The sequence below is a fragment of the Anopheles gambiae genome, chromosome 2, assembly GCF_943734735.2.
Source record: "Anopheles gambiae chromosome 2, idAnoGambNW_F1_1, whole genome shotgun sequence".
Lineage (NCBI taxonomy): Eukaryota > Metazoa > Arthropoda > Insecta > Diptera > Culicidae > Anopheles > Anopheles gambiae.
The window spans coordinates 53,133,999-53,419,067 of record NC_064601.1 but is presented as its reverse complement, the minus strand read 5'-3'; the positions used below and the strand labels follow the sequence as shown (position 1 = coordinate 53,419,067).

At 43.8% G+C, this 285,069-nt stretch overlaps 20 protein-coding genes and 3 long non-coding RNA genes across 59 annotated transcripts in view; 10 read left to right on the top strand and 13 right to left on the bottom strand.

Moving 5' to 3' along the window:
* Positions 1-1,528, bottom strand: part of LOC1274503 (odorant receptor 49b) — a 2,011-nt gene extending 483 nt beyond the window's left edge. The window contains exons 1-4 of one of the 2 annotated variants that reach the window (XM_313638.2): positions 979-1,528; positions 650-904; positions 482-581; positions 1-70 (exon numbers count right to left, since the gene is read on the bottom strand). The exon at positions 1-70 is cut by the window's left edge and continues 191 nt beyond it. In XM_313638.2, the coding sequence (XP_313638.2) occupies positions 1-70; positions 482-581; positions 650-904; positions 979-1,490 (937 nt within the window). In that variant the 5' untranslated portion in view covers positions 1,491-1,528. Of the gene's footprint in view, positions 215-481; positions 582-649; positions 905-978 lie in introns of those variants that run through there. The other variant, XM_061646771.1, reaches the window with a different exon arrangement.
* Positions 1,529-5,123: 3,595 nt separating this feature from the next.
* LOC1274502 (odorant receptor 22b) lies at positions 5,124-8,027 on the bottom strand. Of its 2 annotated transcripts, XM_313637.2 has the most exons (5): positions 6,265-8,027; positions 5,931-6,185; positions 5,762-5,861; positions 5,443-5,703; positions 5,124-5,372 (listed from the first exon to the last, which is right to left on the bottom strand). In XM_313637.2, the coding sequence occupies exons 1-5, from the start codon at positions 6,783-6,785 to the stop codon at positions 5,307-5,309; spliced, it is 1,203 nt and encodes a 400-aa protein (XP_313637.2). In that variant the 5' UTR covers positions 6,786-8,027; the 3' UTR covers positions 5,124-5,306. The 2 variants fall into 2 exon arrangements, with proteins under 2 accessions (XP_313637.2, XP_061502754.1); XM_061646770.1 differs by lacking the exon at positions 6,265-8,027 and having other exon boundaries at positions 5,931-6,241.
* Positions 8,028-8,961: 934 nt separating this feature from the next.
* Positions 8,962-11,352, bottom strand: LOC1274501 (odorant receptor 22b). Its single transcript, XM_061650930.1, has 3 exons — positions 11,317-11,352; positions 9,753-9,872; positions 8,962-9,693 (listed from the first exon to the last, which is right to left on the bottom strand). The coding sequence occupies exons 1-3, from the start codon at positions 11,350-11,352 to the stop codon at positions 9,385-9,387; spliced, it is 465 nt and encodes a 154-aa protein (XP_061506914.1). The 3' UTR covers positions 8,962-9,384.
* A 15,782-nt stretch (positions 11,353-27,134) lies between these two features.
* Positions 27,135-29,392, bottom strand: LOC133391597 (uncharacterized). The gene is made up of 2 exons (XR_009765080.1): positions 27,799-29,392; positions 27,135-27,708 (listed from the first exon to the last, which is right to left on the bottom strand). It is a non-coding gene; the product is annotated as an uncharacterized LOC133391597 (long non-coding RNA).
* Positions 29,393-29,422: 30 nt separating this feature from the next.
* Positions 29,423-62,632, top strand: LOC5667413 (uncharacterized protein ZK757.2). Its single transcript, XM_061646768.1, has 4 exons — positions 29,423-31,109; positions 36,169-36,279; positions 40,959-41,183; positions 59,136-62,632. The coding sequence occupies exons 1-4, from the start codon at positions 31,049-31,051 to the stop codon at positions 60,005-60,007; spliced, it is 1,269 nt and encodes a 422-aa protein (XP_061502752.1). The 5' UTR covers positions 29,423-31,048; the 3' UTR covers positions 60,008-62,632.
* On the bottom strand, positions 41,848-44,262 carry LOC133391596 (uncharacterized). Its single transcript, XR_009765079.1, has 2 exons — positions 42,441-44,262; positions 41,848-42,347 (listed from the first exon to the last, which is right to left on the bottom strand). It is a non-coding gene; the product is annotated as an uncharacterized LOC133391596 (long non-coding RNA).
* Positions 62,633-71,819: 9,187 nt separating the features above from the next.
* On the top strand, positions 71,820-74,665 carry LOC1274499 (succinate--CoA ligase [GDP-forming] subunit beta, mitochondrial). 2 transcript variants are annotated; one of them, XM_313633.6, is made up of 5 exons: positions 71,820-72,102; positions 72,530-72,696; positions 72,776-72,911; positions 73,336-73,435; positions 73,516-74,665. In XM_313633.6, exons 2-5 carry the CDS (start codon positions 72,634-72,636, stop codon positions 74,486-74,488), a joined length of 1,272 nt encoding a protein of 423 aa, XP_313633.5. In that variant the 5' UTR covers positions 71,820-72,102; positions 72,530-72,633; the 3' UTR covers positions 74,489-74,665. The 2 variants fall into 2 exon arrangements, with proteins under 2 accessions (XP_313633.5, XP_003436791.2); XM_003436743.2 differs by lacking the exon at positions 71,820-72,102 and adding an exon at positions 72,222-72,347.
* A 63-nt stretch (positions 74,666-74,728) lies between these two features.
* Positions 74,729-78,258, bottom strand: LOC5667412 (probable ATP-dependent RNA helicase DDX43). The gene is made up of 3 exons (XM_061641509.1): positions 77,761-78,258; positions 77,223-77,604; positions 74,729-77,120 (listed from the first exon to the last, which is right to left on the bottom strand). Exons 2-3 carry the CDS (start codon positions 77,509-77,511, stop codon positions 75,274-75,276), a joined length of 2,136 nt encoding a protein of 711 aa, XP_061497493.1. The 5' UTR covers positions 77,512-77,604; positions 77,761-78,258; the 3' UTR covers positions 74,729-75,273.
* Positions 78,259-78,400: 142 nt separating this feature from the next.
* LOC1274497 (synaptic vesicle glycoprotein 2B) lies at positions 78,401-81,352 on the bottom strand. Its single transcript, XM_313631.6, has 5 exons — positions 80,422-81,352; positions 80,281-80,340; positions 79,880-80,204; positions 78,810-79,805; positions 78,401-78,737 (listed from the first exon to the last, which is right to left on the bottom strand). Exons 1-5 carry the CDS (start codon positions 80,459-80,461, stop codon positions 78,527-78,529), a joined length of 1,632 nt encoding a protein of 543 aa, XP_313631.6. The 5' UTR covers positions 80,462-81,352; the 3' UTR covers positions 78,401-78,526.
* Positions 81,353-82,228: 876 nt separating this feature from the next.
* Positions 82,229-86,140, top strand: LOC5667402 (rRNA 2'-O-methyltransferase fibrillarin). 2 transcript variants are annotated; one of them, XM_001688403.2, is made up of 3 exons: positions 82,229-82,384; positions 82,902-83,350; positions 84,406-86,140. In XM_001688403.2, exons 2-3 carry the CDS (start codon positions 82,936-82,938, stop codon positions 84,561-84,563), a joined length of 573 nt encoding a protein of 190 aa, XP_001688455.1. In that variant the 5' UTR covers positions 82,229-82,384; positions 82,902-82,935; the 3' UTR covers positions 84,564-86,140. The 2 variants fall into 2 exon arrangements, with proteins under 2 accessions (XP_001688455.1, XP_061502751.1); XM_061646767.1 differs by having other exon boundaries at positions 82,329-82,797.
* A 798-nt stretch (positions 86,141-86,938) lies between these two features.
* Positions 86,939-92,943, bottom strand: LOC4577154 (titin homolog). The gene is made up of 3 exons (XM_001237515.4): positions 92,726-92,943; positions 89,345-92,643; positions 86,939-89,258 (listed from the first exon to the last, which is right to left on the bottom strand). The coding sequence occupies exons 1-3, from the start codon at positions 92,754-92,756 to the stop codon at positions 87,177-87,179; spliced, it is 5,412 nt and encodes a 1,803-aa protein (XP_001237516.4). The 5' UTR covers positions 92,757-92,943; the 3' UTR covers positions 86,939-87,176.
* A 489-nt stretch (positions 92,944-93,432) lies between these two features.
* Positions 93,433-99,531, top strand: LOC3291008 (serine/arginine repetitive matrix protein 2). The gene is made up of 4 exons (XM_562088.5): positions 93,433-93,814; positions 93,897-96,774; positions 97,331-98,613; positions 98,698-99,531. The coding sequence occupies exons 1-4, from the start codon at positions 93,802-93,804 to the stop codon at positions 99,156-99,158; spliced, it is 4,635 nt and encodes a 1,544-aa protein (XP_562088.5). The 5' UTR covers positions 93,433-93,801; the 3' UTR covers positions 99,159-99,531.
* Positions 99,532-102,884: 3,353 nt separating this feature from the next.
* On the top strand, positions 102,885-134,175 carry LOC1274491 (protein hairless). 7 transcript variants are annotated; one of them, XM_061642374.1, is made up of 6 exons: positions 102,885-103,144; positions 107,776-108,299; positions 108,720-110,791; positions 128,465-128,611; positions 128,714-131,803; positions 132,063-134,175. In XM_061642374.1, exons 3-6 carry the CDS (start codon positions 109,933-109,935, stop codon positions 132,089-132,091), a joined length of 4,125 nt encoding a protein of 1,374 aa, XP_061498358.1. In that variant the 5' UTR covers positions 102,885-103,144; positions 107,776-108,299; positions 108,720-109,932; the 3' UTR covers positions 132,092-134,175. The 7 variants fall into 7 exon arrangements, with proteins under 7 accessions (XP_061498358.1, XP_061498356.1, XP_061498355.1 ...); XM_061642372.1 differs by having other exon boundaries at positions 107,757-108,299; XM_061642371.1 differs by having other exon boundaries at positions 102,933-103,144; positions 107,752-108,299.
* Positions 134,176-139,085: 4,910 nt separating this feature from the next.
* On the top strand, positions 139,086-174,737 carry LOC1274488 (metastasis-associated protein MTA1). 9 transcript variants are annotated; one of them, XM_061646822.1, is made up of 15 exons: positions 139,086-139,184; positions 141,657-141,813; positions 142,534-142,796; positions 148,670-148,831; positions 157,201-157,308; positions 169,330-169,547; positions 169,692-170,012; positions 170,102-170,290; positions 170,504-170,776; positions 170,855-171,159; positions 171,238-171,500; positions 171,576-172,211; positions 172,291-172,418; positions 172,502-172,617; positions 172,720-174,737. In XM_061646822.1, the coding sequence occupies exons 3-15, from the start codon at positions 142,769-142,771 to the stop codon at positions 173,246-173,248; spliced, it is 3,276 nt and encodes a 1,091-aa protein (XP_061502806.1). In that variant the 5' UTR covers positions 139,086-139,184; positions 141,657-141,813; positions 142,534-142,768; the 3' UTR covers positions 173,249-174,737. The 9 variants fall into 9 exon arrangements, with proteins under 9 accessions (XP_061502806.1, XP_061502803.1, XP_061502800.1 ...); XM_061646819.1 differs by having other exon boundaries at positions 139,086-139,204; XM_061646818.1 differs by having other exon boundaries at positions 139,098-139,291.
* LOC133391603 (uncharacterized) lies at positions 166,019-167,481 on the bottom strand. The gene is made up of 2 exons (XR_009765095.1): positions 166,259-167,481; positions 166,019-166,162 (listed from the first exon to the last, which is right to left on the bottom strand). It is a non-coding gene; the product is annotated as an uncharacterized LOC133391603 (long non-coding RNA).
* LOC133391602 (uncharacterized) lies at positions 173,285-174,737 on the top strand. The gene has a single exon (XM_061646824.1). It carries the CDS (start codon positions 173,487-173,489, stop codon positions 173,832-173,834), a length of 348 nt encoding a protein of 115 aa, XP_061502808.1. The 5' UTR covers positions 173,285-173,486; the 3' UTR covers positions 173,835-174,737.
* Positions 174,738-178,445: 3,708 nt separating this feature from the next.
* On the top strand, positions 178,446-180,740 carry LOC3291007 (traB domain-containing protein). Its single transcript, XM_562083.5, has 3 exons — positions 178,446-178,727; positions 178,803-179,007; positions 179,078-180,740. Exons 2-3 carry the CDS (start codon positions 178,899-178,901, stop codon positions 180,427-180,429), a joined length of 1,461 nt encoding a protein of 486 aa, XP_562083.3. The 5' UTR covers positions 178,446-178,727; positions 178,803-178,898; the 3' UTR covers positions 180,430-180,740.
* On the bottom strand, positions 180,724-181,958 carry LOC11176123 (uncharacterized). The gene is made up of 2 exons (XM_003436742.2): positions 181,804-181,958; positions 180,724-181,725 (listed from the first exon to the last, which is right to left on the bottom strand). The coding sequence occupies exons 1-2, from the start codon at positions 181,853-181,855 to the stop codon at positions 180,767-180,769; spliced, it is 1,011 nt and encodes a 336-aa protein (XP_003436790.2). The 5' UTR covers positions 181,856-181,958; the 3' UTR covers positions 180,724-180,766.
* A 615-nt stretch (positions 181,959-182,573) lies between these two features.
* Positions 182,574-189,178, top strand: LOC1274486 (alpha-tocopherol transfer protein-like). Of its 3 annotated transcripts, none has more exons than XM_313618.6 (4): positions 182,574-182,897; positions 187,792-187,988; positions 188,064-188,223; positions 188,290-189,178. In XM_313618.6, the coding sequence occupies exons 2-4, from the start codon at positions 187,811-187,813 to the stop codon at positions 188,951-188,953; spliced, it is 1,002 nt and encodes a 333-aa protein (XP_313618.5). In that variant the 5' UTR covers positions 182,574-182,897; positions 187,792-187,810; the 3' UTR covers positions 188,954-189,178. The 3 variants fall into 3 exon arrangements, with proteins under 3 accessions (XP_313618.5, XP_061502798.1, XP_061502799.1); XM_061646814.1 differs by lacking the exon at positions 182,574-182,897 and adding an exon at positions 187,125-187,219; XM_061646815.1 differs by lacking the exon at positions 182,574-182,897 and adding an exon at positions 187,164-187,236.
* A 197-nt stretch (positions 189,179-189,375) lies between these two features.
* Positions 189,376-191,364, bottom strand: LOC1274485 (uncharacterized). Its single transcript, XM_313617.4, has 2 exons — positions 191,222-191,364; positions 189,376-191,130 (listed from the first exon to the last, which is right to left on the bottom strand). The coding sequence occupies exons 1-2, from the start codon at positions 191,318-191,320 to the stop codon at positions 189,451-189,453; spliced, it is 1,779 nt and encodes a 592-aa protein (XP_313617.3). The 5' UTR covers positions 191,321-191,364; the 3' UTR covers positions 189,376-189,450.
* Positions 191,365-191,563: 199 nt separating this feature from the next.
* LOC1274484 (DNA-binding protein Ets97D) lies at positions 191,564-193,483 on the top strand. 2 transcript variants are annotated; one of them, XM_313616.6, is made up of 3 exons: positions 191,648-192,848; positions 192,920-193,033; positions 193,106-193,483. In XM_313616.6, the coding sequence occupies exons 1-3, from the start codon at positions 191,663-191,665 to the stop codon at positions 193,390-193,392; spliced, it is 1,587 nt and encodes a 528-aa protein (XP_313616.5). In that variant the 5' UTR covers positions 191,648-191,662; the 3' UTR covers positions 193,393-193,483. The 2 variants fall into 2 exon arrangements, with proteins under 2 accessions (XP_061502797.1, XP_313616.5); XM_061646813.1 differs by having other exon boundaries at positions 191,564-192,848; positions 192,920-193,483.
* A 63-nt stretch (positions 193,484-193,546) lies between these two features.
* On the bottom strand, positions 193,547-194,406 carry LOC1274483 (probable U3 small nucleolar RNA-associated protein 11). The gene has a single exon (XM_313615.6). The coding sequence runs from the start codon at positions 194,404-194,406 to the stop codon at positions 193,648-193,650; it is 759 nt and encodes a 252-aa protein (XP_313615.5). The 3' UTR covers positions 193,547-193,647.
* An 834-nt stretch (positions 194,407-195,240) lies between these two features.
* Positions 195,241-250,024, bottom strand: LOC1274482 (filamin-A). Of its 16 annotated transcripts, none has more exons than XM_061646799.1 (19): positions 249,973-250,024; positions 246,681-247,166; positions 240,091-240,460; positions 231,535-232,021; positions 231,038-231,052; positions 228,685-230,226; positions 228,352-228,590; positions 227,715-228,281; positions 226,351-227,483; positions 226,109-226,242; positions 225,887-226,019; positions 215,020-215,199; positions 214,725-214,950; positions 198,867-199,177; positions 197,814-198,762; positions 197,487-197,726; positions 197,226-197,419; positions 196,475-197,123; positions 195,241-196,400 (listed from the first exon to the last, which is right to left on the bottom strand). In XM_061646799.1, the coding sequence occupies exons 2-19, from the start codon at positions 246,696-246,698 to the stop codon at positions 196,216-196,218; spliced, it is 7,572 nt and encodes a 2,523-aa protein (XP_061502783.1). In that variant the 5' UTR covers positions 246,699-247,166; positions 249,973-250,024; the 3' UTR covers positions 195,241-196,215. The 16 variants fall into 16 exon arrangements, with proteins under 16 accessions (XP_061502783.1, XP_061502782.1, XP_061502787.1 ...); XM_061646798.1 differs by lacking the exon at positions 249,973-250,024 and adding an exon at positions 249,889-249,960; XM_061646803.1 differs by lacking the exon at positions 231,038-231,052.
* Between the last annotated feature and the right edge of the window lie 35,045 nt (positions 250,025-285,069).

Sequence of the window (285,069 nt, the reverse complement as noted above, 5' to 3'; positions counted from 1 at the left end):
AAAAGGTTTGAAAAATACAGTAACCAAATACGGCCATGGTAGTCAACAGCACATACACCTCATTGACAGCCTATAACGAAAGCGTTCCGTGAGAAAAAAAATCATTTTTGAAATTGAAATAAGGTAACATTCAAAAATTCCATTAGGCAAGCATGAGTTCTTAACCATTTTAAGTTTAACTAGTATAATATCTAGCCGGTCTCGTAGTACAGTCGTCAACTCGTACGACTTAACAACATGCCCTTCATGGGTTCAAGCCTCAAATGGACCGTGCCGCCATACGTAGGACTTGACTATCCTGCTATGGGGGTAATCAATAAGTCAAAGAAAGCTAGCTAAGCTTACTTCACCAGTGGGTAGGCCTTGACCGACAACGGTCGTTGTGCCAAAGAAGAAGAAGAAGAAACTTCAACAAGCGACTCTAAGAATTTGATCATAAGCATGATCGACCAAATCTTGATTGAAAAAAGCAACAACTTACCAAAGACAGCACGACCATACCCAGACACAGAGCCAAAATGGTCGATATGTAAAGTAATAACATCTGCAAACTCAATATTTCCTCCAGTGTTTCAGCCGATCTGTAGTAGAATACACACTATCATAGCTACTGTATGTACATGTTATTCGAAATGTATTTGTTTCTTACCTTAGCACAGAATCATGCAGAGCTATGAATGTTTTAAGCTTGCCATTCCATTCCTTTTCATTTCGACTTTGATGCGAAAGCTCGTTGACCTGGATTTGCAGGATTCGAAACATACAGGATGTGGCATACACAAGATTCCATGTGAAGGTTTCAACGAAAACCAAAGCAAACCCATGCAACTCCAGTATGGCATTTAGTGTTAAATTCACTGGCAACCAAACCCAAAAGTTTGTACGCAGGCCGGGGATAAAATAGCTGCCAAACAAATCATCACAATTTCAGATTACAGTGTTTCAGGCTAATTTTAAGTTTTATTTGCCATTGCATACTTTGCCTCGATCGGTGTTGAAAGCGGCACGTCGTACGAGCCCGTCACGGCATATTTAACCACTATGAACAACATTGGAAATAAGCCGTACGCAGCACAGTTGAAGCTTACTGTAGAACAGTAGTATTTAGTAAGGTTATGAGTCGATTTCGTTACGTGTCCCAATATGGTTTGAATCTCTAGATTTGGATTGTTCAGAACGGTGCTGAACGAACGTTGCAGATCGTAATACAGCTTCTCCCAACGACGAAAATGAATTGCGTAGAAGCACAACTTGCAGCAGATAAGAGAAAACACTATCTGCTCGTTAGCTGCCTTCATGAAACGTGTGATATTGTCCTGCGAGCTCACAAGAAACAACCAGCTAGGGATAAGCCATATTAGTGGATATATGGCAGTAACCAGCAAACCGAAGGAAGGAATCCTTTGTCCCGGGGAATCGTTCCAAAAACGAATGATTCTTAACAACTTTGTAGAGAGTTTTACCAGCGGAAATTCACCTTGCTTACTCATAATGTCAATGTTTGCTGTTTTTTGAGGCACTGAGCGTTTAAATTGTTTTACTATTCACGAATGAGTGCCGACGATCGACGATGAGTCTCCTTTTATATTGCTGCCAATTAAAACATCTGTAGGAGAAAAGGTATGATAATGATAAAATATGTATCACTCTGTATTCCCTATTGTAGATTATGAAGGCCATACCTATTCTCAAGGTTGGTAAATGTGCTAGAAATTGACTGATTTAATTCCTAGCAATCCTTTCAACAACAAATTTACCACATTGGCATTTTCCATACATGCCTAATTGGCCATATTGTTGTGCCAAGTGTTTTGATTGGATAGCTGAATAATTGGATGTGTTTGCCAATGTTCAAGCTAAAATAGCGACAGTTATTATTTGTTTTATTAAATTTAATATATTTTAAAAATGACCACAACTGCTGTGGTACCAGTTGGAAAGTGAAACAAATCCATAAATAACCACAATGGTAAGCTTACATAACTGCTTAATTCTCATTTAAATGGAATATATCTTTTATCGGTAGTATAAATAACTGTTACCAGTAAGTGTTGATCTTACGTGTTCATATTGGGTAAAACTAAGTATCGTCAAACATAAATTACGAATTAAATATCTGGTATCCCTGTTCTATTCTTACATATATCTTAGACCCTTACTTATCTAACCAACGCATTCACATGTACACTCGTTATAAATGATACAAGTTGTAATTATCTAAGTCAGGGGTCTCCAAACCTTAGTTCGCGGGCCGCATTGCTTCGCAAATATCAGTGTTATTATTTTTATTATTATTATTATTATTATTATTATTATTATTAGTATTTTTTTTATTAAGAAAGAACGGCTTTGGCCGTATTGCTTAATATTAGGGTATAATCATACAATTATTAGTATTATTATTATTATTATTATTATCATTATTATTATTATCATTATTATCATTATTGTTATTATTATTATTATTATTATTATTATTATTAATATTATTATTATTATTATTATTATTATTATTATTATTATTATTATTATTATTATTATTATTATTATTATTATTATTATTATTAATATTATTATTATTATTATTATTATTATTATGATTATTATTATTATTATTATTATTATTATTATTATTATTATTATTATTATTATTATTATTATTATTATTATTATTATTATTATTATTATTATTATTATTATTATTATTATCATTATTATTACTTTTATTATTATTATTATTATTATTATTATTATTATTATTATTATTATTATTATTATTATTATTATTATTATTATTATTATTATTATTATTATTATTATTATTATTATTATTATTATTATTATTATTATTATTATTATTATTATTAATATTAATATTATTATTATTATTATTATTATTATTATTATTATTATTATTATTATTAATATTACTATTATTGTTATTACTATTATGATTAGTATTAATATATTTATTTATTTTCGTTTTCGGGCAATGGGCCTAAATAACCGATACATATTGTTAATTAGTGAACAACTTAAATATGAATAACACTAGACCTTTACATCTGACATCTGAAATTAATATCTGACGAAGGCGAGAAACAGGGATATGAAAATCTGCAGATGATTCAAGGCTGTTGTAGCAGACACACATTTTAATTAAGGGGTCGTTGGTGCCAAATGAAGAAGATCGAAATGGGATCCTGATTAAAGGCCTGCTTCTAAGGTCCCTAGTAGGTGCAGAAAAGCTGATTAGATTTAAAATTTCAGGTACACCATTTCCATTTAATAATTTATGCATGATAATACATTGAGCATTCTTTCTCCTGTGTTCTAAAGTTTCGAGACCAAATAACTGACACCTAACATGGTACGAGGGGCGTGGCATTTGGTTTGACAAAGGAAACCTTCTATAGAACTTTTTCTATCATGTCTATATAGGTAACTTGGTTTGGACACCAAACAACGCAAGCAAATTCTAGTATAGGACGGACTAGGGCACAATATAACGATTTAAGACAGAAAGAATCTTTTAAGTCGGAAGAAGCACGTAGAATAAAACCTAACACATTTAACGCTCTTGACACGATTGTGTGGAAATGGCGCGATAATATAAGTTTACTGTCTAACATTATTCCTAAATCACGAACCACAGTCATGACCAAATTTGTAATTAAAAGTTATTGGAATCCTTTTCCTAGAGAAAGTAATGCAGTTACATTTTTGTACATTCACAAACATTTGGTTGTCATGGCACCACGCGAAAAAACACTTTACGGAATCTTGAAGCTTTTCGCAGTCATTAAACTTTTCAACAGCAAGGAACATCTTAAGATTGTCTGCATATAGTAAAACATTGATGTTGGGAATAGCAAACACAATATCGTTAATAAATATAATAAGTGGCCCTAATATGCTCCTTGTGGAACACCAGAAAAGTTACAGAAAGGGTCTAAAAAAGTTGTTCCAATTTTTACATTAATGCAACGGTTCATTGGGTAGCTTTCTAACCATGCTAAAAGTTTTGAGTGTGCACCATATTTCAATAATTTAGCAAGCAATATGTAATGGTTGACCTTGTCAAAGGCAGCGCAGAACTCGGTATAAATGACATCATCCTGGAGGCCCTTGTCAATACTGGAGTAGCAAAATTGGAGCAAATGAAGTAGATGTGTTTCTATCGAACGTTTAGGCATAAAGCCGTGAAGACAGAAATAACAGGCAGGAAAGTGTAGGACATGTGGCGGAACATAACATTTTCAAACAGCTTACTACAATCACATAACATAGAGATTCCGCGATAATTACATACATCAGATTAGTCTCCTTTTTTAAAGACAGGGAAAAACTGTGCCTCGAAACTCTGTATTGTTTATTGTTAATTGTGTTATGTGTACAGATGTAAAATAAAATAAAACGAACCGCAAATGATAGCCAAGATCTTATCGCGATCATCACCATTTGCCTAAATCATAGTAGGAGTAAGACTGTGCTTCATAGGATCATAAACAAATCGACATAGCCCTTCCTTCCCCCCCCTCCCCCTCCACCATCGGTCGCTACCAAACACAACACTGGCATTTGCTTATTTGAAACATGAATAGTGTTTGAAACAAGATTCTTGTTATTGATTTATTTCACATTTCCATGTGAAAGTGGTAAAATTACCGTTTGCGGTTCCTGTTGGACAAAAATAATCAATAGGGGAATTTTCTCAAAGTATTAATTACTACTGGAATAAAATATAGAAAATACCACTTAACAACATGCCCACCATGGGTTCAAGTCTGATAAGGACCCGCGCACCGTAGCAAGGACTGACTGCGTCGTATCAAATAAGTCTCGAAAGCCTTTATAGGCCAGTATGACCGCGTTGAACGTTACGACAAATAGAAGAATATAGGACATGAAGTGCAAAACATATTTTAACTCACGAGGCTGCTGACCGCACCGAAAGAGCTCACAACCCCATACAAACACATGGCAAAGAAATACATTGCAGTGTGCATAAAGAATGGAGTGCAATAACGAATATTAGAACAGATATTAGATTATGTGATTCTACATCATTATTATGTTCACACGCTTCTATCATCAACAAACAGACACTCTATCATTAAATCCATTATTTATAGCAAAAAAAGTCGAATCTTCATTCCTTCGTCGCTGTCAATCCCAAACGCACAAATTAAGGTATTTCATTTGAGATATTTCCGATATATTTTGCAAATCTTGCGTTTATTAGAGCACTGTCAATTATAATCGATTGGATACGCAATTGTATGATTCTCTACAATCCAAATATCTTAATTCACAGGGTTGTCCAAAAACTGTGACATCAATGTAAAGATTGTGTATGCCTGTTTAATTACCTACAAAAACACCAAAAGGATTGTTAGTTTATAAAAAAAAAACATTCAGTGCAAAGAATTCACAATTTACCTGGGTGAAGGAATCGCGTGTTACAACGAACAACTTGGCGGCAGTCAATTTCACCGGCTTATTTGCTCGCATCATCAAGAAACACATGTCTTTCTGTCTGTTCAGCTTCTGCGTGTACCATTTGCTGTGGAAAATTGCATCCGCTACTGCTTCGCTTTGCTCAATGAGCTCAGTGCCGAGGTAAGAGAAGGAAAAGGTTTGAAAAATACAGTATCCAAATGCGACAAATGTTGTTAGCAGCAAAATAAAGTCATCGATAGGCTAAAACAAAGAGGTTCAATAAGAAAAGATTACTTAACAACATATAACTGCAACTTACCAAAGACAATACAACCATCGACAGGCATAGGGAAAATATGGTCGATACATAAAGCAAAAGCATATGTCCGCTAAGAATTTCCTCCAGTGTCCCAGCCGATCTGTTACAAAAAAAAAACACACTTCACTGTAGCATCTGAAGGATTTTGCGATTTGATTTTATTGTCTACCTCAACACAGAATCATGTAAAGTTGAGAATTTTTCAAACTCTACTGTCCATATTCCTTCATTCCGTTTTCGATCTGAAAGCTCGTTGGCCAGGATTTGCAGAATTCGAAACATACAGGATGTGGCATACACAAGATTCCATATGAAGGTTTCAACGAAAACCAAAGCTAAGCTATGCCACTCCAGCAGTACATTTAGGCCTAAAGTCACCGGCAACCAAACCCAAAAGTTTGTATGCAGGCCGGGAATAAAATACCTGCAAAACAAATTATCACAATTTCAGATTACAGTGATTACAGTTTCACTAATTTTCAGTTTTATTTGCCATTGCATACTTTGCCTCGATCGGTGTTGAAAGCGGTACGTCGTACGAGCCCGTCACGGCATATTTAACCACTATGAACAACATTCGGAACACACCGTACCATGCACAGTTGAAATTTACTACATAACTGTAGTATTTGGTAAGGTTATGGGTCGATTTCGTTACGTGTCCCAATATTCCTTGAATTTCGGGGCTCGGGTTGGTCATAACCGAGCTAAACGCAAGTTGCAGATCGTAAAACAGCTTCTCCCAGCGTCGATAATGTATTACGTAGAAGTACAACTTGAAGAAGGCAATAAAGTACAGTATTTGCTCGTTGGTCGCTTTTATCAGTCGTGTGATATTGTCCTGCGAGCTCACTATGAACAGCCAGTTTGGGATAAGCCACGCTAAAAGATACAATATAACTGCCAGTAAACCAATAACTGAAATCCTTTGCCCCGTCGTTTTGTTCCAAAAACCAACTATTTTCAATAGCTTTATGCTGAGGTTTATTAAGGGAAATACACCTTCCTTGCAGCTAGGCTTCATTTTGAGTTAATAAACACAAACTGTTTCACTGTAAACTAAACACAAATGAGTGTTTTTAAGACACTGATTCCCCTTTTATATTGCTGATAATTAGTGCTGTTGTAGTTATTAAGACGTCATCTATCATTTACCAGGTAACGCCCTGTCTCCTAGAGCATCACAAACGATGGATCTACATTTTTTCAACATTTATAAAGTTGTGGGTCCCTATGCGTTATGCTGCATTACGAGCCTGCTTACCAGGTGTTATCCGATACGGATAGCGTATCTATGCATTACTCAAGCAAGTTCATCTTGAACGTACTGCTCTCTAGGTTCTACTGCTCTTTCCCCCAATGCTGAATGTACGTTCCTCAATGTTTGAGTCCATGCTGATCACTACTACACACAACGAAATGGAATAATTATACGGTAAAGCTTCACATGTTAATAAACGTTTCAAACGGTAGTGCAAGTTTGTTTATTTAAGAACGAACTACAAAGATGATTAGTCCTTGTTGAATGTTTATTATCTTGATAGTTGTTGGTTTGATTCATCATTCCACATAGAAGAATCTCGATAACCAGAGAAAGACTTAATTATCAGTTTCCATAATAATTGCAGCACAAAGAAACATATAGTCTGAGTCATTTATAACTTAACTGTTGCGAATGTTTAACAGTTAACAGAATGTTAACAGTTTAAACAAAGAGTAATTGCACGTTTTAAAATTAAAATGTTTAAAGACAGTGGTTTCAACTGTTTTAATACTCTTATTTGATAAAAAAAAATATAATAACAATAATAAGGCGTTTTCAATACATTGATGTCGACAGGGGTTATGTGTGTAAATAATTTGTTGAAGCACATGTCCTGGGCGTGGAACAGTGTGTTCGAGAAAGGTGCCGCAGATTCACCATTGCATCCGATGAATACAGATATTATTATCAACGTTTTCAAGCATCATGCCGTAGTTTTGGCATTGTTTAAGAACGATTTGGGAAAGTATCCCACGGTTTTGAGATAAAGTGTGAAATCCTGCATTTTCATTTAACTCTATGGAATACCAAGAGATCCACTTAAGTATTCTCACAAACGCGATTTTATGCAAACTGATGACTCTACTCTCACAAGTAGTGAAAATGTCAAGTAGAATGTTTAGCCAAAATACAACCTGTCACCCCAACTCGTTAGTTTCTAGTAACCATATGAAATGAAAGTAGATTTAATGTATTTGAAGGTACTGTTGAACAATTCTTTCATCATTCTATGATTTTTTTTTATTTATTGTTAAAATTCAACAGCTCACTTTAGACACCATTAAATTGAGAAGCGATCTTAAATTTATAAAAAAATCATTAACATTACTTTAGGGATTTATATTTTTTACTTTGATTGACCTTTGCATGATGGACCATATCGTAAAAGACAATGAAAATTTATCAAAATAAATAAAACATAAACAAAATTAAGCGTTATTTAATGCTAAACTTTGTTAAAATTTTAAATAAATATTAATTTTATTATACTTTGTTTTTTTTTTTAAATTGCTGTTTGCCCTACGTATTCAACTTTCTGCTTCCAAATAATGAATTAGACTATCACAAAGCTTTTGAGTTGTTTTCCAAGGAAATTTGTTTTTTTTTCCTGAAATTGTTTGGATTTGTCCCACGATTTCTAAAGCGTTTAAATAATCTATTTTAATAATCATGGAACGTTATCAATAAACTATCGGAACTTGAGAAACGAACATTAAATACGTGGGACGAATTCAATCCAATACAGGAAATATGCATAAAATATCTTGAGAAACCCTGGGATGAAGGAAACAAATTAAAAATTATCAAACAATAAATTAAACTACATAATTTTTTTTTTGCAAGATTCAAATCGAATCGATCTAATACCCATGTTTGTAAATTTTTTAAAATTATACTTGCACAATTTTTTACTTGGCTGGAAGTATCTATTACCCTGGATTCATAATGTGTACAATTTCTTTCCCTAGAAATTATTTGCAGGACGCATGTCATTTCTCGAAAGAGATTTTATTTTCCAGCACACTTTGTCAAGTGAGCTTCTTCAAATACATTTTTTAAAACCTCTGCAGTGGCGTCAAATTTCAAATTCAAATAATTTCTATATAAAAATAATGGTTGGTTCAATTGCACGAGTTTGAAACTCATCAGTAAACCAGTAATTTTATTTAAATTTCTAAGTGTTGACTATGGATGTAAATATAGCTTAATTCTTGCCCAGCTACAAACTGGATTAAGCAAGACAAGCGTGTAATATGATTTATTGAAAACATTTGTTTTTAACATCAGCAAGCTATATCTAACCATAACCTGTAGAAGCTGTGATAAAACATCACAGTGTATACTTTCAGGCGCTCCGCAAAATCTGACGATGATGGTTATTTAGATTTTGATCTACTAAAATTGAACTACTTAAATTCATAGCAAAACATGCGCTCGTTCACAATGATATTGTGCTATTGTGATGTGGCACGCACTGCTTAGATAAAAAGTTTAATTCGCAATGTCGTCCAGAAATTGGGACATCAATGCAAATATAGTGTAAGCCTGTTTCATTACCTACAAAATATCAAAACAGCAGTTAACTGATAGAAACTATAGTTAATAACATATAAGGTTCACGCCTTACCTGGGTGAAGGAGTCACGTGTTACAACGAACAACTTTGCTGCAGTCAATCTTACCGGCTTCTTTGTTCGCATCAGTACGAAGCTAAGATTTTTCTGTACTTTTACATCCTCCTCATACCATTTGCTATTGAAAATCCCATCCGCTACTGCTTCGCTTTGCTCTATGAGCTCAGTGCCGAGATAAGAGAAGGAAAACATTTGAAACATACAGTAGCCAAATGCGACAAACGTTGTTAACAGGAGATAAACATCTTCGATGGCCTAAAATAAATGAAGGGGTTGAGATGAACTTCTGCTAGTAACATAGCACAGCAACTTACCAGGGTCAGCACTACCATTCCAAGACATACAGCCAAAATTGTTGAAACATAAAGTAATAATATCTGACCGCTCAAAATTGCCTCCAGTGTCCTAGCCGATCTGTTACAAAAGACACAGCACTACAGCTGAAGAAAACATTATTCAAACAAAATTCATTTAATACCTCAGCACTGAATCATGCAGAGCTATGAATGTTTTAAACTTGATATTCCATTCTTTTTTATCCCGACTTCGATCTAAAAGCTCGGTGGCTTGGATTTGCAGGATTCGAAACATACAGGATGTGGCATACACAAGATTCCATGTGAAGCATTCAATGGTAATTACAGCAAAGCTATGACACTGCAGCACCACATTTTGGGCTAAATTTAAGGGCAACCAAACCCAAAAGTTTGTACGAAAACCGGGGATAAAATAGCTGCAAGACAAACAGAATTAAATTCTAAATTAAAGTTTTTGGGCAATCTTCAAATTTATACTCACTTTCCTTCAATCGGTGTTGAAAGCGGTACGTCGTACGAGCCCGTCACGGCATATTTAACCACTATGAACAACATTGGAAATAAGCCGTACGCAGCACCGTTGAAGCTTACTATAGAGCAATAGTATTTAGTGAGCTTATGGGTCGATTTCGTTACGTGTCCCAATATGGTTTGAATCTCGAGACTGGGATTGTTCACAACAGTGCTGAACGAACGTTGCAGATCGTAAAATAACTGCTCCCAACGACGAAAATGAATTGCATAGAAGCTAAATTTCAAAAACACTATACAAAACACTATCTGTTCATTGATCGCTTTCATCAAACGCTTGATATTGTCCTGCGAGCTTACTATAAACAACCAGCTTATCCCTAGCCACATTATTGGGAACACGGCAATCAATAGCGCACCGAATGTCGACATTCTTTGCCCAGATGATTCATTCCACAAACGGATAATTTGTAACATCTTAGTGGAAATCTGAATTAGAGGAAATGTATCTTTCTTACTGTTACTATCCATTGATAATGTAAATTTACAAACTGTTTCACTGTGTACTGACCACAAAAGAGTGTTTCTGCGACTAACGAGTATTTCATTTTTATATCGCAGCCAATTAGCGAAAATATCGGTACATCATTCGCCTACCAATACTTTCTTGTATATAATCGACCGATGTAGCTATATATTCTCATCGCCTGTAGCTATGCAAGTTGCATTCTTTTAAGGTATAATTTTAGATATGAAGCTCCCTTTACTTTCTTCCAACAATCCATAATTGGCCACATTCTTATGACACGTGTTTTAATTGGAAGATTTAGTTGTCTACTCACTGCATGGCTTCAGGCAAAAAACTGCTCCAGATGTTATTGCTGTGTTCAATCGAATCTGTAACAAAGTATCACAACTGCATCACCAGGAATATATCAAGTCCTACGCTGGCTACACGTCAGTGCGAGACCCTGAGAACCTTTCTTCTTTTGTCTTTTCATTCCCTTAAGAATGGCCTAATTGGACGTATAACTAACCAGTCGTTCTAACAGCTGATGAATATCACATTTTTTTCCAATCAAATAAATACCATTAGCTGAAACCAGGGGTCAGCAAAGTATGTCATGGTGTAAAGGGATTGAATTGATACACGGTTGAGGTTTATTGTGAAAAATTGAATATTTTTCAAGCATTGATAAGGAAAATATAAATTACGACTACTGAATTACCTACTGTAATGGTAATTTAAGCTCTGTATTTTAGTAATAATAGGACTACGAAGCATAAAATATGTATATTTCTACTTACTAAGTACTTTTTATCTTAGCTTTCGTATCCAAATGATAGATAATACTTTGTCTACCCTGCCTTCAATGCAATCAATCGACAGTAGCCATAAAAGACACGCAAAAAATATCTTCTAGATTAACATAATCAATTTCGATGATCTGATCAGTAAGGATATTCAAATAAGTTCTTTCTGTAACTAATGTGTATACGATATTGATAGGCTGATTTCAGGGACGGGCTGGTCTCAACTCAACTCGAGCCTTACTTACATACTATGGTAATGAATGAGTCACTGAAAGACAAACCCACTAGTGATTCTAGCAGGCTTTAAACAACAACGACACTCCTGAAGTTCGGAAACTCCTGAGGCAGGTCAAGAACGCAAAGCGGTTGAAGCACCGGATAAGTAAGCAAAAAGTGGTATAGTGTTTAACTCGAACGACTTAACAACAGGTCCGTCGTGCGTTCAAGTCTGACTATGGTAAGAAAGGATAACTATTCGGATGCGGGGCACTAAGTTTCGATAGCATGTTTAGGCTGGGATGACCACGTAGGTCGTTACATCAAGCAGAAAAATAAGCAGAAGCTCTTTTGAGATATCTTTTGAGATTTATGAATCCCTGAATCTTTTCACCCGAGATTTAAATACATTGTCTGGCATTCTAGAATCTAGATAATATGCTAATAAACCTTCAACTGTGAGCAGCTTGACGACTAAATAAATTGCACACGGTGTAAGATAAAAAGTAGATTATTATTTCCTATTTTTACTTATGCCGGACTAATGCCCCACCAAGAAGGTATTCGACAGCGATCTCCAGTTTGGGGCAGGGGAGCACAGCGCACTCGATGGCTGGATCAGCGAGATGAAGCGAGATCTGTCGAAGATCGGGTGTCTACATGCATGGGAGGCTGCAGCCAGAGACCGAGCATCCTGGAGTATGAATGTCATCCAAGTGCAGTACCAAGTATAGTATGAGTCTTCATCTTTTACAGCATTTTCAAAATGCATAAAAATATTCTTTCTAATAATCACGGGTTTTACATCTGATGAAATAGAAGAACTACTTGCGACGATTCTTACTCAGTACCTTACTACATTTTCCAAAACAAGTTTGTTATTTACCTCCATAGGTCCCTATGGTAAGGTAAAGCATTCTAACATCAGTAATGCCATGGTGCCACGCTAGCAATATATTTAGGCAATATGAACATATTAAAAATTAATGACATTAGAGTTGTTTGTGGCGACAAGTGAATCAACCTCCCGCCGTGTCTACTTCACAAGGGAACCCACCCACATTGAGCGCCCTATCTACTGAGAAGCAACACTACTAAATGCGCATTTTGTTTACCACCTATTGGAGAACGTCGTACGGACGGGGCAAGACTTGGCGTGCAATGGACGTCACAATGTTGTTGATCTCTGTCAGAGATATCTCAACGAGATCATAACTTACGGATTAATACCATTCAGGTCCACCAAGCGATATTTGATCTTCCCCCTCATTTGAGTCACACCAACCAAGGCAACCAAAAATAAATACTTGCTCTAGATTGCCAGACGATCGCACCGGCGTTCAGATAAACCATGCGAGTCATTTCACCCACCTTCCACCGTTTCCTTCCACAGTTACTGCGCTGCTTGTCTCTTAAAACTCTTATCGACGACTATCGTTCGTATCTTTACCAACAAACATTATCAGCTGCACTCACAGCGGCACTCCATGCCTACAACGCCATGACGCAAGCCTTAGCAAATAGGTGCCATTGAACCACGTGTACAATGACCAAACGCAGTTTGGCGGATCATTCGGCACCCACCGTACACCGGTTGTGAACAAGCATCGAAAGCAGCATATTAGACATGCTATTTTAGCTTATCGAAACTAGTTTCACTTGATAGCGAACCATTCTGCAAGGGTGGAAAAAGGCGACTCATAAGCAGGTGACTAAATACCATGAAATACATGGTGCCGTGAGTCAGTGCGCGGCTGCGAACGGAAATCTAGAACGCCGTTCAGATCGGCCACCGGCTCGACGACCTTCGCTGCCGATGCCGTGACGACCTTTCGCGTTATGAATGAGTTTTTCCTAATTGCAAACACCGTGCATGACACCCTGGAACCAATTAACCGTATGACACAGCCGGTACAGTACCCGTTCGCAGTTGTGAGTCACCTGCGGGACGCGATTCCAGTCGAGCGAGATCACTCCATGATGCACCTGCTGTGCTTGAGGGAAACAAAAAAAACATTCTTGCTTGATCGCATCTTATAAATATTTACCCGTAGGTTTGCGCCTGTTGTTTTGGATTTTACAGGCTTCATCACTCCTCTGTATAATCGTAGCTAATTATTTTTGTAGACGATGGCCGTAGGTCCCGCCTATACGCCCTCATTGGCTCGTTGGCTAGCGGGATGATCGTCATCATGAGCATGATAACAGAATAACATCATCAGTCTGGTACTGAATCCTGGTGACTGCTGGCAGGTTTAGATGGCTAGGTTCACGGATCACACGTTTTGCGAACAAATGTCGAACACCCAAATCGAACGTGCACATACAGCTCCCCCTCAGATGCGTCTGTAGGATTTCCTGTAGAATGAGTGATTCATGGAATGAGTTCTGATGAATACACGTGTGTTTGTGATGAAGGCGCTATGATCTTACTCAATGATCATTCTTTCAAAGTAATACCGTTTTTTCTAAATTCTTATAAAAATCATTGTTATCTTAAATTATGTATATTAAGTACCTATAGTCAAACAGTAAGGTTGTTGAACGTTTTAACGCTTCTGCCTTGGTATTATCAGTATGCTTCTACTCCGTCATAACAAAATATCTAGATGAGGAACAATCCCATCTGGATTTATAAAAGCTGCAAATGCAACGATGCAAATAATTTCAGAGTTTTTGCGATACAACCCTTAACAGCACTTGCAGCAGTGAAGGCCTTTTGAAAAGATCATCATTGTTAATTTCAGACAAAATACCTTTAAACCTTGGGTTTGCGCTCCATGGCAAACAACATTCAATCGGTACCAGTTGGTTTCATGTTGGCATAGCTCTAAAGCTGATCCGCAATAAAGGCAGCAACACAGCATAATTCGTTTTACTGCTAATGAGCAAATTCATTTTACTGCAATTTTTATTGCATAATTAATGGTGCATGGGGATCGGGATGCTATAAATCATAAAGCCGGGACTCAGGCAGTACAAAGTGAATCTCAAAAGAGTGAGTCGGAAAACAGTGAGTCGAATGCAGGGTTTGTGTTTTGTATTTTTGTTACCAATCTACAGTTAGTGATAGTACGATTGGAATCCATATAGAATCAGCTCTCTTCTACGCTGATTGAACTTACTAAAAATATTGGATAGTCTCTAGTCTCAATTTGAACATGTAGTTTATTGCATTAGCTCAGCGATTTATAAACGTTCTACAGATATTCGAGCTAAAATAAAATTAATGAAAATTAGTTCTACATTCTACTTTTTATACTTCACTGTTGAAAGTGAATGCTTCAAATATATGAATAATGACAGCACTGTAAAATAATGATTTATTCGCTACTCATTTACATATGCATTCAAGCTTGGACCTTTTCCTTAATGAAAGGAAGACAACTCTACGAATAGCCTTAAGGATAACCCGATCGCTTACAGCAACAATAATCAGTTTTTGTCTCTCTCCCCTTCATAACCATGCCTTGTTTTTTGATCGATTTCAAGCTTATGGGCGAGCTTAAGTTCACATTTTTTATTTCCCTCCACAATACATGGCTACAGAAGCAGAGCTCGGAGCTGTTTTTGTCTGTTCTGATTCAAAATCCACTTGAGACCCGTACTCAATTAACCGGACGACCATTTCAAAAAAGGTAAAATCCCATTAAAGCGTACAACAATAGACACATCGAAGATGAGAGGCTTGGAGGATGTTTGCGTACGGTAATTCCCGGACCAACGGTCAGCAAAACGAGAATTCCAAATTTTATGGCCATCGCTAACATCGACCAGCATGGCTGATTCACCATCATTTCAGATGATAGTATTGGAAGAAGATCGTAAGCGCATTTTCCATGGTCCTATCACACATGAAAAATGCGCACAATACCTTCCGCTCTGAAAGTGACACGCATGATTCACGCTTTTCGTTTCTATGATAGTATGCTTCCGCGTATTTCGCAGCAAGGATTGTTTGAACGTTGCCTACTTGATCGGTGAGTTACAAAAGAGAAGCTTTCCATCCATCAGCCACCAGATAAAACCACTCTATTGTGTCGCCCCTCCCCCCAATAACTCAACCTATGGAGGAGAGGTACGCCAAGCGATTGGAGATAAAGATTTCCTTATTGCAACCCACTCGAGCCTCTCCGCGACGAGATGACCTTCACCAGTGGACACCTTGTTTAATCGTGCATTATACCGCCGGGATCGTTGCTCTCGAAATTGCTTCCGTCGTCCCGTGGTGATACCACACTATTCGCCGAGCCCATACGCACCCCTCATACGGAAGGTAATTTAGGGCTCGTCACAGAAAGCCGTGCAAACCAAGGATAATGTATTTAGAAGGTTGATTTTTATCGCTTTTGCTGGGCGACATTGTGGGGGACATCTGTCACTCTCTGCATACAAATTTCATTACCCCGCACCAGCCCTCCCCGATTTTTATACCGTAGCCCCCGGAAGAGAAATGTCAAGTCGAGAAATGTCATTTTGCTCTGAACAACTTCACCTTGTCATTTATAACACCTTGGTGCAAACCAGTCCTGGCAAAGCGTCCTTGGCGCTTGGAGCCGTTTGTCCAAACGCACTCCAGCACTTCCGCGAAAAGGTCATTTGAGCCTGAGCTAGTTGGTTGGCAGACCTGAGTCATCATGCCGAGACTTCTTACTTATCGTCAATTCCTTCGCCGTACGCACACCCTTTTTTTCGTACCATTCTCCATCATGCCACCCTCTGCTGTGTGAATGTGTGTGTGTGAGTATGACACGTTCATGGTCATCTGTGGACTCGATGGAACCGATCGCTTGCTATTAGGAAGCACAACTCGAATCGCAAAGCAGGCGCCTGCCTGTCGGTAGAGAAGGTGCGCAGCAAGGTGTGCACTTTTTATGCTACAAGCGTTGGATCATTTGCGTGTTGCGCACCTTCTTCCGTGCCAACTACGGGAAGTTGAGTAGTATGGCTGACAATATTAGTGTATGTGTGTGGCAATGTAATGCCCTATGGTGGGAGATATATTTTCATCTCCACTTGTGTTAAATGTAAAATTCAATAACCATATCATACCAAATTAAGCGTGATTTATTATTTTAATATTCATTAGTTATTTGATTCAGTTTCGGGGCGGTCTCGTCATACAGTCGTCAATTCGCACGACAAAACAACATGCCCGTCGTGGGTTCAAGCCTCATATGGGCCGTCTCCCCATATCAAGTACTGACTATCCGCCTGCGTGGTACTGAAAAAATCTCGTTAATCTGTACATGCTGGCATGTCCACGAAGAATATGTACGCCAAATAGATTATGAATAAGTTATTTGAATCAACAATATAATAACCCAGTTAAATGAGTAATATAACCCTTTAAAGTATCAATAAAAACCTTTGATTAATCGGAATAATTTATCTCAGGGGCCTTTCACAAAACTAGCAAGCTTTTTATATGGAGTTTGACCAATCATTTTATGATACCGCACTGAAATTAAGCTTAAAGTTAATGAAATCTTTAAATTGCAGTTGTAAACACACAATTCTCCGTTTATATTTGCCTCACTAATACTCCCTTCCAGACACATTCGACAACTTCTTTCCAACATTCCAACACACTGAGCCATCGGTGACACGATCCAGTAGCAGTTCGTTCTGAGTCACTGCTGAAAAGATCAAAGAAATTACTGACGTGCCATGGGCGAGAGCACAGGGGATGCATTACTAATGAGCTTGGCGGAAGTTATGCGTACAGCTCATCGTTTTTAACACATAAACCTTTATCTTTACGCCTGTCTAGTTGGTTCCGTATCAGGATGTTTGATGATGCCATTTTCGACAGCCAACCGTGTACAGGTGGCCAGGGCATGTGATTTAAACCGGACCGTCATTCTTTGCCATTCGGTGGACCGAGTGGCCGCACAATTTACTACTCTCTTTCTTTTTATAGGCTACTAACTCCTTTTCCGCGAATTGGTAACGGCTTAACAAATGCTAGGATTACTTTAAATCCTACTCACTGCCAAGACCAATAAAATTCTGTCACACAAGTACGCTTGAGCGTTACCGGGCGGCGTGTTGTGGCTGCGGTACGCATTGACACCTTTCGTTTCTTAATTTGTGCTCAGCCGGACATCAGACAGTGGTAGTTCTAGCGAGCGGGCATTAGTGGCAACAGCTGTAGAATGTTTCAGCAGACCGGGAGGCGGAGGGGGGGGGGGGGTAATTTGCGCTTCTTTTCTGGGTGATTTCTGTTTCCTGCCTTTATGTAAATGTCGTCAGAAAAGCGATTAAATGAGGAAGGGGTGCTTCGAGGTGTGTTAAAATTAGCAAACCGTACCAAAGCACCACCCATCGTGTCACCCCCTGCTGGGGAGTGAGTGTGAGCGTGTGATTAACGCGCGATCGTCGTCGGTGACAGGTGCGGAACTTGCCACAACCACCCATTGTTGTCATACCGGCCGGACAGGGACATTCGTCTTGGACTACTTCACAGCAAACATCGTATGCATCCTTGCCAGAGCAGACAAGATCTTTGCAACAGTCTACACCGTAACGCTACAGGATGACAAACAAAGCAAACGAAATAAACAAACGTCACTCTGACGCTCTGCCTTTGAACGATTTTACAACGATCGTCAAATATCCAGTCCGTGCTGACCTGAATATCCATTAGTCCAAGCGCCACGCCGGTTAGTCATCGATGTAACCCCCGGTGCACATCGAACATTGTACCCGTGTGCAACGCATACGGTAATGCCGGGCCACGAAACTGGCGCGACCCTTCGGTGACCCGTAAAAGGTGCATCGCTCCGTGATTTACCTCCTCCACAGGTGAATTAGTCATAACAACGCACCCAAGTAACCAGGACCGCCGACTCGATCACGATCGGCGTCGAACAGGTGCGAACATTTTACCGCGTTCGGCAAATGTCCCAATTTTGGCTTCGAATGGCTGTGCTGTCAGCATGCGCAGTATGTTTACGTGTTCGCCGTTGTACTTGTCATGTTAAAACCAATCGTAGGGTAAACGGATTACTCTACTGTACGCGTTTACACCTAAAACATCGTAAGACAAATGTGACTCACTCCTACTACTGTTCTGTGGCTATGGTTAGCTTGAGCCAATAAAATATATTCTTATCTTTTATTGTTTTCTCGAACATTGCAGAGGATAGTTAACGTAAACAGTTACTTGTAATAATATGCGCAGTATGATGACGATTCGTGTCCTATCCCAACACAGAGCTTCATCCACGTCACAGCAATCGTGATGTATGGTGATCTCCAGTCTTACAGGAACCAAACGGTCCCGTGCTGAAACAAGCTCCGTCCAGTCATTAAGGGAATTGCCTGAGTAAACTAAACAATGATCTAATTATGATCTCAACTTAAATGCACCCGAACTAAGCACACTAACAAAGAAGTGAGCGTTCGTGCTAATCCTCCACAAACGGGCGTGCTTTGGGCATTGGTCGGCATCTTTGAAATACGATTGAATCACGATGGAATCACTTGCAATTCTATCCAATTACAACAATTATTTCCATAACCTCAGCGGGTATACCCAGCAAGCTGCCTCAGATGGCAGCAAAATCGGATGCAAGAATACTAAAAATACAGAAGTAATTAACTTTACTGACGCCGATACACTCCATCCTTGGGTCGAGCCGCACCAGCAGCCACACGTCACAAGGGGCGGTGACTCACATGCAAACCAACAAAGAATAATCCTTGAGAGCGTTGACGATCGCTTCGCAATCGTCGCTCGTGCAGTTAAATATGTACCTTTCGAGGGTGGTTTCACGCTCGAAGACTGAAACGAAGAAAACAGGACGACTGCTGGGAGCAAACGAAAATAAAGCAAATAAATTCCGCCTGACAGATAATGAGACACGGGCTATGAGTAATGAGCAGCAGGATGATCTAATACTGACCGCGTTGTCCCCGTCCCCGATTGTCCGACCCTTTGCTAGACCCTTTTGGGAACAATTGCATGATCGTGGCCGTTGTGTTTACACCCTCTGGATGGCATTTTCTATTGGGTCGCTTTTGATATAGCCCACTTTTGCCCAACTGTGTCAACCCAACTTGAGCCGGTTTCGTAGTACAGTCGTCAACTCGTACGATTTAACAAAATGCCCGTCATGGGTTCAATCCCCAAATAGACCGTGCCGCCATACGTAGGACTGACTATCCTGCTATGGGGGGAATCAATTAGTCACTGAAAGCCAAGCCCACAAGTGGGTAGAGGCAGGCCTTGACCGACATCGGTTGTTGAGCCAAAGAAGAAGAAGAAGTCAACCCAACTGCCTGCAGCTCCTGGCAGAAGGGTTTGACTTTGCCCCCGTGCACCGTCGAACGATCTGCACGCTCGTTTTCCTGTATGCTCCGTGATCGTGTGTCGCGTGTGCTGGAATCACGGTGACGGGCAAATACTTGTAGCTCAGGGCTCCACCTTTTTGGGGCTTGGCAAATATCCGCACCAATTCTGATACCTGATTAACTCTTCTATGTAAATTCAGGGAATGGTAAGCTATTTTAACTTATCTTATCTATTCTAAACATTCTATTCTTATCGATCTATTCTACACAATAACTGCTAATGAATGTACATAACATTTGGAACTAGTTTGAAATCTAAATTTTTGTTTGAATCCAAAAACCTAACATGTGTCTTAATTGTTGTAAAAAAAACAGATGTAAAAAAACACATATCAAACTATTAATCATGATTTTTTGTAGTGTTATTAAACAATTTCCAACCAAAACTTTCGTTGCGTTTTACTGAAGGGTTAAGCGGCCAGCGGTTAGCGATGAAATACGTCCGACCGTGAAAGGTGTCAAGCAACAAACCGACGAAAACGTGCATGATTCACACGCTTTGTCCTTCTAGTTGCGTACATCTCCCACTCTCGGCGACTATGGACCGTTTGCGCAAGACGAAATTCTTTCGACTGTCCGGCGAACGGCAGTAAATCCTCCGTCCGACTGTATACGGCTGGGAGCGGGCAATGGACGTGCTACTCCAACGGCCATTCGGTTCGGTGCTAATCAATCATGAAGCACAGCAAACGCCAAAGGCAGCTGATGCACGATGCCGGCCCCGATGCCGGATCGATCTTTCGATGCTTTTGCGTGCGTTTATTTTCAATCCCACAAACAACCAGCAACAGAAACAAAAGCATAGGTGCTTTGGGCCGAGATGTCTGAGTGGTTCGCACCGATGCTACAACGCAGCTCATGCGCATCGAACCGAAATGGAAAGCAAACGAACGGCCACCCGCTTCCCTCACAATGAGTCATGGCTCGGGATGGCGCATGGTCGGGCCCCGGTTAAATCTGTGCCGATCTGTCTACGGCTCTACGACTCTGCTCGCTTGTGCTCAGTCTTCCGGCCCGGCAGATCAACAGAGGCGGAAGGTCGTTGTTTACCGCTGAAGTCGGGAGGCAGTTAAACACAAGAAGCACGAGAGCTCACAGAACCATTTCCATAAACAGACACGGAATGGCGGCACATGGTATGTTTCACCTTCAAGTGTAGCACCTCAAGGATGCTTGCAGACAGTTGTGCCCGTTGCCGGTACTCATGTCTATACTTTCACTTCATGAGGATGCACTCGGTGTTCGGTGTTTTAGAGTCGGCATTACCGTGACTGATTTACCATTGCGCTGAAACCAGGAAGCCAAACAGTTGGAAGCATACGAGCAACATAATGAACCGGAGTATTGTGAATGCAGTATGTGTGTATGATTGCTTTTTTCACGCAAATATGTTGAATGATATAATTATATCATTTATAAATATTTTTGCACAACATATTAAATTTATTTCAAATAAATATAACATATATTGTTAAAAGAAATCACTCCCCTGCTATTTAAACTATGTTTAAAAATAAGTTTCAACAATTAAAAGACAATAAAAAATATCTCGATAAAAATAAATGTTAACGTGTGGAAAATCGTTAAATGGATGTTTTTAAAGGCCATAGTACGTTTCAACTGCTTTTAGATCTAGCGCTAGTTAGTTTGCTAGTTAGTTCAGCAACTTGGATCAAGATATATATATATATATATATATATATATATATATATATATATATATATAGAGTTCTCGTAGAACAGTCGTCAACTCGTACGACTTAACAACATGCCCGTCATGGGTTCAATCCCCAAATGGACCGTGCCGTCATACGTAGGACTGACTATCTATATATATATATATATATATATATATATATATATATCAATTTCCTCAAAGGTAACGTGTTGAAATATTTCGTATATATTTAGTTATCTAGTTATAACAACTTCATTCTGAAAATAAAGTTATTAAGATAAAGCTTTTGCCTATCCTGTCCACAAGTAAAATGGGCCTAGTTTAAAAAAGGCAACGTTAAATAACGTTTATTTGTTCTATTTTAATATTAAGGTCCTGTTAATATGAATCCTGTTAACTGAAATATTATACGGCCTGATCGTACCGCATGCTCTTCGTAACCAATAATACGTAAGGTTCATTTTTATCGTGAATCACAACGACATCAAATCAAACTACTGCAATGCAAGAGCACGCCCCTTTTTTCACTCTAAACAGAAACATTTCAAACATCAAAGCAAATCGAACGCATAAACAAATCGACATTAACGCCTTTCCACCGAAATGTCAAATGTTGCCAGACATTTTCACACCGCACCGTTCGAAAGGGCCATACTGAACGGCTCAGCGCTAGCACACCCAGCCCACCCAACTGTGGCAAATCATTCTTCTCAATGAATCAGATCCACATTTGTCGGCTGTGAACTATGGGTTCGAAGGCATTTACAACACCACCCGGTAAAGTCGTTTGCCACTGGCACTGCCACTGTTTTCCGCCCGCCACCAAACGCATTCCGATGCGTCTGTTCAGAACCGATGTCTCTCGTCAGCCTTTCCGGTGATTAGTAACAGCTGAGTCATAGGAGAAAGATGCACATTAGCGTTTGTTCCGTTGTGTCTGCCAGGCGGAAGTACGTCGAAGCATTCCAGAACCTAGGAATCACACGATCAAGAACATATCACCAGATCGTCTCTTCTAGCATTCGTTCATCATGTTACAAACAATTGCGTCATATCTGGCGACCAACGACTAACATAGAAAGTATTTCCCGATTTCTTAACCAACCAACGATGGCCACAAAGTGTGGGGTCATAAATTTACTACGGCACCGCAGAACAGCGTCATCGCGCTCCCACAGCCGAAACCATATGACCCCCTTTTAAGGAAGCGTTTCCCGGCCACCCAAGGTCCCACCGAGTGTGGTCAAGTAAACAAAGTAAAACGGCGCAATACGTATGACTCTGACTTGCCAGCATCGGGTAGAGATACATTCCGAACATCACTAGAATCGGTCTGTTCTTTGTCACCAACAATCGTCGCTTTTAGTGAATCACGAAGCCAACACGGGCCAAGTGCACCAGTGCTATGAATAATCCTTGGTTTTCTCCTTGATTGTATTAATCCCCTACCGACCCCTGATGTGTGCTTCCGGTAAAAAAGAGATCTCCGTCTGTGGTACCTTTTCGAAAAGGAAACCCCTTTTACGCATCGTTTCTTTCTCCCTTCGATAGTTTCAAAAAATCCTCCCGGCTTTTACTTTGCGATGCTGACAGTCTAGAATTTATTGACAAATTCGTAAAGCACACACTTCGATCGATCACACAGATGGTTAGTTGCCAATGAGACTTGCTGCTTGTACCCGTTAGTCATTCGAGGTTCATCGTAGCCGGTAGCCGGGGCATCTCATATGACATCATCTGTGAAGTATTTCGAAGCCGAAATGCGTCTCGTCCAAAACTTTTATTGCTCTCCGATGGCGAGAAAAGCCGTGTGTGCGATTACGGCTGGTGGGTCGAAAGACGGTAAAGCCGGATCATCAACCCGTAAACGGTTCTTGCGCACACTATCTAAAGTAGCTTCGGATTACCCAGATCCTCGACCAAGTATGGATACACGTGATGATAAAACCAAACAAACCGAGCTTCGATGACGACATTAGAATCCATGTCCTGTATGTTATGTAAGTAAGATCTACAATGGTGGATGCTACAAATGCTTGTAATGGAATTCATGTTTTGGAAATGTTTGTAATGGACTTCTTCCCCTTATTATTTAGCAATATAAGAAATTCATACGTTGGCGTACCTAGCTAGTAGGTGAATAGCGGGTTTGATCAAGCAAAATGCAGATACCCGTAGGACGGATCGGATATGTCTATCCATTGTAAAATTTCTATAGAAAGTTTCTTATAATAATCACTTTATTATCCACGAAACCTGCAGTGGATCGAACATATCGAGTGGATCGAACATACCCAATCGAGTGGTATACATACCATATCGACAAGAAAAATTACTGACAATACGTGAACTATTAAAATATTCCAGTATTTTAATAAATTATTATTCAACAAAACACTGAAATACTATACATAAATCTCTACTCTCACAATTCTACCAAGATGCAAGAGCTTAAACCATTAATGTATTTTGACATTTCGTGTAAGACCATTTTGCCCCACAGCCAGACCATTTTACCCCACACAATACATTTTCACGACTTTTGATGTTGATTTTTTAAAGTCATTTTAAACATATATATTTGTTATTAATGCGTATACTTATTGTTTTTTCATGAATAAGACGTTGAAGTGTCCATTGCCGTCAACATAACAGTGAAAAGTGGTTTAACCAATAAGATACAGATCAAAATACTTAACTGGTCCATTTTGCCCCGCTTCCCCCTTATAGATGTAATAACAATTAAGTAAGGATATAAAAACATAACAGTATAATTCCAAAGAATGAAGGGTTTATCAAAAATTTGCTTTAATTTAATTACAATTTCATTACATTTCACTAACCGCATGAGAAAAATCGGGCAACGTAGCAAAACTAAACTAAACAAAATTAGTTATTGTTTGAATACTGAATCCAAACATAGAGCTAGAGCTAGCGATATCTTATCGAGCATGCTTCATCAATTGGAGGGCTTGTGGCTCCTGGCCAAAGCAGCAGTTTACCATCCCATGCCATCCCAACACTAAACGCCTCCGTCGCCTCTCGAGATGTTTGATCACCGGATGTTTGCTAGCAGCAAGAAAAGATTGCAGTAAAACTGACTGACTGGTGATTTTTTGTCTACCATCTTGTGTAAAAAATTTTACCACTTTTTTACCCATTCCTGTTCGTTTCGCTTTCTTTGTTAAGTACCATGAGTCATGCGCAGACAAGGATCATGCCGCCGAAGAACGGATAGCACCTACGGTTAGGATCCCCTAATTGTCCTGAAGTGTTGAAATATACCAGCACGAAAAGGTAGCGACATAGGAAAAGTAATACATGTCTTTTCCCAAAAAAGGCGTATTCGGCAGGCAGCGACTATCACAGGTAAAGGATGACGCTTATAAATTCTAGGAAAAAGGATCATCATTCCAGGGTGAAATGTACCTATACTCAAAAAGAGGCAAAGGTATTGTTAATCTGAAGACGCGAAAAAAAATTGATTAGTAACCATCCTTGTTTGTCTCAGCCGGAATCTACACAGCGGTTTGTGCAAACGGTTGCACTTTAAACATCACAAAACTACCATTTCATCGTTGCCGAAAGATAACGTCACGCGTATGAAGCTTACAGCGCGCCACAAACCACAAGCAATCGAAAGGCACAGGTGAAGTCATCGATTTAAAAGAACTTTCCACCGGGCATGATAAGAGAATGAAAAGTTTTATTTTTATCATTCGCCTCGAACGTTTGAGGCGGCTTTTGATAACACCGCATTTCCTCCGTTCTCCGATAAGCTGGGTGGCGTATGTGCTCCTTTGCGAGAAGGTTAATTTATCTTACATTAATTGGCACACAGGTCGCTAAATGCTCCAACCCGATAGCGCAAAGCCAATCAAGGTCCTGCTATTAATAGCCGTGTTCCGTATTCAGCAAATTATGAGCTAGAAATGACATTTACCGTGTAGGTACGAAAATAAATACAAGACGTGTGATTGCGGAGTGATCCTGTGCACAACCAGTTTTAATCAGTCAATCTTCAAGCTACTTTATGAACAACAGTCTGTTTCCGATGCACGCGGTTAATGTGCCCTAGAAACATTTGGGAGGCACGCAAACTGAATTAATTAAGTTTTACTCAAAGAACCATCAAATAGCGAAACTCCGCGAGTTTCCGAATCCACAGTACTCGAGTACTGCGTATCGCGGGAACGGACTGTACTGAACGGGTTCAAACCAGCAAAGTACCTGTACGAAACGGAACAAGTACATGCTATGTCATCGACGTTAGCTGAGCGCAGGTAAACATATCTAACTGCTTTTTCGCTACTGCGTGAGCCACTGGACGGAAACAATGACATTGCATTGTTGATTGGACGAGTGGGAGAATTGTTCGGAACTGCTGACGTTATTGCATATGGCGATCGATATGCAATTTGTCGTCCATTGACTCCGTGCGTTTAATTTGCTGGCATTGAAATGGTTAAATTATCATCAGAATTACTATCGTTAATGTTATGAACGCAGCGATGCATTTGGTGTTTGTTATATACGAATTGCAATTGAAGTGAAATGATTCACTTCCTGCTTTGTTTATAATCTCTAAAATTTGTTACTACTTGTTTTTTTATAATACCGAGGCCATAGGCCAATCGGATTCAAAATAACGATGGATTTATGTTTTTGTTTTGCTTCTTAGAACACACATACATTGTGTGTAGTATCATTAAATCATTAAAACACGAAACATCCATTACAAGTAAATGGAAATAAATATCAAAGATTGCAAGTTGTAACAAATAAAGAAAAAATTTAAAAAATGTATCTTTAAGAAAAAGTTGTAGAAACAAAAAATCTAGTAACACATGTTAAGATATTCTTACAAAAACAAGTATTCGATATTCATCTGTTATATTTCACCATCAACCATCAATCATAAGGATACTAAAAGATAAAGCAAATTATAAATTAGCCGAATAAGTAACAGACGCTAACCACGATGCTGCAATGGTGATGAAATTGTAATGCATTACTGGTCAAAACGAAACGGAAAAGGATGGTTGCAATATTGCTGCACCGTCAACCATTTCACATTTGACGAGCCTCCGTCGTCAAATCGAGAGTGAATTCGGCTCGATTGTCAGACATCGCCTCAGCGATGAATCATACGAACCAGGCACGGCAGAATCGGGTAGCGTTACAGATAGTTGATAATGCAATGACCTGCCACGAACCGCAGCTCAGCTAAGCTATGGCCTCGCTGGATGAGAAACGATATTGCCCACGCCCCCCCGACCATGGTAGCTGCGTGCGTGTGCAGCGAAGTGTTGAATGGACTTGAATGAAACCAGAAGCTTCAATGAAGCTAATTGCAACCTAACGTGTCGGTTTATTACGGTTTCTGCTTGCGTCAGCAGATTATAGTCGTTCAATTACATTTTGGTGGGTAGTTTTGTGCTGCTCGTGGCGAGCAGCACAGTTGGATTGTAGGAAACACAAACCGCTACTCACATGGCGTGAGGCCAGTAAGACATTTCCGAGCTGGACTGCTTGGGCCGGGTTGTTTATCACTGTTCTGCTGTGCTGATTGTCTAAATGACATAGCAATATGTATGAAGAGCTGGATTTGACCCAGGTGAGAGGGCTTATCGATATTCATCCGCGCGGGAAACACAGCACCCTGAGCGGCGGTGTCACGTGTAGCGACCATTTGTTTATCGTCCCCCCGCTTGATTCCGTGATGATTCTGTCGGTAAAATTCCACTGCTTACCGGTACTGCTGGGAATTGAAATAGACAACATTGCAAACCAACCAAAAAGCCGTGTGTGGATGGTGGGGTTACTTCTGGAGAATCCAGACAGCCATAACGATGCGGCGGAGGCCCGCCAGGCACGATACAGACACGGATAGAGGGATAAGCAGGGGGTGAGACACTGTAGAGAAAGAAACGCAAAAATGGACAACCGGTGTAAATAAGGAGGAAATGCTAGACGGTGGCCGCGAAGCGCAAAGAAGAAACCAACCAGCCCGCGTTGTAACCCCCAGCCAGTGCAAGGTAAGTGACGAAAGCAAACGGCGAATCGAGTTCGTGACATCGAAATCCAACAGACACACATTGAAGCAAGCGCTGCAGAACGCGCTGCGCCATAGCCACTCGATGTTTGTGGAAGGTTGCAGTAGAGGGTGGAAAGAGCGGCGGGAAGCGCGCGGCCGAGCCTGGCAAGATGAGTCATAGCAGCGAGCGGGCTGTCAACACGTGCAAAAGCTGTTACCGCGGTACGGTTGTAGTGGTGTTGCGATAGAATGTAAACAGCACTAATGCACGCACACACTCAGACGCGTGTTTAATAGAAAGGTAAAACGGTAGGAGAGCATCATTCAAATATTCGTTCGGTTTCATTATTACTGACGATAGCGGTAACGATGGAAGAAAGTAGTTTGCGAGCAGTCACGTTTTAAAACACCATAAAAATCACAAGAAAATCCTAATGAATAGTGTAAAACGGTAGCTTAAAATTGATTTTTGGACAGGTTTCTACTCGCCTGATGCAGTAGAAAACTCCCTGCATTAAATCTTTCTTACACCAACACATCCAAAACACTCACCTATTGCACACTTGGATTACACAGGGAACCAAACCAGCATATGCTTTCTCGCTCGGTCGACGCTCCGTGGTTCGTTGGGCAGAACGAGCAAGTGTGATGATTTCATTCCCTGGGTAGCATCTCCCGCGAAGCAGCTGTCTGAACAAGCCAATGTATGTGTGTGTGTGTGTATTCATATCCCAACCCCCACTAATCAGGCAATGTGTATCGTTATGCAAATGGAATCTACATCGACAGGGAAACTATGCAGCCTCGCAAAAGGTTCAATAAAGCTAGAAAAAATACTGCTGATTCGCAGACCTTTTAAGCAATTCTATTCTCAATATTGTTTACTTATTCTCTGCGGCTAAAACCAGCTGTGGACCAATGTAATTATCATCAGCTTACGAAACGAACGAACCGTATGTGTGAGTGTGTGTGTACGCGTGCGTTTGTTTGTATGCGTGTGCGTGCAAGCGTATGCGTGAGACCTACACACTCGCGACACGTGCGACGCATCGCATTAGAGAGCTCGATTTGATTGATGTCGTCCTTCCCTCCGCCCTCCCGACCGTTTCTACTCTTCTTCCAATGACGTCACACTACACCGTTGGTCGTTCCTTTCCCTTCCAATGGTTTGTGATTGTGTGCGTCGTAGTCGTAGCACATGCTGGACAGTGAGCGTGCGTGCAAAATATGATTTGTACGTGGCATTATAATATGGCAATATTTTTGCTGTTTTGTTATTGTATTCAGTTTTTGCTACACACAATTATGCGTACAAATAAATACAATTCATACGTATATTTTCTCAGCACTACAGCGTCAATAAATGGTTAGTGAATGTGGTAAATAAATTAAAGTAACAGGTTTATTATGTTCATTATTAAAAAAGGTGGAAGTAAGTTCGATTTCTACAAAATAAAAGAAAATTCCAATGAATTCAATCGCACCTAACATTGGACACACACTCACATAGGTTTTGACCAGAATGCTTCACGTCACCACTCACTGTGCCGCGTATAGCTGTGTGCGTGTTCACCCGTTGGCTGTCGTAAAAGCCAACACAATCATTCCATTCATTCGCAAAAAACCAAGCGTCCGCGTCGATCCTAAACGCCACCGGAGATCCGTAACATTTTGTTCGTTCGGTTCGATTTCTCGTTTCGGTTTGGGTGGATGTTATAGCAAACAGGCTACCTTCGGTTTCTGCTTTCTGGTTGACGCTCAGTTCTGTTGTCCTCGTAGCCGTATAGTTTGCCTTCCCTTTTTGGATTACCAGAAAAACACCAGCAACACCAGCCGAGAGACAGCGCGGAAACAAATATATATTTGACTTACTGTTCATCTATAAAGCGTTCGCCTAAGACGTGTGTTATCATCATCACTCGCGATTGTTCTGCGTTGTGCACCGAAAGTCATCAACACCGCGTTGAACGAGTCACACAAGCTTGAGTGTAGTGAGTAATCGAACGAATCGATTGTTGGAAGAAGAAAAAAAAGCCCAAAAAGTGCGCCGATGATTCATAGCCGTCTGCTTGCGGGCTGGAACCACAGTGGTGATTCAGTTTTCATCATCCATAGGCAAGTGGTTGCGAAGTAGGCGCGCGCACTATTGTGTGTCGTGTCAGTGGAAGTGGATCATCGTAGCGAAGACGGCGAACGGAAACACGGCTAAATCACGTCAGCTGAAGCATTTTCCATAGAGCAGTGCTGCTTTCCCTAAGAAAAGCGTGTAAAGAGTGATTGGTTTGCCCTGTCGTAAGGTTCATATCCAGTAGGGGAAGAAGAAACACAGCACAAACCCTTGGCGGTTTAGCAGTAGCCCCGTGCATGGAATACACAGTGAAACAGGGCTAGTACGAAGCAAGTTTCTTCTAGTGTCCGCACTGGGTTGTTGCGTTAACAACCTCGATCGTGAAACAAACAAGTTCGCAGAACAGCGAATACAAGTGAGGGAGGAAGAGTGAGAGGAGAGGTGTATGCGAAAAAAATACCTTACATAACGAGGCTCTCTTATGATGATGAGCGCACGCGAGTGCATACTGCAGGTGTGATTCATTTCGGTTTGAGCAAGTCGGCAATCTAGTGTAGAGAGCAGTAACGCAAAACAAGAAGAAAAAGAAAAAAACAGCTATTGCGTGTTCTGCTAGTAGTCGTGTGCAAATCGCATCAACGCCAGTGCCTCCCAGCTGTAAAACCGTTCGGTGGCACATCATTCTTCGTACAATTGGCGCTCGTTAAGCTGCGTAAGCTGCGCAAAGCGATCTGGCTAAGAGCATCTACCAAGTCGCGAATGTCGCATCGTGGTAATAGTTCGTTCTTGTTCTTGACATCCGCGAGTGAGTTCGGTGTTTTATCGACCAAGTGTGGATGTGTGTACGTGCCTAAAGCTCTTGTTGAATAGTGACGTGAAAGTTCCCTCCCCCCCTTCTCCCCCGTTTCCCTCAAGATCACCTGTTAGGGCCATTAGTTCCACCCCCTGGTAGTGCCTTGTCCACCCACCGGTGATCATCAAGTGTAAAGATAAATACAATCACCGCAACTGACAGGCGCCCCGGACCCAGCTGCCCGAGTGACGCCGACGACGACGAACCGCTAGCAGCGGGCGCAGCCTCATCCGTCACGCCGGGCAGTACCGGGCGCAGCAGCAGCAGCACCAGCAACCCCTTCAAAACGTCCAGCAAAATGAGAATGAAACATAAATCGCCCTGCCTGATGCTACGGTTTATGCCGACAGACAAACACGGTAAGATACATACTACAGATCACTGACGCGCTTTTCTTCGACCGGACGCTTTGCCTCGGCGCTATCGTAGCATGCGTAAAAACACAGTACGCGGAAGTTTCTAATGATTGTGGGTTTCGTTAGCAAATGTCATCATTGATTGATGATTAGCGGGCCATTGAATTCATCACACTCGTGAAACCTGCTAACGATGTGTTTGAATTTCACGTTGAAAACAATGGTCAGTGGGTTGATCACAGCGGAAGACGCGTATATCATTGGCTGAGGATTAAAAACTATTTATTTTAATTTGCTTCATGATGGGTAAGATAATCCACAAAGATTATCAAAATTGCCACCGAGAAGCAGCTACGCACTCTTTTAAGCCACTATCTTTACAATGTAATCGAATATACAGTGCTGCAGCGCTCAATTCTTGGAACAAATCATAACGATTCATGCCGGATCGGCGAAGTATTTCATCGACAGCTCCGAGAAATGAAGTACCAAGAAACGTGGCGGCGGCAATGTCGTCCCGCTTTGCTCTCTGGGCACTCTGGGTTGCGAGTTTTCTGGTGCGGAAATTGCTGAATGTGCGTTTACCGCGAATTCTCCATCCCTCGCGGGCACTTCCCGGTCTTATGCCCGCTGCCATTGAAAAATCGAACACGAGGTTCAGCGCGTTCAACGACTGCATAAGTTGTAACAGTCGAAGAGGCTGACTTATGTGTTGAATGCATTTCTCCGAATTAGCGATTCCTTGCAGAAGAGTTCAAATGGTATTTAATTTAGAATTCAAATATGTTTACATTTTGCTTAAAATACTACACAGAAAACTTTTTTTACTGAACTTCAGTAAAACTTTACTGAAATTTTTTTAACTGAAGTTTCAGTAATCCTTTCAGTAAAAAGAATGTTTACTGAATCATTCAGTAATGTCCGATGCCCACCAAAATGACAGCTCGTTTACTGAAATCCCAGTAAAGCCATTCTCATATTACTGATTATTCAGTAGTTGGTAGCGATTAAAAAATGACGAAATACTTCTTTTAAATTTAGTTTTTATTGATGCGCAGATATTGCCAGTCGCTCAGTTCATATAAATACATGTTTCGTGTTGTTTTATAAAGTTTTTATACTGTATTTCACCGCCGCAAGTGTAGATGGTTCAGTAAGCGCTCACAGACACCACGCAATTTCAGCACGCACAGTGGATTGTAGCAAACATTTTACACACCAACACGGCTGCCAATTGTTTTAAATTACTCCCGTAAGCCGAAATACCACCTGAAATTTCACCAGGGTGCCTGTAAACGCCTACAAAATCAACTTTTTGCACATCACGAGCAAGTGGCTACCGCATTGTTTTGTTTTGATGATCTGACTGACAGGTCGATTTGACAGAATGGATTGCTGCATTTTCAGTAATTTGTTTTACTGATATCCAGTGAAACGACTAATTTGACACCTATTTTACTGATTTTCAGTAATATATGTATTACTGAAATGCATTCAGTAAATTGCTTTACTGAAAATCAGTAAAAAAATGACATTTATGCTGAAAATCAGTAAAATATTCTAATACTGAACCGTTTCAGTAAAAAACTTTACTGAAGCAGGATGAGAAAAATTGCTGTGTACCAATTGTAGTTTCAAAATTCGCTAAACTCTGCACTCTTGTTCCGCAATTGAAAGCGAAAAAAAATCTAATACTTCGCTCGCAAGGTGTGCAGGTAAGCACGAGTGTCACCAACCTTCACGTTTGTCGGTTTTTTTAATACATGGCATGTCGGGCGCAAATAAATTTGACATTCCACCGACAACCCACAATGAATCATCACTGCGACGATGACGACGACGACGGCAATGGTCTCGATCGTGAAGATGAAATGGATGGATAAAGAATACCGCAGAAGGTTCCACGGCGAGTGTTTTGATGGCGACGGTTGAAACGGGCAGATGGGGCAGGATGGGGTCGGTGCGACACATACCCAACCACCAAAACATAACAACAACAACAACAATCCTGCACGAACAGGGCTGTAAGACGCGAAAGGTTGCGAGGTAATGGTAGTAACTATTTGCGGTTAGTAATACCACCACATTTACCCTTCTCTCGCAGATTGAAACCCACCCAGCGAGCATAGGGATAGCACCAGAAATAGTTTCTTTTCCTGTATTTTGACACAATTACAAGGCATCGAAACGATACAGGTTGGGTTGGAGAATAATTTATGGAGGTCAACGTGTAGTGCTCAGTTTGGAAAATGAACATTAGCCACAAAATTGCATAAATTGAACAATATTGAAAGAGATTAAAATGGAAATACAATACTAACTTTTAAAAAGATGGTCCAATACCTCTTTTACAAAACTTTCAAACAAACATTCTTGAAGTACAGTTTGTGGCCACTGCTAATGATACATTTGTCTGCCAGTGAACTCACACCAGTTTGTCAGTTCGTTGTCCGTTGACTAGAGCTTCATTTCCGCAGGTTCCTACGAACCGTGAGCAGGCCAATCTAAAGAGCGGGACACACCAATTACCATTAGCAAGGAAATCATGACGGGCACGAGGGAGGGGAGAGCGGGAATCACTGGGTGGTAAATAAAGGGAGCTCTCCTGCGGTGGGGTCGAGCCGCCGCAAGAGCACCTAAGAGCAGAAGCATTTTTGATGTCTAGAAATAGCAGCGAATAGCGTTGCGCTATTCAAGATACAACCTCTTCCCCCCTGCTGGCCAATTTCGATTTCGAAGATGAGTCATCACCCGTTGGCCGTACGCCAGGGGTAGTGTGTCTCGAACATCGCAGAAAGAGCACACGCCACGAGCGGGCGGGTTTGTATGTGGTGGGAATGAAACCGGGAAAGAGTTTCGTGCACGAGTTCGCGTGCACTTTACTACCGCACGATCTTGATCCTAACCGCAAAATGGGAAGAAAAAGAACAACCAGTAAAGATGCTATGTGTGTTTCTGTGCGTGTGTGTGGACGTATGAAGCGAGATGAAAATAATCCGCATCCGCGTATCCACCGCCCGCTATGTCCACGGATTCACATTACTGGGGACGATCCCAGGGAATGGAAGAGAAAGCTACGAGACGAATGGGTTGCTGCGTGTGATGGGTCTTTCGGATCCCAGTCGAGCCGTGCCGTCTGTGGTGAACAGATGGAGCGCTAGCTGTCCGAGGCAACTGGTCTCCGCGCTGCTTGCTGCGGCACGATCGTGAATTGATCGAAAGGAATGATGCAGGCGGTGGGACCTTCTTGCGGGACTATTTTTAAACTCTAATCCATCTTTTCCGCGCTATCCCCAAAGCAAGGACGCCAACACACACACACACACACTGACATGGGAAGAGGGAAGAGTGTAGATCAGATTGGATGGACGGGTCATTGCGGGTGTATTTCTAGGGGACGTTACACTAATTGATGCGGTAACCGGCCCACTAACAAGTTTTCCGAATCGGAAAGGTTAGTAGCCGCGCACTGAGTAGCCTCAAACACAGAGACAAGCGGGAATGAATCAGAAAGCTGATCCGTTTTACTGTTTCGCACATAAATCACGCTGATTTACGCTCGATTTGCTAATGATGAAACGAAGTGTAGCAATAAAGAGGATTTATTTTCAGCTGTCTGCGCTCGCGCACTGTACGTCTGCCTATGGCCCCGCAGCACGACCATTCGGACTGTTGGAATCATCTCGCTCGAGCTGTGAGCGCCGTGTATCGACGAGCTTCTATTCGGGCAACACACTTTGACCTCCAGTGCGGCCACCTTCCCGCCATCTCTTCAACTTTCGACCGACGATTCGGTACGGTCTGTTTATGCTACGAACCTTCCGCCCACCTTTCCTCTCAAGTGGTGAAATTGCCTCACGATCAACGCATTTCAACACGGGCTCAGTACGGCATGACTCATGGTTTTGGTTGTTGCCGGTTTCGGAGGGAGAATCCGCGTGAGATTTGTGGCCCTCTGTGTATTTATTGAACACTGAAAGATAAAGCGAGTACACTAAGCATTCATGCTACTTCGTAGCAGCTCTTTCTGTTCGTCCAGTTCGCTGTAAAAATTATTCCGATTTGTGATTTGTGTGAGCAACAGCGGGTAGGAACACTTTCAATCTAAAGGAATCCAGCAGAAAAAACAAAAAAACAAAAAAACAGTTAGACCACAGGCCTGTAGTAAGCGATCAGTTACCGAAGAGGGGCGAAAAAGAGCAGACAAACTGCTGCCCCAACGAACCAAACTACCGCCTTGCTGTAGTCACGACTTTTCTGGCTGGAAAGTGCGCCAGCTCACTGACAAACTACCACCACCAGCCCACAGGGGGCGCATTCCTTTGCAAGCAGCAACTGTGGGCCTCGGTGTGCCTGTGCGAGAGAACCAGTTTGGTACGGGCTCGGAGAAGATCGGAGGTTTGCCTACACGCGCAAACTGGGCCGCGAGCGGGAATTCTCTCAGCTCTCGCGCCTCAATTCCATCTTCCTGGCGGTATTTGAACGACCTTTAAAGGTTTCACGCCTGAGCGGGCCGCCGATCGATCGACGATCGTGTGCTCGGGGAGAGGTAGATGCCATGCTGGTGTGGGTTTCGCCTTCCCGCAATTGTTTTATGCTGTGTGTGCAACGCTTCCAAAAGCTAGTCCAGGTACACACACCTGGCATGGCAGGGTGCAGGCTAGTGTGTGATTTCTCCATGACGGTGGTTGCGAAGAATCCGAACAGAAGCAAATAATTGCTGCTAAACGCCGCAGCATGCCGATCAACCGAACGTTACAGAGCCGTGAAGCATAAATGGCCATGCTCCAGCGATCACGTTGATCACTCTCCCATCAGCTTCAGCTTAGATGGACAGATAGACAAACACTCGAAAAAAGACTGGCGAGAAGAACATATATTCACCACCGACCATGACGGAGAGGCAGAAAACTAAAAAATCGCGCCCCTTGATGTTGTACGCTCTGCTGTGTGTTGCAAATAAACTTTCGCTTTCCGGTTTGTTTTGCTTCCGTTTGTTTTCGTCTCTTTTAATTTGTTCTATTTTTTTTCTATTCTGTCTCTTTTCATCGACGATCGGCAGCCATCCACGGTCAGCACAAACGGCACAAAGATAGTTGCGATGATTCATCCATTGCCTCCAGCACCCGAGTTCCTCTGGCGCGCAGCTGCTCTAGTCCTGCGGTAGCGTATGGTAAGTTTTGAGTTCTGCTACGATTGAATGAATGCTCCGAATGCCGACAGCGGGAATGGGGCTTTTGGGGAAACGTGAGATGCGATCGACATCTGGTGCCCGGCTGGCAGATAGTATCTGGAGGAAAACCATTTCCATTCACACAAAAGTCCATTCCCTTCAACAATGGAACAGAGAGGATATTTGGGAATGGAAGAGGTGGGGTAGAGAGGAGGAGAGGGGAAGGGTCTTGAGTGCATCCCCGATCGCGATCGCAAAATAAAGCCAGCGATGACGCGCCGAGAATATACACAACAAACCAAAACAAATGTAACGTATACAAGCGGCGCAACACAAAACCATTAGTTGACTGCAGCCATTTGACACTTGTAATCTGCCAAACGCGTAGTGATTGTTGTGTGCTTGTTTGGTGAGTGTTATGACGTCAAGTGCCGGATCATGGGAGCCATCATCCACACAGCCACCCGGTGTCATGTCAAAACAAACCCGAGCAATGTGTGTACTATTTTTTTTTTTTTTTTGTGGTTCTTTTCCCATTTTTGTGCCATCACCATCGTTGGCCATTTCAATGAAGGTGGTGTGGCGGCGGCCCCGGGCGGATAACGGGGTCTGCAGATAATGGTCTAGCGAGATGGCCTTTCGGCCTCGTAAGTTCGTCCCTTTTGGGTTGATTTGTTTTTCTTCAGCCCGATGACGTGTGTGCACGTCGCAGATTTGCATGGTTTCGTAATCTTTTCGCCACCGCTTCTTGCGAACGCGGCAAGGGGAGAGTCCTTAGCTCTCTGGCTCGTTGATGTTCGGACGATGTAACGCAGAGGAGGATGCTGATTTCACGATCCCCGAGGTAAACAGCCGGTACCTCTCTCGCAAAGCAACGATAGTGGCAACGGTCGTTCGACAGGCGCTAAACAGTTGCGTAACGTGCAGCAATTGTTGTGACTCCGGGAGCGGGATACTTAAATTACACCAATCATGCGGTCCTCGCTCGACCGACCCGACCCCGAGAGTGCGGGGCCGGTTTGGACGGTTCTGTTGATAAGGCGGTGCGTTTCTTAGGCTGTAGACGATTATCCAATTGATGGATTGCGTGTTCCGGCCAAATCCGTCCCCAATGATCCCGTTGGTTGACCGGGTGGTGTGGTCTCATCATCGCGTGTACGAACAAACCAGATGGACAATATGATGTCACTGTGTTGGCTGTCATTTATATATTTATTTATTTTTATGTATAGAAACCTCAATCAGACCGTTGTCACCCGGTTGGGGTATAATATCTTGCAGACGCGCGCTTTCAACAATGTTTTAGAAAAGCGTGCGGAGACGGGTCCGATCTGACTCATCGTCACGAGAAAGATTGGCGGACAAGCTATACTTTTTGTGCAAAGTTATTTACTTCAACCGCGCTGCCTTTGTCTGTTGTTTGTCGTTCTGTTTGTATTTGTTTCGACTTTTTTAACCACAAAGTAGAAGTAGAAGAAGTTATAGTAGAAGCGGGGCTTGATGTGGAGTCGAGCTAACACACCGACCTGCCCGAAATGGCAACCGATATTTTAAAGGTTTTTTTTCTCTTGCTCGCTCCCACCTGCTTCCGGACTAGTGCGTCGGTGGGTTCCAGTGGTCGTCTTCGCCGTTTTTTGAAAAATGAAAAAAACGCTCAAAACAAACGTACAATAAAAATGTCACATTTTACGCTGGAGCGTCAGTCTCTGGCAGCCATGACATCATCATCCCGGCTCCGATGACAACACACGTGGATGGGATGGACCACGACGCCGTACGAACTTAATGTACTCCACTGCTAAGGCAGGCGAGAAAGCAGATTTGTTTTTTGCACAATTAATGCGTCACTGTTGGTGAAAATGTTACTTGGTGAGGTGTTTCACGCCTGATCCTGGCGAATATATTTCAGCAACGTGCGAGATCCGAGACGTAACGCAGCAACGCAGCCATCTCGGTCGGTGGTCCGGGTAAAAGGATGTACAAAATTAGAGCGCTTTGCTAAAAATACACCCCCGCCAAGAGGGTAATTAGCGAGCGTGGCAAAAACCGTACGAGAGATCCAACGTGTGTCCTACCAGACCGACCGTAACGGAGAATGTTTGTGTGCCGCCCGATTGATCATCGATTCGGGCGGTACCACTCAATATATGTTTTAGGTGAGCATCATCTGCCACCATGGCAAAGGTTTTCATGTTGCCCGAACCGGCTGGAGATGCGTTTCTTCCTGGTTGCGTTCCATGGAATGATTTCACCTGTTTCTTGTGCGCGCGCGCTTGTGTGTGTGTGTGTGCGGTGTGTATATTCACACATATTAAATACACACAAATGCAAGCGCACGCAACGGTTGAGGGGAAAAAAAACAAACGAGAAAGTCGTTGGGGAACGGTGAAGAAAAAACACAAGTCCAGAGAGCGGGTCAAGCAAGAAACCCGAATAGAAGTGTTGTGTTGCGCGTTCGGCTTATGCTGCGAGCATGACGACAAGATACAGGCATCCAGAAAATCAACCGTCGCTGCCGCCGCTACCGCCGTATCCGGTTTCAAGGCCGGTCGGACAACTTTTCGCGTCACTTTCCTTCCCTGCCGTGCGCTGCTGCGCCACCCTTGCTCAGGTAAACTCCACCTGCAACCGCGTAAAGGTGTCTCCCAACGTTGCCAACGGGTTCTCTTCGTGTACCGGTGTATGTATGTCCGCCCGTGTGTGTGTGTGATTGCGTCCTCCCATAGCGATCGGCCCTTTGGTGCGGTTTGCCAAGGAAATGTGAGCACGCATTTGTGTGTGTGTGTATGGGTGGTTGCATTAGTGTGTGTGTGTGTGCGTTGCAGAGGGTTGCAGACGCTAAGAGCAAAGCGCTAACCCATCAGATCTCAGTATAACAAACTCTCTGATCCTGGCTGGCAAGTTGTTTTTGGCGTTGAACTGCCAACTGCCTCGCTTTGTGTAGAAAGAAAAATTGCACTCCGGAATGTGATGCCTTTTAGCGTTGCTGGAAACTACCACATATTGCACATCTGTACAATGTGCCTACGGTCGCAGACCACGGTCTGTTTGGTGGTCTTAGCCCAACCAGAAGGCGTTATGTGTGGGACTGGCGGCTGGAGTGAAATATTTCTGCGAGTTTTTTATGCTTCGAGCCCACATCACACTTCTTGCGATCGAGTTCTATGGCATGTGTTTATAGCCGTGCGTACGCTCAGGAGGCAAGAATAAATGTTTTGAAGTTTGTTCATTTTTATGAAAACTTTTGGCTTCCTGTGCGCCTCTTTCACATGTCTTCGAATCTAACAGCTCAAGAAGAGAGCTAAATCGTTAGGATGGAAAGACTATGTCATCTGATTGGATTAGTTTTTAAGGACTTTAATATCTCCATGCCTTCAATGTAGTAAAGATATAGTAATAGCGAGAAAAACATGAGTTCTATTTTCGGTTTGGAAAAGAAACCAATTTCAACAAACACTACTCAATGTTCGATTCATCTATTAATATCACCTCCAAAAAAACACCTCTAAAACCATGTCTGGATATTCAATTGATCAAATATCGGTGTTGCTCTCAATCGAGTGCCTCAACAAGGGTGAAAACTGACGACTTGTGCACCATAAATGCAGACCTAATAAAACCAACCAGCAGGCAGCAGAAGTGACCAATCAACCGATATGTGTATCGACAGTTGGTATGTGTGGTAGAGCTCGGCAGCACGTAGTATGGCAGCATATCATTGAACTTTAATTGAACCGCAGACTACGCACTTCCCGCGATAGCACGTTCTGGCCACGCCATTCTCTCGCCTGCCTGTTCGTTACGATCGGTCGAAAGTGTTTGCGAAGGTACTGCTTGGATAAATATATTCCAACAGTTGCCCACACACACACACACATGTACAAACACATCGTGCATAACTGTTCCTAGGCGGCTAAAAATGGTTCAACCCGAGTGGTGCCTCCTATACGTCAGCTATATTTATGGTCCGATGCTCGTCCAGTGCGGAAGTTTCCAGTTTATGAATGGGGAGACAATTTTCGTTATACACACACTGGTTTAGGTCCCGGGGCGATAACGAAGCCGCTGCCGCCACCGCGCTTAAGCGCAACCACTTCGCGAGTTCATTCAATCACGCGCAACAACATTAGCGTCTCTCGATTCAACTTCATGCCCGTCAGTTTTCAGTTCGGGAAGGACAAATTCATTCGCATCGGTTCATATGGAACGAAATCGTTCGGGAACGAAGTTTAGTTCTTGTTTGTTTGGTGTTTTTTGCCTGAATCTGCCTCTCACACCAAATAAATCGCTTCATTAGAAAAGCATACATTCTCTGTTAGGTTTCGATCGATTTGGATTGTTGCGCTTCAAACTTCTTTTCTCGTTTGCAAATCAACCCCAAAAACGAACCAAACGGGCCGAATGGTGAATCCAAAGTGTGAGTCACGTTTTTCGTGTCTTCTTTTGCCTTTGCCTTGTTGTGGATTCGCGGAGAGTCGATCTTCGTTTGCTGTTGCGCAAAATTGTGACATTCTCTTGGGGTGGAGAATAATGATGCATTTAAGTCGTAAAATGGTATAATCTCACTGCAGCCATGTCGGATTGTCTATGGTACTTTGAAATGCATCGAACGATAAATCGTTATCTTGAGCTTAAACTGCATGCCCTTCATTTCTGTATCTCACTTTCCCTCTTCACAGACATCGAATCGCACCCAGCATCACACGTTTTCCCCCATCTGCTGCTCGGCAACGGTCGGGACGCGATCGATCCGTCAACTGTCGGTGCAAACTGCGTACTTAACGTCACCTGCCAGCAGCCGAGTGGTCAGCTGAAGCCCGGCCTCAAGTACAAACAGATCCCGGCCAGCGACACGCCGCATCAAAACATCAAGCAGTACTTCCAGGAAGCCTTCGACTTTATCGGTAAGTTTTTTAAGCGTTTTTATGTTGAACAGTACATGTAAACCGCATCTGTCAGCATCATCTGTTTGGATAGATATAGATTTAGTGGGTGGTGGTGCATGGCACGGGACAGCATTTTGCTTTGTCAAAAGCACCGTGCTGAGAAAAGTTGCAACAGGTGTTGCCCGCACGGTGTATATGGCCAAATCCTCAAGGCCGGATAGAAACTACCGCCTATCGCTGAGGTTGCTGTTAATTGGCAAAGTTGAATGAAATGTTAACGATGTTGCTTTTCCCGCATTTTCTGATCTCATCGTACTCATTCGTACGATCACACCTACTCCTCTACCCTCTACGATAGCATCGAGGCGCGTTTCTCGATCCGCTGATGATTCAACGCTGAGACGTAGGAAATCACTAACCCAAAACAGCAAGCAGAACACTCACAGACGAACAACAACAACAAAAAAAAAACAACCCATACTATCGCAAAGAAATTTAAATTCATGCGCGTGTCCCAAGATGGAGCCTACCGAGGGAGGAGGAGAAGGAGATGACAAAGAAACACCAAGAAACAAACGCTACAGACAGTAATAACAAAAACGCAACCTATCCCGCCAGGTTGACGCATTCTTTATCGTCTTCACAAATGGCGAATTTGCGTGAAAAAACATAAAGCAAAACGTTGTTTGACGATATTTGGGAGTTTATTTTCATAACCGACCCGCCCAGCCCAACCGGTGAAAATCCTTACCAAAACACACATCCAACACACACGGTGCAGCCAGGCCCATCTTTCATCTGCGGAGGAGGGGGATGTACATGTTGTTACTTCTTTGCCACTGTCCTTCCTTATTTTTTTTTTTTTATTCTTTGCCTCACGGAGTATAAGGATGATCGCATCGTCCACGATACGTAAGATTTTAATTTTAAACACATCGGAATGTGCCGGTAGTATTGGAAGAGCCGGAAGGGGGGGGGGGGGGGGGGGGGGTGTGCCATGTATCCATTTCCAATGCGGCATGCGGGTGATCGTCAACTCTCGTCGCCTGTCGCGGGCCACCTGAACCAGATGAAGGGAAACGGCTCTTGCGCTGCTTCCACCAGCCAAACAACTGCATTTTGGACCCGCTGGAAATCCGCCTTATTTATTAGTGCATTCCACCATCTGCCATCTGTCGTAGTCTATAACGAAAGGTGTGTGTGTTTTTAACGAATAAAAAGTAATAGTACCATCGAATGTAAAACACCGCAAAGTAACTTCGTATCGTCCGTTACCGTTGCCGTCTTCGTAGTCATCGATGATTGCAAGTGAAAGAGAGAAGAGGGAGAGAGGGTGACTAAAGAGGGTGGCTTGGGGCAGGGGTATGGTTGCCAACTGTTGTGTGTGCGTTGCTCGTTGCTCATGCGAGAAGTGGTTGTGTGGTTCAAATATAGCAATGACATCAACCACCACCATCATCATCACCGTCGCTTTAGTGTAAATGGTTTGGTTGTTTGATTTTTTTCGTCCCTCTCTCAATCGCTCTCTCTCTCTTTCTCTCTCTCTCTCTATCATTCTCTCTTACCTCACCCTCTGCTCTCTTCTCACCTTCGCGTGTTGCCCGGTGGTGTGTCGGTAGTATTTGTTGCGAATTCATAAATTCGCTTTGTGGTGTCATTTACTTTGGCTACAACGCTATAAACGCCTTTGGTGCCGTGGCCAGCTGTTGGACGGTAGCCAACCAACGGGCTGGTTTCTTTTCGGCAAGATCTACACCAACTCCTGCCTTGAACTCTTCCGGTGTAGAGGCGCGGGAAGCAGGAAGTGTAGCTATGTTCTGGACGACCTTGCGATGTGGCGACGGCCACCCGGAACGTGTGCGGAACTTGTTTGGGGACAATCTAGGAAGGATCTAATTTTACCGTGTAGTGTACACGTGGTCACACCTCCGTCGGTGTTCTCTTTCGCGGAGCACGCCTGACGAAACCTTGGTTGCCTCGTTGGATTAGGATTTCCTTAAATGTTTACCGTTAGGTATAGACCGTTATATTAATTACTACATCTTGAGGTCATTTGAATTATTGCTCAGAATTGCAATGCTCCTCTAAACCCGAGCAGTTTAAATGGTCCAGCACGCGTGTATTAATAGCAGATGCAGGCAGTGGTCTTGTAAAATGGGCCACCAAATAGCTCCAACTTCCGGGAGCCATGCCGTCTGGGGGTCTCGATATGTGTTCTAGCGATGTGTTGTGATATGCTGCCAGTCGAAAGTGTGGAGTACACATGCGGTCCTTACCACGCTTCCAAAAGTCCGCCTCCTTTGTTCATTCCCAACCGCGCAATTCATGATGATTAGTATGGGAAATCGAAAAGCTGTGCTCTGCACAGCTGTCACCGGAAAGAGGGGAGCATACGGTGGTGTGGTTGTACGTTGTTAACGCTTATCTGTTGCTAGTGGTGCGGTGAGTGTGCAGCAGCAGTCCGTCTTTCTGTGGTGTGTGGCCAGCTTTATCAGTTTCTTGTGGTGTGGCTTTGAGGGCTTTGTTTGTTGGGTTCAAGTACGTAGGACACTAAAATATGTACTAAGTCCCATTCGGCGGGGTAAATTGTTCGTGATGATCATCTCCAACGTAACAAGAGTGGCCTTTGTGATAGTATTCCACCTTCTTCTCGCACCCCGAAGGGCATTGGGACACTTTTAACAATGCGTCAATATAAGACGTTGCCTTCTCCAAATAGAGACATCTGCGTAAATCCCTTTCAAGCGCATATAGGATTACACGAATGAGGCCAAATACTCGGCCCAGTGGTACGGATTGGCACGGACAGCTATGATGGATTAAGTCGATATGCACCCGTGACGACTCACCGAGAGAGCTTCCAACAAATAAGGCAAATGTCAGCACACCATTTCCTTTGCTTAGCACTGCGTTAAGTGGCTCGGTCGCTGCTTAGTAGCACAATCCTGCCCTAGTGCACCTGCTCCGAAACCCCTTGTTTAGAACCTGCTACCCATTGTATATAACCTACACTGCTGTATGAGTGCCTTCGGGCGTGTACAACAACGCGCAATACTAAGCTCTCTACTATACCAGCACTACCAAATCGCGGTAAGTAATGCTGTACATTCGCTCTCACTTGTTCGTCAAAGGTTGTTGGGTAAATATGGCATTCTCGCCAGCTGTGATGGAGGCGGGGGGGGGGAGGGTTGGTGGTGAAGCTGAGAGAAAATAGAGGAAGGTTAGAAGGTAGGTGGAAGCACAAAGGGTGACTGGGTGCTCTGTTGCTTCGTAAACTGATAGCGAAGCGACGGTGTGTAGTGTGCGTTTGTATATTTGCGTGTTTTCGACACGGACCGCACACTAGAGTGCGAGCGAGCAAACAATAGAGTGAGAGAGATAGAGAGATAGAGCGAAATAGGAAGGGGCAAGGGAGCTAGAAGAGAGCGGCTTCATCACCCTTCGCCGAGTCGCCTGCCTTCCCTGTAGCTCGCTTGCATTGCGGTATGTTTGCGATGAGTCACGAGCTGTATTTAAACACAATTAAATGGCACGATATGAAACGCTGGTGGTGCTGCTGCTGCTGCTGGTTCACTTTACTCACGCTCTACTACCACATACATGGCCAAACCGTTGCCACATGACCATGGCCAACGAATGGGGGGAAGGGGAGGCTGTTGGTGCGCAAAGGCGCTCGGTTAACGGGGGGAAGTTGCGCGCTCGTAATCGCGACCGTGTCGTAGTGGCGCGCAAGACCTGCGAACCGAACCGAGCCGAGCGCGCGAATGACGCAAAGTAAACTAAAGCAACACACACACAGACAGACAGACACAGCGGGCTCAAGTTGCTCGAGCGAAAAATGCCACGCGAGCGAGATTTGGCGTCCTTCGATGGCCACGGGACGACTGTTCATCGACACTTCGGGAGTTAATGGCGAACCCAACTACAACAAAATATCAGAGAACATCAACCTGTGACCAATAGCAGTAACAGGGTCATCGTTGCAGTAGTACAGGTAATAACGCTAGTAGTTAATGTTAGAAAAAGGAAGAGCATATAGCCATGTTTCACAGTGACAGTGGTAGGTTGCTACTATTTTGCCAGTGATATCTATCTGTGAGGGGGGCAAATTTGTAAAGGAATTTGCAACCACCAGCATGATATCGTAGCCCAAAAATCAATAACAGAGGTCACATCAAAAGGTTAGAAGTCGCGTGCGAGTGTAGCGCAAAATTGGGGCAAACATTTCGGGACCTCATTGCGGGTTACAGCACGCACTGAATTGAATGTAACGTAAACCACACGCCCGCCCAACAAGTTTGAGTGCGAGGGTCACATTTCACCTTCAACAATGAAGCCCCACAAATGGGGGAATGAATCTGAGCTCGATTTCCCGAATTTCTGTGCCGCCAAATTCACTGCAGGGGCAAGGCTTTCCCTTCGAAGAGGAAGGAAGGAAACTTTGGTTGGCTGGCGTAATGATACTGCGAATGACTCATAGGTCGGCTGCCGGTGTGTTGTGGGCTGCGAATTATAGGGTTGCGTGTTCTGTGCCGACGCTATTAAAAATTCTCATGGTCTGGATTTGGTACTGGCCCTCTCGGAAGCACCAAAGTCAGAGTATTTTCCGCCAGTCCAGCAAGCTAAGGTACCCGAGCAGCTAGCAGCAATCCATCCAGAAGAGGGCAACGAAGTTGAACCCGAAATAGAATAGACCCGACTTCCGTGACTGGGCTCAATTAAACGGTAGCGCGTTGCTTAGAAGCAAAACAGAAAAAGTAACATTTTGAGGGAAAGAGAGGAAAGGAAGGATCCTTCCTTTCCACTCTCTAAAGAAAGCGAGAGAGATAGAGTGTGTGTGTGTGCATGAAGCGTGCGCAAATGGTGGCTAACTATGTAACATGGGGCTTTACCTACATTCCACGGCTTCCGATTTACATGACGGGCAGCGCGATGTCGATATAACAGTAATCCTCACTCTTCCCGCTGGCTGCCACGTGTAGTCAGTTTTTTTCCAAGCGCCTGCAGCAGAATATTTCCGATAAGCTGCGACCAAAAGGACACGTGTTCTAATTTGGTCGTCGGGCATTGCGTTCAACGAGATGACACATTACAGGCATCCGAGCTTCGAAAGAGGGGGAAAATGGCCCCGATAGGGAATGATATGATAATAAACCAACCAGTCAACAAGGGGACTAGAGGACGGAGCAATTGATTATGCCATATGATATCAATAGATAGCCGTGAATAACTTATCGCTGTTTCCTTATCCTTCCAAATTTGAACGGTGCATTCCCCCCATCTATTGCGTATGAAGATAGGTTCAGCAGGCCACAGGGATAATTCCCATATAATTTGTATGCAACTCGTTTCAGCTCATGTGTATTAGAAGTAAAAAATGGGTAAAAATGGAAACGCAGTTGTAAGTGTAGCTGTAACTTTTAATAAGGTTGAAGAGATCAATAAAAGACTCCACAAAAACCCACTACAACCCAGCACCTGCATGCCTCTCAGCTTCTGTTTCCGTCCTGTCGCATTACGGGGACAAGCCCGTGTTCGTCTTTCGCCGTTCCCTTTCTAATCACGAATATTTAGAGCACATTTCACCACAACGCGCTGCCGGTCTGAATCGACTGGCACACTATTTTTATGCGGGCTGGTAGAGAGTATCCCGGTCACACCTACGGACCAAATGTACACTATCGCGTACACACACACACACCCCTCAAGAAAGGCCTCCTTCTCTATCGTGATGTCGCACTCCGCGTCGCCCTACCGGGTGGTGCTGGCGATGATTCATCACTCACCGTCATGTTGTTTGTTGGGCCTGTTTTCAATTGCCATCGATTGTACTTGAAGCCATCGTCAACGGCGGGCCCGGCTTTTGGGGTGTTGCTGTTGCGGGGATAAGGTTAAATGCACCCCTCAACTGGTTGACGGTGTCGCCAGTTATCGAACGGGTGCGATGTGTAATAAGGCAGGCTGGTGCGCATGTGGGTTATAATTGGGTGCTAATAATAATAGTCGATCGCAACAGTGTACTCGATTAGCACACGGCCGCCATATCACACGGTCACGTGGGAGGAAGTCGTCCTTTATTTTGGCGGTGATAGTGTGGTGGTGGTGGTGATGGTATCATCATCCTTGGCTGCTTCTTATCGGCAGCGAGCGTTTGCGATCGATCAACATCCTAGGGGTGTAGACACATGGGCAACGTGACGCTGTATGGAAAAATGTCGATCAACCATCGTACCGAGCAGAGTCAGTACATCATTTTTTCACCCTACCACCCCGAGGTTATGGGCACCAAAGCATGCAAAGTCCCCTCCGTAGAACCAAAATAAATCATTGCGCGAGCCAAGAACAAGAGGGTCTGGGAGCACCACCAGCAACGACACGGCGCACCGGCGGAAAAGTAGCAGCTGAACAAACGTCGTTTGCACGATAACGATTGCACCTAGAGTGTTCCCAAACATCGCGCATACAATGCGGTTCGGGGATGAGTCAGTGGCCAGGGAACGGTTGGCCGGTCGAACGATTATGTAAATAAACCGCAGCACTGCACATAGACACACACACACACACACACACGCACTGGCATGCATGTAGAACGACAACATGAAGCACGAGCATCGAGGTGCACAACACACACTGTACGACATTTTAATGCTACAGGTCGCGCACTGTAGAGGTGAAAACCTCCCCCCAAAACACAGAAAGAGAGAGAGACAGATCGTGTGTGTCGACCCAAGGGAGCTAGAGGGATATGGTTAGTGAAAGATCCGACGGAAATTGGCGATGGAATTAATTCCCAGAGTCCTCGTCGGTTTCCCCTTTTTTTCGTGCGACCGGATGTCTGAGTGATGTTTTGGGATGTTTTAAATCGATGTATGTTTTCGGCACCACTTACCACTGGCTACCCCCTCGTATTTGAGTAGCTTTTATCGGGGAAACACCACTCTGCTCTCGATGGTGATTCCCTGTTCACGAGCACGGTTCTTCCTGGTTCATGATAAACGGTTTGATGCGCATTGAAGGAGTATTGCCCCTAAAGAGCGCACCGTAAAGCACAACCAACGTGTCACAGGCGCTTTTCGTTGGTGCCTATCTAAATATTTATCTAAAATTTATCTAAATTTGCTGTCTTACCCGGGATTTCGGAGCCCCTATTTAAAGGGGAATGTTATACCCAAACGATGCAAACGGGGGATTAAATATGCTAAATGTACCATTTTCCATGATCCTTGGCATGTGAAGGGGAGAGCAGCGAAACGGGTTTCAGCTGGGAATTCGGTTGATGAAATTGGAAGGATTTACCCATCCTTCTTGGAAAACTTCTAGCTAAGGCACAAGCTGAGCTGTGGCACATAATGAATATTTCTTCTACTTGCATTAAATATGTGTAGCTTCCATAAGTGGTTATTTTGTTATGTACTACTTTTTTTAACACAGCGGAAGTCTAGGAGACTGTTGCAAGATTTTCTTGCCCAAGCGCCACTCATAAACTATTTAACGTGCCAGTTAATTATGGACAAGCAATCACCTGCAGTGTCTCGGATGGCGATGTAGTGTAGTGGGGTCTAGGAGCTTAAGCCCAAGCAAAACACATGACTACAAAGACAAGACTAGGAAGACTTATTGCGTATGATAAAAGGGTGCTTACATTGTACGCTCGAGTGTGCTTTGGATAGTTTGATTGCTCTGAAATCATTTATTTATTTTAAACTCGGTTGGAGTAACAGTTCATGATAGCTTTAGAAAGAAAGCCCGGAGTACAGTTCTAGTAAAAATGAACGTGAAATGTTGGGGTTTTCTACTATATTTTATGAAATATTAATCAGAATATGGCTTATTGTACACCAAAAGAAAGGATATTAAATTCTCCATCTATTTTGGCTGCAAAACATATTGAATTGAATTTAAATTAAGTGCAGTTTCTTGTGATTCTCCGCTTTTTTCACGGTGAAACAATAATGACCAGCGGGGAATAACAGGAAAATGCATTTAATTGATCATTTCAATATGCTTAACATTCTAAATAGTTTGGGAATTGAATATCCTTCCTTTGGGTGTACGGTAAGCCATATTCTGATTATTATATCATGAAATATAGTAGAAAACGTCAAAATGTCCCGTTCACTTTCACGCAAGGTTTAAAGCGACCTTAAGCTGTTATTGTTTAAATTTGGTAGAAAAAACAGGTCATCAATAACCAAATCTGGTATACAAAGGAACCTTTATCCCACAAATCAAATGCTCAACGTTTGGTATATTGAACTTGGTAAGCACCGTCATGTCGACTAAACGATAAGAGTCTGTTGGCATATCTGTCACCACGGCAGGAGTATACACACCCAAGGACAGGAACCATACACTACTCACGAGCGTGTGCCACAAGTCCTTGGAACAGAATTGGTCTAGCACTGGAATCGGGAGCAACGAAAGCGGAGCACTGTGTTTTTTCACCCCCCCCTCCCAAACGGACAACCCTTCTATGCTGGTTGCAATCGATCCGATAGCTTGTGGTCGTGCGGATGACTCACTTGGCTCCTCGCAGCTCACAGCCTGAAGTGTTATTCAATAGCCCGCGCATTCCCTGCACTACCAACTCACCCAGTGGTGTGCTGGCTGATCGATAAGACGTTGACGGTGTTATTCGTTGGGTGTGACAGAAATAACAACTCAAATCAATAGTTAGACGGAAGACAAGCGGTAGTCGCAGCTAAAGGGAAAGCATAACAGGAAGGTAGCGGTTGGTACTATTGTTTTCCTTTTTTTCCTCTCCCTTTAGCTGATGGTGGCTCTTATGCAGTGAGCGGTGCTATTATGTAGTTTCTTTAATATGGTTTAGTCTATTTGTCACGAATCGTGCTAAAGGTGATAATATGGTTCGAGTAACACGATGACGCGAAGCAAGAACAATAAATAATCGTAGCTTGTGTGATGTGTGTGAGGCTTGAGAGCATATACCAGTATGTAACAACTTAGATAGTGTCATAACAGCAAACCGTGTTGTTCCTCGCTGTACGTGGATGGTTGTTACGTTGATAAGACCCACCAACCGGGCCGTCGCATATAAGAAGTTTACACAATGTTTACTACACTTGAGCCCCGGGCAGACGATGCAATGCTTAGACATGTTATTTCCGACTTGAATAGATTTATTGTGGCCCTATCCATCTCGGAGCAAAACGGACAGCAATGACAACAAGCTTCTCATTCTATGAGCTCGGCAACTGTTTCATAATTGCTTGGTAACTCTTTTTTACACTTTCGTATAACATGAATGTGTTTCCTATGATGTCTTCTTCGTAAATAAGCCCACCTTTTAGCTTATCATTTTTAGGTCGAAATTGTCTGTACGCATTATGAAAGGTTTTTAAATAAACACTTCGTTTTTTCCTAAAAACTGCCAACCATCATTGATGAATCCTTTACGATTGTTCATCGTTTTACGCCGTGCACCTTAGTGGGAAGATAACGTTACAATTACAACCTGTGCCCTAGGCTGTTGATGTTGGAAGCGATGATAGTAAAGTAGGGAACAAGAGTGTAAGAAACCCATCATCCTGATCGGGGACGGCAACCTGCTCGCCGCAGTTTGTTTGACGACGAGTCATCGCATCAGAGCGCTGAATGGCGCAGTACCCGTTTCGTTCGCTCCCCGTCAACGTCATCATCACTCAACTTAACTTCGAGTGGTGTCTAAACACGCGGCAGCCGTACTGAGTTGGTTATCGCGAAAGGATCTTCTCGCACGGAGCCAAATGCACACATGTCCTCGAAGGGCGTGCGGTTTGTTCGCAGTGCCAAGTGATCGCTTGCCCAGTAGCGTCATTGGGGCAAATTGATGAATTGTGAATGTGTGTGTGTGTGTGTTTGGGAGCGTCTGCGCTTAATGTGGCGCCTTTTGCAGGCATGTTTACCATCATTGTTTACCCATCACACTCCACGCCGTCCATGAGACACTGAAAACAGGCAGTGTGCGCTCTTCCTGTTAGTGTTTTGCTCGTGAAGGTGCGTACAGCTTCCTCTATCTGGTACGCCGTCCTATGGGTCGGGATTCGCACAAATCAGGAGGACCTATCACACCACCCCAACTCCGCAATCGCCTTGTCCTTTCGAATTTACTAAATCGAAGCAAATGGAGCAGCAACCATTATCGACGATCGCCAACGTCGCTGTGAGGTTGACGCACACGTGTCCTATTAACGCCCTGGGCGCTCTCGAAAGGGCAAGATATGTTCATCCGCCGTAACTACCCCGGAAGCACAGCATCATTTAGGCGCTAAACGGAGACCATCGAGGGTGGTGGAATTGTTGCAAAGTAACAGAAAGGAAACGAAATAACATAAAAAATGCATCGTTAAACCGAGCTTAATTTACCCTGGTTTAAATTAAAACCCAATACAATACAAGCGGTCCTTACAGACCGGAAGAGGAGGTCGCCCTGCTTGCCAAATGTTGCTAACCACCGTCACTGGTCTCAAAAGCCGGAAAACACTGATAGAGCTAAAGAAAGGGGATGCTGCTACGCAAGAACTGCTAGACCAAATGAAGTCGGTAGCGGTGACTCATTTCGTGACTCCGCTACTAGGGTATTTTTTTAATGGACGAGGGAGGATTGAACTTCCATCTGCTGCTAATCGGGCCGTCGTGGCCGATGACGACGATGACGGCCGTGCGGAAATGGACTTGTTTTCATGCGATTTGTTTGATGCGGTTTTGATGCGATGGTTGATGTTTTTGGGTTCGGGTTGAATGAGCGTAAGAGCGAACAAACCACTCTAAGGGATATGCGCAGGAGGGTTGAGGAATGAAAAACAACATACACAAAAGTAAGGAAAAAACAGGGAAGCCTGGATGTACGGACGCACGCAGCGTGCCAATCATTCTCGGACACAAAAAGTGAATTTGTTAATTAGATGCTGAGGATGAAAAGGGGGAAGGTTTTTGTTTCAAAACTTGAGGGATTTCGTGATTGAATTGTACTGATGCTGTGATCTTATTTATGTCAGAAGTCCTGCATGTTATTTACTATATATGTTTTGAGCAAACGTATTCAACAACATATCCTTAAGGACGACTAGCATTCGTGTGCTTAGCAAACGTTTCCATTGCACAATCCGATTATGACCAATTTCTAGGGATTTGCAAGATTTGCGTCTTTCGAAGCTACGCTGCCTTCGAGTGGCAGCATCTGGCATTTCGTTGTTCCTTCCGGGAAGCTAACGAGACGAATCGCTTGCCACTTGAAGGTACTATGTAACTGCTCGAAAACGACCAACTTGCGTTGTTGTGGGCCCATCAACTGCAGATGCTGGGCATCTCGTTTGCTCGTTTTTGTGGGAGAAACGGACCAATCCAAAGAGTGTGTGTAACCTTCTTGGCGAGCGAGAAGGGAATAAACCATTGGGAAATGGAACCGGAAAGCCATAAACACCCCTCGGGAACCGTCTGTTACCAATATTTTCAATTACAGTTTGCTTTCCGATAATACGATCTGCCCCTGCTGTGCCGTCAATGTTGGTTTGAAGGTTCTGCAATGTGTATGTACGACCTGCTGCTGCGGCCTCTGCTCCTGTTTTTGCTAGCCGACATTACCGTCATGAATTTTACGAGTTTCTTAACGCAAAGAAACAAGGGAAAATACGTGTCTGGCAATTTCGGCTGCAGGGCTATGCTGCGCACAGGGAAATCTCAGGTCGGAAAAGCGATGAGTAAGGTCTTGCACACATGTGTGAACCGCACACAGTGTTCATTACTCTTAGGTCCTTTGTAAGAACGTCGAGAAAAACGTACTCCACTATTGTTAATCGTTACAACACCATTCGTTGAGCATAGTTGAGCGATTGTAACAGTTGAGTCAAAAAGTAAACCCCCTCTTGAACTCAATTGTCGCCCCGCCTCGCACTGACGGCATACCCCTTTTTCCCGTCTGTCACGATTTTAACCAACTAATGCTGGCGAAGAACACACAAAAGCCACCTCTGCTGCAGTGTGGTACTGTCGGTGTGTGACTCATCTTGCGCAGACTTCTTGGGCAAAGCAATAGCAATCTCCTCGAATGACCTTTGCCTAATGGCGTGACGTCATGGCAAAGGCCACCGCTCTCTTGCGGGCCAAACGAACGTTTCAGCAACAGCCATTGCAGCACAGACACACACACGCACAGACAACCGGTTTGGTGGACACACATTCAACCACACCACACCGTCATAGCTAGGTGTTGCTGCTCCACCAGAGCGACCCCTTTGTGCGGTCTGTACTGCTGGGAGTAGGAACCAAGTGAGGACGTGTTTGGTTTGCCAATGTATTGGTTTGGCAAAAGATTTCACCAATACGTGCACTCTTTTGATGGTTGGTTCCCAGCAATGCTTCGCGTTTGGGCTTCCGAGGCTCTGAAAGTTGACCGGGCCGCTTCCACATTCCAGCGACTCTGCCGTTTGGCAGCGACCGCTTGACGGTAACATGTGAAATCTTTACACAGCATAGAAGCAAAGCAATGATGTACCGTACCACCAGTTTGTTTTTTTTTTAAACCATTGAAATGTTTGTACATTGAAGAAATTAATAAAAGCCAGCAAAAGCGTACATTGTTTTCCCCCATTTTCCAACATATTTGTTCTTCTCTCTTATTTCGTTATTCACACCGATTAAATTAGTCCAATAAAAATCCTACCGACCGTTTTTGGTAGGGCGCTTCGGGAGAGGTGTTAAATTGCCTGCAATCGAATCGGACAGTGGCGAAGCAGCACCAAATCGTCCTTATTGAATTAGACCGTTGGGTGCCAAAACACAAACGCGACCAAGAGTAATAGCTTCATGTCATCCCTCCCCGACCAAACTGTGGCCCTTCACTGTCAGAAGATTAATGATCTGCGCCCATATCAGGGACAGGCATGAAGGAACACTTCTATTCTCTTTCGCACTCTGTGCTGTGTGGGAAATAAATGGATGCAACTATCATCGGCACCATCAACAGATAGATCACTTTTCGGATGCTTCCAAAGTGTCGTTGTGATAAGAAACCTCCTCTGCTGTTGGTTGATTTCTGGATGGGCTGGATAGGGAAGTAGCAACAATCAACCTTTTAATACCCTTCTCGCCTCTTTGCGCAATGAGTCGCTTTATAGTTTGAGAACGTTTGCACAATCCCCGCGATGGAGAATGGTGTAAATATGGTGTATACCGAGCCACTTTCACATCTGCTGCTAATAGAGAAAAATGATTGTCCTAGCCGGTTAGGGGGAATCCACACAGTCCGCATGTTGGCAATTGCTGCCCAAACGCAAGGACGACGTACACACGTTGCATGTCATGTAAGTATTCGAGGAATGCATTTTATTACAATTTCCTGTGACGTGAAGGTGGCAGGACGCAGTTTGCTTACCCTGCTTCCCCTGTTGTGGGTTCTTTTTTTGTTTGCTTCGCTATAGCAATGATGATTCCTTTGGTTGGTATTAGGGGAAAACCCTTCCGTTGAATTCCATTCCTCTGAACGTTTGAAAAAGAATGAACTAACAATGCTAGTCCAAAGTCGAGGCACGACCAGGGAAGGATGGAATGGGGGAGAAGGAAGCGTTGAATCCCTAACTCATGAATTATAACAGCACTTGGTGCAATGGTGTGGAATAAATGGAAAATTTCAAACCTGCCATGAATGAATCATACACCGCCGACCCGTGATCTGTCAATAAACATGCTTAGTAGCCGGAGGGGATGGAAGATAGAGATAGTGGTAGAACCCATTACCCATCGTGCAAATAGCAGCAGCATCCAGCAACGAATCCAACACACACATCATCCAGCACAAAGTGATGCACTCTGTTTATTCTACACATCCCAAAAGAGAGGACCGGTGGGAGGAACGCCAAACGATTCTAATTAACATCCGCGAATCAGGCGCGTGTAAAGACACGCGGAGAGATATGTGCATGCACGCGCGGGGAGTCGTCGTTCATTCAAAAAGGCAGCCCGTGCAGCGACATCCGTTCCCCGGCTTTCAGGCAAGGGTTAGTGTGTTGACACACGATGTATGCAGATCGTGAATCAAAAGGTTTCAATTTTTGAATGGGGTAAAACCACCAGCACTGCGATACTTATTGTGTATCAGCATGTTTTTATTGTATTTTGTTTCATTTGGTGTTCATTTGGTGAATGATCAAGGCAATGTAAACACAATATTGAGCTCAACAATCGACACTCCAATCCAATGCTTATTTGTTGTGTTTGCTTGGTGATGCGCTTTTCATTCCTGGAGCGGCGGGCGCACATCACATCCCATCAACACACATGAGTCATTTCGAGCTGCCCCAAAGATGCAAAAGGTAAATGATCGCCGTCCCTCCCGCAACGCCTTCGAAGATCATCTTCACAAGGTCTTAGGCACCGCATAAACACGCCCTCGGAGAACAAACCTTTCTCGGGAAGCTGGTGGCGGAATTGTGTACATCTCATGTCGGTACTGTGAGAAGAAGGACACTTCACTCCAATGACCACTCAAACATCATCCAACGTGATGAAGGCGGGACATGGGGGGGGAGGGGAGTGTGTTGTTTCTGATGTCATCCATCGCATCTCTGCCTTTGGAAAGAAATTCGATCCGCACCGCACTTCGTTCGTCTTTCGTTGGAATCCGATGATGTCAGAATCGGAATCGAAGGCGCATTACACAAGATCGATGGCAAAGATCATCTCTGCCAGATGATTAATTGATTACTAATTCGTTGCCTTCTGTCCACCTTACGGACGGCGTCATGCGACAGTAACGATGATGTCTGTATTTCTGGAGCATTTTGTAAACTGCAGACCACCAGCAGACCACCACAATTGCAGCAGCCATCAACAGCCGCCATTGTCATCTACAACTACATCATCAAGCTGTCAGCAGCAGCAGGCAGTCCTGGCACAAGCCCAAAGGATGAATCATCATCGAGTGCGCAGTTGCTCAGTGAAACAGGGTAAAGAAACGCAGGACACGCAATAGAACAGCAATAAGGGGATGCTGTCGCCAGATGACTCACGCACGCATCCTGCCCGAGCTTTTGGTGCGTTACATTTTTTTATGTTCATCCTGTCTCGAGTTATCAAAACATAACCCAAGGATAATAGATTGAGAAAAAAAACACACACACACACACTGTTAAACAGGCATGCACACACCGCCTACTCTAGTGCCTTTGTCAGTGCAATGCAATCCCTATTTGTGTAACGGGGGGTATCACGCCATTCGTCGGCAGATTAAAAAGCATTGATTTCCTCCATTCTCTCTCGCTGGATGTCCTTCCCGCGGAAGTGGATGTTTTGTTCAGAGGACAGAAAAGGATCAAATGTCACCGGGTGTTTGATCGGGTAGCATGTTCTTATTCCTCCTTTTCAATTCCATCCATCTTTGAACGACCAAACAACGGTTAATGTTGTACGATGGTTATTCTACACCAACACGCTGAGCCCTTCATCTGGGTCTTTTCAATTTCGATGTGCCATTTAAGACATTTACAGCGCAAGTTTGTGTCGCCACACTGCTGCCCCTGCGTCGTGCTCTGAATGAGTCGGCGAAAACGAACCGTGAACGAAAGGGATAATATAAATCCTTTGTTATTGCAGCCTGGACCGGCCTGGTGCGCTACCGTGACGTGATTAAAAAAGTGCTCTAATTTGGATAATGGCCCTTTCGGCCAGCGCGCCAGGATTTTTGTCGAGTTTTCAACAGTTTCACGGATGTTTACGCCGTTTCCCTTTTCCATTTACTGCCACTGTACGCCATCCGGAAGTGATTGATTAATGGAACGGAGGGTGGCAGCAGTGGCCACTGTTTGGGCAACTCGGGCGAACTCTTCTGCGTCGAGCAGCAGCAACAGCAGGAGCAGCAAAATTTGCAATGGCGATAAACAAGCTGTTGCACCTCACACACTAGTATTAAGGGATATTTGAAACGAAAAAATCGAATCGAATCGTAATTTTCACCAACGAGTATCGTCTACATCGGCGTGGGTTGGTGATGATTTAAAACCAACCGCCCCTCGTACCCTATCCCGGGGTGTGGCGGTTGATCGCTCGGTCCGGCGAGGAGGAGGCACATTTTACGATGCACGCGTGGCGGCGGCCGGCGGCAAGCAACAACGCACTCATCCGGGAGGCTATGACTCACCGTCCCACCGTCCCGAAATAAAACCGCTACCACCGAAAATGGATTCACGAATTCGATCGACCGAGGGTAGCGCAAGCGGGGGAAGGTTGCCGTTTGATTCGGCCGTCCGCGTAGGGCAGCCGGAGGAAGCAGCTTTGCTCCCACATTCATAACACACCCGTAGCGGACCGACCACTCGGACCCGAGCGGAGCGGCATGGTGAAGTGTTAAAAGTGGTCATATTGACATCAGTTTTTGTTGCCGTTTGTTGCTTCTTTATTTTGCGTAGATCGCAGAAAAGATGTGCTACGGCGCTCGGTTCGCGTGGTACGCGTCAGTTCTTTTCACCCGCTTCTCACTTTCCGTTGTTTGGTTCTTTCCGGTCCAAACGGCCGGGACATTGTGTTGTTTGAGTCATCGATCGCGAACGGTCGGTGGTGCACCAAAACGGTTCATTCTTTGTAACCAGTCAAGTGTGCCTGGTAGTGCGCGCCCAGCAATAAAAGCCGAATGGAACACAAACACACCCCTCAAATACAATACGGGGCCAATCAACGATTGAGCGCTGCTGCTGCAGTTGAGGTCCCGTGGAAGATTCTGTTCGGTGTTCTAAGGGCTTTTTTTATTTATTCTTGACCCATTTGAATAAAACTTTGACACCAAAACTTGTCACTTTTCTAGCACCCAAAACGGAATTACCAACAGCAAAGTCATGGGCAGGGGGGAGTACACGTCCGTTATTGTGACGGTTTCAATTTTTTTAAACAGAATTGACACCACATTGTCGAGTTGATGAGCGCTTTTTTGGTTTTTTTTTTATTCGAACCAGTTCCTTTCAAGAGAGTGGCCGTGACAAGCAGTGCTTCCGTTTGTTTAGACGCTACGTGCCGGTTTGGGAAGTTTGGTTTAAACATTCTGGCCACGGGACGAGGAAAATAATGACGAATTTTACCAACGAAAACAAACAACCAAAAACTAAACTGCTTACCCACCATCAATGCCACTTCCTGGCTGGCCTGGGCTCTTTGAGCCGTTAGCATCACGTCTAACCTTCTATCATCAGCTGCTATATTAGCGTTGGCTTGCCTGTTGTCCCGCGCACTATCCGCCTTCCTCCTTCACTCTCTTTGGCGTGCGGTCGTGCGTGAAATAGCGACTTTGCTTCCCCGAGAACAAGCGGAAGGAAGGAATCGTGCTCGTAGCACGGTAACGCACCCTAAAAAAACCACTGACACACGCAGTGCCTGTGCCAGCAGCATGCGGATCATGACTGCATGAGTCATACTTTCACCCAAACGAAACACAATGCAGCCGTTGATCGTCGATTCCCACAGGAAGGGAAATAAAACGGTCCCGACTGCTACTGCTCCTACTGCTCCTGGAGGGTGTAATAGCGTTTTAGGATTGCATCTATTACATCCGGGGTGCTGAACTGCACCATTTTGATCTGTATTTTAGCATCCTGGAATACCGAAAAAAACACTCTCCTGTGGCCTCCCGGGACATGGTTAGTGACACTGGAGATGATGAAAGTGAATGAAGGGATAACTTCTTCCCCTTTTTTTAATGGAGTATGAACGAAAGGCTTTGCCATAGTGAGTTCTGTAATAACTCAAAGATTATGTGCAATCTGAAGGTCTATCCCTATAATCCTCGCTAGCGATACATGTTAGTTGACTGTAGGCGTCACTAGTCCGTGCAATTATTTCCGTTAGCTTAAACTCACAAACAAGTGACTTTCATTTGTATGTTAAATAAAATCGGATTTCCATTCAACTTAATGTTAGCAAATATGTAGTTTAAATGGCAGAACCATTCGCTAACCATTCCCCTTATGTTTCTTTCTCTCTCCTTTACAGAGGAAGCCCGGAAAAAGGGTTCGACCGTGCTGCTGCACTGTCAGGCTGGCATTAGCCGCAGCGCTACGATCGCGATCGCCTACGTCATGCGCTACAAGGGTCTGTCGCTGATCGAGGCATACCAGCTCGTGAAGCTTGCCCGCCCAATCATCTCTCCCAACCTCAACTTCATGGGCCAGCTGCTCGAGCTGGAGCAAAATCTAATAGCGGATGGCAAACTGGAACCGCCGCCACCGTCCCCGACGATGGCTGCCCCACCGACCAGCCAGCCGCCGTTCTTCCTCATCGATAACTGCGGCAAGTTCAACCCGCTCAACGAAGAGGAGATGGTGGCCACCCGCCGCCAGCTACGGTGTGCGGCGGCCGCCGCAGCAACCACGCAGGACGGGATCACGGCCGAGGAGCCGGACACCCCAATGGAGGGCGATGCGGACGATGATTGCAAGAACAACAACAACAACAACCGCGACAGTGGATGCAGTGTGGCCAGTTCGTCCTCATCTGCCTCGTCCAGCTCCTCGTCGTCGCTGTCGACCGCCAGCTATCGGTGCGGATTCAACGGAGGTCGATTTGTGCCACCACGGTTAACGCTGAAACTACCGACGACACCGACATCACCTCCTTCGTCCCCGTCGCCGCTGTCCGCGTCCTCGCTGTCGTCCACGCCATCGCCCACACTTGCCATATCGCCGACCATGGGCGTACCGTTGACGATGGGGGCTAGAAAGTTAGCGTCCTTTAGCGTACCGCACCGACCATCGAGCCTGGCAACAGGGATGACACCGATGGCGACGGTACCGGGATGCGCGACGCCAAACCCATCAACCACCTGCCATTCGCTGGATGATCATCGCAACGCAAACGGTTCCTGATGGGCTCGGAAACGGCGTAAAGCGTCCAAGCGCGGGAGATAGTGAGAATGGTAAATGTGCACAACCGGCCTTCTTTGGGGAGCCGCAGCAGCTGCCAGCAGTGTATCATTTGCTTCTCGTCCTTCTCGACATCCTGTAAATACAGTGTACACAGCAGTGTTTCACACAGAGGAAGGTTTAGTTTTGTACGGCTGCTATAACACAATGCTTTAAATACGGTGAACTATGTGGGGAGCCACAAAACCATGCGTGTGATAAAACTGGGAGAAGATAACCACACCCCCCCCACACTCCCAATCCTACCCCGTTCCCTACGTTCTCACGTTAAACAGCGATGAATTGAAAAAGAGATCACGGTTTGGGCAGCCTCAATCTAATCTGCTTTAATTTCCTTACTTTTTTATGTACATAGTTTCCCAGATCGATCTCGTCCGGTCGTGTCTAATTCTATTTTCTATATAAGCAAAATCCTCCCTCCGTACTTTATAATTAGTGGATGGAAAACCCTACATTGCTCTAGAGTTGATTGCGCCATTGCTTTTTAAATCAGTACAACAGAGTTTTATCATTTCGGATGTTTGGATTCATTTTTTTACTTCTTAAACTTCTTTTTTGAAAAATATCCTTCCCGTATTCCACTCTAATTTCATATCTGTAAATGACCAATCATATCCTGTTGCAAAGTCTTTGCGTTTTGGGCCAGCTTTTACCTAATAGCACAAGTGCAGCTCAAGGTTAAAAGGCAAATAAGGACAAAAAAACAAGCCATATCATAAAATGTATGCGGCGAAACGTCAGCTCGCTTAAGTGTGCGCATACCTGTTAAACGATTCCTGTTATACTGAAGATATAAAGTTGTGGGTCCACAGTTTGGGGAGCGTTACTTTAAATTGGACGGATATGGTGTGAGTGCGTGCGTGTCATAGATAAGAGAAAGAGAAGTATGTGTGAATATGAGAGAGAAAGAGAGAGCGAAAGAGAGAGAGAGAGAGAGAGAGAGAGAGAGAAAGAGAGAGAGAGAGAGAGAGAGAAAGAGAAAGAGAAAGAGAGAGAGAGAGAGAGAGAGAGCAACTCCCCCGTGTCAGATGCATTTAACTACGAAAGAAGCAGTACAATAATGTTGCACACAGTGATCATACACTCGGCTAACAACACAATGCATCATCCGCGCGAACATGGTCCAGCACAACAGGAAATGCATTAGATGGCAATGATAACTATATGACGGAATCGACAATAGATAGCTTGTATGTGTAGGGTAGGGTAGGGAATTGAATTGTGCAAAAAACAGCAACACAATACGCACGCACGCACGCATGCATGCATGCACGCACGAATGTAGTTAAATTAAACTTGTAATATAAATGCGCGTACCTTAAATTAGATTTTAAATTGATTTGAAAACACTAACGAGAGTTTAAATATCTGAAATGAAAGCAAACAAAGACGTGGCAGGTAGGACAGGAAGATGGATCGAACCAATTTAGCACTAAAAGCGAGGATAGTACAGTTAAGATGTTTAATATGTGTGTGTGTATGTGATCCTTGTCAAAATCTGCAACAATACCTGCGGCTTAGGTGTGGAGGGTGTTGAACAGAATGCAGATGCAACATGATTGTGTGTGGGGTGCAGTTTTTTTCAGTCTCTGTTGTTTACTACTATTCTTGTAAGATAGATGTAAAAAAAATCCCACCAGCCCATGTAATCGACCTGATCGTCGTAACCATGGTGAAAGCACAGGTGGTGTGGTGGTGGTGATGATGATGGATGCTGCTGACGGGCGGGGTCATAGTAATAGGATGTTTTTGGCATGCATGATACTATTGGTTGATGGTTGATGGCCATCACCGTCGTAGCATGATGTGCAGTTTTTATGTTGATGTCGCTGATTTTCCTATCTTTCTAACATTTGAAGCAAACGACAGAAACAAAATATAACGTCAAGAACGATAAGATAAACGCTACAGAGAAGTGACCCTTGCGAAACGATTGTGAGCAACAATAATCAGGCGTAGCAAAGAGCAGGAACATAAAATATAGAAGGTAACCCCGTGTGGGTAAGTGTGTGTGTCTGTGGGTTGGCACGGCGTACGTGCGCCTCGTGCTGCTGCTATCACAAGAAGAGAAAAACAAACCTTCTTTTTTGCCACAGACATACCACACAGGTGTCAGATACACAAGCAATATAAGAACGGTTTGTTTTTTGTCATCTTTTGCGCACACTTTTGCCTCCTTCCTAGGTCGGAAAGTAATTAGTCTATAAAAAAGTTCCAACACAAACACACATACAACAACAACAACAACAAACCAAATGCTAGTCTTATTCTTTAAGTTCAGTAAGAAACCCAAGGGCAGAGAACTACAAACCACAGCTTATTGCTGGGAGTTGCTAGTATGTAACGACTGTAATTACTCCTACTACTACTATTGCTACTGCTACTACTATTATGATGATTACTACTACTACTATTATGATTATTTTTAATATTATTATTGATCTAATTATTATCCTTTGTATGGTAAGTGAGAGTTGAAACGAGAAGTGAAAAAACAAACACCTACACGATAATAGTGAAAATAAATGAAAATACAAAAGAATTTTGTCATTTGAGGAAAAAAGAAAACAATGCCCCCCTTTTGGTTGTTAGTTTGTTTAAACGGTAGAATAATTGTGAGAAAAGCACGTTTGACACGTTTGGGGTTTCAAAAGTTTCAAACAATAAACATGACGGTGGCTCGAGTTACTTATCGAATCTTTGCTTTTACCTTAGCGAGTCATGCTCGAGCTGTGTAGAGTGCTGTAAGACCATTTAAAATTTAACTAAAACATGCTTCCTATAAAACCTCCTATCAAGTGTGATTCGTGTCATCGACAGAAGTGAAAATTAATCTTTTCACCGTGCAAGGTGGAACCAGGAACTTAATGCTTCGCTCGACGCTCGTTGATAAGATTCACAGTATGGTGTCGTTCATGGTCGAAATTTGAAGTCCCATGGAAAATGCTTACGCCCCATACCCGATGCTTAGTCACCACCGCGGCTGGTCAGCAGCTATTTGCTGAGCCACTCAGAACAAAGCGCTACACAATAGCAGCAAACGTCGGAAGGTAATGCTTGGAGGCATAAACGTCTCCGTATCTTATCAGTGCACCCCAGTGTAATCGATAATGGAACCGTCACTGTGTGTGCGAATAGAAACACTATCGTACACTGGAAGCATCTCCTCCCCCAGTCCGGTTAGACATTGTTGATGCAATGACTAATTACACGATATTACTTATTATTAGTTTGCTTCATCTATTTCAATTAATCATTTTTATCATCCGTTTACTCTTTACTTCAAGTGGTGGAAGATGCAGTAAATCCTAAATTATGTTTACGATAGCCCGGAGTAAGTTTTAAAAAAACATTACTGGGGATCTTTATTTGCGAACTGCTAAACTAAGACTAAAGCTAACTTCTGGATTCGGTACTATTTAGCTAGGCTGGTGTTTTCGGTGCTGCCAGGTTTGCCGGTCACGTTGTCGTGCACGTTTATGATGATCATGTTGCCTCGGTCCGTCTGAGCATACGACACCACACCTGGTCGTGGGAACCTGCTTCCAGTGGAGTTCCCGTTGGAACCTGACTCCGCGCGTGGAGTAACATCGATGGCTCGCTTGCGACCGTTTTCTTACTCAGCACCTGTATCATAGCGCGTAGCGCATGTGTACATAACTCCTCCCTCCTTAAACGTCGAGCGTCCTCGATCGACTTACCGACGTTTGCAGTGGGATGATGTTGTGAATAGCTTCGGTAGACATTTTCTTCTCTGCATGTAGGGTTTTGTGTTTGTAGATGCAAAATGCAGTTATAAGAAAGCCTGTTAGAACAACAATTAATATCCCTCCTGCAATTGTATGCGTGCGTAAGCGGAGTGTTATTGTATGGAGTTGATGTATGTTACTAATATGCATTGTGTGCAGATCTTGTATACTTGGCTTGTTTAGAGTTATTTCTGTTTTGTTGCCAGTTAAGGGTAGGAAGTAGTCATCTTGGTCTAACACATCAATATGCGCAGTAAATGTGCTATTTAAGATTTTTACGGTGCAATTGCCGGTTTCAATTAGTGTGGGTACTGCTATTATTTGGCTGTTTGAACATGAATCAATGACTGGCACTCCAAGGGTGGTATCGATTAGAATGACTCCTGGTTACATTTCTCGTATTATCGTATGCTCGGAGCTCGTGGTGGTGGTACATTTAGATGGATGATTTCTGATGATATTTGAGATACACTCGTCGTTTAGCGGTTGTGGGTTGTTGCAAATCGTGCAGTCTTCGTTAACATTGAAAATGGTGTTTTTATGCTTGGTTACAAATTTTACATTCGTCTATTCTTCTATGTCTTCTACAGTTGTACAATTTTATCAATGTTCAGGATAAGATTTACTTGTTCTATTTCAGTTTTTACGATTATTCATTTGATCTGATCTGATCTTTTATCTGATTATTCATTTGATTTTCGATTATTATTTTTTTTTTTTGAGTTTTGTGTAATTTTGTTTACTGGTTTTTCTATTTCGGAATTAATTCTAACTTGAGCGTTAATGTTGGATATGGTTTTGTTTTCTGAATGTTCTAAATTCTGAATGTTCTAAGTGTTTTCTGATCTGCGATTTCCTGCATTTATTATGCCTCTCTTTTGTTTTCTAGGTCTTATATTTTCTCATTTTTTTTTATAAGCTGATAGGATTTTATAGTCTAAGGTGTCCTTAAGATGGTTGGTTAGGCTAATATTATTGGCTAAATTCTGAATATAGTTAAGGTTAGTCTCTATAAATTGTTACTGTTATAAGTTTTGAATTTGTTAAAACTATTATGAGGAAATGAATCATTCTAAGTTTCATTTTTAGTTTTTTATAGTATTCAGCTGTGATTTCCGTAAGGATGAGAAAGAATTTAAATGGTATGTTAGGTTTTTCGTTTCCTTTTCAATTTTGATTTATGAATTTTTCTTCCATTTCGGTCTAAAATATTTGTAACTAGGTTATCGAAAACTTTCGTTTCACGATACCTTTCTTCGTGTTTTAAATTATTTCTTTTCCTTTCGAAGATCGTGTCATTGTCTTTGAATAGTTCTGGTTCTTCTCGTGTTTTGTTTAATTTTTCTATGTATTTGGATTTTTTTTCTTTTTGTTTTGTGGCATACACTCTATAAAGTTCCTCTTTTTGTTTAATTCTTTCTTGAAGGTCCTCAGGGATAGGATCTTCGTTTTTGAAGCCGAAAAATAGTTCTTTAGGGGATATGTTTGTTTGAGAGTGTATAGAATCATTGTAAATTGAGACTGCCAAATTAATTTTTGAAGTAGTTGATAGATTTTTTGTAGAATCTCGTAGTGAGATTATGTTGTGCAATTCTCTTATTGTTCTATGGACAATTTCAATTGTTCCATTTGAAGAGGATTGACCAACACTTGTATAATGGAATTCTACATTATTTTCTTCAAGAAATTGTTTGATTGTGGTGGATTTAAACGAACATTCTTGGTCCATTACAAGCAAACAAGGTCTTCCAACGTTAGCAAAGAATTGGGTTAGTGCTTTTAGTATATGTATAGCGTTTCTTGATTGTAAAGGAATCGCCATGGTTAGTCTTGAGAACTTATCGCAAAGGGTTAGAAAATGTTTATCACTAATTATAAAGATGTCCATATGAACGATTTCCAAAGGTTTTTTAGGAGTGGCAGTAATTTGATATTTTTGTTTATATGGGCGTCTTTCATATTTAGCTTTTTGACATATTTTGCAAATGTTAATAAATTTAGTAATTTTAGTTTTCATGTTTGGAAAATAATATTTTCTAGCAATATGTAGTTTGGTCTCAATAATTCCTCTATGGTTTGCATTATGTTGTCGTTCAATAATCAAATCCTGGTCAATTTCATCAGTTACATCTTCTAAAATTGTTTTTGTCCAAAATAGTTTGATCGATTTTGCGCGAGAGAAATAGTTTTTGTAGATAATTTGTAAGTTTTGTAAGATTTTTTCGCTGCAACAAATGCCAGTAACACATTTGGGAGATGCATATTCTTTGATTATGTTGATCAACATAGCTGGTCCAAAAAGGGGTGTTTTTATTGTTATTCTATGATAATTTCCGAAAAGTGTAATTGCTTCTCGAGAATCATTATTATTTTCTTCTAGTATTATTTGATTTCTAAATTCATTTAGTGGTTTTTCAGTTGCTGGGATGAATTCGTCATCATTAGTATCTGCTGAGTGTTGCGTCATAGTGTCAGTATTGTTAGAGGCAGTATTTGCATTTAATTCGGGTGTTAAAGCAGGGTTTTCCGTTATGCGGGATAGTGCATCTGCATTTCCATTAAGAGTACCTTTTTTATACTTAATTTCAAATTCGAATTCTTCCAAGGCCAGTTTCCAATGAAGAAGTCTTCTATTTAAATCATTTTTCTGTCTTAGCCAAACAAGAGGTTTGTGGTCAGTTCTTATTTCAAAAACTGTTCCGAAAATGTACGGTCGGAAGTGCTTGGTTGCCCAAACAATGGCGAGTAGCTCTTTTTCGGTAGCTGAATAGTTGCACTCTGTTTCGTTAAGCGTTCTAGAAGCGTAAGCGATTGGGTGTTCCTTACCATCTTCGAATTTTTGTGAAAGTACAGCGCCAAGGGCGAAGTCACTTGCGTCTGTTTCTAAAATGAATTTTCTGCTAAAATCAGGATATTTTAAAATTGGATCAGTAGTGAGCATTTGTTTACAATCATTGAAACAATTTATAAATTCGTCGTTATGTGTTATTTTAGAACCTTTCTTAAGACATTTTGTGAGAGGTTTGGTCAGTTTTGAAAAATCTTTTATGAATTTTCTGTAATAACCAAGGATTCCTAAGAAGCCTTTAATGTGGGTTGTTGTTTTTGGTATGGGCCAATGCAATATTTTTTCTATTTTGTTTGGATTGGGTTTGATGCCATCTTGAGTTACGATGTGTCCTAAGAATTCACACTCTTTTCTTAAAAATTCACATTTGTCTAATTGAACCTTTAAATTTGATTCAATTAATTTTTTCAACACTTTATTCAAATTGTCCAAATGTTGTTGGAGTGATTTACCAAAAATAATAATATCATCTAGATATACAAGACAGTTTCTTCCTACAAGGTCACCTAAAATATTATTCATGGCTCGTTGAAAAGTAGCAGGTGCGTTTTTCAAGCCAAAGGGCATTCGTATAAACTCGAAGTGTCCTTTTTCTGTGCTAAAAGCTGTTTTTGGTCTATCCTTTTTATCAACTTCAATTTGATGAAAGCCGGATTTTAAATCAAGTGTAGTGAAGTACATGCTTCGACCTAACTTGTCCAAAATTTCTTCTATATTGGGAATAGGGTATCGATCATCGATCGTTTTTTCATTCAATTTTCTATAGTCAACCACGATGCGCCATTTCTCCTTTCCACTTGCATCTGATTTTTTAGGGACTATCCAGATTGGGGATGTCCATGGGGATATAGAATGTTGGATAATACCGTCAGCAATCATTTCTTCGATTTGCCTATTCACTTCTGCTTTATGAATATTGGGGTATCTATAAGTTTTTGTGTGAATGGGTATATCGTCTTTAGTTTTTATTCGATGTCTAATAGCGGTGGTGCATGAAAGTTTTTCTTTTTCTTGATGGATGATGCCTAGATTTTGTTTAAGAATTTCGAAAAGTTTATGTTTTTCTTCTTTGTTTAAATGATCGGTGCGAATTAAATTTTCGAGATTTGCTATGTAATTTTGCGGATGATCATTATATGGGTGTGTGCTCATGTGATTTATTTCGATCATTTTGTCTAATTCATATGTTTTTGCTGGTTTAGTCCAATGAAATGTTAATGTGTCGCCGTAATTCCTGGCAAGAACTTTAGCATATCCTTGTTTTGCTTTATAAACGCCTGAAGGAATTATTGCATCTTTTATTTGAATGTCTTTTGGAAGAAAAATGTTTCCTTTTGTTTGAGAAACAGGAAGCTTTATAATTTGAGAATTATTAGCATTTAATGTAATTGAAGGGGGTTCTAATGTTCTTATTTCTAAGTCGATTGTACGATCGGGTAGAATAAGTTTATGATTTTTTGTATCAATTAGTGTTTCCATATCGGAGAGTGATTCGTATCCGAGTATTCCGTCAAAATAATTATGACATTTGAAAAGGTAAAATTTTAATTTTTTATCTAGAATGGTTATGAATGTGCATTCTTGTGATTTGAACTTACCATTTTTATTTTTTATGGTGATTGTTTCGCATTTCACTCTTTGAGTTAGTGGAACTAATTCTGGATTTAAAAAGTTTTTGTTCGCTCCGCTGTCTACTAAAAGTTTGATGTTTGAACCATTTAATTTTGTTGTGTAAAAGGGTAGTCCGTTAATTGCGTTTAACTCGGTGGGTTTAAGTTTGCAGTAATTTGAAAATTTACATCTTCTTCATTATCGGTTTCTTCGTCTGAATCGGATTCTTCTGATATTGTTTTTCCGTCATCTTCTTCGGCTGTATGCGAGAAAATTTTGTTTCTCATATTGGACCGTAGGGATTGATCGACATCCATGGGAACAATTTTTGTACGATCTGAAGATGGTTTCATGTTATTGAATGGTCTATTTTCAAGGTGTTTAGGTTGTGAAAATTTATTATCCCTTTTTACATTTTTGTCGACACTAGGATGTTTTTCGAACCCATTATTGGTGTTTGATTTGGTTCTTTCAGCGTTTTGGAATCTGCATAGAAAGGCATAAGCTGATTCCAAGTCTTCTGGTTGTGCGGTTTGTGCATATCCAAAATATGTTTTGCTCAGACCATTTATGAACGCAGCGAGGCATTCTTGTTCTAAAAACAGGTTAATTGCCTCCCAATGTGAAGCGTATACCGTATTCTGTCTTGCTACTGATTTCATATTGATCAAAATTTCTTTTGTTTTTCTATAGTGAAGGCTCAAAGATTCGTTTTGTTTTAGGTTCCACAGTTGTGTTTGATACGTTGCGATGTTGTTTCGATCGCCATAAACGTTCTGCAAAATATCTGCGACTTCATCAAAAGTAGTAGGGTTTCCGTTCACACAAATAGTGTCACGTGCTTTGCCCTCTATCTTATTAATTACGGTCTGTTCGTAGACACTGAATATTTCTGGTGCCACATTGTTTTTGAAGAGGTCTAGTGTTTTTTTAACTGTTGTTAACCAACCGATTAACTGTTTTTTGTTTCCGTCGAATCCGGGAATGACCCTAATTGGATCCAGGATACGAAAATAGTCAGCACTGCGACTCGAGGTCGTTGGCTGTTGTTGTTGTTGGAAGCGTTGTAAACTATCATTTTCCGCTTGGAGTGTGTTAACGCGTTCCTCTAACGAGCGCATAGATTCAATCAATGCGTGTATATTTTGTTCCATTTTCACTGGTATTTTCTTGTCCCTAGTGAATTTCAAAGAACGAACTTTTGGGAAAGGGGTATATTTTGGCATTCAATGATAAAAATTGTTTGTTGCCTACCGCCTTTTTATTATAAGAGTAGGGGAACTTATGCTTTAGGATGTAACTCACCTTTTTTATCCACGTGTCGGGAAATTAGGGTTTTCCGTTACCTGTCCTTTGCTTTGTCCTTCCTTTTCTTCTTCGGTCGCTCGTTGTCCACGGGTTGGGTCAGCGATTGTCCTTCCTTTTCTTCCTTGGTCGCTCGTTGTCCACGGATTGGGTCAGCGATTGTCCTTCCTTTTCTTCTTTGGTCACTCGTTGTCCACGGGTTGGGTCAGCGATTGTCCTGCGTTGATTAGTTTACCCAGTAACGCTGGCTGGGGAGTCTTGCCACTAGCTTTTGTTCGAATGTTCTCTTCCAATTCTAAATAGTTGAAACCAACCGTTCGTGCACTTGTTCTTACACTTTATGAAATAATGAAATTCACGCGATCGTCACGAGTCAACCACGGATCGGGCGATGGAGCAAAGTCCGGGCGATACACAGATTTATTTCCGTTATTTCACTGCACTGTACTTGAACACTTGTCACTGAACGTGAATTGGGCCTAGCCGACTGCGCCAATTATGTTTACGATAGCCCGGAGTAAGTTTTAAAAAAACATTACTGGGGATCTTTATTTGCGAACTGCTAAACTAAGACTAAAGCTAACTTCTGGATTCGGTACTATTTAGCTAGGCTGGTGTTTTCGGTGCTGCCAGGTTTGCCGGTCACGTTGTCGTGCACGTTTATGATGATCATGTTGCCTCGGTCCGTCTGAGCATACGACACCACACCTGGTCGTGGGAACCTGCTTCCAGTGGAGTTCCCGTTGGAACCTGACTCCGCGCGTGGAGTAACATCGATGGCTCGCTTGCGACCGTTTTCTTACTCAGCACCTGTATCATAGCGCGTAGCGCATGTGTACATAACTCCTATTTGAGAGAACTCGTTTGTGGAAAAACACGTTAAATATTCCGTTTTTTTACTATAGTTTATTACGAATGGCGGCACGTGGTTTGAAGCCAATTACCGTTAGACTCACTATTTCACTTACTTGTTCTTAAAGATACGAAATTTGTCAATGTTCAAAGATTGATTGAATTTGTATGCTAACATGGAATGAATGATAGGATTGGTTTTAATTAAGAACCGTTTGGAACCCTTAAACATGGTGCATTCCCTAATTCCTTAACGATCGTATAGCAGACGGAAGTAGTGATGGGATAAATAATGTTTTTGACGGAATCGATTCCGGTTAGCTCCGCAGTTTTCTGGAATCGATTCCGGATAGTAGGTTCGGAATCAGTTTCCGGAATCGATTCCGGAATCGGCTCCAGAATTGATTCCGGAATCGGTTCCGGAATCGACTCCGGAATCGGAATCGGTTGCGAAATCGGTTCCGGAATCGAAATCGGCTCTCAAATCGGAATTGGCTCCTAAATTAGAATCGGCTTCCAAACGGAGTCAGTTTCGGCATCGCCTAAAAAATAGGCGTTTGGGTCCAATCATACTACGTATTGATAACCACAAAAAATCAAAATTAACTTGTAAAAGATCCGTTCTCATGGAGATTCCCGGACTGATTTCGCTCCGGAATCAACTCAGGGATCGGCTTCGTAGTCAACTCCGGAATCTATTCCGGGTAGGTCCGATTCCGAGCACCCCCCACTAGACGGAAGAAGCGTGCTAGGAGCAATCCAACGCGTGCAAGTGGGCTTGGAAGCGTCCGTTGCAGTAGGCTATGAGCGTATAAGGGTTATATCGGTTCACTAAATATAATAAGAACAAAACGGGACTACTCATACATTGCCAGAAACATAGATCGCTTCCCATCAGGACATCGTCTTTCGTTGACTATACAGTCCGAACTCACTGTTTGAACTTCGATTCCCTGCCAACTATTGAATATTTTTAGTTGGCACGTTTTTCCATACAAAAAATTTCTAATTTTTTTCTCGGAAGGCCATGAGATTTTTGTGAATTTTTCAAAAACCTGTTTTTCCATACAAACGCATGCGTTTTAATTGAATTGTCCAAGCCAACTATCGAGCGTTCAACTAAAAAGCATGCCAACTAAAAAGCGTTCAACTATTCAATTCTGGCTGTACTTGCAATTTGAAAATGATTAATAATTTATAGAATTCTTCTTCTTCTGTTTTGTAAGAAAGAAATGGGTACAGTGTAGTGTTTGCATCACTGTAAACACATCTGTTTACGAACAGGCAAAATTGACATTTGAAACGGTTACTGCAAGGTTGCTATACAAAAGGTGCAATTAATATGCTTCTTGAAATTGAGTTGTATTGAAAAGATATTAAATTATCATGACAGTTTGAAAAAAACATCAACTATTTGCAGCAAACTGTATGCTTTTTGCAGCTGTGCAATGAATTGATTATTAAATGCATTTAATACGAACAGAACGAAACAGATACATCGGGTGGTTGTACACATCTTGTGCTTCATACGAATCATATGAGCCAACCTTTTCCTGCATTCAACCAAAACATTCCAACAGCAATAATCGTTCTATTTCTCACAATTTCATGTTAGAATCACTGTGGGAGTAGCGTTTTACGTGAATTCTTCCGGCAGCAATCATTTATCACAGGTACTGTGAGTGTTTATTAATGGACTGTAGCACACAGCTTGTACGATAAAAAACAGAGTTGGACTGTGGCGACCATCCTTTTGCTGGCAGCGTGACCGGCTCTTCAAAACCGCATGTGCTGCCGGCAACTGTTGTGATGTCGTAATAGTCTGCTAACAGGGAAATAGTGTATGAACTGCGAATTGTGTTCACGATCGTTCGCAAATCGGTTGCAATTATTTGTAATGTCCACCCAGCCGTTTCGTGCACAGTTTTTTTTTATTTCCCTGGTTCTTATGCTTTTATAGTCGTTTAATTTGCATACATACGTGCTAGAGAGTAGAGCTATCTCAACCATCCATCACCCACACCGCATTTTGCTAAGAGCTACAATCTAATCGCTTATTTTGATTATCACACACACATACACGGCGTACGTTCCATACAGTCCAGTCCAGAGCCCAACCGTCCTGCTGGCCCAGATCGTTGGTAGTTCGTCTCGACAGCGCGATAAGAAACACCGAAACGAGCACACGACGGTTCTATACCAATATGGCTGCATTAGCTTCCCTGTCCAAATTTTGCAAGCATCTAGCAAAGCCCACCATTCAGACGGTAAGTAAAAAGCTTCTTTGGTATAATATTTATTACCGCCTTGAATGATGTTTCTATCGTTCTACCATACCGCTTGCAGTGTTTCCGCGTTCCGAAGCGAAACTTAAACTTGCTGGAGTATCAAAGCAAGAAGCTGCTGGAAGAGAGTGGAGTGGCCATACAAAACTTCCGTATCCTTGAGGGCAAAAAGGATGCGGATGTGTTGAAAGATTTCGGTAAGTAGCAAACATTCTAATGCAGTGCCGTTTTCCATTTGCTCGTAATGTAATTTGTTGTCAGTGGCGTATTTAACGGTAAGCAAAGTAAGCAATTGCGGGGGGCCCCGTCAATGAGGGGCCCCGGAATCTTTAGTACATAATCCATAACAGTTGATAGAATATGGCACTGTATTAGCAAGGAGGGCCCCGAGGGTTATGGACGTTGGGGCCCCGCTCTAGACGAATCATAAGCACCCCCCCCCCCCCCCCCCCCCCCCCCGACAGCAACAAAATTTAAGTTAAAATGTTACATAATCAAAGACGGATGCCGAGTACCCCCGGTAATCATGTACAAAGGGGCCTCAACAACTCTTACTGCTTAGGGCCCCCAAGACTATAAACCCGCTACTGTTTGTTGTTGTAATTTTCTCGCTCGCCTTAGATGTAAACGAGTACGTCGTAAAAGCACAAATCTTAGCGGGTGGCCGTGGCAAAGGTCACTTCGATAATGGATTCAAGGGTGGCGTGCACATCACGAAGAAGTAAGTACATTACTTGGACTATCTTGATGCATTCGTTCAAGTGTAATTTACAAAGCGTTGTTACATTATTACACGACCAGCCGCGCGGAAGTCATCCCGTTGGTGGAGAAAATGGTCGGCCACAAACTCATCACAAAGCAAACGCCAAAGGATGGCATCCTCGTGAAGAAGGTGATGGTGGCGGATAGCATCAATATCGTGCGCGAAACGTACCTTTCGATCGTAATGGATCGTGAGCACAATGGTCCGGTTTTGATCGCTTCGCCGGACGGTGGTATGGACATTGAGGCGGTAGCCGAAGAAACGCCCAACCGTATCAAAACCATCCCGATTGACATTACCAGCGGTATTTCGCGCGAGCAAGCGATCGATGTTGCCAGATTTCTCGAATTCAAAGGTCCTCTCGTCGACAAAGCGGCAGACGAAATAACGAAACTGTACGGACTGTTCACCAAGGTAGACGCGGTGCAGATTGAAATTAATCCACTCGCCGAGACGGACGACGGGCGAGTTATTTCGGTCGACGCGAAGCTAAACTTCGACGACAACGCACAGTTCCGGCAGAAGGACATTTTTGCGATGGAAGTACACGAAGACACCGATCCGAAGGAGGTCGAAGCGTCCAAGTACAACCTGAACTACATTGCGATGGAGGGCAACATTGGTTGTCTCGTGAACGGAGCCGGCCTGGCGATGGCAACCATGGACATAATCAAGCTGAACGGCGGCAGTCCGGCCAACTTCCTCGACGTCGGGGGCAACGTCAAGGAGGATCAGGTGCTGAAGGCGTTCCAAATACTTACCTCGGACACGAATGTGAAAGCCATTCTGGTGAACGTGTTCGGAGGAATCGTCAATTGTGCCACGATCGCCAACGGTATCGTGAATGCTACGAAAACGATGAACCTGCAAGTGCCGCTGATCGTGCGTCTAGAGGGAACGAACGTGCAGGCGGCCAAAAAGATTCTGGAGCAGTCCGGACTGAAAATTGAGTCCGCGCACGATCTCGATGAGGCAGCAAAGAAAGCGGTACAGTCGATCAGAACGGTTTGAGTTGGTTTGGAGTACACTAAAGCGAAGCGAAAACCTGACCAGTCTTCCGGAAGGGCCCTTACTGTGGCGCTGTAGGAATATTGTGTTCTGCTTTGCAAAGGGAAAGTGGTGCTTTTGAAACATTACACATGTGTTGCATTTTTCTAGTTTAAATAAAGTCTTTTTTACCAAAATAAAGGTTTCTTCTTCTAGGTGGTAGGCTGAAAAAAACACCAGAACAGCATCCAAGAGGCTAGCGCGTTTTGCTACGTAGTTTTATTTCAGTAACTCAAATTCATTATAATCACAAGGATCAGCAGTTCATATGAGACGCCATGAAGCACTCACTATTAATCCCTTTACATCGATCATCCATGACGTCGAAGGCACTTACACTTAAATAATATTCGAATTCATTTGCTACGTTTACAATCCGTTACGATGCAGCAGCTAGCTAACTGAGTCCATTTTTTTAAGTTCACCCTCTAAGGTAAGGTATTACCGTCGATATATTTAATAGTCTTCTTGAATCACATTCTGCATTGGAAGGAAACAGATGGTAATAAAGTAGACCCTATGTCCTTTCCCCTACACACTAAGTGCTTCGCACATTAAGAAAGGAATCTTGGAAAAAATACGAGTAAGAAGTAGAACATGTAGTCACGTTGTGCGCAGAGATGAGCAGCAACAGGCAGTTCTCTTGGGAGTGCTTGGTTAAAGAAGATTACGCTCCACGAGTGACCACAAGTAAATGTAAGCGGAAACTTACGTCGGTGGGTAACTTTAGCATTAAAAAAAACGGTCGTCTACCATCGGCGATTTCCACCGAATCCGCGTCCCCTTCCGCCACGACCACCACCGCCATCGCGCTCCTTACGAGCCTCAAACCGGCGTGCCATATCGCGCACCTCGTCCGGTACCTCTTGGTCTGCTTCCTTCAGAATTTTGATCAGCTCACCAGCCACACCCCAGTCGGAGCGCGTCATGAAGCTTAACGAAATGCCGGTCCGTCCAGCACGCCCCGTACGGCCCACACGATGTACGTACTCTTCGATATTGCGTGGAAAATCATAATTCACCACGTGCGTAATGTCCTCGATGTCAAGCCCCCGGGACGCCACGTCGGTAGCGATGAGTATCTTCACCGTACCATTCTTAATGTCCTCCAGTGCTTGTTCGCGGTCACTCTGTTCACGGTTGCCGTGAATCGCTTGGCACGAGATGTTGCTCAGGATAAACTCGGACGACAGATCGTCGGCACGCGTTTTCTTACCGCAGAAAATGATCACCTTATCCGTTGGCTGCATGTCCCGGACAAACTCGTTGATGCGTTGGAACTTATCCTCCTCATCCATCACCTCGATCACCTGCGTTACGGTGTGCGTGGCGGCCAGATCTAGCGTTCCGATGTACACCTGGATTGGATCGTGCATGTAGCTCTGAGCCAGCCGGCGGACGCCATCGGGCCAGGTGGCGCTGGTCATCACCGTTTGACGGTCGGGACGCACGTCCAGCAGCACTTTGCGGATCTGCGGCTCGAAGCCCATGTCCAGCATACGATCCGCTTCGTCCAGTATGAGGTACGTGATGGTCGACACATCCACCACGCCTTCCTGCACAAGATCGTTCAAACGACCCGGTGTGGCAATCAAAATTTCGACCCCCTTTCGGACGACGTTGATTTGCGCCCGGCGATCACCGCCACCGTACAGGCAGACGGCCTTTATGCCACGGAATTGATACTTTGCTACCTCCTTCTCAATCTGCAAGGCGAGCTCGCGGGTCGGTGCCAGCACGAGCACGTTCGGTCCGCCCCGCTCACCCCGAGGGATCGGTTGCCCCTCGATGTGAATGAGCGCGGGAAGCAGGAAGGCCAGCGTTTTACCCGTACCGGTCTGTGCGATACCGATCAGATCTTCGCCGCGCAGCAGTATAGGCCACGCTTGTGCTTGAATTGGGGTCGGAGTGGTAAACTTCTGCTTGCGAAGCTCCTCCATGAGGTCTGGATATTCTCCGAACGCCTGATGGAATTCGCTGACCGGATTCGGTATCGGCTTCCGTTCATTATCCTTCTCGTCCTTAAAGGTACGCTCTACCACGATATTGTTGTTTGCCTCCCGGAACGCTGCTACTTGCTCCGGTCTCATGTTTGCCACCTCTTCGCGTTCGTTGTAGAACATTTTCACGAGCGGAGGACACTTTGCCCACCGTTCCTTGAATGCCTCGTCGGCTTCTTTATTCAGCGACGCCCAGTCGATTATTTCGTCGCTTGTAGCATACGCATCTGCATGAGAATGAGACGAATATCGGCTGTGACCACCACCACCACCAGCGTTTCCCGACCGATCGCTAGATCCGTAGAAGTCGTTGTAATTTCTACGATCTCGATCTCGTCCACCACCGCCACGACCACCGTACGAACTTTCACCGGACCTTGACCAACCTCCTCTATCCGAGTCTTCGTAACGATTGCCACGATCATCACGTCGATCACGACGATCGTTAGACGAACCGCCACTGTATCCCGATCTCGGAGGACGCGACGAGTCTGATGAATTCATAATCTCGTACACGGCCTTTCGAGCTGCTTCGACACTTTCCGGATCCCCGGATATGGTGACCGTTCCCATATCGCTCGAGCTCCGATCGTGATCTGCGGAAGAGCCAAGAACAATAAACATCACGAACGTTAAGAAGAAAGTTTGCAGCAAAAGCGTTGATTAGTCCAATCTAGATGAAAGGCCGCTTGTCTTACCAACATCGATGCGTGCGTTGGTCCGGGAGCGTAAGTCCCGTATGGTGGCGCCTTGTTTTCCAATGATTCGCGGTACAACGTTTCCGCGTACCTCTATCCGAATACTGTCACCATGAGACGCTGTATGCTCTCGAGTACGTCTTTCACGTTGATACGATCTCTTCTCAGGCTCGTACGACTTCGGTGGTGGTGCATCTGGTTCACGTTGGTACTGTTGTGATACCGCAGCTACCGTAGTCGCAGATCGTGCCTGGGATGCATCGTCGTCCCAACATTCGTCGTCCCACATGATGCGGTCCTTCCCCTGATAGTTTTTTGTTGTTTTTTTCGATGACAAGCCGTTCAGCGCCAAATTCGCTGACTACAGCAGTAAATGTATGTCCTATGGAAATGGAACAAATGGCCGTCACTAAACAATAGCATACACACTTCAGCGAAATGTACGCATCACGCAAATACATCACAACAATAGCTGTAATGGCTATTTGAGTAAAGATATGTATGGGAATATGTTTGTCGAAGAGATGGAATGACTTACAATTTACGCTTTGCGGTGATTTTTTGTTATATTGGATTACGTTCGTCTACTTTTCACACTGATATATAGAAATGCAACCTTGCATCTTTCAACTCGCGGTAGGCAATGCGTTTAGGTAGAACGTACAGACGAGTGAACCGGCAACATGCAAGGCGGAAAGAATGACAGTTGATAAACAACACAATTCGGAGGAAACGTACACTGTAAATTTTAGTTGCATTGATTTCATCTTTTGTTCATTCCACTAGAATTGATCAGCAAGTGTGCAAGCGAAATAGAAATAAAATAGACTTGAATCTTGACTTGAGAACACTTGAAATATGTATGGCAAATTAAAATTGTATTTTTTTTTCTTTACGAATCTATTCCGGCAATGTTCCATTATTATGGCTGCGCTGATTAGGGGTCCATGTCAAGGTGCAAAGCAACCATCGATTCAATGTCAAAATCGATGCAATCCACGAAAAATTCGCTCGGTTCGTTTGAGCATATACACAACAGTTTTAGTTATCTTGCTTACTTATCCGGAGTTACTACCTCTATACGGACTCTTGCGTTTGTCAACTAGTTACTTTAAAATGTTATGTCTAAATTGTTGGTAAGTTGTATGAAACGCCACTCATTCCAATCTATGCGGACATTCTTTTGCTCTACAAAACGATTGGTATATTTCAGTCTCTATGGTGAATCAGGTTTAAGCTTAAAAGCTATTACGATAGTGAATTATTATGATGTTGCCATCCCGGACACTGACTGCACTGGATGTTTATCGTGATGAAATACTGATTCTATCTTCCAACGCATTTCGTTTGTAAATGTTGGGAATGAAAAAGGACAGCACTCCGCAACCTATCAGTGAAATGCCCGATATCCAGAACGTTAGCTCGCACTGTGAATCCAGCAGAAACCCGACAATATTCGCACCAACGACGCTTCCCAATCTTCCAAACATTAGCGAAATGCACACCGCCATGGCACTGTAAAAGAAAAAGAAACAATTGAGTGTGCTTCACATGACACAGAGCATGGAGCTGTTCGCGATCGCTTACCGCAAGTTAGTAGGGAAAAGGTCTACCGTGCATGCATTGACTACGCTGATGCAGAACCCACAAGTTAGCAGGATTACATAGAACCAGATGGCAAGCAATGGTAGATCTATGAACACGATGAGTATCCCGCTGATGCCGCAAACACCAAATATGAACACCAAGATCGGAAGCTTGCCAACCGCATTGATAATAAGTCCTATTACGGCAAAGCCTAGCGCGTAAATAGTTTCCAGCACGAACGAATGCTCATAGGCGGAAATATCCAGCTTTTGATGGCACACTTCGGGCAGTGCTGTCGCATTAACGTCATGCTGCTGTAGCTGGCTTATATCGACCTGTGTCGCGTAGACCGCCTGACAGATAGTCGTGCGGCCGACACCCTGATCCTCCAGTTCGGCGATGCGGTTCAAAATGTCCGGAAAGAACATGTACATTCCGTTCGATGTCAGGTAAATGCCAAACTGTAGCACACAAATGATGGTGGTTCGCTTCAAGTACTGGCCCATAAACAACGGTGCCGTTTGCTGCCACATTTGTTTTAGCAGCCGTAGAACACTTTTATTGTTGGCTGTTTCTTCGCGGCGAATTTTGGTTTGCTGCGCTTCCGTCTCCTGTAGCAGCGAAGTAAGCGCCAGTTTGGGACCCTTACCGCCAGTGTTCCATCGGTACATTTTGTGCATAATCATGATTGTCTCCTGTTCATGCCCTCGGGAGAACAAAAACTTTGGACTCTCGGGAAAGTAAAGCAATGCTAGCCCACAGACGAGACTGGGCAATCCGCACACCACGATAAACAGGCGCCATGGCCGATAGACAATATTGAGCAGGGGAAAGGTATATTCCCACTCCTGATTAATAACAGACCATGCGATCAGAGGCAGCAGAATGCAGCCTACTCCGAACACAAAAGACGCTCCCATTATGGCACGGGAGCTGTTGGATTTCGCGTGAAACTCTCCAAGGTAGGCGTAGATCGTTGCCGATGAGCCGGAAATGCTGTAAAAATTGTTAACCGTTGATTCTTTATCGTTGCTGAAAAATCACTTCTTTGCACTGATTTTGATACTCACAAAAATCCTGTAAAGAAGCGCGTAATCGTGATTAACCAAAAATTGGTCGTAAAGCTGGACAGGACGGTAGACGCAAATGCAAGAAACAGTGTCGGCAGTATAACCGTTCTTCTCCCTCTGGTATCGGCCAAGAAGCCCCATAGGTGAGAGCTGCTGATAATGCCAGCAAACGAAATTGCACTTAAGATACCCTTTTCTTTCGTAGTCAACATCAAATCACATTCTGCAACAGGCAGTACATAACTGATGCCCAACGTTTCCAGCAGCACTGCCGCCAGGATAGTACCAGAAATCGTAATCAAGCACAGATTATAGATGCCGAATTCTGTAACCGAACAGGAGACAGAAAAGCGATGCTGGAATCAAGATTTTTCACGCAACTACCGCATTAAAATACTCACTGGTCATCAAGAGAGCGTCGTCAAGCTTTACGGGACGCTGGTATGTGACATCTTTAGGTTCTGGTAGAACAATGGGACAAAAAAAAAAACTGCAAATGTACCGACCATTCTCGTTCAAAATCTAACAACCAAACCGCTTACCAGGGAGCTTTTCTATCGCTTCGTCCATATTTGGGGTCATCTTGCCAAACTAACTTACAGTGTCTAAGATTAAAGAGCGAATAGCTGACTTTCTTCCTGTCAAATCGGCGCGGAATCTCGGCAGTTTTGCTGATTTCATCTCTTTATATCACCGCGGTACCATGATAGAAATTCTGCACCTCCTCTTGCCTTCCACCCTGCCATCATTCGTCCCACCCGGTGGATAAGGTGAGCTGTAAATCTTCACTCAACGGTTGCACCGGGAAACAAACCTCCCAGTACTCGCGGGAGAGCTCGTAAAACAAACTGTTACTGTTTAACCTAACAACAAGACTCCAGACTGCCGTCAAGTCGCTTTTTATCAGATCGGGGGGGTATGAAATTAAACAAAGATCCATAATCTGCTGGCCCCACTGGGCACAGCAGCAATCAGCTTCCGCGCGGGCGCGGGCATTTGTGGCGTGCAACAGTGTGATCCCGCACTGGACGCCGTTGCGATGTATTCTAAATGACGACATAAATGCTATCATTAGAATACTGATGATCATTTCTGTTTAAACAAGCGCGCCATTTTCCATATGGTCTACATGGACATGTTTTTTTTTTCTTCGTTTATTTTTTGGGGTCCAAACGATTTGGTTTACAACTTATGTGCTTATTGCAGTCATCACGCCTTAGAGATAGCTAAAAAGGTACATGTAATGTGTGATTTAAAAGACAAAAAATACAACAATCTGCGCTGTTAATTATTCCTGTACATTCGACCAGTACTAGTGAGCTGTAAATGTATTCAAATGGTATTATTTCAAAAATCATTTGCATTAGATTTCTTACTCAATCGTTGCATTAGACTTCAAGCCGTCGAAATAATGGAGCAGTCAATTGCGAAAATAATTATTGAGATTACAGAATAATCATTTTAAGCTAAGATCAAGGATCGTAAAGATATCAGGTCAAGTTATAAGCCCGTTTTGACAGCTAGGTGGAAGAAGAATTGACGAAGAAAACTGACAGTTAGTTTTCCGCTTTTGGCGAACGCTTCAAGTTCTCGAAGGAAAATTTCCATTTTAAATCACGGACTGTGTTCTAATAAACTAAAATATTCACCCAAATTGATCTCCACCAAATATTGACCATGCAAAACGTAAATAATCCATCAATACATATACAAGCGGAAAACCATCTGTCAAAATCGGAGCCCAGGGGGGGGGATCGCCAAAAGCGCTATAACTACACCTCATTATACATTCCACCTTGTTTCGCTGTACGTATGATCAGCTGTCAGATTTATGCGCACGGTTAAGCCGCCCGCCGGTTAATCCGTCCCCGGATAATCGACGTTCTACTGTAGAATGTACATGCGCTACAACAATATAAACTGCTTCGTTTCTTCTTTTTGTTCCTGCTCTCGATCGATGATGTCGTGCTCGCGGCCTTACCAGCCTTCAATTGAAGTGGGAATTGAATCCTTCATGCTGCACACATCCAACGAGTCCTCGTCACCGTCAGGATATTTGGTTCGTAAGGAGCGTTTGCATATTCCGCTCTGAAGGTAAAGCACACAACATGAAAACGTATAAAGACTACAGTCCAACAATATTCATCATGTTCTTAAACATTTGTTGGCTGCGCTCTGACAGTTATCGAACAGCACATCAGCATCGGAAGTGCCTTGGAATGTGAATGTGTTAATTATGTTTTAATTCTAAAATTCTTCACCAATTACCAAGAAAACTCCATCCACCGTTGACGGATAAAACGGGTAAAACGAAGAACTTTAAATGCGTATGTATATACACCTTGTGAATTTTAACGAAGCTAAATTCAGTTGTCAGTGGCGCCCGTCAAATTATCCCTGCGGTTCGATTATCCGGGAACTCCGTGAAACAGCTCATTTTCGCCATTTCCGTTTTGTAGGTCCGTAGAAAAGGTTGTGTGTGGAAGCTAAGCTGCGGCGTTACAGGTACTGTACCATTTTTTTGTTTCTGTGTAATTAGCAGGCAAATGTGGCTCTAGAAGCAAAAACTTATTTGTTAAGCGATTAAATGGTTGTTTTTGGTACGATTAGCAGTTTTGAACGTTGAGTTAACAGAAACATGGCCAATTGCGACTCACTGCCGCCGTGTGGATTAGAAGTTAAATTCGTTGTATGTGTGTGTGCGTTTGGCACCGTGTAGAGAGGGCAAGCTTCGGTTGTTACTCTCAACATCCGAGTAGCGGCGCTGCCAGCGCTAACTGCGCGTGTGAAAAACTTACTCTTTTCTTGTCTCCACGCGCCTGGGCACCATTTTGTTTTCGGTCCGAACAGCATATTGGTAGTTTTTCCAGTTTGAACCAAATCAAGTCGCTGTTGGTATTCGATAACTGTATTGAATTGTACGTTTACCAATGAGTCAAGCCAGTTGTCTTGCGATGGAAAGAAGTGCATATTAGCGAAGTAATTTTGTGTTTTATTTTAAAATTGCATTTATCCCCTGCAGTACGGAAATTTAAAGCAAAAAAACCAATTCAAAGATGCCAGACTGGAGAGAACGTGACGATTCCGACCGCGGCTATGGCGGTGGTGGTGGTGGCGGCGGCGGTGGCGGCGATAGCTACAGCTACGACCGGGAACGTCGGGACTACCGTAGCGACCGCGGTGGATACGACCGTAATGGCGGTGGCGGTGGAGGCTACCGCTCGGGCGGCTACGGAGGTCGACGTGACGATGATGGCGGCTACCGTGGAGGCGGCGGCGGCGGTGGCTACCGTGGAAACGGCGGCGGAGGCGGCGGTGGCGGCGGCAGCCGAGGACCGCCGAGGATTGACCCGGCTACCGCCAAGACCGAAGTGTTCGAGGTCGAAGCCGACAAGGTTAAGTTCATAATCGGTCGTGGCGGTAACAAGATCCGTGAGATTCAGGACCGTTGCCGTGTGTCGGTGCAGATTGGTAAGCGTGTATTGATTGCTTTAGTAGAAGATGTAACGTAGAGAAAAGAAGGATGATGTGTGAGAACTCTGGCAAAAAGGCTGCAGCAGCACGATGATGCTATTGGTGGTACAGCGCTCTGTCCTGTTCAGTAATGGTTCCCCGGGACCCCGCACGCTCCGGATGCTGCGCGCGTTAATTCGACAGCAAACGGAACGAGTCGAACCCCCACACGTACCGTCGTTCCGTTACCTTCCTTCCGTATCGGGGAAGGCGTTGTTTCGGTTTTGTTGAAATAATAGCACTGCTTGGTTGGAACGCGAGACGCGCTGGCAAACGAATTCCGGTTTCTAATGGTCGAAAAGCGCATCCTCTACACAGTGTGTCGGTACTCGGACAGAGGAAAAAATAAGGCAAACAGAACGTTTACAGTACTTGTTGGAACGATTAGTTTAGTTCGTACATTGTACACCGTTATGGCTCACATGTTAGTAGTCTGCGTGGGAAACGTTGCTATATGCAGAACAATCCTGTTACGGCAAGCTGTGACGTCGTCATATGAACTCTTCATTTTGTGTGTACGCTGATCGCTTGTAACCGGCGCTGAAACAAAAAAAGCAGGCTGCAGGAAATTGAATGTGTATAGTAGCGAAGCCCGTGTGAAGGCATATCCCCCTTCTTTTCGCTATCGCCCTATTATCCCTCTCTATGGGCAAGAGGTATGGAACTGGAGCAAGAGAGATAGAGAATGAAGAATCAGTAAAATAACCGTATCTCTTCCATGGGTGTGTGCGTGTGGTGTGTTGTGCGTGCTGCGCAGTGTGTCGGCTCTGTCGATTGCATTCGACGTACGCGCACAACAGCACACATACGCGAACACCCGTCAGCCTATCCAACTTTCCTTGTGCCTTTCTTCTCCCTTCCCATCCATTCGCCAGTTCCTACTTCCTCCTCTTGCTCCAAAGATGTTACTTCGCGGCAGACAAGCGCGTTATGAGATGGTTTTGTGCGTGTGTGTGTTGCTTCTCTTTACAAACCCGACTCTCTCTCCCCGCTTACCAAACAACTCTTAACAGACAAGGCTCGCAACGAGAACGGCGCCAATAATGTGTCGGTGATGGGCGATCAGCTGAACATTGATCGTGCACGGGACATGATCAATACCATCATTAACGATGACCGGCGGGACCGCGAGGACGACCGGCGGCGTGACGGTGTTTCCATGCCCTTCTAAAGTGGCACTCGGGGAAACGGTGTTTCAATGATGTCAACTGCGCGGCGGCGGTATCAGCCCACGTACACAGACACGTGCGATGTGCGTTGGTCGATGGAAGCAGCTGTGGAAAGGAGAAGAGAAACGGGCAAAGTGAGCTGCAGTACGTAAAATCATATATATATACCTACATATATATATTAACATATATAAACACAATTCAAAACGATGTGTGGAAAAAGAAACGAGAAACAGTAAAAACACAGAAGAAAAGTAACCAGTCGTGCGATAATATGCAAAAGAGAAAACTATCCAGTCATGATCATAAATATCCCCCAGCACCGATAACGAAGGGTTCTCCCGGCAAGAAAGCTGAAGTACAAGATTTTTCTTCTAATACGGCAAAGTGAATTCGTGTTGAGAGGAGAGACAGTTTTTACCACGTAAGAAAAAGCAACCGGCAAAACATGAAAGCTAAACACGTTACTCGTTAGAAGCAGAGAAAGGGAGAGGCAGTGTGACGCGCAGAATTCCAATCAGCGAAGAGAGCAGGACGGCGGCAACAAAGTAAAACAGAAATCGCTACAGCAGAACAGAACAGAATCCATCCTTCTCTCTCCCCGGTAGTAGAGTTTTAGAGTACAGACAGGAGAGACCTCACTTTCGCGGTTTGTTGTAACGAAAGACGAGAGTTCTATTGCATTTCTATTTGTGTCCGATAGCGAACAGAGAGAGAGAAAGAGAGAAAGAGCAGAAGCAGGTAGATAGATGACGCGCGTACATGGTTGTGTGTGAGTATGTGCATATTTGACACACATACACATCAGCACTCCGATGCATAGACAGAGAGACAGAGAAGTGTGGTATATGTGCATCGCAGCATGCGACGAAGAACAGACAGGATGATGCTGAATGTACAGTAGTAATCTGTTGTTTGTATTTACCGCTCTTTTTAGCTATCGGATGCTCTTCTCTCGAATCGCGTGTCGGTATCCTTTTATCGTGTACATTTGACGAGACTGATTCCATTCGTTTTTTGTTTGTATAATTTAATAATGTGCTAATCGATCTAACGCGTGTTTAGGGCGAGTGCCTCTTTTCCTTTTTTTATGATTTCGTTTCTCCAGAGGCCTCCGCAGAAGAATTAGGGTTTGATATTCCTTCAACGAAGTTTTCCATTCGTTCCACTCTGATTAATTATTACGTACGTATACCGTTAAACATGCACTTTTAAAGCTATAACTGCAGGAAAAGATACTGAACAACAGACAAATTTAATGGGTTTAGCTTTTATCGTACTGTAAAACCAGCTAAACGGTGGTATATGGAGTTGAATGACGAAAGCATGTAGGGGAGGGGATGTGAAATGGGTAAAATACTTTAACTAACAATCGAAGCGGAACATTGTACTATCCGGACCAAACTCGGCGGAAATATAAGATAGTGAAACAAAGCAGCAGAACACAGTATGCGTATATCAAAGGCAGGAAACAGTTTACGGCTCTCCACTCAGCAACGGCGTAGCATTAAACACAAGATTAGCCGGAAAAAGCATGTGAAACATACGCAGAAATATATAAACCGTGTGAAATGACAAACATCGTTATTATGTTCATGCTTCCGAAATTATTTTCTTCCTCGTTTTTGCAATTGACCATCTTAATCGTCTCCTCGCTTGAAATATGGCTACGCGAATGGCCCGCTGATTCCTTCGCTTCTTGACTGCTGTTCACAGAAAACGCTGGGTAGAGTTGATCCAGTGTTGCAGGTCTCTTTCCGCTGGTCGGTGGACTCGATCGCATACGACAGCGTCAGGGGAGCACGGTGTGAAGGCTAATGAATGTGGGGCACGTTTGTTTTAGGCGTCTTCTGTATCCCAGTTTAAGATGCTGCTGACACCTGACATATTACATTAAATTACTTACAAAGATAGTCTGTTGCTTTGATATCCACCAAGAAAACACTCGAAAAAGCAAGGAGAGGCAAAAAGAAAAAAGAAACTGAGGAAACAATCGAACGCACTGGTTCTTTCAATTGGTGATTCAAATTCCTAATTCATTTGCATGAGGTCAAAAACTAATGCTGCTAAAAATACACAGACAAACTGATGGCCTTCCATTCGTTGGTAATAGAAGCAACGAAAATAAAACTGATGTGAATCAAATTTGTATCTTGGAAAAAAAACAGATATCGTTGCTTTTAAACATGGTACAATTAATAGTAAAAAGAGTTTAAAATTATTAATTTGTCGGGGGGTTCTTACACACGCTAAAATACGGTACTATCTGTCTGATCCTCTATATAAAACTTACATACATATTGATCAAGTAAAATGGATCTTCTTTCATGTATGGAGTAGCTTCTTTCATAAAGTTTTCTAACACAACAACACGATCTCATGAGTTTATCGCAATTTTATTAACATCTATTTCTATAGTTTAGTTCCTTATTCGTTTTTAAGGCAATATTATCAACGATCATTTCTACGGCTCTTCGTGAGCGTTGAATAAAACAGGATAATGTGAATGCGAATAATTGAAGAAAAATTGAAAAAAAAACAAAACCTTATGTACATACATAACCCATAGAAGAGAAGATGCAATGATCAATCATCGTGTGCCGCACATAGGAGTTCTACACGCGATTGCTCTTCTTCTTTTCGCGCAGATGTGCTGTCTTCTCCAAAAGCTGTTTACGCTTGAAGTTCAGCACAGATTGTTCGGTAGTGCTTGGATCGACGCGATGGGGTTTTTCTGTCGCTGGTCCTGGCCGCAGCGTTTTGAGGCGGAAATCTGCTTTTCCCTGACCCTTCAACTGGATATACCCCGTGTCTGGCTTGTGATTGGAGCCTTGCTGTTGCTTTCGCTGCTTTCCATCAGTGTTGCCGTTGCTGTCGTCCACGGAGGATTCGATGAATACACCCGAACTGGTCCACACCGGAAGCGGAAGGCTACGGCTCGGCGGTCCAGATAGGACAGAACCTCCGAGCTTTGACTTCATCCGTCCGTCCTTGGAATGTGTTTTGGACGATGACGCCACGGCCCGCAGCTCATTCTGATCGGTCGGCAGCAGGGAAGAGACTCTGAAGCCAAGCTGCTTGGCTGGTGTAGCCTGCTGCTCCTGGAAGCCAAAGTTACGCTTCAGCCGTATCTTGTCGGGTGTCACGTTTTCTTCGAAGAAGCCGCCGCTTTCAATACGCTGCAGAACGCGCAACTTTGTGTGTTTCGCCGGACGCGGTGTTGATGCGACTGTTGCAGCAGGACTGTCAGTCTGTTCTCGCTTGCGCTTCTTAGTCGGCACGGCTAATGCTGTCGTGGTGGATTCTCGCTCCAGGATAGCTGTTTTTTTGCGCGATTGCTCAACCGTGCTATGATCTTGGTCCGTGTCGATCTCTGGCTGTACTGCGTGATGTTTTTTCGCCTTTTTCTTTTTCTTCTCTACCACTTCTTGGCCATCTGTGTGGTTCTCATGCATGGCACTTGCTGACTTTGCGCCAGCCAAGTTACTACTGTGATCTTCTGCATGTCCGTTCTGAGTAGTTTGTTTTTTGTTTTTCTTTTGCTTTGGAACTGTATCCGACTCCACCATCGTTTGATTTCGCATCTTTTCCTTACGCTTAGCACCGACAGAGTTTGTCTGAGCTTCTTCAAAGCTAGACGCTTTCATCTCCTTGGCGGGGACACCGTCCGGCGTAACGTCTTTTTGCGGATTTGTTGGTGTCGTTTCCATTGCTGCTAATTTGCGTTTTTGTTTTTTCGTCAGCTTCTCGACTTCCTGCACCAATCCATCACTGGCAGATTTTGATAGGAGAGGATTGATTTTGCTATCGCTCTTTACAACACTCGACTCGGACTGAGTTTGAACTGCCGGCGTCGCCTTCTTCGTAGAAGCTGCTACGACGACATCCGTGCTTAATATTTTCTCATCGGAGAAAGACGGATCGGATCCATCGAGTTGACGTTCCGTTCGCTTTTTCTTCTTAGTTTGTTCGGAGTCTTTAAGGGCATTCGCTTGCTTTGCTTTCTCATCGGCGACAGCAACCTTATCCGTCTTGGCAGCTTCTTTAGCTTCTGGTTGTGGATCAGAAGCTTCCTCCTTCTTGGGTGATTTCTTGTGCTGTTTCTTCTCTACTGCTGGTGCCATCAGCTCTGATTTTTCTGATTTTTGTGTTTTATCTGCCAAAGATTGTACCTGTTCTGGATGATTCTGCAATTGATTAAACACCGCGAACGCCGACAGAGCTACGCGTACCGGTGGACTCTTTGATTTGTCACTGGATTCCTGGTTTGATTTAGCTTTTTGTTTCTTTTTAATTTTTTCCAGCTTTGCTCCGATGCCGCCGCTTGCGCCCGTTGCGTTTCCATTTTCTTTGTCCAACTGTTTCTGTTGCTCAAGCTGGCGCTCCTTCTTACGCTGCTTACGGCGCTCGATTACTTCCAGCTTGTGACGCAGCGCCTGCTCCAACCGTTCCTTTCTCGTTTCAGCCAGCTCATCCAACAGATAGTTCTTTACCTTAGGCTTTCTCTTCTTTTTCTTCTTTAAGCCCTCTCCACCCTGGCTGAGGGAATCGTTACCGGTTGTACTGCTGTTTAAGCCACCATCATCACCGTTTGTTGTACCGCCGGAACCAGCAGCAGCAGCAGCAGCGGCAGCTGCAGCCTTGGCCGCCTCGAGTTCTTCCTGCTTCTCCAACTCGCGCAGACGCTTTTTCTCTTCCTGTTTGGATGAAAATTGTTATGAAATTAGTCACCGGAAAAAACAAACAAAACAGTCATGCTAATACAAACGCCATTTTATCTTACCTTTTTCTTGCGAATTGCGGACGCAACCTCTTTCTTACGCTCTTTGTCCTCACGAATGACCTCGTTGCAGCGAGATAATATGTTAGCAAGATCGTAATCTTCAAGAGCCTTTCGTTTTGGTTTTGGTGCCTTGGACTGTTGTTTGCCGTTCTCTGGTTCTTGGTTCTCCACAACCTCCACTTCGTCATTCATCTCCTTATCGTCGTCTGGTTTTGATGGTTCTTCTGCAACGTTCTCATTCATCGGTGCTTCATCAACTTCCATCGACTCTTCCACGAACTGTGACGGCAGCGACCGGCGTAGTTTATCCTTTTTCTCGGGTTTCTGTTGTCCTGCTCCCGAATCCAACGACAATCGTGCCTTATTCTTGGCCTGAGCAAATGGATTTAACACTGTCGATCCTCCGTTCGCAGTGGTGGCCTTCTTTTCTACTGGCGTTTTCTTCCCTTTGTCCTTGCCCGACAAGGATTGATTTGACTTCGGTGTTGACGTCTGGACGTGAGCATCCTCACCACCAGCAATAGTAGCCCGTTTCTTCGATGCTCCGATATAAAACTGTGCAGAAATCAGCGGTACGGCGGGCATAGATTTTCTTCCCGGTTTTGTTGGCGCTTCATCCGCAGGTTGATCCAGCGTAAATTCGGCTGGCGCAGGTTCAGCTTGTGTTTTATCATGTTCCGCATTTTCAACCTCAACGTTCTCCACCAAAGCTTCTACTTCTTCCACTTCATCATTTTGAGTCGCGTCTGGCTGGCTGGACTCACCACCTTCGTCTGTTTCAGACTGGATGGCGGCTTGCATATTAGCATTCGCGGGGAGGCTTTTACGACCAATTACGTCCTTCGTGGTTATAGAAGCAGCTGGAAAACTTTTGCGAGATGCAATGACAGACTTTGTAGGTGATTTAGACAAGGAGACATCTTTTTCCATCGCATCATCGCTTTTTTGCACAGTTTCCCCACCATCCTCAGCATCCTGAAACATTGTCTCACTATTCCCACTGGTATCGTTTTCATCATCTTCTGCAGCTACCTCCTTTTCGCCATTTCCGTGCTTTGAATTCGATAATGATTTTGTGGCTGAATGCAATGCAGCTCCTGTATCCTTTGAGGGCGTTTTATGAGCAGGTGTGGCTGGAAGCATGGTCTCATTATTTCCCACTTGCTGCTCATCGGTGGAGGATTCCATTGAGGTATCATTTTTAGCTGGTGTATTATTGGCAGGCTTATCCTGATCCTTGTTTTTGACAGCATCATTAATTTGAGAAAGATTTAATTTTTTGGTGGGAGTGTTATTTTCTTTGCCTCCAACTGGTGTTAACGAACGTTTGGAACTTAAGTTCCTTGGAGACTTGGCGGTTTCCTTGCGTTCCTCGTCCGAAGCCTTCGTGTCCTCGTCACTATCATCAACCATTTCTATAATTCGTCGGCGTTTGGGAGTTTTCGTTTTTTCCTTGTCCTTCACACTAGAGTTTTTCGTTTGCAGATCTTCATCTTCCGTATCCTTCAACAGTTCATCCTCGTTCAGTTGTTCTGCCTCATCGCCAGACGAAACGATCCACGAGTCATTGCCGTCTTCCTCGTCCTCCTCCTGTTCATCGTTCTCTTCCGTATCTTCACTGCCCAGATCCTCACCCTGGTCCATAATTTCATTTTCCTCCATTTCGCGTCTCAAATCGCTGGCCAACGAATCGCCTGACTCATAACCCTCCATTTCTACCGCCTCGTCGTCCAACAACTCATTTTTATCCTGCGCCTCTTCTTCGTCTTCCAGTTCATCATCGTTGTCTTCATCGATGCTTTCATCGGCTGATGCAGCCTTGGCTGCCGGCGAGCGTGGCTTTAAAGGCGATTTCAGTGGTGCTTTTTGAAGCTTTTCTGTCTCCTCTTCCAGTCGCTCTTGTTCTTCCTGCTTTCGGACGCTGAATTCATCAATGCCCTTGGTAGCGGAGCGTCGAACAGATTGTGACCAAGATTGTGAAAGTTTCTCTCCCTCCGAAGTGGATTTGTTCGCTACACTACTGGTATCTTTGACACTGGTGTTAGCTTCCATTATGCTGTCTGAAATTTCCACCACAGACGACTCCAATAACTCAATTCCACTGACATTATTAGAGCTATCGATTGCCTCAGTGCCATTATCGATCAGAACAGTTGATGAAGAATTCATTTTATCCTTGCTGGTCGAGTTAGGCTGCTCGATCGTATCCTTTCCAGGTTTGGGAGAGGCTGCAATGCTGCTTGATTCATCGTTCGCTTTCATCTCTGGGACAGAGTCGCCTACGAAACTCTCGCTCTTCGGAGACTTAGCACTTGATTTCAATTGATCCCCAGTTGGCTCCGACTTCCCAGGCAAATTAACTTCTCTGTCCACTTTCGGCGACACTCCTTTGAGATCGGAGTTGCGTAAATCATTCACGACAATGACAACTTCCTTCGACACCGATGTAGGCGTTTTGGGGAAAGAACTATGGCTGTCATCCTGTTTGGAGTCGTCACAGAAGGAAACGTTTTTATAACGTGGCGACCCTTTGGGCAACATTAGTGGAGACAATGATACGCGCGGAGTTTTCATTGCGCGAGGTGGTGTTGCATCCGTTTTCACGCTACTCACAGGGCTCTCAGCAGTTCTACGAGGACTGGGTGAAGCTGATTTCTTCGCTGCTGTCGACTGGCGTCGGGTAGTTCGCGTCGATGCCTCCGATGATACCGATTCAGCTCGATCATCACTGGCGTCCTCTTCGATGATGGTGTCATCCTTCAGCACACGCAAACCGGAAGTAAGCTTCGGGGTAGTGACAGGAAGCGACTGTACGGAACCGTCATCGGAGGTGACACTGTTGCGACGAGTGGAGCGACGTACAGCCGGTTGTGGAGAGTTCATTGAGGCCAGAGCTTCGTTCGACGCCCGGAGGCGGGCTGGCGTACGTGAACGGGTTGGCAACACACTGCTGCCTCCCTCATATGCAGCGTTCAGCTCGTTCAAGTTCTCCTCCGTGAGAGATGTATTACGCGAACGTCGACCCGGTTCGGCACCGATTTCAGCTTCCTTCAGATTCTGCACCAGCTTGTTGGGCAAGATTGTTGGGGTATCTGACGTCTCCGACATACGACGGCGCGTATTGCGCCCCACAGTCGGTGTAGACGGACGGCCTTCGGTCTCCTGTATCGCATTCAAGGCATTAACTTTCTTCGTGGTGCTGGCTGATTTCTTTGGCGTACCACCGGTGGCTGCACCGGCCGGCTTCTGCGGGGTAGCTTCCTGGTCAACCGAACGCCGACGAAGAGCACCACGAGTCACTGAAAAGATTGGAAAAACACCACCATCAGCGCTTCCTGCTCTGCCGGCAAGACTTTGCACTTGAACGGAACCCGCGCTTACCTCTCGTTGGAACTTCCTCGTCCTGATTCATGGTTGAATGTTTGTTTTCCACACTTACAGCACAACCAATTAACGAATCTTTCACTTCACAAACGAAATTTTACGATACAATTAGGACTCTTCACGATGATCGTTTTCCTACACCGCAATCCACGTTTTTTCCACGCTTGTTCTGCTCGCTGTCTGCTGCGATATGCTGTCTGGTGCAATTTGACAGCTGTGGTGTCGTTACTTTTCGAATCTGGCAATTGCTGGAATCTGCGTAACGCCTCGAACGTTTTTATGCGTTACCGTAGAAGCCCGCCTTGGAAGTTGTGTTTGGGGAAAACATGCAATTTGGCGCGTATTTCAAGCATCATATCTGGAACCATTATTTCATATTGAGTATACAATGCTCTTTAGGTCAAAGATGAAGATAGAATAAAAACAGCATATCTCTATGGAATGAAAAATAAGCGTAAATTGATTCACTTTGCAGCTTATGGAAACTCTACAATGTAATATTTTAAATAGTGCAATAAAAAATAAATAACTGTGTACTATATTACCATAGATTTAGATGAACGTTCTCTTGCGGTTCTACTGAAACATTTATTTTATTTATTTATTTATTTATTTATTTATATCAGCATTAAAAATAACGGTTGTGTCAAAATAATTCAAACAATGCGACGTTGTCAATTTGACATACGTAACACCGTTATGTGGCGCTAGAGCATCGACGGCGATCTAGTCAACTACTCTGGTCGGTTGCAAACGAATTTCTGCAGACGAAAAAAACGGACAAATAACAAAGACCAAACGTACGACGCCAGCCTACGGTGGCAGTACCGAATAGTGAGCAGAAAATTTTGCCTTAAGAACAGCTCCTTACCTTCATACAAATAGTTTTTGCGCCTTCGTTTCGTCGAACGCGTTACTTGTGACGGATAGCATAATTGAGCAACAGTGCATATCATTCATCAACAGTGTCGTTTCCCGATAACGCTAGAGTGTTGCGTGGTGGTAAGGTTGTGCGTTTGAGCAAACACTTTTCTTCGGAATAAAATACCGCGTTTTGGTCAGCTGCATCCGTGATGAATCGTTTGGGTGAGTGTACTTCTGCCAGCCTCACATGGGAGCACAAAGTACAACAGTTGTTACACAATTGTGTGTGTATGTTTACTTTCAGGCGAAACGGAATCGACGCCGAAAAAGCGTCCTCTGAAGGTGGAAGACATTGTTTTGAAAGATGCAATCACGAAATCTGGTCGAAAGGTGAGGCGTCCGGCACACCTTGACTCGCCAGAACGGGCGGGGTGTGCATCGCCCAGCGAAACTAGAAAATCCACCGCACCAAGGGCAAAGAAAGACACCGAAGCAGCCGGTACACCCGGAAAGCGGGCAGCGGCAAAAGACCCAGCTTCGCCGGAAGAGGTAAGACGCTCACGCAAAACCATTACGTCGGCCAGAAAAGCAGTGAAAGAACCAGCGGGCACACCGAAACGGGACGAGCCAAAGGAGCCGAAGCCAAGTGCATCCACGGTCGACGAGGGTGCTGGTATCTCTAAATCGGGACGCAAAATAAAAGTCCCTGTCAAGTTGATGGAATTCGAGAGTGAGGTGTTAACCAGTCCTCGCAAAATACTTGTATCGGAAAGAGAAGAGCCAACCAAGGTTAAGGCTGCTAAAACTCCCGGGCGAGCTAAAACTCCGGCCAAGGCGGCAGTCAGCACCAACGCTGGTGAAGACGAAGCAAAGCAGCGGAAGACACCGGGACGGCGCGCCAAATCCGTAGTGCCGGACGAGCCGGAAGCAGAAAAGAAGAGTGTAGCGTTGGCGGCTAGGACTCCCCGACGCAAAGCTGCAACCGCTTTATTTGGCGATGAGGCGGCCGATGCTTTACGACCGGAAAGCCCTGTGCCGGAACTGCAATCGCTCCCGAAGACTCCAGGGAAACGAGCAGCCAAATCTTTGATGGGTGGTTCCGCTGTAAAAACATTACGCACTGACAGTCCACCGACTGCCGAAACAATTCCGCCAAAAACTCCTGGCCGTTTGGGCCGTCCCAAGGCGGTAGCAGTTGACAAAGATGGGAAGAGCGGGTCGGAAACGGATGCAAAAGATAACATAAAAGCTGCACCAACTCCCGGACGGCGTGCTGGTAGATCCACGATAAATGTAGCAGCAAAACTATCGCGTGAGGAAAGTCCTACTTTGGAGCTAGTGGTACCGAAAACACCGGGGCGCAGGGTTGGAAAATCGGTCGTCAATGTGCTGCATGCTGAAAGTGCCATTGTGGAGCAAGTGGCCCCCAAAACACCAGGCCGTCGTAAGATGGATGCTGTTGTGGACACTGACAATGATTTGTCAGAGGTGAACGTATCCAAACGTGTCACAAAAACTCCCGGCCGTAGATTGGACAAAAAGGAGAAACTACTATCTGAAGAACAGATTTCGGATACGGATTCGACGTGCAGTGCATCACATAAACCTGATTCCGCAATTCAAAAGGACCCATCTCTCGCATCCGAAGAGGCTCTGTCACGTTCGGGCAGAAAAATTAAGCCAAAAAGAGTGTTTGGGTTTGAAATGACAATGGAACCGACTGTGTCGGATGGTAAAGCTTTGAACGATAGTAGAAGGAAAAGAAAGGTTGATAGCACTGACGAAGCATCCATCGAGACGATTTTGTCGCCAACAAAAAAGAAGAACACGGGTAGTGCCTCTGCCAAGGTGGAAACACCAAAGCAAAGCAGCGGATTGGACAGTGTTGCAGAATCAGTCCAAATCGAAAATACCCCCGATGGGACGGTTTCACGATCCGGAAGAAAAATCAAACCGAAGAAAATGTTTGGATTTGAAGATGGGGATAGTGACTCCTTTGTCCACATCACAGGCTCCTTTTCCCCTACATTAATCGATGAAAAAATGGATGAAGCTAGCGGCGTAGACGGTACCGTACAGAAACATGCAAGTGAAACCGCTAAAACTAATGCCACTGGCACACCATCCAAGAGCGTACCGTTGTCAGCAAAAATCGCGAAAAAAGCCTCCACCCTTCCCGTGGAAATTGACCCACAACAGGTTAAGGAGCGGAAGCAAAATGATTTTATAACCAGACGAGGTGTGGATGATCACCATCATTCAAGCGACCAAACGGATTGTGTCCAGATCGGCACGGAACCGGTCATCCTCCGTACTTCTATTGGTTTTGGTAAACCTACGACAGCAAAGGAAATGCCGTTGGTAGAAAGTGCAAAATTAAAAGGCGATGCCAAGGCTACCGAAAGCGTAACACCAAAACGCGACAAAACAGTGGAGGATGGCAGCAGCAGTCGATCTGGTCGGAAAATAATACCGAAAAAGTTTTTCGATGCAGATGATGTACCATCCTCTGGGCGCAAATCGAAGGTTGCCGTTCCGTCCGCTCAAGGGAAGCTTCCTGTATTGACACCAGAAGAGGGAGAAACTGAACAAGCGACACCCTCTGTCGAACAGGAAATAGCTGCGGAGGGAAGTGTTTCTTTACAAATGGAAATTGCTGAGGATTCTGCAGTAAAGGGCGAAGCTGGGGGTGATAGTGTATCTGTTGAAGGGGTATCTGCTGAGGAAACTAATGTTTACGTAGGAACGAAGCAAGCAGAAGAACCGAATGTAGTAACGAAAGAAACTCTTGAATCGGGCATAGACACTGCTACTAAATTAGAAACGGAGTATGAAACACCTCCAGCACCGGTCGATGAAGAACAACAGCAGATTGGGAAAGGTATAGAGCAGGAAGATTGCTTCAAGGATGGGGATAGTGTTTCAAGGGCAGACATTGTTGAAGTGGGAATGGATTCAAAGAAACAGGAGGATGAAATTAATGCACAAGAAGAGAAACCGGAACACAATGTTGAGTCGATAGCGCCCGTAGAGACAAATGAATCACCCTCCTCCCAGCAAACTGACACAGCACCTGTAATCTCAGACGAACAACCCAATAGACCGGACGGTGAAGCATCGGGCAAAACAGGCGACATATTGAGTTCTGATAAAATAGATAATGTCATCTCAGAAGCAGAACGGTAAGTTTGGTCTGCAGCTATCTTAAGGGCAGTTTACTACGATGTTGCTAAATGGAGTTCTTTGTTTTAAGTCAATTTATACATTACATTTTTAATGATTGCTTTCGGACAGTGACGTGAATAATAACTCTAGCAAGCCTGTAATGGTCCATAAAGAAGAAGAATATTTTAAATTTATATATATTATTTCACTTGATTACATACTCAGTTTCTGATTATGAAATAGTAATTGTAGTTACTGATTGTAAACTGTATAATTATAACTATTTTCTTAAATATTGCTTTTGATTGGAAATTTAAATGTATGGAAAAATTGCAATATTATTTTTTTACAATATTATTCTTACTAATTAAGTAATTAGTATTAATGTTTTAACCATGGCATGAAGCCGCCACTAGCACAGATCTCGATGGTACTAGCAATAATGTAGAGATTTAATGATAATAATATTTATGGCAACAAATAAACGATTTTGTCTAATAGGAGCGAGTCCAGTCTATTCTACTTTTGAAGTACCAAATTAATGTATTATCTAAATGTATCATCTTATTACAGATCAGAATCAACGATCAAACAGCACGTTGAAGGTGAAGGTGCGGCATTGATTGAAACCTCGCTAGAGCAGCAAAACAAAGAAACTTCTACAGTTGAAAAAACACTGGAGAGCATAACAAATTCCGCAACAGATAATGAAATGAACACTACAAACGATTGCAAAACCGTCCCCGAGAATAATGTTGATGAGTCGGCTCCAAATGCTGTCGTTGAGGAGCCTGGGTCAGAGCGAGTGTCCGAAGGTGTTCCCACAGCAAATGTCATATCAAAGGTTGCGACACCGGAAGATGATGAGATGCTAGTGAATACCTCATTTGGAGGAATCGAATATTTGGAAGATCAGGTGAACAATATCGCTGAGTGCATCAAAAACCCATCCCCGACGCATGAGGCTAGCGATGCGTCGATGTTGGAAGAATCTACTGACCCTTCGTCGAATCCATCGACAGTAACCATGCCTGCCGTCAATGAAATGAATGAAACGTTTTCACCCGTAAAACCGAACCAGGTGTCGTCGTCTTCCGGTGTTCCTGTCATTGATATAACGGCCGACACTCCTCGCCCGGTGGTTGCTGTTGCTGCAGCAGCAACTGCTGCTGCTACGCCACGTACGCCAGAATCTATATCAGCTGTACAGGCATCAGCGGACAAATGCTCACCGGATAAGCCACCGGAAATTATTGAAATTATGGACAGTCCGGCGGTGGCGGCATTTTGCAACGAGAAGAACACTGAACTTCTGCGGAGCGAAAAAGGTGGCAGTGTGACAAGTACGCCCAAACTCGTGGTATCGTTAGATGAAGAAGCCCACGAAACACAAGAGGAGCTGCAGCGAGCAGGTCGTAAACGATCACTATCCACCAGTGCAGTCGATACTACAATGAAAAGAAATGTTACATTTCATAGTCCGGCAAACAGCACCGTGCTGGTCGAAACGATCGACGAACGATTGGTACAGAAAAGCTTGCAGGGCCAGCAGCAGCAAGAACGAGCAGAAGGAAATGAGAGCAGTCATGGCACAAGCATCGGGGAAAAGTTGCGCAAGCCACGAAAGCGCTCACTGTCTGAGCATAAATCATCCGATCTGAAGCGAAACAACAAGATCAGCAAGTTGCCGAACTTTAAAAACATTCACGCAAACCATTTCAATCGCATGGAATCGATCGCAGATTTCATGAAGCGCAAAGAGACCCGAGCTAAACATATACTCGCATCGGCCAGTCCGGCAACAAAGATTCCAGCGCGACCCGTTGTCGCTACAAATGATTCCAGCACAGCTGAAGGTAAGTGGGGGCGGCGGGGCACGTAGGATGATAAAAATGGACATTAGGCAGATTTAATTTTACCGTTATGTCTCTTTCTTATAGCACCATTATCGGGCAAAAAAGAAGCATCATCATCCACGACGAAACCTTTCCTTTTCAAATCAGCTGGTGGTGGGGGCATACCAGTACCCTCGGCAGGGCTGTTCGTGTCAGGTATCAAGGGAGCACCCTCAACGTCAACCGCAGTAAAGGCACCTGGTGCGGCTGATCGTCATGTGCCGTCCACGACAACGGCAACCAGTACCACCGCCAAGAAGCCCATCCGAAGTGATGCGGATAAGATGGCTAACCGATTGAAGCAATTCCAGGCAACATTTAAACCGAAACATATTGCACCTGATACAAGTGCCGCCTCTGCTGGGGCCTCGGGAGCGGCGATCACAAGCGCTGTCGGAGGACATCCGGTTGAGCAACTGCGCTCAAAACAATTGAAGATTTTGAAAGGCGTACGCACGAATCGTCGATTTGAGCTGCAGATGAAACACCGAGACCAGCAGCAGTGAAAGGCTCGGAAGGTTCGACCCATTTAGGCCGGCCGGAAAATAAGAGGATGGATGTACCTAGCATCTCATATATTATTATTTTTAGACTTTGTCCTGAGTTATGTTTACTAATTGATGTTTCTATATTAACTTTGCTTCGTTCTTTTGGTGGTATCGATGGAAAGAAGGCCAGGCTGCTTTTTTTAACAGAATTATTATCACGTACTATATAAGAGAGTTCTTTTTTACACTTTTTGACATAGAAGAATTGCCTTAATGATAGCAGGAGTATGGAAGCATTAACAATTATTAATCTGTTAGACATTAAAAGCTCTCAGTTGTAATCCTTTATATGATAACAATACGAAAAAGAATACACTGCAACAAAAGAAAAGTATTTGTTTTGTTTGGTATGCAAATTGTATGCAATTATTTCGGAACGAGTACATTTGATCCACATTCGTTTTTCTATAAGCTGTTTTCACTGTTGAGAAAGTTTATCAGTTGAGATACGATAATTTGTAACGTTTTTGTTTGTTTAATTTGTGTGCTAACTCGCGTGATCTTGTATTGTTTGCAGGTTCATATTTTACGTCCATTGTGTCTCATGCCTCTAAAAAATTACTTTAGCAACATATGCAAACTAGTGATGAGCGGGTCGACCCGAAAGCCATCCGTAAGCGACCCGGAATCGTTCGAGTCGACCCGAAAGGTACAAGTAGGTTCAACGACTCCGGTAGCTGCAAGAATGCATGAGCGACTCGAGACCCGTTGGTGCAACGAGTTCGGGTCGGAATGGGCCAAGGCGAGTTCGGGTCTACTCGACTGATGAGTAGGTGTGAGAAAGCATAAGCGACTCCGACCCGTTGGTGCAGCGAGTTCGGGTCGGGTCGAGTCTAGGTAGGTTCAATACCCGACCCGAACTGCACCAACGGGTTGGAGTGGCTTATGCTTTCTTGCACCTACTCATCATTCGGGTCGACTCGAACTCGTTGCACCCGCGGGTTGGATTTCATTGCGACTCGCCACATGGCACACCCGCTGCACCCACGGGTCGGAATCGATTCCGACTGGCTCGCACCCGACTCCGGGTCGGGTCGAGAAATGAATCGTATGACCCACCACTACCTGTGTCATCTATAGAATGTTAAAAAAAACTGAACTTTTCATAATCATTTCAATAACTGTGATAATAGTAATTAAAGCTGATACTATTGAACGTTTTACTTGAACTTTTGTTTTGATAAATTTAACTACAATTATTTTATTATAAACATACTGAAACCTTTCCCACTCTACACCCTTTATTTCCACTTTTTGTGCTTGGTGTTCAACATTATACTCATATATTAATATATTCATATTGTGCTTGGTGTTCAAAAACTTACGGTTGCTGGATGGACTCACAAATTCTCATGCTTTATTGTGAAGGCAAAACAAAAAAACACGATTTCAAACCCCCGAGATGAGCTTATCAGGAGCTAGTTTGTTCGATTATGATGGGCCAGAGAAAACAAGCGAACACACCTCCCTGGGAAGGAAACGTTGCTAAAAGGGATGCAGAGCAGACCCTGGGAAGAAAGTGCTTTGCATGGGAACCAAATTTTCGAATCACCATGGTGATGAGTGGAAACGAGAAGGGGAGAGAGAGAGAGAGAGAGAGAGAAGAAAAAAGATGAAACCGTGTAAAGCAAATGAAGGAAAAGGCGAAGGCGAGAAGGGCAGAAGGGCGAAAATAAAATCAATAACAAAACTAGCAAAAAGAACACGCACACACACCATTCTGGGGGTTTGCAACAGTGGCATGGGAAGATGAGATGCATTCGCGCATCTCTCTTGATGCATCATTTTGGTCGCTTTCCTTCTCGTTTGCTTTTGCTGGCTCTGTTCGCGCACGTATGCACACATGCACACAGCAAACATCGTTCGGTACACACATTGACTGCGCTTCCTTTTTCGTAGTCGCGTTTTGTTCCCGTGCAATGAACCGACTGTGCAGCAGGAATGGGAGAAATAGGAAGCGGTTTTAATAGCGGTATGGACATTCGGAGCGAATAAAAAAAACAGACACACACACTCACACACAACCACAGCTCCGACCATGCCTGAGCAACGGAAACGGCGCAAGGGCGGGCAAGGAAATGGGAAATGGTATCACTTCCTGGGATCCTTCGAGTCTGGCCGTTAAGAAGAAGTTTTTTGGCCCTTCTTGCATTCGGGGTTTTTTTTTGTTGTCGGTTGGACGATATATGCATTTATTTATTTTTTTCGGTTTCGCGCAACTAAATGCAGCTACACTGACAGGAAACGTACTACTACTGTGTTTGAAGACAGAGGAAATTTAAACAATCGCTTTAAAGCTACCAACACTCACACAAAGATACACGTTATAAAATCAGGCCTATTTCGGAAATAGTGACACAGGAAGTGCATCTATGCTGGTAGCGGAAGGAAATAACGAACCGCCTGTCTATTTACGCCGGTTCTATTGCATCTAAAGGGTGTGAAAGAGAAAAGGATAGTTATGCTAGGAGAAACAGGTTCACAAACCATGCTTGATGCAATATGTAGTAGATAAATTGGGGAAAGTTCTTCATGCGCTGTTTAAAATCCACCCAAAAGATTTGTACTTAACGAGAATAAAGCAGTAAAATTCGTATGTCTGCCCCATGGAATAGTGTTCTGAACATTCAACTGCATACGTTGTAGTTCGTACACGGTTGAGGCTTGATGTTCTTTCTCACTCACTCGCTCACGCACACCATTCTGGGCATCGTCATCGCAGTGAGTCAGAAGCGCGTACAAGGGTGAGAAAAATTGTTTGCACCATGTGAGTGAACCGGCAGTCGAAAACCGTGGGAGAAACATTCTTCTCTCGCTCTGTCGTGTGCTTCTCATCGTTCGTTCTCGATATGATAGAGTGAAACAGCACTTCCCGCCGGCCGATCGAAAGAAATATCATCCATCCGCACACAAGCCGCTCTTTGGAAATGGATTAAATGAAATTGTTTTACGTTCTTTTGGTTTTAACCATGGTTCCCGGAATAAGTGTGGAACACCTTGAAATTTCATTCAACTTAGCGGCAGCGACAGTGTTTTTTTTTCTTCTACATTTTCTTTCATTGCAATCTAGCGCTATAGAGAAATCGAAAGAACCAACCACTTTGTTTTGTAACCATTTGCATTTTTTTCTATTAAACATTTGATTGCTTGAAGTGATTGGACTCGTTTGTAACTTTCGTTGGCCAATGAAAAACCGTTGACCGTTGTAAAATGTTAAACATTCTCTCAAAATTCCCTTTTCCCACGCTCAACGGCGATCGTTAAGCGACAGTTTCCCACGCCGATGGGAATTTTCCCAACATCAGACAACACGCTGGATCAAATGGGAGAGAATGGGAAATTCATCGTCCTACGTTGCTATAGCGGATTGCCGATGCGTGCGCCTGAAATGAACCCTCTCTCGCTCTCTTCTCACACACTTCTCTCACTCGCTCTCTTTCGCGCACTCTCTTGCCTTCCTGCTCTCTCTACAGTCGAAAACGGGCGCAAAGCAGATTGAAAACATAAAATGGCAGCTACGCGTTTTGAGAGTCACAACGTGGGAATAATCGGTGCATCTCGCTCCGCCGAACGGCTCTCACGATTGCGCCATCTCGTACTGGAGCGAGTCGCCTACAAAAACGAATGAGCGGCAGTGTTCACTCGTCGTCGGGCGGTGTTATCTCTTTTGCACGGCGCCAGTTCAAACGTACACGAAAGGAAGAGAAGAACCTTTCGGTCGGTGTTGGCTCTCTTTTGCCAACGCACACGGCTGAGACGGGTTGCTGCCAGCGCCAGTGTACGTTTGTTGTGTTGTGGAAAGCTTTTCCAGAGAAACGCGCTCGCTTCATCCGAGGGAAAGGACGGACGGTATTTTTTGTGTCTGCCGTCGTGTACAGGTCGCTCGCCTGGATTCCGTATAGTTGCCGTTTACTCCGGCTATCGCAAGCATCGATCCGGACGGTGTAAGTGCGCTGCGAACTGTGTTTTTAATTGTGTAGAAATCAGATGTATTCTTACGGTTCGAAAATGTGGGGACGATAGTTTTACGGTAGAGCAACTCGAAAGCGAAAAAATGTGGTGCACATCATGCTCATAATTGAGGATAGGAAATGTGAAGAAAAAAACAATAGTGGCTCGGGGAATTATTCCAACTCATTGCGAAGAACGGGGTGCAAAAGTGAAAAGAAACTACGTTGTGTTTGCTGTAGCTTGGCTGTCAAATCTCTCACTCGATTCTATTGCTCGCTCCCTCTTGCAATCGTTCATGAATCTCTCGCGAATAGTAGTGGAACGATGTGAATGGCATGTAATATCAATATGTGCACGTTAGATATCCGAACGACGGTGCAGTGCAATGGTGGTGGTTTAGTGCATTTACTGTGCTGCAACAAAACATTCTACAAAGCAATCATCCGAGCGTATGAACAGTAACTGAAAGATCGGCCACAGTGAGAAGTTATCATTTGGTTTCGTAGCAGCGCTCTCACTTGTAACAACTCACTAGGGGCGAATGTGGGGAAGGGAGAGGGAGAGTGAGAGAGCGAAACAAAACGGTCTGGATACTATGATTGACGGAAAGTAACATGAAATATTACTTTTGAAAACAGTATTTTCGTCCCGTGAAGTGGATAGTTTTTTTTATCCTATGGATAAGAATCATCCGAAGTTTGGTTCCATAAAATGCGACAGTATGGTGCGAACTTAATGCTCTCGTTTTGTTTCAACGGATTCCACGGCCTGCCTTTGGACGTTGGAGAGACGATCGACGAGATCAACTGACGGTAGTCGCCGTCGCTACCACTGTGTGCGTGTGCTGGCGTTGCTAGGTGTGTGTGTGTATGTGTGTTTTGGCGTTCGATGCAGACGGGCAGTCCCTTTGCGCGTTGCCCTTTCTCGTCGTCTGCAGCGGCCACTGTACACGAGAGCCGGCGCTACGTGTGTGTGTGTGTGCGCGCGTATGTGTGCGTGTGAGCTATAGAATGTGAAACCTCAACGAAAGAAAAAAGAAAAAATGGGAAAAATGCGTAGGCAAAATATGAGAACGCGCGGTTCTGTCGTTCTACGTTCAGTTTTGCACCGTGATGCGCGAATAATTCGACACCGTCGTTGCCCACCAGCCGTCGCCCGCCGCGTCGCGTAAACTCTCGCCCCGTTCCTCCAACGGTGCCATGTTTGTTGTTTCTGTTTGTGACGTTTCAAATTCGGTTTCTTGAGTGTGTATGTGTGTGTGTCTGTGCGCGCTTAGGTGTGAGCAGGGAGAAGTGAGTGGAGGTAATGGTGTGGTTCGGCATTTGATTTAAAAAGATCCGACCTAGCAAAGCACTTGTGGGCAAAAGCGGGACGAACGGCGGACGAGCGAAAAAGAAGGCAGCATAGAATGGGTTTAAGTTGCAGGCTACTCCTGCCGAAGGAGTGGTGTGAGTGGTGAACCGATTCCGGCAAAACGGCCGCTTCTCACATATTTCCATCCCACCCCTCCCTCCTCCACCCCTTCCCCATTCCTCGACGACTTCCTATACTTATGGCAGTTGCGAGAGGAAGGTGTGTGTCTGCCGTCCAAGAACACACCGATCGGATGACGATGTCGGAAGGAAGTTTCCCTTTTGGAAGCGATTGATCGTGGTAGCAGCGGGAACAGCAGAGCAGGGCAGGGCAGGGCTGGTCGTGGCATGCCAGGACGGGTTTGTAGGAGTATGTGGGGATGTGGCAAAACCTACACCAACAGCGGCGGCATCATCGGGCATTATCAATGTGAGCGCAGAGAGCTCCAAAGCAGAAGCAAACGGGAATGAATTGGAGAATAATACGTGAAGGTGGAATAATGAGGTGCCTGAAGACGGCGTGAGCGGACCCGGGCCACTGCTGCGAAAAAGGAATGGCCGATAGTTGAGCGAACGAGACAAACGTCACCGTCAAGAATCCGTGTGTTTAACGGAAAACGGAAAGAATTCGTACGGCAGTGTAGCAGCAGTAGGCGGCTCACCGTATGCGTGCGTGCCAGGTTGTGCGTGTAGGAACGGTCTGTTTGCAAGTGTGCGTGTGTGCTCGCTGAGATATGTGCGGTGGATATAAAATCGTGTGTTTTTACTTTTGCTTTTCCATGCCATCCTGGGTACCTGCGTGTATGTGGCTCTGTGTATGGGTGTGTGTGTGTGTGTGTGTGTGTGTGTAAGTGCGTCTTTCATTCTCATTTGGTATTCCTTTTCACCTTCCATGGTTGTACAATGTCGAGGAAACTGTGTGGAGAGGGTGAGCGAGAAAGAGTATTGCTATGTTGGCTTGCTGCTATCTCGCTTTAGCTCGCGGTATTCACTCGTATGGTGAGCGCAAAATTCTCACGCAATGAGAAACGGAGCTGGTGAGCGGTGAATATCCCGGTGACAGGAGCGAATGCACCCTTCGAGGGATCCGCTTCACCGTGAGGGGCGACAACAAGGATTGGTGGGGAGGTTATGATGGTGGAAGGATTAGTTGTGGTTTAGAATGATTGTTTTATTCGCGCTTTAAAGTCACTAAAAGTCACCGCGCAGGAGCGCATCCGGAATGCGTCGGTCTGTTCGTTGGCTTGCCACTGAATCATCCTTTCTCCAAGTTGGCCTAACAGGGCGTGAGCTGAAGGAAGTATTTCGTGGCAATGGCGAGTCGGGCAGAATGATCATGTGTTGTTGACTGGCCAACTAGACAACCGCGGCTGTGTTGGGGGCAGCCTCTGTGAAATGTGTTGGAAACTTGTTGAACGGAGACGGCGTCGGGGAAGATGTGATCACGGTGATGGCTGCCCGCCGGAAACGGTGTGGTTGCCGGACTGTCGGGGGGTTGGAAGATTGCGGAGGGAATATATCATGGACAAGTGTGGTGTGAGCGCAGCATCGCGTGCGTTGTATCCACGAAACTGCGAACCGGTTCGTCTCTTTCGGTTAGTGGTTTATTCGCGGCTGCTATCTTTTTAAGGAAGGCACGCTTTCTTTCCTTCTCGTTCTTGTGCTTTGGCTCGCTGTCATCCTGCTCCTGTTTGCTCGCACATGCTTCTCACTATCAGAGCCCACGACGATGTGACGACGATGATGATGATGATGATGATGACGATGGCGTTTTAGGTACCGAAAATTGTCCCCGAAGCGAGAGGATAAGCAACATGTATATGTATTTACTCACGCACACGCTTGCACATATGTTGTGTCTTGCATTCGTTGATAGAGTGTACCGCCGTGGAATGCAGGAAACATGATCACCGGAAACTCCCACGAGAAATTTGGATCATAACGAATCGGTCAGTTTGTCGCAATTTCGTCCGTCGCCAGTAGGAGATTAATGTGTGTAATATCTGTTTGGTTTGAGGAACCCGAATATATTTAACAAATATATTTGGTGATAGCGTGAAAAACAGGACAATTGGACCATATCATGTGTCGCTTACACCTGTTAAATCGTCCTATCGTTGGTAAGATTTAGTTCCTTGTGTTTGCACTGCTGGACGTTTTACCGCTTTGTTTTGGGCACTGCTGCTACAAAGCGTAAAGAAAGCACTAGCAGCGAGGGTGAAAATACACCCGCAAGGAAGGTGTAAAAAATGGGGTGAAGGCGGGATCGGGGAAGACGCAAAACTTTCGTAAATACGTTGTATCTGTGGTATGTGTATGTGTGTGTGTATGTATATACGGTATCCAACAAGTGCGCGCGCGCATGCTTTGATTGGAAATGTGAATCCAAGCAGCAGCAGCAGCAGCAGTAAAAGAAGCAACACAAAAGCTGTCGAAGTGTGCTGGTTAAGGGTCGATGGTGATTTAGCACACATTGTTTGCTGCTTGTTCTCGCTTTTAGTCATTTATGCATTGTTTTGATCGCAAAACGACGTTCCCATTACAAAACCGTGTGCCGTCTTGCCTTCAGGCGTGTAGCAGAGATAGACTAAACAGGTTACGTGTGTGTGCGCCTGTGTGTGGATCTGAGTGTGTGCGTGCGTGAATGTTTGTACGAAAACAATCGAGTTGACAGGTGGCTTGCTGCAGGACGGTGGCGAATGCACGGGGTGAATCTCCGTGTGGGAATGTCGGTGCTTTTATGGGTGTTGGAAGTGTTCGGTAGTGTGGCTGTGCTCGATTTGTTAGTTCGAGTTAGTTTTTTTCTTTCGTTAGTTCGTCCATGGAAAACAGGTGAAAATTTCGAACCGAGGCCCACTACGACGAACAATCGATTAGGTAGCTTACCAAGTGTGAGCAGCGGTTGCTGCTGCTGCTGTTGGATGCACAGAGGTTGGGATAGTCGGATGTATGTATGCGTTTCTGTGCATCCTATTAGGGCGTTTCATGTGTGTGCGTGTCGTTCGGTGAGGTAGCGAAAGTTTTTTTTCCCAAGTGTGCTTGCTTCGTCCTCACAATTCTGTGAGACGTACGTAGCTGTTAGAAGCAGGAAGGTGGCAAGAACATGTTCATTTTGTTGTTATCACGCGGAAACACTTAAATTTAGTCCATAAGCATACGTACTTCCATTGGTGTGTGCTAATCATAATCGTGTGTGTGTGTGTGTATCATGGAATTAATTCGTGTTTAACCATTTTTCTCTTATCCAGAATAGTTTTTATTTGTGCAAACAGGTAGTGTAACGTCGTGATAATTACAATGTGAATGCTTGCTGCTGTGCAACTTATCGTCAAGAAATAGTGCCACACATTCATCCGATAAAGTTCAGTTTACAAAATCGCACTCATAGTTCTCTGTGCCTACGCGTGCTGTGTTGATGTGGCGAGCAAACCGTTTTTCTTATTGTTCAATTTCGTGTGTCCCCGTCTGTTCATGTACATTGCTGGTGGAAACGTTTTACAAAAGTGCCCTGCTTAAAGTGGCACATCTAAGAAAAGGGAAGCACTCATTCACCAGTGAACAGCAGGAATAATTTATAGTGACCGCAGTAAGCCCAATGACAAACGCGTTCGACAAAGCTTAACCACACTTCCGGCGAATAGTCATCTAAGTGTACGGATGGTAGCTAGTGGTAGCAACGAAAGTTTCTACAGATCAAGCTCAGAGAGGATTCTTCACGATGGGGACCATATTTCTATAAAAAACGAAATGCATCGAATTTGATCTCCACCATCATCAACGATGTGCTTTGGTTTTGGTAAGTATAATGAATGAAATGTTAATCGATTTATCTAAACTATTAGCTTTTCCATTTGTCAATGGGCATTCGAATAAAAAATAAGTATACAAATATTTTACGTCGAGTTTTAAAATGCAAGTTATCATTAAACAAATATATTATTCACATGGGTGGTCAGAGCCGGGGAGAACGGTTGCCTCCTTTGTTAAAGTTTTAATTTTGTTTATTTCTTGACAATCACAACTGCATGGCCTTTCACGCGGCCGAAACAAAATATTAAAAGCTAAAACTGAAGGAATTTGCTTTACTTTGCTACCTATTTTATCATTAAAATTCATTTTGCAGTAATCTTTTTTATTGAACGTTGTTATGATTTTTTCTAAATATTCTCTTTCTCTATCCATCTTTTTCCCTCCTTCTCTCTCACACCGTACTTAGAAATCAGCACTCGACGTGCGGAAATCGTTCTACTGCATTGGTGTGTCGTGTAGACCGGCAGCAGCAGCATCCGTTGCACTGCAGTTGTACGACCTGGGGGCGAATGTTCATCTTGAGGTTGGAACTACATCCTGCCACACGCCAGACTGCATCCTCCCCACTCTTCCTCGCTGCCGGTTTACAGAGGGTGCTTATTAATTGCAATCGTTTCGGAATGTTCATGTCCACGGCTTGAACGTCACAGCAGTGCAAAAGACACTAGCATAAGGTGTTTCGTTTGGGGTTTGAATGAGTAGCAGCAGGCCACGCAAAAGAAGCACCATTAAGCAGCAGCAACGCATACACTTACACATTCCAGCGTTTCCTGGGACAACGACGAGTGTACAATCGAAAACGGCGACAAGCTTTGCGCTAAAGCAAAGGCAATTGACGGCATTGCATATCAGTGTGTGAATGATCCTAAAGCGAGGAGGATGGGTTTCGTCCTGATATGTGAGAAAGTGTACCGCTACACAGCTTGTATGTGTAAATGGTCAGAACAGGAGTAATCTATTCGAACGAGCACGTAGCCAACGATTCGTACAATACACAGACGGCCATTTATTTACCTTTTCAAGCGATTCCACCCGAGTGCCTGAAAATTGATGCGAATTATGGCCTAATGAACAAGAGTGAAGGAAATGCAGAGGACACAAAATTGAACTTGCACACCAACAGATAAGCACCATTAAATTTGACGTATATTATATTCCTGCTTCCCAAACAAAATGAAAAAGATTCGCTCATTTTTATAAAACTAGACCTGTAACTACTACTCGTGTGCGTGGGAAAGAGCACAACAACACCAACAAAGGGAGATAGAGAGAGAAATCCAAGACTACATGACACTGTCAAGGGCTGGCTAACGTAATTACGATCTCGATTGTTACTACTAGCTATCAGAAAAGGTTGCAGACCACACTGGCCATCGGTCAGGTTGGTAATAAAAGCTGAGTAGAAATGAAGACGAAATACAACGACAGCAGCGTATTGCTTTGCCTGTCCACCTTTATCCGTGCTCAGCGATTGCAATCTGGCATTCAGTGCATCCGGTGCATGTGCAATCAACCACCACGTACGGGTTCGGTGCTCTAGAAGCGACCAGTCAGTCGTGTGTCCTTCCGGTATCCGCCGGGGCCGCCGTGCGCGATTGTTGTGTGCCGTCAGTGACGCCATGTACGTTATCAACCCCTCGCCGGCATCGCAAGATCTACAACCGACCGCCAGCAGTTACGTTGCCGCGCGCCATTCCGAATCGATTGAACTCGGGCAGCAGCAGCAGCACAAAGAAATCCTCAGCCAAATATTGACAAAATGCAACGCCGACATGTCGGACCAGGTGGCCAATTTTAGCTGCCCTGATGAGAAGACTCCCCCGCGATCTGCTGCAGTACCGGTCAAGGAAGAGGCAAAATCTCCCGCGTCGTCGTCACCTGCTGCCACTCCGGCACCATCGTCATCACCGTGCTCTGAGGTCGGGAGCGGACACGGTGCAAAACCAACTCCGGCAGCGGCAGGTTCGTCACCGAAGGAAGCAAGCAGCACACCTGCTGCTGGCGAAGGAAAAACGGGGCGACGGACAGATGGCGAAATCCGGTCGCCACTTCCCACACTTAAGCGGAGCCCCTCGCTGGACGGATCACCCCTCTCAAGTGCAAGCTCTTCCAATGCAGCTTCCCTGTCGCCGTCGTCCTTGGACGGGCCAGCCAAATCCACTCCACCGAAGTCCGAGCCGATGGCCGAGCCGGTTCAATCGCTTGCGGTGGCATCGCCCGTCTCGTCCAACTTTTCCAGCGTGGTGCATCCGAAAGAGCGAGCACTTAAGTCGATCGCGGCAGCGGCCGCATCCAATGAACGGAATAATGCCACCAACGGCGGCAGCAGCAGCAGTACCAGCACTCCAGCAAAACCAGCCAGTAAAGCCGTCGGAGCGGTCAATGCTGGCGGAAGAGCCGTGCTGAATGGAACCGGCTCCTCCTCCGCTACTGCGACGGGCACGACGGCGCACGGTGGCAGGCTGCAGTTTTTCAAAGGTAAGTGACGACTTTTGCTGAGGGTTTCATTTTGGTCGGTAGTGTGTTACGCATTACACTACCTGACCATTCAATCAAAAACTGAAGACCAGATACCAGGAAAACTGGGTATGATTCCCGTTTTATGAAGACGTGTTAATCTCTTGCAAATTTCAACAAATCATTATACGACTGGCAGTATAAAGCTAAAAGCACACCGTCGGCTGATAACGGGTCCGATCCATCAGATTGTGATATGCGTCCTTCGATCCGGCCAGCCGTTAGTAAGAGGTGGCGGGGCATGGCTGGGGGCCGAAAAATGTTAAATCATTGATTGGCGATCGAGCAGCAGTTATCGCACCGAGCCCCGTCTTCTTCCACAAGGCTTCGCTTATCGCACGGTTGATTTGGGAGTTCTTTGGTCATCTAAAAATAGACTTCTTTTATTCGATTCTTCCGTTATCTATCATTCGCGCTGTACGCTGTACTTCCCTTGCGCCGTACCTTTTGTGAACTGGGTGCGGATTTCTACTTCCCTCCTACAGCTCTGATAGGAATCCATGGCTAGTGGATTGAAGTCCAGATATTTATGTGCCAGTTGTAAAAGTGACACATCATTCAAAAAGCTTAATAATGCCTTCTGTGTGGGGATTTCTGGCACAATCTAAATTAGTCACGGCTTATCTTAAAGGTTGTTAGTGTACCGACCCGTCGAATCCAACATTGCTGGTCCGTTTAAATTGAAGGTCTGTACTGTATTGGAAATTTTTTATTTATATACCGTCCGCTCCCGACTTTTGAAGTAGAAGGGGGGCGATACACTCAAATTTTCAGAGTGATCATGTATGCTGGATTAGTTAAATAAAACCTCGTACACATTTCTTCGTTGGAGTGGTTTTGGAGTGCCAAACAAAATGCCATTTTCATCTCTATGTTTGTGTTCGGGCCCAATTGGGCACTATCTTTGCAACGCATTTGCTTGCCGTTCGATGAGAGAGGAGGAGAAGGTACGTTTTGTGTGCGTCACGATTACGCGCGACCACACCTCCGGTCACCTCTCGATAAGGTCACCGCAACCATATGCCACACATGCAACTTCCAACCGCGTCCAGCTATTTTCGCCGCTGGAGGCTGGTTCGGGGGCGATAAGCAAGCTCGGACTGACGTTGTGGTGGTGGTTTGTATGGTGCGATTTCGACTCCATCGTTTCTTACGTTTCCAAACGTCTTGTCCCAGTCGCTTATCTCTTGACCGTTTTGGCTTTGGAAAAGACAGGAATACGCTGGTTTTCGGGGAGGAGGTGTGTGTGTGATTTTTTTTTACTTTTGCCGCGATGTTTGACGTTTCACTGAATGTTAAAAGAAGGTATATTAACAGAACGCATTTGGACGGTGTTTGTTTTCTTCTAGAATTCCGAGATCCGAGCGCCTAGACTAAAGTCCACTGACATGTCGTTGTAATCAACGCACAGCGCATGCTGTCGCGAAATCAGTAGGATTTACGGGTTGCGTTTAAAATGGTGATCGTCTAGCATTGACATCAGAACCTCTAGCAAGGCTCTGAAAAGCTGATGAATCGTTTGTGCGAACGCGTCATTTTCATACGCGTTGTGTACACATGAAACGTGAAACAGTCACGATCTATTGCGTTTGATGTGTAAAGTTAAGCAACTTTGACAACATGCTCTTAAACAATGCTATTCCAGCGTGCTGCATTGGGGTACTTTTCAATGTGACGTCTAGTGAGTATATTTCTTGGAAATTCCAATAACATTTCAATCCACCTCACAGCACAATCGCCGCAGCCACCGACGCTAGCCGACGTTTCTCGGTTCCATACGCCGCTTTAGCCATTTGAATCACTTAAGTGTGATCGCGTAGGTGGGGCTGAACACTGTGCACTTATTTCGTTCGCCAGACTCGTAATTTACACCGCTCTGGAATTAGTTCGTTTCGCTATCGTTCACTTCTTCTCTATCGTTGCGGTGTGGTGAGGGGTTAATTTAAGGAGAAAAGACAACTAATAGAATTAAATCAGTCACACAGGGCCGTGTGTCGTCCGTTTTGGAATGTAGTGTAGGGTATGTGTGTGTGTGTGTATGGTTGTAAACTCGCAAAAACAAGTTTTAAGGAAAGTAAAACTATAGTACAAACTCGGGGCTTGCATACGGATGCATCACACTAGATCCATATAAACAAATATGCAAAGATTACCCACTTTTAAAAGAAAATATATTTTTGTTGTTGTAAAACATGAACAATATCAAACTTGAATGCTTACCTAAAAAAAAAAAATAAAAAAAAGAACCGTTCCTCACCACACGCTCAAATATATCAAGAAAGGCTCGTGCTCGTTGACTTGTTCACAGAGCCGCCGGCACTGCTACCTTACATCGTACCATTCGCATCCCGGTATATACGGCTGGAAGTTGTTTGCGAAGCGTAACGGAAGTGATGGTAGAAAACATTGGAGGAGCCACGAGGGCGTGAAACAATGGCACATAAGTTAGGCGCGCAGGAGGGAGGCTTCCTGGCTGACGAGCAAGAACAATATACCATGGGAGAATATTAGTATGCGTGAGAGAATTAAAACGTGCGGCCGCGGTCAAGCATACGAATTTTGCCCCCTATTTCTCTCCTGGGTATCTGCCCGGCTGCGCCTCTTGGCTAGCGGGGCAAACCTCCGTGCAAACCGCCCAGGAGGGTTTGATTTTTACCCCTTAAGTTGGAAATCGACAAAGCTTGCCAGTAATATTCTCCACGTTCCTGTACGCTAGTGGTCGTGTGTTGAGTGAGGAAGCAAAGGATTGCTAGGGGAAGGCGTTAGGAAAGTAGAGACTGGTAGAAGAGACTCGAGATTCCCGAAAATAGAACATAAAACACACAATATCTGAGGTGTGTATAGGTGTGCTCCATTGGGAAGACAATAGAATTGAGGCTTTCCGGCACGAACACTATATGAGACAGGAATGATTTCAACCGTATTTTACATTGTTCTAAGCACCAGGAATGAAATAATAAGCATGTGTGTACCATTTCTTATGCATTGTATTACTATACATTAATGATTGATTGCTTTAATTGTCTCTGGTGCTAGATTTTGTAGAGTACATGGCAAATAAAACTATCTGGAAGTGCTATAATTCCTTTGCATACAGCACCACCGTTATCGGTATAACCCCCTCGACCGATGGGAGGAAAAGTCGTGCCGTTGTTCACGATCGAGCGTTTAGAGGATGAGTCGCTTTCAGCGCGCCGCCAGATTTTCCACCATTTCACACACGGTGACAGATGGTGAAAGTAACCGATTGGCTCTCGAAAGGAAAGCTTCCTCAGGTGTTTGCAAGAAATATACTGAAAGAAAAAAAAATCCTCTCCATTCCTAATTATGCAATTAAACGTCGTCGTGCAGCGTATTGGCGCGAAAGTGCGTCTAATCGTCGAGACGTGCGTCTCTTCTTTTCGCTATCTGCGCTTGACATTAGGCATGGATGCAGGAAAGTTTTTTGCAGCTTTTGGTGGGACCATTATGATAATTTAATTTTTAACAACATTATTAGCACGAATTGATGGCCACCACTTTGATGAGGATTGTTTTGTTGTGGCGCAATCTTTGTAGCGGCATTTTTCGTACATTTTTAGTGAATGTGTGTGGGAAAGCGACCCTAATGAGCACATGTCACAACTAGGAATATTATTCCTTTCGTTTAATTATGTACGTTTTACCTATTAGGGGTTTGAAAAATTATAATAGCGATAACAGAGTTTTGGCAACAGTATACATCGGAACAAGAAAGAATACAAAAAATATGTTGCACCGATATATCAGATTGTCAAAACTGTGCCAGTTGGTGGTACCTTTTCTCATAGCATTGTCTTGATGTTGCAAAATGTGATTATCCGCTAACTGGATGTGTTTTAACTGGAGTGTTTTTTTTAATTGGAGGTTCGCTAACTGGAGTGATTCTCAGTTAAAAAACACTTAAACGTCAAAACATGAAACATCCGGAATCTCATGAAGAGAAATTTGTTGCAAATGTGCATTTTTCACACAAAATTAGAGTCTTTTGCCTACGTTTACTATTGATTTATGCCATCACACGAATTACTATACTTTATCTTAAAATGAATGAAAAAAAAAAGTTTGGTATGTTTATTCCAGTCAAGTACTGTACTGTACATACAAAATATGAATACACTCATGACCTATGTCACCAGGATTCTCACATTTCGATCAACAATGTAATAAATTTTATGATAAATATATAGAAAAAGGGTTTTTGTAAAATTTGAATCGTTGCACCAGTGTTTAGGTAGTGGTCAGGAAAGGTCGGTTAAGCGTATGTTTTTATCCAACAGGTTGGTAGGAGTAAGTACGACCAACAGTATCATACCGACCCAAGTGATCTTTGCTCGAAATTGTTATTCCATATCTGCTCGATTAGTACTCGATACGCCTAAATTTTTGGATTTGTGTGTGATCAAGAGCGTTGAAAGGGTCAAGATTTGATGTGTTCGTAAATTAGAGTTTCTTCTATGGATGGACGACTCATTTTCCATTCATAACATTGATTTTTGATGAAAAACAAAAGCTAATTTTGTGTGCCGCTATATTGTAAAAAAAATCGGTATTATTTAAGTATAAAACGGCTACATGACCAACTTTAACGATAGGACTCACCATTTTTGAGCGAATCTAGAAGAAACCAACGAAAAAGCCGCAGCACAGTTGATTTTAAAGAAGTTTGTAAGGAAGTTTAAGGCTCCAGTTTAAGGGACTTTGCTTGAATTCCCGGTTATTCGTGCTCGAAAATGTAAATTGGGGAGCCTTGCTCTGATTAATTTGACAAATAAACTGTTTTTTTTAATTCAAAACACAACCATAGCACACATAATCACAGAAAGGTATAGTGCGATCGATCAATAATGTCCCCAGCCATAACTATCGGGCTTAACACCTGCGTTTTTAGTTCCTCCCTCTGTTATGTTTTCTTGTTGTTTAAAGTGTTTAAAAAGTGAAAAGCTCCTCAAGTCGATGCAAAGATGCAAACAACACCTCGCTGGGGGGGTCAGATTGTAAGAAACAAGGGCACAGGTTAGATAAAGAGCGAGAGAGACATGGAGAGAGGGACACAACGATGATGGTGACGATGACACCAACTAAAGCTAGGAAGCAAGTGGCTTTAACGAATAATGGGTGCACCTTTTTCTACTATTAAAGTTGAGCATAACTACCCTCGTTCCCTCCAAACCCTGTGCCCCGCCACACTCTACCATTGCGAAGGATAAGATAAACGCGATACGCGAAGCACAACCGATACAAAGAATGGCCAGAGAGAAAGAGAAAGAATGAAGGTGAGCGAGTGTGGCTCGTACGAAAAGAAATATGACCAGCCTTCTAAAGTAGGCTTTGCTGAACAGAAACATTCGTTGCTTGGGTTGGGTAGCGGGGGGAAAGGGAGGGGAGGGAAAAGGCTCTATACTATTGGGGAGCAATGTTTTGGTATGAAAGAGAGCGAAAGATGGAGAAAGGGATAGAGAGAAAGAGAGAGAGAGGAAGTTGCAAAGAGAAAAAGAGGGAGACACACAGAGCAGGCAAGGCGGTTGGGAGAAAGAGTTTGAGATGGATATTCAACTGATGACAGGCGCAAGATTAAGATGAAGATTGCTGGAATGGGGGTAGGAAAGTAAAGTGAGGAAATGCTTTGAGGAAAGAGTAGGTGAAAATAGAAGAGTGAGAGTGAGGGACGGGGGGGGGGGGGGGGCGAAATTGGGCTCGTGCTACATTCCACTTCCACCCTACGCCACCACCACCAACACTGCCACCTTTTGCTCGATCGCTCCTTCTCATCTTGGCGGCGATCGTACTGCTCGCGCTCCTTTCGTACACTTGCTTTATATGGGGACTGGGGGCTGAATATGTGTGTGTGTGAGTTTTCTTAATTTATTTGCCCGTCCACTCTACGCGATGTTTCTCCTCGGGTTTGTTACCTTCTTGGATTTGAAACGATCACCAACAGAGAAAGATGTCGAACACAGCGGGATGGAACGAGAAGGAAGATGTGTGGCACGCGCTGCATGACACACAGAGAGACTCGAGCACCCGGATCCAGCGATCTTGCGAACAAATACAAGAGCCGGTGGTGGTCGTGGCTCGTGCCAAAGCCAAAGATCGCGGAACCTGGAGAGCACTCCTCCTTCCTTCATCGGTTGCTTCCTCCTCCTTTCGCCTGCGCCTGGTGGTGAACCAAAGATCGTAAGATGGGAAATGCAAAAGGACCGGAGTCGGCGGTCGCTGCTGGCTTTGCTACTACTTTTCTCTCGCCGGTAACGTTTTTTTTCTCGTTTCTCTACCTTCTGCTTCCCTGCTATGAGTATGGTTTTCTTTTACCTTTTGCCTTTGCTTTGTGCGAAGGCTCCAAATAGTGCTCGACGCAATGACACGTCTGTCGCTGGCCTGGTGGTTGGGCGACTCCCAGCTTTTCAAGCCGTTCGGGCTACGGTTTCGCGTTGCTGCGCTCATCTCCTTGCGATCTCACCTTGCGAATAATAGTGCGCGAAGAAGCAAAACAAAACACCCTTTCCCAACAAGGCATTTATGCGCCCCATTTTTCTGGCATTTAATCGTACAGAAACGTTTTGCAAAGAAAGTAACAGTCGCGATGGTGGTAAGTGCTTTTGGAAGTTGTGGTAGGGTTCTGACAAACTACTATCGCATACTGTTTGTAGAGCCTCTTTGTGTTGTGTGGTTTGGTGGTAAAAATAAGGCAATGAAATTGTAAGAGATAACATGATAAAGATCTATAAACCATTCGTGTGAATGGTGTTCGTTGAAGGCAAGGAGATAGAGATACGATTAAGCACCCCATCCCACCACCTCAGTGATGTGTTTGGAGTGATTTGGCATTTTACAGGATTTACACACCACTAATAGAAGCTTAATGTAATGTAAAATGTTATTGCAGATGGATTAAGAAGCCGAACGGAATAATCAATATTTTTAGAATTCGAGCAAATTCCCTTAATCTGGAGCCTTAAACTTCCCTTAAACTGCATCAGTTTAAGGAGTTCAGAAAAATCTTTTAAGATCAACTGTGATGCGGCTTTTTCGTTACTTTCTTCTAGATTCGCTCGGAAATTATGTTTCCTATCGTTACAGTTGGTCATGTACCCATTTTATACTTAAATAATATCTATTTTTTATAGAATAACGTCACACAAAATTAGCTTTTGTTTTTCATTTAACAAAACCAGAGCTATGAATGAAAAATGAGCTCGACGGCATCGTCCATCGATAGAGGAACGTCTAATTTACGAACACACCAAATCTTGGCGCTTTCAACACACTTGATCACACACAAATCCACAATTTCAAGCGTATTGAGTACTAATCGAGCAGATATGTGAAAACAGTTTCGAGCAAATGTCACTTGGGTTGTGAATCTTTGTAGGAATGGGAAAAAAACTGAAGATTTTGCTGAATGATCTGAATAATATTACGAAGCACAATTAATAAATTTTCTAAATTTCACTATAATACAAAATAAGTTTTTTTGCGCGCTTTGTAAGCACGCGCTCTCGTGTATTTTTCCAATCGGTCTGAGCGGAGTAAGGGAAAACATAAATTGACCAAGACCGAGACTGTTTGGGGCGCTCTGCTCTGCGGGTCCAACAGGTGTGTGTGTGTGTGTGTGCTAAGGCAATAAAAGAGATGCCAAAGAAGTGCTTTAAAACGGGGCACGTACGATCACGCTAGGCAGGCATGAAGGGTCGGCATACAAAGAAGAAAAGAAAGATAACTTTACAACAACAGCCGCCACTACTGCCGGCCGTAGTCATGGTTGTTGGGCGGCGGTAAACGCTCCACAGCCGCGCGTTGTACACTGTAGTAGCGAAATGAAGAAAAAATAGTTGCTGCAAGCTTGGCAGGGGCTCCTTTAAAATTGGTTTCAGCAAAGTTAACAACAACAACAACAACGACAATAACAACAACAGCAGCAACAGCAAAAAAGCTCCCCTCGGCTCTCGCGCGCGGGATGGAAATCTGAGTGAAACAGAAGGCAACGACGATAGTTAAGATTACCGTCAGTAAGGGCCGATGAGGAAGGATGAGGGATAGGGCGGGGGTGGGGTGTGTGATAGTGCTAGAGAGGGGGAATGACAGCAGCAGCAACACCCAACAGCAGTCAGTCAGCCACAGCAAAAACACAAGACACACACACACACACAGAAACAAAAACAAAAAAAACAACCATGATTGGGGCACGAGCGCAAAATGTTTCGGTTCGTAGAACACACTTGTCTCGGGCGTGTGCGCGCGCCAACTTGGAGAAAACTGTCCGACCCTTCCCTGTTTTGCCGCCGTTTGGGGGAGTAGCGAGGTCTCTGTGTTGCGTGTTCAAATGTTTTCTTCATTCACCTTTCTCCTGTTTTCTTTTGTTACTTCTCACCCTCCTAACGCTGTGTTTGTGAGAACGGTGAAATACTACTATTCGGTGGTAAGGAAATCGGGCTTGATTAGGAAGTTTTCCTTTGGGAAGCATAACATCGAATGTAAGAATGTGCAAAAATATGTTGGCGATGTTTATGTTCTATGCTTGTATCTTGATAATAACGCAGATGGCACTCGAGGAACGGCTCGCTGTAAATAAATAATTAGGCTATATGCTCACTAGAGCTATCGAACACGTGCTGTGCTGAGCTTGGTTCTGGTTTGTTTGTATCAGGGCAAACACTTGCTCTACTACGTTTATTGTTTGCATAGGAACATGTTTTTGTTAAACAGTGCACCGGTTTCACTTAACTCCCCGCGATCGGATTTTTTATAAAGGAAATTATTTGTTTAAATGAAGGTTTGATTGTTGTTGATCGAGCTCTGCTCGAACTGATGCCCACAGTGACGCTGTTATTTGTTCACATTACATGTTTGAAACCTCAGTTATGTTTCATGTTTTCAACTTTCATCAAAACAATGCGAGTAATAAACGAAAAAGGGCGATCATTTGTCCATTGGCACTTACTTGCGGAAGACGCCGTGTCCCTACAGGACTGGGGGTTGGTCATTAAAGGCGACAATAGTATAGTAAGGAAAACATTTGTAACGCTTTTTCGAAACAACAATGTATCATTCTCTCCGTCTCAAGATCTTCGTTGTTGCTGACTTGGGGCTGTGAAACTTTGTACGTGTTTCTTGGTAGGGGAAAGCAGGGCAAAATGGGCTTGTTAAGCAGTTTACTGAATATTCCTTTGAATATACCACAAAACACAATTATTCTTACATTATTGTAAGCCTACGCCATTTATCTATGGATTAAAATTGCCACCTAGAATGAAAATCATTTAAAAACATGAAAAAACTGTAAAATAAATGTTAAATGTAAACAAATTGTGAAACGTCAAAACACTGGGGCAATATGGGCCACAACAACTGCGCCTTAGGTAATGGTCTATGCTTTTGCGCACGTTTCGTGAAATGCATTTTCGTCCTATCTTTTGTTTTGCTGTTCAGGAAAGCCGTTAAAATTGTTCTAAAAATATATTATCAAAATTAAAACCGTTTTTACACGTTCTAATCCACAAAATCGAATCTTTTGAAGCTGGGTCTGTTATCATTATTGAAGCGACAAATCGAAGCGCCCCAAGAGCCGTATGTCAAAAGCATCTGCCCATTTAGCCCCACGTGAAGCATTTTTGTATTTTATGTCATATAAGTAAATATACGCATTCAACTGCCTTGCTTTCTTCGGACAACTTGTATAGAAATATCATATCTTTGAAAATATATCATGTAAAACTTCCACCCATCCCTGTGACACTGGTTTAAGCTTATTTTCGAAGTGGCAAAAATTACATCAATATGCTACTAAATCTTATTTAACATTTTTCTTGGTTATTTGTTATGTAAGGGTTATGAAACTTACATGGTGTTCACAGAACACTCTAATGAATACATTTTGAGCATTGGATTGTATCTTTGTAGTGAAATAATGCATAAATAGAGGGTGCCCATTTTGCCCCACATGCCCATTTTGCCCCGCTTTTCCTACGTTGAAATCGTTCTCAGAAGTTGAGAATAACAAAAACCATATAGCAGTCTGGTGCAGGTGACGTGGTGGCAATCATGGCGTTGTTGCTAGTTTTTTTTGCTGACTCTTGTACAGTGGAGGACTGCCCCAACATATTCGCGATTGAAACACTGTAAGTGTCCGCACGCCTTATGCTTCAATTCAGTGCAAACTACAGCAAACAAACTATGCTGCACCTGTTTCTTGCTCGAGGATCATGTAACTGAAGGTTAGTTTGAAGTTTCTTTATGATGGTTATGGTTTCCTTCATTCGTACAATATGAAATGGAAACATTCGTTGTTTAAGCTATTGTTAATGTGTCTGCGCAATGTATGCGCTGCTAGATGCTGACTATTGGAAGGTGCTATACGACGTATTGCAATTTGCACATTAATCTCTGTTTCCACACCGCACGTACACCGCTAAATAGCACCTTGAAAGGGGAACATTTTTTATTTTATGTTTTTTTTTTTTCAAAAAATGGTTTGGTTTCTTTTCTCTTCTCTTTTGGGGCACAAGACAGCAAACAAAAAACAACACGCGAAAGAGAACTAGATTTGAACAAGGGAGGAAGAGCGAAAAAAATATGGAGGAAAAAAGGTGCTTGGCCATCTGCCGCATATTTGGTGTTTTTGTCGTGTGCCGCGTAGGGAAATGTACGAAGCAGAGATATTGGAGGGATCATTTGTGGAGCGTGCGTGCGTGTATGTGTGTGTGGTTGAGCGAGAGAGATAGAAGGAGCCAGCGAGCGAGAGAGGAAGAGCGTGAAAGATGTTGAAGAAAACAAACCCTCACCCTCCGGAACGAACATACTACCCACACACACACACACACACACACACACACACATCACACTCAGAGCACAAGGGCCAAGTGTTGTGCTGTAGCTTGTGAAAGGGAAGGCAACAAACCTAGACCATGCTCGACCAAAAAGGGGTGCACGAAAAGGACACATGCAATGCTTCAGCACGAAAACAGACGCGCCGGTACCGGAAATGCCGGGGAAAACGTTCTGAAAAGGGCTTCCAGAATGTGTTGGTGCAGTGGTCGGAGGAAGGGCCGGCCGGTGAAATGGGACGGCTGGACGGCGGGGTCGGTGCGAACGACGCGTCGGTTTTGGTTCTGCTTCTTTTTTTCCATCCGGTATCGAAGAGAACATACACCCGTTTCCTCTTCGCTCACAGTAGGCGCGCGCGCTGATATTTGATGGATATATGCAAGCGAGCGTGTATGTGTGAGTGTGTGTGTGTGTGCGTAAATGCAGTAATGGTAGTGCTGTTTTGTAGGGTGCGGTGCGGCACGTTTGCTGGTGGGAAATACGTTGGGAAATTGGGGCGAAAGCGAGACAGAAGAACATGCACCCGCTTGTAGGCGATCATCGGTGTGAGCGGGAAGGAACGAACGAAACACAATGATGGTACGGTGCAGCGGAATTGGGTGCATTTTGTATGTGTGTGAGTGTGTGTGAGTGTGTAGCAAGCATGCATAAAGTTAGGCAGCGCATTATTTTAACAACTATGATTAAAATATTATTTAGGAGAATAAAATCGCGATCGTCTCCGCCTCAGAATGGTCTAGTGTGGGGTTAAGAAATTGGTTTGGGTGGCAAACACGCCCTTTGGTGTTGTGTACAACGCACGGGATAGTCTGCAGAATGTTGGTTTATGCAAACTGCTACGGGGAGTAATCTATTAGCGTTTTAGCGTCTGGTTCTCAAACAAGAGGAATAGAAATGTGTACCAACCGCTACCGTCAAAAAGACAGGTCGTGGTCGAACATTCCGACAGCGCATGCATGCTGAATAGTGGTAACAGAGCAAGATAAAAAGAGAGAAAGAGAAAAAGAGAGAGAGAGAGAGAGAGAGAGAGAGAGATAGAGAGAGAGAAAGAAGAAAGAAAGAAAGAGAAAGGAAAATGCAGATGTCAGCTAAAACGAATGAGATGACTTACTGTGTTTGTGCAGCGAAGCTGGACGAGGGGTGCCGTTTGTGGGAGCAATCGGAGGGTGTGGGTGTGTGTCGTAATGATTGTGACACGCGCGCGCGTTTGGTGTTTGCACTAAAGGTTTTACCCTTCCCCTATCCCCCCTACCCGCTGCTTGTCCGAGGGAAATGAACGGGTGGAAACGAACAGAGCACGTATATAAAATGAATATGACATATGTGTGTGTGTGTGTGTTTGTGTGTGCGAGTAGTAAGCGTGTGTAATCAATGCTCTGTGCGCGTGGTCACACACAGGAGGAGGGTTATGCTGCTTTCAGAGGCGCTGTGTTTGAATGGACGGAGAACGGAAAAGGGGTGACCGGGGTTCGTAAAAGGCACTAGACCGGTAAGGGCACACTGCTGCTATATGCTGCTCCGTGGAACGTGCCTATGCAAGGGAACACGCGTACCCAGTACCATTTGGCCGGTGGTACTACACTACTTAAGCGGTGGTAATAGAGAGAAAGCGGAACAGATTTTCCTTGGTGCGCGAAAGAGACGACGAAACGCAAAGAGTGCGCCCCTGCTGGCGTTGGTTGGGGCGGCGGCAGTGAGGGAAAGTAAACTTATTGTTGATGTTTTCATTACCTACGCCTTGCTTTTTACAAGGGACGCGTGCTCGCTTTATTGTCTTGTTCATCCCCATCCATCCATCTACACTAGCGGCGCTCTCTCTTTCTCTTTCTATCACTCTCTCTCTCTCTGCGGTAGTAGGCTCATTTTCTATGCCTATTTGTCACTCTACTGTTTTGTTGGTCGTAGTTTTTAGGATGTGTCTCTTCACGCCAGCCGTCGAGGCTGGGTGGATGTTTTCTGTGCCATAGCTCCTCAAAAATATCCTCCTCTTCAGGATTATGCAACCAACGATCATATGATCACATTTTTTTATATCGTAACGTTATACCGAGCTTGTAACTTGGTGCAGTCGGATTAAGTCCATTGCTACGCGTGGCGACGATCCTGTTGGGAGTTGATTCTTTACGACCTTGTAGATGCATCGATCGAATCAACCATCCATACTTATGACGTCTATATCTTTCCTTTGGTAATTCATACAGGTGAATGTAGTAGTAGAGTGCTTTTATTGCTGTCCTAGCTGCATCTGTCAACCTGTTGGCGGCAGTGATTTATCTAATGTTTGCCACTAATTGTTTCTAATAATGTTTTTTAACAAGGCGGCATAGTTGTATATTGGCACATGTAGAATAACACCCCTACCTGGATTTGTTAATTTTTTGTTTATTATCTCAATGTGTTGCGCAAAAACAGGAATGACTTCGTACAAAACAATGCAAACACATAATTTAAAAAAAAACGATCATGCTGTATGCCGGCAAAAGATGGCAAAAATTAAAGATATATTATCAAGTCCCTTTTCAAGATGAAGATCCTGTACGTTTCGAAAAGCGAATAATACATCAAACGGACAAATATTGCGCACGTTACTGTGCTTGCTTATGCTTATGCGTGGCGGGATTAAATCTAATGCTACCGCACACAGCCCGAAAGATTCCATTCACCAACAGTCCATACGAAACGGTACGAAAGGAGAGAGGAAGGAATATACGTGCTTCATGGGTGCGGCGTGGGGTGTGAGGAGGGGCAGGGGTTACTGCTATGGTAACGGCGTCGCCGTAGTGTATATGTGTGTGCTGGTGGGGAGGTTGGTAGTAAAATCGCACCCGTGCCTCTTTGAGAATGTATAATGTAGGAACGCTTTCAGCCCATTTGCCGTTTCCTTTCGCGCTGCAGCTAAAGTTGCTTATGTTGCTCTTCTCGCGACCGCAAAAGGGCACGTGCGCGCAACTAAAGGCGTTTAGGCACGAGCCACCACCGTTCGCCTGCATATGTGTGTGCTCGCGCGCGCCCCGCACGATAAAGCCGCGCGGGAAGAAGGGAGATGTGTGAATGGGTGCGAGCAGTACCGGCATGGAGAGGAGAGAGAGAAAGCGGAATCGGTCTAACAAACCCAAACAGCGCGGGACAGCAGCAGGCAGGGGCAGCAGCAACGGCGGCAACACACACGTTCGTTCAAAAGCCATCCCCGTCCTTCCCCTGCGCAGTGCAACGATGTACGGCAAACGATCTCTTCGCGCGCGCGTAGGCTGGTGGCCGGCTTTTAGGCGAATGCTCTGGTTATGCTTTGTCTCGGTCTGTCACCCGGGCGTGGAGCGGTGCTTTCTTCTTTTACCTTTCTGTCTGTCCTGCGCTACTGTCAACAGCGCACACCATCCATTCCACACAGGGCGAGATGGCTCGATCGCGTCGCTGAGATGACGATTGACGATAATGACGGTGATGATGATGATGATGACGGCAAACAAGCAGATGCTGGCTGGTGTTCAGCTGTGGTGCGCTGCCATGCAGACAGTTAAAGCTTTATCCTGTGCCTACTTTTACAGCAAAGTAAGCAGGCAAACATCTCTAACCTCGCACCACTTTTCAGCTCACAAACAGTTTTTTTTTTTGTTGTGGCAATGCGTAATGTTTTTGTTGGCAAATTATGAGTGGTGCATGGTAGTAGCATTTATAAATTGATTAATGCGATTTGCTCACCCACGATCTGGTGTTAATTGGTCAGCATTTTCAATCAAATGTATCCTTAGTAATTAGCATAAAAGCAACTAGCGCTGGCTTTAAGGCATTCACCGTCGTCTCCCGGTTTAAGCAATACTCAATGCGTGCGGTTACGGATTTATGGGGATTCCTCATTTTACAATTTTTCTGATTTGACTGATGATTTGATGTCAAGTGCTAAATGAATAGAGTTTTTTGTATTTTAAAAATAGTTATAATTCCTGCCTAATAAAAGTATCAGATTGCGATCTTTACAAGCTTTTTACTGTGATTATTACCCAGTAAAATTTTCTTATCAACTAACGCTACGGTAGAATAGGTAACCTTCTAGTTTTTTAATGTAATAGTGAAGTGCCGAAGAAAATGTATAGGTAAAGGTATTAGAAATCTCGTTGAATTTGCGCATCATCACTAATATAGAGATTCCTTTTTGATATATGACCGATCTAGCGCGGTAAGATTTAGCTTAAATTTAACAAATCAGCAATGTCAACCTCTTGCACTAAAAGCATTCCTATGATGCTTAATAACGGTTCCCAATACAACGTTGTTTACGATAGTCAAGTTAATCAGTAACACTACGAGTAAAGGACACGCAAAACAACACATCCTAAACCTGTTCCTATCATATCATTCCATAATTCGATAACTCGATAGAACAACATTGTCTATTGCTTGTAGTGTTGATTGAAAGTGAACATACAGTCGACCCTCTATCCTACATCGTTTCATTCAAGAATTAATCCAACCGACTACAAATGGTTGAAGAAGAAAAACAATCTAGTAGCCTGAAGGCACTCATTCATTGATCGTATTATTCGCCATAAAGCTGTAGAAACATCGACAAAGTTAAATGAGCATTCATGAAAGAAAAAGTAAACGAGCGCGCTGAAGCCTCCTCCGCACGGGAAGATCTGTAACATTCCCATTAATCGGGAGAGAAATTCGTTGGCTGGTGTTAACCCAATCAAACGCTTCCCCGAAACGCTCGAACCCGAACGGTGCTGCTGGGGGCCATTTTGGGTGTGGGCAGATGATGATGATGATGATGACGACGACTACGACGACGAGGACGACTTACGACGATGGCGATGATTATATGATTTGATCATCTCACTTCTTTCCACCGTTTAAAGCAGGCGTATATCTTGATCGCGGGTGTCTCTCCAATGTTGGCAAGTGCCTTTTTATACTCCTACGATTGATCAACGGTACTGGACGAGAAGTTCTGGCCTGCATGGAGAAGAACCGTATGGTGGTGGACTGCCTTCTTTCAATCCGTATCAACTAACCGGAAGAGTGTCTCCCACGAATTGTGTGGCCACAGTGTAGACTGTGTGTGTGTGCGTGTGTCTGTTCTTCATTCTCTTCCACGTGATTTCTCTAATTTGAAGTTTTTTTTGGGCGTAATAAAACGCATTAGTGGACGAGATAATGCGAAGCTTGTTCCTTAATCGAGTGGAATGGATTTAAATGAATCCGATGTGAATTGCGCCTGGCTTTCCCACACTATGGTTGTAAAATATTGCCACTAGCTAAGTCATATATTCTGCAGTGAGGCTCAAATGATGAACATATCCGTATGGATCAGTGTACAATTTCCCAACAACCGAGTCGTGGTTTGTCTTCGTTCGTTATTATATCATGATACTGTAAGCTTTACTTAAATAAGCTTACGGACTGTTGCACGAACTTTATGCTATGCAACTAAAAGAAAAGTACATTAGTTTCTTGGAAAGCTTGGAAAATTGGCTTCTATCGCATTTGTGTCATCCATAAGCAAACTGACTTAGGGCGACCAGTTAGTTGACAGACCCTAAAGGCTTGCGTAGTCTGCGAGGAAAGTAATGCGATGCAATCAACAGACGTCGCTTCGGCACTCATCGGGGCGCAACTGTAGTGGAAAGCAGTAGTAGCAGCAGCAGCAACACCGCCTTTTTACTTGGGCTAATTTTCTGTCATCTCTTATTTTCAGCGCCACAGCACACTGTCCCGTTAAAATATCTCTTCTTTCGCTAAACAATCGGCCAAACCCACTCCACGGTCTATTATTGTGCTACATTACCGAGCTTGTATGTGTACTGCAGCAGCGAGCCAGTACTCAACATAATGCTGCATAAAAATAGAGGGCGTGAGGGAGATACGTTGGGTTAGGCTTATTTTTCAGATGTCGTATTGGAGATTGTTACATTCAGTTTGCGCTTGCTCGGGAATAAGGTGTTTTTTTTTTGGTTAGATCTATGATCAAAATGGTTTCTTTTTGTGGAGTTTTGATTTCTCTCTACCTTCTCTGCACCCGCCATTGTTTCGCTTGGCGAATGAGCGATAGAAAGGACAAAAAGCTTCTTAATAGAGTGAGTAATGTTGAGGAAAAGCCATTGCTAGTTCTTGCTGGTGAAATCATAGTAAATCGTTTGCGTGCAGCACAGCCACACACACTCAAATACGGGCATAGTACGGGGCTGAAAAACAATAACACATGATCGCGCCGTTTGCGCTTGAGGGCGGAAAAACAATAGAAAAAGGCGATACACACTCTAAAAGCGACACAACAAGTGCTTAGGAGGTGAAATATGCTTGTTGTTTTTTCCTCTCCTCAAACTAACAAACCACCTTCACGTCACGGCTGAAAATGAACGGAACGTGCAGCTTCTTTTGTTCCACGGGAAAGCACATTCCTTAAGTAGATGCTTTCGCTCTGTACTTTGCCGGTTTCGGTTCGCTGCCGCATGATCGCGTGATGGGTGAATGTTACAGATCAAGTGTGATACGGTTTGCGTACGCGTACGCGTACTAGTTCGCGATCGAGCGATTGTTGAAACTTCTTTTTTACTTACTGTGGCCCAAACGTATGTACACACATCCGACTGGCACATTAAATTGCATTAACAAGGATCTCCAACGCATTGCTCTAAAGTAAACATATGGTAACTAGCGGTTACTCATGTGCTTTATAAATTTCTTTGTGGTAGGAAAGTGGTGAAAACAATTCAATATTGAACTTAACAGTCGCGCGACTTAACAATGTTATGGTTTTTGGTATGTTATTCATTTTGGAATCTCTTTTTACAGACGGAAAATTCATCCTGGAACTTGCCCGTGCACGAGAGGGTGAAAAAACCAGCTGGATTTCGGTTCCGCGTAAAACCTATTGGCCACCGACCGTTTCCTCTACCAGTGCCAACTTTCATAAGCATGAAAGTTCTACTTCACTCAGCTGTAAGTATTGATAATACTATTCATACTAGAAGCAATTTAACAACCAATGTAACATAATTTTAACAACAAATATAACATTCTTTTAATATCCTTCTCTTGCAGTTTCAGATGACAACAGCTCCATCCAGTCTTCGCCCTGGCAGCGGGATCATTGCTGGAAGCAGGCGAATCCTCGTCCGAACATTTCGAAGGAGCTTTCGCTTTACTACTTTCGCCCGCTAAAAGCACGTGGTCATCTAACGCACGATCGCCGGTCATGGTGTCGGCGTAAACGACGCCGTCCTTACGACTCCCATCTTCCACTGGAAATTAAATCAAAGCCTCAAGCGCAAAAAACAACAACAGTGGAAAATGGAAATGCCAAGAAGGATGATTCCGATCACAAGGAGGCACAATCGGCAACTGGGCAAGAAGATGGTGAAACCACCGAGAATCTTCGGGATAAGTGCAATGGCACTACACCGATGGACACATCTGAGAAGACAACGGCAGCGGGTGAAAACAATGTAAAGAAGCGGAAAGGCACAAAGCAGGATGGGCCCATGGTGGAGGATGATGATCACAAGCAAAGCAATGGTCATCATCCACCAGCAAACGGGGGCACACATTATAGACCTCCCCGTTGCAAGCGTCCCGAGGGAAAGGATCTAGCTTCAATCATTAAAACACTGGTCGAGCACCAGCAAACAAAGTCCATCAACGCCCCGGGAGCTTCTGCTGGAGCAGGTACCGCAATTGGCCCGTTTCGTCTCGGAACAATACCAGAACGGGGGAACAGTACTAGCTCGACAAGTTTTCGCAGCTCTGTGTTTGCCAGTTCGGCCGCTTCGCAGCATGTTTCTCCACGCAAAAGAATCTTGCGGGAGCTGGAGAAGGTTTCACTGGACGATGCTGGTAGCAGTGGCACGAGCAGCACCAAAAGATCTCGTCCGAAGGCAGGGTCTGCTGCAGGTACGCCTGTCATTGTGACGGCAACAACTGCAACGCCCCTGACGACACTGACCACGAATGGTACGGGAAGTCCGCTGAATGGTGGCGCCAGCAGTGGCAGTAATAGCAGCAGCAACAGCAGCAGTAGTAACAGCAAAACAAACGGACACCTTAACGGTTCTGGATCTATTGCTAACGGTACAACCGGGGCCGGTGGAAAACAGCCAATTAATGGAGCTGGAAGTGGCATATCTCCTGTAACGAATCCTGCTCCTCCAGTTCCGGCTCCTGTATCAAGACCATTTAGCAGTTATAGCATAACGTCACTGCTGGGGCACAACACAAGCAGTAGCGGTGAAACATCGTCCTCTGCGAACTTCTCCCCCTCTGATGCGATGCAACGCAAAACGGACGTATCGGTGGCGTCGGTCACATCAACAGCTAGTCATCATCTCTATCACCATCCGCAGCATCCACTGTCACCACACCACCAGTATCAGGGATCACTGTACTTGGGGAAGGAACCGTTAGCCGTTGGCTCCAAATCTCCGATAATGGCGGAATCCATCAATCACGCACATTATCAGGGCCAGCTTGGATCTACTCGGTACGGATATGGCGCCAAGAAACGGTCCCCTAGCTACGGTGGAGGGAGTGGCACTGCAGCATCTCCTGGGGCTACCTCCGGAGGGAGCAGCGTAGACCCGTGTGCTAATACGATCCGTTCCCCAGACCTAAGTCCTAGTCCTGAGCATCATCATCATCAGCAGCCGCAGCATCAGCATCAGCACCAACAGCAACAGCAGTCGCATACATCTGCGCAACATTCACATCATGGGCTTCATCATACGCCGGGTTCTGCTTCATCAGGCGGATTTTCACGCTACCGACAGCACCCGTACGGTGGCAGCCCAAGTAGCTACTCGTCTGCACCTTCGTCTTCCCGTTTTTCCCCTTCACCGAGTACGAACGATTCAGCGACCACACCACCATATTCTGGATCTGGTGCAGCAACGGGAGGTGCACGATCGGCAATTTCCTACCGGCCTGGTTACCAGCTTGGTGGAAGCAGCAGTCAAGGACATTCCCCTCCTACCAGCAATGGGTCACCGCAGCATTATTCTCGCGCGTCACCATTAAACTTTGGCCGTGGAACTCAACTGTCACCTCCGCCACCATTGGGATCGCAGCATCATAATCGTACTGCCGGTACGTCCTCATCGCCCCGTGCATCTCCAAGTAGTGGTGGCGGTGGCGTAACAACGAGCCACGCTTCCACACCAACGTCTGCCATGGCCTCGCTTACGACTGGCACGTCGCCAGGCTCTACCATACGAACGGTTCCGAAAAAGACGGCCGCCTTACGACAGCCCTTTTCCGGTGGGCATTCACCTTCTTCCTCCTCACCATCGCGCGAGCGTTCCAACTCGAACGCTTCCAGCTCTTCACACAAAAAAGATCTCCACCCAGAAGGGTCGGACTCGGTTGATGGGGCTCCTTTAAACCACTACGGCACAACGCCCTCCTCGCCCGCCGGAGTAATAAGACCGAACACGGTAATCGCATCGCCAACAGCGCACCATCCTGTGCCGAATGCTTTCTACCCCCTGTATCAAGCCGCTCAGTTGGGCGCGCCCTCCTCATCTTCTTTGATGAATGCTGCAGCCGTAGCCGCTGCTACATCTTCCGTTCCATTCCATCCCGCGACACTTACGTACTACCAGCAAATGTACACTGCGGCCACAATGGCTGCATATCGCACGCCGCTTTGGATGCACTACCCAGGGCTACCGGGGGTGGCACCGCACGGTCCACCGCACGGTCCACCGCACATGATACAACCGCATCATCAAGCCCCGCCACCTTCATCCGTCGCGCCAAACATCTCCTCAGCTGATCGACGTCTTATTGATCGGAGTCCACCTACTCCACCACCACCGCCACCACAGCCCACATCTGGATCGTCAATCACGGATCCTGCAGAATCGCAACGACTACAACATTCCATCCTAGCCACACCTAGCTCAACAGCAGCCCTCAACTATAGCGTCACGGCGCTTTCCTCATCCTCGCGCGATATCATCAACGGTGGTAGTGCGTTTACGTCACCGAGTGGATCGAGTTGGCCTACAGATGCTGTCGGATATCAACATCATCCCGACCATTCCGCTCGTTCGACTGCTGCAGTATCGGGGATAGCGTCGGCAACCGCCAAAGATGAGACCAGCAATGGTGAGTGCAATGAAGGACTGCGATCATCATGTAAGATTAAGAAATTACTAACATCTTTACATACTTCCTTATCAATTCCCAAATCGAATGCGTCTGAGGAGTTTTGTGGTGTTTTGTTTTTAATAGTTTGTTCATTTTACTCTGTTTGCTGAGCAGCTTTTGTATTAGTGCCGCTTAAACCTATTCGACATTTTTACAAACAATTCAGTTTTTTGTTTGCTTCTAACATAGCTTTTGTTTATGTTTAATACGTATTCTAATTTTCGTTTATTTTTATACAAATTTGCAGACGTTCCATTAAACCTGTCCAAACACTAGGAAAAAATCAACATCAGCCAAAGGCGAATAACAAATAGCAGCAGCAACAGCAGCAGCAGCAGCAGCAGCAGCAGCAGCAGAAGGTACAGCCGCAAGTGATCTGAATTCTTTTGTTGCGTAGATCGTGCAAAAGATCTGACGACTTCTTGTTCACTTGCTTAAGAAGCAAGATGACCAAAACATCAGTAGAAAACGGGCACAAGGACAACAAAGAAGGTGGGGCATATCACGTAATGTTGGGTCCAAAATGAATGTAATGGAGTCGCTGTGATTATTCATTTTGTGGCAGGTATTACCTACCGATAAACTTTTGGTTAGGAATGAAAGCAGCACGAGAATCGCGAGCCACTAGTTTTAAGAAAACGGCATAAATTATAACAGCAACTTTTCAGACAAACCTTAGGCTTGTCCTTATTTTGTGCTACCGTACAGAAAGACTTAGCACCATGCATGGTAGAGCATGGAGCAAGTGAAGAGAAATAGAGAGAACATTTTGTAAACAAAAAAAGAAACACTGGAAAGGAATCAACTGCATAGAGACATACTATTTTTGCTAAGTAACATTTAAACGCCCGTGTTTGGTCGCTGGTGGGTGTGTGTGTGTGTATGTTGGCATACTCAATCACATGAAACAAATATCATTGGGTTTGCATGTACTGTCTATTTTACGTGTATAATCATATTTGTTGTTTTGCAACATTAAGAAAAACAACAAAACAAAGAGAAGGTAGGAACAATGTAAACCGTTGGAAAATGAGAAGTTTTTTTGGCTCATTATTTTGGCCATGAAAAAGGTTTTTTTCCATAAACTTGACCAGTTTTTCGCTTTATTCAATTTTAAATATATTTATCTTTGAATGACTTGTTTCCTTAGTTGGATATTTTGTTTATTGCTTTCGACATAGACGTGTCTGATATTTATAGCAAATGGAGTCTCATAGCTCCGTGGGTTTTGTGTCCTTGTACTTGTGTTGAAGTATGCTCTGGATAATAATTTAAAAATTGGTCAGATTCGAGTTTTAATTATTTAAATCAATAATCTTGGCAAAGATGACAAATTGTGTCATGTTTCAATGTTCCAGCGTTGTTTCAAGCTATACTTTAATTTGCTCAGCGCATCATGTTCAAACGGCTATTGATGATATTGTAATGGTCTGTCTATAAATGATGTGAAACACTTTGCGCTATGAAGGGCTTTTCCGGTGTATATGCAATTGATGTTAGTGATACATGTGTTTGAAGTGAGAGTATAAACGATATTGCACAACAAAAGGTGAATGAGAACGACAAGCTGGTTAAAGTGAAAGTGGTGCGCACACTTTTCCATCAAGCAGTAGTTTTATCATGGTGAACTGGAATCTCACGTAGCAAATAACAAGAGCAAAAACGAAATTGAGCGTAATGAAAATGATTTTATTTTAGTCTTGGACAGTGCGTGAGAAAACATAACAAAAACTCTGCTATGTGGGTAGATGCTATTGTTGTTAGACATATGAAACAAAAATCAGAAATGTATTTTGTTCCATGCTCCTTGTCTTTTGCTACAGACTGAAACAAATAAATTGTAGAATATTTAGCGTGTGCACTATTTACACCATACAAACGAGGATTGGAAGAGATAAAACAGCGCATATAGAGAGATATTCATGATACTAAAACAAATAAATACACACCCACATACACATACAGAAGAAACCAGATATCGAACAAAGATAGAGGAAATATTTTTCGCTATTTTTATACAACCACTTTGATGGGGGCGACAGTTTATTATAGAACTATTTGCGATTCAGAAACGAGTACATTGAATACTATATATACAAAACTTTACAAACACATTTATATACAATCACGTGTCCAAAGTTTAATAGAGAGAGAGGCATTGATATGCTTATTGTATTGTCCTTAAGCGAAAGAGAAATGTAATCCCGGAGATGAAGACATTTTTTACGGCATTAGAATCGTCAAAAGTTTGATAAACAAATTTAACCTCTTGCAAACGTGAACAATGAACAAAATCTAGTAACAAAAACATATTGCGTGCCTTGGAAGAAAATGAAAACAAAACAAACAAACAAACCAACTACATAAACTAAACTCAGAAAACTAAGCTACTGGATATACATACATACCGAGCATTGAAACAATCGATACAAAACAAGTTATATTCAGAACAGAACTTTGGAGAAAATGATAGAAAAATGTCACCGAACATATTAACTTATTGCAAATGGTAACTGTCGTGACGTTTTTACGACAGGTAAAACGATAATTGAGCGAGAATTTTTGAAACAGTTTTTAAACAGGCGCCAAACGTTATTTCGGTCGATGAATGGACAGAATCAATATTTTCTGGAGCTTTGGATAGTGTTTTAATCAGTTTTCAGAAAATAACAAGGAATTTAATTTCTTTTTCATGATCAATCGGGTATTCTTTTCACACAATGTGAGTGTGAAATTGTTATAAATTCGTTGTTTTGTTTTCGTCAACCAATACACAATATTATCATGTTTTATACGCCAATTTGTTGGCCGATTTATGAACATGATTCTGTTTGGTATTGTTAAAATCCCTTTTTTCATATTACTAATTGCTCTTATGATATTCAGAAGGATACTAATTCCCAAAAGTTTTGAGCATCGTCAGACCAATCTGTAGTAAAAGTCGTTCGTTAAACATTTTTGTTTTACTTATGGTGCTTCTATTTACTCTCAGTGTGTGTCAATTGAACTGGCTAGAGCCAGGCTTTATACCATTGACACAGGATGAGACTAAATTTAAGCATGAGCAAAATAACTTCAGTATACTTCAGAAACATTGTTCAGCAATTTAAATTATAATCACCTGATGCTCTTCATTCATTGACCAACAGTTATAGTAACACAGTTAAAGTAGAAAAAAAGTAAAAACTCGATGATTAATGGAGATGTAGGTGCCAAAAGTTGGATACACGTGGAACGAGATGAAATGAAACCTGGTACATCATCCGGATTAGATGGGGATGCGATCTCAATGGTTTTAAAATTGATTTTATTCGTTCTTTCAACTCGATCTCTCACCAACTAACAAATCGTCGCGATCAATCGTTTGAACGCATAAACATTGTTTGCGTGAAGAGAGATCAAGATGAACGAACGATGCGTTTCGAAGAAACGACACGTACGGCAGTGGCGCACGATTCAGGCGAAGAAGGTTTCGATCAACTATAGATTTCATATTCTATCAGTCAGCTAATATTATCCATCGGGAACTCATCGGGTGTGAAACGGGACAGTAGCGTTAAGCTTCTTGTAATTAAATATGCATTTTTAACGAAACAAACGTTTGAAGACAACGAAAACGTCAGGACTCTACCGCACATTCCAATAGACGTGTTTTTAAAACTCCTCGTCATCGTACAAATGGCCAAGATTTTTTTTTGTTTTCTCTTTTGTACAAATGACATACGCAAAACATACACGAACACACAACTTCAACAGAAGAGGGTGAGATTAATTTTGTGACATGGCTGCAGCTGTACTAATATTTGTCGCTTTTAAGGATCTCTTTATTCCTTATACTCTCTCTCGGCTATTTGTATAGATTGTAGCTCGCTTTTGCTCGGGGTTTGAAACGTTTTAGTCGGACAGCATTATGAATACAGTATGTGCAAGTAATTAACTGAACAAAAACAAACAAACAACATAATAGAACAACTGAAATGTAATTTTCTGCTGGCAACAACTACCGGTTTAACGATATCTAAGGGGGCACACAGCGTACCATCGCCGGTTTGCATTTCCGGATGCGAGTTGCGCATTTGTTAATTTATCTTATTTATTTAGAAACTACGCAACATAGACTGGAATACGACGAATCAGCTACTGAACGAAAAGTATATGCGCCCAATTTATATGCAACTGGAAAGTAAGTGAGTAATACTAATGTGGCAAAAAAAGCTCCAAAACACAACGAATCAAAAGTGCGTAATTAAACAACCTAAAAATAGCAAACAAACCGACCCAGCGAAAATGAAAAAATAAGCAAGAGGATAAAATTGGCCTCTTTTTGGTCATGGAAAAACAAAATGGGCTGAAAAAAAATAACAAAAACAAAAAACAAAAGGACCCGGCCACAGGTTGGGCTCCTGGCAAAACGGTTTCACAAATGTGGTTTTACTCGTTGGCAGCGAAATGTTGATGTATTGTCGTGGTGGGCTTTTAGTGTAGATATTATTACTACCTTGTATCGTTGTGGGACTGATTGGAAACTGCTGAAATGTGGCCTGCGCCGGTATATGGTGCAAAAGCAAAGCTTAATCTATGGTGTAAGGAAAACAAAAACGGATAAGAAAAAATGTGTGTAGAATACTTGAAACACAAATCCATTAAGAAAAAAAAACGTGTAAACGTGGCGGAAAAGGAAAACACATATATTTAAGTGTAAAGAATGACGAAGAGAAATTAATTAGACGCTAAGAAGCAAATATTTGTCCGTGGAACAAGCAGAACAAAACCAACAAAACAGAAAACTGAAAGATTTCCTTTTTTTTGTAAAAATCTACAATATATTGGTATATATTTCGAGTAAAAGTTACTATAAAGATTTACAGTAAAATGTCATATATAAATATTAACTATATTATTATAAATATATGATTTAGTTTAACGCATAAGAACGCATGTGTAAATGTATTGTATTCCGAGAGGCAGAGTGAAGATGGAACAAACGAAACGTGGAACAAGAAAGCATCAATAATGATGGTACGGAAAAAATGAAATAGTGTTTTATGTCGAATGAACAGGAACTCCACAGTACAAGATCAAATCAGTAAAAGAGGGGACAAAACAGTACGAACACAACAGAAACACATATTATGGGGAGTAGCATATACAGTGGGAACAAAACAGCATACATTCTTCCATAAATATCATAAATCATTAGCAGACAGAAAGAGTAGCAGTGTGTCATATGATCGTATAGAATGTTGCTCGAAAACCGAACATGGGATTGAAACAGTTTGTGTAGCGAAAAGAACACAAAATACGAAGTAATCAAAATAGTACGAAATAGTTTGTTTTCATACATCTCAGCTCAACTCAGCTCAAGTTGAAGAGTAATCCCGGTCCATTATTAAACCTTAATTATTTATGTTTCCCTCTTTGATCGCTAATTTAGCTAAAATATGCTGTTTTGATTCACGCAACTCAACATACAAACAGTCACGTATGCTTAAAGATGGTATATAAATGGTTCCAAGAGATGGAGCGCTTCCTGCGTAACACAAAAGAAGAACAAACGCAAGCGCAAACGCTTGAAGAGGAAAAGCATGTAAAGACAATTGATCGACACTGAACGGAACTGTAAGATTTCATTAGGATTTGATTATTATTTTGTTTGTTTGTTTTTTCTTTCTTTCTTTTAATTCGAAGTCTCGCTCTTCGATTCTAAGTTATTGGACGCTTAGTTAGGTAATGAGCTCATTTCCTCGGAGAATTGCATTAATATGTTATTTAAGTCAGTTATTTCCAATGCTGCAATTCAATTCGTTGCATGATGTGTGAATCGGACTGGCCCTGGTCAAACTGCTGGTCCTCCCGGTAGGGGCAGTGCACTTGCTCGGAACGATCGAAGCACCTACATCGATATCGTAGGCGAATTACTCAGCACATCTGTGGGACGGCGGAAGTAGGAGCGGAGCACACATTTGTAATACACAATTGGAAGATTTGTAAAGAGAAACAGACTCTAGCGGTGAGAACATACGTGGAAATTATAAAAAAAGCTTGTTCATTTAGACACAGAAGTAATAGTTGTACAGTATTTCTTTTTCCGTCAATTTTATAGCTATCGATATAAGTAAATTACAATTATTATCAACCGATAAATAAAAAGAAAATCAGACAAAAAACTTGTTCTTATTTGGGCACATAAAATGGTCATAAGCTGGACTAAGATGTTCTTACTTACTTTTGGCTGAGCTCTTCAAACTTTTCTGCTCGTGCGTAACATTCTTCACAAATGACGTTGTTGAGGGTCAGCTTTCTATTGTTAAAGCTTGAGTTTTGTCCTAAAAATTAAAAAATTGGTTGAAATAGTTAAACAATAAAACTATTTTTTTAAATCATTTATAAAATCATCGCGGGCTGCTCTGCAGGTTTGTCAGTGTTTGGAGACTTCAGACCTGTGGGCTTACAGTTAGCTCGGACTATATGAGAGTGCTATGCCTGGCATATGGTTCGTGCATCCAAAGAAAGAAAAGAAGAAATATATAAGAAAAAAAGCACTTTGTCGCTGTTTGAGCAGTTTTACCACCGACAAACCGACGTGACACTTGCGTTACAAAACTGTCCCACACGAAAGAACTGTTATTTGCACTGAAAGCGATCACCTTTGTCAAAATGAGCTCTGTTCGAGGCTGCTTAGATGGAAACAACTTTTCCAAGTACAAATGGCAGAGGAAGTGCTAGGCAAGATGCAAATAATTGGACAAAATACCCAGAAAAATCATTTGATAGGTTTCCAAATCAATACAAATTATGTGAGAAGTATTCTTCGTTGGAAGTTGGGGAGAAAAACAAAAAGGGGTTTTAGCAGTTTCTCCTCTGTGTCAGTGTAGTAAGCGAATCATTATAGAGATGCCGCTAGTGTTCAACGTATTTTCATTTGAAATAAGGAGACAACTTTTGAAGCTAATTTTGTTCGAAGTGTCACGTTGGTTTGTCGGTGGTTTTACCTGTTACGTTTAATCTGATAATGAAAGAACTGTTTCTTTCACTTGTATGGTATGATAGTATTTTTTTAATGGCAGTTTTTAAAATAATCTTGAATTCCGTGTGCAAAATTAATGACACAGACGGTACGTCGGACAGTAATAAAAATAAACGGACAATATCGAACATTTGAATGCTTTTGTTCGAAACTGTCGGAACATTTGTGTTTTGTTATTTGGGAATCAGTTCGAACAATTGAAGATTCTGTCCGAAACGTCATGTGCAGAGCAATCCGCTGCTTGGGCCAGTTTCACCTTACCCGTGAATCAAAATGGCGGAGCTTGGAAAAAGCGAACGACGCGTCCTGCCGTGCGTGCTGCAGAAAAACAATTAGAAAAAAGTACGCGGGGATTCTGTTGGGCAAGTGTGAGCGGTAAAATATCCCGAGTACTGTACCGTGTGCGTCGGGCGATCGACGGCGGGACAGACTGGACGCGTGAAATAACGGTACCCGGTACTTTTTTTTTCCTCTCTGCCGCAACTTTCTTCATTCGGCCGTTTCGTGGTTCATTCTTGTGCCTATATGTATTATTGTGACTTCCTCGATTGGTAGTGACGTTACGTACCGTGCGAATCAACCGGCTATGTTGATACGGTATGTATCGGTGTGCGTTAGCCGGAAGTGTGTGTCCGGAATTCCTCGCCGAAGAAAGTAAGCGTGGTTGGTGTTGAGATGTGGGAGAAATCGGAGGGGTACGGTGGACGCTTTCGCCACGGTCCAAATGGTTCGCATTATCATAATGAACGGTAGAGTAGGGGTGAGGAACAGAGGTGGAAGAGGAGGAAGGATGGGGACTGTCGCGTTGGAGGCTTGTTCTACCTTGTTGAATTTGGTTTTCGCGTAGCGGTGGGTGAGATGTGAGTGAGTCCGACAAAGGAATAACGTGTGAAAAGCATTAGGGCATCCGATGAAATTTCTGGTGCTTTCCACCAACCGTGTAAAATAGCATCAACCGTCCCAAACCCCGTTGCTGGTCGCCCAATAACGTTAATGTGTCTGGTATGTGTGTGTGTGTATCTGTGTGTGCGCGAATCGCGATAGCGCAATAATGGGTTTTGAAGGAAATGCTACGGATTTTCTTAGCATAATCAATTCACCGCAAATTCGCGCAGCGTGGAGACGGAGACGGAAATGTGCCAGAAGACGGGACGTGAAGAAATGTGTCCCGTGTTGCGGGGAAAGGGGCGAGCATCGAGTGCAGTCGGATACGCAAAGAGGAAAGTCGAAGGTTCTGTGTCGCGTTTCGGTTGGCTGATTCTCAACACATTGACGGCGGGATCGTCGATAGTAGTTGTTTTTTTTTAGTCAGGTTCTGTGCAATTTTGTGCTCTCAGTAAGCCGCCATCGTCAGCGGCGGTAATGAGAAGACGATGGTGTGCGCTCTTCAAAAGAGAGCAGCGCGCGACATAGCAGGCAAGTGCGTGCGTACGCGTTGTTTCAAGTGTAGCTATGGTTTTTTTAGTGATCGCCCCCTTCCCCTCCTGTGTAGTCGGTATGGCAGTGGATATAATAGCGGAGCAGCGTGTGAAAGCGAAACAGAGTGCGAGGAAGAAAAGTCGACGGAAAAGAAAAAAGCCACACACAAGCCAACGATCAGCGAGAAAGCAGGAAGCGAGGAAACGGATGATTAGCAGATGCGAAGACTAGACAAGGGCAGCAAAGCGAGCAGCAAAACGTAACCTTAAAAAATCCCTTATCGCGCAACTGTCGGCCGGTCTTCTTCGGTTGGCTGTGTGGGGTTGTGCAGTGTACATGGGCTCTTTTTAACTTTCTTGAAACCAGAGCGAGGGCTCCAATTCGTGCACACGCTGTACCCATACACAAATACACACAGACGCGCGACAGTTATGCACGCATGAAGAGCAAGGTTCAATAAATAATGCAATGCGCTCTGGTTGGTGTGTGCGGAATATGTCGCGAGAAATTAATCGCCCGATCGGCAGTCCAGTGTTGGTCCAGTGCGGGCGGTGACGATACGAGTGTGCATAGGTTATGTGCTTATGGGGATGAAAACAAGAAAACAAGAAGAAAGCGAAAAAGAAGCTTGATGATAAGCGCAACCTTTTTTTTATGCAAGTTGGTTGGTGGATGTGTGCTAAAATGTGTACAATGTGTCTCGGCTAACTTGAAGATTTTGCTACAGCCCCTAGAGAACACGCAAAAGCGTATGTGTGGTTGTGTGCGGGGCAAAGAATACGAAGAATGTCATCTCGAAGACTATTCCAGTTATCACCGTTATCCGGTTTTGCCCTTTGGTGTTTCATTTTTGCACTCGCCGCGCTGGTTTGCTATGCATGTTGTGTGTGGATGTGTGCGCGCGCGTGTGTGTATGAATGTGTATGTCATTCTCGATGCGCGTCCACCGGTCGCGCGATGCCTACTAGGGTTTATGGACGTGTGGGGAGCAGAGCAAAAGAAAGAAAAGCAAGAAAATGTTACCCAAAGGTACGGGTAGAAAAAGTGTCCTGAGTGGAAATAAGCAGGAAAGAGGATGCGTCGTAAGGGAATGTATACGCAAAGTTTTGGTTTATATTCTTCCCCACAGTTACATGAAAAAATATTTGCATTTTTAAGGTTATCATAAAAATGACTAATATTACGTGGGTTGGGTACACCTGAACTGGCGATTGGAAATAGCTTATATGGGGTTTGATTAACTTCAGACTTTTGGTAACGGTGTGCTGTGTGCAGCTTAATCTGTGTATTCATCAAATATTATGATTGCTTAAGGAGGAGTGGGGCAATTAACGAATGCGCGTTAAAAGAAAAAAAAAATGAAAAAATTAACTTATTTCATTCCTTTTATTTCAGAAAGCAGCAGTGCTCATGAAGGACATTGAAACGGGAGACGGCTGGGAATTTGTTTGGGACAGGTCCCGTTTGAGTGCACAGTAATCGGAATAAAAACGCACCCAGACGATCAACTGTTCGCTGCGTGATGCGGGACACAGTTGTTGACGTCACTACAGTGAGTTAACTTTGGGTTGTGAAAATCAAACTGCTGCAGCTGCTGCTGCAAAGCTTCCGATTGCTACGGAATCTAGAACACAGGTGTCTGCGGATGCTTTGTGCAGCATAAAAGCTTTCCTCATACCCCTATGCTGGCAGAGAAAAAAACGTCACCAATTGTCAACAAGCAGCAGCGAAAGCGAAAAGAAAAAGTAGAGAAGCAAAAAGCACGACGGACGCGTAGGAAGTGTTTGTGAGTGTGTCTCTACGTTGAGCTACCGATACGTGCGCGTGCGTGTGTATGTGTGAGGGTTTTTTGTGTGTCTCGTCTCGTTTGAGGTAACGCTTGGTTTGCTGTTGGCGCTGTGTTGAAGAAGGAATCGCCAGGAGGCGCCATTTTCGGGGTTCACTTGCAGTGTAAATTAAGTACGGCTAAAAGGAGAGCGATCAGATAGAAGGGGCGCTACCAAAAAGGGCTTATCGTGGTGGGCGGGAGTGTGTCGTTGCAAAGTGTTCGTCCCGTGTGCGTGCCTGTGCGCTAGTGAGAGTGTTGTGTGCGATTTTCACCGCACGGTGAAGAGGCCGAGTAGGAAGGTGCATTGTTTATGTTCGTGAAAGCAACAGTGAAAAGGAGGGAAATTGGAGGTGGAAAGTTTGGCGCCGCTGTGTGCGTGTGCTGGTTTGATTCCCTCAAAATCTTCGCGCTCTAGTGAGTGTTATTTTTTCTCTTCCTGCAAAGGTGTGTTTAGAAAGGACGCAGAACCGGAAGAGCATCCGCAATTGCAATTGCCGAAAAAATTGTGCAAAAGAGACGAGAAACCGTTAAAAAGTGAACTTGCTATATTTTCGGCGGAAAAATTGGATCCACGGTGCTCCAGTAGGATTTTAGTTGCTAAGCGCCTTTTTAAGGCGCTTCAGTGTGTGGGAGAAATTTTTACATTTTTTACGAAAAAACGGCTAAATAAACAACAACTATGACAACCAACATGTACCGCGTCGGAGGTAAGTAAGGGGTTCGATTTTTTTTTGCGGGAAAATCAGAAAAGGATATGGGGTACAACACCAGGGATCTCCAAACTATAATAAGTAGGGAATTTTCGGTGTAATAGTCTGCTAATACCTTAGAGATGATAGTTTTTGTTTTTTTTTAACTATTTTTACGTACACAATATTGTTTTATTAACCCAAGATTATAAATTGGTTTGAATATCAGAAAATTTGACCAGTGCTGAAATGTTTGAAGGCCCCTGGAGTACAGAACTATACAATACTAATTTAATATTAGCCGCGAAAGATTTCGCTGAGGAAAATACTGTGATTTTTCAGTACAATGTTAAAATTGTCAAATACAACATTTCATTCAATTATTGGGCGAGATAAATATTGGTAAATTGGTTTTGTTTTGATAGGCACTGCAACTTTAAATTTTCATCTCTGTTTTGTGTCGTCATAAACCATATATATAGACGTACATGCATAGAAAATCCTAATGCGTTAGTCATAGTTTTCTTCTTCTTTGGCACAACAACCGCTGTTGGTCAAAGCCTGCCTGTACCTACTGGTGAGGTGAAGTGAGCTTGGCTTTCAGTGACTTATTGTTACCATAGCAGGATAGTCAGTCCTACGTATGGGGGCACGGTCTATTCGGGGCTTGAACCCATGACGGGCATGTTGTTAAGTCGTTCGAGTTTACGACTGTACCACTAGACCGGCCCAGTCATAGTTTTACTCAAACGTTTTTGACGAGTGACGAATGTTTTAGTCATTGTGGCGTATGCACACCTACAATAATTATAGCTGCTCTTGCTTCGATGAATCGAATTGATAAGGAGACAATCAAAAAATTACATTTAATGTTTGCTCGTCCACAAGACGCCAATTATACGTGAAAGATTCGAGCAATATTGATTTCGCAATGAGGTACTGTAATATTTGTACTAGAATTAACAGCTTGCTTGACTGACGGTTGTCGGATTTGATGGATTACTTATTGAATTGAAATCAGCAATGTTTGTTTTACTTTATCATAAATAATGTCATATTGTCATTGGTGACCATCCTTGGGTTCTGAACTGTTCAATTATGGCATTTTCCAATCGTAAAGCATACAAAAAACTACTACAGGATTTATTCTACTTCTTGGTGTCCGATGTATCTGTTAACTCCAAATAGGTGTTTTTTAATTTAGAAATGATAAAAAGAACATTAATCCAAACTATCAATATTTAAAAATGCCACACACAATCAACAAGAAGATTGTGGAATAAGATACGAAATGTGTTTTCGTGTTTGTTCAAAGTTGTTAAACTAGTCAAATATTAAAATAAAGATAAAGTTATTAAAAGTTTCCTGTAAGTAAACAAGCCTAAACATGTGTATTTTGAATATTTAGAAATGGGGAATGTAAAAAAAGGTTGAAAAACATCAGAATTAATTGTATTCATAAAGCTTTTATTTTAGAAAACGACGGTGTGCCTGGGTTGTTCGATAAAGCAGATTCTTCCCAAATTCGATCGAACGCATCAATTGTCGACGTGAATTGCGTGCAGACCAAAAGAGATGGTATTAAAAATAGAACCAATCTCTTGCGCTCGTATGTGACTGCTGTTAAACATTCTGCGACCCCTTCTCCGATTTGTCTAAAAATTGCTTCAACGTTTTGTTGGGATGCAGCATTTGTCATTGTGTTTTGTTTTCTTTTTTCATCAAAAAAAGCAAAAGTAACGGAAAAACGCAGATATACAGCTAACGAAAGCAGGTGCTAGAGGATTTGTTCGGATCATCTACGATTCTTGAAGCTTCATACTATAAACAGGATATGTTATAATTATTGAAAAGAGTTATAAATAATTTATCTCATATCGTTTACAACTTTACAAATTGAATTATGTGTTTGTTTTGTTCGTTCAAGTACTCATTAGTCATTAGTCTTACAAACATAAATTGATCTTTTCGTTGGCCATCCATGTGTCGATTCTTTAATAATCTTTGTTGAGAAAAAAATGCTGATATTTTATGCTGAATTAGGAAATAATTTTCTTCTGCGTTCCTTCGTGTTGTATTGTCGAAAGTACACCAAATCAGAAGACAATTTTCGGAGTTATTGAAAAATAGCAAACCAAGAATGTTTTTTTTTCCTAAGATTTTCAAAATATGGTAGAGGTCAGTCATGTTATATTGACTGTGGATAGTTCTTCTTCGTACCTTGCTCGTATTACAAGAACACGATAAACAAACTTTAACGGTAGGTCGGTTGGTATTCGATACAACAACGCTCAACCACTCACCCAGGGCAGGGAAATTGATCCACGTTGTGTTAGGGTACTCTCTTCCTTGTGCTAATGCTAAGACCTCCACCGTAAGATGGTCAGTAATGCTCGGGACTGGACAATGCTGTACACGGCAAGGGCTTCGTTTTATGCGCCGCCATAACCGCCGATGACGGAAAGAAGAATAAGCGGGGTGGCGTCCCGGCTTGATTTCGTGTTTGCCTTTCCGTCTTTACGTTTCCATTCGCTCGGCGTTTGGTTTTTGCACTTCTTTGCCTCTTTCGATTTTTTGGGACTACCGCATGTTCTTTTCCTGCGTGACTTGCTTACTGCGCTTCTCATTCGGTTCAGGGTCAACAACTTTCCAACATAGGTTTGTGATATGGATAAAATAGGGGGAGATTACGGGTGCACCACGGGTGGGCACGGGGGGGAACAGTAAAGCGGGACAGGGGAAGAAGAAAAAGAAAAAAGGAGCATGAAAGCAATGTGACGATTGGAACCGAAAGAATCTAGGTGTCGGGAAATGCTAATATACTGTGGGGATTTGGGAATGAAACATATTTTTAATGAGAATTGATATAGTGGAAGTACCGTTTTGCATGTTAGAAGCAGTTAATATGAAAGCTTACGGAAATTTATGTGATACGTAACAGTAGTATACTGCTAGACGCAGCAATTAATTTTAACTTGTATAGATCCGATCGTTGGCGTACGGTAAAAATATCGAATGGAACGTTTTATTTTGGACATAACCAACGACTCATTAATAAATAAACTCCTTCACTGGCCAGGGTATACTGTGAACCATTAACTTATTATTATTTAATTTAGTTATATTATTTCATCAGAACATGATATTTTCAACTTGTTAATAAATACAAAGCGAAACTGCTTCAGTAGGATAATTCCGTATTGTTTGAAATTAACTAAATTAAAGTGGTTCTATTTCTCCATTAGACTTCAAAAGCTTAATATTAGAATTGTTTTTTTTATAATCAGTATCGACTGAAACGAACCGCAGTTTAGTGGGGCTGGCGAATCGTTCTCAGATGAGATAGATAGATAGATAGAATGCAGCGGCGAGTGAACAGTAATCACTAACGTAGAGCATCAATCGACTGAGTTCATCGTCCCGCTGGGCTGGGAAATGGTTCGTTTTGTGTGTGTGTGTGTGTGTGTGCTTGTTTTATCATCTTCGTAACGCATCCGTGATTGAGTTCTCGAATCTCTCAACTTCTCGGCTGAACAGCAATTCGGAAGCAGTGTGAAGAACATCATTTGGGCAGCTAGTTACACGGACCTCTCAGCTATGGTTTCAGACTCCCAAGGTTTAATAGCGACGAATTAAAGTTTGTAAGAAAATACATAATAAATATTAGCGCGGGCCAGATGCAAATTGTGGAGCATTTAACACACTTTCATAACGTTGTAGTTAGCCATCGCACGAACATGATGAATGTAAAAATAATACGGATGGGTGGCTGGTCTGGCAGCAAACAAAGTAAAACATTCACACAGCAAAGTGACCGCGTATTGCAGACCCAATAGGCATCGACTGGGTGTTTGTTGGTTGTTTGTTACGCAAGCAAATTTTCTTACACGTTGTGCTTATCGTTTGATGATTTTTTTTGTTGCAAAATTTAGCTTAATTCTCCCATACTATCGTCTGTTGTGACCATCGTGTATGTATCGGCGGATTGTTGTTCTTTTCTTGGGCTTGGGCCATCAACACAATAGAGTAAGAGGAAACATAGAAAGCTGGGATACGGAGCGCGGAACATGAAAGGCAACGCAATGAAAGGCCGCAAAACAGTGTGATCGGTGTGGTTGCTTTATGCCGGTGGCCTCGTTGTGTTGCTGAGTTCGATGTTCTACTTTCCGCTTGTCGCCAGTCAGTTATGCTGGCTATGCGAAAAACGTTTGAGTTTTGCTGTGTTTTGCTTGTACAATATTTTATACCTTTTCAATCAATACAAACACACGATGCGCTATTATGACGATGCGTTTAATAATTCTAATTGTTTGACTATTGGTAGTATCACTCTGCTATTCAGCCAAACACGGCAAATGCCTAGGAATGGAAAGATAAATGTATAGATTTCCACTACAATGTGTATAGATTTAAAAAATCAAGTTGATAGCAGCCATACAATTTGATTAATTTATTTGCTGTGCATGCAATACGGTGCATCTGACTTCCATTCACAGATCGTCTTATCAAAATGTTTGGTATTAAACATGGATTAATGGTATAATATTTATGCGCAAAGTAGAAATCAGTTTGGCGAAATAAAAAGAAAAAAATATTCGAGTTGCAACTGTGATGTATAAACCAGTGCTGCAAAATGTCATGAGCATCACGTGATTTTCACCAACGAAAACAGTGAACATGGTAGCTTGATACTCATTGCTGATACTCAATAAAAGTGCGCCTTGACATGCCGAACGCGGCATGCGAATTCTTGAGTCCAACGCGGTACTCTGACTGACAAGCTTAGCTTAATGCCGGCGCAAGCATAATCATGATTTTTTTCTGGCTGTGAACAGTGCTGCCAACTGTTTGAGGCTCGCCTCTGATCATCACAGTACAGCTCGTGACTCTGACATGATTTTGTTTCAGCCAGAATTTGTCATGACTATGTCAGTGACATTTTGCAAAGCTGATCACAGTAAAAAAAAAAGTCATGACATAGTGACTGACCAAGCGATGGTCGTAAAAATGTCATGAAGCATGTATTGGTCACACCAACCGTTTTGAGAATCACCTCTGGTTATCACAATTGAGTACATAACGCTGATATGGATTTTGGTTCAGTCAGATTTTTTATGACATTGACAGTGACATTTTGCAGCACTGGTATGAACTCGTCGCATGGTGCAGTCTTCAACTTATTGAGCCATAGTAAAGTCGTCAAAGTTATTGAGCCATAGTTTGTCATGGTTTCAAGCTTTATATGGACCGTCCTCCTGTAGCACGGACAGATTATCTGGCTGTGTGGTATTCAATAAGTCTCGAAAGCCTGTATTGGAAGGAATGTCCGCGTTCCAATTTGACTACACTGTACGCTAAATATTTAACATTTGCTGCTTTTTTGTTCCATTCATACCAAACTATTAATGGTCACTCATGAATTGAAAGTAATCGTTAAAACGGCAGGCTTTCACATTCTTTTGAACCAATTCGGCACGCGCACTGAAAAGTTAGGAGACACCCAACATAGCAAGAAATACAAAAAGAAATGTTCTCTTCAAATGAAATAATTTAATTTTGATATATTTATGTTTGTTATTTGTTATTTTATTGTTTACAATTCACCGGACACCCGTGTGCGTGTGTGGCCTTCTTGTAGTGGAATTCTGTTAATTTATCGTTTCAGTAATTATGCTCGCCCTTTTACAATGTGTCAAATGAGAGTTGAAATAACTAATTTATTACACGCCATCGCTATCGCTATGTTATTTGACTTAACAATCGTGGGCGGTGCAGGTTTGTCTTAAGCCTGTGATGGATTTGATCCTCTGTAACTTATGTGTATACCCATAGCAGAATTTTGAAATGTGAAATGTGTTCTAATCATACATATATATTATACTTACTTACAGACTATGTCTACGTGGAGACATCGCCGACGACACCGTACCAGATTCGGCGTATCGATGAACTCAACAAAACACCGAGCGGCAATGTTGAAGCCAAAGTGATGTGCTTCTACAGGCGAAGGGATCTTCCGACGCCGCTTGTGCAGTTAGCCGATAAGCACCAGAGTAAGTAATAGTAGTTATGCTGTTGATAACCTTTTGGCCTGTTGCCACAGTTGGTATGATGGTTTTATGCTTTTTTGTTTGTTTGTTTAGCTATTTGAGGTCTGGTTTCCGTTCCCCCAAAACGTCACTAATATTAATGAAGATATTTAAAAATGTATGTTTCAAGTTGCACAATCCATAGGATGTCTCGTGTTTGAATAAATAAACCCTTGCCATAAATGTTGCACACATTTTAACAATTTAGCAAGGAACAATGAGTCTTGGTGTTTATGCAACGCTGTCATGCTAAGCTTGATGATCAAATGAGAGGAAAAGCAGTTCTGTTTTTTTTAAATGAAAGTCTTTACAAATTTTACCAATTAATAATGAGGCTGTATGACAAAATCGTAATCGTTTATTATAATGTGACATGTGACTGTCGCAAGACAAGTGGTTGTTTCAAGAAACAGAGCTGCATTTTAAACGGATCTATTGAAAATGTAAAAGTAAATAGACTGGGGTTCTTTTTTATCGATTTGCATTCCAGAATTGTGGTAGAATTGGGAACATTTATAACCAACCTCATACCAGTTTAAATGACACCACATTATGCATACTTTAATTGTACTTTAGACTACGTGCCCTTAGCAAGGCTATCTAAGGTATGATGCGTTTAGAAAAGTACATAGAGCAAATGGTTAGATTCAAAATATGTTTCACGTTTATCGCCCTTTTCCATGGACAAAGAACGATAATGAGCAGTGCGAAACGCAGCATTTCAACTTTAATGCTGCGATATTTCTGAATCACATGTATGTTATGGCGCTATTAACCAACCACATCCATTCCATTTGCACAACATCATATTTCTACCCACGTGTAGGCTGTCCGGTATATGTGTAGCCTGTCTGATCTTGATCCTTTTTTCAAGAACTGGTTCCATGAAACATATTTTGTCTATAGTAGTGTAGTTAATCTTAGGAATAGAGGATGGCACAGGTAATTATTGAACCACGTCGGCATTAGTAGTAACTGGTCACAAATGGATTTTTTAATGATGCTTCAGACATGTTCAGAATTCCTTACAATATATTCACACACATGCACGTAGTCCGGTTAGAATGAGTACTGGATCAAGCTTCTTAGGAGTTGGTAACTGCCACTTACTCGATTTATTTAATGGCTATGTGTAATGTCGTTGCTAATTCGGGGGTTTCTCAAGACCCTGGAACACTATTCCGAACCATTCTTAAACAATGCCAAAACTACGGAATGATACTTGGAAACGTTGATGATACCTAAATTCGTATGCAGCAATGCTGAATCTGCAGCACATTTCTCGAACACACTGTTCCATCACCAAAACATGCAGTCTAACAAATTGTTTACACGTATCCCATGTGTACATCAGTGTTCGGGAAATGGCTTAACGATAGTGTCCCGCGGTCTTGATATAAAGTGAGAAACCCTGTAAAATATTACTTACTTACTTACTTATCCGGCACTACAACCGCTTTGCGGTCTTGGCCTGCCTCAGGAGTGTCCGAAACCGCTCGCGCCTTCTTCTGCCAGTCCGTTATCCCGGCCTTAATGGCGGACGCCTCCACGCCATCTTGCCACCTCAATTTGGGCCTACCACGCCTCCTCTGTCTTTGTGGACGGCCTAAAAAGACTTTACGGGCTGGGTCGTCCGTTTCCATGCGTATAACATGGCCAGCCCACCGGAGCCTGGCGAGCTTTATACGCTGTAGGACAGTGAGGTCGCCGTACATCTCGTATAGCTCGTCATTATATCGGCTCCTCCATTGTCCTTCCACACATACGGGGCCAAGTATCCTTCTGAGCATCTTCCTCTCGAACGCGGCTAAGAGGGCTTCGTCAGATTTGGACAGTGTCCATGTCTCAGAGGCGTATGTGAGTACTGGTACTATATAGGTACTATATAGTCCCAGCTTCGTCCGTCGCGACAGGTTCTTTGAGGTGAACTGCTTTTTCAGGCTGTAGAATGACCGGTTGGCAGCCAGCATCCTTGCGCGCAACTCAGCTTCCATGCTATTGTCGTTGCTGACCTTTGACCCAAGATAGGTGAATTGTGGGACGACTTCAAAAGTGCGTTCACCTATCTGCACGTCACGCCTACGTAGATTCTGATTATTTGTTGGTGGGCCCGCTGATGTTGCCACCATCAGTTTGGTCTTTGGCTCGTTTATCTGCAATCCGAGGCTCTCTGCCGCCTGCTCGATCCCTTGGTAGTCTTCTGCTACATAGGAGAGCCGCAGACCAATGATGTCTATATCATCAGCGTATGCCAGGATCTGGGTTGACTTATAGAAGATGGTTCCCGTAGTCTCCACCCTCGAGTCACGGATGGCCCTCTCTAGCGCCAGGTTGAATAAGAGACAAGCAAGCCCGTCCCCCTGGCGCAGACCTTTGGTGGTAGCAAAAGGTCCTGAGAGTTTTCCATCCACCCTCACCTGGCATGTGACGTTGGTCATAGTCATTCTAACTAGCCTTATCAGTTTGGCCGGGATTCCAAAAGAGCTCATAGCGTCATACAGTTTTACCCTGGCTATGCTATCATATGCGGCTTTGAAGTCAATGAAGAGATGGTATGTGTCGTGTCTGTATTCAGCCATCTTCTCCAAGATCTGCCGCGTGGTGAAGATCTGATCAGTGGTTGATTTTCCGTTTCGGAATCCTCTTTGATAGTTTCCTACTATCTCTTCGACGTGCGGGACAAGGCGATCCTGAAGGATCAGGGAAAATATTTTATAGGCGGTATTCAACACCGTAATACCCCCCCCCTCCCCCCCTGTAGTTGTTGCAGTCCAACCTATCTCCCAACCTATCTGTAAAATATATGAGTACACAAAGTTGAAAGTGCAGATGACGTCATGGCTTTAAAACCATGAAAGCTTGCAAAGATATAAGTAAATGTATTAAAAAAAGCAATAAGGGAGAACATCAATATATTCAAAAACTGTCATGCATTTAAATAGTTTAACAACAATAAATGACGAATACTCAAAAAAGGCAGCTTTTACCGAAAGTTCACACTTGAATTAGTTGTTGCCATGAGGATGCGCGTAAATGTTCGCCCGGTCACCGTTGCCTGGGTCGTTGCAGCAACTCTATGCAGATGTGAAAAGCAACGGGTTTATATGGCGTATGTACACGTGCGTATACGCCTGCTGCTATCCTGGCAAAATGTGCATTTCCTATTGCCCTAAGCACCCTACAACCTGGTGTGTGGCATTGTTGTGAGCGTTGCTGGTGCTTCCGCTGGTTTGTTTTAATTAATTATTAGCCTTGTTCCATGTTTCCGTCCGTCCTGTGGATGTCCATCTTTCCAGACGACGGCTTCCCCGGCAGTGTAACATATTTCTTGCACTGCTTGCTCCCATGTACACCACCGTTCAAAATCGTATCTTTAATGAGAGGACGGGATGGCGTTCGTCGTGGTGTATGGTATACACACACATGGCCACACACACAATCTCTCTCTGCATCACCTCCGTTTCTAACGATGACGGTACAAAAACTACTCGCTGTTGCGTTTTATCAGAAATGCCTTTCTCAGTGCAGACACTAGCGAGTGGTGGCCCAGGTGCATCCTATCTTGTGCATTTGCTGCGGTTGATTTTCTCCCCGGGAAAAAGCATCCCCGCGTGCGTCTGTGTGTGTGTGTGTGCGTGCACGCACGTAAGTGCGTGAGGGTGGTAATGTATGCAACATCCCGGAATCTGCAGTGCCCACTCACTCACTCACCGATTCTCCCGTCCAATTGGCCGTCTTGTTCGCACGACAAGGACTATATTTTAAGCGTAGATCTGAGGATTTTCGGGGTATCTTGTGTGCTTGTGAGCTAGGTTTCGTTGTTGAGGGGTGGTATGGATGCAGAAGAGGTGCTGTAGAAACCGGCAGCGTATATAATAGCTATAGTTGTAAACCCTGGATTGAATTTGCATTGAAAAGTGCGTGCCTGGTTCAGTTGCTGCTCCAGCGACGGACTTGGCGGCTATTTGCATTGGGGGCTGTTAATATGTGTATGTGGGCTCGTGGTTTTCACTAGATTCCGGAGTCTCATTTGGTGGGGATTGCCGAATGCACCAATACAGCTACACAGGTGAATTTCGAACACTAGACCGTGCGGGCTATCGCGAGTTGTCCCCACAGATTCGTAAAGAAAGCTTCGCAAATGCAACCATGTAGAAGAAGGAGAAAGTATGGCGAATTGAGGCGATAGGATAGAAGGCGGGCGACTAGTTATATTATACGAGATTTAGTGCAAATATGTGTTTCAAATATTACTTCCTGTACAGCCACCACCGTTCGGGGTTCGTCTCGCGTAGCTCTGGGCGCAGTTTTCGTCGCTGGGCTTCAGTGTACGGTTGTCAAAGGCAGCCAACTAGTCGTCAGCCCTTTTGTGTGTCGCCTTAACGGCTTCGATAACCGCAAACGGTCGAAAATTCTCGTTAACTCTCGTCCCCCGGTCCAGGCATTACGTGGCGTGGCATCCCAACGCCCTTTGATCGATCGCGTCCCCGCTGCTGGATTGCAATTTCGCGTTCACAAGCTAGTCTCGTCGGTCGTTCTACCGTTGGCAGTATTCGTACAGGAGTTAAAATGCTTGTACGCTTTACACTGAGTTGAAAAGTCTTTGGAGATGTAATCATCATTAGAAACAATTCAACATGTTTCAATGTTTCATTAAATCAAAAGAATATCATAGCAATGTACAGATAATCAATCATATGCGACTACCAAAATATTCAAAAATATTAATTGATCAATTCTTTTCATATGATCATTTAACCACATTGCAAACATTGCCACCCAGTCATCATGTTTCGTTTGCAAGACATCAAATGTTGGGTGTTGTTGTCACATAGCGCAACGAGGTATCCAACGACCAGTACTATACTGGAATGCTTAAGGTACACGAAGCGCAAACCGAGTAGATTCCTAAATGACGAGGGAAAAAGATATAAAAAAGCGCAGAAGAAGATTTGCGTCCTTTTTCAAACCATCCTCGCGGAATCAAGACACACTTTTGGGCAAACAGTAAATACATCTTTTCGGGGAAAAAATATTTTGCCTTGGTTATTTTCCACGTTCCTCAACAGGTGTAAATCAATTGTTTTGGTTTGAATGTTGTATTTAAGTTCTGTAACGGTAGAGGAATTCAAGTTCCTTAATCTAGAAGATATATTAGATGTGAATTGACATTCAATTAAGGCTACAATTTCTGAACCTGGGATAGTATTTATTTACATTATTAAATGTTGTTATTCTAATATATGCTCGGTACATCATCCATATTTATTTTACTTCGCTCAGTTGTTTTAACTCAAAGACGTAGACATTTGACGAAAACGTCAAATTGTTATGACTACTGATACGTCAATGTATTAACATATGCATTCACACATGTGTTGTGTGTGTCGGTAAGATTTGTAATAAAAAAAAACAAACATATCCTCTATAGGTTGTGAGGTTTTTCATTGTATCATCGGAACTTTCCAATCCTTTACAGGAAGCACTAAAACACTAGCGAATTTGTTCTCTCTATTTGGAGGAAAGGATGTAACAAATTGAACTGTTATTTTCTCTCTTGCTCCTCCTGCACAGTCGTACAATGCATCTGTCGGTAGGTTGGTTTGCTTTAGTTTGGTTAATTTTGCTGCTGGAACACTCGAGAAGTTAAAATATCCTTGCTTTTGCGTTAGCCTTTACCGCCCCGTTCATGCAAACGTTGCGCGATTTTTATGGTGCTTGAATTGCATCCGGCCGGTAGGTGATGTGCGCCGAACTTTCCCCACCCATGGCCTGTTGGTACTGCTGCTGTGTCCGTACATATGTGCGCCAAGTGATGGAACCTCTTTCTCCGAGTTTTCCCGGGGCTCGCGTTCATAGTCATCGTCATCGTCACAACGGGGCCTGCCGGCCTGTGGTGGCTATAGCGATACACCTCGTGCTACTAGGGCCATAAGGATGGGATCCTCAACAACCTTTTCGGAGAGGCACACCAGCCACCGGGCTGAACCGGGCTGCTGCTGCTTGCTGCACACGTATGCAAGAGCGTTCTCGCGGCAGCCATATATGCATCATCCTCACATTCTTCTCGTCCTTTACTGCAACTCCCGCGCTGCACCAGACTCATGCGAACTGTGTGTGTGTGTGTACATATAATTCGGAAGTTTTCCACACAAAATATGTTTATATAAAAGCGCAATCTTCCGCCGCCCGTCTGGCTCTGCTTGCGTTGGGTTTGGACGGGTGGAGGTTTGGTGAAACTAACTAAACTTTCCCCGATGGTGGTGGGTGTTTGGACCCGTCGTGTGGCGCATCAAGGTTTGGGATTGAGGGAGCGCTCGGATAGAACACTCGTTCCACTGAACCATGGTGTTGCGGGTGCATCATCACCCAGGCTTGCATCGCAAATGCACCAGTGTGCAATAAAGATACGCACGTGTACATATATATATATAGAAAATCGCTAAAAGTATGAGGATGCTGCTGGGATGCTGCTGCGTTGAGTGAGATGCGATGCACATAAACTCTGGTCTCTACGCACACATCGGTTTGGTGCTGCCGCCACCGTACCGACTAGAGCAGGTGGAAGAAACCAAGGTGGTGGAGTACACTGTTTCAGCTCCCGTTAGCGGAAGCTTGCCTGGGTTTGATTTTGAATTGATTTCGCGGAAGGTGCAGTCATTGATGATGGTGTTGGTCTGACATAGAGAAAGTCGAAATTTGCGGAGCTTTGCTGGTGGTGCGTCTCAAAATTCAGAGAGCAAGCTGTCTGTACCGAGCTGCTCGAACATTATTGAAAGGTGGAGAGACTAGTTGCGATACGTTGACTCAGGGAGAAGATTAAATCCCATTGTGCGTATGATACGAAAGCCCGCGCTCGTATACGTATACCTGTAACCAAGGGCACAAGCTTCCCGTTAAAGTCCAACATTCGTGGCCACATGCACACACCTGTACATGATAGTAGGTGCATCGTTCCCATGTGTGGTGCTACACGACGAGCTTTTCTTTTGAAGCGAATAATCGCTACTGCGGCAGAGTATGTACAGGCGGATATTGGAGGTGCATTTATTTCCCCATTCCTATTCCACGAGTTGGCGAGGAGATAATGTTCTGGGAGCGATAGCAATAGTGGTCCAACCGCATGTACCTGCGGAAAATGTCCCCTCCGTTGCATTGGGGCAATCTTGTACACGTACAGACACGCACAGGAAGGTCCTCTGATCAGATGGGCGAATTTCGGTTAGTTTCGTTATGCTCATACGTCCCTATGCCGCTTAGTGTGGTGGTAGTGTAGGTAGAAACTATTATTCTAGCCGGTGAGCGTTGAGATTATTGATTTTCCGGCGATGGGAGGTAGGAAAGCAAGACCAGTAGTACATAGCGAATGTACGAAAGGGTCTAAACTACAGCAACACAAATTCCGGTAACGGCACTGGAGTTTGGTCGTGCTAAAGTGTGGGCATTATTTTAACCTCTAATGTGCAATGCGGGTAGCTCATCTACGGGTATTTTTCAAAGATTATTTCTGACAGGCAACCTTCAACGCGCTAAACCCTAATGAAATGATTTTTTTAAATAATGATATCGTGGAATGATTTTAAATATGAACCAAAAAAGAACACGAGAAAAGCAAGTTTTTGATTTAAAAGATTGGAAAACTTGTTCAAATTTGTGTTACAAATTATGATTGCGTAATTTATTGTCCAAACAAACTCTCCATAAGAAAACAACTGAAAATTATTTGAATGTAATTTTAAGAACTTGATATTTTTCTGATTTAAGTTTAGTTGAATCATAAGTGTTATTGTAATTCTTAATTTTATAATTGAAGCTTATTTCATGTATTAGACAATTTACCACAAATAATAAATTATACATTTACATTTAAATTTTCATTTGTTTGTAGAAGAAAATTGAAGAAATATTAGCGCCAGCTAAAGCACCTGAATTGTAGACAAAAGATGAAACGGAGTATAGTTCAGTAAAAGCTTAAGTTACTCAAACTCTACTTGCATCGATTAACTAAACTCCTACAGTTAATTTAACGCTGCTGCCACAATGAAGCAAAATGCCAAAAGTTAAATCGAAAAGAATTACAATTCCGCACTAGTTAGCTACCGTTGGAAACTTTTGAGAAAGCGCTGCGACATGAAAATGGTTGACTGACTGATAGCTTCCCACAGATAAGCTAAACACACTACAAGAAGCAAACGCTAGCACCGACAGTATGTACGTTCCTTTAACAACCACAGGCACATCAACATATTCGTAAAACGAGCGACGGAACGAACGAACGAATCCTTAATCATGGCGTTGTTTCATGTTTTACTTTGCCTCCCTTCTCTTTCCAGTGGCCACATCCGAGGACTCCCCGGCGGCGATGAAGTTAAAGAAGATGTGGCTCAAGACACCCGTCAGCGAGGAGCAGGCTGCTCAGGCGGTGCTAGATCCTGCCCTAGGTTAGTGTTCCCGTTTTTGTATTGTTTTTTTTTTCATGCTACTTGTTATTTTCCTTTTCTACCCTCGCTTTCGTTAGAGTTGCCACCAAAGTATGGCATGCTAAATTTTCAATTTCAAATTTTAAACGTGGAATAGAATGAGCTCTGAATCCCCCGCGATGCAGCAGCCAGCCACTTGGCCGTTTGAGTCCTCATTTCGAGTTTCAAGATCATGTCTTGATGTTCAAGACGAAAAGAAAACTGTGGAGGATGAGTCGAGCCACACGGAAAGCGCGATAACGTCTTCTTTGTTTGTGTGTGTGTGTGCGAGCTTGGTGCTTTTGCTGGAGGATATTGAAAGTTTTAAGACGCTTCGAAACTCCTTATCGCTGGTATCGCCAGCGCTTGGTGGCAGATAGTCTCGTTATTTTAAGGCTACTTTCGTTAACCAAGCACCGATGACGAAACCGGGTGAACCCTCGACCCTGATGATGATGGTCAGCAGCCTTTAGTTAGGTCCAGCCAAATCGAGTGCGGAACAGGAAAGTTTTTATTTGATTGAAACCTTTCCATGCTCGTTCCGTGCGCCATCGCCACCCGCTCGTCCCTCAGCTCCAAGTTGTTCCAGAGCCGAGAAGATAATTGCAGTTAGAAAGGCTATAGTCGCGGAACGAGTTTTTGTGTGCTGTGCTCTGTACATCGAATCTTCTTTACGCGCGAGTTCCGCTGTGAAGATGCCACTACAGCAATAATTTGCCATCTTCTCGGGAGTATCCTCCGGGTCCCGGGTCCATCACATACCAGCAGTAGCGTTTTCCTCCGACTCTACGATAGTGTTCGCTACACACATTTTCTTTCCCTGTGCTTCTTTTTCATCGGCTGGAATGTATTCTGGGGGTTCAGTTTGGGCGTGGTTGGAATGTTCATTTATGTGTGCGAGTGACTGCGTGTATGTGTGTGGTTACTCCTTTTTCTGGCCAAGTTAATTTGCATGCAAGAAACGTTGAAATTCATCGCGAGTTAGTAATTAGGGAATTATCGTGCTTTGCGTTTTTTGGTAATATGTTTAAATGATAAAGCAATGATTATCATGATCAGTTGTATTCGAAGGATGTTGCTATCTGTTTACATGCGACAGCTTATTTATTTCGCTTAACTATTTTTTTATAAATTATACTCAGTGCATCTGGGTGAGTGTTTTGTTTCGTTTGTTTGTTTGAATTTTAACAAACTTTCAATGGCCTGGGCGGCGGTGAAAAAATGTGTTCAATGTGTTCAATGAAGTGTGTCGTTGTTTTTGTTCAGTCCACTGCACAAATTATGCTTCATCATATACTTTTTTCACTATCCTACGCTTTATAATCTAGGCATACCATAAACAAGTGCATAAAATGCGGGCATATGAATGTTTTCCAAAATTTAAACGTTTCAATATTAAAATGAGCATGCGTTTTGAAACCCGCATCTGATTGGAAGATATTAACCAGCAGGATGGTTGGTACAGCATAGGCAGGCAGCCGACAGATGACCAATGTGCTGATAGCATCCTTCCAGTTGCATTCTCAAGAACCGGAAATTGTGATGCGTTTCCGATGAACGTCGATGGCAGCGTGTGGGGTTGTATGTATATAATCAATCTGCGGTGACGAAATCCCCGTTTGAAATAGAGGTGAGGCTTTCATTCCTTTCACGGGAGATTCAAAATTAAAGATACACACATGCGCACCCAAGCCACCTGCGGTGGGTGATTGCAGGTTGGTTAGCGCTTGGAAGCAGCTTCCCTTTGTCTGGCTTCTTTTCCACCTTTGGTACACTCGCATCATGGGATCGCAGGGCTGGGTTTGCAGAGGGATAGTGACGGTGTGTAGTTTATTTGCATTTACGTTGGCAACAGGATAACAGGTCGAGAAGAAATGTGGAAACAGTAGAAAGTGGTAACAGTGGAGACCGTGGAGCTGCAAAGAAGAATGAAATGTTGTGGCTATGAGAAAAGGTAAATGTCGCCATGTGTCGTCAATGACGTTGCCAAACTAATCGCCAATCTCGCTAGATGGCGATGCTCCCTTTCTCTCTGTTGGTCTTTTGTTGTACCGTTTTCTTTTTACATATACGTTTGGCAAGTATGCTTCCTAAGATGCGACGATCTCAATACGAGGTTGACGACCAATAGGTTTGCTACGGATGTAATTTTTCAGAAAGCGCAGAGAGTTGAGCGATTTTCTCAATTATTCTTGCTCTAGACGTTTTTTCACGTCTCTTACATTCGTGTTGTTGTCATTGTTGACGTAAACCCTGTTTCGGCTTACAATCACCAAACATGGTTCACAATCTTGTTAAGGGCCCAAGTGAAACGCTATGGTAGACGCCAGGTTACTGCTGTTGAACGTTTCCTATGATTTTGGAAAGCAAGCAGCAACTGCAGCACAAATACCAATCGACGAACGTCACCACCATCGTCATCATCATCATCATCAACATCATCATCAACATCATGAATGCCCAAAAGCATGACGGTGGTGGTTCCGAGTCCTTCCTTTAGGCGCTCACAATCGTGACACCTACATTGATAAGTTTCAAGAACAAAGGCCATAGAAATAAATCGTGAACAGGGATGGAAAGGTGGTTAACTTGTTCCAATGACAAAATGGTGTCGTATGAAAATGTTGACACTATGTTGTCACGTTTCAGCGATTTCATGTGATATCTCAATCACAATATGTTGTGACTTGAGTGAATCATTTGACCAGAGCATATGAACGTGTTTATAGTAATGCATGCACGAATTGAGCTTTTCGTTTACGTCAAGTTTGAAGGTTTTTGTTCGTGAAAGAGTATTTTGCTCTTCTTCGCTTACTAGTTACGTTCATACGTTAACTATTTGTATTTTCTTATTAAGGACTATTCATATTAATCTTCATTGAAATCATAATAATTGATTCACAAATTAAGTCAACTATTACAAATTGAGTCAAATATCACGCACTATGCAATTGTGATATCAAGTAAGAACTAAGCATCCTTCTGTGATATCAACGCCTTGGTCTATGAATATGTTGCGACAACATTTGTTCAAGAGCAATATATTGAGGAGTTTCTATTTATTTACAAAAAATAAACTGTGTACGTGTTTGCTCCTAAAGATGACATAAAACTAAATCGAAAATATTTCTGCAATAAACATTTAACAAATCGACAGAAATCTCTTGCAACAAACATGGCCCAGCAACATGAGTTTGACAGTTGATAAGATTTGAAAATAAATAATTGTCAAATGCCCAGACCAAACAAGAAAAAGAAATACAGACAGCACATTTCGTAGTTCTGTTGCATACTACACCTGTTTTCGATCTGTTCCTTTTTCCACTGTTAGTGTTCCCGAAACTTGTCAATCCATTCTAAAGTTTGTCGCGCGCGTAGTGTTATATATATACACAGGATAACGCACCGATCGCGCCTCAACACACAAACACTAACTCAGGCACAAGTATTATACATACACCGGCCGCGGCATCGATTCGCATCGTCGGTTGATGGCTTGGTGGTACAAACGTTGACCCCATCCTTCGTTTCCGTTTTAACCCTTCCAAAACGACCTCAAACCTCATCCCCCCATCTGTGCACCATGTTCTTCTACAGTATCGCGTCTGAGTGTGCAAGTATGTATGTGTGTATGTGTATGTTTAGTGTGTCCCGGACGAGAAGAAACCCATAGTCGAAGGACGCCTATGGCCTGGCCATGGACAAGGAAGAGGAAATGCGACGAAATATATATCGCCACCGATGGCTTTTCCTGGTCGGTGGACTCCCACTCCAACTTCCTGTTGCAGGTTTAGGTCCCCAGGACCTATGGTCTGTTTTAGGTGGATCTTTCAGTGTGCCCTTCTCTTTTGCACGCTGTGTGGCTTCCTTCTTTGGCGCGATCGGCTCGCCGCCATCATATGATGGTTTGCGTTTTCTCACCGGGGACGGCGATTGTGTCCTCTCGCAGCTCACATACAGCTCACAAGCACACGCACGCAGATTCACACATACAAGTACAAGTAAAGTGCAATACAGCAAACCGGTACGGTTGCAACAACATTTCGGGGTATTCGAGTCGTTGCCATGTTGTGTGTTGTGTCGGATTTGCTCAGCCGACTACGTCGGTTCTTCTTTTGCATCTTCCGAGGGTGAGGGTGGGGGGGGGGGGGGGATATTTTCCTATCAACCAACCACCCACCAACCACATCATCATCATCATCAGCAGCAGCTAGTGTTTTCTTATGGGTCGAATTTCTTTCTCCTCGTCCTGTGTAGCATCGAATACAAATTTTACCAATTTCCCTGTCCATGACCCGGTGTGTGACCACCGTGTAAAAGTGTATGGGTTAGTTGGGGGTGCAGTTCCGTTTTTTCAAGACCGCTCGCGCATTTCCCACTTCTTTTGAGCGTACGACAAGGGGAGTTGGGCGTTCTTTCAGCGTTGGATTTCGGGGTTTGTGTTCGATGTATGCGGAAAATAATGTAAACCCGTGTTCTTTTCTCTCGTTTTCTCGTTCTTTCTATCTTGTTCAATTTTCCCATTCCCTTGCCCATGCCTTGCTGTGTAGTAGTAGTAGTGGTAGTAGTCGGGTGTAGTAGTCGTGCTGTCTCTCCCAGTCTCCCATTTAAACTCGTTCCAAACCCATCGTCCACTCGCACTTGGTGGGCTCATTGGAGAAGTTCGGCTTTAACAATCTCACTTTTGTGCCAGCAACACCCACCTCCATCACCACTCTGCGTACTTTCATTCCATTTTGAATCGGTCTCGCAGCCTCCATTCTTGATCCCTTTTTTCGCCCCCCCCCCCTCCCTCCGCTTTTGGCCCCAGCTTCGCTCCCACTCCGCGAAAGAACGCAAGAGCAACGGCAATGAATTTTCCGACCCCGTAGTCACCCCTCGTTGATCCATCGCATCCACCGACCGAAACTCCATCAGCAAACTTTATTCTGCACTTCTCCCCGGTCGACTCCAAAACTTGGTTCTATACATTCGTGGTGAATCTGGAGAGCAGCAGGAGGGGGGGGGGGGGGGGGGGTTTGGTCGGTGGTCGTCGTCGTCGTGTACACGGTGTCGAAGGGTGGCATCAGTGGGGCACTCTCTTACTCCCATCGTGTAACCAACGCGTCCGTTACTGCTTACTGGTTACCCCCTACACCAGTGTACACCCAATAATTCTTTCGTTCTTCCCTTCCCTGCCCCTGCTCCAGGACCTTTCCAGAAGCTAAAAGCGCTTTCTCTCCAATGCTGATGCTCTCGGTGGCTTTCGGTGGTGGAAATGCTTCCGTATCGCGGGTTTTTTTTCGGTGCGCCCTCCGTTGTCCCCCGTTGGTTGGTTGGGTGAACAAAGTTTGGACGCGTGTGTGTGTTTTGTTGGAGCGCTATGTACTCAAAATGAAAAACAGCTCCGAAGGAAAAGCAACAAAAATGAAAATGCACACACACACATAAACACATATAAATCAAAGAGAAAAAAAATACACCGTTGATAAAGAGGAAAGTAAAATGAATTTACGCACTCACATTGTTACTCGTCCTCACTCTTACTGTGCAGATTTTTCTTTTGTGGTTGAAAAACACTATTCCTGATATCTAGAAATTGTTAAAGTTATGAGTTTGTGTTAGCAGCATTACTTATCGTATTTGGACACATTTGTAAGACAGGTTAATTCCTCAAATTAAATTCCAGCAGATTATCGTGGTTTATAAAATCATCAACGCGTAGTATATAATTTATACATCATCAGCCATTTTGATCAAAAAAGGAAATATGAATCGTTGATTCGCAAAGAAATAAACCGAGTGAAATGTTTTAGAGAGACCATTTTTTGGAAAATGTTCGATTAGCAGAAGCTTGAAAAACTTTGTACTCTAGCTTGAGGCATCGTTATTGCTTTATTATATATTGTCGAGATTTGTTCGCGTATAGTTACAGGCAGGTCCCTTTTGCAGAAACAGGGTATCTATTTAAATTTGTATCACGTAATTATAGGACACACACACGCATTTGGGATCTGCGTGGAACCTTGTGTGGAATATAACCTCCCTTATGGAAGGTGGCGCGTTTACCGTTAAACGGAACGTTTCACTTACTTACTCACTAGCCTTATTAGGAGCCTCCTCCTTTGGTAAGAAATCCTTTGCAATCGTTTCTGATTGGCCGACTATCGCCATTCTTACGATAGTAATAATTTCTCTAATGATTGCAAAGTATTTTTGTTTTATATCTGGTCATAGTGATCACATAGTGACTATCCATCACAGAAATTTGGATGTGAATTAATTTGCTGTTGGCCATATATTCTGAATTGAATACCTCAACCTTCTTCAATTACCACAGTCAAACCCATGCTGTTAAACATATTTAAAGAGGAACCAATGATTGACATGCTTTTCCGAGATAGCCTTTGCATTATGCCCTTGGCCATTTTATCGATTGTTGAAAGTTCACTGTGAATATTGCTGAAAGGTATGTTGGGATATAATAAATATTATGAGGTGCGTGTGGGGCGGGAGTTATGCGCTTACATATGCGGCCGCCATGTCGCCAGTGTCGGAAATCAGATGCTCCATTTTTACGATAAAATTCTGCCCCACGTATCAATTCACATTTCAATGTTGCACTGAAAGCGAATGAAATGATTCAATTGAAAAACAAGAGCGCGCCTCGTGATGAATAAATCACGCTAACTAGGCAGAGAAGGTCCCGGAGCGACAGTGGCCGGAATTGTGTGGATATGGAACTGGAGCATAATAATTATGTTTTGGTGTGCTGCGGTGCAACGCGGGCATGGTATTTTTATTTCATCTTTTTAAAATCGCTTTTATCATCACTTGTTGAACTGGCTGGCGCCATCGAGAAACGCACACGACTGGTAATTGTGGTTTTGTGGTTGACCGCTGAGAGCGGTCAGCTTTTTTCCCGGGAACAACTGTTGTTCCACTGTCGCGCACATCGGGGTCGGGTGGGCAGGTGCGAATGAGTTTGCTTATTGATTTTGCACTTTATCGGATTTAAATGGTACTTTAAAATGTTACAAAATACGGAAGGAATCGAGAAGGGACAATGTTTCGAAGGAGGGGGTTAAATGGCTGAGTTATTTAAGTATAACGTAGAAATGCATTGGTTAATTTTATGTTTCAATGCAATCAAATCATGTACAGCTGCGAATCTCTCCAACTTACACTGTTTGATGTTTAATTCGTTTTACAGTCGAAACTTTGTCGCATTAAACGTAATAGGTTAATTGGGGTTTTATTTGCTTCCGTGATTTTGAGTCAAAACAAAGATTTTTTTTATATTTGGTATTTTTGTTGTTGCTTTATTTATACAGTGAAAATCAGGTAATATCGTTTGCAAAAAGATTAAATATGATCGAAATCGGTAATCTAGTTTCAAATGAGTTTTATTGCCACTCCTTCTTCTTCTTCTTTGTTTGGCTCAACAACCGTTGTCGGTCAAAGCCTGCCTGTACCATTACTTGGCTTTCAGTGACTTTATTGATTCCCCCCATAGCAGGATAGTCAGTCCTACGTATGGCGGCACGGTCCATTCGGGACTTGAAGCCATAACGTGCATGTTGTTAAGTCGTTCGAGTTGACGATTGTACCACCAGATAAGAAGGGATAATTTGTTTTTTTTTTCCGTGGTTCTGATTTTTTTTTTCATAAAACTATTTTTTTTTTACGTTTCACAGTGCGATCAGTGCAGTTTTGCGTTTACGTCACTCCAGAAATGATCAAATTTAGTAAAAACACTAACATATTTCCCGTATTCGCGTAAAGCACTGGCAGGAGTTTCTGGCCAAAATCGATACAGTTTGTTTCGTGTCGGCTTGTTCGCGTCTACCCATCGCTAACGCGGTTTCCTTACGATTCAACGAAGTTCGGAAAAGCATCAGCATTTCAGTTGACCGACAAATGATTACTTATAGTTGAACAATGGTCAAAAGCAGCTTACCATTGTTTACTTGGGCTGGAAAACGGTGTAACTTAGGTTACTTAACCTAACTTGTCGACTATGTTCTGGCGCATATGCGGTCTTTAAAGGACTTTAGTGACATATCAAATTCGAAAGATTGGTAGACTTCGTTAAAAGCTCTGCACATAGAAATAAATTATCTTATATTCTATTTCAATCCTTTTCCCGTTTAAAGGTGAAAATTCGTAGCATTTCTCAAAACACTTCGACACTGCTCTCGTGGGATTATACAGCGCCATCTGTAGCCAGTTGGTGGCACTGTTTCCGTGTTGGATGGACGCTTGATCGGGTGCGTGTGCCGTTTATGCTCCGTTTACTTGGATGGATACCTCACCACAAGTCATTTTGCTCGTTATGCATGTGTGTGGGATGTACTGCTGTGTACACGATATTTGTGTGTATGTGTGTGCGTAACTGATATGTAAATCCTCTAACCAAAAGAGCGACCGGATACCGCCGCAAACATTGCAGAGCAGCAGCGCCGGGCTCAGATCCTTTTTTCATCTCCATTCGCGAAAATGGGTTTCCCGTCACCACATTCCCCTTTTTTCCAGCCACACATTTCCTCTGCCCAAACACTACACTAGTGCCCGGCATGCCGGAATCGGTTGTGTTTTTGATGCCGTTTTTTCTGTGAAGAAAGGGCACCACCACAAGGGTGGAAATGCAGAAGGGAGAAGATTATACGAAAATTTTCGATACACAAAAACCGTCACGGTGCGCTCCTCGTACACGTTGCTGCTTTCATTTTCCGCCCTGGAAACGCTTCCATCTAGTGGAAGGTTGCGATGTAGCGTGGTTTTCCCGGGGCCCAGCGTCTATATTGGATCGGGTAATAGCAGAAGAGTCCGTCATCGGGGTAGATGGTTTGTTCTCCTGCGCAATTAGAAAAGTGGGAGAAATTTCATTAAATATTGAGCACTCAGTTTCATTCGCTCTTTCTCTCATACACTCTCGCACCCCTCCGCGCACCTTTCTCCTTCATTGGTGAAAGTTTGGTTCAATCTCCCCGCCGTGCCATCCAAACTCCTAAATTTGGCACCCTGTCCCTTGCCGTTTCTGCCTTTTATTCGGCAATACCTATCGCCAACGTCAATGCCGCCGTCATCGAGTTTTGGGTACTTGCAAAACGCAAACGCAACTGTGGAAAATATATCTCACCATGCGCGGGGTCTGCATTATCCTTCCCGCGTCAGTTACGCTCCGTTTACTTGGATAAAAAAGTCGTCTCCAGGGGCGGATGAAAAAGGTGGTTTTCTGCCGTCGATATGCGATAGCAGCGACACTTTTCGCCCCGAAATGAAAGATGAAAGTGCTTCCATGTTCCATGTTCTATGTTTTTTTTTTACCATAGGCACTGACGTGCGGTTGTGCGGTATCCTTAGCAACCCTGTTGTTACCATCGGGGGTGGCAATTATATATTTGTGTTGAACTTGCTTGTTTTAGTTGATTCTTAATTTACTTAATTTTGAATATACGAAACAAATCCTGCACTTGTGTGTCAAATGTATATGTTCAACGAAAGACAGAAAAAGAAAAAAAGGTTAATTGATCGTTTGGTGTCCTACGTTTTAGTTTAACTACATTTTAATGGATTATTTAGAATAATATAAATAGCTCATATTAAGTACCAACATTCAGATAACGTTGAAAAAAGAAAAACAAAGTATGTACTACGGATATTCAAATACATCATCAACTTCCACATTATGTGTAATATTCGTGAAAGATGAGAAAGTCAGCCAGAATTGGTTCCATAGTGATCGTGGTCGATTAACGCACAACCCCATTGCAGGCCTAAGCCCAATAACTAATACTGGTCGTCATGTTGCCATGGAAGTCTGTCAAACTTTTCCACGCTTCGGCAGCTTTCCCGCAATATGGGACAGGATGAAGCGCTCGGTCGGCCCCCGGGGAGCTGGAAGGTAATTGATGTAAGGAGGGAGAGGTGCGACGGTGAACCGAAAATCGAATTTCGCCAAAAACTGAAGTGGGCACTCACACTCAACCACTCCACCAGCACCATCACCTTCTCATTCTGCTCGGTGTGACTGGCGCAATGGGATGCATGCTAAAAAAAAGCCTCATCAATTCTAACCTCAACCACCACCTCGAACCGCCCTGGTCCGGTCCACCTCTCAAGCTAACAACCTTTCCCTTACGTAAAAAAAGAAGAAAATAAACTAAAACCGAAACCCAGATACACGTACGGACGCGCTAGAATACGAATATACCCGCGTATATTAAATTTCTGCTTCAAAGTCCTTTACACTGAGACAGGCAGTGGACCTGCGAAGCACAACACCCTTTCCCTACCGTTTTTTGGCTCACTCTTCTAACCCGGGCAGACAAGGCGCGCGAGCTTTGTAGAAACTGCGGCAAAGGTTTTCCACGCTCACACACCGCATCGGTCGGTGTACCCTGGCTGCTTATGTATTTGTATGTGTACACGTGAGTGTGAGGCCTATTTGCTTGCGTACACATTGCGCCCGGGTTGCGTTTAAATTGCACTCGCAAAATAGAAGGGAAAAGCCAACCAGTTTCCACCCAAGCAAGAAGGGATATCGGAACCCAAAGCATCGTCGGCACGGGACGGAAATGGCAGCTGGTGGTGTCGGCGGTGGCGGTGGCGGCGGCGGGGATCAGGTCGGAAGAACAGAAAAGGACACCATTGATTTGTGTGTTGTGCTGGAATCCGAAATCAGGCAAACGGCAGCAAACGGACTTGCATGCGTAATGGTGTGCGTAAACAAAGCGCAAATACAGCGTCATTATGTGCGTGATGGGGGAGTGAAATGGAAGGAATGGGTGAGTGGTGGCGAAGGGGAGAGGGGGGCTGGGATGTTGAGTGAAGGCGGCAGTGTGGTCCTTACCATAACACCCTGCAGCTCGTGATGCTTTATATAGAATGCTGTGGGAAAATCGAAATCGTTCGAATGTTTGTGCGGATATGGACGGTGGGTGGGGATGGTGGTTGGACGTGTATTTGATAGAAAATCCTTCACAATGCGGCGTTGCAAATTCGACCAGCGCACGTTTCCGGTCGCAAGCAATGGCTGCGATATCACGTAGTGCAACGGAGCAGCAGACATTTGAGAGATTTTAAGGCAAATGTGGACGAAAAATACGCTAGTAGGGTTTGAACGGAAACAACAACAAAAAAACTGTCACAAAATACTACAATTTTTCAATTTTAATTAAAAGAAGATAGTTTGTAATTGATTCCTTGATTGTCATTATATAAACCCGATTGTTCGGCCTTTAAGCTGCCTTTAACACATTCAAAGTTACTTTAAATCAGTTCACTTACCTCGCTCTTTTACATATTGCTTGCTCAATTTCTGATATCAGAGAGAAAATTTTACGTTTTCGCTAACTAAAAGCACATATAAGCTTAGGCTTAGGATTCATGATAGCATGTGTAGGTGGCAATGCAACGGGCTTAGCATGGTGCGGTGCATCAAATGCGTATACGATGATGCTGCCCATACTGGCCAAACGCTAAAACGACGATGACGCGAACATGCATGAAATTGATTGCATGCATGCTTAATTAATACGGTCGCCTTCCGGTTGTTGTTTCGCACGATGCTGCTGATGATGGCAAGCAGCGAAAGAGTCAAGCGACGATTTCTCCGTGGCGACGCGGGTTTAGAGTACATTGGGGAAGGAAGCAAAAGGAGGATGATATATTTTCCTCCTTACTGTGTATGTGCGTAGCTCGTTACGCTGTCCGTAGTTGGATAGCTTGCTTGCTTTCCTAGCATCTATACTAAAAACCGGCAAATGCACGTTATGTGCAGGGTTAATTAATTTGAATTTCGCCTGGCACATACATAAATATAAGGATTTTTTTTAGTCTTTCTAACAATATCGGCAGTAATTGAGTTGAGGGTTTCACGCGAATAGCTATTAATCGTTTCTGCCGATACCATTTATTTGATGCAATGATTCTCGGTGTTTTTGTTACTTAAATTATATTTTTCATATTTTTATGTGCAATCTTTAACTGTAGCTCCTTGTTTTAACATTCCATTTACAGTCGCTTTGGAGGAGGAACGAAACAACAGTCCCAACAATGGTGGAGGCGGCAGTGAACGGGGGGAACATCTTAACCCAAAACAACGACATCAGATGAAGCAGCGAGAACTGTTCCTGTCGCGCCAAGTCGAAACACTTCCCGCCACCCAGATACGGGGAAGGTGTTCCGTAACGCTGCTGAACGAAGAGGAATCATTGCTCAGTTACTTGAACAAAGACGTGAGTAGTAGTAAAGGATCGATTTCCAAACCGGCGACATTATGAAACTGGTGATCGAGTAAATCCGACGTGTTGTTGGTCAATGTTAGGATGAACTTAGTGCGGTTTACCTACTGTTTAATTTCCTTTATCTCGCTCTTGCAGGACACGTTTTTTTACTGCCTCGTATTCGATCCGACACAGAAAACGTTGCTAGCGGATAAGGGCGAAATTCGTGTCGGTGCTCGTTATCAGACAGATCTGCAGCAAATGCTGAAACCAGGCGAAAAGGATGAACGCAACCTAGAGGAATTGGAGACGCTTGTTTGGACGCCGCAGCATTCGCTTACCGACAAGAAGATCGATCAGTTTCTGGTAGTTTCGCGTTCGGTAGGCACCTTTGCGAGGGCGCTCGACTGTACCAGCTCTGTCAAGCAACCGTCCCTGCATATGTCCGCTGCAGCTGCAAGCCGTGATATTACCTTGGTGAGTGGGGAGCGATGAACATCCTCCTGTGTTAGCTTGCGAAATATCACCCTAGTCGCTTACCGTATTCGACGTTTTATAATCCGCAGTTTCATGCTATGGACACACTCCACAAACACAACTATTCGATAGAGACTGCAATGTGTTCGCTGGTTCCATCGAGTGGGCCTGTTCTTTGCCGGGACGAGATGGAGGAATGGAGCGCCTCTGAGGCGAACCTGTTCGAAGATGCGCTCGATAAGTACGGCAAGGACTTCAATGATATCAGAAACGACTTTGTGAGTAAATGGCAGTAAAGTACCTTTTGAGGATTTTCTATCATTCCCCCTCCCCCCTGTCTCTGTATCTGTGAGTTATGTAGCGAGCTAGTGACCAGTATCTGGTAGACAATGGTCACAATTGGCTGAAGAATAGTGTACCGAGTGTGTGGGCATGCTGCAAATGGTTGTTGAAAAAATAGTAACGATCCTTTTCTTTGATTGTTATTTCAGCTGCCGTGGAAGACGTTAAAAAGCATAGTGGAATACTACTACATGTGGAAAACGACGGATCGCTACGTGCAGCAGAAACGTGTGAAGGCGGTCGAAGCGGAATCCAAATTGAAGCAGGTCTACATTCCGAACTACACCAAACCGAGCCCGGCATTGATAACAAACAACAACAAGGGCATATTGAATGGAAATTCTAATGGGGGCAGCGTGGACATGATGATTTATAGCAGTACCAAGGCATGTGAATCTTGTGCTACTATGGCTTCGCCGCAGGTACGAATTAAATGGAAAATGTGTATGAGCGGGGTGCTGTAACCCACTGCATTAACCGGCATTTTGTTTCCCTACTAGTGGTACTCCTGGGGTCCAGTGCACCTCAACAATCGGCTGTGTCAGAACTGTTGGACCTATTGGAAGCGTTACGGAGGCCTTAAGGTTGCATCTAGGCTAGCGGACAACGGGGAGGTCGATCCGGTGGCCACGATCAACACCAGTAGCAGCAATGCTTCACCAGTTTCGCTGAAGAAGCGTAACCCCGGGAGCGATATTGACGACGATCTAACAATAGTGGCTAGTTCCGGTCCTATTGGAGGGCTTGGAGGTGCGACCGTGGCCACAGCATCCCCGGGCGGTTTAAGTAACCATCGACCGCACAGGTATGTGTGCCGAAGAAGAATAAGAAGAAGAAATACGACATTCTAACCCGTTCCATTTGTGCTTCGTCATCATTTCAGCCCTTCCTTTAAATGTTCGATTGTGAACTGTGGTAAGGAGTTTAAACTGAAGGCCCACCTCGCTAGGCACTACGCACAAGCGCACGGCATACAGATACGATCTGGTTCACCTCGGCCTATAATGAAAACTCGAACTGCATTCTATTTGCACACGACTCTAACGACGCGGTTGTCACGGCGGTTATGTCGTCACATTATACGTTCGAAGAAGGCGGCCCGTCAACCGTCTTACGCGATCAACATTGCCAGCGTGAAGCAAGAGTGTAAGTAATACAATCCATCCCGAAAAAAAAACAGGTACCATCGGTAACTGTGTAACATGTAAATCACACTTGCAGTTGCTAACGCCGAAGCTGGGAAAAGTGCATCGGACATCCGTCGGTTGCTTACGTTCCGTAAGAAGGATCGCGGCAGCGTGACACAGATTGCAAACAGACTTGGAAACCCGGGCGTTAGTGTTAACGAATGGTTGGTATTAACACCGAAAGAAAACATGCCCAAGCCAGATGTGGTAGCTTTTCCGAAACCACCGAAAGCTCCGGACGGCACACTGTTGTACGACCGGATACCAAATAAGGGTGAAGAGGCTGGCAAACCACCGAATGCGGTCACCTCGCCGGCGGCGGGTATTCTGGGTGGCTCAGCAACACTTCCGGGAACGGTTGGTGGTGCGTTGGGCAGTAAATTAGCTCCGTTGGTCGGGTCCGGGGGACTAGCAGTAACGCCGATTGTAGTCAGTGGTACAAACAGCAACTCCGTTGGGACTGCTTGCTCTGCTGTGGCTGGAAGCGGAAGCACGGGTAGTACAGGTGTGACTACCGGGACAATCGCTAATAGTGGTATGCCAGCGATTAATCTACATGCAAGCGCTATGTCGACTAGCAGTCCACCGCGCGGGCCGACCCCAACAGGGAGTTCATCTGGGGCAACGTCATTGAAACGACGTCCATACGAAGATGCAAATGGTATCGATGGTAAGAATGTGTTTTTTGTTGTTGCTTTATTTTCAAGTATTAACCTTACTCTAAAACGTAAAATAATCTATTATTTCAGCTACTGTTGCACCGCCGGCTAAGCGGCCTAATAAAGATCCCAGACCGTCACATCGGCCCACTCCAGAACAATATGCGGCTATGATTGCAGCTGCTCAATCCGCTGGACAACCTCTTCCTCGACATCATGTAAGTCGAAAAACCAAAAAAAACTCGTGAGAGTGAAATGAGAACAGCATTTAAATTGGTTTTATGATCATGATCCCTTACAGATGAATGGAAAACCAAAAATTGCCCAAATGGCTCGAACTGGTTCGGGACGAAAACAGGTGATCAGCTGGAACGATGCTCCGGATGATGTGTTCTACCGTTCCACCAAAGCTGGCCGGTATGTGTTGTTTTTTTCGTAGAACAAAACCCCTTATATCTTTCTAAGCACAATCCGATCAGACATGTTTCACTAACTATGTATTTAATTCATTTTCGATAGTAAACTACGGCGGGAAATTCCAATAGTAGAGTTGCGTCGTGCAGCACGAAAACCTTGGCGAAATTTGCATCCCAAGTACTCGGCGATCGTGGCAGCCCTCTTGCCAGTGGCGTCTGTGACACCTAGTCTGCCGGCGCAGCTCACGGCCCAGCTGGGTCACGCGGCACAACTAGCTGCGGCGAGTGCTGTGCAACATCCCACCTCAGCGAATCTAAATCTCAACCTAGCGGCGGCAGCAGCCCTGGCAGGAGTTCATCCACTGTCAGCGGCCTCGACTCTCGCTCTCAGTGGAACGCTGGGAGCAGCGGGAGGCACTGTTATATCGCCAGTGGGAGGCGTACCTTCACTGTCTGGAGGGTCCACCGGAACGTCGCTAGTGTCTTCCGGCGTGACTGGTCTAACGAACAGTAGCAGTAGTAACAACAATAGTGGAAATAGCAGCAGTAGCGGTGGTGGAGGTAGTGGTGCTAGTGGTGTGGTCGCTACCGACAGCAATAAAAGTGATCTGCAGGTTGTAATCTTAGACTGACCCGAACCGCCGAAGAACATGCACTTTTCCCAGCAGCAGCATCACCACCATCTTCATCAGCATCATCACCAACAGCAACAGCAACAGCAACAACAGCCACAACTACAGCAACAGCACCACCGTCAGCAACAGTCCAATTCACAACGGCACTCGCATCAGCAGTATCATTCCCACCTTCACCTATCACATCCCCAGACCACTCAGCAAGGAATGCAGCAGCAACAGCAACAGCATCTACATGAGCCCAATTTGCGCCACTACAATAGTTCCCAACTACAGCAACATCAATTACAGCAACAGCAGCAACAGCAACTGCTGCTTCAGCATCAGCAATATCAACAGCATCATCAACAGCATTCTTCGCAACTGGCGCCACCGATATCACACCACAGCAACTATCATCAACATAGTCATCTTTTACAACGACAACAGAACCAATCTCAACAACAACCGCCACATCCTTACACGATGGAAGCACTGCTCAATTAATAAGCTAAAAACAGAAATGAATATGACGATGGCAATGAATGCTGTTAACAGGGAAGCAAACTCAGCTTTGGAATGTTTGCAAATCCTTGGCATGTGATTGAAAATTTCAAAGAGATCAGATTGTCAGATTTTGTCAGATATGGCTCTGCATGTTTTGCAAGAATCGTTGTGTTGTACAAACAGAAGCTAATCACACTCACTGGCTAGTGTGTGGCGCTGGTGACAGAGAAGGACGTACCATTTTGTTTCAATTGGTTCGTGTGTAAAATCTATGTTTTGAGTAGGTTTAGTTTTTAAAACCGGAAAAGACTAAGGGGATACTGACAGCTACAAATTAGCGACATCTAGCAACATACACAACAAACGAAATGGAAGGGATCATACACGTAAGCGTTAGGAAGCAAAGCAAATAGAAGCCACAGCAGAAAAGTAAGAATTAGTTAGAATGAAAAAAAAAAAACACACACACACAAAAATGACGCTAAAAGAAAATAATGGGGTCTTTGGAAGGGAAGAAAGAAAGCAGTTAAGTGACGATGGTAGAGCAGGAGGAGGTTGCTCTTAATTTTAGTTGATAATGAAATGATCTAAATTAGATGGACGACTTAGAAGTAAATAAATCAGTTAATAGAAGCATTACGAAGGACTGGACAGAGGGAATGAATTAACACGGACCACCCACCGGACACCCGGGAAAGGGTCCACAGGTCCACTCCCCTCCCCCCCATACAGATCCATCTACAGTTTCTAGTAGATGCGTGTAGCATGCAGGCTAGGGCTAGGAGCCACGGAAAAGGGCAATGAAGCGATAGAGATAAACACCGTACTGGCGTACTCATGCACAAGTGCATGATCGGAACGGAGACAAAGCTGCAACAAAATATAAAACAAAAAAATAATATTACAACTAGTGACGAATATGAACGTAAAGTGAAGGTACGTAAACAAAAAGTTCGGTTAATGTCTCGAAATACACACATTTACATACATTTGCACAGTAGTAGCAGACTATCTTATGGCCGATCGGTGGTATGGTATGATGAAAGAAATAGTCAAGAGCTGAGCTACATATGACCGATCTTCGTTAAGGAGGGAACAATGTGTATATGGAAAGAATAACTCAAAAACAAGTGAGTGAGACACCGCGTATTGTCAAAATGGTAGAATGATACCTTTCGAACGGTTGATAATAGCACGCTCAAAGATTGCTACACATGCATGCGTTATTAAACATGCAGCTAGAGCTTCTTCCTTCTGAGTTTCCAACCGAGGAGAAACACCCAACCCAAATTTTAGCCATGCATGATGGACGATCAGCGATTAGAGGAGCATTGTGAGGGTGGTATAAAGACCATTCATTTTAAAATTCCGTTAAAATTAACGTATAATGTGTTGAAACACCAAACAAATGAACAATTGCAGCGATGGCCAAAAGTGTGGGAATCATTATCCATCTCTGTCTAATTAGTACGAAGGGTACAGAAAGGCAAACAACGCTCTATGCTAGGGTGTCTTTTCCCATTCCATAGGATGATGGCAAAGGAAAGGAAGGAAATAACTATACACCCAAGCCTTTTATTTGAAACCTTTCTAAAATATAGCCTCCAATCCAAACAGGCAGCAGTTTGTTCGGGAATGGAAACTCAATGGGAGAACACGAAACAACAAGCCACATGGATGCTTTTTTTAGTTAAACGATTGAAGCTATAAGGAAACAACGGTAGCATCCAATTAACAATAAAAAGTAAAGAAACATAATATTGTAAAGGCAGGTAACTAACTCATAGTTTGCGCGGCATTGCAATATTGTTTTTATCTTTTTTTCTTTTCCCTTTCTTTCCCTTTCTAAGGTTGAATTTGAGTCCTTAAATTAAGTTGAGTTAAATTAAAGATCATAATTCATTCTTTACTACTCACCCTTTTATTTTCAGAATTTAGAACTACCATGCCGAATAAAGACTGAGTAGCAAAACGAAATGATAAAAGAATAGAATGTAGGGGAAGCGCATAATAAGGTGGATGCTGCTGTATGCCTGGTAGATGAGGAATGGAATGAAATATGCTTCGATGTGCTATGTACGTTATTTTCATGCTTCGCAATTTGTTTCGAATTATTTAACCTAACAGTATCATCCTTTATCTTCTTTAGTTTGTTTTCCTTCGCCATGTGGTTCATCGAAACATCGTCCCGCAAGTAAGAAAACTTTCCATCTACAATTCATTCAATTTATACAATTTATACGACATAGACAATGCTCGTTGTAAATGTTTACCGAAGCGGTGGCTATATGTTCTACTTTCACTTTTATATTGTTTTACTACATCAATTGATTATACACAACACTTTTGCGATAGTCACACATGTTTCGTGTAGAGTGAAGGTGGTGATGTGCAGTAAATAACATGCCGAATAACAGAGAAGTTTATTGCGTTGAGCAAGTAATTTAGTAAATCAAAGTACCAATCCTTAAAATAGATTTTTCTTGTAAAAATGATAAAATGCTAACAGCTTGTAAGAGAATGACTAGTAGGTCGAGGAGGCTGTTTTGTATTAATTGAAGATGCTGGATCGAGTGCGTGGCCAGATAGAAAGAAAAAGAGTGTAAGTAATAGAAAGTGCGTATCGCATTAGGCAGAAGGGCATGCAAATGACTGCCTGTTCCTATGCCGTGGAACAGAAAAGAAAACGGAAGAGAGATATAAAGTGTGCAGTTGTAACATTGAAGGCAGTGAAAGCTATGTGCGAAGGGCAAACACAGCACAGCAACGGTTCAGTGGCTCCCTGGTGGGATCTGCTGCACGACCCGCGTGGGAATAACTGTCGATTGTCGAATGGTTTAAAGGTGCATAAGAAAACATTTTCCCTACATGATAAAAAGACATATAAAATGCAATTACTTCCGTTGTGCTTTGAAATACATCATTGAGAAAGTGGTATTTCCGCATTTGTTCAAATTCACCAGTGCTGTTCCCCGTTTGCTCAAAATCACCAGTGTTTTTACCAGTGACGAAAGAGGTATGAAATTATGATTGCTAAAAAAGCCACATCTGTTAAATTCCTTTTCGGGGGTTGAAAATTAAATAAAGCTTTCCATTCCCTTCATCCTTCTTCCCACCAGTACCATCACTTAGAATGGGAATTGAAGCGCGCGCAACGGCCACAACATTTGAATGCATTTCAAAAAGCTGTAGCAACCTTGGGCTCGTTGACAATGTGGCAAAGTAATGAATGATTAATTGTAAATCAATCAAATTCGGGCAACAAATTACAGGCGGTCCCCGAGATACACGGTTAATGGGGATCAAAAACGATCGCAAAATACCGTATATCTCGAATTTCCGCGTAAGTCGAATATCGTAATTTCCCACCAAAACATCATTTATTTTAGGATACTTTTGGAAGTAAAAGGTGGTTTTAGTCACATAGTAAATTATTCGATATAGTTCTGACTTAATGTAACAGTTTTAAACCTTTTGAAATGGTTTTTAACAAAAGGGTAATTATTTGGCATCTTACAATTGATGTGTCAAATTAGTATAATTTGCTCAATTAATTGCCAAATTGAGAAAAACGCGTATCTCCGAATCCGCGTATAAGAGGTACCGTGTATCTCCGGGACTACCTGTACTGCAGTTTGTGAGCCCGCGAACGCTCCAAATCGGTGCGATTTTTTCTCTGGCGAGCGTTTTTTAAAGGTGTTGTGAGGGGTTTTGAGAGTTCAAGATGGCCGCCAAAAAGCTGGCGCTGGCTACGACTGTGTTGGTGGACAAAATTAAATGACCAAAATAATAAATACACTCAGCCACTCCCTCCATCTCTCCCTCATTGTCGCCACGGGCTCCTTCATTTCATATATTGCCATATTAGCATCTTCGCTTCGTCATCTCACTTACTCATACACGTGTTCTGCTATTGCTTCAGCTGATCCAGTGGTGGCGTTTTATGTACTGCCTGCATTCCCTGGGGGCCTTGTGTTCCTGAGGGCATCTGATAAAGCCGGTAATAAAATAATAAACTATTAACAGTGCTTTTATTAATGTAATTATTCCGTGCCGGTTTTTGATGAGCCCATTCTCGTGCCTTGCCGGTTCATGGTTACTAAGCTATATCAAATAAGCGTAGATGTAGGTGGACTTCAAATAACTAAAAAAAATGAACATGTTTCATGTATCATCAACATTCTGAACTCCATGTATGAAAGAAATATGTGATATTTCAATACATAAAATAGGTTCCGGAAGATTTTCCTATGTCACCATGCTACTCTTCTTGTTCTATCCGTACAAAGCGATACATTGCCATGCTATGGACGACCGATGGCAACACTATTTTCTGAGCCATACAGTTATCAGGTAAACACTACCTAATGTCATCAAGTTAATTGCAATTTTCTCAAATTTATAATTTTCTAAAGTGACACAGATTTGGGGGATTTTTTAATAATTGTTTTAGTTTATTTAATATTTAAACTATAAGCACAATTTCCCTCTTCAAACGAGATACAGGAAAGAATCAAAAGTAAAGATCATAGAGAAATCTTCTTCTATTTTCCAATTCCTTGGGTGCTCATTCACCGTTGAGCACGCCGTGTTCACACGAGAAAGAAGGCTGTCAGCCGTTCTCCAGTTGGCTTGGTCCATGGCTGCCTCCTTCCACCTTTGTCTGTAAAGGATGGGTAGAGAAAATGAGCGAGAAGCAACGATTTCTGTACGTCAAAAACTCTAACTATGTTATACGGGCGACACATCATGCAAAACAAATTGTTGGCCCGTAATGTGCTCGTGAGAGATTGTAAATATTTCTACAAATAAAACTCTACGTTACGCTGGTCAGTCCGTTCGTTATCAGTTAAAGGACAAACGGCTTATCTTCGATCGATCGATCCTCGCCTATCGTTAACACGCAACTCCCACTCGTTTCATGTTTACATTTTCGTTATCAAGCAACCATCGGGTGTCACTTTGCTGACGTTCAGAAACAAAATTCCAGGTGAATAACATTAACGCGTTTGAGTGCGTGGCTCATTCAGGAAGAATTTTTTTTTGTTCACATCGTTACGTCCAGCGTCCAGCGATATTCGTGCAAAAGTTTATCACGATTCCTTGAGGTAGTGATAACGTGGAGTTAGTGTCTGCTTGCCATCTGTGATTACGGGGCGCAATGTCTTCTCCGATCAGCTCGTCCTCGGAATACAACAGTGCGCTGGATCAGACGTTCAACTCTACGCTTGATTCGGACAAGTTAAATAATTCCGACCTGAGCAATAGTGGTAAGTGGTAAATGGTTTGTCAGGTGCTCCCATATCATTTCCAAACTAAATTTTCCCCCTATGGCCACAGATATCGAAAACGTGAATCTAACTGGTGACTGGAATGAGGCACTTCGAGCCAAACAGAAGAAAAATGCAAAAGATTCTACACTGCAGTTACTGGACAGTTTGCGCAATAACAATCTTGACCAGACGGGCGACACGATAGGAGACACAACCGCACTGAACAGCACCGCCAGCACGCTCAGCCTGGATCTGAGCGCTGCCGGTGAGCTGTCTGATACGATCAACAATGTGACGTTATCGTTCGTGAGCTCCTCGGAAGAGGATGGTGAGGTGCTGACGGCTAGCACGCCCCGAGCTCCCGATGTCAGTGTTAACATGTCGCAGTCCGACACGTCCACCACGACAACCCAGGGCGAGAAGGATTCTCGCGACACAACGGCTAACGTATCGCAGCTGCCAGTAGAAAGTGGAAGCGATTCGGCGATTCCACTGTACGCGACACTGGAGGAGTTTGATCGAAATCTTCCAGAGACAGTAACACTGCTAACAAAGCCGGACGGCACGAAGGTGTACTTGGTTGGAACGGCTCATTTTAGCGAAAGCTCGCAGCGGGATGTTTCGCTGGTGATGCGAAACGTACGTCCACACGTATTAATGCTAGAGCTGTGCCCGTCCCGTGTGCATATTTTAAAGTACGACGAGAAAACGCTGCTGGAGGAAGCGAAAGATATGAACGTGGCCAAAATGCGTCAGATCATCCGGACGAATGGTATGGTCAATGGCATATTCTACATTCTGCTGTTAAACATGAACGCTAAGTTCACCAAGAAGCTAGGAATGGCGCCGGGAGGAGAGTTTCGGTGCGCGGTCAAGGAGGCTCAGCAGATCCCGAACTGCGTCATACAGCTTGGCGACCGCGAGATCAAAGTGACGCTGCACCGTGCCCTGCGCGGCCTGTCCCTCTGGCAAACGATCAAGCTGCTTCCGAAGCTGCTGTTCATCGATGACGACATTAGTATCGAGGAGGTGGAGCAATGCAAGCGGAAGGACCTGCTCGAGGAGATAATGCTCGAAATGGCCGGCGAGTATCCCGCCTTCGGGCGAGTGTTCATCCACGAGCGTGATCTCTACCTGTGCCATTCGCTGCAGCTGGCCGCACGGCCGCAGATCAACCCGGTCGACGGACGTTCCGAGCCGATACGAGTGGTGGGAGTAGTGGGTATTGGCCACGCTGCCGGCATCGCCAAGCACTGGGGCAAGGTTGAGATCAGCAACATCGAGTCGATCATAACGATTCCACCGGCCAGCTTTGGGCATCGTATGGTGAAGTACACCGTCAAGTATGGTTTGCTCGGGCTCGCGGCATACGGTGTGTTCCGAATCGCTCGTCCCCGGTTCGAGCGACTTTTCCTATGATTCATTTACGGATTTCTTGGCAGAACGGGCTCGAGAACATGTCGTGAGGCTAATTATGCGATGGCCACAGCACAGAATCAAACTATACATATTAATCGAGTGTAGGCGCGCGGGAGGTGGTGGTGGGAGTAGATGCAAGGAAGTTCCATATCTCTTCTCGCTAAATGCACCAAAAGACTTTACCTTACCTTTTTTGCCAGCATTCCAGGGAGTTAAAATCAGAACTGACGCACAATCTAACGCAAGGTGCCAGAGAGATGCGAGGGAGATAAAGTTTAGAAAATAAAGCCACAGTTATCAGTTCCACATCAGTTTGAGGTACCATTTATTGAAAGCTCTAAATGTTGAGCAACCAGGAAATGTCGTCTTCCATCGTTACCTCCTGCTTAACGCTAACTGTTTGCACCTCTTCGTCGTTCTGTTGCTTCTTCCGTTTCGGTGAAGGTGGTTCTTGTTTCATTGGTATTACTTCCAATGCATTTTCCTCCACGGGAGGGGGCTCTTTTCGCTTCCTGGACTTGGAGGGAGTTCCGACAGGTGGCACCGGTATCACGGATACAGTCTGTTCGCCAGTACCTGCTGTTCGAGCATTGTCTGCTGTTTGCGGAGATTGGTTGCTGGCCACTAGGGGCGTGTTTTTGTACAATAGTTCGGCCTTCTGCTGAGCTAACGCGAGCCGCTTGCGTACGCGTTTAGGTAATGCTAAATACTCTTTAAAATCGTAGCCGAGCAGAGGATGCCGCTCGCGAAGCTCTTCCGGATAGGGTACAGTAACATCGCTGACATTACTCGCGTCTTGCAGCACTGGTTCGGCCAGTGGAGGCAGTGCTTCATGGATGCGCACAAACCCGACCGGTACGAAGGATTTTACGCGTGTCCCAGACTGCAGGCCCACTACCCGCTCATTCCTGTTGTACTGTACGTGTGCCTCGAGCGGAACAGAACAGTTTTTGATGGTGGAACGCGGAGCGGTCAGGTTGAGTTTCTTGTTCATCAGTTCGGCTTTGACGTCAACGCTGGCAGGGCATTGAATGATCCACGTTTCTTCATCCGGATCGGTTAGATCGATGTCTACACATGATTGTGACAGTGGCAGAGGCTTAATGCGCGGACGCTCCTTGAAGTACTGTTGCAGTTGCAGTTCCAGATCGCTCGGTATGAGCCGTTGCTTGCACAGTGCTGCTACAACTTCCTTCGTTTGGCTAGAGCCTTCTGCAACGTTATCCGGCTCATCGTCGTTGTCGTCGCCGTCTGGCTCCCTGGGCGGTACGGTGACATCGGGTTCCCAGTTTTCTTCTGAATTCTCAAGAATTTAACTTATTAGCCACTTGATAGATGGAGAAAGGGCCATGCTTTTTACGGATGGTTTCTTACCAATTTTAATATCTACTCCGCTTTTACGCTTTTTAGCAGCTACCGAAGCCATGGTGCAAAATTCCACAACATGCGGCACGTTTTCTTTCGCCCGATTATCGCGCTGTCTGTCAATGTTTTGTGTTGCGGTTGGTGACACTGACGTTTGCCCGCGCAGTGTTGCCAGTTTCTAAAGAAAATACATACACCTTGCCTTAAGATACCTTTTTGAAAAGGCGTTTGTTTGTGCTGGGCTGCAGTTGTTTCGCAATCTGAATTCAAGATATTCGGTCCCGGACACAAAAGAACGACACTAAATCGGGACAATAAGGAATGCCGTAACTATTTTCTCTTTTCATGAAGTAGTATATGAATGTAAACACAACCAAGTGTGGTTTGTCAGCGGATTTCCCGAATAAACAAAAAAACAACTCTTTTGTAAGCATGTTGTGCTTTCACCGTTACGTGGTACTTTCTATGGTTAAATGCTGATCTATGCAAACAACGAAACACAATCGTTTGCAAACGAAAAATGTCACTAGAACAGCACACCATGGCTGAGACATCGTACAAGCTAACAGAAGGAAAAATAACCAAAACACACTGCGTCACTGGCACGAAACAAAAGCTGCCGGCTCAGCAGACAAGTAGCGTAGAACGTAAACCACCGGTTCCGGGGTGTTTTGCAAATAGCGTTTTTTTTCAATACAGCGCCTACCGACTCGCAAATGAAAAAAAAACTCCCTCTCCCCCACCCATCGAAGAAGTCGCGCGAAAACCGGTGGTGCTAGATCGCGCTCGATCGCGCTCACTCGTTGTTTAACTGGCTCAATGCGCGGAGGTGATCGTATTGTTGCGCGAAGTTGGCTTGTCTTGGAACAGAGTTCGCCTAGCACCACCTGCCCGGTCTAGCCCAGCCCAGCCCAGCCCATATTGCGGCGTCGAACGGAAGCGTGGTTTTAGTGACTTGAACGGGTGAAGATGAGATGAACGCTTAGTCATTGATGCGTTTGAGTTTGTTTACTACTTATTTTTGTGCTACCTCTTGAATCGTCTTGAGTATTCTATAGTGTACCAAGTTCGCCGGAATATTAACTCATCCTCTTCAACCAAAGGTAAGTTTGTAGCTTTTAATGCTAATATAGTTCTAATGAGTTCTTTCTGAATAAAAAAAAATAGTTCTAATGTGTATAAGAGAGGGGAAGAAGTACACAGCCGTGTCCGTGATCACAGCTCTTGAACTGCCCCTAAGCCGTACGATCAAAAGGGAACAGGAAGGTGTGTGTGATGGTGAATGATAATAACTATTATTTAAACACACGTTGATCACATACCACTTTTTCTCGTCAAGGTCCTTGCCATTTCTTAACTGCTGGTGATGGATCTTTATGAGCAGTGCGTTACCTGTGTGCGCAATAAAACTGTATGCCCTTTGATCCCTGGATACAGGCAAACACAGTTGAGGTTCGATGATGTAGTATAAGGTATAAGACCGCTAACCTTTAGCAATTGCCATATAATTGTATCTCTGCAGTGTATTGTACAGATACAATAGCAGTAAAAGAATATGCTTAAAGGAAACATAAGTAACGTTTCCTTATCCCATTTGCCTTTAGGCTGATCATAATTTGATGAATAATCAAATCAACATTACCTTACCCCTGAAAAAAAAAAAAAAAAATCAACATTACGTTGAAATGGAAAATTCTTCCTACATCTCCATTTTGTATCTAACTGCCCCTTCGGTTAATTAGTTCTTACGAGGAGTATCAAAGAAAGACTTCCAAAGATGTCCAATTAATTCTTGTTTTTATTGCATTTCTTCGAAGCATATACATCAACGCACCTTTATGGTGCAGTAGAGAGACATTAAGAGGGATCGTGAGATAGAGAGAAGGGAAGAGAAAAAGTTCAACCTTTTTGTACACCTTCTGTCAATCCATCAAAGAAGGCTACGGACACAACAGTATGATCATTTGCGGTTATGATCGTTGACGCGGACACACTGCACCACCGTTTAGGGGTGCATTTGGGGCGGACAGTGGTTGCTGTGGCCCCACCGCACAGGTCTATCGATTACAGCGCCTATATCGAGAAACCTTCAAGGACTGGTTTCTCTCCCCCGGAACACATTTCATTCTAATGCATGTCGGGTGGTGTGGCGCGTTGATTACACCCTGCACAAGAAGGCAATTTGCCACCCGCTTGATCGTGCTGCTCAGGATGATGGTAATGATGCCGATGATGATTATGATGATGTGAACGGGAATGTGCGTGTGTGTGAGTGTGTGTTGGCTTCAAGTGCATCGAAAATGCAGGCCAAGCGAAACTTGCGCTTTCATGTGCAGTTTGCATACGCACTGGGACGGATTGCGCAAGCATGGGACCAACAACGGTTATTTGCCCTTTGAACGCTACGCAACCTTGAAACGAGAGCGAATCCCTCCAGGGATCGAGGAGGTGTGTGTGTGTGTGTGTGTCTGTCTGTTCGACCTACCGGGTGTCTCCGGTGAAAGATACACATAGACAAAGAGCGTGATGCATCTCTTGGATGTGAGGCGCTGTTTTGCGCTGTTGTTGAGCAATGTGGTCCGTCCCTCCTGCCTTTCCACCGCAATCTGCACATGGTTGCAGTGATGCACCTGGCTAGGGTTGATCGATGCACCGCTTGACCATGAGCCGAAGGTAGTTTCACGATTTGCATTTCTTGTGGTGTATTATTTTCAGTACCGTTCAATGCTTTACCTATAAAGCATCCATTGAAGCTGTGTCAATTGTTCGCAGCGTGTTGAAAAAACTACAATATCAATGGAAGAAACGTTCACTGCCACAATTGTATGTTAAATTTGCTGCTCCGTTTCAGATCAAAATTGCCAATAGTCGCATCCGCATGCTTCTACTCTACTCGCGTGTGAGAAAGTAATGGCATTGTATCTAAAACCATCTTTGTAATCTTCGTCACACCCCACATAACTAATGTTGATGAAGCATTTTTTATGTCACTGAACTGTGCTATCAAGTATTCAGTCTGATTATTCCAAGACAAGGTTTATCGTCAAAAGATGCCGGAACTTTCCTTGAACGGTTACGGTGACACGGGGATACTACAACTTGCCAGATGAGAATGGTTTTTGGAAACCGGTTCATGAAATGTAGCAGAGTTTTATGAATACAAAAGTAGAATACCGTGAACGTGTGTGTGTGTGTGCACCCGCGAAGATTACATACATTTGAATATTCAAATTTCATAAGAACATCCCACCGCGTGAGCCGCGTGCGATTGGGGGTCACGAAATATAACCTGAACACAATCATTCACCCCGGAAGTGGTTCGATTCTACACAATTCGTCTGCCAATATATACTGGACCAGGTGGTTTGTGTGTGTGTGGTATTTTCTCATTTTTTTTAAAGGTTAGAGTCGATTAAGAAGAAGAACATTGATCATCTGTTTGGGCGATCGTACCGTGAACAAGGATAGTGATCCTTTTATAGTGCTCCGAAGTGTGTAGCGCATGTTGGGGTTAGATTGATTCTTGTAAGATTAGGAATAATAATATCATTAAGAATTATAATATGAGGACGTGTGTCGTGATTTCGCTTCGCGAACATTACCTAAATAAATTATCGCTTAACAAGAGTAAAATCAATATTAAATCATATTTTGCTCTTTGTTGACCATATTTTCAGTTCCAGTTGTTACATTCTCAATGACTCTTATTGCATGTACACAATTCAAGTACTACTACTAAACTTCAAAGAGAAGATAGATACATTGTCATACAGAAAAAAACCACATAAATTACAAAACGTTTAAAGCTATTTTTTATGATCGGCTAAGAAGTAACGGAAAAATGAGGAGATCCGTGTTATTAGGTTTTGTATGCATAGCTTTTTTCTACACTTTTTCTAAACTTCTTGGCTAGGACTTCCAATCTTCTTCAATGATTTTCCTTTTACATAAAATGATCGCGATCTTGTTCATATCTAGTTTTCTTGATTAAAGCCTTTTTTTGCTGTAAAAATATGGAACCATCCGATTCAAAGGATGCAACCAAATGGCGACGAAATTCTAACTGTTCTAACAAAACGCACGGAGTAAGCTATCATATTTGGGTTGAGTATGCAGTTGCATGCATGCAGTTTATTAATCTAATGCAATTAATCTAATGCAAATGCAACTATAGTGAAAGCTCTCGTAAAAGATTCGTACTGCTGCAATCGATCATTGTACGACAGAAAGGCTTTTCTCATTCCACTTCGGCTTAGTTTGAATGCGAACAATATTCAATTAGTACCATGCCCTATAGGGAATGCCTAACCACTATCGAACAAAGTCCCTGCTCCCCCCCATCGAATTTAGCAACCAACCAAACGGCAAATCTCCAATGTCTGTTGCAATACCCGCGGTGTGCGGCTTTTGTTTGTTCGATGGTTGAGCAAACAACACCCCGGTGTGTGTTGTGTTTGTTGCAGTGTAGGACAGATTGAGAAGAGTTCTTCTGGTCGCCAGATCGAATTGTTGTTGCAACACGTGCAAAACGGACAGTCTCCGGTGGTGTGGTACACATTGACATATTACCACATTGCTGATTGAAAAATGGTTGAATCATCATCCCGCCAAGAGAGTGCCCGACTGCCGCGGTTATGATTGGTGTGTTGGTGTGTGCAGATTTCAGCAAAAACAAGAAACAATATGTATTCCCCACATCCTCATCATCATCCTGGCCACTTCTTGGTCCATGCGACGACCACGCGTTGTTGAACACACGTTGATCGTCGGACAGATTGATTTGTGACGCCAGTGGTTAAAGCTTGCGCAACGGTGGTTGTATGTGCACGGTGGTGTGGTGGTGTGGTGGTGGAATGATGTCTGGATGTGGGGAAGGGACCTATTTTAACAGCGGTACCGAATAATCTTGAAACCATGATCACTGCCGTCGCCCAGTGACCTACATTAAGGGTGGACTGAACATAAAAAAGAAGGATTCCGTCGCAAAGTGATCGTGACCGTCGCGTGTGCAGCAGTGTAATATATATTGAGCCCGTATTGCAGCGTCACTCGCTGAAGATCCTTTTGAACTTGCGCCAAAAACCTGTTCGCAGTGCGCAAGTGTCCTTTAGTGTACATGTGTACGTGGGCCATCGACACGATCATAGCGTCATCGCACATTCGCTTTCGTTTGGGAATTTGGGAAGTGGAGAGAGAAAAAGCCGAATTGTTGCGCCGGACTGCTTCGCTCCTGGTTAGAGGGGAAAGGAAAGCAGGGTTTGGTCAAGCCGCGCAAACTGGTCTCCCGGTGACATTGAACTGTTGGTGGTGGTGGTGGTGTTGTGGAGTCGTGGAGTGGAGTCGTCGGGAACTGGGATTGCTTTTTGGTGTGGAAATTCGCATCAGTAGGCTATTTGGGGTCGAATCAGATGGATTGGACTAAAATGTGCGTAATTTCTTATGGTGAGATTATGTTGAATTAGTTTTGAGGCTTTTTGTTGATTATGTTAAGATGAAAATGTGCTAAAAGCAGCGAAATATAAGCTACAATCTCTTAGGGCTCTTGTACAAGTCGGAACACGTGGACACATCTGGTCGATTGATGTTAGACGTTAGGGGCCGAGTTTATAACACATACCACTGAAAAAAAATGAAAGTTTTGTGGTAAAAGTAAAGCCGTGTCGAGTTTCTGCGGTACAGTTTCAATCACGGGACAATCGGATTGTTGTGGAGGCAATGGTGAACGATTATACAACACCAGTGTCGGCTAAATATTGAGCTAATAGGTCGCCCACGGGCAAAACGAAACTAGATCTCGTTTAGTGACGGTCTAAAAGTGTACCGTCGAATATTGCGTGGCTAAGATATTGCAAGATTGTATCACAATAATATAGACTTTGTATGGTTGAAGTTTGTCGCTATTGTATTATTATTTATTTCGATATTATTTCTCCTTGTTGTAGTTTAGAAAAGGTGTACAATTGTTCACTAATGTTAAGGACTTTCCTTTTTCCACAGGACGAAAACAACACACACAATGAAGAAAGGTACGAAAGCCATCACGAAAGCGGACGCGTACCGCTTCACGCTGTCGGACGAGTTGCGCCTAATCGCCAAAGAGGAGCTGCGTGAAACGCAAGCCACACGCGACCATGCGCTTCAGATGCTGCGCGAATGGGCTGAAAAGAATCCTCGCATCGTCAAGATTCGTATGGGTGAGTTCAGTTTGTGAGAGTCTCCCGTCTCAAAAGCAACTTACTTATCCCCCCTCCCCGTTGCACCTGTTGCAGATGCAAACTTTTTCCTTAAGTTTCTGCGCGCGAAAAAGTTCCAAATTCCGGTCGTACAGGAAAACATCGAGCGGTACGTACTGCTGAAGAATGCGTTTGAGGGCGCGTTTAAAAATCTCGACTGCCGACTGCCCAAGATGGCCAAGCTGATCGACCAGGGGTAAGTGAGCTATTCAAGCTTCCTGTAAGAATGTGCTCATTTTCATGCGTGCCGCGTGCGTTTCAGCTATATGTTTGCCTTGCCGGAGCGCGATCGTGAAGGTCGACGGGTGATCTTCTACCGGCCGGGCGTGTTCGATCTGCGGGAGTACACCAACGCCGATATGCTGAAAATTCACGGCATTTGCTACGAAACGCTGATGGCGGACGAGGAGAACCAGATCCGGGGTTTCATTCATGCCGGCGTCGGCACCGGCATTGGGCTGCCGTATCTAACGCTGTTCACCATCAAGGAAGCGGTAAGGATTGCGAAAAATGGCGAAAAGATACTGCCGATGCGCCATCGCGAGATGTACGGGTGCAACATCAATCCGGCGATGAAGGTGGCGGTCGACTTTGGCATGTCGCTGATCTCGCAGAAGCTGCGCGAGCGCATCCGGCTGTACACCGACATTAAGGACATCGAGCTGGAGAAGCGGCTGCTGCCGAAAGAGTACGGCGGCGAGATGCCGATGGCGGAGATGATACGGCTGTGGAAGCTGGAGCTGGAAGCGTACCGCGGGCGGCTGCTCGCGGACGACGAGATGTCGGTCAATTTGGGCATGTACTCGGACGCGGCCAAGGAGGGCTCGGTCGGTGCACTGAAGGAGCCCCTGAACGGGTGCACGGGCGCTAGCGATAACTCGACGTACGGGTTGGCCGGTAGCTTCCGGAAGCTGGAGGTGGATTGATCACTGATTGCGGTTTGAACGCGCGTTGAAGCATGGCAAAGGTTTTGGGAACGTCCGGAAGGAATGATTCGTAGTATGTAGGATGTGTTTAAGAATTAAGGTAGTTTCACACTGGTCCCGTGTATCAAGTCGTTTTTTTCTATATACTTTGTGTAGGATTTGTATTTGATACTGAGTATGTGTTTTTTGTGTTTGCAAATAATAAAGTTACGAAACTTAAAATTCTTACACATTTTAGCACCCTTACCCTCTTCTTGGCCATGCAAGTTCAGACGAAAAAGGGGCACCGTGGGACATGCTCTTACCATTGCACCAAGCTTTCCCCCTGATCCACTGATGGTATTCGAAGTTAATTGATATTTTGTTTTAAACTAAACCCTTTTCATTCGTTCAAGCTAAAGAAAGAGCAAACGCAGTTAAGCTAAAGTTTGGACAAAGAGATTCGTGTGTATATTTTTTTGTTTCGGGACATTTTGGCAAGACACGGGCTTCAGGCTTCAGGTAACACGCCGCCGGTGGGGAATTTCCACCACGTTCAGCAGCTTGGTATTGCGTGGATGGAATGTGAGGATTGGATCATCATCATCGTACGAAGTGTCGTTTGCGGTACCGTTCAGCTTTGCTTCCGGCGCACCATCACCACCACCATTGTCCCGATCGTCCGCGCTGTCGGACGATTCGCTCGGATAGAAGCACACGGTCGAGTTCGGGTGGATGTTGTAGTTGAAGTGTTGAAATTTGTCCAAATGACGCTGCTTGGTGACGCCCGTCAGCGTGAGATCTTTCGCGCGCAGGTTGATCCGCGTGGTGGTGGGACAGTTTGGACGGATTGCCTTCGGTCGGTAGATGACCAGTCCCTCGTCGTGATAGCAACCGTCCCGCTGGATGCCGACCCGTTTCCTTTCCTGCTCGTTCAATCGGACGGGTTTGGGCGGACAAATGGCCGACGATTCGGGCTGATGTGGTCGCGGCCGCTTGGAAGCGCTTAGCGTGATCGACTGAAACGGTTCCAGTATCTCCCGCTCGGTCGGTGACGTTTTCCTAGGCGTGACGGACTTTTCCGGCGTTACCACCAATGGTGGCTGCGGTTGGACGGTGTGTTGCGCCGATTTCGTCGGACGGATTGATACGACGTTGGGTGCCCGATGCCCGCGCGAGGACGCTACTGGAGCAAAAAATACTTCATCACTGTCACTGTCGGACGAGGATGAGGTGGAAGTGTTCTGCATTCGGCTAGCAGCGGCAGCCCGTTTCGAGACCTTGCGCCGACAAAATGCTTTGCTTTTCTTTATCCGCGCGCACTGTTCCAGTGCTTTGGCGTACACTTGATCCTGATCGTACGGTTGCTGCTCCTTCTTGCTGCTTGGTGAAGCGCGATCGAATGAACGGTTCACCCCACTCGCTCCTGGTCGCTTGCGGGGAACAGTTTTCTTAAACACTTTACGCCTATTTGGCCTATCCTTCGGTGGCTCAAGCGCCGCCAGCCCCGACGGCCGATGGTGCTGTGCGGGCGGTATCTTCTGCCCCGGGTGATAGTTGTACCGCGGTTTGGGAGGATTATTTGCATCACACGCACTGTCTGATTTTCTGTGGACACGCTGCTCCAGCGATAAACGTGCGGCTTGCGCATCCGCCTTCTGTTGTTCCTCGAAGCCGATGCCGAGTGAGGTGAGACGCCGGACGGAGCTCGTTACCGAGTACTGTTTAATCATGGTGGTCACTTTGAGCTTGTTGCTAATCTGCTTGTTCGAGCGAATGTACTGCGCCGTGTCGACCGAGTAGAGCGAGTCTGCGTCAGCGTCCATGCGCGTTTCCGTTACCGTGGTTACTTGCTGCGTCTGGTAGTGCACATTGTAGTTGCCGGTGATGGTGTGCATGTGGTTTCGCAACCAATTCTCAACCTTTTCGTGGCTCACCATCCGGAACTCGTTGTCGTCCAGTATCTCCTTCAGCCCGTTCGCCTCCCATTCGCGCTGGCGCAACGGCACCGCCCGCCGCAGCTGTTGCTTGATCTCTTCCGGGTTCTCTTCGGCGCTCTGCTCCTCGGTCGAGGCCTCGACGACATCGCTGACCGAGCTTTCGTCGCTCATCTCCTGGTCGAGCATCACCATGGCCGTGTCGATGTCCATGCTCTGATCCGATGGGTTTTCCGTCGAGCCGATGGGCTCTTCGTACTTCTACCATGCAAAAGAGAACGGAAGGAAAGTTATTAGCAATATTACATGTTTTGCAACCACAACGTAAGGTAGAATATAAACAAACGCGTACCCGCAGCAGCTCACGCCAGCTGCAGTTTCGTCGCCCTAAATCTTCATCGTTCGGCAACACTTCCTCGACGTTGGTAGTCTTTGGGACACCGGTGGACATTTTGCGCCAGCACTACGGTTCGGAATTTTCATCGCAAAATTCGCTTTCAAAATTTAGCCCCTTTTTCCCTAACAATAATTACGGAAACGAAACAGTAAACGAAAACCAAAAGACACAAACTAACAATAAAACCGAAACGAAACACGATCCTACATTTTGTTGATATGATCGCGCTTGGCCCGTTTGACAGCTAGCGACCGCACTGACAGGTCGCCCAGAACAGGTTTTTGTTTTGATGTGGTGCCACACACAACAAGCAGTGCCAGCAACATTCGGCGTGTGCGGGGTGCCACATTGTGAGTGAAAAATCGCGCAGCAAGCAGTGGATACTACTTGTAAGCGATGGATCCGCTTAATATAAAGCTGGAGGTGCCGGACTTACCGCTGCCCCTCGGGGAGGATGGTTTGATGATGTCGACCGCCGATTTCCTGCCGACCGGAAACGACCTGTTCCTAGGCGATGATGACGACGACGTGATTGTGGTGCATATGGATTTGCGCGAGAATTTGTCCACCCTGCGGGGGTTGGTCGAGCGGCGGATTGGGCTTTCGCTCAAGCACTACGAGTTCTGGCTCCAGGGCTCGACCATGCTCGAGTCGCACAAGAACCTCGTCGACCAGTGCGTGCAGGGCGAGGGGCTGGTGCAGATCAACGTACAGGTCCAGCCGACCAAGCGGCGCATCAACATCGCGGACGTGCTGAAACCCACCGATGAGGTGCTCGAATCCTACCAGCGCGAAATCGAGCAAGCCGCAAAGGAGGCGGAAGCGGCCGCTGCGGCCAAACGGGCAGCGGAGGAGGAGGCGGCTGCAGCCGAAGCGATTGCCGCAGCGGTGGCCGAGGCGGAAGCGGCCAGCGCGAAAGAGAATGCGGCGGAACCCGCTAGCGGGACGGGCGAGCGAGACGGGTCCGGTGCGAAGGCACCAGCCGGCCTGACGAAGGAAGCACAGGAGACGGCCAATGCCGTGGCGGCCATCATCAACTCGGTCAGTGTGGAAGAGCGTGAGAAGGAGCGCAAGAAGGAACGGCAGGTCCAGGGCGACAAGGGCGGCCTTAAGCTGATCCCGGCGATCAAGGAGGAGGTGTTGGGCTTTGGGGAGAATTCGCTGGACGAGTGCGACGAGTCGGATGGGGAGATGGGCGACGAACCGGCGGCTTGCCTGCCCTGGGTGTACGACAGTGCGTTCAAGCGCGACCAGCAGCGCCTGAACATTCCGGACGATCCGAATGAGTGGACTGTGGCGCAGGTAAAACACTGGATCCAGTGGGCGGTCCGGACGTTCAACCTGAACGGGATCAAGCTGCAGGACTGGAGCATCAGTGGCAAGGAGCTGTGCGAGCTGGATCTGGACGATTTCAAACTGAAAGCACCGAACGATCCGGGCGGCCTGTTTTGGATGCATTTGGAGCTGCTGCGACGGCACAAGATCGTGGCCACCCTGCAGAAGCCCGTCGATGGGGAAGATCTAGTTGAAATGACCATCCGGCGGAAGCTCCCCAAGCCAAACATTGGCAGCAGCAAGAACGGTAGGTAGCAATGGGCATGGGAATAGCGATAGAGTAGCTACAGCAATTTACCCATTTGGTCGCTTTTGCAGATGAGTTCAGCTACTGTGGCAACCGCACGGGAAACAATGGACAGATCCAGCTGTGGCAGTTTCTGCTGGAAATTCTCACCGACCGGGAACACCGCACCATTATTCAGTGGATAGGTAAGATGGCAGCGAACAGTGGCCCAAACAGCCCCACAACTGTCTTCATACTGTCGGTTCACCCTCCCGCAGGTACCGATGGAGAGTTCAAGCTGTGCAATCCGGAACAGGTCGCTCAGCTGTGGGGCGAGCGCAAGAACAAGCCGACGATGAACTATGAGAAGCTGTCTCGCGCCTTACGCTACTACTACGACGGGGACATGATTTCGAAGGTGCACGGCAAACGGTTCGTGTACAAGTTCGTGTGCGATCTGCGCGAGCTGCTCGGGTACGATGCTTCGGAATTGGCCTCCCTGGTCAACGAAGGGAATCCCGATAATCAGTACGGCACGAAAAATTATGACGTTGATTTCGATTGATCTAGGCAGTGGGGCTTTTGTGCGTCCCTTTCTTTGATGGTTTTAGAATACATGCTGCTCTGTCCTGCACCACAGAGTTGAGCTGCAGCGATTCATTTTGTACAAATATTAAGCGATCAAAAGTGCGATAGTTACAATTAACGATACGGATGGATCGGGTTGCTTCCAATTACATTTCCTTTATTTAACGTTGCGTATTTCGAATGCATTTTGTACATAAGTTAAATATACAAAAAAAAAAACCGGAAACAAACCTTACCGCTTTCGTTCAAACTTAAACTTAAACTGTGGCGCCTGGTGGGGCGTTCCCTTTGCCACCAATTTAGGCTTCAGGGCACGCTTCTGCTTCAGCGCACGCTTGATCTCGAGCGTTTTCTGCACCACGGTTAGCTCCTTCTCTCGGTCAATGCGTCGCATCAGCTCCCTGTACGATAGGTCACGCTCCTGGTTTATGCGCGCGATGTCCTCCGGGCCGACGGCCAGCTTCAGCTTGCTCAGATCCTTCAGCCGGGGACGATTGGACCGACGGCCCACCAGATCTGGGTGTGTGTCCAGTCGTTCGGCCAGATTAAATTCCGTCGCCTCCTGCTCGTCCTCCACGAAGAAGATGTGTTTGTTGGGCGTCTCGTTTACCACGTCGGTCATGTGGAGCTGGCCCTGCAGGCGACGGATTTTGTTTGCCTCTACCGTTCGCTTCATCGCAACATACTTGTAATCCTGCGTTTGCATTAGCTTGATCTGATCCTTGGTAAACTCGTCGCCCTTTTCCAGCTCATGATGTTCGCCCTCCTGGATCTTGGAGTTGATCATGTGGTGATAAAACTCATCCGGATTCTTGTTCAGGGCCCGTTTGCGTAGCAACTTTAGTGTGGCTTCCTTTTGATTGCGGTCCCGGGCGCGTAGCTTGTAGTCTTTCTTCTTTTCCAGCAGCCCGAGATGCTGCCGGGCGGAAGGTTGCGCCCGTTCGCGGTGCACCTTCTGGTTCGTTTTGGCCGCCTTCTTCCAGCTGGACATGGTGGCGGACGGTTTTATACACAAAAAAGATACAAAAGAGTTGCGAATATTTCGTCGACTTCACCGGGAATGCACGTAAACAATGAACGCGTGTTGAGAGCTGCTGGTGGTCGGCGGAGTGACCAGAAATACCGATTTACAGTCTGTTGCAGAGTTACGCGGTTTCTGCATTCCCGATATAATAATAATTATTATTAATAATAATCTGGCCACACTGGTTGTCGGTCGCTTGACAATTGGAACATACGTCAAATTCAGGACTCTGCTTCTTCTTTGTGCTTGTTTTGGCACAGCTCTGCGCGTTATGGTGGTGTAACGCGTAACACCTGTGGGGGATGTGAATCATCAAACGTTTTGGATGCCCCGGTAGTATGTTTTTGATTTTAAATAGGCGTAAATATTGACTCCAGATTACGAGAATTGAATGAATGAATGAAATTAAAGAAAATAATTAAGAGCTAGCTTGGTTTTAAATTATCTGAGCATAAAGGATAAAAGATTAATGAAGAGAATTAAGGCGCCTATTAGATATGCAATCAGTACGACGTGAGTAATTCGGATGAATATATTACGCCTTAGAGCTATGCAATCCGCATTACATGTAACATAGCCTAGACCGGAACCCATTTACAGGGTTTGTTTTATACGCAGTGGTGAATTCAAATATTGTAAAATATCCCGCGGTTTTGGGAAAAATGTCCTTTCTCCTGTACATAAAAGCCCGCATCAGACATTTCAATGACTATTCGAAAAAGAATACAATTTTTTAATTAACCACGTGGAATGCAAATTAGATGGGGAAAGAGGAAGGGCATTATGAAACAACAGAAGAAATTCGTTTACACAATCGCTTTATTTATTTTTTTGTCTCTTTTTAATGTTTCGATTTGACAACTTTTACTTAAACCTTATTTAGACTGTGATCATAGTTTCCACAGGGAGTGTGGGCTTTATGGGGTACGAATGGGGACTAAAAACAAAATACACGAAAAAATAACCGTAATAAATTAAAATCCAAAGCGCTGCATAGTGGAAAGGATTGAGTGAATGCGCTACCGCATACGAATAGTATATATGTAAAAAAATAAAACATGAATACAAACATAAACACTTAACCTGATGATTGGCGGTTTCGACCGTACTTGCATGTTTGATGTTTGAAAGTAACGGATCTTACTTATAGCAAGTAACATAAAAACGGTACGCATTAGCGTGCGATGGAAAACTTATAAAAAACAATCAGTTGAACAATTGTAAGTGTAGATAAAGAGGCGATAGGGGTGGGGGGGGGGGAGCGTTGTAATTAAAATGGACGTAAAACAACGATCTGCTTTCATTTTACGATCGAAGCGCTCATGCATGTCTTAATACCGACCTTCCTAACCGAATGGATGCAGTATAACAGTGTTGGGATAGAAGAACGCGATAAAACGATAACATGTTGGATCAAAAGAGCGGCTTCTTTAACTTAACCACACTACTTTAAAAGCATACACGGGGCAAGGACTGCTTTCGGGCTCGCGATTCTCCGCGACACTTACGGGGACAGAGGCATCCATCCTATGGCTCGCGTGCGTCTGTGAGGCGCCGCTACGATCGGGATTGGTGGATGGAGGGATGGTGAAGGAGAACGTCAAGTGACCATGCTGTTCGCGCACATGGTGGTGGATAAAAATGGGAGCAAAAGGGGAAGCAGAAACCGTTGCCTCGTGTGCGAGTGCTTCCGATGTTAGATGTCGCTTGGCAGAGGGGGTGGTAGTGGTGGTGTTGGATATGGCGCGTCTGTGAGGTTGTACGGTTGTACGGTCTTTAAACTTCAACCTTAAACGGTGAGCCGGGGATGTGGTCATCGCCCCATTTCACAAGCAGAATGTAATCGCCGCGCTCGCGAACCAGGTAGTTGACCGTGTACTGGTTGCGTCCGGTGTGCTTGATGAACACCTCATCGCACGGTCCTTTCGGTCCGTAAATGCCCACGAAAAGGATGTTGTTGCCTGCGAAGCGAAAACAAAAAACAATGGCAGCATGTTAATCCGCAAGCCGGTCGTGCGTGTTACACTTCACTTACCCGCATCGCCGGCATTGATCGTAAACTGGTTCTGCTTGCCCATGTACGCCTTCTTGAGACCCATGCCCTTCGACTGGATTTTGCTGGCGTCCGATTTGAAGATGGGCAAAATAACACCGGTCCGGTTGCCACCCTTCGATACCTTCGCCACGGTTTCCACAATGACCGAGGACGTTTCCTGTCCGCCTGCCTCGGCGAGACTCTCGCCGGTACAGTTGATCTTGAACGGTGATCCAACGATGTGCATCTGGTTGTACTTGATCGTCATGTAGTAGTGACCCGGCAGCAGCGGCGTGTACCGCACCTTGTAGCCCTCCTCCACCTCCGTGCAGTCCATCGCCACCTTGGCCGGACCGTCGACGGTGACGGCCAGCGTGCCGGCGCCGGCATTGCACGTGTCAATGATCAGATCGGTCTTCTCGCCCGTCTTGACGTCGCCGAGACCCTTGCCGGAGGCGTGCACGGCCGCCGGATCGACGTCGTCCTTGCCCACCTTGATGCGGTACGGCGAGCCGGGTATGTGCACACCGTTGAACTTGACGTGGATCGCGTGGATGCCGTTCTCGCGCGGATAGAACCGCACCGAGTACTGATCCTGGTCGATCAGCTGGATGAAACAATCGTCCTCGTTGTTCGAGGGAGCAACGACCTACAGAAAACAGAGAGCGGATGGGGGGAATAGTATGTTAAAGGGATGAAGGTTTGTGGTTTGCTGCTGCTCCTCTGCTACCCAGGCCGGTCGTACGCTTACCTTCGCGTCAAGCTCTCCCTTGGCACCGTTCTTACGGACCATAAACTGGGCCGGCTTGTCAGCTTGCACGCAGCCAGTCGGGAACTGAGCCACCTCTAGCTTGTGGGCCTCGCCCATGGCCGGCGAAATGTAAACCTTGAACGGAGAGTCCGGAATATGGCGATCGTTGAACTTCAAGCCGATACGGTAGTCACCTTATGAGGAAGAGCAAGAAAATCGTTAGTAGAATGCCAACGGGCAAGACAGCACACAGCCTGGTACCTGGTTCACTGACGACGTACGAAACATCGCAGGAGCCGTCCTTGCGATCCTTGAACTCGATCTCTGCCTTGCTGGGGCCCTCCACGGAGATGGCCAAAGTGCCACCGCCAGCTTCGCGCGTCCATACGTTAAACTCGGCCGGTACGCCCTGTTCGCCGTGCTCCAGACCCGGACCGCCGGCCTTGACCAGATGCGCGCCGGTATCCTTCAGCGGACCAACGGTAAACTGGAATGGCGATCCTATCGCGATCGGGAGGAAAGGAAAACAGTTACAAAATGGCCACTGGACGTGGGGTAGGGGTACAACAGCAACAGCCAACAACGTACCAGGAATATGGATCTGCTTGTACTTGACCGAAACCGTGTGCACGCCCAGCTCCTTCGGGATGAAGTGCACCGCGTACAGGCCATCCTCAATCTCCTGGATCTCGGCATCCTCGCTCACGCCACCCGGCGACGTGACCGTGGCGGACAGATCGAACGACGTAATGCCGGGCATCTTGAACGTCAGCTTGCACTGGCTGCCCACCTCGGTGATCGGCACGGCCTCCCGCTGGCGCTGGATCTTCTCGCGCTGCCGGTTGGTGCCCTCGCCCGAAACCTTCACCGTGAACGGCGATCCGGTGACGTGATGGTCGGCGAACTTGAGGTTCACGATGTAGTAGCCCGGCTCGGTCGGTTTGTACGCGATGTTGAGCGTGCCGTCGTCCTTGTCCGTGCACTGGATCTCCGCCTTACTCGGGCCCTCGATCGAGAGCGACAGCCCACCGTAGCCGGCGTTGCGCGTATCGATCGAGAACACGTTGTCCTGGTGCGTTTTGCCCTCCTTCAGCGCGTTGCCCGTCACGATCACCTTTTTCGCGTCACCCACCTCGCGCTCGCACACGTTCACCTTGAACGGTGAGTTGGCGATGTGCTTGCCCAAACGCTTCACCGACACGGTGTGCTCGCCAATCTCGCGCGGCGTGAACGAGATGCCGATGTTGCCGGTGGGCATGCGCTTCAGGAAGCACGGCTCCTCCAGCCCGGACGGAGCCTGGATCGAGGCGTTCAGCGAGCGCAGATCGTTATCGCTGATCACACCGGGCAGCGTCACCTCCGAGCAGGAGCCGACCGAAATCTGGTTACGCTTGCGGCCCTCGCCAGTGATCTTCGCGAAGTAGGGCGATCCCTTGATATGCTTGTCACCAAAGCGGACGGAGATTTTGTACTCGCCGGGGGCGGTCGGCAAGTACGACACCGAAACCGTACCATCCTTGTTGTCATGGTAGGTAATCTGCGCAGGGCGGAACGGAAATCGAAGGAAAGAAGATGAGCAGATGAACAAAGGATGATTCGATGGAAGGGAAGTGAATGAAAGGAGTGGCCGAAAATACTCACGTCGGCTTTGCTAGGACCTTCGACGGCCATTTGCAGGCCACCAGCGCCGGCACCCTTGGTGGAGATGATGAACTGCGCTGGCTCACCGGTGACGCCATGCACCAGACCGGGCCCGTACGCCGTCACGTACCCGGAGGAGATTGAGTCGACGTGGAATTTGAACGGGGAGCCCTGCACGTGCTCGCCGTTGTACTTGACCGCGAGCTCGTGGATGCCTTCCTCCTTCGGCTCGTAGCGGATCGAGACGGTACCGTCGTGGTTGTCATCGATCACCGGCTTATCGACTTCTCCGCTCGGCATCTTGACTTCGGCTGTGGATGACAGAAGGAAAGGACGAGTGCGTTGATTAACAGGTGCCCAAGAGTTTGCAATTATTTCTCTATTTAACAATAATTATAAAGCTTAAATGGTATCGTTGGAAATTATAAAGACATAAAAGATCTGTCTGAATGATTATAAAACAACGCCGCTTCCAAAGCCGTTTATTTTCATCGGTACTCATGGAAAGGAGTTCTTGAAGGACTGATGTCTAAACATCCTAGGCGAAACATCAAAATATATACGTCATTGATATGATACCGAGATGGTAACGCATATAGCATCGGAGACATTAGAGAAAAGAGACTTATATTGAAATTTAAAAAATACGGTAATAATGTTTTTATAATGTTGTATAGACATAATAGAATAGAATATGTTATAGAAAAGAAATGTTAAAAAAGTTCAGTTCCCTTTACGATTATACCTTTAGCACTGGGAAATTTAGAGACAACATTTCATTTGGCATGGATTAATCTGGTGAACTAATTTGATATGTTTGACTAATGTTTGATATAAGAATTTTATGTTCAATTAGACAAGTCCATTGAAAAAATACCGATATTAACTAGAACAGAATAATGAATTTTCCAAGCAATTCTCAACATTTACAAGCTAAACTTGAAGGCCAAGATACAACTAAATCAGCGATCGGCAAACTTTGCGACCGAAAGAGCCAAAATCTACAAAAATGTCCGCAGAGCTTCACGTGAAGAGCCAAATTTTTAAACCAAGAGCAAACATGTGTGAAAGTTCTATGAAATATATAAACGGTTAAGCCATACCATGCCGATCGCTGAACTAAATTATACAGACTTTAAGAGTAATCAGTAAGACTAAAATAATTTAGAATAAAATGAAACATTTTTTCATTAATTTCTGTAACATTAATGCTCTTTTTTAATTATTTTAAATGTAATACCACCAAACGAAGTTAGGTAAATCTGAAGGGTTTAATAGGATATAACAGAGCCAAAATAAATCTGAATATTGTAAAATAATCTGACAATAATACAGTTCGAATGTATATCCAATCGAATGTTCGAATGTTGGTCAAGGCCTGCCTGTATCCACTAGTGAAGTGAGCTTGGCTTTCAGTGACTTATTGTTACCATAGCAGGATAGTCGTACGAGTTGACGACTGTACCACCAGACCGGCCCCGAACTAATTATAACACAACTAATTAATGTTAAAATATACTAAATAGTAGACTAATGAGTGAACATAAGTGAAAAATCCGCATAAGTATGTCCACTCTCTCAGACCGCACATATTTGTATACATTATAGTTACACCATCCTGTATGACTGTAACTATTCTATTCTATAGGTTGTAGAAGCAATGATCGAGGTATTACGAAATTCTAGTGGATAACTGCAAAATTAACTGGACGAAAGCGAAATCTACCGTTGAATCTACTGTTCATCTAATAGATATGTCAAACAATACGCTTTTCTTTTTTTTCAACAAAGTGCTACACATTTCATCGACAGAAACAATGTTGAACAAGCCGAAAAGAGTCCAAAAATATGCTTCTGATTTGTAGTGCCAAGCGACGACAAGGAAACACAGAAGGAATGTTAAATTCCAATTAAAAGAAAAACAACACGCACCACCGCGTTTGGGGTAGAGCTGACGATCTCTCGCGCGCGCTACCGGAGGGGAACATTTATCATCCTACACGTATCAAAAGGATGTCGCCACATTCACCACCCCCATTTGGGTTTGTGGAGGGCTTAAGACAAAAAAACAACAACACGTTACACAACCGTCCGCAACCATGTGTTACCCATAGCTTCGACCCCGATCGTCTCTTCGAGGCTAAATCCACTACTAAGTCTTTTTCATGCCTTTTCGTCTCTTCTTCCTCATCGTCATCATTATCATCATCATCATCATCACCGCTAGCCATCACAGCTCATAATGAATGTTGAAAAAAGTGTGATCCATTCCAGGGATATTTTTATAAAAATTCCTGCGCGCTTAGTCGCGCTGAGCTGGGCTGACTACGTCATGTGCTCAGCGCGCTTCTCGGTTCGGTTCGGTTCGTCGTTCCCCCGCATGCATGCAATCAAAAAACCGTGTGCTTTCTCGGCCGTTCTTTGACTTTCGGACCCCCCTCTCCCCCTCTTTCCCTTCTGCTCCCCCTCTCAACCGCCCTAAGGGGTGGGGTTCAGCACTGAACATTGGGATACATATTGGGTACACCTGTTGTTTTTTTGGCACAATTTATTTGGATGGATCCGTAGAAATGTTGGACCCTGCGCACTCCCCCATCGCTAGCAACTAGGCACCCGCATCATCTGGGCCCCGCAGAGGTTGTTCGTGATACACACCGATACTGGTTCCGCTCTTGAGTGAGTTGGTTTCACTCTAAGCGCGTGCCGTTTCGAGCGACAAAATTGGACTGGCCTTCGTACGGTTTTGCACCAGCCGTGGGGTCCCGGTCCGCCCTCCAGAGAACTAGCGATGGGTGACTAAAGGAAATAAAAAGACACTCACACAACCTCACCGCACATGGCATCATGTGGCTGGTGATCTCGCGCCATCATAGTTTATTTTTGTGTTTTTTTAGAAAATCGTTTGCTCCATTTGCTCGATTCGATATTCTCTGCGCATTGCATTAGCGAGTCAAAAAGTGAAAGACAACGCATAAAGCCCCATCGTCACCGAGCATTTTTGATTCTCCATCAGCGTTAGGGAATTTGGAGGATTGATTCTACCACACAAATTCTATCCAGCGTGAATGCGTTTGCACACACACACATATACACCGACCCACCAAACCCAACGGCAGTACACACTTGCCAGCATTGTTTTGGTTGCCAGCATGGGTGTTTGTTTATTTGTAGAAGATTGGTTGCCCATCGTCGCGGGACCGACGTGTGACGCGCGCGCAGGGGGTCGGGGGATGATTTTTCAGTTTGGCCCCGTTTTCTTTTTCCCATTCCCACACCCGGAAACGATGATACCTGTGTGTCGTGTAGTCGCATGTCGTGTCGTTACTCATTTCGGGGCAAACAATCGAAAGAATCTGTTGTTAGCGACACTGGTAATTCGTGTTCTGCGTGGGTGGTGGTAGCTTTTTACAATGAAGCTGAGCAGAAATGATGAACGAAAACAACACAGCTTCGGGACAGTTTGCGATCGGAACGAAACGTGTGTGTGAACTACTGCAACAAAACGCTAATGCTACACACTGTTGCTTTTGTGGGCGATCATGCGACAGCATAACTTTGTGCGAGAGCTTGTGTAAAAACAGTTCGAATGTTTATTCACTTTAAACCATTTCCCGCCCCCTGTCGGCATCGACTCCGAGGATCGGTGTGTGGGCGCAGAGGCAAGCGTTTATGTACATTCTACTTAGAGGCAGAGCATTCCACCTGTTTGTTACTTCCTCCGGCTGGCTGCTCCGCCAGCAATCATAAGCCGATTGTATAAAGATGAAGCGAACCGAGTAAACACGCTCGTTGTTTACGCTAGTTTGCGCTTCCGATGAGGTTTTATTGGCTTGTTTAGGTTCGATTGGGGAGGGGGAAAAACCCGTATCGGTTTGATCGGATTCCGCGCAGAAGAAGAATGAGGAATATTTCAAGATCGTTTTACCGCATGTGGAAATCGGTTTCGTTTTTCGAGCGCGGTACGTATATTTAATTTTTGTAATTTGTTTTGAAAGCAACAATTTTACAATACATTTTACAATTTTCTTCAGCGTATGAAAACGTTTAAATCAGGAATACATTATTTATATTTACTGATCACTTCACCTACACAAAGCGTAAATGTACAAAGTACCAGGCGCACCCTTTTGAAATTCTATCTATTTAAAATTTATTTAATAAAATAAATCCGCTTATTTACATTTATCTTTAAACACCATCCCCTCAGCACAGTGTTTTGAATTTATCGGAAAAAACCCCAAACTCACGTGTTGGAGTAAGTGAAAATAGATATGACCTCCAACAGCATCCCTGATGGAGGGAAAGTAAAATTTATTATTTCAAATGTTCGAAAGGTCACGCAGCAGACCATTTCATTTGTGTGAGTGTGTATGTGCGTTTCGATCATTTAGTTGGCGCGATGGGGCAAAACGTGTGAAGCGCTGTGGTGTGATTTTGTACGGTTTGTTTAAGTGTGTGTGTGTGTATCTGTGAGCTGCACATAAATTATAATTGTGAATGCCGAGCGGTTAAACAGAGCTAAACATGAAATATAAGGTGACAAAGCACTGTATGACGTTGTATCATATCGAAGGCGCTGTTGAATTTTGCTGAAATTTTGGCTATGTTTAAGAGTTTCTCTCACAAACATTTAAAATATGGATTTCATTTTTCCATAATAGTTTTCCGTCCCACAGGATCACACAAAGCGCATTGGAATCCCTGGTGCGTTGTATTTGTTACGCATTTCTGGCCTCCTAATTAAAAAAACCACCCAAGCCCTCAGGTGTTAACACGCCGAGAGCAAGTGTTGTTTATTTTAGTACCTAATGTGTGTGCGATTCTTCCGACACCCGTCATGCCTTGGATCCCTTCGTTTTCGTTCGCTCGCAACCGTCGGAAACGCGAGACGATTAGTGAGACCACAAGTCTGGCGCTCACGTGAAATGCTGAAAAAATGATCGAAAACGATAAACAGGCCTTAAAGCCACTTTCGTTAGCTTCATCGGTCCGATATCTGTCCGAACTGAACACGGTCGGCACCACGAGAGTGGTTCGGATGGATTAGTTTCGAGTGTGTTCGCAGTGGGCAATCAACAAGTCGCTTAAAATCCCCACGGCACGCGACGCTGGTACCCTGTGAGTTCTCTGGCACAAGTGCTCGCGCCAACTGCTGACATTTGGTACCTTCTTGCGAACGAACGGGTTTTTTTTAATGTATTTTAGGGAGGGGGAGCTCGTGAGCGCGCGTGCCCGTGGCACACTACAAATTGCTGCACCCGAGCAGCTTGCCACTGTTGGCCAACTGGCCAAGTGGTTTGTGGGAAGAGATCGTATGCTCCATCGACGGTGAATGAATCGTTGTAGAATGTGTTTTATTGCTCGAATGAAATTTAATCGTCGATCGAGAGGGATTCCCATCGGGTGCGCCGTAATCGTAATAAATTTCCCGCACGCTTAAAGGGTGTTTGTTTCGAAGTGGTGCGTGTGTTACGATTAGCACCACCCACTTGGTCGTCGTACGATCATGCTCGTTGTTGAGATTGCAAAGAGTTAGTAGAACTTGATTTTTGACATTTCCTCTGTCTTTAAATTGCAACATGCATTAGAGCGTTGTGATTTTGTAAGAACTATTGTCAGGCGATCCCGTTTGTCGATCGTTTGTACGATCGGCTGAAATGTAAGGCAAGCAAAATTCAACGCACTCTACGCAAACGCTAATCGGCGGTCCGATCACAACTTTGTTGTCTGCCCAACTACTGCTGCTGCTGCTGCCATTACCTTTATGCGTGTGGAGAAAGAATCCGCTCAGCATGTTGGTCGGGACGAAGTCGATATCCGAGGATTCCAACACCGGCACGTCCTGCTCGATGAAGAACACCCGCACCATCTCGCGCCGATCGTGCTCGGACACGGACATGAAGCGCGAAAAGCTTCGATAGAACTGACTGTGCTCTTCCCATGTCGCCTCAACCGGTTCAGTGCCCTGCTCCTCGTCGTCACTCCACATGATTGCTCGCGGGTTTGATCGCTATCGGGACGGCCGAGGCGGTCGGGGCGAAAGAGCTGACTAAAGGGTAGGGAGGGTGGCGAGGGTTAAGAATCGGATCGGACGATGGAAAGGACACTCGTTATCTCCTCGTGGCCGCGAGGTGCTGCTTAGTAGATACTTCGTTCGCCGTTTCGTCGGACCGCGCGCTCACCGAACCTAGACGACTTTACGCGTACACACTCGTCAGGCTAGTAAAAAGGATACGTTCATTTTCCACTTTCCGCTACGATTAGCACAGGACATTGCGTTTGGGAAGCATTTGGCCGGTGGGAAGAGGGGTAGGGGGGGGGGATTGGGGGGAAACAAACAAAGTTCGTTCAAAGTACGTTTATTACGCGCCATCAGAACCGCCAGAATGCGTCCAGGATGCTGTCACCTGAGGAGCACCTTCGCATCGACCCCTAGGAGTACGTGTGCATGTGTATGAGAAGATGTATGTGTATGTGTATGTGCGTGAATGTGAGTGTGTGTCTGTGCGTGTTGTAGGTGGAAGAGTATAAGGGGAGCAGCGATTTCATGTGGAGTGCGGGAGCAGCTGTCGAATTTATTACGACTCTGAATCATCGAGACCCGAACCGAATTGAATGCGAAATTTCAAATGGACAAACAAATGATGCACAACGTTCTTAAAATATCTTTTGAAAGACGGGTAAAAATGGCGTGCGTGGTGGCCCTTTTTTCTTCCACTTCTGCACGTCTTTACGCTACCGCTACAATCTAAGTTCAGAGACACTAGCGGGTATCATGGAACGGGCTGCTGAGCAAGCTGTACAAAAGCTTTCGCAAATTGTCGCAAACCTAATTCCAACGCATGGAAGCATCGGGCAGTGAGATCCATATTTGGCTCGAAATTATGTAACTCGGACAGTGCTGCAGCGTAATTAAAACGAACAGCTGCAACCACACGGCGACAGTATCCTGGGCAGCATGATCGGGCAGCTTTGGTAGACGACCAAAGAAAGAACGGAAAGCGCTTGAAGGGCACGGAGTCGGGGCACTATTAACACTTGCTTCTGAGCATCCAACGGCAGGGATGCGGTCCACCTGTGATGAGTCATCGCAACGTAAAAAACGCAAAAAACCCTGACCACTGATATCCGTTAACAAGGTCCTTGCGACACAGGAATATCAAGTGATCGATTTTTGGATCGAAATTGATTTGAACCGCAACAATTGAAAACCCTCAATCACCAGCATTTTTTAACGGCACTTCCGATCATTTTGTTTCACATGCATCGATCACTCGCTGTTGTAACTGCATCTGGAGTTATGTTTTCCTTTATATGATCACATTCACACCCGAACAAGTTGAGAAATGCACAATCGATCGAGGTTCGCACACTTGCAATGCTATTCCTTTAAGCTTTCCTTTCCCAATTACCAAGGATGCGCACACACACACACACCCACCCACACCGACACACATTCACATGACCTCAAACACACACACGTACACACACACAGAGGGGTGGGGTGTAGGTGGGTATTAGGCGTGACAGATCACACACTCACTCAAGCTTAAATGCTGGTGGCTGAGGCGCGGGATCGTTACTAAATACGGATCGATCGACGGTCGTCGTGTATGGAGTGTGTAGCATTCGCCGCACCAGTCGAATAAAAAAAAAGTCAAATCAACCTGAGCCTTCCGCCGTAAGCGTGCTACTGAGCTGAATACTGAACGTCAACTGATAAACGGGCGGCCGGACACGCGATTCTGAAGCATTTGGCATAGCACAGCCAGCCAGCCCGACCGACCGATAGAGGTCTTCGCAGCTTCCAGTGTGGAGAGCGCGCGCACCGAACCGGACCCGAAACGTTGGCCACCAGGCCCCCCCCCCCACAACCCGCCTCGTTCATGCTCGTTGCGAGCGCTCGCTTTGGTTTTGGTATTTTGGTGAGCGCAATCGGCTATGATTTGCTCATTTTTTTCTCCAAATTCTCCCCATTTTCCTCACATTTTAAAAGCAACAAGCAAAGGCGCTTGAATCTTTCCCCTTACCACGGCTTACCACAAAAAAGAAGAAGAAGCAAATCCGTTCCGAGTGTCCCCGCCAAAAAGAAAAGTGTGTAAATTCTCTCCTACCACACACACACATGGAAAATACGCAGTGTAACAGAAAGCGAAGGAAAATGAATCATGGAGCAACGGAGCAGACGAAAAACGGGATAGCTACACAGCATATTGCAGTGCAATAAGGAGTGTGTGTGTGTGAGAGAGAGAAGAGGAGATGAAGAAAGAGAGGGAAGAGGAGAGAGTGAGATATAGACAAAAATGATCGTTTCTATACTGGCGTTGGAAGATCAACATGTGGGGAAGGAGATCGAATGATCGTTGAATCGGTGTGGTGAAGAGCCGATACAACTAACACACAAAATATCACCATTTTCCATAACTGTGTGTCCGCAGTGACGGTAACGCACACTCACAGCTGCAAAGTCGTTTCCTGTGCGGCCAGCAATGTTCGTCCATGCTATTAGATGGCTGTTTTAGAGCGGATTTTTCGGTGTTTCCGGCGGAACGAGGCAAAAAAAAGGCAAGAACAAGATCCGTCCGAAATTGGGACGGCGCCGTTGGCCGGTCGCGCCAAGTTTGTCACCAAACAACCGCGGTTTTCGAGCTCTACGCGCACTGCAAACTGTTTTCCATGCAGCAATGGCAAGGAACGGAGGAGATTTGGATGAAGGTTTAAGTGTATGTGACAACGGCTTCCGTCTGATGATGATGATGGTGATGATGGTGATGATGGTATCTATTTCAAACACCGGAATAAATTGGAAGTTTCTTCCGGGCTGTTCAGTCACCATGTTTATGACGCCATCGATCGGAAACCGCCGCCAAGTATGAGTCTCCGGCTGGGAATGGACGATTTTGGTAATGGTCAACGTGTGCGGCAGCAACCTTTTAGTAGCATTGGATGAAGATGCGACACGCTTCTTTTAGCTGTTGGTTGCGAGCGTTGCAAAGGTTTGGCAATGGCATTTGAGGGTGATTCACATATATTTTACCACGTGTCCGGTGGCACGTGTACAAAATTTGTCAAGTCACCTCGATTTAGGCATATCGTTAATCGGGTATCAAACCATGAAGGGTACATTTCCGCCAAGATATTTCACATTCGCTCCTCACACATTCAAGATGTTCAGGGAGCCAGAAAAGAAACAAGAAACATTCGTTGGCGCCTGTATTGCGTGTACCATGTCTCACCTTCCCTACCCATCACACTTCTTTGCTTTCCAACACGATCAGTGCGATCGGCATTCTGCGGGATGGAGGTAAACTTATGGCAGGAAATTTTTATTTCGCCACTTTACATTTCCCTGCGATCGGGACGACTGTCGGGGATTTGCTGTGCGCGTCGGTAGTAGCGGGAGCGCTGGTGTATCATAAATTTATGCATTTTTATAACAAGACGGGTGCGTACGGATCGCCCCGACCAAAGAGTGTTAGGTGTGTGTGACGGCAGCTTCACACTGTGTGTGCTGCTCCGGCTATTCGTTCATATATTGACCGCTCACAACGCCCGGCACTGCCGACATCCACCGTCCCTTTCCCAGGAAGCATGTAGGCAGCAGGTAAAACGAGCAGGTTCCGACAGTCGGCCGCAAGATCGTGCCATCGTGCCGCGAACGCCACGACACGCCGGTGGTTGACAGTATATTTTTGGAGCCGATGAAACGGGTGACAACTGCGCAATCCTCCGTTTGCCACAGTGTATGGAGACACATTCGCCTCCTCCCTTCGGACTCTCTTGCTGCTGTTGGGCGTTCGTGTCGTTCATGCCTATGCTGCTCAATCATTCTGTCCGACCAGGGCGGGGGGCTGGCGGGGGCCATTTTAGGGGAGGAGGGAGGAGGGAGCGAACTTCCGAAAGAATGCGAGTGGTAAAATGGGGATGTTGCCGTGGAAAAATGTGCCACTAACACAAACACGGACTAGGTATATGTATCAGGGACATATTGTTGCCGTATGCAGCAGGCATGGGGGACACGCATGAGATTTAAACATTCGGGAAGAACATAAAAAGAGACACAAATATGGCTTGCAGCAATTTTACTTGCTCAGTACGTTAATTATTTCTCACAAATATATAGAAAATTAAAGCAAATGGTACGTGAGTTTAAAAAAAGTAGCATCCCGTTTGTCAGTCGTTTTAGCACAGCCCGTTTCTCCACAATTGCCGCATCGCATCCATTTTGTATTCCTCTTCAGCCATGTGCATATGGTGTGGTGGTATTTTGTTTCGCACCGGAGTGGCATAAATAAATGCAAACGACGATGGCGACAGCCATGGCGATTCCAGCGAATGGACGAAAAAAACAAGAAAAAAACATTTGGATGCTGCTGCATCGGCGGCGCTCGGCACAAATTAGTAGCTTTAATTAAAATACTATTTGCTGGTGATTTAATTAACATTTTCCGTTTGCCCGTGCGTGGCGATCGGTGGCAGCTTCCACCACACCACGCGTCATTCGATGGTGGTGAACGTCATTCGGCTTGGATCCCGCCCGTTGCGATAATAAATGCAATCGCGTTAGGAAGGAAGGTAGGAAGGCAGGATAGCAAAACCCCTGCCTGCCCGATAGTGATCTGGGAAAAGATGAGCGTTTGCTTCCGTCGCGTGGGGGGGGGGGGGGGGTGGCACCACTGTTTGTGTGCAGAGTGAGCAGTAGTAATTCGTTAAAGTAACATCTTTATCAACAGTGCATCGGGTTGCAATGGATGATTTTGAGCAATTTGTTGACGTGACGTAAGCTCAGCTAAAATTGGATTGTATTTCGTAGCGTATTTTGCACGGTATTTTTTACAACTCTTTTTAAAACGGTAGAATGTTGATGGGGAGCGTTTCGCTAAAGGAAGGAATACACTTTGCAACGAGTGTAAGTAAAGGTGTTTTATGTGATTGTGTGAAGGTGTTTTCGAATAGGTGTATGATATTAAAACAGTTACTTGCGGAAAGGGCAAGATAGCATTACCTATGTCCTATTTGACGGATGAACATGAATAGGTTGCATCGTGGAGAAGGCCCTTATAATTATATCAATGTGTTAGGAACGTTGAATGTCCTTTCTATTCTACCTGGTCTCAGTCCTCCCCTTTGGGTACAGCTACCTGTTGAGTAATTTGCTATTTGATATAAATATGAAATTTCCGTTGTTTTACCACTACAAAATTTCAATCGGACTGGGGCTTGGTTTACATGCATTGTACTACGATCGGGGAGTTAGTTTTACTAGAAAGAAACAGTACCAATTCGTTGATGTTTGCCATGGAGCTCTTAAGCATAGTTCTTGCGATCAATCACTGATGCTTGATGCTTTGTTTATGCATAATTTAATTGAAATCTTGTTTTGATCGCAAAGATTTCCGAATAGATTTTTTGTGTAACATGTTTCTTCGTCATTTCCTGGACGGTCATTTTCCAGCAACCGTCTCTAGAGTGCGTACTCTCTTTTGGATTTAGTACATGCATGAATTGTACTGTGAAGTCTGAATGTATAGCACTAATTGAAAGCAAGGTAAAAATATATAAAAAATACATCTTTAATTCACACCCGATGCTAATGAACGTTAAAAACAAAAAGGTACCAAAATCATCCAACACATGGTTTCATCAGGTTAAACTAAAGCTTCCAAATAGTGCACGGCGGAGGCCCTAACCTGTTTCGAAGCGTACAGCACCACCTGCAATGATTTATTACCAAACCGGTAACCTTCACAGCTGCCACGATGCATCACTGTATCCATCGTTGGTGACAGACTGAGCGAAAGCTACGGACGGAATCATCAACAACGTTGACAGTGGCCAGGCGTCTCCATTAACGCTACACAGCGCGCGCTGTAGCTGTCCATAGAGCGATGATAGTTAAAAGGATCTCGAATGGTTGATCCTCCGCGTGTCCATGTGGCCGTGTAATAGTGGTGTGGAAGTTTTGCAAGGTCAACCTGTACCATTGCTGCAGGATTGCGATTATTTTCGTCAAACGTTTTCCGTTTCGATGGGATGCGTTCGAGTGTAAGCGTGTAGTTTTGCGTTCACTGCTTACGCAACCGGTGATCATTACTGGTTGTTATTTATCACACAAGCACATACCATTCTCGGCGGATTATTCCACATCGTGATATAATAGTCAGCTCGGCAAAAAGAATGATCTGTCGGAGGTTGGTTTTGCTACAGCTGGCTGCTTCACTCGTGCCACTCATGTGAGTAATAATAAAATGTGTTGATTTAATGGGTTTTGTTTTTGGGATGACAAGACAGCTCGGTGGTTATCATAGCCGTTATTTTAGCCGTCGCGTTGCAGCAGGGATTGGGCGAGACACCAGCAAAATATGGGCGGTTTTCAACACAAAACAAATCTGTCTCACTCGTGATGAATGAGACATTTGAGCATGATTTAAATGTGTCTTTTACGTCAATCGATTCAACAAAACCCCGGCGATGGCGATCGTGGCAAAGCTTGTAAGTAAAGGTTGAAATGCAGCTGAAAGTTTGAAAACGGCTACAAAATACACTGTCTCGCCACAGCATTCAGTTGCTCGCACGAGCAGGCAAATCTATCAGCTACCGAAAGAAGCCATTTCCACATATATTTCACCTCATCCGTGGCAGGTATCATCTACGATCTTCCATCATCTACCATCAGTGCGTGTCATAATTTGTGCGAGTCGAGAGATGTCCGGCGCAACATCAACGTTCCTCGGCGTTGTCGCTAGCTTCGTCGTGGGCGAGAAAGGAAGTGGGTGGGTGGGGAAGGAGTGTATTGTGCCCAAAGCCGTACCCAAGTGACGATGCCGCGTTGATATGCTGCCGACCAGCGACCAGCGCGCGTCGTTTGCGGGTGCCGACCAGAGCAGAAAGCAGTGCTAACTCTTTTCGTGGCAGCTGCAGACGAAAACTTTTATAGCCCCCGGGGCAACGTAACGTCCACCGAAACGTTGCTGGACTGTATCCGGAGCGGATATTTATATCACCGATCGCCGCCGGCATCGAGGTGATCTCGACCGTTCCGTGCGACGGTTTGTCCCCAACTCGTGATAAATCCCCGATTCACGCTTCCGTTGCCTGCCTCTATGGGGTTGCCTCCTGCTCGTGTCGTGTCAATCCTTTTCCGTCTGATGGTAGAACGGCTGGTGTCGCCTTCAGAAGATGTTGCAACAGATTCCTGATGAGTTGCCGATTGAATGATACTTTCATTCGTTATATTCGCTCATCTTTGGATGTAGTGGGACGTGTTACGGATGTTTCTTAGGGAGGAAAACAGACGAAAGACCTTATTTTGGCTGACATGCCGGCATTAGTGGAAAAGGAATTCCAACACACTGAACGCGATTCAAGGTGCAGTTTTTTGAATCTACAAACCTCAACCAGTTTTACGTGTACATTTAGTACGTAAACGTGTTTAAAGGCAATATAATGTTAACCTAATATTGCTTGTACTAGCTAAATTTTGTTCATCAAACATTCAACTGTTTAACTACGTCAATCATTTTGCGTGGACTGTGGCTTTTGTGATAAAGGTAGACGTGATAAATGATATGGCATACGCAAGATCATCTTCTGCAGTCAGGCATGCAAGTGTATGGCCCGAACGCGTTTAAAATAACTTTCAGCCGTTGGCCAGATCACCAGGATGAATGTTTGCCTAACCCCCCAGCGCAACGCCATCGAACACCCGGTGTATGCGCGCTTTATCTTTTTTGCGACCGAGATCGAGAGCAAATAAGCAAGCATTCTGCCGCATCAATGGCAAGTCAGAACCGAACGGAAACGATGATCCAACTGGCACGATAAAAGAATCCATCCTAAACCCGGCGGCTAGACTAGCCACTATACGGCTACCACGGTATAATTTTCCGAATGTCCGACTTTTCTTTTTAATACTAGATTAAAATCTTTGATGTAGCATGATGACCGGAACGTGAGGCCAGTTGGCCAGTTAGATAAATAATCGGCGAACGAAAACAAGCCAAAAATTCGCTGGAGCGGATGTGTAGCGCGAAGACAGAAATCATCTTTATCGGCCGTATTATGTGGGCAACGAACGATCCACCGAACGTTGTTAAATATATGAGCAGACGCGCCATCTGTGTCCGGTGGCAACCTTGCGCGTGAACCGCGTCTACTAGACCAGTGTTCGCATAGCCTACTGCAATCCCAACAGAACAAGGCAAGGGATTATTTTGTGTGTTCTTCCGCTTTGCCTTGATCGGGCCAGGACACGATAAAAAAAGGTAAGAGAAACGACGTGCCATTACGTAAGCGCTCCAATAGAAGCAAATGTCATTTCGAGAGAGAGAAAGAGAGAGAGAGAGAGTGAGAGAGAGAGAGAAAGGACGAAAGAAAGAAAGAGAGGGAGAAAATAAACGAAAAATACAAAATTGTACTCCTAGCGGATCGGTAGCCGTTGCGTTGCGTCTGTTGATCCTCCCCACCGCAACGATAGTACCGTAGCGCCAAAGATGACTGTTCAACCGTTTCCTGATCCGTCGGCGTATATCATCCACTCCACAAGACCCGAACAAGCGCCGATCGGTCCAACCAAACCACCAGCAACGGGTGCAACGACAAATGGCGACAGTTATGCGAATTGATGTTCCTTTGCTCGTGTTGTTTACGTAAAGAAGCGAACAATCATAAAGATGCGCAGCGTCGTGGGTGGACATTTTTTTCGTTCGTCCCCAATCTGCAGCCGTCGGACCCCGGATGGTCTGAGTAATGGAATGTGACATGTTTGTTTCCGGAGCGGTTTCTACCGGAACGCGCCACACGTTGGCTACACCACATGGATTTTGATGAGTGTTCCCATTAGTATGTTGGCAGGCTTCGTTGTTTATTGGGACGCGTTGTTTCAACTCGCATGATACGATAAATAACAAACGAGAGCAGAAGTTATCTCGCTCCTATAGCGTGTACAGTATATCGGGTGCTTAAGCTTGTACGAAACATAGAACATATGGTACGTAATGGGTAAAATACCACAACACAATTAAAATCACATTCATTGCATTCGTGCAATTAGTAAGAAATGAATCGCATCTCGGGGTCGTCTGATACGGTAAAACAAAGCAATTAAAGTTAGAGCTACTGTTGAACATTGGAACCAACCTACCACACGTCAATCAAAAACTGCATAAATCTTTCGCTAACTCATCACAAGCGAGAGAAGTAAGCATCCAATCTAACCCTCCCACCCCTGGGGACAGTGGGTGACTTCTGTTTCACCCGTCCATGCTTAACGAAGGAAACCATTTACATTCCTTAAATTCCCATCGTTACTCAATGTGCGCAAGATGGTCGCTTTCCGTCCGGTGGTTGGATCGTGCCACACCGTCCTAGTGGCGATCTGGGAGGCACGTGCTCGCTTGATCGGCACCATCTGTGCTCGGTTGATCGCACGTTACGCGAGACAGTGCGCATACAGCACCCATGCACTACAACGCTCGTGCTCGAGGTACTGTTCCACTTCCCAGTTTCGGGCAGTTAGATGAATGATCGACAGGAATGGTGTGTGTGCCAAGCGTGTATCGCAGCATCATTAAGTGGCGGTTTACAATGTGTCACCTGACCGTCCGAAGGATGACATGCTACCGCCATCATGGAAACGAAACCAAAGCGTCGTGCTTTGATTGACGTGGCGTTAACTTGTCTCATAGCTTGTATTGACGGGATTGTAAATAAATGCCGCTGATGGGCAGACATCGATGAAATCGTAATAGTTGACAAACGAGCCAATGGATCGTTGGCTTCATTGTACAACCGGCACGAGAGGTAATATGAGGTGAAAGATTATTTTCAGTGTTTGAGAGCAGCTCCATTATCACCTACCTGTTACTGTACCACCGGTCTGGGGAGTGTTTAGGCGGTCGAGTTTGAAGACGTGGAAGCGGCTCGACGACTGTGTTGTCCCGTTCAAGTGGTTATCGTGCTCGGTTGTTCCGTTACCGTTTGTTGCGCTGCTGTTGGAAGTGGTGGTGGTGGATGCGGACAACTGCTGCACACTGTTGAGCGTTGAAACGCTGTCGTGTTTGCCGTTGACGAGACGTTCGCGGACCTGTCGAAAGGACAAGACACACAATTAGCGATCGAACGGTAAGGCGTACATCGGATGCTTCGAACTTACAAGGAATTCTTCACTAGCGGTTTGCTGGATGTACTGTTTAGATTTGGACACCGAAGAGACCTGCTCGATGTAGGACTCCTGGTGCTGATAGCTATGGTTTTCGGAGATAGCCGATGAAGTAGTCTTGCTGGAGCTGGTAGCACTTTTGGTCACCTGCTCCTCCTCTACGTTGTCAACAGCCTGCAAATGAAGCAAAGAAACGGAAATGACAATACAGCAAGAATTGCGTTGAACGGGAAGGGACCCATTCTCGCGCAGTGTCTCATGTGTCGCACTACGCATTGACATAGTTCCCAGATATAAAAAGGGACACGGTCCAGGGGAATGCATAGCATCGGTCGTTCTATATTTTAGTACGCTAGTTCCACGACCACTGCGTCGTCGAAGCGCACCGACATTAGACGTGTGCAGACACGCGAGCCCCGGTGAACTCAGCACGGAGCGCTTTGGCACGTCGCCCACAACGGAGTCCTCCCGTTTCCGTTGGATTCTCCCTCCTCGCCGGTTGGGTGTCTCTAAAAACCTGTAACCCCACCCGGTCCGGTTCGGATGGATTAGCTTTGAAATAACGCGCTGTTGAACAGCACGATTAACAACGAAAAGCGATTTCAAAGGCGACGCTGCGGGTGCTGTGTCGCCTGTTTGCGTGCCCGTACGTAGACACGTACGGCTGCCGGGCGCGCATACTCGGCACATATTAATAAGACGTATCGGAGACAGGTGTCACACCGGGGTCAGTCGGTTCGCGGGACATTCTCCGCTCCGCGTCGTTGTACGATGGAGAAAAGTGCACGACGCTAGTCGCTATGCTCGCGCACGTTACCAGCTTGTTACGGACCTGCACAGATGTCCCCGATCGCTTGCCTGTTAGCTCGGGCCGCTGGGCTAATTTAAGAACCCTTGGAAACGATGAATAACGGGCAACGAATTTTTCTCATCAAAAAAGATTAAACGACGGAGCTCACCCACGCTTTGCGGCATTGCTGTCTTACACACAAACAACAAGTAGAAAGCGATGGAAAGCGGAATGTTGCAAATGAGAAGCTGCTGGTAGTAGCGTGGTCGTACTAAAGAAAAGCGCCTAAAGGTAGGCAAGCTGCAGTGCATTTGGGAAACGCTGCACATTTGCGGCTGCAGGGATTAAATTGTGCGTCACTAATTATGTGTAGTGAGAGGCTCTGGCTTGGAAGCTGTACGAACAATGCAATTAATTTAATTGGCTCCATTTTGGTGGCGTTTCGTAAAACTTTGGCACTTCTTGATCTATGACACCTGTCCATGCTGTCCTGAATAGAACTAGGTCAAGGTCACACAGCTATTTCCATGACCGTGGGATTAGAGATCACGTGGACTATTTTAATTATCTTATCGCGTTTTTTCGAACACTTATATTAGATTGAACAATGTTGTCTAATAATATTTTTCTATATTTTAAATCATACATACAACCCTGGAGATTGCTCTAATGAAAGCAGCAATGAAAAACAAATCAACAATAATTGCGTTGAGGCTTCTGTAACAGACGACCAATACATACATCGTTTAATCTCATGTTCGTCCTTAAGCTATTCTACTTTTGCTACAAAATGAAAATGATTTCCACAAAAAGAAAGCTTTATTTTCAATAAGAAGCAGGAAGCAAGCAAAAGTAATAGCCCTTGAACACAAATCACGATCGGATATTCTTGATTTCTAGTGACACAGTATGCGCTGTTGACGCCACATTTTGTAAGTCGAATGCACCTATTCACATCAATCAGCAAGTTGATAAACACTCGTGAAACTTTCCTCTGATTCGTTTGTCAAGCGAAACCGCTTTACGGTCTCGAAATGATCATTATATTCATTCTTACGATGCGAGAATGGAACGTATTTTATATATTTAGCTCAAAGTTCTATTTTTCTCCGGCAACACAAGTTTGTATTCGGACGTCGACGTCGTGTCAAGAGTCGCATTCTAAATCTTTTCACGCATGACCCCTTACAGCCGGCACTAACGAACTGGCGCAAGGCGCACGCTACTGTGGCATATAAAATTAATGTCATTTGCTTCCAAACGCCTCCACGCGAAGCGATGCGAGGTGAGGGAAGAGTCCTTTTGAATGTAGCAGGGTCGGTTTCACAAGACGCAGCTAGACGATTTTTCCTCGATGAAACCGCGATACTTGATATTAGTTTAAGGGAGGTTGTTTTGTCTTTGCTTAAGTTTCGTAATGCAACGAAATCCGTAAAGATTGATGTTTTTCTTGTGATGTTAGAACCGATCAAAATATCAGTTTCAATATTGTTGGGGCCAGAAATAAAACTACAATTAAGACACAATCCGAGCGAACTTCGTTTGTTGGCCCCGCTGCCGAAAATATGAATTAATGAAAACGACGAACCATCTAAACAACAAAGTCCAAGCGCATTCAATCAACCAGCAGCCAGTTATCATTCCGTAAACATCATGCTTGAGATACCCTCACGAGCTCGCGAACAGTTTACAAGGACATATGATCGGCATGCCAGAATTTTCTTCGCCCATTGACACCCAGGCAAAATGCGCAAAATGTGCTGGCCGCAACCAAATGGTGCCACCTGTGTGTGAGCGTGGCGTGAGGATATAATCAACGCTGACGGTCCGATCACAATTCCCTGCAGCTGCGCTCTACGGTAGAATATACTAGTATTCCCCGTAAAGATACACTGTGCTCTACCGTCGACAGTCTAGCAGCAGAAGCAGCAACACACCGGCAGCATGAGTGTTCTTATTTTTCATTCAGCAATCTTTTTTTCATCGGCCGGACTTGCAGCGGGCAACAGAATGAGCAACAAAAAAGCACCGGTTCAGCGATAGCTCATTTACGCCGTTCGACGGTTGACAGGCAAAGAATGGGACAATTGGTAAAGCGGGGCGCCCGGGGGGAGTGTTGCAAAGCGAAACACAAGCAATTAAGCAAGCATACCGTGCCGACTTGCGATTAATTATTCGTAGAGCCGGATTAGACATGCTGCATCGTTTCGTAATACATCGGTGGGTTTGGGTTTGTATTGACGAAGACTGCAGAGGCGGCAGAGAACATTGTAACGGTGGTGAAAGCGCACAACAAATTGCCGACAACTTTTTCAGTCATTCCTCATTGTGGATTTGTGAGTCTAATCGACTGTTGAAGATTTCGCTTTCAGGGCATTATCCTTGGCGCAGCATATTGGCCACGTTAAATGAAACGTATAGGATAAGCATTAAGATGTATCAAGCGAAAGGGTAGATTGAAACATATGAAGCTTTGTATAGTATGGAAGCAATGCTATGGCATATCGATCTGATACGTAATTCTAGCAGACCATTACATGCGCCTTTTATTTCTTGTTCTTGATATTACAGGAAAAAGTAATTTAATTATTAGATTTCTTCAGATTTCATAGGTTGCACCTAGTTCAGCTTAATCCCTAGTTTCCAGCTTGTGGCACATGTCTTCTTCTTATTCTTCTTTTAGCTCAACAACCGTTGTCGGTCAAGGCCTGCCTGTGAGACTTGTGGGGTTGGCTTTCAGTGACTTTTTGGATAACCCCCCTATAGCAGTCTAGTCAGTCCTACGTATGGGAGCACGGTCCATTCGGGGCATGAACCCATGACGGGCATGTTGTTAAGTCGTACGAGTTGACGACTGTACCACGAGACCGGCTTAAACATGTCTAGAGTGTGTATATAAAACTGAATCCGTATGGAGTTGTGAACCTGCTTGAATGTTGCTAAACCGTGTTGAGATATTAGCGGTATTATCAAGCTACAATAAGGAAATATCAAACCTGCAACAATTATTTATAACGTTCTGCGGTGACTAAGAAAATTACGCTCAAAATCAAATCAAATATCGGCCAACCACCGTCTTAAACATTCAGATTACGTTCAAAGTCAAGGTGGTCCTATATTTTTTTAGATCATCATTGTACAACGCGTAGCGAGGAGAATAAAAGTACGAAGAATATCATACATATTTTTTCTGATTTTGGCAATGCTCAACTTAAGACATTTTACACTACTACATTCCTTTCGTGCAAAAATGATTTAAAAAAACCAATACTATGTTACAATTGCGTTTACATCATGAAAGACAAACTTGAACGATTCGTCATGGTTTGGAATAATCTGGAATTCCATTCGAATCCAAAATACCGCTTGTCCTGCTGCTCCCTACCTACTGCTACAAGTTTCTTGACATGTCAAGGCGTAAACATTTCGTAAGAACAGTGCGGTTTTACGGTCCCTGAAAATACTTCAATCCATTCGGCTCGTTTGAGCGGAAAAGAAATGTCCATTCGCAACGGTTCGTTTTTCATCGCCATCTTAAGCCAGAGGACTCTTAACGTGACCGCGACCGGCTAAATTGGACCGTGATGATGTTCACGTTCACTCCACTCACTTGCTGGAAGGGCCGGCCACGCTTAGGTAGCACAAACCGGTCACCAGAGTCGAGAGACTAACAACAGCTGCTATGTATTTTATTCGGTGGACTTTTGGCTGCACGCAAACACGATGCAAACCAGAAGGAATGTTTGTTTTTAGTCATCGTTTAGGAAGATACTTGTCCCGCTTGACTGGGCAGGTCGTAATATGTTGAAATATTTTATCGCCTTTGCAAAAAAAATTACACCATGACGCCATTAAAATAAAGCAAAAGTTTGGACAAATATTACGTTTTGAATGTTTATGAAACGTACAATAAATCCTCTGATTAAAAAAGCTAAATGCACCACGTAAGACTAATGTTCTGTTTAAATAATCAATCGCACGATCACCTGATTGGGGGAAAACTATTCACCTTTCACCTAATATCTGGGATTATTTTCGCACGTACCGCGACTTCTTAGAGCACACCAATGTACTTCAATACACACAGACACAAGCACAAACACGTTGTAATTAACGATAAGAACTAACGCGCTACTACTTTGCTAACCACAAACTGGCTGTGTGACTTTTCCTCTGAAACGTCCAAACAGAAGTGCGGGCGATGTTTTAGCTCTTGATCGCAGCGGCGTATCTTCGCCAACAACAACAAGCCGCTCTTGCTCTGCTGGACGATGTAGATCGCTATTGTTTGGCAGGAGGGGCTGAGGGAGCGGGTGGGGGAGTTCGATGGGCCAAGGCAAAATCTCTTTTCGGGCTGCCGCTGGCGGGGAAATATACATGCGGTCGAAATAGTTGCCCCGACCGGTCGCAGCGATCGTGACCATTCGGAGGGTGGAAAAATAAACACCTCGCCCGAAGCCCGACGCACACGATCGTTCGCGTTTGGTGCACACTTCGGAAGGTTCGGATTCGTTCGGGTTCCGGCTCAGCAGAGGGACGGACACCTTTTCCACGCGTTTTCCCTGCCAACCACCACAAACCGTACTCTTAACGCCCATCGTATAAAACCCCCGCATACGAGACATATGTCTACCACCGCCGGAGAGCGCGTGCCCCGTACCGATCAGGCAATTGGAGATCGTCACGGGATAGTGGACATGTATACCGTGTGGTTGTGTAAGTGTGTAGGAGTCTGCTTTATGGTGACACAAATTCATTAAGATGGATATCGAGCTGTATTTTTTGCCGTACATCTAAGGCACTTAGTTGAAAGATCTCACTGGCAATACTCTAGCATAGTGTTGGCCGACGGCATCACTTTGAGCAGACACTCGGGAAAAACGTATGATTGCAATCGGTATTTGTGCGGATATGTGTGTTTTGCGTGGTTGGTCACCTACATTACTAGGTCATCCAATTGTAAGATTGTAAGGGGAGACACAAAATCCAATCAAAATGTGCAAAACGATGTTGCTGGTATGCGAGACCTTGAGCTGAATATTCAAGGGAAGCTCGAAAGGAACTAATACCATGTAGTCTTTTACGGATAAACTGTAATTTTACCAAAGAGTGAATTTGTACGAGCAAGCAGCAATGCATGACTTTGTTCAACAATTGTATGAATTATAAAAGCGTACTTTTTGGTGCTTATCAATGCATTAAGCAACACATTTTATACAAAAAAAAAAAAGTACAGGCCGAACCCGATGGTGAAACTGCAATAATACGTAAGTTGGTGCAAATGATGCAATTCCACTGCTTTTGCCACTGCTAAAATAAACACGTATGTGTTTTGTGCATGATCGAGTAGCAACTATAAAACGATCTCTGCATTCACAATTCAACATTGTTTTGTCAGGCTTTCTGCGCATACAAGTAAAATCAATAAACAGTTGTTGATTTTTGTCGACCGTAACGGTTGCATTTGTCGATGGAGGCGCATGGTTTTTTTTTTTAATGTGTGGAAAGGGAGGATAAAAAATAAATTTGTTCTGTTTCCAGTGCTATTTTACGATATTTCAAAGCGTACGAAAACAGTTGGCAGCATATGAAAGAAAATTAGTTTATTCGATGTGTTTTGTGGTAATAAGACAACTTCAAGAGGATAGTAGAAATACTACTACATCTTCCATTGCTCGATCGTAATGGATCATGCTTCTTGTTGGGGTTATACCTGGAAAGAGCTTTCATTTCCATTCTGCTGAATCTGATCATTGACTCCGATCTGCCCACATTGAATCTCTTGAGTTGCTTTCATCGATCAACTTATATGACCCAAGAAAGAACACATCATTTCCGGAATTGAACTGCCGTAATAGCTCCCACAATCTAATTTGTTGTGTGTAACTTTACTTAAATCAAATACGTTCCAGTGACTTGTTCGTCACATTAAAATTTCTACTTTTTGAGCGAGTGGCACATATAAAACAAATCTGTTTTGCTCTAGGAGATTTTTCCACTTTTCTTTTCATTACAACCTCGTATTAAAAATGTATCTATGCAAATGTACAAATGCAGTTTTTTGTATCTCTTAATGCGAGATTGGCTCGCATAACGGGTTACTTTTGGTATATTTAGATATAATATATTCGTGCAAAATTCCTCCTGAATAAAAAAAAATATTCGTGCAAAAAAAAGTCTCCCGCTTTTATTGCTTGCTATATATAACGAGAGAAATGATAAGTAATGAGAATTGACCATTTACTTTTTTGGTTTAGGATGTCCACATTTTCCTTTTTTTCTGGTATTTAGTTACACATTTTGTAAATGATTTTGTGTCAAAATTTATGAGAATACAGTTTTTATAAATAAATAAATAAATAAATAAATAATAAATAAATAAACAGTTAAAACTATAACAACAAATTCATGATTCACATTCAAGTACAGAAAAATGGCATAGAAATGTTGAGATCAAATATTCAAGCTCAATTGAATTCACGCAAATAAATAAATAAATAAATAAATAAATAAATAAATAAATAAATAAATAAATAAATAAATAAATGAATAAATAATAAAAAAATAAATAAATAAATAAATAAATAAATAAATAAATAAATAAATAAAAAATAAATAAATAAATAAATAAATAAATAAATAAATGATTAAAAAATAACGAAATAAATGAATGAATGAATGATTAAAAACTAAATAAATAAATGAAACTATAACAACAAATTCAGCGCTCACATTCAAACACAGAAAAATGATAAAGAAATGTAGTGATCAAAGAATCAAACAAAGTCGAAGAGGCGTACTAATTATTAAACTGTAAGTGCTTGTCTATAGCCTTGAACAGAACGATTAACATTATCGCTCAGATCTCTTGGCCGATGTGTGTAAACTGATGTGGACAAAATGGGAGATTAGAGCTGGCAACAAATGTCTACCCTAAGTAGAAGGCGAGTGGTAAGCGTGTATCTATAAAACATCTAACCACTACGAATGATGCTCAAGAACTGTTGCTTTTGACACACCGACATCTTAACATATATTATTTTGCGTACCATCGTCTCTAGGAAGTGTACGCCCAGCCAGCACATTAATTACGCGAGGCGAAGCATAGTTGGCGCATTTTCGTTCCCGTCTGGTGGCAGCACGCCACCGACAAACAGGCACTCTGCACTAATTGTCGCAATATTTGCATATGTTCACAGACTAGCGTTACGATCGCTCTCACTGTATGCACCAAACCGAGAGGCACCACCTCCAACTGACCATCTGGGAAGTAATCATTAACTTTTGCCTCAAATTATGTTGTACAACATGCGATGGTCCTTTCACCGCAAAGGAAGACCCTTGGTAAACCCATATTGTCAGGTTAATTGTTCACTTTAAGAGCTTGTCGTTTCGTCGACAGCAGGTCCAATGAATGCATTAAAATAACTGCCTTAAAGATTTACGGCTTTAGTACTGACAGCTCTCACATCAATTTATCAGCTCATTTTTTCTTCACGCACGAATTGGTTACATTATAACGTTCTGAACTAGTTTTAAGCACTTTGAAAGAGCTATTAAAGAATTTTCGTAGAGGCTGGGTAGTATGGCCGATTTAATTACGATATTGTCATTTTTTAAAACAAACATTCGACTAATAATAGTAACACTAATTTGTAATCTACTTTCATCGAAGTGTTTTTGTTTGTTTTTTTAGGTTAGACCAATATAATGGTGAATGATGCGTAAATTTAGCTTCCCAATAAATTTTCTCAATCAAAAACAGAGAAACACCTACCTGCCCGTGACGCTTACCCGAAGGGATGCAAACAACTTGCACCAGTAAACACAGAAGATCAATTCAAACGATCGGCGCTGATCATGTTTCTTTCTAGAATAACACGGCGGCGCATGTTTGCTTAAGCCGCTTGCAACTAGAGAATGCTTAGCGGTTAGCGTTGCAGCATTCGTACATGATTAGCCAAAACATTATATTCTGTGCAGCTTCATTCGGGCAGCGTTAGGGCAGCAACATAATGGCACACGCGTGGTTGAGCAGGGAGAGTTCGAAGTCATTTATGAAACAGAAAAGCGTTCGTGCAAAGGTGCGTGCGTTCGAGTGTGAACCAATCAGCCAGTATAGGATGGTGAACTGTTGATCACCACTTCATAATGCGGGATTGTGTGTGTGAGTGTGTGAGGGTGTATCAACTTCATTTTTACCATGAGAGAAACCATTTAGATGGATTTAAGTTGAACTTTTCCGTTTGGTTGGACAGGCTGAATAAATTGCAACCCTCACACGGTTTGGACAGAAGAGTAAATAAACAAACAAACACATCACGTTGCCAGTTCAGCGTTTGACATTATCTATTGTATGAATAAGTGTGAGTTAGCTGTGTGTGCTTCTTGAAGAAGAAATACACATTTGAATGGTGCGTATAGTGGCATTAGAATAGAAAATTATTCATTTACAACTTATTCACATGCCTGATAATCTTCGCTCCCAAGCAGATGGAACATGAATGAAAAGAGACACTTGCCACTTGTCGGTCATCTACCACGATACGGCATGTCGGCTGCTTACAGGTTGCAAGAGATGGGCAAAATTTCCACGCGAGAGAAATGCTATTTTTGACCCTCCGTATTTAGGGAATCATGCTAACATGCTGATGTGGATGGAGCGGAGCGAATTTGTAGAAGAATGGCACACCAACTGGTGCTTCCCGTGCAACGGAGCAGAGTGCTCGAGAGTGGGTGGCGCATGATGATGATGTGGAGGTGGGTATGTATAAAAAATTATACATTTCATGATTTATTTCCATTCAGAAGATATTTCTTCTTGACGCACGCGAATCACCGACCGACCGAGCCGACGGAAGGGCCAGCCAACGGTGGGACAAATTGTTAGTATTGCGACGCAAAGGATCGGGAAAAAGGATGAACGGTGAGTAGCGTGTGATGCTTGACGAAAGCGAGTGTCACATGGCGTTGGTAATCGCAGTGGCAGTGTTGTGCTGGGAGAAAGCAATATTTTACGAAAGGGAAGAAGATTCGCTCAAAACTACAGATGATTCGTTTCGTCTCATGTGAGATGGAATGTTAAATAGCTAGGAAATGGAATGTTTAATTTGCACATGCGTTACTACCTCACGAATGAGAAAGGTGTGTGAAAAAGCATTGGCAATTCGTTTTTTGTTTAGAAGTCAATTTGAAAAGCGTTCCAAAACTGCATGCAACTCGTTAAATGGCAGCGGTGGCATTGGCAAGCAAAAGCTAGGCATTATGCCGTAATGAATGATTTCTTTCCAGTTCAGTTTTGAACAAGTGTAGACGATCTGTAGCACAAACTCTGTCAACAATAAGCAAAAGTGTGTAAGTGTTTGCATCATGTGTCTCACTTAAGTTTAGTTTTTGAATTTTGTTTATTTATTACCACCGCTTGTTTCACAATGTAACAAACAGCCGAACGAGTTATCGTATTTTTGTGTATTAATAGGTTCCATTAATCCGGAAGATATATATATTTTTTTGTTTATACATGATGTTAAATGCATATGACAGCCATACGCTTGTTTTTGATTGGATACCTTCAACACACAAAGAATACTGTGTTCTCATAACGAGCCGCAAGTAAAGCTCCCACAACAAAGGTTGTTCATGAGCATATCATGAAAAAACAGTATGATTCCCTTATCCTGCACACTCTGCACACTTTTCTGTTTCATAAATAACCACGAAAAAATGATTTCAAAACCACACGTGAACGGTTGCTGTGAGGTAATGTTGTCAGATAGACGATCCTCTTACCTAAACAAAAGAGATCTCAAAAGCAGCATCAACAGCAATTACATTATTGATTTCACCCTGCTTGAGAGATGAAAAAACCAGATCGAACAATATTAACAATCACACGACTAAAAATCACTCAAAAATAAACAACAAATCGCTCATTCTAATCCAGTTAGTCACGTTTCAAACAATGTGACTGGCAATCACTTTAAACGTTGTGACTACGGCAGATGCCTTGAACAAAGAGACGCAGGGATATGAGAAAAAGGAATATAGTAAATAAAGAATGGGTTAATATACCTTGATAGTGAACGTTCCGTTCGGGATGTTTTGACCGCCAAACTTGATATCCAGATCGTAGTCTCCAGGGTCCTTGAGCACATAGAAAATATCGAAGAACCCGTCTTTCTCGATAATATCAATGTCCACGTCACTGTCGACAGAAAGCAATGGATGTGAAGGTCGTAAACATTGCTATTGTTGTTCGTTTTTCCTTCATTTCTTAACACAAGCTATACTAACCTCGCCTCAGAGTGAGAAACAATTTTGCACGTCACTGCACCAGTTCCCGCTTCCCGGGCATCAACGGCAAAGTGGTTCTTCTTCCCGTACTCTTGGTTGACTGGGACGGCTTGAACCATTTTGCACTTGTCAGCCTGCGTAAATAAACATGAATCACACGTTTAGTGCTCAAATTGTTCTAACAAATTGTTTTTTTTTGTATGCTGACGAAATGGGCTGCCTTTTGCAACACACCAACTCACCTCTCCAGTAGGGATGGCTTGCAATAAGAAGGGCGAACCAAGTACGTCCTTTCCACCGCACTTAATACTGACATTGTATGGGCCGCACTCATCCGGCACGAACGAAACACCGTAGGTTCCGTCCGCTTCCTGTTCCATTTTCGGTACCAGAGGTTTCCCGTCCGGGCCCTTGATACTGACGTTGATGTCCTCTTTGGCTTTGGTTTTCGGCGCATCGATCTGGAACTTGGCCGGTAAAGACGCGGGCAGAGCTTTTTTTGTCGTCGCATCACCGTACACCTTCACCGGGACGTCGTTCGGCGCTGGAGCAACGGTCATTACGAACGGACTGCAGCTGACGTCCTGGTCCGCAAAACAAACGTTCGCCGTGATTACAGAACCCTCCTTGGGTGGAACGTACGTGACACCGTACACACCATCGCCCTTATCCTGCACTTGCGTTGCGATCGGTTTGCCTTCCGATGAGCTCAGCTTTACCGCGATCTTGCCCGGACCGGCTCCACTGCAATCGATAAAGAACTGTGCCGGCAGTCCGTCGTATACCTGGCCATGCTCTATGCCCGGTCCGTACACCTTTACCTTCTCCGGGCGCGTCGATTCGTTTACGACGACTCTGAATGGTGACCCGGGGATGTGCTTGTCTGCATAGCGAATCGTAACGTCGTACTCGCCCGGTTCGGTGGGCATGTACTCCACGTCGCAGGAGCCGTCCCGATTGTCGGTGCAGCTCATTTTGGCCTCGGATGGCCCTTCGATCGCTAGCGATAGGCCGCCAGCACCGGCACCACGTGTTTCGACCGTAAATGTGGCCATCTTATCGGTCATTGCACTTTCCAGGCCTGGGCCGTACGCGCGGCATCGGCTCGGATCGCAACCAGATTTTACATTCACAACGAACGGTGATCCTGGCACGGGCACGTTATCGTACAGCAGATCGATCGTGTGCCGCCCGGCCTCGAAAGGTGTGTACATGATGCGGAACACGTCATCGGCGGAGTCACTTGGCACCAGCTTGCTGGGTATTTCGTTACCCCTCGGGTCGAAGATGTTGCACGATAGCTTGGACCTGTCTACGTCATTGCCAACCTTGCTCATATCGACCAGGAAATCCGTGGGAGCGTTCATCACCACACCTAAAAGTATGCATTTATAGCTTATTTAGTACATGCGTAGTATCAATTAAGTGTACGCTACAAAACACTGCAAAACATGCGAACAAATATACAACAAATTAAGCTAAAGAAATCAAAACAACTTGTGATGCAAAGGGAGCAAAACGATTATCGTCCTAATGATGCGATTCGGGATTAGCTGAATAAAAAAAGCCAGCAAAACACAGAAAACCGACTACATGCACACAATACCGTGTGGCTGTATGCCCATTCCAGAGACGCGTATCTTGTTGAGGTTCGGTTCCGGCACAATGATAGCCTGGTATGGCGAACCGGCGATATGGTCATCGTTGAACGTGATGTTTATCGTGTAGTCGCCGATCTCCGTCGGCAGATAGGCCACGTTGCACGTTCCATCGCCGTTATCGCGGCAGTTGATTGCCGCTTCGCAGGGACCTTCGACCGTTACGCCCAGCCCACCCTGGCCAGCACCGCGCGTGTCAATCATGAACTCGGCCGGCCGGTTAATGATTCCCCGCACCAGCCCTGGCCCGCTGGCCTGAACCTTGCGCGAATCGGACCCCACCAGGCATTGCAATCGGAACGGTTGCGGAGTAATAGGAGTGCCACCGAAACTCACACTTAGCAGGTATTCGCCCAGCTGGGTCGGGGTAAAGTTCACCAGAAAACCTTCTGCAGTCGGTATGACGTGCGCTTTCACCCGATTCCCCGAAGGGCTTGTGATAGTGACGGCCAGATCTGCCTTCCCGATGCCATTTGTGATGACGCGGAACTGTTGCAGGCTGTTCAGCGGTGCAGCTAACAGATCGAATCGAGATGGAAATGCTCATGTGAACATGAGTGCGAAACTCCACCGGACAATACTTACTCGGCTCCAGCCCATCCACCTTTATCTTTGACACATCGACCGGTGGTGCAACGGTGACTTTCGGTGACATCGGTACCTTCAGCCCGCCGTACAGCAGGTTGGTCGAGTAGGTGCCGGGTAGAGGTGGAATTACCTCCACCGCGTACGTATTATCGTTGTTGTCGATGATGCGTACCGGTACCTTCTGCTTCGATTCCTCGTGCACCAGATTCACCTCCAGCAGTCCATTACCGGCAGCCCTTTCGAATTCAATCAGCGCAACAACATAAAAAGAGAGACATAAAAGTTAATGGTTGGACTTCTCGCTCGTACCGTAAGTGTGACTTCCGTTACCTGGCATCCACGTTGAAGTGAGTGGCCGCGTTCGGCTTGACGCCGGGCTCCAACCAAGGCCCGAAGAACTGCACCTTCGACGCGTCCAGTGGAGTGGAAACGTTCACACGGAAGGGTGAGTGGGGCACGGCAACGCCACCGTAGTTCACCTCTACCGTGACCGGTTCGGCCGAGGGGGCGGTGTAGGTGATCTTCTTCATACCGCTCTCAGTTTGGGCGATCTTGTGCGCAATGGTGTTGGAGAAAACGTCGTTAATTTTCACCTCCAGCGGTGCCGAACCGGCTCGCGTCGCGTCCACGGTGAATTCCGTTGGTTTACCCACGATCACGCCTCCATTCTTCTCCACACCCGGGCCGCTCACCTTCACCAGCTCCGGATGGAAATCGTCCGCCTTCGGGAGCACCTGGGCGATGTGAGGGCTCTTCGGAATGTCCTCGTTATCGCAAAGTATGTGCACGGCGTACTCGCCAGGCGCGGTCGGATGATATTTGACTAGTGCTGACCCGTCCCCATTGTCGTGACACTCGATTTCGGCCTGCGAGGGTCCGGCAATGCTGAATCCCAGGTTGCCAGTTTCCCCATTCGTCTCAACAACAAAACAGGCCGGCTGACCGACCATGCCGGACTTCAGCCCTGGGCCGTACGCCACAATTGAGGTGTGTTTCTGTGGCCCCACCGTCACCTCGAACGGGGACTTTGGGATTTCCTGGCTACCGTACAGTACCAGTATCTTGTAGCGACCCTCCTTCAGTGGAATGTATTGTGCCTCGTACGTGGTAGCATCGAGCTTGCGAATGCTGTGCTCCGGTACCACCCCTCCCGGGCCAAATATCTTTACCTCTGGGATGCCTTCGCCAGCGCCCTCGGTAAAGATGCGGAACGTGACATCGTCGTCGTTTACACGCACACCGACGGGCTGTAGACCCCGTCCGCTTGCACGGACCTTTCGCGGATCACACACAGGGGCGACGCGCACCCCGTAAGGACTTCCCCGGATCTGTTGGCCGCAGAAGAACACGTTCACTGAGTGCAGTCCCACCTGCTTGGCCGTGTACTCGCATCGCCATTGGTCCGTGCCGACCTGGCGCAGCTTGGCTGCTACCGATGTCTTGTGGTTCGCTGGATCGAGAATGATCACCTCGGGTGTACCCTTGCCGGCGTCCTTCGTTGTGATGTCGAAGTACGTTTGCTTGCCGACTACAACGCCATCCGGAAGCAGGCCCGGACCAGTCGCCGTCACCTTGGATGCATCACCGGCTTGGCTTTCTACCTGCACCTCGTAGGGACTCTTGGGGATATCGCGGCCGTTGAACTTTACGTACACCTTGTGCGGTCCCTCCAGTTTCGGAATGTACGAAACGGAGTAGGTCAGGTTTTTATCGTTGTTAAAGCGGCAGTCCACCTTTTCCGGGTTACCGTTGGGATTGTGTACAGCTACATCGACGTTGCCCTTTCCAGCGGAGAACGTTTCGACGGTAAAATTAGCTGGAGCTCCGACTGTCGGACCGGTCGGTTCGATTCCTGGCCCATACGCGCGCACCCTGTTGGACGGATGATAAAGGGAACGCACAAAACGCAAATAAGTAAGGTGGTATGATATGACGGCTAAAATTACTTTTTTTTAATTTTTATTCAATCACTTTGAGGATGCCGGTTGCACACAAGTCATGAGGTAAATCAGTTTGCTATTAAAGCTTTAACTATTTACAGGAACATCACACATTCACGCAAAACACAATCACACAAATAGCCAGTACGTAAAGGATCACACATATAGCCAGTAAAGGAGAAACAAAGAAGAAAACCATGTAAATGTAGACAACTTTCGTTGCTTTTTTGATGCATTTTCTTTTGAATTTCTGACTTCCAATTCCAAACTCTTTTCCAAAACTTTTCCTATTCACGTTAAGTCGTGTTTCTTCCACGTTCCCCATTCAAGCAAAGAGAGTTCTAAAAGAGGCCATCTAAGACCTAGAAACACTAAAGCATGTAGAAATATTATTGTTTAAATGTATGGCAGCTATTCAGCAAGAAAATCAACCGTTATAGAAATAACAAAACACAACATTAGCACACTATCTGATGGGTTAATTCAGGCGCTATGTTGCAGGTGTGCGTTTTGGTCGTCTTTTGAAGGGAACAAATTTGCTTTTTCCATAATTTAATCGTTACTGTTGTCCAAAATCGTGAGTTCCGAGAGAGCAGATCGTGAGCAGACGCGACAGTATACATAAGAATCTATAGCAACGTGGGTAAACGGGCAGCGTAAAACAAATGGTAACATTGCTTGAAATCAACAAATTATAATCGCTAGTCGCTAGTTGGTACATTTCCTTTGCAGCAGCAACTTACCGCGGCGGTGGAACACTGCAATGTAAAAGGGTAAGTGTGCATACATCGGAATTGTAAGGTCAATGTCGAGCAAATGAAGGGTAAAAAGAAAAAAAAGAAAAGAAGAAAAGATACAGAAAGATAGATACCACACAGCTGTGATCGTAGAACCGCAATCGAACGAACTGGTTGTGCATTTAAGGTGGAAGAATGTGTGTGTGTATTGGCAAGTCTTTGATTGATGGTGTGGGATTGTATTAATAAATCTACGGCTACCAATTTACGTAAAAATGGAAATGAAGATGAAATAATGGGAAGTACAAAGATGCAACTAATCACGGGAGTAGTTATCCAAAATCCATTCCAAATGAGCAAAGGATGGGACGGATGCGAGAGCAACATGATATCTACGATATTTGTTCTAGGGTGATCAACTATTTGGATCCCCTACCCTTGGTTCAGATCCTTGTTCAGTCGATCTTTACCTGATTTGGCATTGTTACTTTAGCGCAACTCACCTGCTATGGTTAGTGCGGGGACGTAGCGGAGCTCCTGGCTTCAACTTCGCGTTCGGATACTGGGACAAATAGGTCATCATGGACTGTTCGTCAATATTGGGATTCACCATCTCCTCCGGTCGTATCAGCTGGCGAACGTTCAACCAGTCATCTGCCAAACCCATGGCTTCGGCCGCATTCTGTACCGCGTCCTTCGGGTCCCACATTGGCCAGTCCGGGCAGAGACCAGGGGCAACGGCATCCACCAAAGCTCCGACCGCTTTACCGTTGGTCCAGTCCGAGGTGAAGTTGTTGATGGGGAGATCCGGCACCAGCCGGTGTATCCAGTTCATCAGCCGTTGCTTCGGCGAGGCCCCGTTGCCGTTGGCCAGATTGTCGCCATTCTCGTCGCCCTCCCACATCGGCAACGAGATGGAATAGTGCAAAATCAACGTCCAAATCAGACCCATAATAAGCTTCAGCTTACAGTCTACAATGTCGGAAGAATCTGCAAGGAGCATGAATGGAAAGTATAAACGAAATTATAAAATTTATTTTTTATACATTAGAAAACAGTCAATGATAAATCATTTATATACTTTTTTTATACTATGTTGTGAGTCGAAAGCATACAGTGAATAATGGTACACTCTATTCTAATTGATAGATGGTATTCTAATCTAATTGATGGTTTTCTAATTGATGTTGATACCATTTGATTGATAATCTTGTATTGATAACCATTTGATTGAAAATGTAATGTTATCATACTTTGTATGTTATATTTAAGATAAAATTTACAAAAACCCCAGAATTTGAAGTCATACAATAGAACAACCTCTGTAAGATACAATATATGATTACATCTACGAATGTGTCACCTTTCAGGTTTAAGTCAGCCAGTCAAACCATTTAACATCCTATTTTATTCCAACATTATACTTGGCCTAAAAAATGGCTTCAACATGCTTAAACGTCTTATTTTAATTGATTGAATCACTAATCAATTAACAAAGGTAATGCCAACACAACTGCCGCAAAAGGGACAAGGTTTTGGGATAAACTAATTTACGGACTGTAAAAGTTATCTTATAGTACAGATCATATACAGCTATACCTTAAATTAAGTGAGCCACTGTAGATTTCAGTTGTTAAAAGGATGAAGGTTTACTCATAATGATACTAAAGAATGATTTTTATGATCAGCAACTTTCTCAAACTCGATCGAATACGGGAACGATCTTTGCGATTGTCATGACATAAAATGGTGGTTTACTTGGATGTTTTTTGGACATTTTGCCATATTGTACGTATAACTGAGCAGGATACTCATGGAATAAATTAAAGTAACCGTTGTATTTAGGCAACGGCAACTATCATTCTTCTTCGATCGAGTTTGGGAAAGTGGCTGAATGATTATTTTGCAAACTTATCTTTTCAGCATCTAAGGGAACTGGGGGTAGTTTCGACACCTTGAGGTTTTCCCCTGATTGCAATACTTTTGCCAATGTAAACTTACTAGTAGTCATTGAAAAGGCTTTTTTGATTCATTATGTACCATCATACGAGAAACTACGGTTCTTGGATTAATTTTTATAACATTTTGATAAAATAAAAAGTGTGTTTTTGTTGCATCAAGACTGCAGTCTTGATAGAGACTGACACCATTGGTCAAAACTTTTAAAATAACAAACTCAGATGGCCAGTGGTTTTTCATTTTGAACATCAAAAGTATTTCGTACCAATTTTTAGAAAAATTAACACAAAACAGTATTGAAATATGCGAAAGAAATAACTTCATTTCAACTTCAAGCAAGAACAAAAAAATCGTTACAAACAGCATGGGATCAAACTCCATATAGTAGAAGCTGCGGAGATAGGATCTGGTTTACGGAACGAATGGTTAAGATACCTTTAAAAAAAAAAACCTTGTTGCCAGTATCTTCCAGCTATCTTCTTTTTTTAATAAAGTCGATAGGGTATTTAATTATATTTTTATCTGGCAACTCGAAAGCCAAAAGTCGAACATCGGTCAATGTGATTCCATACCGACTATTTTTTCTTCAGTTAAGCCTAAACCGGCCTAAAGTAAGCCTAACATACGGTCGAAGCCATAACAATATTAATTTTAATAAGCCTAAACCATATAGTAAGTACATATTTTGAATCCGAGTGTGACAAACGTTCTATGAGAGAATAATAGCTAAATTTCAAAATTATAAACTCCTTGGTTTGTTGACATCGCGAGTTTTAAATCTTTTAAGGTATTTTTAATTGAGTATTTTCTCAGCTTGATCATTACCGTCGTACATAATTACGGGACATTTGTAGTAAATATAGGCACTTTCAAATTACGATATAAAAAATAAGTTAACATGCTACAAATAAGCATTACACTACTACAAAGTGTGTCGATTTTACCCCCATTGGCCACACAAGTTTTAGTGACATTTTGTACTATATAGTTTAATATAAAAATTACGCACTTTGATACAGAACTAATCAATAGTGTTTATAAAACAATACTATTAATACGAAAACTATAATTTTGTTGAAAAAAAACGCCACAATTCCTTAAGTCCCAGAAGTAAAAATTTACATCGGCTGTCAGCAAGAAAAAACAATTGTGTTTATTTTGTTGTTTTTGGACAATTGACAGATTTCTGATAAGGGAAATGTGACTCAAATATACGAAACAGTTAATATAATTAATATGTTCTAATTGTTTTTCTTCAAAATGTTCTATAAATACTAAAACAGCAAGGTGTCGATCTTACCCACAGTGTCGAACCCACCCATACTTCCCCAACTCTGTTGTCTGGGCTACATGACGGTTTAATTCTTATATATTGCATATCGCATATATTTTTTTCCCTATTCCGTTATTTTCCCTATTACGAGATTCACAAAACGGGCGCTCAAAACGGCGCCTACTCTTGCAGTCGATGCTGGGCTGGCTGGCAATGGCAATCGCTAAACTTAAAACAGTCTACCCGTACGTGCATAAACGCACACATCATCCTCTCGTATCGGCAGCTGCAAACTTCATCGCGAATTCCACAGACAGCCTGAGCGGTTTGGCTTACTCTTCTGTATCGCCGTTCTGCCGAATGCAATCATGGGTAATGTGGCTGTTGGCGAGAGGCTCCCCAGCAAAAAAAAAAAGCCCAACTCCTCTTATGGGGTGTTTACGGACGCGGTGGAAGGGAGCAAACTGGAATCAGCCTACGAGGGCACGTGATGTAGAAGCACACTGGGCACACGAATACACGCACGCGGATGGACACAGAGGCAGAGAGCATAAAAGGCACCGAATTTCCTTGGAAGCTTGCTTTGCCTATATTTAGCATTTGAGTCATCAAGTCAGGGTTGTTTCTTGCGCCTGCTATGGCCACTGGTAGACAAACTGGACGTTGTCAGTAGCAACAGAAGAAGGGCGAATAATGCAATGTAAAAAACAAAAAACTAAAACTACCCACAATACGTTCCGCTTGCCATGCACTGGCTATTATGCGTATGTGCGTATCCAGCAACATGATCATGGGGCTACCACAGCCCGCCTGTTTTTACTTGCATACTTACACTCTGGCCCATTTGAAGCCACATAGCCCCATAAACAATCGTAATCGCACAGTAAGCCTACTCCAACACACCGTGGTCGTTGTGGTTGGTGCGATCGAAAGGGAAAGTGATCGAGATGGGCTCGGTTTGGGGTGGAGAAGCCTCGGAACGTGTTACATTTGTGTGCGTTTTTGGAACGGCGAGTTTCAATATTTTAAATTCATTATCAAAACATTACATTATAATTAAATTATCAAAAAATTTAAACATTAATTGCACTGCTTGTTTGCACCCTATGGGCTGCAAACTCGAAGCCAAATTGGATCTTTTTATATCCATAGATCAACCGATAACAAAATAGTTAATTTTACAACCCATATGGTGAAAACATGTTTCTCATGAACCGTGCATTGAACACCTTTACCACGGGATCCCAAATCAATCCACTAAAGTCTAGAAAAGACGTCAGTTAAAATAAAAGTTCTACAAAAGAATGTTATTCTTTGGGCTGGGAAATTACAAAATGCATGTTACGCTCTATTTTGTCGAGGCAATAGAATACATCGTAAATAAATTTGATAAGACATTCCCACACCAGCAGAACAATCAGTTAGAGCTGCTAGAGCTAACGGATGTGAACTCATCACAAGAGGGAAGCTTAAAAGAGTTGTTCAGTGAATGTTATTCAGAGGCTCACACCGAAAACCCCTCATCCTTCATCGGACATCCACGATTGGACGTGTCCGGGATGTACGTTTACGGTCTGCTGCACCGCGGCCGGTGCTAGAGATTGGCCGCTCTCCGATGGTATGCTTTCACACACTTACGCCATCGCCATATGAGTGTTTCGCTTCGGCTGGCGTGCTTCCCGCGATACACGGGTGGTGCTGATGTTGCTTGCCCACTTTACCGGCTCATCTTCAATGTTGCAAAAAGGATGCAAATTTGCCACGTCAGTTTCCTGCATTTATCGCGTCGTCGTCGTCGTCGGGCTCCCCCATATTTCTGGCGCATCAGATTTCAGGCACGTCGTTCGTACGTGATCAGAGCTGGGGGAAAATCTCACTGATTGCGTCATCGGGCGCCGGCAAACGGTTCAAGATCAAGTGTGGCTGAGCGCCGGCTCGTGCTAAGCACAAGATAGAAGCAACAGCCTCTCAAGTGCCACGAGCAGAGCTTGAAGAACCGAAGCATACCGCAGTAGTAAGCGTCACATGCCGGCATTCATCACCTCGTCCCGCTCGCGCGATGCTCTAGCTAAGAACCTGTTTCAGCGCATGGGTTTCGCCTCGATCGTCGATCGTGTCTGCATCCAAATATGAACGAAATGTATATACATACAACGATCCCACTCCCGCGTTGGCGCTGGCGACTAGACCATAAGCGGCAAGGCCAACACAAAACGATGGTTGCCGTTGTCGATCGGGTGCGCGCCCGAGAATCCCAAAAAAGCAAAGAAGCTTTATTTTATTGGGTTAGGTTGTCCATATTATATTCAGCACTCCGGCACGTTTCGGTCGGGTTTCCCGTCATTTCTCGTGTTTGTTTGGGTGAGATCAATTCAATGGAAATAAGTGCAAGGTAGTTGAGACGATGATGAGGGTAGAGGCGGGCCGTAGCATCGGAGAATGTTGCGCATAAATTTCACGCATATGCCCACCGACGAATGGGGCTGTTGCCGGTTTTCATGACAGTTTTTGAACCAAATCTGGGAAAGTTGGGCGACCGAGTTTTATTTTTCGATATGCGCGCCGCTCGGGAATGGAACGGGTGTTGGCCTGTAACATTGTTGCTGAGTAGTTGCTGAGCAATGTCATCGACAAGTCCTCAAAAATAAAACCAAAACTGTTGCACTCATGCAGAGCAATTTTTACTTTACTCGCATTTCGAGGGAATGAATCAATCGATCAATTTCGTGCGGGTTTACTTCAGGCTCGAGGTTGATAATGATTGATTGTCAATCATAATTTTCGAACACACATACTCACCAGTGGTTTGCTTGGGGTTTGTGCAAAACACATCACGCTTTGCTTGCCTTCAGCATGTGTTTATGGCTGTGTTTGGATGCAAAATGGGGCAAAAGTGTAAAAAGTTAAAAACAAAAACCACCATGATCACATCCTGCCCCTAGATTGGAACTCGATTACGTCATGCAGACGAAGCCACAGCGCGTTTCATTTGCTGCATTCGATTAAATGCCAACGCGTGACGCCATCAACCGCAACAACTGTTCTGATGACCCACCGCGCTAAAAAGTACGCTAAGTGACCTAATGTCTGTTTCGTCCGAGCGAATCGCGACGTCTCGCATTATCGCAGTTGAGTGTGAATGTTTGCATGCGTTACTGTCGACTGTAACACGGTGTCGGTCAAATTCGGTCACACACAGCCCCCGACATGCTCGAGGAGTTCGTTAATCTTTTTTAAAAGCTTGTATGTATGCTGAACCAATCTGAGTGTGTATGTCACTGTCTGGCAAATAAATAACACGATCGAAACCGAGTCACCACACCCAGCGAGTCTAAGCACTTGCACTGGGTGGCGGTCGGTGAAGGACAGTAAAAGTGCATTTTTGTGTGCAGAATGCATCAGACGCCGCCGCACCCGGCAATGGCAACACAAAAGCAGCTGTTCAAATAAAAAAGAATCTTTGTGGTGATAGGCGTGGAGTTACATGCAAGTCTAGCTATTGATTATTTGGGGTGTGATTTGCGAGTAGTGTTCAGTGACGATCGGTGACTGATAAGATACTGTTGATATATGACCCAAAGGAAATAACGTTAAATAAATAATTGCAGACTTGTTGGTTGAGGACAAATAGTAGTTTAAAAAATACAACTGAAAGGAAAGGCACGAAAGTAGCACGGGTATAAAATGAACACAAAGAGTTCCATGAAGTAGAAGCGTCATCATTTACATATTAAATGATTCGAAACAGCTCCTTCATGAATTCCCGTGACTCCTACCCCCCAGTAGATAATCGAGTGAAGTGAACAAAACTTTTCAAGGACAAGTAAAACCTAAACTAAACAACCGGTAATATATGGGACGTTGTTAAAAGGTGGATCGTAAATTAGAAATAACTAAACCCCCGGCCCACTGAAACGGGTTGTATTTCTCCGACAAACTACATTTACACCACTATCAGCAATGATCAACTTTTGACTCATCTCTGACAGATACAGCCAGACTTGCCATTTGAGACTGGGTTGAATATGACGATGAATTGCATTCCAACAAGTTGGAAGCATTCGACCGACTTTTCCCTAATTGCAACGAAGCCACAGATACGCAGGCAGATCCAGTGTCAGTCAATGAGCCGAACAACCGGTTGTCAAAGGTGTGCAAATATTTCGCTCTTCTTCTTCTTCGACAGGGAGATTATTGTTATTCTTCAGCTTTGATTGAATTCCGTGCCGCATCTTGCGTTGCGGGGCTTTCTCTGCTCAGGTGTGACCCGGGACGGACGGATGCGTTGGTAACGCGAGAGGACATATTTACGACGCCACTGTTCCAAAGTCGGCCGCAATCACCGTATATGTGAGTGTCCGCAAAGTGCTTAGTTGCGCTCGATTCGGTACCTAGTGAAGCGATAAAACGCACAACTAATTAACCGAGCGATTTGTAAAACAACTTGCCACCGTCACGCCATCTTCGCCACAAGTCGCGCGTGTGTGGTTTTGGTAAGACAATTCCATAAACGCTAAAGCCAAAACGATCGCTTGCTTACTTGTTGCTGTGCGCTTGCTCTCCTTCCCGTACATATTGTACCAATTTCGTACAGCGTATCGCACCACATATTGCATTCCGAATGCGAGAGAGTGCACCTTCAGCCCGTACCTACTACTACACACACTAAGTTCGTTGTCGCCGAATCGTTGAAGTCTAACGTTAACGAAAAACGTTTGACGCAGCGCCGTGTGCTCGCGTGCTTTAAAAATAAACTACGCAAAGTGCACACACAGCTAACAAAGAGGTATCCAGAGTTTGGGACGAACGGGCAAAAGAACACAAAACGCCATAAAAACACTGACGGAAAGAAAAGCTTGCAAAACGCTTCCTCTCTATCGCTGTTTCCAAAAACTTGTGAATTGCCATTCCGTTCCTCGTTCATTTTTTTGTCGTTTCGCTAAACTGCCATGCCCCTGACGGATGTTGGGGTTGCGTGCCAACGAAAAAAAAAACAACTTGTTTGTAGCACCAACTTGGGTGAATCGCTGTGCTCTGCCACTGCTATATAGTGTGTTGCCTCGAAACGAAGCCTTTGGGATCACCCTTACTTAGCCTTGCCGTGGTAACTTCCTACTCGCCTTCATAATGGCAAAGCGAGAGAAATCACCCGTTTGCATGGCATTGTATGTCGCATGGCCACTTCGGGATGACGTTCTTCTTTATGCCAAGCTTATTTTGTTCTTCGTTATCTCATCTTCGCATTCTCACGCTGCCATCTTTACGGCAGAATCGTTTGGTTTCGTTCGACCGGACCGATCGGACCACTCAATAATGAAATTTCAGTCCAAGTTCGGGAGAGTGGCGAAGGCACGTGGAAGATGCGCACAAACAGGTTAGACCGACTGCAGGCACAGTTTGCAAAATCAAGCGATGCTTCCCTTCGTGGCCAGTTTCAACCAAATTGAGTGGCCACAACTACTGGCTCGTCAAAAATGAAACAACACTACAAAACGCACCCGAAAAAACAGACGCATCGAGCATAACAATGTCGAGTGGGGTTCGTTTTATTGCAATGTTTGGTAAAGCTTTGGTGTGCTTCTCTGCCCCATAGCAGCTGCTCGTATGTATGCGAGTGGTAGTGAAGCTTTGGTCAATTGTAAAATGAACAAATTTTCATCCTCAAATTTTTAAACGCTGGGAAGATGAAGCGAATACATGTGTTTGTAAACGATGTAGCGGGAGTACTTATTAACAAAGTGGGACTAAATAATTCGCAACGTATGATGATTGACAACTCTTTACATTGGTAACAATTTGAAATCAATTCCTTTCGACTGGTACTTACCGATGTTGACAATTTTGATACCCTCAACTTCGAGGAACTTGAGCGCGACGGACACATTCTCCAGCTTCTGGCTGCGGAAGGTTGGTCGCTTGTTGTGTTTGCTCATGCGCTTCTGTGACAGGACCTCGATGAGCGCGATCAGCCTCAGCCCGTCGGAGAGATCGCTCTCGAGATTGGCAATTGTCTGGTTGATGATCTTCAGGTGCTCATTGGCCCAGCGCGTGAACGTGTTTTGCTGTATTCGCTTCCACTGCGCGTCCTCGGCCAAATCTCGCTCCGCCTCCATCTCCGCCTCTTCGTCCGCGTCCGGGTCGTCGTAGTCGCGGGGCTGCTGCTGCTGCTGCAGTTCCTGGTAGTACTGCGGGGCGCCCTGTCCGGCGGCCAATGTTTTTTTGGAACGTAGCCAAATATATCAGCCAGCAAGTCGCAACGTCGCAACATGATAACAACGATCGCCGAGCAGTGAAAAGAGAAGGTAAGAGTGAAACAGAAACATAACTATTACAGCTCTGGTTCGTATGTTGGAGCAAAAGAGAAAAGAGAAGTAAAGCTGCACTGCGGGGAACATAAATGCATACAAAACATATAGATAATAAAGGGGTAGGGGGGGACATGTAAGGATGCATGGGCGGTGTTTTTATATGATCCTGTATGTTGGACGGCGTCGGTTGTCCGAGTCGTACGCGAAGGGGATAGTAATTTATAGTCTGGTTTTAGACAAGCTTTTGGGTAAGCCAGGTTATTGCAAAGTAGATAAACAGTTTGTGAATATTGTTCGAGTCTCTTTTAGGGTAATAAACCATTTCATAACTGTGCAGGGAAAGTGGTCCCTATATAATAAAAAAGTATGTAATACCTCGAATGCTGAGGAATTCATCCTCAATCATTAACCTAAATTATGAGATAAGTACTTAAAATGCTCATGTAAAAAGAGATTCTATTTATATCTCGCATACATCCAGGTTGGCGGATTCAAGGAATACATCAATGACGAGTTCAAGCGAATGACTCAACACAGGTGCAAGAGGTTCACACAGGTATGGGGACTATACGGCAGAGTATGTTGATTCACTAAATCCATTCAAAATCAGCCCGCGGATGCAAGTTGATTCACACAAAATATTCATAGAAATTAATGAGTCAAAGGACGAAGAGATCCACGTTTTTATTTGGACTTTTTTTCGAATCTATTGTAACGATCAGTAAAGCCACCTCCAATGAATAATCGGGCCTATATGGGCCTATTTATAAATAATTGTTTTTTTTTGTTGGGTGAGGGGTGGAGTGACTGGGCGTGCTATCAGTTTGATGGGGGTTTATCGTCTCAACTTTTGCACCGTTTAAACGACTGCCCTCTTACTTGTGGGGTTTGAGTGATTGGAAGTATTTGTATTTGTGTTGAATTCATTGAAGCGTTGCATATTTTTGCGATAAACAAAAAAGACCAATCACTTCACGAGCTCTTGGGGCTCAACTGCTGTCTTTGTTCTGTGTATGCTGCTCTTTGTCTGTCGTCGACTTTCGTGGGAAGTGTTCCCATGGTATTTTGAGTATAATTTATTTGGTTCCAGAATTCCTGACGCTTTAAAGGGAGGCATGAGGCCAAGCCCGGTCGGGTGGTGGTGTGGTTCCGCATTTAAACACCGAAAAATTGGCGTCGAAGCAAAAACACCGATCACCGTGAGCCCGAATGGTGAGAGAGCTAGAGATGTGATCTAGCCCAACAATTTGGCGTTAGGCTAGAGCACAAAAACGCTAATTAAACCACCACCCCGAAACCACAGCAACTGCCCGTTCTGTGCTGAAGCCACCGTGGCAGAAGCGAATACACAATGTCGAATGTGGTACGCCTTCTTTCACCCTCACAGACACACACACAAACTCTGTAAGCCCATCGGTCTTCTTCCCAAAGCTTCCACAGATTCCGGGCACCTTTTCTTTACCGCTTCATTCTAGGGGTGCGTACGTGTGAGGGAATATACATTTTTATTGTCCTCCCCATCAGCCTTTTGAGATCATCCGGCTCTCTCTCAGCGGATGAAAACAGAATCCAAGACCGGACAGAACCAACTGTGACCGGTCTGGGCGCTGCCAGTGTATGTGAGCCCACCACACACGGTAAGCCCGCGGCGCACCGCGAGAAAAAGAGAGAACACAACCGAACCACACGCGGCCAGTTCTTTATCTTTCACTTTCTCGAACCTTTTTACATCGATCCCATTCCGTGGCATTCAACTTCCTATGCGCGAGATCCAACCGTGCTGCTACACCATCCAGAGCCACATACGCGTACTGTTGCACATCACTGAAATAAATTCACCCCCCTTGTGCTCTCGTCACGGCAATCGTCACGTTCTTCTATTGCACTACCGGCAAACACTGCGGTGTTATTTTATCTCACATTTGTGCACATTTTCTTTGGCAGTGTTGCTGTTTGTACTGACAAAATCTGTATGTACTTTTGCTGAGGGCTTGATGATGATGGCTAAACATGTCTCTGTGCCACTGCTAGATTCCTTGGCGAACCGGCAAGTGGTGTGTGGTTGTTTACCTTTTAGACAGCTGTCGCCACGCGGGTTGTTATTGTTGTCGGTGGCAGATAAAAGAAGTGATTCGCCTACTTCTGCGCACTGCTAGGGAAGAGTATCACCACACACAAACGCACCAGCGAGAGACTAACAGCACTAGTAGCAATCACTAACCGATCGAGCAATATTGATTGGACAACAATGACCAAGATTGAGCCACAAACGCACAAAGCACAAACACAGAAAGAAACGCTCGCGGGCTCGGAATGCGGGCGTACGTCTAGGCAAGTGCGTCGATTCGCGCTGCGCGGTTCGTTTTGAATGAAGAAGAGAGAGCAAAGAGAGCATGGCAGAGCCTGCCAGCAGGCTGCAAGATAGCGTCACACAATGGGCAATGGTCGTACTGTTGGTGGGTTAAAAAATCAAATTTACTCGACTTAACATGATGCTACTGCTTAAGACCTAATCTCTGTAAACATTTACTAGTCAAATGGAAACAAAGTTCGAAATTGGGCTGTTTTCACACAAGTTTATTTGTTAAAATACAAAGTTTTACATGTTAACTACATAGTTAACAGCCTCTCAGTATGTGAATAAATTGATCGCATTTGTAGAAATATTTTATTTTAATAATTCAATATTTTCTGTAAAAATCTCATTTAAAATTACCATGATCATTGCAAAAGCAATAACGCGACATTTATAACCATCATAAAAACAGAATAAATTCTGTTTATTGCAGAGTTTGCATCAATTTTTTTTTATGTAGACTTGAGGACAGTCCTGAGGAACAGCTGCACATGCTAACACATGCACGTCATGGGCTCATTTTCGTAGTAATGGATTCTTCCATAAGCGGGACTGGTTATTATGTATAACGTACAGCAATTGATTGTTGCACAAATTATGCATAATATTTTGAACTATAATTAGCATGCATAATATTGATTGCAAATTGTACATGAAATAATTTACAAAAAATGATATGAGCCATGCCAGCTATGACTATTCATCAGATCGATCTTTTTTTTTTATTCGACTAGATCTATACAAATCAAACATAAATTGACTTAACTTCCAAATTATTGATCGCTATAAATTTATTTGAACGATTTTATGTCCTACATTTGTTTCCGCTGTGTTAAGTGTAGAAATGCTTTAGTAGGTGATACACTCGATCGTGGTCGTACAATTTCGTATTGCCTTTTCATTACACTCTTTGTTAAATATTTATATATTCTTTTATATTGCTATCAAATTATCAAGAATTTGTTTGTGTATTTTTCAGTCACAGCCTAGTGCCGATACAATATAGCTGAAAGAAAAACAGATTTTAAACAGAAATTAGATTAATTTAAAATAGAGTAAGCATGGACAATCATGACCATAATGAAACCACTGTGTTGTGATCACCACCTGCTAGACACAGTGTGGAAATAAAAGTAAATCTGGTCAAAAATTGTATATGATATTGTTGCTGCGAGTCATAAACAAAGCGAAACTCGGCGATTAAGCACTTTTTGACTCCTATGAGAAAGTAATTTCTATATCGTTACGCGACTTGTTCGGGAGCTATCAGATATGATTTTCGATTTTTTTACTATTTAGTTTTATAAAAGGACCCATATTGATTTAATCATTTAGCTCTGAAGTATAATTTTCTTTATATTTGATACTTCATCATGTAATATTATGGCTTTGAAGTAATTTAATGTGATGTGTTTAATATGAACAGGTCCAGCGGTACAGTTATAAAACCGCACGACTTAACAACATGCATATCGTGGGTTCAATCCCAATATGGACCACGCCTGCCATGCATAGGATTGATCATTCTGCTATGGGTTTTCAATAAGTCACTTATAGCCGAGCTCACTAGTGGTACAGGTAGGCCTTGACCGACAACGGTTGTTGCGCCAGAGAAGAAGAAGGAGAAGAAATAATTTAAAGCCAAATACAGCACTTATCATACGTACTCTAACCAGGTATTTCGTAGAGTAATTTTTGGGAACCTTTATGAAAACTATACCACAATGAGCGAACCAACAGCATCCAAAATGAGCTTCTGAATATTTAAAAAATCATCTATTAAAAAATGTGAAGTCTTGTTTTAGTTCCTCCACAATGATGTTCAGAAAAATTGATTAAGATTTTAAACCAATCCATTTTGATAGAATTTTGAGAAATCTAGAAATAGAATTTAGAATATTTGAACCATATTTTTTTTTTCTGAGTGTTTTGTAGTAAATTCATAAGTTTATATATTCTAAACTAAAAAAAAATATTTGTGATCGAATAGTTCAACATTGGCTGATCTAAATCTTTCTAAAATTTAAAATCTATGTTTAATTCAGATCAAAACGTTTGATCAGGGCCTAGGATTGCGGCGTCATAAACCTTACGAGAAAGAGTGTTCAACCAAACAAACATTGGGCTGAAAATGGCAAACTTCAATCGTCGTATTTACTTCATATGATCGTATGATGTGCAACAGACTAGTTGTTTGTCCGAGAAACAGTTCAACCTGTTCATCTTTCAAACACCTACGCCTGTCCTTTGCTGTCAGGTCATATAGGATGGTTTTCAAAGCTAAACGCGTTTTCAAATTGAAGATGCTCTTTCCGCTACCATCAACCAGAACGCAGATGGTGGTCAATATTTTTCCCACTAAACATTTCGCGCATTACTCACGACGATCATGGTTCAACGGAAAGCGAACAGACAGTGGTTCGCAGAAGCGTGTTTTGGTTCTGTATAACATACTACGAGCAGCTGATTCACATCCTGCAAATATGTTTAGATCGGCAAAGATTGAAGAAAGAATATACACCCGGCAGGGAAGCAGATAGTGGTGCAAAATTTGCATATGTTAGGCAGCGAAATTTCGATGATTTCCTGAGTGAATAGGCAACCCTACTGTTTGTGTTTTCTGCTTGATGAAAGCCATCCGGAAACAGATGAGTTTCGTGTAAACAATCAACGTAATTTAGTATGGCAAAACTAATGGATTACTTACAATTTCTCCAATGCTGCGGTACATTAGTTTGATCGTATTTCGTGTTTTCAACTTTGATGTATTATATGTACATTTTAAGGATGTCATAGCTTGAATTCGCTATCAAACAAGCATGATGTGATATCTAAACAAACTGTTTTTATTTAGGTTGGCAATTTGCATTAATTAGATTGTGGAAGATAAAATACGAACGATTCAGAAGATCTTTTCCTTAATACAGATGAGACAATTTGCCTAGTGTTGCACACCAACCAATTATTGTACACTATGTTGTACTGTACCATAATTTCAATTATTTATAAAACGTAGATGAACATTGTTTCATATTCTATTGATTTATTTTGTTAATACTTTTTCGAATTTTAAAATACTGATGACGATATTGTGACCGAATGTCATCCAATCGAATGGATTTGAAATGGAGGTCAAACCGTTATGAATTGTGCATCACATCATAAGGTTAACCATTTAAACGGTATATTTTGATTAAAATGTTATGTAACAGCGTCCAATAGAGTGCATAAATTGGATTAAGGATTTTCAAAATAGTATTTTTGTCATTCTATCCGTCCTTATTTCCTTATCCATTGTTTCAGCATAAAATATAATATAAATACTATTTATTAAACAGAAATTATACCACACATATCATGCAAAATTTGATTTTATTCATCTTAGACATTGTACATGTATATGTGACATTCACTGTTCCCTTAAGTGTGCCATTATTGGCAAATTACTCTATGCTTTGTATGTATATTCTGATATGATTCTGCTACGCACAGCAAAAAGTAATGATAACTTATTGTTTGTGCATAAAATATTCATCACCATGTAAATTGAACATTCTCTCTTTCGAGACTTTATGATTTATGTGAATTGAACACACTGTACCGAAATAGTAATATGTGAAAATTAATACCATGTTCATAAGTATGCGTCTGTGCCCTTGCCTCCTTTTTAGGAAAACCAAGTAGTGTATTACCCAAGCGAAGCCTTTCACTAACAACAGGGGAGGGGGGGGGGAGAGGAATATCGGAAAATACCTGTACTTGAATATCCATTTTATCGGAGTAAATGGTACGTTTGCCGCTAAACGGAGTGGTGTAGAGTGACTGTAGTAGAGGGAAGTCGGGTAGTGGTGATGGTGATAGTATTCCACGTTCTACTCTGCTCTGAGGATCGCTTCACTGCTGTAGCTAGCTGCTGTGTGATGAGATGTGCGTTGTGGGTGTCTCCCCCAAAGAGTGTTATATGTGGTGGGTCAGTGGTTTACTTTCACGTCCTGCTGCGTGCACTCGCTAGACTCTGTGCTCTACACTAAACATTACACTAATTACACTGTTGTTTTGTATGAGTCACGCCACAGCAAGGTCGTTTGCTGGCACGTGTTTTCACGGTGGTAGAAGGGAGGCGTATGATGCAGAACCCGAAAATAGTCGTGTTATTCTTTTGTTTACATGAAAGTCTCTGCAGGATGCGCTCTATTCACAATTAATCACACGGTTGGATAAAAATAAACAGCAATCAACCTGAGGAAGATAAACGAAATGACATACAAATACTACACATTGCACACATGTCACGTTTTGTTTCACACATCCATTATTGGGTCTGCCGCGTAGAAATGGTACATAGACGTTTAACACAAGGAAAGGTTTTAGCACGACCTGTTACATAGTAGTATAGTCTCTGGTTTTTCCTGCACCCACGCGAATGTGTCTGTGTAGCTTGATCTGTTCCGGAACATTCCCGTACTCGCTACCGTGTTAATAACCGGCCTAGCAGACCGGAGTCGGTATATTTAGTCAGTGAAACGGTTCGCAAAACTGTTTGATGCTATTAAAAACGCTCTCACACGTACACATAGCACATTTTGATTACGCACATCACCAACAAGGAGCATCAGGAAGTGGATGTGAAAAGTTTCAGGGGAAGGAAGGAGGATGAAAGGTTGCAGAAGGATAATTTATAACCTTTCCTTTGTACCGTGCTCAGGGAGTGGTTCTGCGTTAGGTGTTGAAGTGTTATGGATAACACTGTGCACTGATCTTCAGCTGCTCGTCACACAATCGTCAAGTCATTTACCAGATCGTTTCCTTAATTGAGCGCGTAGAGTACTGTGTGTCGTAAGTATCACAAATGTAGCACACTTGAAGACACTTTTTAATCTTCTTATTTGATTTTGCTAGCACCACAACAAGCTACGCACTACACACTCCCCTAAGTCAGGTGAATGAAAGTGGACGCGATTCACTGTAACACAAAACCGGCAGCCGACTACGATCGACACTACACTCCCATTTCCATTACCGCCAGCGAAAGTGCAGGGGTGAGACACGATGGTCCAATGTCTGTGACGGCGCAAGGTTTAAAAATAACTCAACCACTCAATTCATCCGCACTGCTTCTGCTACTACTTCCTACTGGTTGATCTCGTGCCGGTGAAAAACGGATATGCACTTCCCAAAATGGTGAATGAATCATAAGAAAATCAATTTAATAAATATAATTTGTGCAACCCAAACCACTTCAATCTGATATAAATTAAAAGTTTGATTAACGATGAACCCTCCCTTGTACCAGATCAATAGAGTAGATACGATCACATCAACACATCCGCAGACACAGCTGTGCCGTTCGACTGACGACTGCGCCATCACACCATGAAACAGGTGAGCCACAGTGCAAACTGCATCCGATGGCAAGAAAAGGTGCATTGCACGGCCTACGGAAGCGCTTCTATTTTCGGCAAACGGTTGTTGTGCAGCCAGAACAAATACGTCCGAAGTGTTTTTGTTCTTCCCTTTTCTTTTTCTCACTTTAATTCGTTCACAAGTGTCACTGGCGGTCGTTAGCTTTCGCTGCCTCGGTAGACATTGTTTATATAGCTGTTAGGATTTTTTTCGCCATGTTGTGGGACATTCGGAAGAAGTGTCTGGGTGTCTGTTGCACATGGGCGACTGCTTATTTCCGGCTTGACTTTTAATGACACTGCAGCTTCTTCAAATTAGTATAATGCTTTTGCGCATCATTCAATTGCATATTACAATTGTAAAACTTTGAAAATCATTAAAGTACACTGTTGAGCTATTTATAAGACAGTGTTTTTTCACGATCTAAATGATTCATTTAACTGGTAGCGATATTGCTCCAAGGATTTAAATTTTCCCTCCATGCTTCGTTTCATCGATCATAACTTGTTCGCTAGTTTATTACTGGCCAATCGGTGGTGGGAACGTACCGTTGCCAAACGGCAGCTGCCTGCTAACGGGTGTCACATGCCAGAAAATATGTCAATGCTAAGCGTTTTTCGGGTGCCAAATTGGATCAACCTTCCCTGCCGAACGATGGGCCAACTAACGTCTGTCAGAGTCTAGTGTCTTGGATTCTGCCTCTGCCTTCAGCTGTCGACCAGTAAGCACCTCGGCTTCCTTCTTCTCTCCTGCACAATGCCGTAGTGTTCAGAAGATGAACAGTTCTCCCAGTTTCACCTAAACATCTCCCATTTTTGCCCTTGTTTTCCGTGCTCAGATTGTCGTAGATGTGCGCTTGATAGTGGTGCTCACGCTCACGCAAATGGCAGAACGGGAAAACAAACAAACTCGAGCAGGGACGGTTTACGGAGCGATCGTACACAGACATTTTAACGAACGAGCAGGCATGTGTGCGTGTGGCAGTTGCACTTGTGTTGAATACTCTGTTTCACCGCCGTTTTCCACCGACATTTTCCCGTGCGGAAATTTGAAGCAAGGCAACGCGTACGCATGTGGTAGGACGCGAATAGAAACTGAGATCTTCGCGATCGCTAGCTGCGTGGAAAAACGATTTTCACACTACACGCTGTGATTCACGTTGTCGTATGCCCGGCCTCAGCTCGGCCTTGTAACTGACCAGTTGGATGTGGGGTTTCGGAGACGACACCGTGTTCGTACGGTAAATGGAAAATGTTTGGTTCTAATGAACTCTGGGAGTGATAAGGTAACCCTTTTTGTTAGGCTGTGGATTGTTCGTTTCGTAAATTTTCTCTGCTTTCATAACACTTGCGTCATCTGTCTCTTGATGCGATGCACGTTTTCAGGTGTGCTGTGTATTTCCGGTGCGCCATCGAATCACATCACACACGCACTACGGATATCATTTTCCCATACACAATATTATCCTTCAAATCACTTTACTTTCACACGGATTACGCCCATTAATTGTTTTTGGATTTGTTCTGCTACGGTTAGCGCACTATTACGATTAGTCCACCTGGGTAGAAGAAACGATGCGCTGCGCATTGAAAAATGACCGTTCTGCACGGTATTGTACTAAAGATCTTGAGCGCGTGCTTACCGATCGAACCGACAACGTTAACTACGATCTGCTGCATCGGTGGTGGATAGTACCTGTGAAGCGAGTGTAACGTTTCTTCCCTGCCGGCTAGTAAGCGGTCTTGGGTTGTACGTTCGCACAGTGATCGTAGTTCGGTTTGGTCAAAATTTGTGTTTTGATCAGTCTCGAACAAATTAGACAATTAGGTAAAGTTTTAGTTTTCCCATGAGTGTTTTTTCCTTGTTTTATTGTGATGGTATAATAAGTATTGCGCATTGATATTTTTGAAAGTTTTTCTCGTTTAACGCATTTTAGCACAATCATACGGTTTATTGAGGTCAATTATATATAGTTTGTTATTTTATTATATTAATGCACTAACATAACACTTACAATTTTTCAAAAATGTCACGGTCTACAAAAAATGGACATAAGAGAGAGTAGAACAGAGTTTTATAAAAAAAAATATGTGTTTTGTAGGTAATAATTTAAATTTTCTGAGTTAACATTTACTTTTGCATTTCCCAATAGCATCATGAAAACGCCATCTAGACGGTCCCATTTGAGTTAAATAGGTCCGATTCATTTAATTGCATCGTTCAGGGAAAAAATCTCCTAAGTATACAACCTATAATCTATGACCTATAATCTATAACTATAATCTATGTTAGATTGTGACAAAAATCCATTTTTTTCATTGAAACTATTAATTTGTTCAGTTGTATAAATTTTCTTACTTATTATTTTAATTTGACACAGTGTGTGATTCACCATGTCTCACTGTGTTTTAGATATTGAGCGTTATTCATAACGCGCTGAGCTGAAAGACATGCGCAGGGATTGGCGTCTGCGCAACAAGGATAACTTTTCATTTTAATGCTCATTCCACCAACACCAGCAAACCAGTACGCTTTCCCTTACAATAGTGGAAGGTACATTTGTTTACCGTCCTCTCGTTTAAACGTTCCTTGCCGCCGATGGGAAAGCGTTCGGGAAATTTTGTTTACAGACGATGTTGAGTTTTGTGCTTGCCCGATCATTCTAGCACCACCCACAATTTCACCCCTTCCTTCAGGCCCTGTTTTTCAGACGATGATCATCCATATGGCGGAATGGGGGCTCTGGTCGTCTCTAATCTCGATCGCAACCTCGGTCGCCCTGCGTCACTGGCTGTTTGGTCGGTCATAAAAATTCGGATACATGTACATGTGTCTGATTTTCTGCCAAAAAAGGCTATTCCATAAGCGCAATCGTGTTTCATTTGGCACCGTGTGTTAATGGATTCATCGCTTGGGAATAAACCACCGACGGTTGGCTAGTAAGCAAAAGCAGCGAGCTGGAGACGAAGGCTTCTCTCGTGTATCCGATTGAGTCGGTTTTAGGTCGCAATTACCAGGGCGCCGTAGGATAGGGTAGTAAGCCTTCGTGCAGAAAACACAAAAATAAAATAAAAAACTCACCGTCATTCGTAATGCCCTAAAAGGCAATGAATCGTACCTGCCGCGATGGAAGGGGCCATGCGTTTCTTTGCTTGCAGCTGACATGACCTCCGACGCTGTCAGTGTTGACGATTCGCGGAACTATGCTGCGCGAGGGATGAAAAGGGGGCGCTTCCTTAAAGGTCTCGCAACAAGGCGCCTGATTGTCACCCAGTGAGGTTCATAAGGAGGTTTATGAATATTGCGATGGGCGAGTACTCGATGGGTTTGCCAACCGGTTTGAGAGTCGGTGAAGGATGAACGGTTTTTTTTTGGTTGTAAATGGATAATCGAGGAGAATGTTTAATTTTACGGATTTTTATTTGTTTATAAGCCTTAACCGTGCATTTAATTATAATTGTTACTAAAATTAAATTGAATGACGCAAAGAACACGAAATAAAACGGACTAGCCCAATCCATGTGATTTCTTGTTTCGTGCAAACTTTCAAAAATTATTCGATCATTGCTTATGAGTTCCGCATGAAAAGCGACAATTTCCTAAACATGTTAACACGTTCGATAATGTATTTTTTACAGCACTCTTTCTATCGCTTTAGTTGACAGCACGAGCAGAGTTCGCTAGATCAAGGTCTTAGTGAATATGTCCGTGAAGCAAAGATGGTAATGGTCAGGGACATGGTTTGCATGAAAATGGGGCGCTGGTATCGTTGAGCATCGGAATTATAGAGAAACAAACAACATGAATAAACAACCGGAAGTGCTTGTGATTGATTGAATTGTCTCATTGTTTACTACTATCTGTTGTTGGCTGGATTTTTATAAAGCAAAACATGCAAATCAACAAATAAACATATGGCATAAAACATGTCAAGACACATGCTTCAATGATATAAAATCATAAGAGTATAATGTATATGAGAGGTGTTTGATGCAACATATATTTTCAGAACTGAGAAGAAATTGCTCTTGCACTAAATATTTCTTCCAATATTTTGGGTAAAAAATATGTTCAAAATTTCAACATAATTATCTCTCTGAAGTTTAAAAAAAGGAGACTAAATTAAACGTACCTAACACAGCTTATGAAACAGTATAGTTTTCCAACAACTGTATTTACTGTAAACTTAAATTACTTAAACTTGTTACTTAAATTACGAGCAGGTAAATTAAGTTTCATAAGTAAGTTATTTTCATGCGTTTTAGATAAATAATATTAAAAAAAGAAAATAATGATATTATGCTAAAATGATTATGATATTTTTAATATTAAATGATGTTGTACTAGTAATCGCCCACTGTGCCTTTGAGTGGTTCGACTATTAATAAACAGATGGCGCTACAACGACTACCCACCCAACCGCCCAACCGACAATTTCAAATACCCAACCGAAATTTCAAATATTTCCGACGTCGGGTGTACGTCGTGTGAACGTTCACCCGACGTCGGGTAGTCGTCGCATTTAAGTCAATATACGACGAAGCGAAATTTTTTCAAACGAAAAACGCCACAATTATGGCAGATTTTCTGGAGTATTTCGCTCGTGGTTTTTGTCTAGGACAATGGCCATAAAAAAGTGGTTCAAAAAGTCGATACTCTCTCTCCCCCCCTTACTCTTTCCCTGTGGGTACCGTACGATCATCCATCCGGCTATTCTCAAGGCCGGGCTACATTGATCGTACTCTCTGGTGTAATTTTGATTTTCACTAGCGCATCTGGCGGCGGCTGACCGAAGCATTTTCCAAACAATTTGGAGCCGCTTCAGAAAATATGTTATTTTTCCATGTTTTTTACCTTAACTGGACTGGAAAAGCTTTGTAATTGATAGATGAATATGTTTTGCAAGTATTTCAGCCGTTTTCGCATCAAAAAACGGTGAAAATACAACTTAAATTTGAGATCCGGCACGACCATTCCCTTGAAGACCAAAAAAAGCTTCCACCAGCCGCCGCCAGATGCGCTAATGAAAATCGAAATTACACTACGGAGTACGATCAATGTAGCCCGGCCTTCACATGGTAGTGGGAGTGATATCGCTTGTCTGCTGTCTTCTTTATCCGTTCACCCAGATCGTATTCGTTTTGAGTGACGTTGCTTCCCCACCTCCTTCATTCCTGCCTTTCTCTCCCAGCAGTTATTGACGAATGCTTGACCTTGCCTTGTGTGCTTGACTTGGTTATTGTTTTTTTTCCTTCCCGTTTTTTTTGGCTGCTTGATGCATTGCGCGTTGGCTAGAGCCGTCGTTCGAATCTGGATTTGATCAGCGTGTGCAAGTTGTCGCGTGGATGTATGAATAGCTTTACCGTTGAAGCTATTTGCCGGATCGATCGGATGCATGCTGCGTACGGGTTTTATATTGTTTGTTAGTGCAATTAGTTGCACTTGTGAAAAAAATAATAATCAATCAAAGGACGATCATCAATGCACTAGCACACACAACATATCATGTGAAGCCAACCAATGCTTAACATTGTCAAATATTCAAATGAGGGATGATGTCTTTGAACACATTTTTCTTTTCATTTTTTTATTGTTTTTATTCAACAATGCACAATTCCTCCAATCCCCCCCCCCCCTCTCCTCTCCTTCCTTCCCACACAATCGGGAATACAGGTAAGGATTTAACAACCATATTGTACCGTATTCTTCCTAATTAACGGGTTTCCTCTCCGGAAAAGAGAGGCACGTCTCCCCTGCCTCTCGCTCGATGCTGTAAGCGAGCAGGGCCCGCCTCGGCTTAGGTAGCGCACGCTTCTCTCGCTCGCGTTGCTTAGCTTGCTCCTTCTCTCGACTTGTTTGGAGACACATCATCGTTGCGGATGGTGCTGCGCGGCCATATCGCTATCTGGAGTGTGGCATAGAGAGTTGTGTTCTAGCCCGTCGCTGCACTCGCCAGTGACGCAGCATGCGTAAGGGACGTTTATGCTGCATGCATTGTCGATAGCGCCGCGGCTGCGGGGATTGGCTGTGGCGACCGGCCCCCCGGGAGCCTCAAATGCCGATGGTGCAGCCGGAGCCACGCGCCAAGCTGCTCTACGCGTCCCTGCATTCTATAACTTAGCTGGTTTCGGGCCGCTCGTTATCTTACTGCCCGAACATAACACAACAACATGCCCGTCCTAGGTTCAAGCCCCGTATGGTCATAGTGGCTCAGGACTGGCTATTCTGCTATCGCAGGAAACCAATTAGTAACAGGTAAAGTCAACTCGCACGAATTAACAACATGCTCGTCTTCGGTTCAATCCTCCTGCGAACCGTCTCTCGTAGCAAGGGATAACTATCCGAAATTTCTTTCCAAATTATGGCTGGAAGGAAGAACATCGACCTACAAAATATGCATGTTGATCCCTTCCTGTATGTCATTCCCGTTCCTGTATGCTCCCTTCAGCTCGCTTCGCTCTCTTTCCCCATTGTTTACAACCCATCGTCGCTCCAGAACAATGCGCGCTGCTGCACGCAACCCACGCCTTCATCTTTTCATCTCATCTCTTCGATTATCACCCTTCCCGTTCCTCCTTCCGCTTTTGTTTGCCTCCTTTTTCCTTACTCCCTTCCTCCTTCTTTCATTTCTAATCGTATTGCTGTTCAATAAAGCTAGTATTGGTTAGGATGTAAATGTAAACTAAATGTAAAATGTAAACTGTATTTGCCGTGCTTAAGGCAAACAATAGTAAGGTGCGGTTCAACCAGTACGCCAACTAAGCGGCCGCGTGGGGCCCCGAGGAGAGGAACCCATCCCCCTACACGGAAGTAAAAGTGCTTCGCAATCCTTCTCTGGTTTAGAATTCCTCACACAACTTGTCGCTCGACACATCCGAATGGTCAAATTTCGTGTGTCCGCTTAAGGCCTCCACTCGTGCTAATACGCCACTGGATGCGGGTCGACCTACCGGATCGGAACCATCCGGATCATTTGGGAGGTGCGATTCCATTCCAAATCGCTGCTCCCACGAGTCGGAATGTTACCTTTCAAACTACCTGGCGCCCCGCTGACCACATATCAGCGCTCCTTGGAACCACGTAGTCTATTACAGCCCGTGACCGATAAGACCCCAGAGCTCCCTGCCATCTGCGTACCAAGCCAATTGCCTCCCGTATAAATTTTCTTCTTCTTCTTTGATGTAACGAACAATGCTGTGGATCGAGCTGAAACGGATTCTTAACCTTACTAAAATCAAGCTATAGGATAGTCGGTTCTTGCTATCGGGGGAATGGTCCGGATGGGAATCGATCTCGTATGGCCTCGTAGGAACCGGTCTCGTTGTGATGATCGACTGCGTCAAATGAGTCGCTACGCATGTTGAATAGAGCAGCAGAATTATGATTAAAATGCATTCTGCCTTTTGGTTTAAAGGGTATACAATATGCGGCATTTAATTGTTGCTCGTCCTCATAAATAGTTTACCACCATGTGTCCCAAATCTACACACATCATAATACTGTGTTTGAGGTTGTGCTAATCACAAAACGCTTTCCGTACAGCGTGGCACATAAACAGGCAAGAATTTGTGCATCATTTGGTGAGCCATAGCCATTGATTCTAACAATTTCCCTTCAACTAACTAACAGATCATAAGGATAATGATCGTTCGCAGCCAATGCCACACATGGGAAAAACAAGGAGAAAGAAAACTCCCTCACGTGCGAGAAAGAGCAGCAACGACCAAACCGTAGAGCCGGCGGGATTGTAAGAATGCGACGGGAGATCATCGTCTGTGAGCGAGAGTGAAACAGAAGTCAGAACCATAAACTTCCCCCTGTGCAAAGCGACGGAAGAAATCATTCCCTTTCGCGCATTTTCTCAGGCCTTCTTTTTCCCTCCAACGGCAAATTTGTCGAGCAGCGTTTCGAGCTACCCGTCCCTGGCTCCGCTTCCTACCCCTCGCCTGAGCACGCTGCTGAAGGTTTGGATGTGTTGGTGCGTCAGACGGCCAATCGCTGTCTGCCGTCGTCCGTGCTTTTTCCCTCCATAGCGCTATCTCTTTCACGCGTGTGGTCAATGGTCGCGAGCTGTTGTGGCGCTTAAAAAAAACCGTTAACAAACATTGCGGCGCTGCATTTGATTTTTCACAAATCAAACCAAAGAAGCGCAATGAGTTCAATCGCTGCAATGTAAAAATAACTAACGAATCGCTAGCTCACGCTGGAGGGTTGGCTGTGCAACGCGCAGAACCCTATTTCGAAGTAGCGCACGCAACACAGGTGGCCATGGCCGTGCATAGGAAAGCTTAAACCTAATTGCATAAAGCATAACTTTATGTGACACTATGCTTTTCCTTTCGTATGTCGTAGATTACATAGATAGGCTGAGCCGTCTGCGCAAGGGTGTGAGGGTGCGTGTGTGTGCAACACTGACGCCAAATGTGTATTCTTCCGGAATGTAATGATCCATCGGTCAAAGAAAGGAAGGTGTTCATGACGGTGTTTTTTTTTATTGTGGAGCTGCATCCTTCCCCCTGCCTGCAGCGTATGCATCGGGCAGGATACAGTTTGGCAGTATGCAAGTTGCCCGCTGGATAGGAGCGGGCCCGCGGCACCGCCATCATTCCGCACATCTTAACAGCATGCCCGTCGTGGGTTCTAACCGCGTATGAACCGTCCGCCGTAGCAAGGGGTGACTATCCGGCTACGTGGTACTCAAGTCCTGAAAAGGCCGGCATGATCGCGTAGGCCATTACGCCAATAATAATAATAAGAAGAAGAGGAATAACATAGCATAACAGCCCACACCCGGAGAAGAGATTGGCTTATCTTTGTTGCTGCCGTGTTACCGCTGTGACGCGACAAATGCACGGAATGCAATCGACCAAAACATTAACCTACCGAGCCGAACCCATTTCCAAGGCAGTGCCGGTCGCTCGGCGTCATGATATCGACTCTGAGCCAACAAGCCGCCGAATTCTGGACGAACAGGTGCAGCACCATACGCGCACCGTAATAAACAAATCCAGAATCCTCTTTTGTATGGATTCAATTGAAAATGTTGTTTCCACTTGCATCCGCTAGCTGAATTGGAAAGAAATGTGCTACATATCAGACGCACGTTTGCTTCGATCGTTTGTCTTTTTAATACCCCCAACAGCAGAACCGGTCGCAAAGATGGTGGTGCCAATTAAATGGTTGTATTGTGTCGTAGGTAGCGGTAATCGATCGGGCGGCGTGCAGTGCGTTTTCTAAGAATGCATGGAGTGTGTAGACGCAGCCGGTGACAATGCACGCATCAGAATCAAACAGTTTTGGGGTTCCCACACGCACACACACACACGTGCACGCACGAACGCATGCACGCATGCACGAATGCACGAATGCACGTACGCGCGCACGCGAGCACGCACCCACGAAAGCGCGCAGGCAAGCACACATCCACCATCAACCCCCCCCCCCCCCCTCCCGCATGATCGATTACGGCTACCTTATCGGAAGAAAGGCTGGTTCCTCATTCAAAGCACCGGGAGGGGAGGGGGATCCCGGCATGATAGAGTGGACGATCACTTTCCCCGCGCTGTGTGTGTGTCGTGGCCAGAAAACTCGAGACAAATTCCGGCACATTGAAAAAAAAAATTTTTTATTGCCACTATACACCGTGCTACAAGATGCTTAGAAGGTCGTTGAAGCATCAAACATGTTCAAATTTAAAAAAAAATATTAGATTAGTGTTAGACGTTCTCCTACGCTTGTTTTAAATAGGCTTCTTCACCCTCAATTGGCAGGGGCATCGAATGGTCTCATCAGCAGCGGCACGAAATAAAATAAACCATGAATACACCGATAACACTTTAAATCCCAAAATGAACCAGCTTCTCCCGCACCGTCAAGGTCACACACAATAAATAAATGCTATACCCACCAAATACAATACACAACCGCAATGTACATATATACCAACGCATACACCCAATCAGCTGGCGGCGAAAGGCACGGGCTGAAGCGCAAGTAAGGCAAGGCAGGGAGGGGAAGGGAGTAAGAGGAAGAAGAGGAAGGAATGGGCGCCAATATTTTTTGAATTTTGAATCGGCCGTTTTTTTTGCTCCGCCGTCTGAAATAGTTCATCCATTCCTTCAGCAGATGGCGCTCGTTCCGCACCTAAAAACTGCAATAAATGCGCTGGCTATCGTAGTTTTGGCTGAAGTCCAGCGCTGTTTTTTGCGTATTTTTTGACACAAAACGACGCAAAAAACTACGCAGAAAACTGCTCGAATCTGCGCAGCGGGCCGATAACACTTTAAATCCCAAAATGAACCAGCTTCTCCCGCACCGTCAAGGTCACACACAATAAATAAATGCTATACCCACCAAATACAATACACAACCGCAATGTACATATATACCAACGCATACACCCAATCAGCTAGCGGCGAAAGGCACGGGCTGAAGCGCAAGTAAGGCAAGGCAGGGAGGGGAAGGGAGTAAGAGGAAGAAGAGGAAGGAATGGGCGCCAATATTTTTTGAATTTTGAATCGGCCGTTTTTTTTGCTCCGCCGTCTGAAATAGTTCATCCATTCCTTCAGCAGATGGCGCTCGTTCCGCACCTAAAAACTGCAATAAATGCGCTGGCTATCGTCCCGCTGCGCAAATTCGAGCAGTTTTCTGCGTAGTTTTTTGCGTAGTTTTGCGTCAAAAAATACGCAAAAAAATACGCTAGACTTCAGCCAAAACTACGATAGCCGGCGTATTTCTTGCAGTTTTTAGGTGCGGAACGAGCGCCATCTGTTGAAGGAATGGATGAACTATTTCAGACGGCGGAGCAAAAAAAACGGCCGAAAAATTCAAAAAATATTGGCGCCCATTCCTTCCTCCTCTTCCTCTCACTCCTTTTCTCCTCCCTGCCTTGCCTTACTTGCGCTTCACAGCCCGTGCCTTTCGCCGTCAGCTGATTGTGTGTATGCGTTGGTATATATGTACATTGCGGTTGTGTATTGTATTTGGTGGGTATAGCATTTATTTATTGTGTGTGACCTTGACGATGCGGGAGAAGCTGGTTCATTTTGGGATTTAAAGTGTTATCGGTGTATTGATGGTTTATTTTATTTCGTGCCGCTGCTGATGAGACCATTCGATGCCCCTGCCAATTGAGGGTGAAGAAGCCTATTTAAAACAAGCGTAGGAGAACGTCTAACACTAATCTAATATTTTTTTTAATTTGAACATGTTTGATGCTTCAACGACCTTCTAAGCATCATGTAGCACGGTGTATAGTGGCAATAAAATTTTTTTTTTTCAATGTGCTGGAATTTGTCTCGAGTTTTCTGGCCACGACACACACACACGGACACACACACAGCGCGGGGAAAGTGATCGTCCACTCTATCATGCCGCGATACCCCTCCATTCCCGGTGCTTTAAGTGAGGAACCATCCTTTCTTCCGATAAGGTAGTCCGTAATCGATCATGCGGGTTGAGGGGGGGGGGGTGTGCCCGCCTGCGCGCTTTCGTGGGTGCGTGCTCGCGTGCGCGCGTCCGTGCATTCGTGCATGCGTGCATGCGTTCGTGCGTGCACGTGTGTGTGTGTGTGCGTGCGGGAACCCCAAAACTGTTTGATTCTGATGCGTGCATTGTCACCGGCTGCGTCTACACACTCCATGCATTCTTAGAAAACGCACTGCACGCCGCCCGATCGATTACCGCTACCTAGGAGACAATACAACCATTTAATTGGCACCACCATCTTTGCGACCGGTTCTGCTCTTGGGGGTATTAAAAAGACAAACGATCGAAGCAAACGTGCGTGTGATATGTAGCACATTTCTTTCCAATTCAGCTAGCGGATGCAAATGGAAACAACATTTTGAATTGAATCCATACAAAAGAGGATTCTGGATTTGTTTATTACGGTGCGCGTATGGTGCTGCACCTGTCCGTCCAGAATCCGGCGGCTTGTTGGCTCAGAGTCGATATCATGACGCCGAGCGACCGGCACTGCCTTGGAAATGGGTTCGGCTCGGTAGGTTAATGTTTTGGTCGATTGCATTCCGTGCATTTGTCGCGTCACAGCGGTAACACGGCAGCAACAAAGATAAGCCAATCTCTTCTCCGGGTGTGGGCTGTTATGCTATGTTATTCCTCTTCTTCTTATTATTATTATTGGCGTAATGGCCTACGCGATCATGCCGGCCTTTTCAGGACTTGAGTACCACGTAGCCGGATAGTCACCCCTTGCTACGGCGGACGGTTCATACGCGGTTAGAACCCACGACGGGCATGCTGTTAAGATGTGCGGAATGATGGCGGTGCCGCGGGCCCGCTCTTATCCAGCGGGCAACTTGCATACTGCCACACTGTCTCCTGCTCGATGTATACGCTGCAGGCAGGGGGAAGGATGCAGCTCCACAATAAAAAAAAACACCGTCATGAACACCTTCCTTTCTTTGACCGATGGATCATAACATTCCGGAAGAAAACACATTCAGCGACAGTTGTGCACGCACACTCACACCCATGCGCATACGACTCAGCATATCTGTGCAATCTACAACATATAAAAGGAAAATCATAGTGTCACATAAACTTAAGCTTTATGTAATTTGGTTTAAGCTTTCCTATGCACGGCCATGGCTACCTGTCTTGCGTGCGCTACTTGGAATTAGGGTTCAGCGCGTTGCACAGCAAACGTGAACGCGTTGCACAGGCAACGTGAACTAGCGATTCCTTAGTCATTTGTACATTGCAGCGATTGAACTCATTGCGCTTTTTTGGTTTGATTTGTGAAAAATCAAATGCAGCGCCGCAATGTTTGTTAACGGTTTTTTAAGCGCCACAACAGCTCGCGAGCATTGACCACACGCGTGAAAGAGATAGCGCTATGGAGGGAAAAAGCACGGACGACGACTGACAGCGATTGGCCGTCTGACGTACCAACACATCGAAACCTTCGACAGCGCGCTCAGGCGAGGGGTAGGAAGCGGAGCCAGGGACGGGTAGCTCGAAACGCTGCTCTACAAATTTGCCGTAGGAGTGAAAAAGAAGGCCTGAGAAAATGCGCGAAAGGGAATGATTTCTTTCGTCGCTTTGCACAGGGGGGTAGTTTTGGCTGAAGTCCAGCGCTGTTTTTTGCGTATTTTTTGACACAAAACGACGCAAAAAACTACGCAGAAAACTGCTCGAATCTGCGCAGCGGGGCGGGATAGCCGGCGTATTTCTTGCAGTTTTTAGGTGCGGAACGAGCGCCATCTGCTGAAGGAATGGATGAACTATTTCAGACGGTGGAGCAAAAAAAAACGGCCGAAAAATTCAAAAAATATTGGCGCCCATTCCTTCCTCCTTCTTCCTCTCACTCCCTTTCCCCTCCCTGCCTTGCCTTACTTGCGCTTCAGCCCGTGCCTTTCGCCGTCAGCTGATTGTGTGTATGCGTTGGTATATATGTACACTGCGGTTGTGTATTGTATTTGGTGGGTATAGCATTTATTTATTGTGTGTGACCTTGACGATGCGGGAGAAGCTGGTTCATTTTGGGATTTAAAGTGTTATCGGTGTATTGATGGTTTATATTTTATTTCGTGCCGCTGCTGATGAGACCATTCGATGCCCCTGCCAATTGAGGGTGAAGTAGCCTATTTAAAACAAGCGTAGGAGAACGTCTAACACTAATCTAATATTTTTTTTTAAATTTGAACATGTTTGATGCTTCAACGACCTTCTAAGCATCTTGTAGCACGGTGTATAGTGGCAATAAAAAATTTTTTTTTTCAATGTGCCGGAATTTGTCTCGAGTTTTCTGGCCACGACACACACACAGCGCGGGGAAAGTGATCGTCCACTCTATCATGCCGGGATCCCCCTCCCCTCCCGGTGCTTTGAATGAGGAACCAGCCTTTCTTCCGATAAGGTAGCCGTAATCGATCATGCGGGAGGGGGGGGGGGGGGGGTTGATCGTGGATGTGTGCTTGCCTGCGCGCTTTCGTGGGTGCGTGCTCGCGTGCGCGCGTACGTGCATTCGTGCATTCGTGCATGCGTGCATGCGTTCGTGCGTGCACGTGTGTGTGTGTGCGTGTGGGAACCCCAAAACTGTTTGATTCTGATGCGTGCATTGTCACCGGCTGCGTCTACACACTCCATGCATTCTTAGAAAACGCACTGCACGCCGCCCGATCGATTACCGCTACCTACGACACAATACAACCATTTAATTGGCACCACCATCTTTGCGACCGGTTCTGCTGTTGGGGGTATTAAAAAGACAAACGATCGAAGCAAACGTGCGTCTGATATGTAGCACATTTCTTTCCAATTCAGCTAGCGGATGCAAGTGGAAACAACATTTTCAATTGAATCCATACAAAAGAGGATTCTGGATTTGTTTATTACGGTGCGCGTATGGTGCTGCACCTGTTCGTCCAGAATTCGGCGGCTTGTTGGCTCAGAGTCGATATCATGACGCCGAGCGACCGGCACTGCCTTGGAAATGGGTTCGGCTCGGTAGGTTAATGTTTTGGTCGATTGCATTCCGTGCATTTGTCGCGTCACAGCGGTAACACGGCAGCAACAAAGATAAGCCAATCTCTTCTCCGGGTGTGGGCTGTTATGCTATGTTATTCCTCTTCTTCTTATTATTATTATTGGCGTAATGGCCTACGCGATCATGCCGGCCTTTTCAGGACTTGAGTACCACGTAGCCGGATAGTCACCCCTTGCTACGGCGGACGGTTCATACGCGGTTAGAACCCACGACGGGCATGCTGTTAAGATGTGCGGAATGATGGCGGTGCCGCGGGCCCGCTCCTATCCAGCGGGCAACTTGCATACTGCCAAACTGTATCCTGCCCGATGCATACGCTGCAGGCAGGGGGAAGGATGCAGCTCCACAATAAAAAAAAACACCGTCATGAACACCTTCCTTTCTTTGACCGATGGATCATTACATTCCGGAAGAATACACATTTGGCGTCAGTGTTGCACACACACGCACCCTCACACCCTTGCGCAGACGGCTCAGCCTATCTATGTAATCTACGACATACGAAAGGAAAAGCATAGTGTCACATAAAGTTATGCTTTATGCAATTAGGTTTAAGCTTTCCTATGCACGGCCATGGCCACCTGTGTTGCGTGCGCTACTTCGAAATAGGGTTCTGCGCGTTGCACAGCCAACCCTCCAGCGTGAGCTAGCGATTCGTTAGTTATTTTTACATTGCAGCGATTGAACTCATTGCGCTTCTTTGGTTTGATTTGTGAAAAATCAAATGCAGCGCCGCAATGTTTGTTAACGGTTTTTTTTAAGCGCCACAACAGCTCGCGACCATTGACCACACGCGTGAAAGAGATAGCGCTATGGAGGGAAAAAGCACGGACGACGGCAGACAGCGATTGGCCGTCTGACGCACCAACACATCCAAACCTTCAGCAGCGTGCTCAGGCGAGGGGTAGGAAGCGGAGCCAGGGACGGGTAGCTCGAAACGCTGCTCGACAAATTTGCCGTTGGAGGGAAAAAGAAGGCCTGAGAAAATGCGCGAAAGGGAATGATTTCTTCCGTCGCTTTGCACAGGGGGTGTTTGCCAGATCGATGGAATGCATGCTCCGTACAGATTTTATGTTGTTTGATAATGGAGTTAGTTGCGTGGGTGCAAAAAATAATAATAAAAATATGATTATCAATGCACATCCATGGAATGGAATATCGAATCATTGTGCTCCCCAGCCTCTCACTCGATGGTGAATGCTAGGGAGCCTGCACCATGCTCATCATGAGTTCAAGCCTCGTATGAACCGTCTCCCGTAGAAAGGACTGACTATACGACATGGCCCCGTGCTCTTTCCGATCTTGTTTGTCCCCCATTTCTTGACTCTTTTCCGCTTCTTTCCTTCTCATTTTTCTCCTTTCTTGGTATTGTTACACAATTCTTGGCCTAGGCTTATTTAAGTACTTAGAATATAAGTTAAACATGCCATAAACCTTAAGAGAAACAATGAAATATACAAGCATATATACTTTCAAATGTTTTCCGATTGTGACACTGATCTAGTCTGTGGCAGGTTTTAGAAATTAGCGGAGTGTGCAGCTAATGGGAACGAAAGCACCGACGAACCGAGGTGACATTTGAGTTACAAAAGTGTCTCACACGAAAGCACTGTCATTAGCTATTGAGGCGATCGCTGCTATCAAAATGAGCTCTGTTGCCGGCTTGTTAGATGTAAACAACTTTTCCAAAAACAAATTGAAAAGGAAGTGTAGGGCAAGATTTTTGGACAAAACACGCCGGAAAATATTTTTTATAGGTTTTTAAATAACAGCAAAAGAGGTGAGAAGTGGATAAAACATTGCACGTTGGAATTTGAGGAGGAAATCAGAAAGAAGGTCCAGCAGCGCTAGTTTGAAAATAGTAAGCGAATCATTATAGAGATGGCGCTAGTGTTTAACGTATTTTCATTCAAAATAAGGAGACAAGTTTTGAAGCTCATTTTGTTCGAAGTGTCAAGTCGGTTCATCAGTGAAAAAAAAAATCAATCCTTCATGAGCTAACCTGATCAAACCTGCAACAAATTGGCATTTGTTTAAATATTTTTCCGGGTGAAATATTCTAGGATGAACACACAGGCGGTCCCCAAGATACACGGTTAAAGGGGACCGTAAACGGCCCCAAAATATCGCGTATCTCGATTTCCGCGTAAGTGCAATCTCGTGATTTGCAATCAGCCAAAATATCAATAATTTTCGTGTAATTTTGCATGTGGGGGGGTGTTTGTATGGAGTGTTGACATGAATTCAGCTGCCAAATGTTAAACTCCATATAAAACAGCTAGCTGATATCTTAAAAGCCCCCATTGGCTATTGCGCCATTAAAAACCCAGTTTACCAAAAAAAAGATTTATTACGTGATTTTTTTCTAAATTGAACGGGTATTGTTTGGGTACAATCCTGTCCATTATTTAAGCGTTCATAGCTTATTAGTGTCCTAGTGAGTATTTATACTTTATCTTGACAACAGATCTGGATATTCAATATTATGTGTTAGGATTTTAGGATGTTCTAGAGATTGAATACCTGACATTAAATATCATATGCGGATATTACGAAAGTTATTAAATTTTTCAATTTAAATTTGTTCTTTTGTTTAAGTGATTGGCCATCAATGCATCCTTATCACTGATCTTATAAACCATCTCAGATATCTAGGGTAGCAATAAATAACAGAAAGCATCACGGTGCATTGTAACATCAGCATAAAATAAATAACAAATAGTGTCACAGCATGACATACTGGGTAACATTAGTAGTTCCTGTCAAAAGAGTCATCAAAACTGGTATTCCATGACACTCAAGGGCAAAGTGAACTATTTCGATTGTTCCGATTTGTATGGGAAAAAATCCGCAACGCGTAATTATCGAATATTTGAAAAATGCAAGGCTGAGGTTTTTAAAAACGTAATATAAAAGCAAATTAAAATAGTTATGGTTCTTTTTCAATGTTTTGGTTGATGAAAAATCATTTATTAACTACAGGCGGTCCCCGAGATACACGGTTAATGGGGACCGAAAACGTCCGCAAAATACCGCGTGTCTCGAATTTCCGCGTAAGTCGAATCTCGTGATTTCCAGCTAAAATATCACTAATTTTCGTGTAATTTTGCAAGTAGGGGGCGGTTTTAGTCACTTTATGAATTATTTGATGATTCTGACTGAATATAACTGTTTTAAACCTTTTGAAATAGATTTTAACATTCGATCAAAACGGAAATTATTTGGCAATTTGCAATTGATGTGTCAAATCAGTACAATTTGCTCAAAGAATTGTCAAATTTAGAAAACCGCGTATCTCCGAATCCGCGTATATGAGGTACCGTGTAACTCGGGGACCGCCTGTATTTAAAAAATGGTTTGTCTACATTAAACACTGAACTCGACGGGAATCGACTTTTTTGTAACGGTATGAAAGAAATAGTTATACTGACAGATTAGCTAGAGCGCCTATCTTTTTTTCTATCGAAAAATGGTGCTGAGGCCGATAGTGTGCATTGAATGTGATAGCCATCGCAGTCATAACTTTATATGCACGTCTAGTTTGGTAAACTTTCAATAGCCTATACGTAAGTACAAGCAGGTACGTTGAAATTAACTCTAGCTTCCTAAAATGAAAAATGAACTTTATTTAGAAATAGTCGGAAATTGTTTAACAATTTATGTGAGATGAAGCGTAAAACATTTTTCAATTCATGTGTAGCAGACTACCTAGTGGAAATATACACGAAAGATTGTGTTATTGTTTTACCGTGGTACTTATGTTTTACTCATCTTCTTTATCTTCTATTTTGCGTAACTTCCTATGCGGACATGCCGGCCTTTATGGTTTTCAAGACTTAATTCCTTACCACACAGCCGGATAGTCAATCCTTGCTACGGGAGGACGATCCATTCTAGGCTTGAACCCATGACGGGCATGTTGTGGAGGTGTTCGAGTTGACAACTGTACAATGGGACCGTCCCAAATGGGTCCGTTTTACTCATATAATAAACATACACAAAATACTACTTGTGTTATTTATACTACGTATAAAAACACAAAAAACAACCAACTAACTTTACCTTTATCAAGATTGAAAGCACCTAATTAAACAAAGGTATCTAAAGGGACAGATAACTTACCATTAAAAATCATATTTGCGCAGAAATCTGTAATTAGTATCAACATTTTTTTTCAAAACTTTCGAAGACGTTGTTACATTAGTCTGATATTTACGACAAATATAGCAAAAGTCAAGAATAATAAAGTAAATTAAACAAATAAATAAAAAAGTGAATAAATTACACGGCAATATTTTAAGATGCCATAACCGCTCAATCTAAAGATGAAAAAGTTCATGGCATCAAGCTAAAACAAATATTGTGTATAGGGAACAACACATATGCTTACAAAAACACCTAACGTGTTAAAACGTTATACGAAAGATTGTCAAAATGAAAAAAAAAACAACAAAGGCTATTTTTCGCCATTCGAAATAGGAGATTTGCTTATAAATCCATTGAAAGATGATGATTCATTCAAAAATAATTTATGTTGCAAGGGAAAAATCCTTTTCAGGTTCATGAACAAAACGTAAAAATATGGCTTTTTTAATGTGCAGTGCTATCACGTAGGTCGCTACGATAAAGAAAAGAAGGTATTTTATACGATTTATAAGTTGTATTCGATCCTAAGAATTGGTTATTATGAAAAAAATACCAACGTTTGGAAAAGACCACATTTTACAATCATAAACTATTTATATATCCTATCCTCAATGAGTATACTCACACATAGTTATGCGGTTACATGGTCTGATTTGCTCATACTGGCGGACAGCACGGTGTGTAAACAAAACAACATGTTAAAACATCCCCATGAGAGAGCCTTCGTGGAATTAGCCACGGAGAATTTGCCGTGGCCTAATGACCTTAGGGGCTTGGTGTTGGAGGGTTTACTGGGGTGGCTAAAACTTGGATAACAGTACAAACCACAAATTTGCATCAAAGACTTACTTGTTAAAGAACTTGTAGAACTTTAGACACAAATTGAATATAGAAAATATCGATATGAAAATCAAAAATGCATCCCATTTCGATGGTACTTTGGTTGCACCGTTTATCTGTTTTAAATACTGCATATATAATTGGCAGAAACAAAGACAGCGGCAGTTATCTAATTTAAACGTTTCGTAGAGTAGATTAGCTTAATTGGAAATTGAGTTGAAAAAAGTTGAAAAACTTGTACAAGATTCTTCCAATATAATTAAAAATTCATTATTTATGTATCAATTTGCAGCAAACAATTGGCCAATAAAAAAAATTTCATACATAACGTTAAAGCTTACCCGTGTTTTAAAGTGTGTGTGTGTGTGCTTATCTTACCACTGACTGATTTTGTACATACTGTGTAAAATTCGAAGTAACGTCTTATTAGTAGTCATAGTAAAGTTGCCTTCTTGGTAATCTTGTTTTTTTCTTTTTTCTTTTTGTGAAGTCATCTCGTTCTATGGTTATGAAGGGGAATCGTGTTCTCAAATAAGGTTGGGAAGCTGTTTACACAAAGAAACATGATTAGCACAGAGCGAAGGATCCGAAGGGTAAACATTTTTAGCTCGTGTTCGTAGAAGGATCAAGCGTTTGTTGATTTTTATCCGATGGAATGATGGTTGTGGGCGTTGCAAATTTGTGTGTTGAATTATTCATGATCGATTGGTCGAAGCGTAACAATGGATTGGAGAGAGCCAAGAATATCCATATAAGTGATTATTGTGAAATCAGTAAAAAATCTGCAAGTTTGTGGTAAAGCTGTGATAAGAAAGAACATGTTCAAATTCGCTTAACCGATATATGGCACATTCAAACGCGCTTCATAACAACGTTCACTTACAACACTAAAGCTCACCGGCTCTTTCGTGCGAGTGAGTGTATGTTAATGGAGATTAGTGCTCTTAATGAGGAGCGAGAAGCAACAACAACAACAAAAAAGTATCTGTTTATCCGTCCGTCCTAAACCGACTACATACAAGAAGTCGATGATAAATGAGCGAAACTCGCAGGACAAGCTAAAACCATGCCAAATGATTAATGACAAGGACCCGTTTATGGACGAAAACACTGTGCTCTGTGTGGTTTACTAAGACAAGCTAAAATAAAAGTACATCACACCAAGCATTTCCTGCCCTTCTCTCTGCAGTCAAACGGTAAAGTAAGGTCGGAAAATCTGTCCTGTTTGCCAAAAGGATTAGCATTCCGTGAGGGTGGCAGCTTTGCTGTTATTTTGGAGTAGTAAATTGAAGTCTTTATATGTGGTTCTATTGTATGAGGAATGTGTTTTCTCTCTCGAGCGGAATGGATCTTGCCGACATGAAAGAAATGTATCACAATTTCAACAAAATCTTCTGAAGGTTAGCATGCTGGAGCAATTGCAGTGTTTTATTTCCGCTCGTTGTTGCGATAAGAAGCATTAAGCTGTCATTCAACGTTGATTGCTGGATGGGTTCTCGTATGATTTAAGCACGAAACTGCAGAGTGCTTTCTGGTTTTGTGGAAAGATGGCCGTGATTTTGGTTGGTAGAGATGAAACAGTACGAAGGAAAGGTTTATTTTTCAACATAGTGTAATATATATTTTTTTATCATTTGACTTCTCTCTTAAGACTTGTGATCGTCCAGGCGATCTTGGAAATTTCCATTGCTGGAATCGTTGCAGCTAAGAGACCTTACCTTGGGTAGGGAGACACTCCCAGCTCATGAATAAAGACGTGTAGTCTAATGTACTGTCTAATTCAATCTGTGTTTATTTCACGAAAACCCTGGTTTATATTTTTGAATTATTTGTGTGTGTTTGTTGTGTATTTATTTATTTATTTTTTTATTTATTTTATAATTCTTGTCCGCCAATGATGGCCCCACAAGATATCGTAAGTTATTATAGATTAATGTAGCGCAGACCTTCACTAATAGTGGACATAGATGTGTGAAAATCAACTCCTGCATAGAATGAATTAAAACTGCGTGCCATTGCTGATATCGGTTCATATGCCGCATAATTAGTGTTATGCCTATCTACATACAGTGGCCGGCAATATAAAGTGGCCACTACTTACAATTTTACAATTTTTACATTTTTTCCGTGAAAAATGTAGTTATTGTACTGCTTTATTTTTTGAAGCATTGCTCGTGATATGCTTAAGAATGCGCAGTACCATAGCATGACAAAAATGAGAAGTTTGCTTCAAGAAAAAACATTTTTTCCAAAATTGATCAAAATCACTGTGCCAAAATAAAGTGCCCACTTTATTCATTTTACAGAAAATATTTTTCTGAACAAATATAACAGCAAACTTATAATTTATATGCGTTACTCTCGCATTCTTTACATGTTCGAGGACCTTTGACATAATTTATTTTGTTTTATTTGCACGTATTTGGCATTTGTTCTTCCTAGGAGTATTTCAGAGCTTTAACATATTTTGTTTTTCCTAATCACGTCATTCTCACCACATTTGCATCAAAATTAGCACACGAAATCTCGATAGGATTAAAGTTAAGTCTAAGTGGGAGCCATTCAAGAAGTTTTATTCGATTTGATTGAAAAAAATAATTAAAAAATTCTTCGTGTATATCTTGAGTCGTCTTCCGGTTGTAACATCAATTTATTTACTAACTCCGTATTTTTCACAGAAAACAGATAAATTCACACAGGATGCTTATATAAGTATTAGCTTTCATTATGCCGTCGATTCAAACCATGCTCCCCACTTCTCGTATAGAAATCCTCTCCCTGGTCATCACATTGCACTCTTCATACATATTGGTTTGTTGGATCGCGTCTAGATATTTTTGAACATCGGTTCTAATTTGGACTCATCTGTACAAATATCAGTTTTTCAACAATCTAACGATATATCTGCATGTTCTTGATCATATTGAAGCCAATTGGCTTTGTTAGTCTTGCTGTAGCTCGGGCGAGGAATTTGAAGGACGCCACATCTAACGAGCAGTAAATTACGAAAATTGCAATGTGATAGCTAGGGGGTGTTTATCTTTAGGAGTAGCGGGAAAACTGGTGTGAATCGAAAGTACAACTATGGCTTATACCTTTTTTAACATTCTTCATCAATACTTTGGGATATTTCTTTAAAAAAATTGGGTTTGAAAACTAAAAACATGTTCCTACAGGCTAACATCTCAACACACACAATCAATACAAAAAACATTTCTCAACTAGTATCGTATAAAACACCTTGCAAGTCCTCCATGAAGTCTAAATCTTGGTTCCATCGAGAATTTGTGGCAGATTCTATGTGCGAAGGTGGATAAAACTGGTGTCACAAACACATAAATTTAAATTTAAAGCTCTTGATAACGCTTGAGAAGAACCAGATGCAAAAACTAGATGCAGAACTAGATAAACCTTTAAAAATTAGAAAAAAAGCTAAAGATCCTCGAACATGTAAAGAATGCGAGAGTAACGCATATAAATTATAAGTTTGCTGTTATATTTGTTCAGAAAAATATTTTCTGTAGAATGAATAAAGTGGGCACTTTATTTTGGCACAGTGATTTTGATCAATTTTGGAAAAAATGTTTTTTCTTGAAGCAAACTTCTCATTTTTGTCATGCTATGGTACTGCGCATTAGTGATGGGCAAAACGGCTCCGAAGCGCATCAACGGCTTCGGAGCAGGCTCCGCTCCGACAGCTCCGGAGCCGGCTCCGCTCCGACGGCTCCGGAGCCGGCTCCGCACCAACGGCTCCGCACCAACGGCTCCGCACCAACGGCTCCGCACCAACGGCTCCACACCAACGGCTCCGCACCAACGGCTCCGCTCCAACGGCTCCGGAGCCGGCACCGCACCAACGTCTGTCTGTCGCTCCAACGGCTCCGGAGCCGGTTTTAACACAAAGGACCAAAAGAACTTGTTCAATGAAGTTTCAATCGAGGAAATCCGTAAATAGCGGAGTATGTCATGTTTAAAAGAATTTATCAAAAAAAAAAAAAATCGATTAGTTTTCAATATTGTTAAGAAAGACGAGACTAACGAATGCTACACAACGTCATGCATGTAAATACTGCAATCATATCGTGTGTTAGCTTCCACACGTGCGAGAATATATATTCATTTATGGAACGGAGGCGTGAGTGTAGAGCCGTTAGTCCGGAGCCGGCTACGAAACCGTTGGTGCAGAGCCGGCTCCGGAGCCGTTGGTGCAGAGCCGGTTCCGGAGCCGGCTCCGGACAAACGGCTCCGGAGCCGTCGGAGCGGAGCCGGCTCCGGGAAAAAGTCGGAGCCGGCTCCGGAGCCGTTGGTGCGCTCCGAAACGCCCATCACTACTGCGCATTCTTAAGCATATCTCGAGCAATGTTTCAAAAAATAAAGCAGTACAATAACTTCATTTTTCACGGAAAAAATGTAAAAAATGTAAAATTGTAAGTAGTGGCCACTTTATATTGCCGGCCACTGTACAAAAGGGACGATGAACGAGGACTAGAGCGAGGAACGTGTATGTTCACTTTGCTTAATAAGCGAGGTGCGTCAATTTCTCCTTTTATCAGTTTGGCCATAAAGATTGTTTTAGCCTTTTCACGCCGCTTCTCTAATGATTCTTCACCTAACAATAATCATCTTGTCCTATAGGGTAGCGTGTCACCATTTAGCCATCTAAGCTTTTTAATCGCGAAACGAGTCATTTTCCTTTGTACACTTTCAATGCGTTTGATCCAGCGGTCGGTATGAGGACACCACACAATTGATCCATATTCTAAAATCGACCTGACTAGACTGTTAAACAGTGTTTTGATACACAAAGGATCATTGAACTCTTTCGTCATTTTCCGTACTAAACCTAGGGTCCTATTGGCTCTGCTAACAACGTCTTCTATGTGTTTTGTAAAAGTTAATTTATGATCTAGTAAGATGCCAAGATCGCGAATTGTATCTACACGGTTAATCGTTTGTCCATCTATGTCATAATTATAATAAATAGGTTGCCGGGCACGAGTAAACGAGATATTAGCACACTTATCGATACAAAGGACAAGAAAATTACGATTGCACCAGTCGGAAAACATTTTAATCACGCGTTGCATTTCGTTATGGTCGGAGTGAGTGTTAACTGGACGAAATATTATTACATCATCTGCATACATTAAGTAACTGCCGTCAGGTAAAACAAAAGGGACATCATTTACATATATTAAAAACAATAAAGGGCCAAGGTTGCTACCCTGAGGAACCCCAGATGTGCTTGTAAAGATATCTGAACTAGCTTTCCCAAACTTTACGTAGTAAGTCCTATTGATCAGATATGATCGAAGCCATGACAATAAGTGTGTTTGAAAGCCTAGCCTGTCGAGTTTTGCTATCAGTATATCAATGGATACACTGTCGAAGGCAGCTTTTAGATCAGTATAAATGCAGTCTATTTGAATCCCTTTGCTGATATTACTCGTACATTTCGAGACAAATTCAATTAGATTTGTGGATGTCGAGCGATTTGGCAGCGATTTGGGTGTATGTACATGTCGAGCGATTTGGGTGTATGTACATCTTGTGTCGATGTATAGGTGTATATGATTCTTCTTCTTCTTTGGCACAACAACCGCTGTCGGTCAAGGCCTGCCTGTACCCATTAGTGAAGTGAGCTTGGCTTTCAGTGACTTATTGTTACCATAGCAGGATAGTCAGTCCTACGTATAGGAAACACGGTCTATTCGGGACTTGAACCCATGACGGGCATGTTGTTACGTCGTACGAGTTGACGACTGTACCACCAGACCGGCAATATATGTGTATGATTATCCCTATTTTATATTTCTTTCGGTTGGTATGTTTTCGGGGTTTTTTTTATGGTTTTCTATGTATCCTTATGTTTGTCTTCAAATTCTTCGCGTTTCTAGAATGTTCCTAAACACACTGGAGATTTTATGCCTTATGCGACTTGCGTTGTTATCCTACAGGATTCAATTATTGCTACGCATATGCATGTTGCATCATGCAGTTTGTTTCTTATTTTCTTCTCATGCTATACGGAGCAACGCTGGGACATTGGCAATACCTAGGCTTACCGATGAAGTCAAGTACCAGGCCGTTCCAAACAGTGGCGGATTTAAGGGTACGCGGACTGAGCGGCAGCGAGGGGTTCCGTGGATGGTAATTCCAAAATTATACTACAGTGTGTACTGTAGTCTCATCTAGAACTTCTGTGCCCAATAGGGGGCCCGTGGACGAAGAGACTCATACTTGGTGTTTGGTACTTGGTGTCTAAAAATGATCTAGAGCTAGCTCTCGTTTATAATATTTAAATTATATCGTTTCATAGACTAGAACAATCAAGTATAATTATTTGTTGTTCGGCAGTGTGTTAGATCGTCATCAGAAAGTTTTTGATCGAAGCGTTACACTGGACTCTAGTTTAAATTTCCGTTTACACGTTAAATAAATTATAAATAAATAAATAAATAAATAAATAAACAAATAAAATAAACTTTAGGGAGTAGTCAAGGGATCTCGAGATCCCCCCACTCCCGCCAGAAAACCATTAAGGTGAGTTGAATCAAAGCCAATTGCAATATTCCTTTAAATGGGTTATTATTATTCTGCTGTTCTAGCCGGATGTGATTTTGCTATTTGCTCTGTGAAATGAGATATTTTCCAGATGGTTCTGGAATAATATAATGTTGTATAGCAGACATGCCACAATAATTTTAATCAGGAAAAGATTAAAAAAGATGTTGCGTTTTCAATTCTCTTCAACTTCTAGAATATCTATTCATATACAGATTTATTTAAACATTAAATTGTGATCTAGACTATCCATCTGAAATTTTATTCACTTAGAAAAAGCATAGCAAGAGCAGGGTCTGGCGAGTTTGGCTTATCATCATGGTATACTATCATTTATCTAATATTTTCCCCTCCTGTAATTGCTAGAATTAGATTCAAGTACCTGATCGAAAAAATGGCAAAACACGGTGTTGTTTACATTTACTCTAAGGTACATTAAAGAGATCAGGCGGTGGAATCTAGAATCAAAGTGTATGTAGTCCAGGTAGTCTCATAGCATGTTTTTATACCCAAATTTGAATATCACTTTTTGACAGGATGGGTGAATACTTTTGTTCAAACAAGCTTTCTGGAGGCTTGACGAATACTCAAAACAAAAAACAGGTTAAAATCTTCATTCAGAAACAGGTAAAAATCAGCCTTTAAAATTCATACACCTTGGGATAAGCCCACCTGTATATTATACCCACTTAGATAGCTGCTCGAAAACTGCTATACAATGCAAACAGCTGACAGGCTGAAATTTCAGCCTACGAGCTTAAAACGGAAAGTAACCCACTATTAGTTTTTGCTTTGTGCTGACAGCATTTGATCCATCACAAACTTTTACCATATGAGCCACTAACAAAGTCCATGCAGAAGTCATTGTCACCACACACTCGACACTCGCAAGTGCCCCGCTTGCATCGCTTTCCCAATGTTTGTCAATATTGGTTGGAATGTTTCAGCAGCATTTTCGTCGGGCACTGCGTGGGGGTGGGTGGAAATATTTGACAATTTACTTCCAACCTCAGCTACTTTCAGCATTAGCCAAACGTAGCCCGACTCGAGCAACAGGTCCGCTAGACAAGCGGGTTTCTGCCAGCAATTTCGATGCGCACTGTTGACGTTGGCGGTTCTTATGCCACGATGAAAATGTCCGGAAAAGCAAACGGACGATAATTTCTGGCCGCATACGCTGCGTTGATGTGATGCCCGATTGGCAGTAGACCAACAAACACAAACACATGCAGTGGTCAGCATGCGGGTCCTTTGGTAAAGCGGTGTGAGTGAAAAGTTCCACCCGCTGCCATCGAGCGTTCGTTGTCATGTGCTACTGTTTCATAGTCTCATTGTTTCAGCTTAAATTTATGTCCTATGGTGTGTTGCAATTTTCAGGACTGGAATAATCTGTGAGAAGAAGTGTAATAAATCACAATTGACAGCAAGTGCGTTAGTATGGACGAATATATCATATTTAAATTTTGCATTATCCGATGCATTTTGATTTATGATTTATGATCTTAAACATTGAGTTATTTCACTAGTTGGGTAATATTATCATAAAATAAAAAATATCAAAAAACAAAATTGAAAGATTACATTCAAACTATTCTTTGATATGAAAATTGACCATCCTAGAAAATGAGGATAAAATTAAAGGGACACTTACTTTTGTTGATTTTTCTTCTCCAATGAAAGTAAAATGGAGTGAAACGAAACCATAGAGAATGAATCACTACCATGGTATATCCAACAAAATGAAAAATGATAAACAATGTTTTGGCTCAACGTTCATTAAAAATATTTCATTTTGAATTTCCCAGCAGGTGGTCAAGTGGATGGCAACATGAATGATTAAAACGCTGTGATCCTTTCGAGCTTCGCGTTCAGTATCATCGTTGTGTTACTCGTTTAAACGATGCTTAGCATTCTACTAAATTAGCTTCTTGTCTTACCGCCGGAAGTGAGTATTGAAAATGGTTGCTTTTGATGTCCTTACACGTTCTGCCAACAAGCAACATCGTTTACCGTTTCGGTAGGTTTTTTTAAGCGCAGCCAACCTTTGTCCGTGTACAGTGCGCCCTTCAATGTTGATGGAATATTGAATGATGTTTCTATGTATGTCAATTTTTCCTTGCTTACTTGAACTTATTAAATCAATTTCTTAGTCTTAGTAGTTTAATTTCTTATTCGAACCAACCTAACTAAAACGGTGATACTGAAGCTTCTGTTAAGAAACTAGAATATTATCACTCTAAAACTATATACATGAAATGATCTTACCGAAAACCTCTTGCAAATAATCTCTCAAAATAAGCTTGATATAACCCAATCATTCAATACCAATACCAATACCATAGTTCTAGTCCATTGTTTGCAATTTATTATAAAGCTAATATTGAACTCTATTTAATTCTTTTTTGTAATATGATGCTGTTAGTCGATTTGGTAAAGTTTGTGTTTTCTTTGTCGAAGTACTATTGAATAGTATCGTATGTGTATTCATTGACGTAACGACCCACAGATTTACAGTTGAGTGCAATTATGTATAAGCATTTTTATACCGGCATATTGGAATTTCACTTTGAAAATAAATACGAAAAATACCTTTTCATCAATCTCGATTTTTAATTTTCGTTAAACCCAAAAGATCTCGCAAATTGTAAGCTGTCAGATCTTAAAAAATCATTAAAATATAATATTCTAAGAACTAATTTCAGCTAAGCATGATGATGTTCATCAAGATACCAACTTCTCGGGAAAGACAAATAAAAACAACGGTAAATACATTCTGTTCATAACGATGTACCAATATACGTTTTGACTGCAATAGAAAAAGCGTTACTAATCTTTAGAAACATATATATATATCCATTTCCGTTTCATATTGTAAATCTACCGATAGTGTGGAAGTTCCAATAGTGATGATATTGCACTAAGATGCGCTTCATAAGATAAATTAGAGGTAATAAATTTATTTATCTTTGTTTGAAATGTTTGGAAAATGACCGGAAAATCAATTATATCGTGAAATGTGGCAACATTTTTCGAAAATTGGTAGAATTTCATCTAAAAAAACTCATACTTTTATTAACCCATTCAATTGAGTGTTTTGCCCGAGTGAGATTCGGACTGTGCTTTTGTTCTCGATTCCGTTTTCAATCGTTGGGTGGGTGTGCGGGTGGCAGATAAGACAATGATTATGACACATTTTGCACATCATCGTTTGTGTAAAGCAACGGCTTTCAGAATGGATCAAAATTAATTTGTTTTATTTACAAAACAGGTATGGTCCTACAGTGGTTATAGTAGCAAAATCGATAACAATTGGACATTGTAGATTTTAATCGTATTGTTTGCACTAAAATAAGCAACATAAATGAGTTTCATGTAATTTAATTTAACGTAATTTACTTGCAATGGTCAGAATTCGCATATCTAACTGAGTGAAAAACACATTTCAAATCAAACACACCCTTCCGGGGGTGGGTTGACCACAGTCTTTATGTAATACTTTACTCAATATTATCTTATTACGAATTCAAGAATTCAGTATTAAGGCAGAAAACCTGCTATTCACATACAACAGCTTCAAGACTATGTTCTTGTAATATTTAACACAGCTTTTTCTGTTGTTTTTTTTAACTACCACCACTATAGGAACACAATATGATGACTATAGGAACCATACCACCATTATAGTTACAAGAAAGCAGTTACCAAAATATGAATTAAATGTGTTGTGTTTAATGATGATGATGATGAGTCCCACCTCATACCCCGATACAGTATTGAGAAGAACGATTGTATCTTTAGATAATTATTTGTTAAGAAATGAAATAACTAAACGAAGTGATAGCAAAAAAAATTGTTAAACTTGTCTTATTAACTGACGGTGGATGTAATGGTGGATATGGCTGTGGTTGGAAAGATAAAACATATTTTATTCGCTATTTGTTAAGATATTCGTAATAAAAAAAAATACCTTTCTGACACAGTAAAATCATTAAAAAACATCTTTACCACTACAAAAAGCACCACTATTAGTACATGTTTCCTATGTGTAAAAAAACCTTTAAAATCTACTGTTGATATGATGGGTTTAACTTTTTCATCTCGCAACAATCTACAAAGGGCCGCTGTTCGCTGTTCTTGCTCCGTTTTGTGCTGTATTGATGTTGGGCGTCGGGCAAACAGCTTCTACTATGGAAGGTGGAACCGTGAAAAGGTACCGTTCTGGCATTGTTCGGTCGTGATTGAATTTCTCCAGAGAACGTTCAAGTGGCAGAGCGTTGGCACAAAGTACAGCAGCCTTCACGGATATTGCCTTTCTTTTGAGGTCATTGAGCAGTGAGATTTTTTGGCTGGTATGCACTTTCGGTGAACGTTCACTTTCTTTTCGTTGCTGTGTGTAGATCCTGTTTCCTTGCGCATTGCTCAGTCGATCGTGAGCTCCTCACGCGAACCTTTAAAAAAACCGGGTCGCATGACGGGTGGACGAGTCACTTTCGATTGCGGTTTCACCGTCAAGCATCGGTTTCAAGTTCAGCGACCCATTTATTTGTGTTCATGGCTGTGCTGTGGCTCCCTATGGTGGAAACCTTTGGACCGTGCTTTGGAGAGGGTGCTCGGGGTGGCATCAATGATGACGTACGTTCTTTTTTGTGGGGTGGAATGGGGGGGGGGGGGGAGGGCTTGGTTGTGTGTCGAACAGAAACATGAAGTGTCTTATGACTTGAAAAGTTGTTAGCATCAGTAGATAGACTGGTGCTGCGAAGAATCTGCGAGGAAAAAGTGTGAAAGAGTATCAATTGAATATTTTTGGATACATAGGATTGATGAATAGACCATTTGCTGAAAGCTTTCGTATGTTTGTTGTGTTGACACCTGTTTGAAACAAGAACAACATAATAAAATTAATAACTAAATATGATCAATACTGGAGGGAGCATTGTTTATTTGTTTGGTTGAAAACTAGGGGAAGGTAGGTAAAGACGGACACGTTAAGGGAAATGGTAAAAATCTAGGGATATATAAGTGCAACGACCATGAAAATGTGCATACATCATCTTACACTCATGATTTATCAGAAAAAATTTTCGTTCAGTTTTGAAATGTTCGGGTAAGACGGACACCTGATTTGGGAAACATGGACACCATGAAGGGTGAGATGGATGGACACCTATAAAAAAACGTTGGGAATTGAAGAGGTTTATAGTATTTTAACATATCCTATTGCTTTGCACATCCTGGTATGTACATAAACCAATTCTAGGCCAATTGCAACGACGGTTCATTCAGCCCTGAATTTAGGAATTGTAAGCGGCGCTTGTAATGTATCGTAGAATGCAGCATCTAAAGCATTATTGAAATATCGCGCACTAACAGCTGACGTTGCTCCAGCTTACAGAACAACAGTCTAGAACTTCCTTTTAGGAAATTACTCCGCGAAAAGTCCACGACCACAGTGTCTTTGATGCCAAAAATATTCTTAAATGTGTTGTTTTACTTTCAGTTTGGATTCTACATTGTTGATTTTTTCTAAAATTACCATTTTCATGCATTTATGAGAAGTGTCCATCTCACCCGCAGTGTCCGTCTACCTTCCCCTACTTTTTTTAAATATATAAATATTTGAATTATATATCTTTAAATATATTCTAGATTTAAATCTTCTTCTTCTTAATTAACACAACAACCGATGTCGGTCAAGGCCTGCCTGTATCCATTAGTGAAGTGAGCTTGGCTTTCAATGACTTATTGTTACCATAGCAGGATAGTCAGTCCTACGTATGGCGGCACGGTCTATTTGGGGCTTGAACCCATGACGGGCATGTTGTTAAGTCGTACGATATTTACAGCTTAAACTATGAAAAATATCTTGATACTATCCAGTTAAACTTTTCAATCCAGCATGTCAGTGAAAGTAAGCCGTACCAGGCTGAACCGGCTGAAAGAAAATAGGTTAGGGGCAATTCGTGGCACCGGATTCGGAGTAACCGGAACGATCGTTTGCATGAAGGTGTGATTGCGGTAAAAGCAACAGCGGGGAGCATTGGCATCATCAGCATGATTTCATCTGTCGTCGATAATGGTATTTTTCCCGAATCATTCGTGTGCTTTCTTCGTCATCTCGAATCCCTCGAGGGAGAGGGCCAAATGCGTCACAATTCTACACGGTACTAGAGGTTGAGATTTGAACTTTGAGTTTTTTTGAATACCGTGGCTGGTGGTAGCGAGATGATTGAATGAAAGCCAAGAGGCTGAATGAAAGCGAAACCGAGGGAAAAATCAATGTTTGGTAGAATACCAAATGTGGAAGTAAATGTTGTTGGTTTTGGATGATTGGCATGGTGGATTGTATTCGGATGTGCATTGTTTGTGGATATAATCGTAACAAAATGAAACATTTCTAACACTTACTGGGTTTAAAAATCAATAGGTGATTTTATTCATTATTGCTTTTTTTGATAGAATACATTAACACAACTCAAAAAAAAATCCTAGTTTAATGAAATTTTTACTTTTTCTTTTATTGAATGTGTTAAAGCATTTTTGTATTATTGCTTCATTTTGTTCGAAAATACGGTCGTAAATAAAAGCAAAACAACCAGTGTTGAGCAATTTCTAATCGATGAAGATTCTAACTGTCCATTGCAATTGGCAAATGTTGTTGCCATGCGTGCGTAATACCTTTCCAAGCAGCTTAACTTGACTATCGTTATCAGTAGCTACCTGCCTACAAGCGGTCGTTTTTGATAGAGATTATTGATTGTTGCACTCTGGAGAGAGCCACCAATAACGAATAACCACAACTTGTGCACTTTTCAGCGGCATTTGTGCTCCCGACGGTTACTATCGTGATGTAATAGGTATGATTGTAAATTGCACAGCCAGCGGATGTTGGTATATCAGGGAGCGGTAGATTATATCGATCATGCCTCTCATATTTTCAAACTGTCGGTTGCAGTGCTGTATGTTTGATGCCTTTTTGCGTTGCTGAGAAGGGAATGGACGGACAAAGCTTCATTGGCGTTGGTAATTCATTGGCCAAATGCTGATCGAACGGGTGAGTTCATTCGACTGCACATGTACCGTGATTTCCGATCTAGTTTCAATGCTGTAGCTGCTACACAGTGGAAAATTGGATAGATTCTTAATCTGTAATCGATTATTAGCTCCAACAATACGCTACCCCAAAACCTCCGTCCGATTCAGTTTCATACATGCAAATCAAACGCTTGAAACGTAGAAGTTGACCAGGGAATGCAATAACTCAAACATGCAAACTGCATCCCATACTGTGTATCGCATCCTTATCCGATAGGAATCACTATCAGTGGTTAGAAACAACAGCGGTGGTACAACTTCAAAAGCCATATGGTCTATGTTTTTGTTGCTCCTTCCCTGTTGTCGAATAGTGTGCGTCGCTGTTTGGATGCTGTCGTTCGCATCCGGTTTGATCATTTTACTGCCGTCGTTTGCATCCGGTATGCTCATTTCACTATCGCATACCTCCAATGCTGTTTGCCATTCAGAGATTATGCTGGGCGTAAATCAACCCCCCCCACTCTTTTTTATCGGGGTACAGGGTAGGGTAGGAAGGAAACAGAAATTGGCATGGATTTACATTCGTTCGATTGAAATACTTACAGATCGGTGTTGTTACTGTTGAATTTCAGGGTTTGTATAATGCTATTGATTTCAAATATGATTAAAATAACCATCATTTGGTTACATAGACTTCTTGGCACATGTGATATGTAATAGAAACTGTAATATAAAAGTTGTGTTGTAGTTTGCTTAGGTAAAAACTTGCATAACAAAACAAACAGTTTTAATTAATGTTCGTGTATTTTATTTTAAACTAGCTGCTTACATGATTATGTTGTCATAAATACAACTATTGGCATTGATTTATGAATGACGATGAATTAGATTAAATTTGTTCAGATTTAAAGTGTAGTTAATTTGTGAAAGGTTTAGACTTGGTGCTTGAATAATTCTTAACTAATATGTTATTTGGTATACAGGGCTAGACAAGTTCAATGCCCATTCGGACCATCTCGCCCCTGCCCCGTCTTTACCTATATATTATTCGAAAACAACTGGTGTATCAATGATAAAATAGTAGCATTATTGATTTATGTTGGGGTCCCTTTAGGATGTAAAATAATGAAGATAGCTATTTGAAATTACAGGAAACGCTGTGTTTCGCCTAAAACCGTTCAAATTCGCTATAATCAAGTGAAAACAGGAAGATTAGTCAAATATATGACTAGCTATTCAAGGAAAGGTGTATAAAAATTAATCAGAATCATAAACAAACAAGTACCAAATAATTTTTCCTTGAAGAATAAAATACCATTATTTCGTCCACAAACAGAGTGTCTTTAAGAATAAAAGGATAAAGGCATTTCAATATGATATAACCTTATCTTACGTATACGTTACTTTAATAGCATATGCCAAACAAGCATGTATAATTTTTTTTATTCGTAGAAGAGATTTTCCAAAGTGTTTCTATATTAAAATGATTGCTACAATAAACGGATTTGAGCACTCTTTTTCCAGTACAGCTATTGCCACAGATATGCTGCAAAGGGTGGCTAAGTACAACAAGGCGAATTTATCAGCAGTTTGCAATAGGTATTTTTAAACATTACACCAAGAAACTCTTTCTCAAGCCCTACTCGAGTCTGGGAAGCGTATTCTCGGTACTATAATTATTTCTAGAACTAGCTTTCCTACATCTAAGGGATGAGTGGCGAATGTTTGTAAAATGCTACAGGCAAGACTAAGATATTGCTTCAGCCAAGATGAAACAAAAACAACTTATTTCGTAAGCTCTGCTTGACGTCATCTTTAACATTAAAGCGGGATACAAATGGTAAAGTGAACTGTTTTTATGGAAATATTAACTCACACCGACACAGTTTTTGCATGGTTTTGTAGAGTGATTCAAAGTCACAATCAATGGGGAAGTGTGCATCATAGGACACAGAGGAGGAAATACTGTCCCAAATGTGGACAAAACACTGGGAACACAATCATAGTTGGGCAGCACAATAAACATAAACCGCATCCAGTGTGGGGGGAAAAGGAAGCATTCAAATTTCCGGTAACGTGGCGACTGAGCTGGGACGATTTTTCTTTCCAGCTTACAGTGGAGCCGGTACTGTTCAACATTAACTCACCCATCGTGATGGGTTTTATTTTAGCCTGGGCTTCATCCAAGAAGGGTAGAAATATGCGAAACGGCTCAACAATAGCTTGGCGACGCGTCGGTTCCGCTGGCAAAAGCCGGCTGCTGGGCATAACAATAAAATCCGCTTAAATACCGTTAAAACCCCGAGATGGGCTTATTGTTTTAGGAGGCTATCATAGTCCTCCGGTTGGCGGTTCGCATTCGCAAAAACTTGGACACCTTGGAGATTACGGTTACTATAGCCATTGGCAGGGCCATGCTAAGTGATGCCGTAGGACGGTTAAGCATTGCCGCAGCAGTACGCCACACCACACCGTGCAGCAATTTAGCCGACAAGCCGAAAGTAGATTTTGGGCAGACGCGGCAAGACGGAAGCGATGGGATTGAGAGCATCATAACATAATTTTGAAGTGGCAACACATGGATGAGAAGAATGGGAAAATGGGTAGAAAGGTCAATGCGGAAAAGTTGATAGGACAGTAGGACAATTGGGAACAGTTCGCTAGTGGAAGAATTTATTGCATCCCCGCGAACCTTATGCTCACACGGTAAAGCAATATAAAATGTGAAACTCAATCCAATACACCTTGATGATGCGATGGAATGGGTAAATTTGGGAGTTCTGTTTGAGTCTTTTTTGGCTCGAATTTTCCCGCAGACATTGGGCACCATTGACTGTCGAATGTAGGTCGCTTTTGTGTCTTTATTTTTGCCCTCCAAATTCTCCCTGCAACAGTCACCAAGCTGTGGTGCACGATAAACGTCGGTATTATGTCTTAATTTTTTGCTCTACTCAACCTGACGGATTGTTTTCCCTGTTCGAAAGCCGGCACGTGGAACCGTTTGACCCAGCTTGTCGCTTCGTGTCGGAGACGTTTTGCTGGAAAAGAAAGTAAAACACACGTGCAGAGTCGAGAAGCCTTTCGGAGGGGTTGGTTAAGAATTGAGGGCAATTACAGTAAATGTTTCTTATTTATACATTCGAAAATATACTTCATAATTGTTTCTAGGATAACATTGAATACTCTTAGCTGCCTGTTGCTTAATAATTAGAATTATTGGCAATTTGAGAAATTCGCATGAAATCGTCGTTATCCGATTGTGTGGAATCACTCATTTTTAACTAAAACTAAACATTTAAAGTGAGAATAAATTAAGGAATGGTATCAGAACAGTTGAGTATTCGCCTCGCTTGAACTGTCCAGCAGTTTGTTGAAGTAAAACGCAAATATCTAATGTTAAATTTAATTGTTTATTGAAAGTCAATATGTTCCATTATGAAAATTATGGAACTTGAACAAATAATGTTAATCTATCGAAATGTATATTTTTCTTACACAAATTCGTTTCAAATTATGTGTAATACAAGAAGTTGAATGGTTTTATTTGGTTTATTAAATGGGTCTGCGTAAATAAACTGCGTCTTGAATTGAACCATACGCAGCGCGTATGAAATGGCATGCCGAACGGAACTCGTGAAGGTTTGT

Excerpts from the sequence above, each read along its gene's own strand:
- LOC1274483 (XM_313615.6), bottom strand. The coding sequence starts at position 194,406 with ATGTCCAGCTGGAAGAAGGCGGCCAAAACGAACCAGAAGGTGCACCGC.
- LOC5667412 (XM_061641509.1), bottom strand. The coding sequence starts at position 77,511 with ATGTGGGACGACGAATGTTGGGACGACGATGCATCCCAGGCACGATCT. Across the intron at positions 77,121-77,222 it reads CAACGCACGCATCGATGTTG|ATCACGATCGGAGCTCGAGC; the intron begins GTAAGACAAGCG and ends GCTCTTCCGCAG.
- LOC3291007 (XM_562083.5), top strand. The coding sequence starts at position 178,899 with ATGTCTTCTCCGATCAGCTCGTCCTCGGAATACAACAGTGCGCTGGAT. Across the intron at positions 179,008-179,077 it reads TTCCGACCTGAGCAATAGTG|ATATCGAAAACGTGAATCTA; the intron begins GTAAGTGGTAAA and ends CTATGGCCACAG.
- LOC4577154 (XM_001237515.4), bottom strand. The coding sequence starts at position 92,756 with ATGAATCAGGACGAGGAAGTTCCAACGAGAG. Across the intron at positions 92,644-92,725 it reads CGAGGAAGTTCCAACGAGAG|TGACTCGTGGTGCTCTTCGT; the intron begins GTAAGCGCGGGT and ends CAATCTTTTCAG. Across the intron at positions 89,259-89,344 it reads CCGCAATTCGCAAGAAAAAG|GAAGAGAAAAAGCGTCTGCG; the intron begins GTAAGATAAAAT and ends TCATCCAAACAG.
- LOC5667402 (XM_001688403.2), top strand. The coding sequence starts at position 82,936 with ATGCCAGACTGGAGAGAACGTGACGATTCCGACCGCGGCTATGGCGGT. Across the intron at positions 83,351-84,405 it reads CCGTGTGTCGGTGCAGATTG|ACAAGGCTCGCAACGAGAAC; the intron begins GTAAGCGTGTAT and ends AACTCTTAACAG.
- LOC133391602 (XM_061646824.1), top strand. The coding sequence starts at position 173,487 with ATGAGCCCAATTTGCGCCACTACAATAGTTCCCAACTACAGCAACATC.
- LOC11176123 (XM_003436742.2), bottom strand. The coding sequence starts at position 181,855 with ATGGCTTCGGTAGCTGCTAAAAAGCGTAAAAGCGGAGTAGATATTAAA. Across the intron at positions 181,726-181,803 it reads CGGAGTAGATATTAAAATTG|AAGAAAACTGGGAACCCGAT; the intron begins GTAAGAAACCAT and ends TTGAGAATTCAG.
- LOC1274485 (XM_313617.4), bottom strand. The coding sequence starts at position 191,320 with ATGTCCACCGGTGTCCCAAAGACTACCAACGTCGAGGAAGTGTTGCCG. Across the intron at positions 191,131-191,221 it reads GCTGGCGTGAGCTGCTGCGG|AAGTACGAAGAGCCCATCGG; the intron begins GTACGCGTTTGT and ends TTTGCATGGTAG.
- LOC3291008 (XM_562088.5), top strand. Across the intron at positions 96,775-97,330 it reads GTCATCTCAGAAGCAGAACG|ATCAGAATCAACGATCAAAC; the intron begins GTAAGTTTGGTC and ends ATCTTATTACAG. Across the intron at positions 98,614-98,697 it reads TGATTCCAGCACAGCTGAAG|CACCATTATCGGGCAAAAAA; the intron begins GTAAGTGGGGGC and ends TCTTTCTTATAG.
- LOC1274491 (XM_061642374.1), top strand. The coding sequence starts at position 109,933 with ATGTACGTTATCAACCCCTCGCCGGCATCGCAAGATCTACAACCGACC. Across the intron at positions 110,792-128,464 it reads CAGGCTGCAGTTTTTCAAAG|ACGGAAAATTCATCCTGGAA; the intron begins GTAAGTGACGAC and ends CTCTTTTTACAG. Across the intron at positions 131,804-132,062 it reads TGAAGGACTGCGATCATCAT|ACGTTCCATTAAACCTGTCC; the intron begins GTAAGATTAAGA and ends ACAAATTTGCAG.
- LOC1274484 (XM_061646813.1), top strand. The coding sequence starts at position 191,663 with ATGGATCCGCTTAATATAAAGCTGGAGGTGCCGGACTTACCGCTGCCC. Across the intron at positions 192,849-192,919 it reads CATTGGCAGCAGCAAGAACG|ATGAGTTCAGCTACTGTGGC; the intron begins GTAGGTAGCAAT and ends TCGCTTTTGCAG.
- LOC1274486 (XM_061646814.1), top strand. Across the intron at positions 187,989-188,063 it reads CATCGTCAAGATTCGTATGG|ATGCAAACTTTTTCCTTAAG; the intron begins GTGAGTTCAGTT and ends CACCTGTTGCAG. Across the intron at positions 188,224-188,289 it reads GCCAAGCTGATCGACCAGGG|CTATATGTTTGCCTTGCCGG; the intron begins GTAAGTGAGCTA and ends CGTGCGTTTCAG.
- LOC1274502 (XM_313637.2), bottom strand. The coding sequence starts at position 6,785 with ATGAAGCCTAGCTGCAAGGAAGGTGTATTTCCCTTAATAAACCTCAGC. Across the intron at positions 6,186-6,264 it reads TCAACACCGATCGAGGCAAA|GTATTTTATTCCCGGCCTGC; the intron begins GTATGCAATGGC and ends TTTGTTTTGCAG. Across the intron at positions 5,862-5,930 it reads TTACATGATTCTGTGTTGAG|ATCGGCTGGGACACTGGAGG; the intron begins GTAGACAATAAA and ends TTTTTGTAACAG.
- LOC5667413 (XM_061646768.1), top strand. The coding sequence starts at position 31,049 with ATGAGAATGAAACATAAATCGCCCTGCCTGATGCTACGGTTTATGCCG. Across the intron at positions 31,110-36,168 it reads TATGCCGACAGACAAACACG|CCATCCACGGTCAGCACAAA; the intron begins GTAAGATACATA and ends GACGATCGGCAG. Across the intron at positions 36,280-40,958 it reads TAGTCCTGCGGTAGCGTATG|ACATCGAATCGCACCCAGCA; the intron begins GTAAGTTTTGAG and ends CCCTCTTCACAG.
- LOC1274501 (XM_061650930.1), bottom strand. The coding sequence starts at position 11,352 with ATGACATACTTTGCTGACCCCTGGTTTCAGCTAATG. Across the intron at positions 9,873-11,316 it reads ACCCCTGGTTTCAGCTAATG|TGCTGTGTCTTTTGTAACAG; the intron begins GTATTTATTTGA and ends CTTCAGCTGTAG. Across the intron at positions 9,694-9,752 it reads GAATGGTAGTGCTGACCCTG|GCCATCGAAGATGTTTATCT; the intron begins GTAAGTTGCTGT and ends CATTTATTTTAG.
- LOC1274482 (XM_061646799.1), bottom strand. Across the intron at positions 228,282-228,351 it reads GGTGGATGGGCTGGAGCCGA|CTGCACCGCTGAACAGCCTG; the intron begins GTAAGTATTGTC and ends TCGATCTGTTAG. Across the intron at positions 197,727-197,813 it reads CAAGCAGATCCATATTCCTG|GATCGCCATTCCAGTTTACC; the intron begins GTACGTTGTTGG and ends CGATCGCGATAG.
- LOC1274488 (XM_061646822.1), top strand. The coding sequence starts at position 142,769 with ATGACAACCAACATGTACCGCGTCGGAG. Across the intron at positions 148,832-157,200 it reads GTTAGCCGATAAGCACCAGA|TGGCCACATCCGAGGACTCC; the intron begins GTAAGTAATAGT and ends TTCTCTTTCCAG. Across the intron at positions 171,501-171,575 it reads TGCCAGCGTGAAGCAAGAGT|TTGCTAACGCCGAAGCTGGG; the intron begins GTAAGTAATACA and ends TCACACTTGCAG.
- LOC1274499 (XM_313633.6), top strand. The coding sequence starts at position 72,634 with ATGGCTGCATTAGCTTCCCTGTCCAAATTTTGCAAGCATCTAGCAAAG. Across the intron at positions 72,912-73,335 it reads GGATGTGTTGAAAGATTTCG|ATGTAAACGAGTACGTCGTA; the intron begins GTAAGTAGCAAA and ends CGCTCGCCTTAG. Across the intron at positions 73,436-73,515 it reads GGCGTGCACATCACGAAGAA|CCGCGCGGAAGTCATCCCGT; the intron begins GTAAGTACATTA and ends TTACACGACCAG.
- LOC1274497 (XM_313631.6), bottom strand. The coding sequence starts at position 80,461 with ATGACCCCAAATATGGACGAAGCGATAGAAAAGCTCCCTG. Across the intron at positions 80,341-80,421 it reads AGCGATAGAAAAGCTCCCTG|AACCTAAAGATGTCACATAC; the intron begins GTAAGCGGTTTG and ends TTGTTCTACCAG. Across the intron at positions 79,806-79,879 it reads CGCTTCTTTACAGGATTTTT|CATTTCCGGCTCATCGGCAA; the intron begins GTGAGTATCAAA and ends CAATTTTTACAG.